We start from the raw sequence: 240,000 nt of genomic DNA on the forward strand, positions 1-240,000 counted from the left end.
TATATATATATATATATATATATATATATATATTATCCCAGTAAACCACCATAACTCGGAAAATTTCGGTAACAAATTTCGGTCATACAAAATTCTGAAACGGAAAACGAAATATATATATATATATATATATATATATATATATATATATATATATATATATATATATATATATATATATATATATATATTACTAGCATATGTATAGTGTAGCAAATTTAGGGCCAATCATGAAGAAAGATTGATTCGTCTAAGGGGCGTAACTCTACTTTTACTAAGAGATTAATTTGGTTTGTATGCGTGTGCTTGCATGTACAAAAATGTCTAACATAATTGCTTAATAGCCGGAAAGTTACTTGTTTGCGGCAAATTTAAATGCGATATATTCGTTTTCAGCATACCCAAAAACCTCGTCATTTGTGATTAAGCTGGAAAGTAAGTAAAAATTTACCAAATGTTTTTTCATTCAACTATTTAATATAATATAACAATTTTTTTAAAAGTAAATAAAAATAGATTTATTAAAATGCGATTATTTATTTTGAAAGTGTTAAACTTCGTGATTGCCTGTACCGTAATTTTTCTCAAAGAAAATATTCTAGTAATTGTAAGAAAAAATATATTTAAAAAAAACAAAAACAATAGTAACAATGAAATTATCTTTTTATATTTACTTAAATAAATTTTTACATTAAATAAAGTAGTTGAAAAAATATTTGGTTAAACTTGCGTAGAATGCGGTGTTTTACGGTTGTTGAAAAAATGGAACGGAAATTTAAATTTCGTTCCGTTTAAATCTTTTTAATTACAATTGAGCATACAGCCTAAAAAAAATCGGGGTTTGTATTACTGTACACATAGATTCGAAAAAGTTGTCAAAAAACAAATATATAATAAATAAATGTTATCAAAGGCAAGATAAGTTACTTTTCTACCAAACTGGATATATTTTTCGTGTTTTTATTCAATGTAACATGTTTATTCAGCTCGAAAAACATACGGTGTTTACCGATGTATTGGAAAATTCAAGATGGCGTCTGATTCTCTCTTTAACACGGTAAGTTTGGGAAAAGGTGTTATGAGAGCGCGTTGAGGGCGGCCATCTTGGATTTAAAAAAATTGTTTGAATTTTATAAGTGCCAAGGGGAGATAACTCAATTTAAAGCGCCAAACTCCCTCCCATCTTTAATACTAGCTTTTCTTCCTAAAAATCGAACCTTTTGCTCGGTATCATAAAAAATTGTTCTGTTTTTTTTTTCGGAGAACTTCGTTCTATAACGGATACATACAATATAACCTTTTTTCGAAATTTTAATTTTTTTAATGTCTTGATTAAACTGTACAAGTACCCCCCAAAAATAACTTTTATCGTAAAAAATTGATACATTATTACATTACGTCCAACTCACCGCTTACATTCGACATGCTAACTTTTATAGGTTTTCGGTTATGCTGATAAGGGTGTCTATTCCGAAAGCTGTTCTTAACATGGGGAGGTTAGAGGGTGTTCATTCGTTTATTTGCAATGTGAAAGAACAGTTAATTAGATTTGTCAAAAATAAAGAATACCAAAAAGGTATACCAAATTAACTTTTTTTTCGTTTTAATTAAATTTAATTATTTCGTTTTTTGTTAATCAAATTTTCAGTACTTGTACAGTTTAGTCAAGACATTAAAAAATGAAAATATCGAAAAAAGTTTAAATTGTTTGTATCCGTTATGGAACGAAGTTCTCCGAAAAAAAAAATTCACTTAATTTCATCAAATAGTTTTTTTTTTTTTTTGTTTTTTTTACAGTGTAAAAACAATTTATGATACCGAGCAAAGTGTTCGATTTTTAGGAAAAGCTAGTATTAAAGATGGGAAGGGGTGTCAGCGCTTTAATTGGAGTTATCTCCCTTTGGCATTTCTAAAATTCAAACAAAATCTTTTTTTAAATCCAAGATGGCCGCCTTCAATGCGCTCTCATAAAAACGTGTTTTTCCAAGTAGTTTTCCAAATATTAAGCCATGTTGTCATGGCTGGCCATTTTTGTATGCGCATGCGTGCGATGGTACTAACCCTTGAACTCTGGGACTATTTTCGATTTCACAGCCTAGCCTTTGTTTACGCTATGCGCGAGCATAAACGAAGGCTTGCGCGTACAAAATGGCCACCCGTGATAACATAGAATTACATGGTTTAATATTTGGAAAACTACTTGTTTTTCGTCTAATTTAAAATTTTTGCCAATACTACACTGTGACAAGGCAGTTTGGTATGCGAGTGCATATTTACCAGTTTTTTTGTTTTTTTTTTGCACAAAACAGTATTCATCAATTTAAACCCTCAATTTCAACTCTTCACTATGGATTGGTTGGTTCTTTTTGTTTTACGGCATATCAACCCTTTTCAGGTTATTTAATGCCGAATCCAGTTATTTTGAAGAAACCTTTTTTAATAGAATATTTGTTTTTTTCAAGTCGGTTTCTATTTAACCCATAGTTGGGATCCTAACAGGTACTACCACTCTGGGTCTGAGTGGACCTGAGAGCAATGACAATTAAAGGGTGGCTCCACACTCCCCAAAGCCCGCAAACTGGGGCCTCACCATCAGATATAGTTTAAGGTCATATCCAGGACCCTTCACTATGGAAGATGTCCACTGTGGTTCTGATCTACAAACGCAAAGTTGACAAACCAAAGTTATCTAGTTTTAATCCAATTTCTGTGACCTCTTGTCTTGACAAGGTCATAGATCACATTGTGAACAACTGCTTTACTTCATATCTCATAGAAAATAAGCTCATACATCCGTCTCAGTTTGGTTTTCTAAAATCACACTCTGCCACGGAACAAGATGCCTGTTTTAATCAACACTTTGGTCTCAGAATGTGAGGCTAAGAAGTGCACAATACTGGCATTTTTAGATCTTACCAATGCGTTTGGAACCATTCCTCATTTGGCGTCCAAGGCAAGCTCTTCTCTTGGGTCTGCAACTATCTGTGTGATCGGCTGCAGGCTACTTTGGTCAATGGCTGTTTGTTGGATGAGCTTCCTGTCTCAACTGAAGCGCAGCAGTACAGTATTATTGCACCAATGTTTCTTTTGCTCTTCCTCAACAACTTGATGGCATTAATGGACAGTGCAACATCTCATTTAAACTGAAAAGAGTACGGAGCCAAATAATATTCTCAATGTTCCGTCCTGTATGGTGTGCCCACTCATTACTGAAGCTTCTGGCTCATGTTTAATCTGTTGCTTGTATCTGGTTGCATTCCTCTTATATGGAAAACCTCCACTGTGGTTCTAGTCTACAAGAGGTGATGGATCAAAGTTATCTAGCTAATGTTCAATTTCTGTGACCTTTTGTCTTGACAAGGTCATGGACTACATTGTGAACGACTGCCTTACTTCACATCTCATAGAAAATAAGCATTTTTGAATCTCACTGCATTTGGAACTGTTCCTCACTCAGCCCTGCAGCAGAAACTATCCTCACTTGGTGTCTGAGCAGGCTCTTTTCTTGAATCTGCAACTATCTGTCTGACCGACTGCAGGGAACTTTGGTTGCTGGCTGTTTACTGGTTGAGCTTCCCGTCTCAGCCGAGATACTGCAGTACAGTTTTATTGTGTCAATGTTATTTTTGCTCTTCATCAATAACCTGCTGACATTAATGGACAGTGCAACATCTCATTTGTGGGGAATTTCCACAAAAAAGTATTTTAACAAAAGTTTGCAACAATGGTTGTTGCGACCTATAGCATCGGAAAAAAATGAACACCTCATCAGTCGGGCAAAGTTAATAAGGACACAAGTCTTCCTGTGCTACAATGCTGGACTGATCCAAAATCCATTCAGCACGATCAGGTGACTTTTTTTAATAAGCTTGGCCAATCAAACAAAGCGAACATAACAACTATCAACATAAGAGTCTGCACTCTCACAAATATTTCTTCTTTGCTACCACTCTTCCAGAGGGTGCCAGTAAGTGACGCCTACCAATTCTTTTGTGTAGAGCAATATTTTTTCCCAATACATTTTAACTGCGACGACTTGACTGTGTTCCCAAGCTCTTATACTGATGACAGACAAATTTCTGTGCCGCACCTAGACCCTTACAGAGCATCGGTATATTTGTAATTGTTGCTTGTTTTTGTATCTAGGTGGGCAAAGGACTGTAGTATGCTGTTCAACCCAGCAAAAACAGTTGCACTATTGTCCTCTAGATGCCTCTCTCCTGTCCCTATCCGTGGGATTTGGTTTCAAGACATATTTATGCCAGTCTCGAAATGTCATAACTATCTGGGAGTAATAATATCTAGCACTCTCAGGTTTGACAATTAGAATCGCCATGGTTTGACAGCTTATCAAAACATGTCAAACTCTATGACCAGTCAGTTTGCACCAGAAGATCTGAACGGAAACTGGAAGTGACGTGTCAGATGTCATGTGTTCTAGTTTGCACAAGCATTGTTAAGTTGGATTGGAAACGCTGAATGAACAATATGAGGTCTCAGATTGGAGACATAGAGAACCTACAAGCTAAGATTCACTTCAGTTCTGCCATGAAGAAATGCCTGGAAGTGAATAAAATATTAAAAAAAAACACACATCTGTCTTGGGTCCCTGTCTCGGAGCGTTTCCTTTAAACAGGTTCTAGCTCCCCTCAAAGACGGTTGGCGAATCCCCCAGAAGTGAGCAGTAGAAAGACGTATGTCGTCATGTAAGGGGTATTCTGACATGCACTCACCTATCTATCTGTCTATAGAATAATCTATTTAGCAATGAGTGGTCGATAGAGATTTGAATGGTGACATGTTTTGACATGTATCAAACTTTATGACCAATCATTTGCATCGGAAGTATCCAAATGGGGATCAGACGTGACGTATCTGGTGTTTCGGTTTGAATAAGGTGAGTAAAGTTTAGTGAGTTGGTGTTGAGGCGCAGAAAAAGACAGATGGGCTAAAATGGTCTCGGAATGGAGACATAGAAGAACCCCCCCCCCCAGTCAGAGATCATCGGTAACTCCATTTCTGCTGACGGGATGCCTCGGAGTGAATAAACCATATAATAAAACCACGCATTTATCTTCAGTCCCTGTTTAAATGTATGTATGTATGTATGTATGTATGTATGTATGTTTGTATGCCTGCCTAAAACTTTTGACAGGTGACGGATTTTCACAAGATCTGTATCGTTTTGGAGCTCGACCCTTCGGATGACAAATAGCGAAAAATTGGCTAAAAACATTAATTCCTTCACCCTCAACTGGACACTTTTCTACAAGGAGGGGGTCGCTTTTTTTCACCGATATTTTCTTTTTGATTGACTAGCCTTAATTTAAACCTTCACCACTTCTGGTTTGGCGATGGGCGCAACAGCAAAGACATACTTTTTTGGGTTTTTTTTCACTGCTGTGACGAAATGCCTAGGAGCGAATAATAAAAATATATATAAAAATAATTAGTCATTTTGGGTTCGTCTTGAAGCGTCTTTGTTACAACAGGTTCCAGCTCCGGCAAAGATGATTAACGAATACATAGAGGTAGCCAACAGCAAAAACAGGTATGTCGTCAATGTATATGTTATGTTAGATGCTCTGACATGTACGCACCAACACCTAAACGAGTCATGGGCCATAAAATAGACATTAAGGATATGTGAACAACAGTCTGTTACATAACATACAGTTAAATACATATGGTCCGTTTATGATAAAAATACAAAAGACATTTAGTAGTAACACGTATGCATCAAATACGCCACGATTCAACTATATATACATGTACGTTGATTTATATACACCGTCATATATAAACACTCCCCCACACACAACGTAACATACATCAAATCCGTTGCCAAGGCTGCTCGAAAAATAGTAGGATCCTTCTACCGCTCCAGTAGATATCTCACTCCTGATGCAATTCTTTACCTATATAAAAGTCAAGTACAGCCAACGATAGAGTACTGTTGCCACATCTGGGCTGAAGCTGCTCGAAGCAGCTTATCCTGCCTTAACAGAGTTCAAAATAGACTTCGTAGCTTCGTGGGGAATGCCCTTTTCTTTTCCCTGCAACTTCTTTCCCACAGAAGAGACGTTGCGAGCCGACTCTGCTTTATCGTTATGCCAAGTGTTCAGCTGAGCTTGAATCTATGGTTCCCCCCCTCATCAAACTTTCACAAAAAACACTCGTCTAGCCAAAACCACTATCAATAATTTCCCACACTCTTTATTTGTGCCTAAACCTAAACGTAGATTCCATGAACAAAGCTTCTTTCTTAGAACTGCACGCCCGTGGAACTCTCTTCTGTTTGTCTGCTTTCCAGCTGACTACAATTTGATTGTCTTCAAGTCCAACATAAACAAGTTCTTGATGGACCGTCCCTCTAAGTAATCCAATTTACAAAATCTCCAATACTTATGATTACTACACTATAATCCCACAGCCAATGCATACCCATTAACCCTTATCCTCGAGTACCCTCTGGGCCTTGATAAGTGGTAACTCCTTTGTAAAAAAAAAAAAAAAAAAGCTTAAATTTAACTTGAAAATACTATTTTAAAAAATAGCACAGTAACTTTTTTGCATAAGCATCTGATTTTCTTAGTTAAATAAACTATTTGATCAATTTACGTGATCTTTGGGATATAAAATTCAGTAATTGTTTTCTTTTTCTGCTTTCCTTTTCAGGAACCCGGGTTCCATTTTGTATGGTGTCTTCAACTCGCTACCAGATTTTACTGAGCCAATATATGCAGCCATGAGGGTTGATCTATGTAATTGCAAAAAACTCCATTTTTTTTTTTTTTTACTTTCTCTCTCATCAACATTCACAATTATATTGACGGGTATACTGGAAACGAATATCACATTTAAATTTGGGGCATATAAGCAGTTTTCTAGATATTCAGATTTTTACTGGTGGCCATGTTTTTGTGTTTTTTTTTTCAAATTGAAAAGTACTAATGCGCATATGTGTTACAAAATACACCCTCCTTCCCATGTTAAGAATGGTGAACGCGATTGACATTTACTAAGTAATACACTGGAAAAAATTTTTTAATATTAAGAAAACTACTTGTCTGCACAAAATTTAAATGTGATATTCGTTTTCAACATACTTGAAAACTTGTTTTAGCCATCATTTTTAAAGTGAGTATTGAAGTGGGACGAAAGTAAAAATTTACCAAAACTCTTGAAATTCCTGGAACCATTGAAGATTCCTATGTTACCCCCCTCCAGCACACACCTGTTTGTATTTTGCGGCATTTTACAGTATAGACAAAAGGTAAAAAGTTTGGTAAAAAAAAAATCTAACAAATAGATGTATCCAAAGGCAAGAGAAATTATTTTACCTAGCTAGATAACTTTACAATATCAAAATAATTTATCTTGCCTTTGGTAATATTTATTTTTTTTATCACTTTATCGTTTTGTTGTAAATACTGCCAAAATGGCCACATTTTTATGCTATTTTAGATTAAATAAACAATGTTTCTTTATTTTGCAGCCTGGAGCAAAGTGTAGTATTTTTTTCTGAAACTACAGTTCATCTTTATGTCCTTAAAATATGAAAAATATAAGGTGTTATAGGCGATCCTAGATCCGTCGACCCTAGAATCAGTGTCAGGTGATAACCTCGAGTTAAAGAAATAATGGTTCGGATACAAATTCGCCATGATTGGATAGAAGTCCTAAGTACATTTGTGAATTACTTAGGACCTCTATCCATCATGGCTGACGGAACAAGAGTACGCTAACACCATGAAGTAAATAAAGGGTTCCGTTCGAAATTCCATCCAAATTCACAAGTTCGACAGAAACATTCCAGAGTTCGACAAGATACACCTGAAGAAGGTCTGAGGTTATATCGACCGAAAATTGTGAAAATCACACTCAAGATGAGAACAGTAGTCCGATGAATAATAATACAGAGACGATCTGTTTGCGAATTTTAGATATTACGATCGGGGAAGTATGCAAAAACTTCTTACAGAATTTAACCAATATGCGAACCCTCACCCAAAAATCCTTTCATGGACATACACAAAGGCTCACATCCATTTTGCCCTTTATATGATATACTAGCCTGGGTGCCAGGCTTTTTGGAGTTGTGTGTTGAGCAAAAAAAAAAAAATGTTGTGGCAGGCAGGCAGGCTCCAACCCGTACCGCAAAGGAGTAAAAGGGCGTGAAAAAAAAACAAAAAAAACATGACGTCTTTGCTGCTGCAGCCATCACCAAACCGGGAGTGACGTAGGTTTAAATTAAGGCTAGTCAATCGAAAAGAGGGGATGACTTTCAAAAATATCTGCAAAAAAAGCAACCCTTCCCTGTAGAAAAGTGCCAGTTGAGGGTGAAGGAATTAATGTTTTTAGCCAATTTTTCGATATTTGTCGTCTGAAGGGTCAAGCTTCAAAATGATACCAATCTTGTGAAAATCAGATGCATCTGTCAAAAGTTTTAGGCAGACATACAAACATACATACATACAAACATACATTTAAACATACAGGTGATATTTATATTATAGATTATATTGGACCCAATATATAGTAACAATTTAAAAAATGTTTAAAAAATGACTCGTTCATCACCACGGAGAATTGAAACCAAAGTGTTTAGCTTACAATTTACTTTTTCCTTTGATGTTAATGACTGACTTATGAAGACATGTTTGCTGCCAGAGATTGGGTCATAAAGTATGGATAACTACCGTAATTTTATTTGGAAAAAACGTGCCTTTGTTATAACAACGAACGGGACCACATTAATAGGCTCGCAGAACACAACTTCTTATACATAATGCTTTAAGTAAACTACATCTTTCTCATACCTAGTCTGAGCCAGAATTGAAATCTTTAGGTATATCTCAGAAATTTGCATGAAATCTAGAAAGGTACTCTTCATTTAATCCACAGAAGTAGCATGCTCTCGTTCTGTCAGCCCTGACTGGGTAGAAGTCGTTAGTAATTCCATGAAGACGGAAATAATACAAATTATCAATCCTCATCTCAAAAAATTCAGAAACAAAAATGATTTGTTGAAACAAAAATTAAAAATTTTATTTATTTATTTATTTATTTTGTGTGTGTGTGTGCGATAATGGTGGTGTGGATCCATTGCCATCCGGACTTGGGGTTAGTGGAAGGTTTAAAGAATAGACACCCGAATGTAGATGAGAATAGTATGATTATATAAAATTTACCTTTCATTTCTATGCCTTGCTACTAAAAGTGTGGAGAGAAAGGTGGGAGGGACCTTTAATGCTTGCAAATCGCGACCCTGAGAATTGTAATGACCTTTGACTGCGCTGTCAGTTTATAACTCATCTGTCAAACAATATTCAACAAACAATTCCAAAGGTTAGCAGATTTCTATCATTCATCATCTTTTTTTATTCTTAACTTTTGACGACATTTTTTTTTCCTATTTGTTTTTAAACAGAAGGATGTTTTTAATCTATGCATAAATAAAAAAAAAATTTTTTTTTTTTATTTTGTTCTAGCTGGGGACAGAGAATCCAACCGGATACCAGCCATTCACCTGCTACTTCATACATTCCAACCGAGAGATCTTTTTAAGATCATAACTGCTCCACTAAGTGCAATTGTTTGTATCTCTCATACACTTGGTTCACCGGGTATATTCACTAGGAAGTTTTGAAAATTCTTTTTCATGAGTCCAGTTGCTGACCAACTTGCAACATTAGCCCTAAGCAGGTTGATCCAGCTTTCCCCGAAGAAGGAATGTCTAGGGAGCGTTCCCCAGTCACATGTCTATCCTGATTAGGTGAAATGACAATGTTATGCTTTTGCAGTTCTTGCAGGGAGATGTCAACGTCTTCCTGCATACAGCACCTGGTATTTTCCAAATGGTCACCCATCTGGTACTGACCAGGCTCAACGTTGCTTAACTTCAGTAATCTAATGAGAACTGGTGTGTCAATGTGATTATGTTGTATATGAGTTTGATTGCTTCTATAATTATCGAAATTATGAAGATCTTCCTAAGATTCCAATTTCTTTTCATATTGTACATAAGGCCTTCGTATTTTATCTTTTCCTTCTTAGTTCTATTTAACTCAGCATCGTTGGTGACACTATCTCATGCATTCTAACCGAGAGATCTTTTTAAGATTCTAATTGTCCTTTTAAGTGCAATTGTTTGTATCTCTCTTGCACTTGGTTCACCAGGTATATTTACTAGGTAGTTTTGGAAATTCTTTTTCATTTTTTTTTTTTTTTTAATTTTCTTCCCTTGAAGATTATAATGCTGGGTATGGGGCAGCCAAACCAGCGGCCAACATTGCCCTACTTTTTATTGAAATCAGCCGAGAGCTCTTTTTAGTATCCTTGTTGTTCCCTTAAGTACAATTGTTTGGATCTCTTTTGCACTTGGTTCACCAGGAATATTAGTTAGGTAGGACTTCAGGTTCTTCTTCATAAGCCCTGTGGCACCTATAATAACTGGTGGTTCCAGTTTCTTTTCATATCATACATGATACCTTGGTATTTGGTCTGTTTCTCGCTTTCAGCTCTGTTCAGACCTCCATCATTAGGAACACTCACTTCAACCAAGGTTGCAAATCTCTCTGACTTATTCCATATAACTATGTCAGAATTCAGCATTTTCAAGGTAGGTGGCTGTAGGGATTACATGGTCGTAATGTATGGTATATAAGTCATTTCCAACTGTTCTTTCAGGTTGATGTTCTCAGGACTTGCTGCTACACTGGATGTTTAATTTTTTACAGATGGTCCAGTGCAGGTACTTACATACTCCATCATGTCTCGTTGTGTATGACCATTCCCCAAAAGAACCTCGCAACTTGATATCAAATGACTCAAACTTTCCAATTCCGTGTGGCAGAATCTGCATTTGTTGTTATTAATGAGACCTGCCATCTTCTTGAATGCATTGACCTTGATTGACCTTGAGCAGCCATTATAACCCTTTCCTGATCGTGGTGGAGGGCTCCCCTCTTGAGCCAGTCCAAGGAACCTTCTTTGTCTATGTATTTCTGGGAGAATTTCCCCAGAAAATACTTTGCACGCTGATGTTGGTCCCACTCTTCAATGTTCCACCTTTGGAAGGTCTCAGTATATTTCTGCCGGCTCTTTCTTGCTATTTCTGTGGCAGGCTTGTTTGGTGTTTCAGCCTCATCTGTGAGACAGCTCTGACCAAAATGTTTGGCCAGCTGGGTGACTGATGTTGTCTGGTCATGACTATAATTAGTGAAATGATGGAGAGCTTCCTAAGATTCCAATTTCTTTTCATGCTGTACATAAGACCTTGGTATTTCATATTTTCCCTCTCAGCTCTCTTTAACGTAGCATCATAGGTTGCTTCTTCCTCCTTCTTGTACCACATCACCATGTCATGTTTAATAGCTCTGTTTTCTAGGTACATAGCTAAAGGAATCGCAGAGTCATAGTGGATTGTGTATGACTCATGAAAAAAATCCTAAACAGTTGTGAATATGATATTCTAGTTCTTGCCCAGAATTCTCCAGATATCTATACTCCTATAAATTTGGGATATACGGCACACAGATTTTCAACAGATCACCAGTTAAACAATGTTGAGCTTGGCCAGTACCAGATTAGTGGTTGATGGGCAGAAATCAGAGGCCCACAGTATTAATGCTGGAGTCCCCCAGGGGTCCATCCTGGGCCCAACTCTCTTCCTGATCTACATCAATGATCTCCCAAAATACATAATTAAATCATTTGTTGACATCTATGCTGATGACACGACCATCTATGGCAACAAATCAAAGGCCGTAAATGATAAAGTTCTCTCTAATTCTCTCTCCTCTGATCTTGAGCGCGTGGTGCAATGGGGGAAGAGGTGGCTGGTCACTTTTAATGCATCCAAAACCAAGCTTCTATCTTTACATCATCAACGCTCTGATCCCCATCTGGCATCAATTGAAATGGATGGCTCTCGTCTTGGAGAGGCTCCATGTTTTGACAAGCTTCTGGGTTTGGACTTTACTCCTGATCTGAAATGGAACACATACATCAAATCTGTTGCCAGAGACGCTGGGAAAATGGTGGGATCCTTCTACCGCTCCAGAAGATATCTCATTACTGATGCAATTCTCTATCTGTATAAAAGCCAAGTACATCCAAGGATGGAGTACTGCTGCCACATCTGGGCAGGAGCTGCTAAAAACAGCCTATCCTACCTTGACAGAGTACAAAATAGACTTTGTGATTTAGTGGGGGATGTCCTTTTCTCTTCCCTGCAACCTCTCTCCCACAGAAGACACGTTGTTTTATCTTTGTTTTATCGTTAATTCCATGACAGGTGCTCGTCTGACCTCCAATCTCTCGTCCCTCCTCGCCAATCTTTCACGAGAAACATTCGTCTAGCTGAAACTACTGTCAATAATTTTCCCCACTCTTTATCTGTGCCTAAATCCAAACGTAGATTCCATGAGCAAAGCTTCTTTTTTAGAACTGCACGCCAGTGGAACTCTCTGCTGCTTGCCTGTTTCCCACCTGACTACAACTTGGACGTCTTCAAGTCCAACATAAACAAACTTCTGACAAACCGCCCCCTTAAGTAAGACACTCTATCAAAACCCCCAATACTAATGATTACTACAATACTATCTCATTGATTACTGTACACGCAATAACCCTTATCCCTGAGTGGCCTTCAGGCCTTGATAAGTGGTGACCCCCATGTAAAAAAAAAAAAAAAAAAAGATGGGTGACCATTTGGGAAGGCTAGGCATTCTATGTACCGCGCAGAGTTGTACAAATTTCCAGGTTAGTATCTGGGGTCGCATTTATTCACTGGGAGAGATTCACCTCCAGTCTTCATTAAAACATGCATCTAGGTTGATTTTGTTTTACGTCATATCAACCCTTTTCAATTTACTTAATGCCAAATCCAAAGATTTTGAAGAAAAAAATTTTTTCATAGAATATATTTGTTGTTTTCAAGTCGGTTTCTATTCGACCCATAGTTGGGACCCCAACAGGTACTACTACTCCGGGTCAGAGTGGACCTGAGAGCAATGGCAATTAGAGGGTGGCTCCACACTCCCCAAAGTCCGCAAGCTGGAGCCTCACCACTGGATATAGTTTAAGGTCATATCCAGGACCACATGCATCGAGAAGGAAACTCTGATGTAAAAACCCGCGGTCTACTGAATACAGTGGCAGTAATCTGCACTGACAAAGGTTAGCAGTCATACCAAAAAGTGTTGTTGGTTCTACACAAAGCCTTCACCACTATAAACAAATTATCTGTTTAGATTTCCGAACAACTTAGTTTTTGTAGAAGCTCATATGTCAAAATCAATGGGAGAGTCCATCAGAATTTTTTTTTTTTTTTGTGTATTGATATTCATATTAAAACCCCTTTTTTCTATTTATTTAAAAAGAAAATACAACTTTGTTATATATGGGTCGTGGAATTGCATTCATCTGCAGAAGACCTAGCTAATTTGCATATCTTTTTAGACATTCATTTTAATTACTTCCCTATTAGGTTTTTTTTTTTTCATTTTTCTTATGGAATGATTATCTTTAGTTAACTATTACATGCAATTATATTCATGCAGATATTCTACATGATTTATACATGCGTAATATTTGCGTAAAAAGTTTATAGTAAACACAAACCTCTTTCTATATATATTTATGTATGCGATTATATATTTGTTTAAAAAATTTTGCCTGCCAAACTCCTCTACCAGTTTTTAGTTTAGAGACATGAAACTTAATATATAGGGTATTCGAACCCATGCAAAACTTTATGTTTGGGTTTTAGCTGGGGAAAATCGGTGCAAAAGTGTGGAAATTAAAAAAATGGAATTTGCCAGGTGAAGATCAAATGACAGCATTACAAATATGTATGCGTAACGTAATAGCTATTGGTTAATGTTTTAATTTTTAGCCTTGCAGCAAAAATGTCTTCATAGGTCAGGCAGTAACGTCAAAGGAAAAAGTAAATCATAAACTAAACGTTTTGGTTTCGATTCTTGGTGGTGGCACACAAGTCATTTTTTTTTTTTTTTTTAAACTTTTAAAATCATTACTATATATTACGTCCAATATAATAATAAATACGAAGTCTACATTAATCAAAATATCATATTTAAGTGTATTTTATGACCGGGCAATGCCGGGTGGCTTACTGATTAAAAATAAACTAAGATGAATGTACAAAATGTATTACGATCTTTTCAATTTTTACCCCTTTTTGACCACTTAAAAATTATTTTAACCGGCTACAGACCCATAAAAGAACGGTCCATAAAAAATCCAATCATTTTAGACCCCCTAGCACCGCTCTGCGACTTTCAGCTTCAGAAGAGATAGAGTTTGAAAATACGGAAACAGACAGACAGACAGACATATAGCCGTTTATATTTAAATTTTTGACCATTTTTGTGCCTCTCTGGATTGTAAAACAAACCCAATACATAATTAATCCAAAAATTGTCTGTAGGCGATAAAAATGGGTTAGGGTTAGCGATAAAAATGGGTTTATGTTTTTTTGTTTGTTTGCTATATTTTACTAAATAGGGAACAATTGAAGTTAAAATCTCAGGATGGAAAAAAAGTATTAAAATGAGTTTTCTGGTGAAAGGACTGACCCTCTCAATTATCGGCCTTTCAGTTTCCTCCCCCTCTTCGCTAAAATCTTTGAGACCTTAGTTAATCAAGCACTAGTCGACCACCTCACAAAGGCAAATTTTCTCTTTGACAAACAGTATGGATTTAGACAATGTTGTTCTACTGCAGATATTTTAACAGTCACTGGGACATATGGCCGAGTGGTCCTAGACGTTGTATCAAAGTTTACAGTTACCCAAAGGTGCTGAGTTCAATCCTGAACGAAGGCAGTGAAAAAGTAACATTCAAAACAGAGAATCAGCAACTATGTCCCAGAGCCTAGCTGGAGTCCGAACACGGTACCCCCGTAATAATAATAAAGGGTTGGGTTCGAGACTCCTAACAAACGATTCCCCAGTTCGATACAAAACACCTGATGAAGACCGGAGGGCAAAACGGCTGAAACGTTGTAACTACAACAACCAAGATGAGGAAGTCAGTCCGACAATCTCTTAGACAATGTTGTTCTACTGCAGATATTTTAACAGTCATCTCTAGACACATGTACCACGCATTGGATAAGACCAGCAAAGCCAGGGCTGTAGTCGTCTATATATCTAGGGCCTTTGACAAAGTCTGGCACAAGGGGCTGCTAATGGAAATTAAATCCTACGGTATAACTGGACGTATATTAAATATAATTAGATCCTTATTAGACAACAGGACCATCCAGGTTGTCATTGATAGATGTACATCCAAGCAGCATAACATTAAGACGGAAGTGCTTCAGGGATCAATCCTTGGATCACTATTATTCCTGATATTCATAAATGACCTCCCTGATACATAGTGGAATGGGACCGCAAATGGATGGTAACATTTAATGCTAGTAAGATTAAACTGCTCTCCTTTATTACAAGATGTCTCTCCAACCACCGATATCCAAGACAAATAACACCCTACCTGAGAATTCTTCCTTCAAACTCCTTGGCCTAACATTCACAGGCAATATGAACGGGAGAAAATACATTAAGAACATTGCAAAGGCTGCTGCAAAGTAGGTGGGTTCCCTCTATCGAGCTAGAAGACTACTCACACTTGAGAGTATCCTGTACCTCTACAAAGCCACAATTCGCCCATGCATGGAGTATTGTTGCCACATCTGGGCTGGTGCATCTACTACTAGCCTCTCCCTTTGGAATTCCCTTCCTGCTACCTGCTTCCCTGACTGTACTAATATGCAGAAGTTTAAATATAACGTAAACCAACATCTTATTAATCTTTCCTAGACATGGTCCCAAATAGTAGCCTCTTACCTCCAAGTGGCGATATGCTTAGTTAAGGGTGAACGTGAGAGTAAAAAAAAAAAAAAGTATTAAACGTCTTGTTTCCTTACGTAATAAAACATTTATTTTTTAACTCCAACATTATATATATATATATATATATATATATATATATATATATATATATAAAATGCTTACAGCGTTTCGCCGAACGTTTCGGTTTTTACATAAACACGGGTCACGTGACCCTCTGACATTGTCAATTTAACCACGGCCACCGGCGGTGGTGATTTAACCCAGGTTACGAACATATCACGTGACCTAAATTTTCCGAGGTCAGAAATTCGGTACCCATCTGGTACACTAGTACTTCGAATTTTATCGGTAGGAAGCTAGGCAGTCGGCCGACAATTTCAGCATTTAGGTCAAAAGTTTTGAGTTATGTCCCTTAACATGAAATTTAAAAAAACTAAGAACACCCGAAAACAATATTAATAAAGAAAGCAATAAATACAAAGTAATTATTAAAATAAATAAATAAAACACTATGCAACAATGTAAATATATTCAAAAAAAGAAAAAAAAAAAAATTCGTTTCATGTTTCAAGGATTCGGGTTTCATTTTGTGTACATGCATGCCAGCAGTTGTAATTTCTTTACAAGATTTTACCGGCAGGGGGGCTGATCTATATAAGCACGAAAAGAACATTTTTAAAATGAACGCCATCAAGTGAGGGCATTTCTGGGGGTTTTTTTTTTCCAGCATTCAATCTAATTAAAAACCAAAAATATAGAACAGTCTTTACCAGTGACTAAACGAGAATATCATATTCTAAAAATTTCGTAAATTGATAAAATATTTTTTATTTTCTATTTTTTATATAGAAAATAATTTTTAAACGATTTTATGCGATTAATATGAAATGGTTAGTATTACAAAGCTGATCTTGCAAGTCTGGGTCATTGTGGAGTTATCTGCCCTTTTTTTTCTTTTCAAGATGGCGACGTTGAAATAAAATTGGATTTTCTTAGTTTTTTTTTTTTTTTTTTTTTTTTTTTTAACTATTTGATCAATTTACGTGATATTTCGGTGTATATCTTTGTTCCGTGACGGTTCCATACATTTACAGATTAAAAAAAATATTTTTTTTTAATTTTTGCTTTTTAATTAGGTTGAATTATGGACTTTCACCCGCTTCTGCTGTTTAACATTTCCAACAAATTTAGAAAGCCATTCTTAACATGGGGAGAAGAATGTCGTAAAGTAAATTTATTTTACGACAACCACCACGGTATAGTGCTGTTCAGTCTAATGACACTATCCTCCATGGCATTATCTCTTCCTTCGGGAAAGCGGACAGGTTTATCGGTAAATATTTTAGTGGGGTGGCAAGAAGGGTGTCCTGAATTTACCCCCCCCCCCAAAAAAAAAAAAAAATAAACACCTATTAAACTGACCTGGGATCACATCCATACCCAGTGAAAATAATGGTAATAAAATAAAATGGGTACTTGTACAGTTTAGTCAAGAAATTAAAAAATGAAAATATCGAAAAAAGTTTAAATTGTATGTATCCGTTATGGAACGAAGGTCTCCGAAAAAAAAATTTCACTTAATTTCATAAAGTTTTTTTTTTTTTTTTTTTTTACATCGAAAAAACAATTTCTTATGATACCAAGCAAAATGTTCGATTTTTAGGAAGAAAAGCTAGTATTAAAGATGGGGAGGGAGTGTCAGCGCTTTAACTGGAGTTATCTCCCCTTTGGCATTTCTAAAATTCAAACAATTTTTTTTTAATCCAAGATGGCCGCCTTCAACGCGCTCTCATAAAAACGTGTTTTTCCGCTGTAAAAAGAAAACAAAAAAACTACTTGATGAAATTAAGTGAATTTTTTTTTTTTCGGAGAACTTCGTTCTATAACGGATACATAGAATTTAAATTTTTTTCGGTATTTTCATTTTTTTAATGTCTTGACTAAACTGTACAAGTACCATATAAAATGTATAAATAGACAAGTTTGTGTGTATATTTTAAAACTGGTAAACATTAATCAGATGTGACTTTTCCAGGGCATTCATCAGATCAGATATCATCAGCTGACGAACAATGTCAACAAAGAAGTACAAAACTTGGATTTTTAAACTATGCTATTAATTACTAAAAATCACAAAAAAAAAAGTTATTTTCGGTATTTATGCACTTTTGTTACCGTGCAGAAATAATGTTTTGGGGAGGGGGGGAAGCGTTTTGTTCTCTACTCTACTCTACTATCACGTAACAATTTAATATGATATCGTAAAAGTTGCATTTAACTTGCAAATACTATTTTTTAAAAAAGCGCGGTAACAAAAGTGCATAAGCATCTTATTTTCTATGCAAAAAAAATACTTGATCAATTTATGTGATTTTTGGAATATGACATTATCGTTCCGTGAATTTTCTGTATTTTTTAAATCTATTTTGTGTGTGTGTGTGTGTGTGTGTGTGTGTGTTTATGCACTTATGTAACCGTACTATTTTTCTTTTTTACATAGTATTTTCAAGTTAAATTTAAGTTTTATTGTATCGTATTTTTTTTTTACTATAAAATCGTTAGGTCAAACTACAGAATTAGTTTCGAAACAACCTTCTCATGTTAAGAATGGCTTTCTAAATAATAACGGTAACATAAGTGCATAAGTACCCCGTTTTTAGATTGAATTCTTGATTACAAAAAAAAATATGAGATTGTACTTTTTTAGGCGATTACATTTTTAGAAGGTAGGGAAGTAAAGTGAGAGTAATTTTTTTGGTAAATTTTTATTTACTTTCCACCTTAACAATCACCTTTAGAATGACGACTTTTGTAGGTTTTCGGGTATGCTGAAAACGAATATCGCAGTTAAATTTGCCGCAAACAAGCAGTTTTCCGGATATTAAGCAGTGTAAGTCCTTATGTTATAAGTAGTGGCCATTTTTTGTACGCGCAAGCGCGCATATAATTTTAAAAAATGATTATCACAAAAACTAAATATTAATAAATTTAAATTAAAAAAATGTACTACTTACATCAGATAAGACATCGTCATCATGGTGTATTATATCCGTGGTTAAAGATATCGAAGGTTGCCCACAAATCTGTGTTGGATTGTAGGGGGCAAGACGAAGATCAGTTGTTAAGCATGAATCATTACTAATACTACTATTACTATTACTACTACTACTGGGTTTCTTATAAATACTATTTTCGTTAGTATTATTATTATTACTATCGTTGTTATTACTATTATTATTAATATTATTGTTATTATTATTTCGAACAACGGGATCTTCCCTTAAAAAGGGGATTGCTGAGTTGGTTGAATATCTACTCATATGTACAGGTGTAATTTCTTGTTTGAAGGCATTCAAAGAAATGCCGTCTGTACTAAAGACAGTAATAGCAGTAGGTATAGCAGTAAAAACGTAGAGAATGTAGTAGTAGTTTGAGTAGGGCTCAGGTACTTTTAAGTTATAGTAGTTATAGTAGTTTATAAGTGATAATAGTAGTAGTTGAAGTGTAGTAGCGATAATAGTACTGATAAGAGTAGTAGTTATAGTAGTATTAGTAATACTAGTACTGATAACAGTAGTAGTTTTAGTGTAGTAGCGATAATAGTATTAACAAGAGTAGTAGTTATAGTAGTATCATAGTTATAATAGTATTGATAATAGTTGTAGTGTAGTAGTGAAAATAGCAGTGGCTATGATAGTAGTAGTTGTAATAACAATGTTACGGGACCTGTGGAAATTCCACAGCGGCATCTTTCATATTTAATATATTGCTGCTGGCTGGGCATTCTGCCTGACGTTCAGCCTGTATGGGGACCCCGCAATATTATTGTACCTATTTACAATGCCTCCCCACGGGACAGAGTTAGACACCAGGGTCGTTTTTTAACGTGGAGAAAAGGTACAAAAAATAAAAATTTTCTCAGTCGTGAAGGATTTCTCCTCCACTGAAAGAGAACGAGAAATGGAAGTGTCGCATCTGAAGAACAGATATTACACTTTGAGATATTAAATCTTTTATTCATGTTAAAAAATACAGTCAAAATCAACGATGAACAAAAAACTTAGGCACATGGCCAACTCAAAAGGGGGGATTTTGGGGGTCGTTGGTCATCCTTGTCACTCCAGAACTAAACAAAGTCAAAAGTTTCTCCCAGCTAGTATCTTCTTTCACCATAATACCGCATTCACCCTTTCATATTGGGGGACATCCTATAACTCCCAATTTTTAAAACATTTTTTATTGACGTGTAAAAACAAAAAAGATAACAATAAAATGGTACAATAATTCATTTTTGTCGAGGCGGGGGAAGAAAAAACAAAAGGTGATTAGTAGGACCCTCCCAACCCCGTCTAGTTGATAGACTGCCCGTTCCACTAGGTTTGTAAAAGGAACCTCGCTTCTGCGGGTCAGTCTCTAGGTGGGGATGCCCTCTAGATGGGGGTGAATCGAGAAAAGAAAATTTTTGTGGGTAAATATTTTAGTGGGGTTAGTTTGTATTTCTTTTTCTCCAAGATGGGTAAAATTTAGAGGAAGGGGTGAAAACAAAAATTGCAGGTAAGCGGGGATGGGGATCTTGGAGGCTTCCTAATCGGGGAGGGATGGAACACACACTCAGCTAGCTGAGAGACTACTTGTTTAATTTTACTTTACAGAACTGCGCGTTCCACACCTAGGCAGGGAACACGTATTCAAATTTGGCTCCTCTTCGTACACACAGACTTGCCACATGTATCCATCTTCTGTCAAATGCCGTGCAATGCAGCCTTCTTCTATCACATCTGATCTTCACCCGTAGTTGGTGTTTAAAGAACGCGATCAGATCTTGATCAGAAAAAGACAACACCCCCCCGGCAACCTTGCAGACGCGACGTCCAAATCACCATTCTCGCCACGGCCAGGATCGTAACGTAGACCATTTGTCTTTCCCGGTCCCACGGCGGCCTCACGTTGTCCACAACATTGGATACAGTAATTGGGTGAGGATGCTCAGGATCGATGCAAGCCGTCACTCCGCTGACATACGACCAGTACTGGCGGAGTTCGCGGCAATCGAAGAAAGCATGATCCGTAGTTTCTACGGCCGTTGTCCCACAACGGGGACAATCAGGCGACTCCAAAAACTCGGAACTGCATTGTATGTTGTTTAGTGGAAGTGCATTTCGGGCCAATCGCCAGGTCAGAGAGAACTCCGAATTGTTCAGATGACTCGAACCTGGCGCCCAGCTCCACGCGGAGCGGATCTCACTCTGCTGCCACCCCAAACGCGCGCATAGCGGGTCGTCAGCGGCCCCCTTCACTAGATCCCTGTGGAGTTCCCTACGGGTAGCAGTCACAAGGTCACTGGACCTTGGTAGTCGTTTTAGTGCGGCTCGGCACTCTTTTATGTAGGCAGATTCTCCCCGCAGCCTGCGACGGCTCTCGATGGAAGGGTCGAGAACGAGGTCGGCGAAGGCGGCAGTAACCACGGGGTGCCACGATTGGTCATCCTGCATATAGTGGCTCAGGAAGGCCAGCCTCTCAGCATCTCGATGACACTTCAAGTCCGGCATTCCCAAGCCTCCCTCACACGGACGTTGAATACAGACCTGTCTGCTCACCCAGTGTCTTCCTCTGTCCCAAAGGAGCGAGGACAAGAGTTCAACAAGAGCTTTTAGGTGTTGTGCAGGCAGGGGAAGTACGGCCAGTCGGTAAAGGATGAGAGGAAAGACGTAAGTGGCGCACGCCTCAGCTCTACCTTTTAAGGAAAGTTTCCTAGGAAGTCACGAATTGACTGCAGCCTCCACCTTTGACCATACCTCAAACCAATTCTTGTCAAGCTGGAGACCCGGTCCGAACCACACGCCGAGGATCCGGACCGGGCCATCTGTCCAGCTGAAGGGCGCAGGGAGGTTTGCGTTGCCACTCCATGCGCCCAACCGCAGTCCTACCGACTTGTTGCGGTTTATCTTGGCCCCCGTGATTCTTTCGTACTGTATGAGTGCCTCCGACACGACCTCAATGTCTCTGAAGCCCGACACGAAGACCGTGACATCATCGGCGAACGCGGATACCTTGGCAGCTGAGCCGCCAGGCAGAGCCATTCCGCGCAGGGCCGAATTTACCTCCCCATGTCTCAGCTTGCGGAGAAGAGGCTCCAAAGCCAGGACATAAAGCAGGGGCGACAGCGGACAACCCTGACGAACCGACCGAGAGATAACAAAGGGTTTCGAGCGCTTTCCGTTCACTTGCATGACAGCCATGGGCTGTCGATACATTATAGAGATCCACTTGCAAAAGTCCGGTTTAAAACCGGCGGCCTCTAAGACAGATGCCAGGAAATGATGGTCGACCCTATCGAAAGCTTTGGACTGATCTAAGGTGATCAGCGCGGCTTCCGTGTCGTCATCTATTCCCCCCTCTAGGATCGTGCGGATCAGGTGCAAGTTGTTCTGAATCGATCTCCCCTTCACAGCATAGTTCTGTTCTGGTTCAACCAACTCGTCGATAACAACCTGCAGCCGATTCGACAGGACCTTGGCCAAAATCTTCAACTCTGTGTTTAGCAGAGTTATGGGCCTGTAGTCGTTTAACTCTTCCCCTCCATGCCCGTCACCTTTCTTCAGCAATGTGATCACTCCCTTGGTCACCTGCCCTGGGATGGATCCCTGAGCAAACCAATGGTTGAACATATCCGTCAGAAGAGGCAGAAACATGGGCGACAGCCTCAAGTACAGTTCGTATGGCAGACCATCAAGTCCTGGCGATCTGTCACAGCTGACCTGCTTCAGCGCAGTAAAGACCTCCCGCTCCGTCACCCGGCCCTCGCAACCAGCCGCTCTAGCCGCCTCGAGGCGGGGAGAGTCAGCCAAATAGTCGCTAAACTCAAGGACCGGAAGATCGGGCTGCTGCGTAAAACGCTTCTCGAAATATTCTCGAAACCCCTCGCAGATCTCCCGAGTCGATTCCAGGGTGCGTCCATCCGGATGTTTAACTTTCGCAATGTATTTGTCCGAGCCACGCCTAGAAACCTCACGGCGCACGTCTACATCAGAATTGACTGCTTCGTTGCCTATCTTTCTAAGCCTAGCTCTAACTACTTGGCCTTCGTAACGCTCGCTAGTCTCGCGTAGAAGGTCCTGCTTAGCTAGTTCCTGACTAACCCTATCACCCTCCCCCGTAGCCTGGGCTAGTTTCTGCTATAGCTGCTTTTTCGTCTTGGCCTTATCTAGTGCGAGGTGCTGGGCATACTTGACGGAGAAGCTTCTGATCTTGGCTTTGAGACCTAACCACCACTTACTCCCGGTAACCGCCCCCACTAGTGCCTTTTTAATCAATTCTCTTAACTGATCTTGGAAGTCTTCTATCTCCAGAAGGGAGGTGTTTAACTTCCAGTACCCCGCTAACTTAGGCCTATTTCCTAGCTTCAGCCGGGCCATAATTAATTTATGGTCCGTCTGGCCTAGCCAAATGAACGTGGGACAAGATAAGAAGTCTACTTCGCCTCTCCTAACTAACATCCTGTCCAAATAGGTATTTGGATAGGAGGAAATGCTATTGGTCCACGTCCACATCTCCCGCCCCGGATGCTCGAACCGAAACCTGTCGACCAGACCGCATCTAGCCATCAGATCAGCCAGGCTGGACTCGCACCTCTCCGATCCTCTAGCTCCGCCTCCTACCTTATCTATGTCGGGGTCTAAGATGGCATTCCAATCCCCCATTAGCACTACCCACTTCCGACAATCTACAAACGCATCAAGCTGACTGAAGAATGAGACCCTCTCACGTGCGGTGCTGGGCGCATGAACCGCGATCACCCGAAACACAGAATCTTTTACGGCAACATCGGCCACAACCAGCCTGCCCACCGCATCTCTTATGGACAACGTCGACCATCGCCGACAGGGTACGTTTAACCAGCACGGAAACTCCCTTTCCCCGCGGGCTGCCATATGCTGAGAAAACCTCAAAATCTCTGGCCAGCACCTGACAGTCCACAGAGGAAACGAAATGCGTCTCCTGAATCGCAGCCACATCCACTCCCAGGGACAAGAGGTCGTGCCGGAGGCGAGCCGCCCGGCCTGGTGATCTCAAGCCCCTCGCATTCAAACTAGCCAAATTCAAAGCCATGGTACCTACCTTAGGGTGTGTCACACTCAGCTCCGAAGTCAGCTGGGGAGAGGATGCCGACGTTATGTGCCATGCTCAAGGTGGTCAGGTTTTTCATATCCTGACCTTCTCTCGCAATGCCGACGTCCAAAGGATAAATTAATTTTATGGCCCTGTAGAGTGACGGATGGACCAACACTGGGACCCTTCCCTTGCATTGTTTTGACAGTTCATCAAGAGAAGGGTCATTTTTTTTCACCAGTTCAATTCCTGGAAACGCCCCTTCAGCGGCGTGCAGCCTTGTCCACAAGTTGGTCTTGCAGGCCTCTGGAGTTCTGACAAAAGTTATTAGGAGTGGGGCGTCCGGGAAATTTGAGGGGATATTTACATCTTTCCCCTCTATCTGTTTGTAATCGAGCAGAGGTTTTAAGTTTTTCCTCTGCCGATGGGAAATGTCTGTGGCCACAGATAGAGGGTCTACATTACATAGTTCCTCAGGACATTACATAGTTCCTCAGGGGCAAGGACCTTTAGTCTGGTTGGTCTGCAGGAGGCAGAGGAGTCTCTCCCCTCCCTCGATTCATTCTTTTCCTTTTCTTTTTGGGGTAGTGGCTCAGTTTGCCTTGGTGTGGGGACGGGTGTTTGTGTGGTGCCTGGTGTTGGTGTTGGTGTTGGTGTGGTGTCTGGTGTTGGTGCGGTGTCTGGTGTTGGTGCGCTGTCTGGTGTTGGTGCGGTGTCTTGTGTTGGTGCAGTGTGTGATTTGGGGGTGGAAGTGGATTTTGTTGTTAGGGGTGGTGTATGTTCACAGGGAGTGGGGGCCACCTTTTCTTCCTCTTTTCTTCTTTTGTTTTTCTTTTTCATTCTTTCGAATGAACCGGGGAGAGGTGAGTTTGAGTTCCTCTCCCTCTCACTTGCGGATTCATCCTCAGAGGAGCAGTCTTTTCTCCGCTTGATCCCCGTCTCGATTGGTGTGGGGACCGTTGGTTGTGTCTGCTCCTCTATTTGCTGCTGCAGCTGTTTTTGTTGTTGCTGCTCTCGCTGGTGTCGTTGGTGCTGCTGCTTCTGCTGCACTTGCTGATTTTGCTGCTGCAGTAGTTGTTGCTGCAGTTGTTTCTGCGGCATTGGCTGTGGTGGCTGTTGTTGTTGCTGCATTTGCAGAGGCTGCTGCCTCGATTTTTGGGCTGGTGGTGGGACGGTGGCAGAAGGGATTATGTGTTTCCGCTTTTGTCTCACTACCGTGCTCCATTCTTCCCCCTTGGCCTCCTGGGTAGTTTGGGTTTTCCTTGGAGCTGGGGTTGGTGCTGCAGTTGCAGGGGTTGTTGCCGCCTGTTCTTGGCCATTGTGGCCCTTTTGTTAAAACTGTAAAAGTATTTATCCAAGTAATCTGGTTAATATAGTGTCAGAATAGATTTGGTTATTACTATTTATGTCTAATATCCTGATAGACGTCAGTGACATATTTATTTTCTATGGACGCCCGGCGCGAACAGAACCCTAACAATATCATTATACCACCTTTAGACAGAACAGATCTCCATGACCCTTCACTGCTAATGTCCCTAAATGCCAGAAAACTTTCTATTCTAATAGTTTCTTCCCTCAAACAGCTAGACTTTGGAATTCCTTCCTGCTGCCTACTTCCCCGGCTGTACTGATATGCAGAAGTTTAAATGTAACATAAACCAACATCTTGTTAATCTTTCCTAGATAAGGCCACAAATAGTAGCTCCTTACGTCCAAGTGGCGATATGCTTGTAAGGGGTGAACATGAGTAAAAAAAAAAAAAAAAAAAAAAAAACAGATACTACCTATGGATCCTAGCCAGAAGATCAAGAAGGTATGGTTAAGTTTCACGTACAGCTCAAAAGTAACACGATATTTTATTTATTTATTTTTATATTGCGTTTTCGGTGATCGGGAGATCCTATTTATTAAAAGGTAGAATGGAAGGTGATAAACGTACCACGAACATTACATTATATAGATACTAATAGTTTAATGTTCGTCCTACTATCTTCCTTTTTAATAAATAGAATCTCCCAGTTGAATAATTTATAATCTGAAAACGTGACGCAGGTACTAATCGTATTAATATTAGGTTGGTGCAAAAATAATGTCTTTTTTTTGCTGTTGAACTATATAAAAAATTTATTTTAAAAAAAACGACATTATTTTTAGTAGTAGTTGTAGGAGTATAGAAGCTTTTCCAATTTTGATCCGGGCGGGGGGGGGGGGGCGCCATAGAGTTAGTATGGATGCCCAGAAGTGTTATAAAGTCCTGGTTGGATGTAGAGTGTTATTTGAGGTTTTACAAACATTGTAACATTGGATATATTTTTTTCATTTTTAAATAATTTATTTTATCAACATTTATTTTTATTTATTTTTTTACTACTAATAAAAAAAATAAAACAATTTATTTAAAAAAAAAATACAAAATTAATCTCGTATTATTAATCAACGCATGTTCCGACATTTTAAAATACAACCGCTGAGAGACAATGTGCTGATCTTAATCAACTGACTTTTCTTTCTCCAAGTTTACATGGCCAGAAAAAAGAAGAAAAGAAAAAAGGACAACATACTGAGGATGAAGTTGTAGCGGTTAACGAACTATTTTATATATACGGATCAATACCCTTTGCCAGCGTGATTCGTCAAGACCGACCAATCCATTGGCAGAGCTCATTGATTTTAGTTGTCCCCTAAAGGACTATTTTTAGCCCTTTGGAAACTCAGCTGATTTGGGCAGAAAGAGACACCAGCCAGCGACCAGAACAGATCTCTCTCACAGCACTCCTAACACCACTTACTCACTGACTTCCGCCATCCGTCGCTCACCTACCCGACCATTAGCAGACGACACTCAACCAGGCAGATTGCTTTGCCCTTTCTTTCTCTTCAGTTCGAGAAAGAATCTCGTCCTTCTCCTGCAATAAACCCCTTTTGTTGTTATTTGTTTCAAGGAGGTGTTTTGTTGTTTTTGTGGTTTTTAATTAAATAATTATTACGAAGAGTAAATGCGCCTACATTTCTTTTCTTAAAGAGAGAAATATACTTAAATTATAAGTTCATGCAAGTAAAATATTTATTTATTTATTTTTATTTATTTATTTTTTTTGCACAGGCACCACCACATTATCATGGCCAAGATGCCACTCAAGGATAAGGGTTAAAGAGTGTACAGTAGAAATTGGACAATATAGTAATCAGTTCGGTAAATTTGTTAACTTATATGGAACGGCTCATCAAGAACTTGTTTACGTTAGACTTGAAGACAACCATATTGTATTTTCGTAATATTGCGTTGTGATTTGGCTTTCAAGCTCACCTCGTGCGTATTCTACTTTTGGACAAAATTTATTTATTTTTAAACGAAATTAAAAAAGAATAAAACATTTTTAACAAGATTTTCTTTTAAATGTGAGTTCCTTTTCTAATAAGAAATGAAAAGAAACTGGAATCTTTTTTTTTTTTTTTTTTACATAGGCGTCACCACTTATCAAGGTCGATAGGCCACTCAAGGATAAGGGTTAAAGAGTGTAGAGTAGTCAAAAGGACAATCTTAAACATCTTAAGAAAGTATACATCATACCAGTCATTATAGGAGCAACCGGGCCAATGAAAAAGAATTTCAAAAACTATCTGGCGAATATACCCGGTGAACCAAGTGCAAGAGAAATGCAAACAATAGCACTTAAAGGGACGGTTAGAATCTTAAAAAGATCTCTCGGTTGGAGTAACTACACACATGGGAGAACGTTTGGCATCCGGTAGAATGTCCCATCCCCAGCAAAATCAAAGTGATACGAAAATTAAAACAAAAAAATAACTTTTTTTTCGACTTCAACAAGTAAAGCAAATTTTAGTGGTTATCTGCAACAATTCCTCTGGCGGCAGTGAATGAAATAAATTTAGAAATATTACGGGGGGGGGGATAAGTGTGTGTGTGTGTGTGTGTGTGTGTGTGTGTGTGTGATTTAAAAAAATTAACATCATTAAAATCTCCATTTACGGTATAGCTGGAAATGTCTTTTGAATTATCAAATCATTTCTCTCTGATATGTTCATAAGAGTAGTGATTGATGGGCAGAAATCAGAATCTCACAGTATTAATTCTGGAGTCCCTCACTCTGAGCCCAACTGTCTTCCTGATCTACATTAATGATCTCCCAAATCACATCCTTACACCATTCGTAGACATTTATGCTGACGACACTACCATCTATGTCAACACTTCAAAGGCCGTAAATAACCAAGTTCTCTCTGATTCTCTCTCCTCTGATCCTGATCACATGATGCAATGGGGAAAGAGTTGGCTGGTTAATTTTAATGCATCTAAAACAAAGCTTCTATCTTTACATCATCAACGCTCTGATCCCCGTCTGGCATCAATTGAAATGAATTACTCTCATCTTGGAGAGGCTCCATGTTTTGACAAGCTTCTGGGCCTAACCTTTACTCCTGATCTGAAATAGAACACGTATGTCAAATCCGTTGCCAAGGCTGCTGGAAAAATGATGGGATCAGTCTTCCGATTCAATAGATATCTCACTGCTGATGCAATTCTCTGCCTGTATAAGAGCCAAGTACGTCCAAGGATGGAGTACTGTTGCCACATCTGAGCAGGAACTGCTAGAAGCAGCTTATCCTGCCTTGACAGAGTTCAAAATAGACTTCATAGCCTAGTGGGTGATGCCCTTTTCTCTTCCCTGCAACCTCTTTCTCACAGAAGAGACGTTGCAAGCCTTTCTCTATTTTATCATTATTTTCATGGCAAGTTCTCATCTGAACTCCAATCTATGGTCTCCCTGGCCTTATTTTCATGAAACTCATCTAACTGAAACCACTATCAATAATTTCCCCCACTCTTTATCTGTGCCTAAACCTAAACGTAAATTCCATGAACAAAACTTCTTTCTTAGAACTGCACGCTTGTGGAATTCTGTTCCGTTTTCCTATTTTCCAACTGACTATAATATGGTCGTCTTCAAGTCCAATGTGAACAAGTTCTTGATGAGCCATCCCCATAAGTAATCCAATTTACCAAATTTCCACTACTAACAATTACTACATTTTCCTATTGACTACTGTACACTCATTAACCCTTATCCTCGAGTGGCCTTCTGCTCTTGATGACTCCTTTGTAAAAAAAAATAGAAAAATAAAAAGCATTTCAAATTGAGAAATTGAATAAAAAAATGAACACTCTACATTTAACAAGAATTTTATAACACTTCTGGCCATCCATACTGACCCGAGAGGACCTAGTTAAACTGTAGTGATAATAGTGATAAATATAGTAGTAGTTATAGTATTGTTTGATGATAGTAGTAGTTATAATAGTTCTAACGGTGGTCCAAGGGCAGAAGCAGTAGTAGTAATAGTACCAGTAGTAGTAGTAGTAGTAGTAAAAATAATAACCCTCTCTCAAAAAAATTTGGCGACCAATTATCGTCTATTTTAAATAAAGCAGTTTCTTTGCTAAAAAACGACCCTGGTGTCTAACTCTTTCCCGTGGGGAGGTGTAGTAAATAGGTACTTTCTATTTCCGCTGGCGGACCTGTACGAAAGTTCCCACCCCCCTAAAAATGTGTATTTTTCACCTTTTTTTTTTATTATCATTTTTTCCAACGATTATCATAGATTATCATATTAGCAGAAAAATTTTGAAAAAAAAAAAAAAAAAATTAATGACTTTTAAGAATCACCTGACACGTCGGTAAAGAAATCTACAGGAAATCAGGTGGCAATGCGTGAACCCCTTTCTTAAGTCATTAAATTTTTTTTTTTTTTTTTGGCTTTTTTTTTTTTTGGCATTTTTTTTTTTTTTTTTTTTTGCTAATATGATATTTAAGTCTGTAATCTATAATAATCGTCGGAAAAAGTTATAAAAAAAAAAAAAAAGGTGATAAATACGCATTCTTATGGGGGTGGGTGGGCACTCTCCTACAGGTTAGGTCTCCCCTTCCGCTTTCTGATTTAGCGGAAGTTTTGCCGGTGTATAACGAGGAATGGTCCGTTCTGATTAATAATTACTCAATTTTAAGTTTAAATAATTTTAAAATCTTAACTTGAACAAACAAAACAAAACTTTGAAATTAATCTTCTTTTCTTTTTTTTGTTTTTTTTTCGAAATAGATTTATTGGTGCTTCTGCATTTACCGACCCGCAATTTCCACGAAGTTGGCTCGGGTTCGCTCGGCAGTTAACGGAAAAGGTCGATCGAGCTTACCTCAACTTTTAACGAAAGCGCTGTCCTGTCTGTTTTTACCTTTTAGCTAATACGAATCTATGAGGGCTACTTTTTTATAAATTGGAAGAAATAAAAAATAATAATTTTGTAAGATACATGTTTGCATTTTTGTGTTTTCCCTTTTCATCATGATAATTTCCTTGTAGAAATGTAACATTTTGCGATCGGCGGCCGAGCATACCCGAGAAACTTCGTGGAAACCGCGGGTCGGTAAATGATTTATTTTTAATAAAATCTGGCAATCTTGACTAAAGTCGTGCGCAAGATGGTTGTCGCGAACGGATGTAAAAAATGGAACGGAACACAAATTTTAACGAAACGAAATTAGCGAGTCCAATGTACAGCCTAGCCTCGCCAAAAAAAAAAAAAAAAAAAAAAAAAATCGACTGCTGATAACAACTAATAATAATAAGCGTGTTTTAATTTTTAACTACTCTGGACTTGCAGCTCTGACTTTTTGAGATGAGGTATGAATGTTTGTAATGTCTTGTTTTGATTTTTTTCAACGACCGAAGAAACGATGAGAATAATTGTCCGAACGATCAAAACAATATCAGAGTATATATTATATACTCTGATATGTATAACGCCAAGTTAGCGTTCAACAACCAGCCTGCTCTAGTTGGTGTCAGTTTATAAATATGAGCTATCTGCTCCTGTGTAAATTATACTTAATTTGCATATCACTACATCTCCCTATAACGGAGGGGCTCTATTCCGCGAGTACTTCTTTACTTCTTCTCGTACCCTCCTGAACATCTTCCTTGGATCTATCACGTTATTCCCTATAATCGCAGTGTTCCTCCTGCATATTCTGATCTTCCTCTTCTGCCTTGTCCCATTCTACTTCTTCCTCTTCTAACTCGTCTCCAAGTCTCATTCTGCATTAACTCTTCTGTTACGTCAATAATGAGCAGCTCTGAAGGCATTTCCTCATCCGATTGTTCTCCTTGGGATCTTATTTGGTCAACATGAGCTAGAACACTGTTCCTATTTTCTTTATTTAATATTGCAGTATTATGTCTTTTCTGCATAATAAATTCTCTGTATGTCCTTCTTTACCGTCTGGACCATTCTTTCCGCTATCCCATTACTTTGAGGGTGGTAGGGAGAGGTCTTGTAAGGTCTGCATCCTATTTTTCTTAGTCATCCATGCAAATCAGCATCTGCAAATTCTGGCGCGTTATCCGTCACCAATGTTCTTGGTATATCATTTCTCTAAAATATGACTTCATATTTGTTTTACGGTGGTACTTTTTTTTATCAGGCACTCTCACCACTTCATGCCAACCTGGATATGTGTCTACTAATATTAATAATAGTCCTATCCCATTGACATAAGCATGATACATGTGCAATTTGCTCCATGGTTCTACTTCTCGGGGCCACACATGTATTTTCTTTTGCTTGAAATTCCTGAGTTCTGTGCATTTTTTTGCATCTTTTTATGTAATCTTCTACATCTCTTGAGTACCCCGGCCACCATGCTTCCAAGTTTAATCTTCTTTGTGTAGCTGTCACTCCACAATGTACGTCATCGTGTACACATTTAATAACCTGTCTCCTCTGTGTTTCTGGGGTAACTATCAAGTCTCCATTACATATTACCCTGTTTTCTATAGTCAGTTTATGTTTTATTTCTTTGAATGGTCTTTCAGCCATTGAACAATTTCCCCAGCGATTCTCTTTTATCCTCAATACTATTCTGTTTAACACTGGGTCATTTGTAGTTTCAGTAGCCATTTTATCTACAGATATTACATCGGTTTCTACAAGGTGCAGGAATGTGTCTTCAAATTCCTCATCATTTTTGTCCTTATCCTCTTTATAAAACCTCAATCTAGATAAGGTATCAACGTGCGGTATCGTATTCCCTTTAACATACTGAATGTCAAAGTCAAGCGCCATCAGTCTGATCGCCCAACGTAATATTCTGGACGTTGTAACTTTTGGTAGTTCTTTTTTTGGGATTGAAAATAAATTCCAATGGTCTGTGATCACTTTTCAACAAAAATTTTTTCCCATCAAGAACTGTCTTGCTCTATCCGTCGTCCACACTATGGTTAGTGCCTCCCTTTCTATATTTGTATAATTGTGTTCAGTCGTTGTTAATCTCCTCGGTAAGTACATTACGGGATGACCATCTTGTGACAAAATGACTGATATGGAATGCTCATTAGCATCAGTAGTTAGAATTATGTCCTTCTTAAGGTAAAAAATTTGTACTATTGGCTTTTTCACCAGAATCTGTTTTAAGTTTTCAAAGGCTTTCTGTTGATGTTCTAACCAAATGAATTCTGTATTTTCCCCCTTTAACTTCACAAATGGTTCTGTCAACTCATTATATTTTGGTACATATTTTCTATAAAAATTTACCAAACCCAAGAAAGACTCCAACTCTTTATTTTTTGGTGTAGCCACTTTTAGAATTTTCTCTATTAGCGCTTCATCTGGAGAGATCCTTTCTTTTGATATTGAGTAACCCAAAAACGATATTTCATTATTGTTGGTTATACTTTTTTGTATTTACTGTCATGCCAGCGTCTCTTAGCCGATTCAGTATATTTTCAGTTTTTTTCTTTAAATCATCTTCATTTAAATCTCCAACAAATATATCGTCTTGATAACAGATGGTATTTTCAACATTTCCTATTACTTTTTCAATAGCTTTTTGAAAAATTGCATATGCCGTTTTTATGACATACGGCATCCTTTTACACCTTTAACACACCTTAACAGGTGTGTTTATGGTCATCACTTCTTTAAAATTTTCATCTATGGGAATTTGGTGGTAAGCTAATTTTAGGTCTATCTTCGAAAATACTTTAATTCACGCCAGTTTATGTAAAGCTACTTCCACGTTTGGAATAGGGTACGAGTCAATGCAAACTTTATGGTTCACCCCTATTTTATAATCTCTACAAATTCTGAAGTCACCGTCTTTTCTTTTTTTTTAATACCACAATGGGTGATGCCCATTTACTTCCGTCTGAAGGGGCAGTTTCTAATAAGTCTTCCTTTATTAACTCTCACAACTTAGTTACTACTAACGGTAATAAATGCACTGATAATTTCCTTGCTTCGTAGTAGGAGGGGGGAACATTTTCTTTTAATTTTAGGCTAGCTTCATAATTTTTTAATTTTCCTATTTTTTCCATTTCTATCTCATTAATCAGATTCGCTCATGGAATGTGAGGACTAAAGGACAAAATAAGGGAAGTGAGAGTTTAGAGGCTACGGAAAGTAAACCCAAAATCCACTTGCTACTGTCCTTATGTTTTGTAAAGATTAATGTGCCCATATTAATCTTTTTGCTTTTCTTTTTTTCTTTTTGCTCTTTTTTTTTTCTTTTTTTTCTTTTTCTTTTTCTCCTTTTTCTTTTTCATTTTTTTCCCTTTTCTTTTTCCTTTTCTTTTTTCTTTTCTTTTTGCTTTTCTTTTTTCTTTTTGCTTTTCTTTTTTTCTTTTTTCATTTCTTTTTTCTTTTTTCATCATGAAAATAAAATTTCTGCTTTTCTTTTTTTTTCCTTTTTTCTTTTTTCATTTCTTTTTTCTTTTTCTTTTTTCATCATTACGAAGCTGCCAAAAGTGAACCCAAGATCGGCTTTCTACTCTTCTACTGTGGGGTCTAGTTAGTAAGAGCGCCCGTGTTATAAACTTAATGCAATTAATGGAAAAATGGTCGGATCCTTCTATCGATCCAGTAGATATCTCACTGCTGATGCAATTCTCTATCTATATAAGAGCCAGGTACGTCCAAGGATGGAGTACTGTTGCCACATCTGTGCAGGAGCTGCTAGAAAGGACCTTTCCTGCCTTGATAGAGTTCAAAATAGACTTCATGGCCTCGTGGGAGATGTCCTTTTCTCTTCGCTGCAACCTCTATCTCACAGAAGAGATGTTGTGAGTTTGTCTCTGCTTTATCGTTATTTTCATGGAAGGTGTTCGACTGAGATTCAATCTATGGTCCCCCCTCGCCAAACTTTCACAAGAAACACTCGTCTAGCTGAAAACACTATCAATAATTCCCCCCACTCTTTATCTGTTCCTAAACCTAAACATAGATTCCATGAACAAAGCTTCTTTCTTAGAACTGCACGTCTGTGGAATTGTCTTCCGTTTTCCTGCTTTCCAGCTGTCTATAATATGGTTGTCTTCAAGTCTAACGTGAACAAGTTTCTGATAAGCCGTTCCACTTAAGTTAACAAATTTACTGAACTTCCATTACTATCGATTACTATATTGTCCTTTTGACTACTGTTCACTCTTTAACCCTTATCCTTGAGTGGCCTCTAAGCCTTGATAAGTGGTGACGCCTATGTAAAAAAAAAAAAAAAATCTTCCGCATCTTCTGTTCTTCGAATAATTGTGTACAGTTCCCACACTGACATCAAACTGCACACTTATTGTCTCTATAGACACACGACGGTTCTTATCCATGAAATTCTTTATTTGGCTAATTTTCTCTCTTGTTCTGAGTTCCTTATTTCTCCCACACCTCTCATAATTCCTCACAAATAAAAACACCAGACAAAATACTGTTAGAAACTCGCTCAATATGTTACCGTGACATGGGTTGACATATATTCGGTGGGGTTTTAACAGTATTTTGTATATTTTGTCTATTTTTTTATTTTTAACTCCTTTTTCCAAACTTAACGTGTCAAAGAGAGAGTCGGGCGCCATTTTTTCATTTTCCAATACATAGTTAAACACGGTATGTTTTTCAAGCTGAATAAACATTTTACATCAAATAAAAACACTGAAACCATATCCACTTGGGTAGAAAAGTAACTTATCTTGCCTCTGATAACATATATTTGTTATATATGTGTTTCTTGACAACTTTTTCGAATCTATGTGTAGAGTAATACAAACCCACCAATTTAACTACATATTAGTGCGTTTCTGAGCATTTTTCACAAAATTTTACTACCGCCAAAATATGCTACCTGGAGCAATAGACTTGAACCAATCGGCACTGAGCTTAGAAAGTAAGCATAGATTTAAAATCGTAAACTGTGAGCTGTCACTATTGGCACCGCAATACTATTTGGAAAATTTATTTTCCTAACAATTTAGCAGTGTTGGGGTGGAGGAGGAAGTTAATCTGCTGCCATGATGTATCAGTCTTGGCCCTTATTTTTTTATTTATTTTTTTATTTTTTTAAATTTTTTTTTTTTTTTTTTAAATTTTTTTTTTTATTTATTTATTTTTTATTGTTTTTATTACATTTTCATCCCAAACAAGCCACATTGCCACTTTGATGTAGGGGGCTACTATCAGGGACATGGGATACTATGTTGGGATGGGGGAGTTGGGCAGCAAGATGTCGGTTCACGTTACACTTGAACTTCTGCATGTCAGTACAGTTGGGGAAGCAAGAACCTGGAAGGGAATTCCAAAGTCTAGCGGTTCTGGGGAAGAAACTACTGGAGTAGAAGGCTCTCTTACATCTAGGGATCTCTACTGTGAAGGGTTGGGATTTTGCTGCTTGTCGGGGGTATTTATGTCGAGGGGGTACAAGTACTTGCAGTTTGTCGGTGCATTCACCATTAAAGTACTTGTAGAGGTATGTTATATTTCATCGACGGGACAGAGGCTGAAGCTTAGATGAAAGTTCAGGATCTATCAGGTTGGCGACTCTCTTTTGAACCTTGTCTAGGAGTGAGAGCTATCATCATCATTGTCATCATATATATTTCCAAAAATTTTACTATCGCCAAAATATGCTACCTAGAGCAATAGACTTGAACCATTCAGCACTGAGCTTAGAAAGTAAGCATAGATTTAAAATCGTAAACTGTGAGCTGTCACTATTGGCACTGCATACCTCTGCCTGTTCTACAAGTAAGATGAGAGCCTTCTACTCCAGTAGTTTCTTCCCCAGAACCGCTAGACTTTGGAATATACATTGTGCCTGGCTCTCTTGGCATGGTGATGGGGAGGGAGGAGTAAGCAATTCTAAAAAAAGGAAAGAAGCTTAGCCATGATTGGTTGAATCAATTAGTGTTAGATATTGGTAGGCAAGCAACCCCAGGAAGAAAAAAAAAATATTCGATGCACATGCGCAATGTGAAGAATTCGGGACTTTCCAGCATTGTCTAACAGCGGAATGCATAATTTGACCCTTAAATATTGATGAAAAAGGTTGAAACAATAGAGAAAGGAAATATTAAACATTCCAATAAGAAAAGATTATTTGTATAAATAAAATCGTCAAAGAAAAATGGTAGTCAGTTGGTCAGAGGAAGCCAGGCTGCGTCACCATTTCTTCACCACCCCGACATTCAACAACCCCGCACTACATCAAAACACAGAATAATAATTTGTCACAGAAAGGCTGATTTGTCTGTGTAAGCAATATATTTTTTGTAGATCAACTGTGCTGTGAGTTTTACTTCGCTGTCAGTGTGTGTGTATACATTTTGCCAGTGGCAAAAGTAGATGTTAACATTATATAAACTGGACAAACACATTTTGAACAAAATGATATCGACATTAAAATTTCTTTTTAACTGAAAACAAGAAGGTTTTTTTTTATTAATAATTTATTTAGGGGGGTATTTTCTGGGAATGTGTTCATCAGTTCGATAAAAACGGCCAGACATCTCTGCTGAAATAGGAATTATTTTTGTAAGTGACAGCAAAGGAATATAATGAGAATTGTTTGCTGGTTCGGCGTTTGTTGATAAATAAATTCTGTATCTTGGAGTTTCATTTTGGTAGGTCACTTGTAATGGAGTCTAACGAAGGATATATATATATATATATATAGGCAGCAAGTCATTATTCATTGAACATGACAGAGTGTGTGTATACATTTTTCCAGTGACAAAAGTAGATGTTAACATTATATAAACTGGACAAACACATTTTGAACAACCAGCCACAGCAAACACGTAACAGTAGCTCCCAGCTTTACCATTTTTTTTAACCCTAAACCTAGCTCCCAGCTTTACCATATTCTTATTGCTTCTCTACAAAGATAGCTCCGAACATTTCAACTTTGAATGAAAACATGTTCTAAAGGCTGTTGATAAAAGATATTGACATTAAAATTTCTTTTTAAAAGAAAAGATTTTTAAGAATCCAGAGTTTTTTTTTTTAAATTAATACTTTAGTTTCTATATATATATTTTTGTTTTTGAGGGGAAGGTGCCTTCTTTAGGTATTTGTTCATCAGTTTTATGAAAATCAAAAGATCTCTGCTGAAATTGGAATCATCTTTTTAAGCGTGAACCAAGGAATATAACGAGAATTGTTTTCTAAGCTGGCTTCTGTCACTAAACAAATGCCACATCCTGGAGTTCCGTTCTAGCAGGTCACTCATTGCTAAACAACAAAATAAGGGCAATGCTCAAAGATAGTTCTGGTCATTTCAACTTTGAATGAAACTTGTTCAGTTGAAAAAATGATATCGACATTCAAATTTCTTTATAACTGAAAAAATGTTAAAAACAAGAAGGTTTTTTTATTAATAATTTATTTAGGGGGGTATTTTCTGGGAATTTGTTTATCAGTTCGATAAAAACGGCCAGAGATCTCTGCTGAAATAGGAATTATTTTTGCAAAGGAATATAATGAGAATTGTTTGCTGGTTTGGCGTTTGTTGATAAATGAATTCTGAATCCTGGAGTTTCATTTTGGTAGGTCACGTGTAAGTAAACGATTATAACAGAATAGAACATCTGTTATAATGGAAAGACTTAGCATCCTTCTAACACTAAAAATGGGCAGCCTAGTCCTGAGATGCAAAAACTGATAGAAAAAGAAGAGAGTTTGACACACTGACGGGAAGAATGAAAAAAGGACCTTCACACGCATTGTAGGCGGAAATCCCTTTCCATACTTACCTACAGATGTAGATGTATATAATAGTACAAACAAGAATGGAGTCTAACGAAGGATATATATATATATATATATATATATATATATATATATATATATATATATATATATATATATATATTGGCAGCAAATCATTATTCATTGAACATGACAAAGTTATTCTTATTTTTCTGGATATCTTTTCCATTCGCCGAGCATTTTTAATTTCAGCTGGCATATATATATATATATATATATATATATATATATATATATATATATACTTCGGAGTAGTTTTTATTTAACAATCAGTGGTTATGTAAATGTCAGATTGTAGGTTTACAAAATATTACTGGCAGTAATATTCTATAAGTTATCCCATCTAAACGAGAATTGCTCGATATTCAAGATAGAGCAAATAATAATTTGAAATTATTATCGGCTGGACCCAGGACAAATTTAAACAAGCACTTGCCCGATTCGGATATATACACAGCTATGCGGATTACCCAAGATATAACTTGGAAACTATTACCAAACGGATGTAAAGAACATATAATATGGATTTTACCAAACAAGTTGGATCAACAAAAACATTCATATCCTTTTTATACAAATACTCCTGCTACAGAACTTCTGATAAATATATTATTTTCACTTTGACTTTCCATGTCTCACTGACTTTAGCAAATAGGGTGCATACCTTTATAACTATTTGCTAATATTTTCACTCCTCTGATGAGATGGTAGACATCGAAACCCTATAGGTTAAGGAGATAAACTTTCTAAAACATTCTTTGTCTTGCTTAGAATAATAAAAATTCTTTGATATGAAACTCAACCACTTCATTTCATTTCAATGAGAGTTTTTTGAAATTCATTGAATTAGAATTTAATATATATATATACATATATATATATATATATATATATATATATATATATATATATATAACTTGCTGCCAAAATATATACATATATATGCCAGCTCAAATAAAAAACGCTTGGCGAATGGAAAAGATATCTAGAAAAATTGGAAAAAAGAATAACTGTCGTGTTCAATCAGATATGCTTGAATAATGACTTGCTGCCAATATATATATATATAAGTTTCGTGGTTAAATTTTAAATTCTGAAAAAACAACATATAGAGACATATATTCGATTTAAGAATTTATTGTTTGACAAAAGGAAATATATAGAAGAGGATATGTTAATGAAATGCTGTTAGCAAAATGTTCAGCTGCGAATGGACGCTAATTTTGCTTGCATGCTTGCACTTTATTATAGCGATGTCCGGCCGTACATATGGGCGCAGTTATATACTTGAGTATGCGTGCATGCATACTCGCCTGACTGTATAAGTAATCCCTTCTTTAATTTGCGTGTTTGCATTATGATATGTATATATGTAAATGAGTACACATGTGTATTAGTATAAGGATGCATGTGTATATAAGTCTGTATTTATGTATGCATGGTATGGATCAGTGTTTGTGCGTAAGTGTATACTATGTATATGCATATGTGTATGTCTATATATGTATATGTACGTATGTATGTGTGTATGTGGGTATATATGTGCTTATATCTGTACTTATGTTTAGGTTTGACAGATGGATATACAAGTAATCATTATGTAAATAGTTAAAATCAACCACGCTTGGGCGACCCCACACCCAGCCCCGCATTTAAATCAATTCTCCCCATTATAAAAATAGCTAATTAACCATAGTATATAAAGCACTCACTCAAACATCAATTCCAACCCAACGAACAACAAAACAAACTCATCCATAGAGCGCCTCCAAAGAGAAATATATGTATTTTAAATAAAATTTAAACAAACTTAATTAAACCAGATCACGTTAAGACGACAAGTGTAATGAACTGACTTATCTCAACTAATCAAGTCACCTTTAAATATACACTCAAAATTAAAAGAACCCAACCTTAAACTCACTCAAATAAGTAACCCTCCAAGCATTCCATATTTTCAGACCATGACTCGTCTCTATCTCCACCTCATCTGCTCACCCATCCGCACAGCAAAAACAGCACACCCACCCCTTATCACGTACACCCCCATTGAAAGTCATAAGAATATCCATTTCCCAGTTGAACTTAAAATCAAGAGGTCAACCCTTTTAAAGAATACTAAAATACAAGTCCCCCCCTGCCGAAAAAATTCCATTAAGAACCTGTATGCTCGCCCAGTTTTAACCCTCCCCCTCTCTCTTTACCCTCTCTACTTCACCCCACTCTCCTCTTTCCCTCATCTAAAAGGCTTCCTATATATATATATATATATATATATATATATATATATATATATATATATATATATATATCCTTCGTTGGACTCTATTTTTGTTTGTACTATTTGTACAATAAACCTTTTTGTGTTACTCCAATCGTTCTTCATATAATTATTCCACCTCGGATTATCATTTTGCTTATATCGAAATTCACAATATAACAGTGGCAATGAAAGGATTCGAGCAACCCACACGGATATAAGGTTGATGAAAAGAGAAACATTGCATGTAGAAAGTTGACAGGCGAACTAAAAAAAAATTCAACCTTTAAAGATTAATGGTAACTAAACAATATATAAGTTAGGTAAAAAAAAAAAGAAAAAGAGAAAAAAACGACAAATACATTTCTTTTTTTTTTTTGACCAAGTGATATGTCCTAAGGTGGCCTATTAATTCGGACAATCAAAGATAAAGTATTACATAGAGACAAATAAAGCGTGTTAATGTTCAGGGAGGAAGTCTCTGTCTGTTAACAGTCAAAACCGGTGACTCGGTTCCTTATGTAGAATGTTCCGGGTTGGTTACCTATCTCCACGTAACACCAAGTCATTGGATTGATCTAGCAGTTGTATATATATAGTCGAGACTTTCTCCTATTGTGTTGTATTTAAAAATTATTATGGTGTTAAAAATAGTGTTTGCGTTTGTGTATAATACACAAACGCAAACACTATTATTTAATCGTTTACTTTTACTTTGTTTTCTTTTTACTGTTTCTTTTACGTTTACTAAGAGTCTGTGTGCTTACACCGTTCTTACATATATGGGCGTGGATATGTATGCTCTTACGTATGTTACGTGCAGTTCACTATTATATGTGTGTGTGTGTGTGTGTGTGTGTTCTTATCCTTACACCGTTTCTTGCCTTGAAAGTCTTCGTGACGTGTACGTGCAAATGTATGATGCGTACATACCTGGTTGCTTTGGCCAGCGGATGATATCTCCTTGGACGCTGGTCTCCATCTCGTTGGGGAGTGGTCACTGCAGACAGATTCATTAATGACAACAAGATGGACTGAAGCTTCAATCTTTTATTTAAGGCAAGCCTATATCTCGGACCCTGGTTGTCGGAGACCCGAAATCTCCTGTCTGCATTCTCTGCTGCACAAAACCAATCTCAGCCCATGTGGTCGTCAACCAGAAGCCTACGACCATAATTCTCGTGTTACTCTTAATTTCTGGTGTGGGTCGTCAAAAGGTGACTTGATCTGACGCCTGTCAAACTCAACCTTTCTGACCCCGCTAAATCGCTGATGGGAAACAAAATATGCTTACATAACTTTCTATATCTAAAAACTAGTCTGTGAACATTTAAGAGTTTGATAAACATTTTACATGACAGTAACCACCAGGACGAATTTGCATACAATGACACAAAGTTATATTCCATATAATATTTATTCACATACTGTGTCAAAATTTTGATTACGTTTTGACTTCACCGGCTCCCACAGTGTCTTCTCCCCCGGCTTCTCGTCTGGCTTCCAACTCTTCTTGACTAATTGATCCGTGCATTTTCAAGCTCTCATCCTACGATCCACGTCATCTTAAGTGACCTCTGCATCAGACTACCTCAGACTCTAGAGGTCAGACCTATTTTTAACTTATTGTTTGTATTAGGTACGAAAACTAACATTCCTTTTTCTGAAAACATACAGGGTGTCCCAAAAAAGCTGATGGTAACTTTCTTAATTTTTTATATTTTTCTTTTATTGTTTCTGTAAAATGTTCTTGACTCCTGATGGGGGTATGAGACGAATGGATTCGCCAATCATTTTTATAACCAACGGCTGTGCTGAACAACCAATGAAAACGTTTAAAAATTATTATAAAAATTGTTGAATTTTGGATTCAATCAGTTTGCCGTTAACTACGCCACCGACCGCATTTGATTCTTGGCTACCATCTTGGTTACTGATCTGAACTACGCTGCCATCTTTATTCAACACAATGTCTCAAAACTTAACAGTTTCAGATCATCTAGAATAACGCTCCCAAAGTCATCATGAGTTGTTACACTACCGAGGAACGGATATTTATTGTCGAGTCATATTTTCGGTTGAACGAGTCAATATCAGAAACTCAAAGAGAATTTTGACAAAACTTCAACACAAGAAATTCCCCTACTCTCAATGCAATAAAAGCTGTGATGGCTTGATTTCATGAACAAGGGTTTGTATGTGACCTTCCTAAATCTGGTAGACCCTGTACGGCAAGAAGTGATGAGAATCCTCAGAGATTAGCAGAGAGTGTGGCTGAGGATCCATCCACATCAGTACGGAGACCAAGTCAAATTGGGGTCTCTTGATCATCTCTTCACAGAATGCTTCATGAAGAGGGCAAATTTCCATATAAAATTCAATTGGTGCAAGAGCTTCAGCCAATGACAATGGACAATGCCCTGCAGAGAGCACAAGAGTGTGAAAATTAAAATGGTGGACATTTGAGTAACATCATTTTTCATAATTAAAATTAGACCTTGTGAAAAGCATACCCTGGATTAAGTTGTGTAAATAATATTAGAATAAGTAGACTATGATATTTTACTATATCTCAAAAACATCACTCATCTACCTACATATGAAAATTGGTAAGCATAACTTAAATGAAGTTAATCAAATTTGAAATCCGTCAGCTTCTTTTGGGACACCCTGTATTTGATCTTGATTTCACTAGCTTCCACGATGTCTTCTTCTGGCGAAAGAATGAGGAAATAGGATTAATTAACTCTTTTTACGGTGCTTTATCGCCAGCAGTTCCACTGCTAGATCCAGACTAACAAGAATAAGGACATCATCAGGAGGATACCATTTTAGCCTGTTTCAGCACCTTATTCTTGACTGATTGCACTAGCATGGCGTCTCCTCTCGGACATGTCTCTCTTGGTTTGGTGCTGGCTTCTGCTCTCTGCAACAGATAACTACGAGTGTTGGAATGTTTTCATTGCTATGACGTCAGATTGCATTAACATTTAATTTGACCTCTGTCCAACTAAATCGAATCTTTCTCAGCAGTTTGGATTTCTGTTAACAGTTTGCTGGTTTCAGACTGCGTGGACCCAAAAGTTTTTTTTCTTAAATAGCAAGTTTAATTTGTTTCCTGTTTCTTGTATTTTTCTCCTTTGTGACGGAGTCTACAATGTGCTGGTTCTCTACATGTTGACATGTGTGTAACGTTACACATTGCTTTTGCTCGGCCTTGTAAGCAATGGATGATTTTTCTTTACCTTATTTGGATAGTGGGAGTTGAAGTTCAGATATCGTCCAATGAAAGTTGGCTTTTACTATATGAATGACATAAACTTCTGATCTGTTATTTGCAAATTCAACAAGATACACCTGAAGAAGGTTGATGGTTACATCGACTGAAATGTTGAGAAAATAAAACTCATGAGAACAGTATTAATCCAAATTATCAATCCCATCTAAAAAGTTCAGAAGCATTATCTTTATGAGAAAGAAAAACTACAGGAGTTATCGTGGATCTTGAGGTGTTTTTGTTTAAAAAGAAAAGGAATATGCTCTAAAAAGATTGATACGTGAAAAAGAGACTTGAAAGAATCAGTCTCAGAAACAATATAGTCTCCCACCTTCTTCAATTGTATCTTGTCAATGTCTGATGGGACAAGAACATGCTACCTCCATAGATTAACAATTCCAAGATGCCTCTCCAACACCCAATATCCATGACAAATAATACCCTACCTGAGAATTCTTCCTTCAAACTACACGGTCAAACATTTACAGGGAATATGAACTGGAACAAATACATTAAGGTCATTGTGAAGGCTGCTGCAAAGAAAGTGGGTTCCCTCTATCGAGCTAGAAGACTACTCACACCTGAGAGTATCCTGTACCTTTACAAGGCTATCATTCACCCATGCATGGAGTATTGTTGCCACATCTGTCCTGGTGCATCTACATCTAGCCTTTTGGATAGGGCCCAAAAAAGAGTTTTCAATCTATTAAGTCCCACTTATTCAACCAAGCTCCAACTCCTGTCCCATCGCTGCAGTGTTGCATTTCTAAGCCTGTTTTACAAATATTAGATCTTGTCATCTATATATATATATAGATATAAAAGGCAAAATGTGTGTGATCATTTTATGTATGTCTCGCAAAGGCTTTTTTCGCCAACGCTCCCCACTTAGAACTGTTTATATACCCCCTAGATAATAATATCTAGGATTTGGGAACACGGGTCGCCTCTAGATTTATTTACGTCAACTTTTATGAGATTTGCGCTATTTCACTGTCCCCTGTTTGTCCTGCTTTTTAGTATAAATACAGTGAAACTAAATTCAAATGGGTTGTGTTCTCGGTTTTTGTCGAAACGTCCAGAAAGCAATCAGCTTTGATCAATGTGGGGGCCAAACTCCTTATATCAGACAATTGCTATTCAATCTGGACAATGGGGAGCTGGTTTCCCCCTCCCCAACATCTTGGGAATGGGGAGCTGGTTTCTCCCTCCCCAACATCTTTGGGAAACAACCAGCCGAAGTTGGGTAAACAAACCCAAAAGCTGCCCTGCAGCAAAAGTTACGTCCGCTACTTCTATTTGACCTCATTAATGAGATCAAATAGAAGCAGCAGAGTTAACTTTTATTGCGGCCACGTGTCAATTGTTTTTAATACTTAAATAAATTCAAATGTTTTTCCCTTAGTATTTCGCGGTGGTCCAATGGTTAACGTCGCACGTTTTTTTTTTTCAAACTTTAATTTCCAACTTTGCCTCAAGGGTTCGGGTTCGATCCTCATACTTACCCTACAAAAACTTTATTTTATTTTAACCCCCCCCCTCCTCCAGTTTTGATTTACCCAAAACCACACACACCTCCAAACATCCGGGCAACGCCAGATACTCCCCGCTAGTTCAATATAAAAAATTCTTTTGGAGCGAAGCAAACTTTTTTTTTTTTAACGAACAATTATCTATATATTAATACGATAACCTATGTGTGATTTTGTGTCACTCAGCAGAAAAAAAGATGTAAGTGTGACTAGTTTAATTGTTATGACATTCTATTTCTTGTAATATATAATTTTACCAAGAATTCTTCCTAAGTTTCAGTTATAGCTGATGGCACTCAAGTCATCTATTTTTTTTTATTAATAATTTTACCAAGAATTCTTCCTAAGTTTTGGTTTCGATTCAAGCTGATGCACCCAAGTCATGAATATTTTTTATTTATTTTTTTTATTTTTGAAATCACAACTTTATAATATATAAGAATTGAAAGAAAATTGACTGTAATAGTGTTAAGTTTTGAGACATTGTGTTGAACAAAGATGGCGGCGTAGTTCAGATCAGTAACCAAGATGGCGGCCAAGAATCAAATGCGGTCCGTGGCGTAGTTAACGGCGAACTGATTGAATCCAAAATTCGACAATTTTTATAATAATTTTTAAATGTTTTGATTGGTTGTTTAGCACAGCTGTTGGTTATAAAAATGATTGGCGAATCCATTCGTCTCATACTCCCATCAGGAGTCAAAAACATTTTACACACCTCCTTTGATATAATTGAAAAATTCTTTCAGATTCACTTGAGAAAAGGAAATAAAAATAAATAAAAATAAATGAACAAAGAAAAATAAACCAATAAAATAATTGATTTTTTTTTCTTCTGGTTTTGGGGGAATTTGTCTTTATTCTCATTGGTCAAAAAGAATTAATATATTGGTATAATGTGTGCAAAAAGAAGCCATTTTTTTTTTTTTTTTTTTTGATACATAAAAACTTTTCAAATATCTATAAACATACAAATAGAATACTTTTCAAATACATATAAACATATGCACAAAAATTCAAAGATACATTTTTATTTTATCAAATGTTTGCAAAAAAAATATAAAAAAGAACTATTTGACAAATAGGAAGTTTACAAAAAGGTTTTAACAAGTGCTTTTTTTTTTTATTTATTTATTTGTAACAAAACAAAAAACTCACTTGTTAAAACCTTTTTGTAAACTTCCTATTTGTCAAATAGTTCTTTTTTTTGTATGACTGTACAAAATCTGCACAAATTAAAATATATTTAAGCATATTTTACGACCGGGCTATGCCGGGTGTACCTGCTAATCTTTATAATTTATATGTGGAGTAAGGATTTCTTTCAGTTTTTACATAAAACTTGAAATCAGCAGTCATTTTGTTTCTAGGCTGTTATGTCTACAGATTACAGCCACAACCAAATAAACTGTGAGGATATTCATAAACATATGTAGGTAGCTGTCAAGAAACTCTTGGTTAGTTCTGCATTCTTTTTTGTTGAATTGTTTTGCCTCCTTCCATATTCTTTATAGTAGTAGCCTTCGTCTTGGAATTTACAAAATGCAGGCTGTGGATCATCATTAACTGGTGAAACCCTTTCACTTTGTTGTACACTTTCCAACAGTCGAATATCACCATGGCTTCATATTATTTGGAGTAATCGGACTACTGTTCTCATCTTGTTTGATTTTCAGGTTTCGGTCGATATAAACTCAGACCTTCAGGTGTATCTTGTATGAATAACCAATCATCTGAAAAATTCAGAAACATCACGATGGCTTTTATTAAAGGGAGGAGGGTTTCAGCGTTATGATTTGATACAGTGACCAAGAAACCCTCCTTCTCAGCAGGGTGCAAGGAATCTTCAGATGTTAGGTTTCCCTCTCATATTACGAAGCAAACATATTCAAAATCTTAAGCCGTAAGTATATGCTGCTCCTGCTTCTACAAAAGCCTCCGACTGGTCCAGATTTCAAGATCAGGATTTTTGAACTGATGATGAAAACAGTTCTGTTCTGTAGAACAGATACATGGAAAACAATTGCCAAGAGGGTTTTGCCGTTATGATTTGGTACAGTGATCTGAAGATAGCAGTTTCAATCCTACTCAAAGCTTGCCAGAGGCTTACTTGGCCAAAACGTGGTGAGACGACAACTACGGATGTCAGTAATTGCTGAGAATGCAGTTAGGAGATTCGGAGTTCCTATCCGTCGCGGTTAACACCTGACGAAGGCCAGAGGAATAGTTGGCCGAAACGTGAAACAACAACCAAGATAAGGAGAATAGTCTGCAATAAATAAATTAAGCATTCTATGTGTTCCAATTTCTATTCTCTGCCAAAGACTAAACCTATTCTCCCTGCCATCTGACCTTCTGGTGGTTTAGACATGCATAGGAAGAGCTCATTCGCAAGGTCCTCTTTCCCCCGTTTGTCTGGCTGGCACAAATATGCCACTGAGAAGCTTAAGACCTCAGTGATAATAATTAAGGTAAAACTATTGGGCCCCACAAGTATTTGGTCTTCGGCAATGGAATCGCGATTTGTCAGTCATATTCTGCGACTTGGCCAAAAATAGACGAAACTGGACTATGACCGTTTGAGATGCAGTTTGCGTCCAGGAGGGAGCTGGCTCAATCTGATCAAGATGGTAGCTACTACAAGTACAATTAAATAAATAATTCTGATTAAAGTTTTTTGGCCAAGATAATAAAAAAAAAAAAAAAATTTTTTTTTTTTTACTACACACACAAACTAATTGTAAATATATTTTTTTGCAAAAACGCTGGGGGGTTTTCATTAGTTAATTTAGAGTCCAGAGTGAATGAGGTATTGTGGTAAATGTTGCCAGTCAAGAGTAAAGTCGCCAAAGATTCCATTTTCACTGTAGTAACAAAGACCCTGCAACACTCCCCCCACCCAGATCTTAAATGGCCTTGTGCCTAAATTTGTTTTGTAAATTTGAATTTTGCTTTTAATTTAAACATTGTAATTTTCACGAAATAAATTAAATATAAAGATCAAAGTGTAGTATCTGTTCTTCAGATGCTGCACTTCCATTTCTTGTTCTCTTTCAGTGGAGGAGTACTTCACGACTGAGACAATTTTATTTTTGTACCTTTTCTCCACGTTAAAACACGACCCTGGTGTCTAACTATCCCGTGGGGAGGCATTGTAAATAGGTACAGGTTCTCTAGCAGTTAAACCCACTTGTTTGTGCAAAATTTAAAAAAAAAAATCATCCAAAGAGTGGTTGAGAAAAGTGCGAATAAACAGGAGTAAATTACTAGGTCCAATCAGTCCTTTGTCCAGGGTGGGGTGGGACCAAAAACACTGTAAATATTTACCAGATATACTTTTGAACTACTGGTCACAGCACTACAATTAACAAGAAATTATACACCAAGGATGGTTTATAACGAGTAAAATTTTTGTTTGAGTTGATTAATAAAGCATACAGACATGTTGAAATGCCAAATTTAACTTTACTTGTTCTGCTTTCTGCTCATAACATAAAATTCAAAAGAGTTGATAGTTACACACTATTATCTGTCTCGATACCAAAATTGTATAGAACACAGCTGGGACATGAAACGTTTTGGTTACAATTCTAGCCAATGACATTAAGTCATTTAAGAAAAAAAAAAAGTCATAATAGTTTTGTATTAATAAATGCGAATATCTGCATCATTTTAAATATATTTAAACATTTTATGACAAGCAGAATCAGAAGCGCTACCGTATTAGTATATAGACTAGCGGGACCCATGGAAATGCCACAGTGGGACTCATTCATATGCAATATATTGATGTTGGCATTCTGTAGATATTCATCGTAAATGGAGATGCTCTGATATTATTTTAGCTTTTTTTGTTAAAACTGCAAAAGTATTTATCTAAACTAGCATAAATGCCTAGCAAAACCCGATCGTAAAATACGCTTAAATATATTTTAATTCTTGTAGATTTCGTATATATTATTACAGAGTTAATGTTCTATCGATTTTTATGTTATAAAGTTGCGACTTTTGAAATCGCAAAAATATATCCATATGACTTGGTGCATTAGCTTGAACTGAAACTGAAATAACAACTCTCATATATATATATATATATATATATATATATATATATATCTCATAACTGGAGTTCCTGCAGCCATAATTGAAACTGAAACTTGCATCTACTGCTTCTACCTCACGAAGAGATATGGGGAAAAAAAAAAAAAAAAAAAAAAAAAAAAAAAGCCATTATAAATTAATGTTTTGTTTAATCAATAAGAAAATTATGTACGAGAACGGAATATTCAAATATATCAAACACAACCTGGCAATGCTGGGTACTTCAGCTAGTTTATTAAAATTTTTTAAACTATATACAATCAAATTTACGTGATTTTTATTTTATAAGAATCTCATTTCATAATGGGCATGTATGGAATAGAGATTAAAAATTTTATTTTTATTTTTTAAGTTTGCTGCAATTGAAAAACGTGCCCCGTGTTGTTTCTCTTTCATTAACCTGGCAACACGAATCGTAAGGATCTGTCAGCACTCCATCTCTGGTTCACTTAGTACAAAGGAGGCAACACGTCTGACCAATCGTCAGGTCAAATAATATTCAGAGTTGTTGAGAGAGCTTAGGCCTGGCACCCAACTCTAAGAGGTGGGTCTCCTCTTCCCGCTGCTCCAAGCTGTACCATCCATTAGATCCGATACTGTCTTTTTTTAGGCTGCGTAAGATCAGCTCAACAGAAAAACAGTGACAATGTCACCGAATGCGGAAACTATAACATACCCTCCACGAGGTACAGTGATTCCGTGCAGGAAGCATCTCGATGCTCCATCGATTAATTTGCGAAGGAAGGGGTCCAACAGACAACCATGATGCATCAATGAAGAAACCAAACAATTCTGAAAGCTGCCATTGTGACTTGCATCGCTACAGGATAAAGATCTACTTGTGAAAGTCTGGATTAAAACTGGCAGTCTTTGAAACAGATCAGAGGACGCGATTGTCAACCCTATGGAAAGCCTTGGACTAATCTAAATTTATCGGTGCAGCTTCAGTGTTTTCCTTTACTCTCTTTATGATCGTGCGTATCATTTTTTGAATCGATTTCCCTTCACAACAAAGTGCTGATCAGATTCGATCAAGTTGCCAACAATGGTCTGCAAATTACGGTACTTCAATATGTTCTTACTTCGAAAGGATACATTATGAATTACCATAGCACATGTATATGGCGTGCATTCCTCAAAATCATTTAATTTGTATACAAACAAAGAAACTCAACTGGGTATCGCCATCCCTTTTTTTTCTCGTATTATTCAACAATTTAACCCTACGAGATATGCAAGCGTTTTTTGAGGCAAGTAAATTTTGTAGAAAAAAAATTATACTAAGCTAAAAAACAAAAACATGCAACAGGATCAAGGTGGGATCATGTGAACGATGTATTTTTTTTATGTACATTGTATTCGAAATAAATTCAAAGCACCCATTTTCACCTTAACTTCATGATGTTCCCTCAGCTTTAAATATGTCACGCCTCAAATGTAGCACATGTGCACAGCTTGCCTTCCTTAAAATAAACTATTAAGGCAACATTTCAACAGCTTTGTAAGTATGGGAGCTAATTCCGGTTGGAGCTTTTGGAGCACTATGATTGGAATACTGTCGGGGCCAGTTGCTTTACTGGAATCAAAGTCTTTGATAAGCTTGGCAACATCACGCACAGGTATTTGTACATCGCATAGCATGTTTCCAGTCACAGGAGGAAATACAGGGAGTAAGTGGCCATGGTCGAAAAGGGCGGAATTTGTTGCAAAGAGTTTATTGATGGTTGGGATAAAGGACATCTGTTCAGGACTGTTTGTTATTCGTCAAAACTGGTAAGAACCAAGCTGCTGCTTAGCTAATTTAAACTAATGTACTGAGCATACGAGTCTCTTGTATTCTTTATTAATCTTTTACAGTGGTTGCTGGCATCTATTTCGTTGAAAGCAATGGAAATTGTGGTTGGTGCACAGTGGTACATTCTGGAGTGAACCACGGCTATTAGGCTTTTGTTAGAATTTCTTGGAGGGTATGAAGCAGTTTATACTGATAATCAGTCAGGTCAGATACTGTGGAGGACACAGGAGTTTTAAACTTGGAACACAGGCGTATATCTGATGTTTGGAAGTTATCCCAATCAACCATTGATATGCAGTACGATGGAGAGGTACATCTGAGGATTTATCATTTTCTCATCTTAACTGAGACAACCGAGTGATCGGAAGATCCCAATGGAGACAGAATGGAGGATGAGCACAGTTCTGGGCAAGCTGTAATTGCCCTATATATCCTTCAGAGGAGCACTGGCTCACAGCATTGCATTCATATTTGCCTTGTATCGCTTCCATGATGGTGGAGTTACTATGATTGAGAGTATCTGAGAAGATATCTATCATGCTGCAAAAAAAAAAAAAAAAAAAAAAAAAAAAGGCAAGGAGACAGTACCTCCCTTCGTCATCTGTATCCGTCTTGTTTGAGTGGGGCAGCCATGCAACATTATGAATATTAAAGTCTCCACAGATGTGAATGTTAGTGAAGAGATGGGCAGACAGAACAAAGATAGTCTCAATCATAGTAACTGTTATGGGGGGCGATAGAAGGTAAATATGAACGCAGTGCTGCGAGTCAGTACTCCTCTGAAGCACTGAGGGCAATTAAGGATCTTCTCTGGAGATGTTCCTACTACATATTCTATGCACATAACGATTTTTGATATCAGGTTTGAGTATCCTTTAATCATTAACCCATCTCGGGGAAACAGTCGAACTGATGCCAATTTCGCACAGGACAGGTTTGGTTTCTTATGACATTTCAACATCTGGAAAGATGGAATACAGATCCTCATGTTGGAGAAGATCTGGTAGCGGAGGTCTATGTTGAGAGTTCTGGGTTTATTCTTGTATTGTTCCGCGAGATTTTAATTTTTTTTTTTTTCAGCATAGAGATATCCAGGTTTTTTACTTTCTGAATATAACTATTTGAACTACAGCGTAAAATGCCTTTGTGCTCAACATCGTCAACATTTACAGTTTATCTAATGCTTTTTTTTTTTTTTTTTTTTTTTTTACACGGTGGTCACCACTTATCAAGGCCCGGAAGCCACTCAGGGATAAGGGTTATTGCAAGTACAGTACGTTAGTGTGGAGATTTGATGAAGTGTTTACTTAAGGGGGCGGTTCATTAGGAATTTGTTAACGTTGGACTTGAAGACATCCAAGTTGTAGTCAGGTGGGAAGCAGGCAGACGGAACAGAGTTCCACAGGCGTGCAGTTCTAAGAAAGAAGCTTTGTTCATGGAATCCACGTTTTGATTTAGGCACAGATAAAGAGTGGGGGAAATTTTTCACAGTGAATTCAGCTAGACGGGTGTTTTTCGTGAAAGATTGGCGGGGGGGGGGGGGGGGACCAGAGATTGGAGTTCAGACAAGCACCTGCCATGGGAATAATGATAAAATAAGGATAGGCTCGCAACGTCTCTTCTGCGGGAGAGAGGTTGCAGGGTAGAGAAAAGAGCATCCCCCACTAAGCCACGAAGTCTATTTTGTACTCTGTCAAGGCAGGATAGGCTGTTCTTAGCAGCTCCTGCCCAGATATGGCAGCAGTATTCCATCCTTGGACGTACTTGGCTTTTATGTTAGATAGAGAATTGCATTAGTAGCGAGATATCTTCTGGAGCGGTAGAAGGATCCCACCATCTTTTCAGCAACCTTGGCAACAGACTTGATGTACGTGTTCCATTTCAGATCAGGAGTAAAGGACAAACCTAGAAGCTTGTTGGCTTGGTTTTGATCCTGAAGTACTGGTTTTTTTTTTGCACTTAATGTAAATGACTTCACGCCTTGTATGGAGCGATTTCCACAAGAAAGAAAAAAAGATTGTTATAGTTTCCAAAATTATCAATTGCATCATGCATTCTGGACAGTTCAGCAGCAGCTAACAACAATCATTGAAAAAAACGAAATGGAATAAAATATTTTAAAAAATTAAAAATAAAAAAATTTAAGAAAATTTAATTTCAAAATGGTTTGAATTTTCTGGCAGCTTTCATTAGAGCAATTTTCTGTTTATCTTCTTCAAATTTTTCTCGTAGAAGAACAATACCTACAAAGTGGAGAAAAAACAAAAATAAAAAACCAGGGAATTAAAAAGAGCAAATAAACTTACATAAGCATCAAAGACAACAAAATCAAATTGTATTATTTTCAAATTACTTCTACCCAGTTATGGCAGATGGAACAAGACTATGCTACCCCTATGGATTAAATAAAGCCTTTTGTTCAAAATTCCGTACAGATTCCAGAGTTCGACAAGACACACTTTAAGGCTAAAGGTTACATTGGCCGAAACACTCAAGATGAGAATAGTAGTCCGAATAATCCAAATTATCAATTTTCATCTGAAAAATTTCAAAACATTATACAATTTTGTTACTGGATATTTTCAGTTTAATCCCAGGTAAAAAGATAAAAGAATGTTATTATCAGGTTGAGTAGACTTTCCTAATTTTTACATAATCCACTTTTTAGAAGCACAAAAATTCAAAACGAAATTTGTTTATTTAAAAAAAAAATTACAAATCTGCACGTGGTCGTTCTTTCTAACCTCATATTTTGAATTTCATTTATGCTGTGCTTCCAAAAAGTGGATTCCTATTATATCTATGATATATATACCCCCTACCAATGTAATACACCCCTGCCTACAATATTTCCTGATGCGTCATTCATCTGAAATGAGTTTTGGATATCCTGACATAATAGAATAAGCTGTTTGTTCCGCAATTCATTTGATTTCCTTTTCGATGCAGCCTCGTGTGAGATCACAATAATTTACAGGATTATTTATTTTTATTATTTTTATGAGTCACCACATATTAAGGCCCGGAAGCCACTTAAGGATAAGGGTTAATGTGTGCATTGTAGTCATCGAGACAGTTGCATAATAGTCATCTGTAGAAGTAATTTGGTAGAATCAGATCATTTATGACAGCTGAACAAGAACTTGTTTACGTTGAACTTGAATGATATTGTAGTTAGCTGGAAAGTAGACCAGCAGAACAGAGTGCCAAAGGCGGGCAGTTTTAGGAAAGAAGCTTTGTTCATAGAATCCATGTTTAGGTAATGATAGAGATGAGAGGGAGGGAATTTGTTGCTAGTGATTTTGGCTAGACAAGTGTTTTTGTGAAGGGTTAGCGAAGGAAGGGCTATAGATTGGAGCTCAGTTGAACACTTGCCATGAAAATAGTGACAGTTGGGACAGGCTCGCAATGTCTCTTCTGTAAGAAAGAGGCTGCTGAGAAAAGAAAAAGGCATTGCCTACTAGATTACGAAGTCTGTTTTGAACTCTGCAAAGGCAGGATACGGTGCTTCAAGCAGCCCCTGCCCAGATGTGGCAACAGTATTCAATCCTAGGACTTGGCTCTTATACAAGTTAAAGACTTTTTTTTTTACCGTTTCAGAATTTTTCACATTGGACGCCCTCACCAAGTGTTAAGTGATTCGAAAAAAAAAAAAAAAAAAAAAAAAAAGAAGCAAAACCATAAAAGGAAATTGTTTTTTTTTTTTAGCAGAACAAATGTAAAGACGCTAAGCTTCCCGGGATCATTTGAACCAGAGATAGTAAGCTACCTCACGGTCAGTTTTCAAATAGTCATGAGAGCGACAGGAGAGTCATTTCTGCTCATCAGTCAGACTTTTAGGATTTTTGAGCCAGTGTCAATAAATTTGGAGTTAGTTTCAGATTATATAAAGCACAGTTGCCTGCATGTATGCGCGTATGGCCAGCTAAACATTTAAAACTACTAACCTAAGATCCATAAAGCTAATACATTTTCTTGAATGACATTGCCCTAGATGTATATCTAAAATTTAGAAAACAAGGCAAACATGCAAGGTGCCCCTCCAAGGAGGGCAAATTTACTTTCACCATGACTAATGTCTGCAAAATTAAAAAAACCAAAAAAAAAAAAAAAAAAAAAAAAAAAAAAACGGAGATGTGGTTATTGAGAAAAGTGCAAACAAACGGACCAACAATTTGGGGGCAATTTTACCCTCTATAAAGGCCTGCCCAGCTGCAGGAGGCATGATTGAAAGGGGGGGGGGGGGGAGCGGGGGAAGAGAGGGAGTGTTAAAGAGGCGACTCCCTAGAAACAACATGCTAGAAATGGAGGTGTCGAACAATATGACATGTGTTTGGGGGTGGTCTCTCCCCCTCAAGTGAACAAACTCTCGAAATAAAACCATGAAAACTCAGCGAGTATTGTGTTTTCACGCACGAATAGTTTTGTTCACCTAGCTAAACTGAGGAGGCCCAAAGTCAACAACCATGAGAAATTCACGGCTCACAATTGGAAAAGCGACAATCAAGACTATCAGCGGCACAAGCACGTTTAAAAACGTCATATCGTTTCCTTGATTGCTCACTGACGAGAAAAACATGCAATCATATGCTTTTGACAAAAGGACGAAATGCAAAGTTTTGTTTAAATGTTACAGAGAAAAAAAAAGACGAAAAAAAAAAAAAGGAAAAATACTTACGACTTTGCTGCGATTCCTTATGTTGGAAAGTATAAAAATCTAAAAGCTCCTATGAAAAAAAAAGAAAAATAAGCAGATATTATATCAACTTGCTACATTATTAAAAAAGCAACTCATTTATAGAAAATATAAAAAGTTACCTTGTGTGTGTACATGCGGAACAGTCACTACCAAACTGTCAACTTTTGGTCCACAGACTTGAAACTAGATATATAAAGGAATTGAGCCCTTGATTTAGTTTTTTGCCACTAAGGAGTCAAAATTGAAAAGCTAGAATTTGGTAGGTGTATACGTATATACGGCATAATCGCGTTGACACACCGGTTCTCGTCAGATCAAGTTAAGCAACAATGAGCCTGGTTAGTATATAACTTTCTGAGGATTTATTAGTACTTAATTTATCTCATTTGAATCGGCTCTAGATTTAAAACGCAATGGACACTATTTTCATAGAAATGTTAAACCCATATTTGCTGCATGTTATTTTTTTTCTGTCGAACGACTAATTTTTTGTGCTACCAAAAAATCAGCTTTATGAAAACACTAGCAGGCCACCCTGGATTGCCCGCTCATAAAATATGCTTAAATATGATATTTTAATTCACTCAGCTTTCATAAGCCGCCTGGTATTGCTCGATCGTAAAATATGCTTAAATATGATATTTTAATTCACTCAGCTTTCATAAGCCGCCTGGTATTGCTCGATCGTAAAATATGCTTAAATATGATATTTTAATTCACTCAGCTTTCATAAGCCGCCTGGTATTGCTCGATCGTAAAATATGCTTAAATATGATATTTTAATTCACTCAGCTTTCATAAGCCGCCTGGTATTGCTCGATCGTAAAATATGCTTAAATATGATATTTTAATTCACTCAGCTTTCATAAGCCGCCTGGTATTGCTCGATCGTAAAATATGCTTAAATATGATATTTTAATTCACTCAGCTTTCATAAGCCGCCTGGTATTGCTCGATCGTAAAATATGCTTAAATATGATATTTTAATTCACTCAGCTTTCATAAGCCGCCTGGTATTGCTCGATCGTAAAATATGCTTAAATATGATATTTTAATTCACTCAGCTTTCATAAGCCGCCTGGTATTGCTCGATCGTAAAATATGCTTAAATATGATATTTTAATTCACTCAGCTTTCATAAGCCGCCTGGTATTACTCGATCATAAAATATGCTTAAATATGATATTTTGATTAATGCAGATTTTGTATTTATATTATATTGGACCCAATATATAGTAATGATTTAAAAAAGTTAAAATGACTTGTGTATCAGCACTGAATAATCAAAATCAAAGCGTTTAGCTTAGGATTTACTTTTTCCTTTGACGTTATTGCCCGAACTATGAAGACGTGTTCGCTGCAAGGCTAAACTTTAAAACATGAACTAACAGCTATTCGAAAGAAACCGGAAAAAAGTACTGTCTGCCATGAGGTGCAAGACTTAAAGAGTGAATTAAAGATTTTCTCTTACAATGGGATTTTGTTATTTGTATTGAACTATGTAACAATATTACTTTCCGAGTATTTATTAATTTATCTTATTTGGGTCAGTTCTATATTTAAAATACAATGGACACTATTTTCGTAGAAACCTAAATAAACTCAAACTTTTCATTTTTGTTAGCTCCTTACATTAAGTAGCTTCATGCCTTGTCTGGAGTGATTTCCATTAAAAAAACAAAACAAATTATTTTTTTTGTGATTAGATGTTGATATGAAGTGCGGTTGAGGCATCGTTTTGGCCAAAACGGTTTAAATATATTTGCCATTCCGTGGAATTTCCACAGGTTAGATAAAGGTTAGAGTTCTAATAAAACCCGCAAGACTCACCTTAACTTCTTTTTTCTTTTTCTCTCGTCTCCGGAATCGTCTTTTGTTTTTGGAGCTTTTATTCGAGGAGGCTTTTATTTTTGAATGCCGATTAACCGTTGTCCAGCCTTCAGAGTCGGCCGTGTCTGCAGCTAATTTACTCTTCAGTTCCTCCTAAAAATAGTGAAAATGAAAGACCGACATATATATATATATATATATATATGTGTGTGTGTGGGGAAAAAAAAAAAAAAACTAAAAAGGGGGGGGGGCTAAAAGAGGCAAGAAAGAGTAAAGGGAAAAAAATTAAAAGATTTTCTTACTTCTTTTTTATTTTCATCATAGGTTTCAAAATATTTTTTCAACTTGGGTAAAAGTTTTTCCGGGTCCACAGCTGAGTCAATATATTCCTGACAATATTCTTTAAAAAAAAAAATAAATAAAATAAAATAAAAATAAAATAAAAAAATCATTATTTTAAAATTGTATGTGATTTCTACATTTTAATTGAAGTTCATAAATTTAAAAAAAAAAAAAAACTGGTTAAAAATTATCAAGTAACTAATTTTGGGGTGTTATTTAATTTTGTCGAGTGGAGCAATTTTTAGGGGTTATTTTTAGTTTTCTATTGACTTTGTATCAGTCAATTTTGCAGGAGACATTAAACACTTAATTTATTTGTAGAGATAACTTTTTTTGCTTTTCACTCTTTCCAATAATTATTCTTGTAAAACGTTCTAAAAATTTATTTTTTAGAAACATTCGGTATGATCTTCAAACCTAATTCTAAACTTAACTGGCAACTTAGACTTGGTAAAAATATGTTAACTGCTCTAAAACGCTAGAATAGCCTGGAAATGGATCATTTCATGTTAAATTTATGCATGAAAGCGATTCCTCATTCAAAATAAAATAGACCCATTGCCTGGAAAATGCAAGGGGGATAACAGACTCAATTCTTTTAGGAAAGGGAGATAAACAAGATCGGTGTTTCTCGTATTTTCTAGATGAAATATTGGTGCTAGATTGATCTTTTAAACCAACACATTTTAGGTGAAAACATTACATACTTATGTGTCATATTGAATTAGTATAAATTAATGAAGAATGATGCGCTAGATGTATTTTAAAAAGTTCATCCACAATTACATACTGTTAAAATGTTTTTGACTCCTAATGGGGGTATGACATGATTTTGACGATCATTTTTATAACTACAAGATGACCAACCAATAAGAAGCTCCCAAAGTTCCTATAAAAATAGTCAAATTTTGAATTTAATCAGTTTGCCGTCGTCTCAGTCACGAACCAGCATTTGATTCTTTGCCGCCATCTTTATTACTAGGAATTACTTAACACTCAGGATCGGAACTGCATTGATTCTTCATCGCCATCTTTGTTGAACATAATGTCTCAAAACTTAACACATACTGTAATTATGTGTTTAAAAATGGCATACCTTTAATTCAAGCCAATTTGAATCAAGGGAGATAAATCAGTTTGCCATACAGAATTGATTGCACTCTTCCATATTACAACTTAGGATAAAATTCGATATACTTTTTTAATTTTTTTTTTTTATTTGTAATAATTTTTGCTATTTGTAATTTATAATTTTAACATGACATATACATATGTAATGTTTTCACCTGAAATGTGTTTGTTTAAAAGATCACCAAGCTGCACAAGAACCAAAATCTTTCATGTTCAAATTTGATGGGTTGAGATACATATACGTATATATACATATATATATTTAGAGGTACAGAATTTATATATAGTTTTAAAAATAATAGGTGGAAGTTTCGAGAGCTCTTTCAGCTATCATCTCGTCAGGAGAAATTCGATAGCGAACAAAATATTGTGTTGAAAAATAAAGAGTTTTATTGGGGAACTTATTAAATGTGCCAAAAGTACAGGGACACTAAATTTATTAACGTTTAAAAACGATTAAAATATTGGCACAACGAGGGAGAAAAAAAAAAAAAAAAAAAAAAAATGCGGGAGAAAAGATTCAAAGTTCCCCAAAGAGAAACAATGCGTATGATGTTTCTTTTTGCCTAATCCTGTAGTTTTAATTTTTATGCTTAAAGGTTTTTTTTGTTTTTTTTTAAATATCACTATATTTATGGTGTTTTTGGTTTGGTTGTTTTGTAGAGGATAATTGTTGATTTTAGCTTTGCAGAACATGAGTTTTGCAAAGGGAAAGGAGAAAAATAACGTCAATGTTTGGTGCATTTAAGTCAGGAAACGAATATCTTTTGACAACCTGATAGCACTAGGGATCGAAATTTGGGATCGGTGGGGTGAGGGGGAAGGGGGTCCACAGATAGAACCAACACGGAAATATGGAGGTAGGGGTGTGTGCTGAAGAATTAAATAATTTTTCAACTTACTTTCTATTCCTGTCAATAGAGGATCTGACGTGTTTTTTGTTAAAACTCTGACTTTTTTGCTAGAAAAGTTTAAGGCGTTTTTTACGCTAGATTCGTGTCTGAATACGACATAAGCCAATTTGTAGCCCTGAAAGAAAATGAGAAAAAAATGTTTGAATCACTATGGAAGTTTTGGTACTTGTATAGTTTAGTCAAGGCATTAAAAAAATGAAAATATTGAAAGATCAATTGATCAAGCATTTTTTTTTTTTTTTTTACCCGAGAAAAATTTTTTTTTTTTAATGAGATCGATTGTATCACAGCCACCTATTTTTTCACTTAGGAGAAGGGAGCGCCAGGGGGAGATAACTAATACCCGCTTAAAGTTTGTCAAAATTTGACAAGATTTTGAAACAGGAGCAGAAAAAAATAAATATTTTTATTTTTTCCCCCATTTATTTTAAAGAGGTTCTGTGTCCTTTTTTCATTTTGTTAATCAATTTTTCGTTTAAAAGCCCCCCCCCTCGTCGTGTCCATAAACAGCAAAATGGCCAGGATACGATCGATCTCATTAAAATTTGATTTTCCTCTGTAAAAATCACAAAAAAAACTACTTGACCAAATTAAGTGAAAATTTTTTTTTTTTTGAGAAATCCATTCCATAACGGTTATGTACCCCCCCCCCCATATTTTCATTTTTTAATGTCTTGATTAAACTGTACAAGTACCAAAGTTTTGGCAAAGAAATTTTTGGTTCTTGTACAGAACCCCCCCCCTCCTTATTAAAAAGAAAACAATCTACATAAAGTACATACTCACGATGTAACTAAAATATATACCAAAAAATCATGTAATTTTGAGAGTAGGTTTGTTTTCATAAAGAAAAATTCATTTTTAAGAGATTAATAGGAATTCATAGGCATAGAAAGGACTCCTGCCTTGATAGAATTCAAAATAAACTTCGTAGCCTCATAGGAGATATCTTTCTTCCTTGCAACCTCTTTCTCACAGAAGAGATGTAGCGAGTTTGTTTTATTTTCATGGCAAGAGCTCGACTGAGCTTCAATCCTCGTCAAACTTTCACGAGAAACACTCGTCTAGCTGAAAACACCATCGATAACTCCCCCCCACTCTTTATCTGTGCCTAAACCTAAACGTAGATTCCATGAACAAAGCTTCTTTCTGAGAACTGCATGCCTGTGGATCTGTCTTCCGTTTTCCTGCTTTCCAGCTGACTACAATATGGTTGTCTTCAAGTCTAACGTAAACAAGTTCTTGATAAGCCGTTCCCCTTAAGTTAACAAATTTATTGAATTTCTATAACTGACAATTACTATATTGTCCAATTGACTACTGTACACATTTTAACCTTTATCCTCGAGTGTCCCTGGGCCTTGATAAGTAGTGATGCCTATGTATATAAAAACAAACAAAAAAGGCATTAAAACAAAAGTCCTGCAAGTTTTGTCGAGTCATCTCCCTTGGTTTGTTTTATTGGGCCTAGATTAACCATAAAATTTGGTTTTCTTATTTATAAATAGAATTACAGTGAAACCTGATAAGATTTCGTCTCTGGCCCTCTCTTAACACCGGATTCACTGTACTTGATCAATTTAAGTGATTTTTTAATATAGAAAAAATTGAATAAGCATTAAATTTTTTAAAATCTCCATTTTTGCTGGGAAAAATATTTTTAGAATAAATGGTTACAAAAAAAATTTCGATTTGTTTTATCAGAGGTTTAAATCACCCGAGGGTTAAATTTTTTATTTAAAAGACATAAATTTCAATCCAATAAAGATTCTTTAATTAAAAAAACAAAAAAAAAAAAACAAAAAAAAACTTGGATTTATAATTTTTAAGTTTTTTTTCTTTTGCATTTAAACAGGGTTAAAAGATCTTTAAACTTTTTAGTTGGGATTTAAAAAAAAATAAAAAATCGGCGGTGAATTAAAACAAAACATTCTTATTTCAATTTCTGTTGTCATAGCCCTATCATAACTAATCATTTCTATGACAAAAACATTTTAGTTAAAACAAATTCCACTTTGTTATCTTTAAAACTGTATTATTTTCAGCTTGTTTTCGTTGTAACAGACCGTAAACAGAAATCTTCCTAGACTGAGGCAGCATTAAAGAAATTTGCTTAAAACCAGTATATAGTCATCAAAAAGTGCTCAATATCTGGAGAATAACTTTTTATCTTTGATTCCTTTCTGCCAAAATATCTCGTGGGAAGGTTGTCACATACTTTTTTGGCCGATTACATTTGTGTAATTATCCGTTTTTAAGTAGGATTACCGTATTTTATTTTTGAAATTGTTGTGAGGGGTATCAACGTATGGAGTTGACATAATAATGAAGTACTCAATATCCTTATTATAGCAAGTCTGTCCCAAATGGAACTTCATGTGGACCCAGGCAATGCCGGTATCCATGCTAGATTGTTTTAAGTGAAAAAAAAAAAAAAAAAAAAAAAAAGAAAGGTGATATTGTACATATCCTTTTTGAACTGAAAATCTCAAACAAAAAAAAAAAAAAGAAAAAAATTCACTTAATTTGATTAAGTAGTTTATTTTTTTTACAGCGGAAAAACGTTTTTATGACAGCACGTTGAAGACAGACATCATCTTGGAATTTAAAATTTTTGTTTGGATGTTCGAAATGCCACAGGGAGATAACTCTGTTTAAAGCGCCGACACTCCCTCCCTATCTTTAATACTAGCTTTTCTTCCTAAAAATCGAACCTTTTGCTCGGCATCATAAATTGTTTTTTCGCTGTAAAACAAAAACTACTTGATGAAATGAAATTTTTTTTTTTTTGGAGAACTTCATTCCATAAAGGATACGTATAATTAAGACTTTTTTCCGATATTTTCATTTTTTTAATGTCTTGATTAAACTGTACAAGTACCAACAATAAAAGTTACTTTGCAACCTACCTACGTAATTCTTTGGAGTTTTTAAATATTTTCGCACGCTTTTTATTTCACCTCAGATATTAACTCTTTACAGTTTTTAAGTTTTAAGATGGATGCAGTCTTGTCGATTTTTTTTTGGCCTTGCCAGTCTCAATGGTTATAATTTTCTTTAGGTGGGATGGGGTGGGGGTGGGGCATTTTTGTTTATGGCAGTTGCCACTATCCTTCCCCTCTCATGCCCTTTCAATTAAATTATAAATAAAAGCAAAAAACAGAGGGAAATGGTGTCACCTGTCAATCCAACACCGCTTCTGCTAAGAGTGCAAGCCATTCGTGGTTCCAGCAATGGACCTCGTAAAGGTGAGAGTCCAGAATCAGTTCAGCACCATTTCATGTTTTACTCAGTATGGTAGTGGAGTTGGATCGAGGACTTCATGTTACTTGGGTGTCAACAAAGGGCATGGCCGAACGAACAAACGACATCTGGCAAGGGAGTGGATCTTGCAGAGAGCATGAACTGTACTGTTGGAGATAAACTGTTGCCAGAGCGCACAGGAAGTAATATAGATCGAATAACTAGTCTGGAGGTCACCTGCCCGCATAGGCAGACGTAATAATTTTTAACTTTAATAATAAATCCAATGGAGAATGATTAATTTTGCAGCAACAAATAAACTGCAAGTACCATATTAAATTTTATACCTGGATACCCTCATTGTAATAGCTGGTTTTATATTAGTAAATGATTTATTTCCTTGGAGTGATGTTAAAAAGCTATATTTTTGGTCATCCATAATTGTAAAAGATTTTCACGAATAAATCCTTTACAATCGACTTTAAAGTAAGTATGTTTATTTATCGTAGCTAGTCACTTTTTCAACTCTATACCCATGATGATATGCCAATATTTTGGTAATCAAAGAGAAAGGAATTTTACCTTTGGGTTTTCTGCTTTCGGAAAATATTGAGAATCTATTAAGATGGGAGGTTCTGATGTTGGTTTACTGTGGAGATAGACATTTTCGATGGCACCATGAATTAAAAAGAATTTTTCAATATGTTCCTGTTGAGAAAAAAAAAAAAATTAATAGGTTAAATTAGTTTGCTTGAAACATTGTTTAATGTGTATTTAAGAAATCAGAGTTCATAAAAAAGCAAAATAATGGAAAAATGTAATGAATAGACTCAAAATTGATTACTGTACACGCAATAACCCTTATCCCTGAGTGGCCTTTGGGCCTTGATAAGTGGTGACCCCCATGTAAAAAAAAAAAAAAAAAAAAAAAAAAAAAAAAGACGTCACTTAAGATATTATGATCGAAGGAGCTACGCAATATCAGTTTTATTGATCCAATTAAAGATGCATAAACATATATACATTTTTTTTAATACAATATTTATACTTGCGTCAGGTGGTGTGGTTTTGTGATGCTACATTTTGAGAGGTCTTCCCTACGTCAGGTGGTGAGATGATTAATCGAAATCAAAAATTAATGAAATAAAAAATTTTAAAACATCACAAGTTTTGGAGTATTGGAATCTAGAAATTTTTTTTTTTTAGACTATTTTCCAATGCCAAAAAAATTTTTGTTCAAAATTTAATTTTGAATTGCTTGTACTAATGATAAATTGACAAATATTTATTGATTTTAAACAGTAAAACTAAAATCCATAGAACCTCAAGCGTAGTTTTATGTTTGCAAAAATATAAAACAATATGGATTTTCACAGTAATCCGATCAAAAAAAAAGATTAAAAGAACCAGAATTGTAAATTTAGAACAGAACCAGTAATTGTTTCGAAAAAAAAAAAAAAAAAAAAAAAGTCTTATTATCAGAGGAAAAATAGCAGTATGATATCCATAAACACGCTATAAATTTTGCTGGTTAGCAAATAAATTGAAAAATACAGATTAAAGATATATTTGTATTCAAGTTGATAATGCAGAAATGTTTGGTTTAAAAGGATATTTCAAAATCAAGGCACAATGAAGTTTTTGATCCCCAACTAAAGGGGTGAACCTGTAAATTCACCCTCGTCAATAACTACCGGGGGGGGGGGGGGGGGGGCAGTTTTCCTGGAAAATCCATTTTTTTTTTTTTTTAAACTCGTATCATGTTTAATGTTTGTGCAAAATTTCAAATCATTCCAAGGCGTAGTTATTGAGAAAAGCGCAGACAGACAAGCAGATAATGGCGAATTTACAGGTCCACTCCTTTTGTTGGGGGGGGGGGGGGGGCCCAAAAAGAAAATGTCTCATAAGTCTAGTGTTTAACCATGGTCTTATAGCATTAAGTGAACCAGATTGCTTGAACCATCCCATTTATATACACTAGCAGAAAGTTTTGCTTATATCACCAGAGTCTATACAAATAGTGACACACCTAAGTATGATCAGGAATTCAAATGTAGCTTAACCCTGACGAGGTGACAGGGTCGTGTGTGTATAAGCTACTTTGTTTGTACAAACCTTTTGAATATAAGGCGGAATGTTTAGCACAAAAAGCGTCCTCTCTTTTGGTCGGTAGGCGTCAACTTCCTTTGAAGAATGAGCTTTTATAAATAAGTGACGTTCAACAGTGCTGCTTTCATCAATTTTTACACGAAGAACTGAAAAAAAATAAAAAATAAATATAATAAAAATATCAATTTTCTGGGAATGACAATGGAAGGGATCCAGAATGTCCAAGTACTCTCCTCACCTAAAAGGATCAAGGGGGGGAGCTGAACCTCATTTAAAACTTGAAACATATCCTACGTTGATAAAATTTATGCACATTAAAATTCTGAGGAAGACGATGGAAGTGGTTCCAAATTCTACATTACCCTCTATGTGCTAAATGTCTACGTGAACGCCACCCATACGTGATTCGTGGGGACAGAACTCCCGTTAACATTTCAAATACGTACGTCTAATTTCAATTAAATTATACTAATTCACTAGAATTTAACATTTCAGTTTCTTCTTCATGGAGACGTTTTAAAGTTTAGTTTGTTTTTCCAGATTTCCAACCCCCATATCTCTCTAAGAGTTTTAAGACTGAATACCTTTGCCACATCTAGAGAGATGTCACACAGAGCACTTTTTCCTGCTTTCATGGAATACAAAATAGACTTTAAAATCTAATGGAAAGCAATCACAGAAAAGATATTATTTCTATGTGTAATACTACACTGAGCACCAATCTTTAGTTTCTCCTTATAAGATATTCACAGCAAGAACTCTTGATTCTTCATGAGTGAAATTCGAAATATTGAGTTAAAAAAAAAAAAATAAATAAAAATAATTAAAAAAGAATTATTTTAATTCCCAAGTTTTTGTTGTACTTTTTAAAAACCACTGCCGTTGTCAAGCATGTTATTTTTCGGTACTTGCACAGTTTAATCAAGACAAAAAAAAAAAAAAATGAAGATATTGAAAAAGGTTATATTGTACGTATCCGTTTTGATCAAGTAGTTTTTTTACAGCATGTTGAAGATAGACATCTTTGAATTTTTAAAATTTGTTTGGATTTTTAGAACACGCTATGGGGACATAACTCAATTTAAAGTGCCGACACTCCCTCCCCGTCTTTAATACTAGCTTTTCTTCCTAAAAAGACCTTTTGCTTGGTATAACAAATGGTTTTGTTCGCTGTAAAAAACTACTTGATGAATTTTTTTTTTTTTTTTTTTTTTTTTCGGAGAACTTCATTCCATAACAGATACGTACAATATAACGTTTTTTTTTCGATCTTTTTTTTTTAATGTCTTGATTAAACTGTACAAGTACCTATTTTTCTTTTGTAGCAAAAACAATGAAAATTGGATTTGTGGAAGAAAAAAAAAAAAAAAAAAAAAAAAAACTGTCAAATTGTGATTTTTAAATATTTTATCTTCGTTATAAAACTGACATGTACACCATACAGACTTTTTTTTTTACCTTTATTTGCAGCCATAAATGCTAATTTGGACAAGCACCAAATATTCACACAAATGTACATATGTTACTTGTCATTTAATTAAATTACTTTATTTACAAAAAAATAAAACACTTTGGGTGCTTGTACAGTTTACCATAGACATTAAAAAAAACGAAGATATTGAAAAAGAACTATGTTGTACTTACCCATTATGAAATAAAGTTCTCAAACAATGCTTAGTTTTATCAGTTAGTTTTTAATGAGATTGTATTGCGGCCACCTTGACTATTTCTGCAGACGAGGAGAGCACCAGGGGAGATAACTTCATCTTAAAGTTAATAAAAATTTGATGAGATTTTGAGATGTGCAAAAAAATACCTAGATAAATATTTTAGAGTTTTTCAGATTTTACAGAGTTTGTTCTTTTTTAATCCCTTCGTTTAAAAAGACAGTCACCTCGTCTGCAGAAACAGCAAAGATGGCTGCAATACAATCAATCTCATTAAAATTTGAGATAATGTTTTGTGGCTAACCAATTAGAGTCTGGCACAGATTTAGTGTTTACAGGAGGAATTATGGGACTGGATCTCGTGCAAAATTTGCAGGGTCGTGCTTTCTGTCCCTGCTGGTCTCATTCCTTTTTCACAAGACCTCGCTTCTGTTCGAGGGGATTCTCCTTTGTTCAGTTCAGTAATAAAAAATACTCCCTAGGTGAAATAGCTCATATTTGCTTTGTTCTGGAAGCCAATTTTACTAATGTAGACTCCTCGTTGGAGGTCTTCCCCTTCAGTGTCAAGAGAGGATTAGAGAAAGTATGACCAGGATCAGATCCAGTGATTTCAGAAATCCATAACCTTCAAGGATGAGAAATATGTTCAGTTGCCCTGGCATGCAGATAAACTGGCTCAACTACCTTTAAATCATGCAAGTGCTTTGCACATTTTAAATCCTGTTGCCAGGACCCTAGAGAAAAAGGGTTTATATCAGAAGTATACGAAAGCGTTTCTTCAGTATAAGCAGGAGAGTATCTTTGAGGAATTACATGTTGCTCCTCAAAAGTTTGAGGATTATATCTGGATTCTACATTAGCCCATTTTTAAGGCAGATGTATGAACAAAGGAAAACAACGCCAATGTTCACATATAAATTGACTGTTGGACTTTGTGTGTGTGTGTGTGTGTGTGTGTGTGTGTCTTCCCCTGTTCTATCGATGTTTCAACTCCAAAATTGTCCACGTCTAGTTCAGTCAACTTTATAACTGTTCAACTATCACTGTTCAACTTCCAACCGCTGTCTAGCGAATCTAGATCTCAACTTTCACTGTCCAATTTCCATCCGCTGTGACGGGCATCTAACTGTCAACTGACAGTTCAACTTCCATCCGCTCTCAAGCGCATCTCGATCTCAACTGTGTCTCCTGTCTTGGTCTGTCAGGTTGTCCACCCCCACCCTGGCTACCGGAAGCTGCCCTTCCCGATTTTATCAGTAGGTTTCTATTGTTATGGTTGATTGTAGGATATTTCCTCTTTCTTTGTTTTTCTAAGTCATTTCCTATCCCTTTGTCTATTGTAGGATATTTCCGATTTCTTTGTCTACCCCCCCCTCTAAGCACTTAGTGGCTCAAATCCACCCCAGGGCCACTTTATAGTATCACACAGATCCAACAATAACTAAGATCGGACCCATATTTAACTAGCCTGAAGACCAGTGGCTTGGCTTCATTGAACGAGGCTGCTTACTCTCGTGTAAACACGAGGGGAGATATGAGATATGTTGGACTTGATGCCATTCATGTCAAATTTGTCTTGTTTGCAGATACCAGGAAAGCATTCTTAATGGTTTACTTTGCCCTGTAGGTTTTATTCTTTTGTTAAAGATGGTGGTCACCTTAGATGTTTTCACTATTAGACTGATTTTTGGGTTCACCTCGAGCCACTTTATATTGGGGAGCATCCTGAGGTTTCACGTAGCCCAGTACCCTTAGAGGAATCTCGAGCAGTGATAGAGAACAAATTTTATGTCGGCAACCTTGTGGTGACCAAGTCCAACCCAGTGAGGCTGGCTGGACTGTATTCTCAGATGACAACCTTAGGAGCAAGACGAGAAGGGATAGTTCATTGAGTACTCATGAAGGTGGATGGTGTTTAGGTACTGGTATGATCCCCAGCTAAATGTGATGCAAATGCATCGACCAAGAGGTGAATTCATTCAGAATCAGCTACAATATTTGATCCTTTGTCTTTATGCTTGCTGGTGACTATAAGAAGCAGGGTTTTGGTGGGAGAATTGTGGAAGCTGAGCTTTAATCGGAATGAGGAAGTTCTTTCAGAGTTCCAGTCATCTTGGAAGAACCTTGGAGAGGAACTATCAAAATTAAGCTATATGCATTTTAGCAGAGACCTGTAATGGGAACCGATCTGAAGAATTGTATCGGTTTTGCAATGCATGTAAAGAAGCACAGTTTTGCTACCTACTATATTCAAAATAAAAAAAATCTGATTTTTTTTGTCAAGGCATTGGTTGCACCAGTAGAGGATAGGACATTACCAACTTAAAACTAATGGCTGCTTCTCTTGCCTACCTTATTAGATGGATGCAAGTATGATTATTTTAAGCTAGGCACCGTCAAAACTTGGGGGGGCAGGTAAGTACTTTTTGAGGGACCGTCTTTTTAAAAATCTACCAAAAATCAGGTAATTATCCAATCAATACAAAATTTTCAGCAATTATTAAAAGAATGAACTTTATAACAGTGCACTTATTTTTCATAAACAATATATTTTTTGCTTACAAAACCCCCCTTGTTTTGAGGAGGTTCCAAATATACTTAAATAATCATCTGAAATTGAAAAAAATGTTGTAAGGGACGGGATTATAGATAAAAACTTGTTTGCATACCTTATTTTGATGTCTGAATATCAAAACTTCGATTGTGTTTAATTATACTGCTTTTGAGTTTTGAAGTGTGAAATTCGGTGAATATGTTAAGTAAAATAATTAAAGTTAAGTAAAACAAAATTTTTAATATTTATACGAAAAAAGCCATTTTAAAATCTTTGATAAATTAATTTCTTTTTAGCGAGCCGAATAATGCATGACCATTATTAAACAGGGCATGCTTTGAAGAACTGATACAAAAAAAAAAAAAAAAAAAAAAAATCGATAAATATTGTGTCCTTTGTGTTAATCATTTTTTCGATCAAGTTTGGAAACGTTTGCCGCCTTTCAACTACGGTGAAATCTTTTTTATTCTGCTTTAAATTGCCCCCCCCCCCTCCCCATTTTGGAGAGCCTGGCTCCCACACACATTAAAAACCAAACTTATACAAATGGTCACCCATCTGGTACAGGCCAGCCTCAGCATTAATACATTGAAATTTTCGTCACTGAAAAATAAGTTTTTTTTTGGCTTTTGGTCCTCCGTAGTTTGCTTTTTATCAAGCACAAATGTAAACAGTAATCAAATCGAAGTAACTGGTTGCCTATATGAATAAGTGGAATTATTTGAAATCCAGGTACTTATATTTTTGCATATTCTCATAGAAAATCACCCTGACAAGAAATAAAAAATTTCTTCAAAAATTTTTTTTTTAAACTATTTATATACGTTTTTTGTGCAAAACATGCCAATTGTTAACTTTTGGGGAAAATTTAACATTTAAAATTTGATTAAAAATAGAAAAAGTTTTACATTCTGCTTTCTATGATAAAATTCAGGGTTTTATCTTTCTGGAAAAAAAGTTACTCAGAAATAATGGATTTTAAATGTAATTTCGTTTTAAAAAACTTGATTTTTCAGCCATTTTTGGCGGTGCCTATTTTAAGCATATTTGGAACCCCCTCAAAACAAGCGGGGGTTGTAAGCAAAAAAAATTATATATATAGATATATATATAAATATTGTTTATGAAAAATATAATACTGTTATAAAGTTCATTCTTCTCTTAATCGCTGAAAATTTCGTATTGATTGGATAATTACCTCATTTTTGGTAGATTTTTAAAAAGACGGTCCGTCAAAAAGTACTTACCTGCCCCCCCCCCCCTCCGTTTTGGCGGTGCCGGGGCCTAGTTTAATCTAATTAAAAAATGAAAAAATTATAAGAATGAATTTTCTGGTTTTATTTCAGCCTTTGGCTGAATGTTTAGGGGTTTGTTCTGTACACAGATTCGAAAAAGTTGTCAAAAAACAAATATATAACAAATAAATGTTATCAAAGTTACTTTTCTACCTAACTGGATACATTTTTCGTGTTTTTATTCAGCTCGAAAACCATACAGTGTTTACCGATGTATTGGAACATTCAAGATGGCGTCTGATTCTCTCTTTAACACGGTAAGTGTGGTAAAAGATGTTATAAATAAAAAACCGGATAAAATACTGTTAAAAACTCGCTCAATATATATTACCGTGACATAGGTTGACATATATTCGGCGGGTTTTTAATAGTATTTTGAATAGTTATTTTTTTTATTTATAACACCTTTTTTCCAAACTTACGGTGTTAAAGAGAGTGAGTGAGACGCCATCTTGAATTTTCGAATACATCGGTAAACACTGTTTTTCGAGCTGAATAAATATGTTACATTGAATAAAAACACAAAAAATATATCCAGTTTGGCAGAAAAGTAACTTAGCTTGCCTTTGATAACATTATATATTTGTTTTTTGACAACTTTTTCAAATCTATGTGTACAGTAATACAAACCCCACATTTACCCTCCCAACACGTGTTAATTACAAAAGTCTTGCAAAAGACTTAAAAATAAATAAAAAAAACGGTAAATTTATACAAATACCGTGACAGCGAATTAGAAAAAAATGTACCCTAACCCAGTTTTCAGATTCGTGTTCAGCACACCGAAACGTAACAGAATACTACGTAAAAGATTTTACTAATTCGCTGTCACGGTGTTTGTATAATAATACCCAAAAAACTGTTAGAAACACACCCAATATATGTTACTGCGACATATTGGGTGGGTTTCCAACGTTATTTTTAATTTTATCATCAAGTCAATTTTAAGATTTCAAACATTTAGGTTGAAATTCGCGGCTATTTTTCTTGTTCAGTTAACGCTCGACACTACATTATTCGAACCGAATGAACGGGTGATTAAAACAACTAAAAACTTTTCCAAATAGGTAGAAAGAGTATCTTTACTTCAACTTTTCTGTCCTCGGTCAGTGGATGCGAAATCCTTCATGACCGAAACAATTTTTATTCCTATCCAGAGTGCCCCTTTTTGGGAAGCTGGATTTTTCCCATTAAAACTGATCTTGTGTCTAACTCTGCTGTTGTGGATACAAGTAAATAGGAACATTTATTATGTATTAGAATTTTTTTTTCACCACTTATGTACCTCTTTGGATTATAAAATAAATTCGACTTTACTTTTATTTTTAAGTAAACGAACACCTTCAAATAAGTTACAAAACACTTATCCAGTTAGGTAGAAGAGTATCTTAGTTGGTCTTTTGTAACATTTGTTTGTTGTATATTCATTTTTATCGTCCCATTTGTGTTTTTGTTGCCTATTTTAATAAATGTGTGACCATGTAAAAATCGCACATGCGAGTTTGATTTTCGTGTATTAAAAGAAATTGAATTATACGAAACAACCAGAAAATGAATATATGAAGAACTAATCGTTTATCAAACATTAATTCTTGAAAGATTTTAGTAAATTTTTAAGTAATATTAAACACAATTTGTAATTTAACTTACCTTTAAAACCCTGCATGGTCTGTTTATTCGCCATGTTGAAAATTACAATCAAAACCGGAAGTGAGCAAATGGCCTCCTCTAAAGTCAACTTCCTGTCTGGCCTTGTAGCAACACTAGATTTTCTTTTTCTTTTACTTGTCCTTTTATACGCGAGATGTTTTTTTTTTTTTTGGTATGTGTAGGGGGGGGGGGGCGTGTGTCCTTCTAAACGCTAGATTTTTTTTTTTTTGGGGGGGGGAACCTGTCCTTTTAAACGCTAGCTATTTTGGCTGGTCTCTTTTTACACTATATATTTTTTTTGCTTTATTCCTTTTTTTGTTTACGCTAAATTACTTTTTGGCTTGTATTTTTATGCTAGCTTTTTTTTTGTTGTTTTGGTTCGTCCCTTTTTCTACGCTCGTCTTTTTTTCTACACTATATATTTTTTGGCTTACCCCTTTTCAGGCTAGATTATTTTTTGTCTTGTCCTTTTTTTTTCTCTATATTTTTATTTGCTTGTCTTTTATGCTATAATCTTCTATTACTTGTCCTTTTTACGCTATAATTTTGTTTTACTTGTCCTTTTTATGCTAGATTTTCTTGCTTGCCTTTTTACGCTAAACGTTTTGTTTTACTTGTTTTTTGGTACTTATTCAGATTGGCACTTATGGCGACATTAGTCATGGGACGAAGAAGAAAAATTCCCCAAATCACGTAATTTGATCAAGTAATTTTTTTTTTTTGATTTAAGACAAAGAAAATCCAATTTTGTGAGTGTCTGAGAAGTAAACTGTCTCACCTGCTATTACGGAAAAACAAAATATGTCAACCAAAGGAGATAACTCAACAATAATTCATAGTTACTAGATTTGTTATAATTCCAATGAATTTCCATTAATGACTTAAAATTGCCATTGCTCAAAGGCAGCATGCGTCCTGCAGATTCAACCGACATAAGTCCAGTTCAAACAGAAGTATATAGAAGCCAGAAATAATTGTAAGAGAGTAATAGTGACAGCTAAGACAGATTACACTGAAACCACCAGGAAACGCATTGAAGCACAGAAATTAGGAACCCTGAATTTTGGAAAATCTACAACAGTGTCGTAAATAATGGGCTGTCAACCATTTCCCCACTATCAATCAATCATGAGGTTGTTTGCACGGCAACCAAAAAGGCTAATCTGCTTGCCAGTCGGTTTGCCTCAAACTCCACACTGGACCCCACACACCACTCCCTCCTTGACTTTCCTTTGAGGACAGATGCCACACTAGACGATTTGAAAATCACCCCTTCTTAGGTGCATGGTATCATAAAAGACCTAGACACCTCAAAAGCATGTGGACCAGATCTCATCCCAGCTGTGCTAATAAAAAAATGCTCTGCTGAGGTTGCTCCAGTTCTCTCCAAACTTTACAATAAATACCTTAATGAATCTTGCTTTCCCGACTGATGGAAAGCCGCTTCTGTGGTACCAGTCTTCAAGAATTCTGGTGAAAGAACTGACCCAGTAAATTATTGCTCCATTAGCCTCCTCCCACTTTTTGCCAAAATAATTGAGTCCTTAGTTAATCAAGCCCTAGTACAACACCTAACAGCTGCTAAACTCCTGACCAGCAAACAATATGGATTCAAGCAAGCCCATTCAACAGCAGATATCTTAACTCTAGTCTCTGAATGTATATACCGTTCACTGGACAAAACAGGGGAGGGTAGAGCAGTAGCCCTTGATATATCTAAGGCTTTTGACAGGGTATGGCACGATGGTCTTCTAAGGAAAATTAGATCATATGGTATCACTGGAAGAATACATAATGTAATTAAATCGTTCTTAAGTAAGAGAAAAATCCAAGTTGTCCTCCACGGTCGTACATCCAAACAATATGATATAAATGGGGGAGTATCCCAGGGGTCTATCCTTGGACCTTTATTATTCCTGATATTTATAAATGACCTCCCTGATAAAATTGTTTTGGAGATGTGTATATTTGCCGATGACACTACCCTCTATAACAGGCATGAGGAGAAAAGAAATGAACACATATCTAAGAAAATGGCAGAAACACTAGAGGATGACTTCGAATCATGAAACACTAGAGGATGACTTCCAATCATGAAACACTAGAGGATGACCTCAAGTGGACGGGGACAAAAATGGATGGTCACATGCTGCTAAGACTAAGCTTGTTTCCTTCAATAACTACAACAAACCTTTTCTACCACCAACAGCAATGGCCAAGAACACACTGCTTGAAAATACTCCCTTTAAACTCCTCGACCTAACGTTTACAGGGAACATGAACTGGAATATATACATTGAGAGCATTGCCAAGGCTGTTGCAAAGAAGGTAGGCTCTCTCTACCGTGCTAGAAAATTACTTACGCCTGAAAGTATCCTGTACCTCTATAAGGCCACCATTCGCCCATGTATGGAGTACTCTTCTCGCATTTGGGCTGGTGCATCTGCTGCTTGTCTCTCACTCCTGGACAGGGTTCAAAGAGAGTCGCCAACCTGATAGGTCCTGAACTGTCATCTAGGCTTCAGCCTCTGTCTCATTGACGAAATGTTGCATCCCTGTGCCTGTTCTACAAATACTTTAATGGTGAATGCTCTGACGAGCTGCAAGCACTTGTACCTCCTCGATGTGACTACGCCCGACAAACCCGACAAGCAACTAAGTCACACCCCTTCACAGTAGAGATCCTTAGATGTAAGAAAGCCTTTTACTCCAATAGTTTCTTCCCCAGAACTGCAAGTCTTTGGAACTCCCTTCTGGGATACTCCTTTCCCAACTGTACTGATATGCAGAAGTTCAAGTGTAATGTGAACAAAGATCTTTCTACTCATCTCCCTTCATAATGCCCCCGCAAATTATGCCCCCGATAGTAGCCCCCTACTTCAAAGTGGCACTTGTTTGGGGTGAAAATTGAAAAAAAAAAAAATTATTTTCTTTGTTTGGAAGTGAAATGCTTGATCGGTTTGGGTGATTTTTGGAATGTGACATTTCCGTTGCAAGATGGATACATACATCATAAAGGTTTTTCTGTAGTTTTGTTTTAAGAACCACTAGAAAATTGTAGTTTATGGATTTTGCTTGCTTGTCACCATGCACACTTCATTTGAAGGATGAAGGATTTGAATAGACTTCGTGGCTTAGTAGGGAATGCCCTTTTTCTCTTCCCTGTAACCTCTCTCCCACAGAAGAGACGTTGCGAGCCTGTCTTTGTTTTATCGCTATTTCCATGGCAAGTGCTCATCTGAGCTCCAATCTCTGGTCCCCCCTTGCCAATCTTTCATGATAAACATCCGTCTAGCTGAAACCACTGTCAATAATTTTCCCCACTCTTTATCTTTGCCTAAATCAAAAGGTAGATTCCATGAACAAAGCTTCTTTATTAGAACTGCACGCCAGTGGAACTCTCTTCCGTTTGCCTGTTTCTCACCTGACTACAACTTGGATGTCTTCAAGTCCAACATAAATAAATTCCTAATGAGTCGCCCCCTTAAGTAAGACACTTTATCAAATCTCCAATACTAACGATTACTACGACACTATCCCATTGATTACTGTACACGCAATAACCCTTATCCCCAAGTGGCTTCTGGGCCTTGATAAGTGGTGACCTCCATGTGAAAAACAAAAACAAAAAGAAACAGATAAATTTAATTCTGTTTCGATGGAGAAAGCGGGGGTACTTGTACAGTTTAATTAAGACATTAAAAAATGAAAATATCGGAAAAAGTTTATATTGTACGTATCTGTTATGGAATGAAGTTCTCGAAAAAAAAATTCACTTAATTTCATCAAGTAGTTTTTTTTTTTTTTTTTTTTTTTTACAGCGAAAAACCAATTTGTGATGATATCGAGCGAAAGGTTCGATTTTTAGGAAGAAAAGCTAGTATTAAAGATAGGGAGGGAGTGTCGGCGCTTTAAATTGAGCTATTTCCCCCGTGACGTGTTCTAAAAATTCAAACAAAAATTCAAAGATGTCTCCCTTCAACGTGCTGTCATAAAAACGTGTTTTTCCGCTGTAAAATAAATAAATAAATAAATAAATAAAAATAAAATAAAACTACTCGATCAAATTAAATGATTTTTTTTGGAGATCTTCAGTTCAAATCGGATACGTACAATATTACCTTTTTTTTTTTTTTTCGATATTTTCATTTTTTAAATGTCTTGATTAAACTGTACAAGTACCAAAGTGAGCAACGAATAGGTGGACAAGAACAGACAACTCTAATGCATGTCGAAACTGCAAAACAATCACTGATTACCTCCCCTTATTATATCTAGTCCTCTAGTAAAACGTAGCCTTGTCCGTGAGTTTGTCACTTATCGGTAAAAAAAACGGTAAATTTGTTTTTCGTAAATTAATAAAAAAAAACTACTTGATCAATTTTTGTAATTTTGGGAATATAAAAACTTTATTCCGTTATAACAAAATGAAAGTTTTTGTTCATTTTTGTTTATCGCTGTGAGTGCCAATCTGTATAAGCAGCTGTCCTTTTCTTTTTTTTTTTTTCAATCTATTATTTGATATATTAAAATTTAAAAACAAAACCGGAAGTGAGCAGATCGCCCCTCTAAAAAGCAACTTCCTGTCTGTCCCTACAGTAACGCTAGTTTTTTTTTTTTTTAAGGGTTCCTTGTCATTTTTACGCTAGATTTTTTTTTCCACTTCAAAAACACCAGCAGCAGCATTAAACATAAGATGGCTGATCACGGACGTACGAAGGAATGGTGTGTTTGTTTTTCTGTCAATTTAACCCCCAGGTAAGCTCAACAGTTTATTTTTCTTTCTTTATTTGATTCAGATTAAAATCCATGTTGAATCCTGGAACCCACTGCAACATCTGGGGAAAACAGTGTGGACATCCCGTGGTTTTATTTATTTATTATTTCATATTTTAAAATCTCCAACTGTCTGTCTCTCGACTAAAAATATGAGCAGGTACTCGTGCAGTTTACCGACCGTGCTATATATATATATATATATATATATATATATATATATATATATATATATTTAGATAGAATCTTCAAGTTCAATTTTATTTTTACGGTGTATTTTGTTTATTAAATTGTTAATTGAAAGTATTGAATGATTGCAAAACACTCTCCCCTCCGCGTGTTTAGAATGGACTCTAAATAATATTAACATTTCAGCACGGCCCGTATTCTGCTTGTAGGTACCCATGATAATAATAAAACATAGCACTACAAAAAAATAAAAATTAAAACAATATGCTATATTGAAGATTTCAGCTTCAACATGACTCCTTAATTTCTAATTGAAACAACAGTGCCTTAATTCTTCTAGTTTTATAAAGAGTTGATTCAATTAAAAAAAAAAAAAAAAAAAAAAAAAAAAGCACGGTCTGCAACCTGGACGAATACCTTATAATTTAATGACCAAACAACACCATAATAATATAACCAAATAATTATTGCCTTGTTTGTTGTTATTTATTATTAACTGAATCAAATTAATATAAAATTGTTACGTGCTTGCACGATTACGGAATCTTTTGTTTATTAAAATGTTAGGTGAAAGTACAGATTAGTTTTTGAAAAAATGCTCATCATATCAAGAATAGATTAAAAAAAAAAAATAATATCGTTATTTCAGCACGATCCGTATTCTACATAACTACCAATTAGGAAGTATTATAAAACCAAGCATTTTAGTTGAGATAAAAACAGTTTCAGTGGCGATCATGTAAAAGCTGAAAAGTTCAATATAACCATATTTTAACCCGAACTAAAATTTTTGAATCTAGGACTCCACTCCCACTACGTTCTACTAAGAAAAACAGAGTCGATGTTGAATTTATAATATTAGTTATTTAATTAAAAAAAGTATTTTTTAACTGTTTTTCTCTATTAAAATAACCAATAGTTAATAAAATAATAGTAATAAATTTTAATTTATAAAATAAGGTAAAATGAAAGAAAGTATTAAAATAAATAATAAAACGTGGAACAGCACAGCACCAGCACCACTAATTGACTATTTTAATTGCCAAAATGCTAGTGACACTAATTTTTAACTGCCAAAATGCTAGTGACATTAATTTTTAACTGTCAAAATGCTAGTGACATTAATTTTTAACTGTCAAAATGCTAGTGACATTAATTTTTAACTGTCAAAATGCTAGTGACATTAATTTTTAACTGTCAAAATGCTAGTGACATTAATTTTTAACTGCCAAAATGCTAGTGACATTAATTTTTGATTGCCAAAATGCTAGTGACATTAATTTTTAACTGCCAAAATGCTAGTGACATTAATTTTTAACTGCCAAAATGCTAGTGACATTAATTTTTAACTGCCAAAATGCTAGTGACATTAATTTTTAACTGCCAAAATGCTAGTGACATTAATTTTTAACTGCCAAAATGCTAGTGACATTAATTTTTAACTGCCAAAATGCTAGTGACATTAATTTTTAACTGCCAAAATGCTAGTGACATTAATTTTTAACTGCCAAAATGCTAGTGACATTAATTTTTAACTGCCAAAATGCTAGTGACATTAATTTTTAACTGCCAAAATGCTAGTGACATTAATTTTTAACTGCCAAAATGCTAGTGACATTAATTTTTAACTGCCAAAATGCTAGTGACATTAATTTTTAACTGCCAAAATGCTAGTGACAAATGTTAATAAAACTAAAATAACTATTCGAACAAAATGGTGCCGGGAAAACTCGTCCCGGGAAAACTCGTCTCGGGAAAACTCGTCTCGGGAAAACTCGTCTCGGGAAAACTCGTCTCGGGAAAACTCGTCTCCGGAAAACTCGTCTCGGGAAAACTCGTCCCCTTTCGCTAGGTAGGAAAACTGGTCCCGTATTGAATAAATATCGATTGAAAACACATTTTATGATCGTTCTTGAAGCAGATATTGTTTTTTAAAATAAACTATACCCCCCCATAATATTTTTAAAAAAATATTTTTACTTGTTTAATGTTTTTTTTTTTTGTGTTTTTAATAAAAGCGTTTATTATGTTCATAAACGAGACCGCATATTTTTTTATATTAATATAAAAAGAATTTACTTATATACTGTTGTTTATAAAAGGGTAAAATCGATTTTTCTACCTCGCCGACTATGTTGTTTATTTAATTTGTTTGGAATCGTTTATTTGGTAAAGAAAAAAAAAACAGAAAACAAACAAAAAACATGTCGAGTGTTACGGGAGAACGAAAAATAATGCCCGGTATATCACATCTTAGGGGGTCTTGATAATCGCTAAAAAATAGAAAATTAAAGAAATTACTGAGGGAGATTTGGTTTTAAAAAGAACATAACAAATTTTAATATTTTTTAAAATATAATTTAGAGAGAGGGGGGGGATAAAACCTATATCTCCCTTCGAAAAGCAACCAACAAAAAATGAAATTAAAAAGATTCTTGATAAACGATAGCGGAGTTTTCAATAAAATTGATTAATAAATTTATTTAGTGATTACTTTCTCTCTTAATGATTGATTTTAGAATTTTGAAGTAAAAATTAAAAAAATTAAAAATGAGTTAACGAGAGATTGTTAGCACATGGCATCTCTCGCGCCAAAAAATATTTCGCTTTTAATTTATTAGTTAATTTTTGCAAAATTTGACAGGATAAATGTTGATAATTGATAAAATCATAATTTTAAATAACGCATGAGTGCATTTGGTATGAGAGAAAACAAAAACATAACAACAAAAAAACTATCATAACAAAACCAAAAGCGTAACGAAGAATCGAATCGCTCTTTTTAATTTTTGGGTTTTGTTTTTTATTATTGTTTTTATGACTCCAAAAAACATCGTTAAAATAAGAACAAAAAAAAACTTGTAATAAACTTTGTATGAACGCTTTAAAATAAGTTAAACCACTAAGAACTTAGAAAACGGACACTTAGAAAATCGATTTTATATAAAAAAAAAAAAAAAAACATTAAACAAGTAAAAATATTTTTAAAAAAAACATTGGGGGGGGGGGCTATAGTTTATTTTAAAAAACAATATCTCCTTCAAGAACGATCATAAAATGTGTTTTCAATCGATATTTATTCAATACGGGACCAGTTTTCCTACTTAGCGAAAGGGGACGAGTTTTCCCGAGACGAGTTTTCCCGAGACGAGTTTTCCCGAGACGAGTTTTCCCGAGACGAGTTTTCCCGAGACGAGTTTTCCCGGGACGAGTTTTCCTAAATTCGAACAAAATTAATAGATTTTTGTGTCCAAAATTTTCTATCCCAAACATTTTTTTTTCTCTTAAAAAAAAAATTAAAAAAAAAAACGAGAAGAAAAAAAAAAATGGAAATTAAATGAAATATTTTTTATTACAACTTAAATAGATAATGTAATTGAAAAGCTGGGCTAGTGCATCTAACCACTAGCCTCTCCCTCTTGAATAGGGTCCAAAACAGAGTTTTCAGTCTAATAGATCCCACTTGGTCAACTAATCTCCAACCACTGTCCCATCACCGCAATCAATGTTGCATCTCTGTTCCTGTTTTACAAATATTTTAATGGAATGTGCCTCTTCAACATACATATCCCCGACAAACCCACTTAGCAACAAAATTTCACCCATCATCCAGTACTGTTGAGATCCCCAAATGCCAGAAAGCGTTCTACTCTGACAGTTTCGGGACAAGATCAAAGTGTAGTATCTGTTCTTCAGATGCTGCACTTCTATTTCTTGTTCTCTTTCGGTGGAGGAGAAATCCTTCACGACTGAGACAATTTTAATTTTTGTACCTTTTCTCCACGTTAAAAAACGACCCTGGTGTCTAACTCTGTCCCGTGGGGAGGCATAGTAAATAGGTACTCTGACAGTTTCTTTCCTCAAAGAGTTAGACTTTGGAATTCCTTTCCTGCTGCTTGCTTCCCTAGATGCAGAAGTTTAAATGTAATATAAACCAACATCTGGTTAATCTTTCCTAGGCATGGTCTCAAATAATAGTCCTTTACGTCCAAGTGGTTATATGCCTTGAGTGAAAAAAAAAAAAAAAAACAACAGTAAATAACTGTCATACAGAGTTATCTCCCTTGACCGATAAGTGTCTTAATTAGAAAAACAAGGGTGGACTGGGTACTTGTGCAGTTTACCGACCGTGCTGAAATAGTAACGTTATTAATTCAAAAAGCCATTCTTAATACGGGAAGGGGGATTTATTTTTAAACGCACTTATTTGGAATTAAACCTATTAAAAATAAACTAAATTTCACAAAAATTTGTGTACGTACTTTTCACGGAACGACCATGTCCTATTCCAAAAAGCCACGTAAATTGATAAAGTATTTTTTTTTATTTATAGAAAATGATTAAAGGCTGATTTTAAAGTCTCGGTAGTTCGAATTAAGTTGTCTTCCTTTATTAATATGATGGATCAAGACATCATTTTCCCTTTCTCATTAAAAAAAAAACTACCCTTGTAAATGTCGAGTGATGAAACTTTAAGATAACGATAAATATGTATATAAAACAATCGGAAAAGGGGGAGAGGGAGCAAATTTCAAGTGAAATTTAAAAAAAAGCCAAACTGTTTTAAAAAGGGCTAAATTCGCGAAATTTGGCCTAAAAACATGGAGTGGTTCTAAAATGGGTGATCGATTTATTAGAACGTTACATTAGAAGCTGACCAGGAGTCACCACACCCTTACAAATATGTAAAAATTGACTTTTTCATTTTTATTTATTTATTGATAATCTAGTAGATTAGTGTCCATTCGATAATCCGCTGAAAAAATAGAAAAAATAAAAAATTTAAAAACTAAAAAAATATGGTGGGGAGTACGGCTCGTTTACGTGAACCGAACCGAACCACTGTCCCCTATCCACTATTTGCACCAAATAAATTAAAGGTATATTTTTACGACCTGCTCCAGCGTAGTATAAACACCCCCAACCAACAACCTCATGTAAAGAACGGCTTTCGGAATACCCCCCCCCCACCTCCCCATGTTAAAATAGGCTTTTGGAGTTGGGAATGTTTATTCTGAAAGCCGTTCTTAACATGGGGAGGTTAGGGTGTTTATAATACGCTGGGGAACTTCGTAAAAATTTACCAAATTATTTATATAAATCGAAAAATCGTATAAAATAATCGGTGCTTAAGATAGCCGATTTTTTAAACATGTGGTTTAAAGCCAAAACAACGGTACATGTCGAAAATAATAATATATCCAAAAATTACGAAAATTCATGGACTAGAACAACTGCTATTGTGTTTTAGTAAAAACAAGTATCGCTATATCGGCCAAAACAGAACGACAGCCATTTAAATGACGAAAAAAAAAAAAAGATAAGTATGTCCTGTATTCGCAATCTTCAAGGTGTTCGCATCTAGAGGAAATGCCATTAAATTTTTTTTTTTACATAGGACTCACCTTATCAAGACCCAGAGTCCACTCGAGAATAAGGACTAATGAGTGTACAGTAGTCAATGGGACAATATCATAGGAATCGTTAGTAGTGAAAATTTGGTAAATTGGATTACTTAAGGGAACGGCTCATCAAGAATTTGTTTACGTTGGACTTGGAGACAACCAAATTGTAGTTAGCTGGAACGCAAGCAAACAGAAGAGTTCCACAGGTGCAGTTGCAGTTCTAAGAAAGAAGCTTTGTTCATGGAATCTACGTTTAGGTTTAGACACAGATAAAGAGTTGGTGAAATTATTGATAGTGGTTTCAGCTAGACGAGACGGGTGTTTTTCGTGAAAGTTTTGCGAGTGAGGACCATAGATTTCCCCCAATTTTCCGTAACTGTAAATAATTTTCTACTTTATGGATTTTCGTATTTTCGACATGACAATTAAGGGAGCACTGCTGTTTTTGCTTAAAACACTATATTAAAGAAAGAAATCGGTCTGTCGACCTTATCTTAACATATTTGGACGAGAATTTTGGACGCTGAAAACATTACCCTTTGAATTATCTTCTTTTATTGTATTTTATATGAGGGAGTCACCACTTATCAAGGCCCGAATGCCACTCGAGGTTAAGGTTTTATTTATTTTTAGTATACAATAAATGTATTAAAATCAAGGAGGGACTGGATACTTGTGCAGTTTACGAACCGTGCCGAAATAATAACACTGAGAAAGCTATTCTTAATATGGGGAAGGGGGTCTCTGTTAATTATTCTGTACTTTCACTTAACAATTTAATAAACAAGATACCGTACAAATTGAATTAAACTGCGAAATTCCTGTGTATGTGTATTTGTTTTACAATCCGCAAAGGTTCGAAAAAAGTGATAAAAAACAGATATATAACAAATAAATGTTTCCAAAGGCAAGATAAATTAATTTTCTATCTAGCTTGAAAAATATTTAGTGTTTTTACTTATTTTAAAGGGTTTATTCCGTTCAAAAAACAAGAACAGGAAAAATGATCATGATGTCTCTTTACATCTTTGAAGTTTTGACAATGACTTGAAAATAAGAAATAAAACAATGTCATGATAACATTTATTGGGTGGGTTTCTACCACCATTTTGTTTTATTTCGTATTTTTAAGTCATTGTCGAGACTTCAAGGATATAAAGAAACATCGCAGTCAATTTTTCTTCTCGCGTAGCACTCAACAGTACTTGTTTTTCGAACTGAATAAACATTTTACATTTAAATAAAAACACTAAAAACTTATCTAGTCAGGTAGAAAAGTTAGGAGCAAGGTGTAGTATCTATTCTGTTACTACACCTCACCTTTTCTGTCTTCAGTCAGTGGAGGAGAAATCTCTCATGACTGAGGCAATTTTAATTTTTGTTCCTATCCAGTGTGCCCCTTTTGGGGAAGCTGGATTTTCCCTACATTAAAAACCGACCTTGTGTCTAACTTGCCCTCGTGGGGAGGTAAGTAAATAGGAACATTTATTTGTTATATACAAGGTATTCCAAAAGTCTTGGGTTCCCATAAAAAAAAAAAAAAAAATCGCAGGGTGTGAGATACTGACTTTTGTGAAATGTATGTTGAACAAGTGTCCATGATTCAGTATTTTTTTTTTTTTTTTTTTTTTTTTTTTTTTTGCAAATTCAAGCACACAAAACGCCTTTTCTGGTTGAGTGAACGCCATTACTAGAAATGAATAAAAATCAATAGCTTTACAAAAAACTTAATGCATTTAATTTTAAAATGGCACAACTTTCATCTTACTACCATTCATAGTTAAACAGATATGAGGACTTGAAATGTGCCAGAGACTTTCTGTATTTTTTTTCTTTTCATTTTTTTACCACTTTTTCGTACCTCTGGGGAATGTAAATATATAGCACGGCCCATAAATTACACCAATACTGAATAGCTAGCCCTCCCTTCTCCTTTCTTCATGTAAGAATAGCTTTCTAAATAATGTTATTTCAGCACGATCTATAAACTGCACACGTACCCAAATATTTGTACAGATTTAATTAGATACCATTTTTGTTTTCTTCAATCTATCTGTCTGTAGTTCAGCCCAGCTTTGATCAGACCCTATGTACTGTTCATAACTTTGTGTGTGTATATGTGTATGTGTGTGTATATATATATATATATATATATATATATATATATAAGAAGGTTGACTCTTCTCAAGGTAGCCTACATCTAAAATTTCAAATGTTTTGACCAAAAATTGGCTGAGTAATTTGGTAGACCGCAGAGGTCCAATTTTTTTTTTTTTTTTTTTTTTTTTTTTTTTAAACTTTGACCCCAATTTTGATCCATTAACATTTATTGTTTTGGGTTCAAATAAATTAAAATGTTTGATCCATGTCCAAGTAACCTACATTTCAAGTGTTTAGACCCAAAATTGGCGGAGGAGTTTGGTAGAGTTTTCAAAGGTCAAATTGTTGAACTTTAACACCTTGATGGCCAAATTTCTGGCCGCAAACCTATTAAGTATTTTCCCAAATCTCAATACTCCTTATGTCAAATCTCGAGTTTGTAGACCGAAAATTGACAGCTAGGGGAATGTACACACAGACATTTCCACTTTTATAGATATATAGATATATACAATAGCGTGTGTTATTGTGTGTCACGATTACACCTTTTTTTTTCCCGTGTGACTGTCGTTTGTTATGACCTATTTCTTATAATAAATAATTTTACCAAGAATTCTTCATAAGTTTCAATTTCGATTATAGCTAAAGGAACTCAAGTTATATATACTAGCAGTTCCGCCCGGCTTTGCTCGGGCCCTATGTACTGTTCATAACTTTATGTGCATATGTATATATTAAAAAGTGTGAATATGTATATATTAAAAAGTGTGAATATGTACGGTAATGCCTTTCTATATAATAGGCTTCATTAACAACCATTGAGAAAAGTTGGTAGAGACCGCAGACGTCAATTTTTTTTTTTTTTTTTTTTTTTTTTTTTAACTTTGACCCCAATTATGACTCCTTAACATTTATTGTGTTGGGCTCAAATCAAATTATAAAGTTAGATCTATGTCCAAGTAGCTTATATCTAAAATTTCGAGTGTTTATACCCAAAATTGGCGGAGGAGTTTGGTAGCGTTCTCAAAGGTCAAATCGTTGTACTTTGACCCCTTAATGGCCAAATTTCTGTCTGAAAACCGATTACAAAAATTTTCGCAAATCTCAATACCCCTTATGTCAAATTTCGAGTCTGTAGACCAAAAATTGACAGAATTATTTGGTAGGGAAATGTATACACACACACACACACACACACACACACACACACACATTTTCACTTTTATATATATGCTAACAATTACGCCCGGCATTGCCCGGGTGTTTGGAGGTGTATGTTGAGCAAAAAAAAAAAAAAAAAGAAAAAAAGCGGTCAATTTTCTTTTTTACTTTGACCCCTATTATGACTCCCTTCCCATTTATTGTTTGGGGCTCAAATCAAGTTATTAAGTTAGATCCCTGTCCAAGGAACCTATATCTAAAATTTTAAGTGTTTAGACCCAAAATTGTCGGAAGAGTTTGGTAGAGTTCTCAAAGGTAAAATCGTTGAACTTTGACCCCTTAACAGCCAAATTTCTGGCCGAAAACCGATCACAAAGATTTTCCCAAATCTCACTACCCTGTATATCAAATTTTGAGTCCGTAGACTTTAAATTGACAGTTATTGCGTAGGCAAATGTACACACACACACACACACACATATATATTCATACGTCTTGGATTTGGTTTAAGCTGATGCACCCAAGTCCTATGGATATTTTTTTTTTTTTTTAAATCACAACTTTATAATATATAAAACGGATAGAAAATTTACTCTATAATAATATATATGAAATCTGCATTAATTAAAATATATTTAAGCGTATTTTATGACCGGGCAATGCCGGGCGTCCCTGCTAGTTTGGATAATACTTTTGCAGTTTTAACAAAAGAGCTACAGGGTGTCTCGATTTACGCTGAACATCCACAGAATGCCAACATCAATATAGTACATATGGAAGAGTCCGCTGTGGAATTTCCACAGGTACTAATTAACAGGTAATTAAATCGCCCACTCTAAATACTAAAATATTTTTTCTTTTATACATAATCACCTAAAAAAAAAAAATCTAGAATCTTATTGGTGTGTGTGTGTGGGATTTACAATAATAATTTCAACTTTTAAGTAATGGATACAGGAAAAGACAAGATTTAAAATATAAACACACACAGAAGACTTTCACAAAAAACACTCAACTAGTTACAACCACTATAAGCGATTTCCCTTACTCTCTATCTGTACCTAAATCTAAAAGCAGATTCCACCTATGGAATGCTGTTTCACTAGCTTGCTTCTCTGCCGATTACAGTATAGTAGTGTTCAAGTCCAATGTAAACAAATTCTGGTTGAGCCGTCACCTTAAATAATCCAAATTCTACTCAATTTACACCATTTAATGATTACCACACTACAACCTTAGATTCATTAAACCTTATCCTCGAGTGGCCTTTGGGCCTTGACAAGTGGTGACTCAAGTAAACAAAAAAAACGCATAGGCAAAAATGAGACGCGTTCTTAAAAAAAGATAATTCATATTAAATTTAGGTGATTTTCCAGATTAGCAAGCAAAACAAAGTTGAAAATAAATTCTCGATAACTGCTCAAAAATCGAAAATTAAACTTCTGTGTCACCAATCATGCACAAAGGTAGTGTTTTACCATTATTTTGTTTAATTTTTGATTTTTGGGCGATTATCGAGACTCGACCATGGCTCGACTGAGACCAGCATTTTGCTTTATGTTTCAACCGGACAGGCTTAACGTTACCTTCATTTTTAAGTAACAAAAAACAACAAAAAAACATGCACACTTTAAAATAAGTTAAACAAAAACTTGGCCAGGTAGGTAGAAAAGTGACTTAGTTTGCCTTTAGTAACATTTATTTGTTGTGTGTGTGTTTTTTTTTTTTTCACAACATGTTTTGTTAGCTATTCTGGAAAATTGCCCAAATATAATCTTCATAATCCATATCAAATTTAATCCATGAAGATAATCCACATTAAATGTAATCTCAGTATACATATGTTAAACTGCGTTGTAATCGTATTTTGAAAAAGAATTTAAAACGTCGAAAACGTACACAACGTTTTTTTTTTTTCTTTCGAATTAACATTTCTCACATTTTTTTACTATACTTACAAATTTTTTTTATTTATAATAAAACTAAATGAAGCTTCCATGAGCAAAGTTTCTTTCCTAGAAATTAATCATCCGTGGAACACTGTACCACGGGACTGCTTCCCAACTGACTATAGCATGATCATTTTAAAGTCTAATGTAAACAAATTCTTGTCGAGCTGTCCTCTTAAATAATTAAATCCAGCCCAGTTTCAACCATCGTTACCAAGCATCACTGTGTTGTCTTGACAAACTCCTGAACATTTATGCTTGAGTGGCTTTAGGGCCTTGATAAGCAGTGACTCGTTAGTGCATACAAAAAAGTAAAACACTTTTATTTGTAGACTCCCTCAAGTTAAGCTCCTTTAAGAGTATTTCAACCAGCATTTATGCAACGTTAACGACTTCCGCCCGTTTAAACCCTCTAGACTGTTTACTGTCTGCACCAAAATTTGGCAATTTATAAGTTTTTAAATTCCCTTAAATCTCTTGGTAATTGTTTGGTGGCCTGGAGGTAATGGCTTAGCAAATGCCGTCAATGATGGCTTCGTGACTGGGTTCAAATCTCCCGACCGGTAGGAATTGTCACCTCCTATACTGATGATTGCAAAAGCATGAAACATTAGTGTTTGTAGGTATAGCAGGGAGACCTGACGTTGCCTGGGATTGAATGATGATCAGTGAACACTTCACACTTCCATATTTTTATTCTCATCGAAATCGTTGAAATCGACCATTTTTCAATCAAACTGATCAATTGCCTGCTCTAGTTGGGAACTCATCGCAATACACGAGGAGGAAGCTTTACATGTCCTGACATTTTGAATTGCGTTGCGTCACGTGGCGTAAGCAACAGAACTTAATTATATCCCCTATCAACTGGTCTCTTTTTTTTTTTTTTTTTTTTTATAGTAAGTGTAATATAGCTATTTCTCTCCATTTCATGGATTTCTTTTTTGCATTAATAATTATATTTCTACCTTATTGTTTTTTGTAATTTTTGTACATGGTACCTATGTAGTTATCATGTCGATAATAGTAACATATCCAAAAATTAGGAAAAAGGATAAGGTAGAGAAATGCAACATAATTGAAAATGTCTGACAAATTTTATTCACCATACTATTTATTTTTCTACTTTGTTTTTCGTAATTTACCATTTGTTTTACTTGAAATTAAATATTTCGATTCATTTGTCCAATATAGAAGCACCGTTTTTTTTGTTTTTTTTTTCTAATATGTTGTGTAGTCGAGTTGGGGGTGCATATCGGGGACACATAATGCAGAAGAAGGGTGTTACACAAGGTTCATTTAAGAGATGATAGACAAAACACATTTACCTTTCAGTTGTAATGACGACACGAAGACAAACAGTTACAAAATATAGATGGTGATTCTTTATTCATCAGCCGGCTTATTGATGACTCAGGAATTAAAGCTTATATGGCTACATGGTCTACTCTTTCCCACCTCCGTCTCTAAGGCCATCAGCTCCACTAAGTCACTGTGATGGTGATTGTTGTGAGATTTCTCTCACAAGGTTTTTTGCGCATGGCAGAATGGAAGAAAACCAAACAGAAATTACAACAAGCTCACCTTGAAACTTCAATGTAAATTTTATTAAAGTAAAAAAGGTCCATGTTTGCAAAAGATGCATCATCTTCAGCTATTTGCCATTATTGGGCTGGTAACATTCCTGAAGGGAATAATAGTTCGTCTTCGATAAAGGCTGGGTAGGATTCCTGCTAACAAAGTAGTGTGCAGGTTGGATTTGTACTGTTGACCTGTTGAAGTTCGGCTGCTAGCAGGGCGTACACAAGGAGTCCATGTAGAAAACTGTCCAATTGCAGACAATGGCGGGTCAAACAGGAGACCCTAAATTTTGTCTTGACAGACATTAAAATGAAGCACAAACGTGCAAATAAAATTCACCCTACTTAAGCGCATTGGTAATTGCAATAATAAAGTTCCGCTCCACATTTGGGCATTTAAAACGTCTCAAAACAAGTAATTTTGTTGCTTTGAGTCGAGTGAGAAATCCAGTCTGTTCCGCCCTGCATCTTCTAGGATTTGAATCAGAAATCCGCCTGTCTCCAACTCTACGTCTTCCTGGAATCTAATCTGAAAAGGAATATTGGCACCAAAGAACATTCTCGGCAGCCAGTTATAACCTGCAATCTGATTGGTTAAAACAGATCCGTGGACGGAGAAACCGTCCAATAAAAGGCTTGCTTATTTTTGCAGAATTTCTTACATTGTCTCTAACTCAAACCCCATCTCAATATATTTAGAATCTCCTTTATGATGTCGGAGGTGTGGTCAACGAACGTGACTTTATCACGTTTCAATTTACCCGTGCCTTATACACATGTATCTAACACCTCTGATAAACAAAATAAAACAGTAAATTAAATTTTATCATTCAACATATTTGTTGCATAACATTTTCAACTTCGTTATTATCCATTCTTTTAACTGACATTTTTAATATCCAGTTATTTCTAAAAGAATGGACAATCGCTCTATCTCTGACATAAATAATATTTAGTTATTTGCGAGAACAATACCAATCGTTCTGCATTCCTAGGATTTCAATATCTATTATCTTTTAACTCTTGACTACTGGGTTCGATTCTAGCCTTTTCCTAATATCATTTTCAAACTTATCTAATTTTGCTTTCTTACTTACTGGGGTCTGTCCCTTTTCATAACAAATATAGAGGGGGGGGAGAGGGGTTCTTGTCAAGTACCATAAGTCGTTCTGCAATAAGTGGCGAGCGCATTGTTTTTGGATTCTCCTGATGTTTGCCTTTGTATTGAAACATGTTGCAGTGCTTCACAAATCTGTCAAAATTTAGAGATTGATATGAAAATGAAAAGACTTGGACAACCATGAATACGCAATGTTATAAGAATCGATTATTTCACCAGCTGCTACGAAAGATTGTCAATCAAACACAATGTACTTTTGATTTTTATCGTTTATAAGATAAAAGAGGAAGATATACAAGTCTGATGCCATCTGTTTATTGGTGATTCACGAATTGAATATACTAGCAGGCCGCCCAGCGTTGCCCGGTCGTAAAATACAGTTAAGTATGAGTTTCATATTTATTAAGTACAGGCAAAAATGGTGGAAAAAAATAGGAGGACATAGTTTTGAAAGCCAGATTATCATGTTTTTGTATATTTCTAGCTACTTTTTGCCTGTATTTAAAAGATGAAAGCCTAAAAGTTAATTTCCATAAGGAAAAAAATTATTTGTACACCTGAGGGGGGGGGGGTATTACACGGCAACATTCAGAAGCTGACAAATTCAGCTAAATTTTGAAGTTGAATAAATTCATTGTAAAAATCCTTTGAAAGATAAATACTAGTTTTTTAGGTTTATTTCAAAGATAATTAGTAAAATCCTAAGATATTGAACCAAAAACAAACAAACAAACAAGAAAATACCTTCCTTGTACAAAAAAAATAGCTTAATTAGCCCCCAAAAGCAAGAGATTCAGGCTTTGCAGAATCACAACAAACGAAAAATCATCCCAGTGTCAATTCTACGGAAGCTCAAAGTGTTAGAAAGTCAAAAGGTTGTCTGAAAATTACATCAGATAGTTAAAGGGAGGTAGGGAGTGCTGGTCTTTTTTTTTATCAACTGTACATCTGTACGTTTGTATAATTTTTACTAATTTAATTATTTTACCACATTCCTGCTTTTTTTAAATTTATTTTTCAAGATTATATAAAAATTGATACACCGAAAGTTTCACAATTCATTCAAGCAAGGAAAATATTAGAATCTTAAATGTAAAAATTATGCGAAACATGTAATTAAAAAAAAAAAAAAAAAAAATATATTTTTTGCAATTATAATTTTTTTTGTGTAAAAATATTAAAAAAACAAAACAACGCTTAATTCAATGATAATACTGGTAGTTCGAGAAAGTAATTTTTCTTTGAGTTATATCGAATTCATTAATATGTTCCTGTAAAAAATTTTTTTTTTATTGTTACATTTTATGATTTATTTTGATAAAAACAAAGCAAAAATAAATTCATTCATTTTTTTTTTTACTATTGAAAACCATAACTTTAGTAATGGTATTTTTGTTTAAACAAAATGATACATTTCCGCTAAGATTCGAATAAAAATAATGGGTTCATTATGTTCCGTGATCATTATTTGATAAATATTGAAGGTGTCATTAAAATTGGTTAATTTCCTGATTTTCTTTCTTTCTTTTAATTTTCTTTTTTTTTTTTTTTGTGAATCCAGGCGTAAAGGGAGGAGTGAAAATGTTTGTACATGTTGAGCATCGGCTATTCATTTGCACATACCTAATTATTAGTTCTCTATCGATTATTATATAGTAATGGTTTCAAAAGTTTGTTTACAATGACAATTTTAATTTAATTTAAAAAAAATGTTTCAGGAAAAAAAAAAAAAAATCCACTGTTGCTTTAATTCAAAAAATATTTTATTAAAATTTATATTTTCTTAAGCAGACTTTTCAATAAATGTTTTTACATTTATAGTTAGACTTTTATACAATAAATGTTTTGGTTTTCAAATATTTTTTGTTTGGGAAGGTGGGGGGGGGGAAATCTTGTTATTTATTTACCATGTTATTTGACCAACCTCTATCTCACAGAAGAGATGTTGCGAGTTTGTCTCTGCTTTATCGTTATTTTCATGGAAAGTGTTCAACTGAGCTTCAATCTATGGTCCCCCCTCGCCAAACTTTCACAAGAAACACTAGACTAGCTGAAAACATTATCAATAATTTTCCCCACTCTTTATCTGTACCTAAACCTAAACATAGATTCCATGATCAAAGCTTCTTTCTTAGAACTGCACGCCTGTGGAATTGTCTTCCGTTTTCCTGCTTTCCAGCTTTCTATAATATGGTTGTCTTCAAGTCCAACGTGAACAAGTTTCTGATGAGCCGTTCCACTTAAGTTAACAAATTTACCGAACTTCGATTACTATCGATTACTATATTGTCCTTTTGACTACTCTACACTCTTTAACCCTTATCCTTGAGTCGCCTATCAGCCTTGATAAGTGGTGACGTCTATGTAAAAAAAAAAAAAAAAAAAAAAAAAAAAAATTGGAGTTATCGCTCCCTAACAATGATGCCGTCCGTGTAATGCAGAAGTACCAAAAAAAAACAAAAAAAAACAAAAACGTTTGGATGCTATTAGCTAGAATCGAAACCAAAACATACAGCTGTCCAGTCTTATTTATTAGCATCTGTACTGTCCTTCCGTATATACAAACTTAAAAAAAAAATAATGCAAAACTTATAAATGTATATTTGTACATGCGTAGAAGAGGACTTTAAGTTTACTTACGCCTGCCAAGTTCCATTTGTTTTTAACTTTTGACCCCTTAGCAGCTATTTTTATCAGCTAAAGATCAAATAAAATCAAATTTGTTCCATAGATCCAAATCCCCTGTGTATCGAGTTTCAAGTCTGTAGACCAAAAATTAAGAGGAGTTTGATAGGCTGTTCTTTTTATATATGTATATATCTTTATTAGAATTGCAAAATTTAAAATGGTGAAAAGCAAATGAACCATATTCGGATGTTATAAAATAAATAAGTCGATTAAAAAGTCGATTTTAAAAAACATCACAGATTGTAATGAACCCGAAGCGCTTTTCATCAGACAAACTTTTCAAGGATATATGTCTGATTTTCTTTTCTTGTAGAAATATTTATATGAGAGGGATAACAAAATATATATATATATATATACACCTACAAAGTTTTTTTTTCTCTCTCTCTGTCTGTCTGTCTGTCTCTCTGTCTGTCTCTCTGTCTCTGTCTGTCTCTCTCTCTCTCTCTGTCTGTCTCTCTCTCTCTGTCTGTCTCTCTCTCTCTCTCTCTGTCTCTCTCTCTCTCTCTGTCTCTCTCTCTCTCTCTGTCTCTCTCTCTCTGTCTCTCTCTCTCTCTCTCTCTCTCTCTGTCATTGATATTAAAATCTTACTTTTTCTATTTATATGCGGCATAATCATGTTGACACACCGGTTTCCATTAGATCACCGAAGTTAAGCAACATTGAACCTGATCAGTACTAAAATGGGTGACCATTTAGGAATTCCAGGCGCTGTATGTGCTCCCCACTTATCTATGCATTGTTTCAAGTTATCCTGGACTTCTCCTTGCTATTGGATTCAAGCAGTGCAGATTCAGGAGAGGTGTGGTTGGGGGTTGTGCAGCTACCCTTAGGGGTGTCCATTGTCTTTCGAAACTGAATGGGGGCTTCCACTTTCACTTTTTCTATTCAAAAATATATTCAGTCATGGATATGTAAGTGATTGCATGAAGGTTAACTAATTTGCATATTCCTTTTGAAAAACGAACGTTAATCACTTTTTTTTTTTTTATTAGATGATTGGTTTCATTTTACTATTGTGCCAAATTCTTTTATGCATAGTTTCTACATTATGCATAATTTAAGATTAAAACATTCTAGCACACGGATATATATATATATATATATATATATATATATATATATATATATATATATATATATATATATATATATTACAGTTAAGTTTATCAAAACGATCCAAGTTGGTAAAACTAAAGTAAATTATAAATATTAAAGAATTAAAATTTATAAAGTAATCTTGACCAGATGTAAAAGCTCGATAAAACCAAATAGGAGATAGAGCTTATAATAATAACAAGTAGTTAATAAAACCTGTTAAAAAACACTTTTTGTTGTCAAGTAAGATCTATGACTTACTTGTAGTTTCATTTAATACTTTTGCAAGCAAAATCCGATCCCACATTTTGCTAAATCCTACCCTCTGATGAGAAGGAAAGTATTGCTTCGAAACTCCGTGGATTAAGGACTATCCATTTATTTAGTGCTTCCTTTTTAAAATTAAATATGTTTTTAACTCTTTTTTTCCAAGTGTTTAACATGTTTTATTAACTACTTGTTCTTATATATATATATATATATATATATATATATATATATATATATATAAAGAACAAGTAGTTAATAAAACATGTTAAAAAACACATATATGTGTGTGTTATCTTGTGTATGTCTGAAAATTCTATCAAACTTCTTTCTGAATATTTGGTCTATAAAGTTGAAATTTGATATATGGGGGATTTAAGCCTGTAATGCACATTCGATTTGGTTTTTAGCCAACAAAAATTGCTGCAAATGGGTAAAAATCGAAAAACAGAAGAGTTGACCTGTGCAGGGTAAATCGAATAAAACATTACTCCTGCTGTTAATTTTGTGCATGCGCAAAATTAAACATTCGTAGTTCAAAGTTGTTTGATTTTTAACCTTTCTATGGATACCTCGGACGTTAACGACACTAGAGAGATAAATAATGATTAAGGCGTTATGTTTTTGATTCTCGCGGATGGTACCTAAAATAATTTTTTATTTAAAAAAATTTTTTTTTATAAATTTTGAAATCATTACTGTATATTGGATATGATTTTTTTTGGTTAGGAGCAAAGTGTAGTATCTGTTCTGATACTTCACCTTTTCTGACCTGACCAGTGGAGGGGGAAAAAAACCTAGATTGAAGCGATTTTTATTTTTTTTACTATCCAGAGTGCCCTTTTTTTGGGAGCTGGATTTTCCCCACATTAAAAACCGACCTTGCATCTAACTCTGCCCTCGTGGGAAGACAAGTAAATAGGAATAATTAATAGAGAATTGGCCCTATAATAATAAATACGAAATCTGCATGAATTGAAATATATTTATGCGTATTGTGTGCTTTTTGTGGGTGAAGAACCCCAGTATTTGAAAAACATGCTGACAAGGGTCCAATATTTCTCGGCTATAACTGATCACCCTGTATTGGATTTGAAACCGGCGGTATTAATGTTTCTCTGATGTTCCTTATAATTTTTTAAATAAATAAAAATCATATATATTCCACTCCCAAACAAAGCATTTTTGCCATTGAGATGTGAGAGAAGGAGCTACTGTAAATTTAAGTGCCCGATTTATAGTGGGTATCCTAAGTGGGGAGTTGTACAGTTAGATGTGTGTTCACATTACATTTAAATTTCTGCATGTTGGTATAGTCATGGGAAGTGTGAAGGAAATTCTAGAAGGCAAGTGGTCTGAGGAAAGCAACTATTAGAGTAAAATATTTTCCGGCTTCTGAGGACTTGTTCAGTGAAAGGGTGGGATCTTGTTGCTTGTTCAGTTGTGTAAAAACTTCTATTTCTGATATTTTTTTTAACAAACTATTCCAGAGATCTATACTTGGTGAGGAAGATCAGTAAAAAGAAAGAAAAAAAGATGCCCGATCTCTCTGTCTCTACCTCTCTCTCTGTCTCTACCTATCTCTCTGTCTCTGCCTACCTCTACCTATATTCACAACTGGCATCTAAATAGAAAATGTTAAAGTGTTAAATTTCTTACCTCGACCAGAAGAGAAATTTCTTTAATATGTGAAAAATAAAATAAGTGATCCCGCCAGAGTATTACTAAGTCCCCCTCATCCCTACTCCACAATTTTTTTTGTAGAGAACTGACGATAGTTAAGAAATGATAAACTAAATCCATAATTTGCAAAAAAAAAAAAAAATGACTAATTTCATGGGCTGCAATATGTAAAATTCTTGTTTAATTCTTGATACAATATCTCCATTCAGTCTCAAGAAATGGACACCCCTGTAAGGTTAGCTGGGCATGTAATTGTGAGTCCAGGGTTGCTCAATCGCCAACCACACCTCTCCTGAATCAGCACTGCTTGGGTCTAAGGAAAGGATCAAGACTGACTGGAAAAAATGCAGAGAGCACATGCAACACCTGAAATTCCCAAATGGTCACCCATTTTAGTACAGACTAGGCTCAACGCTGCTTAACTTTAGTGATTTGATGGGAACTTGTGTGTCAATTCTTGATAAGATTCAATAATATAGACAGATATTTTACATGTCTTTTTTTATATTTTTATATTTTAGATATTGTTTTTCCAGGGTTATACTAATTAAAAAAAAAATCAAACTTTGTGGGGATTTGTTGTGTATTTTTAAAGTTTTAGTTGGAAATACAAATATCCTTTATATAATATATTACTGGTACATCCTTCTAAACATTACATTATAATTATACATTATATATACATTTATATAATATATTACTGGCCATCCTTCTAAACATTACTCCCTCCTCTCAGGAGACCTGTGATGAAATGCTGACAAGACTATAGTTTTGTTCCAGCTCTAGGGTTTCCCCCTTTTGGGGAGTTGTATAAAAATATGGTACCGACTTTCTGACTTAAAAGGCACTGAACATTGATATTGTTTTTCTTTCATGTTGCAAAATTCTATCATGTTCTGCAAAAAAAAATTCCTCTTGCCCTTTTTTCTTCTTTTGTTCCCTTTTTTTGTCTCTCCTAACGAGGCTAACAGTTGTTGACATCCCATGACGTAAGAATAAGATACTGGTGGCTGAGCAGTTCGTGACCTGGAGAAATGGATATGCGTACTGCAACACTCTTTGGCCAATACATGGGCAATCGGAGAGGCTTGCTCTGATCAATTGTCTGATCGCATGAAGCCCCACCATATAAAACCCATACCAACCTATTCGTACTAATATTCCTATTACAATACCGACTAATAATTTTACCCCAAATTATTGTGGAAACCAAACCAAATCAACCTACTCAGAACAATTAATATTTCTTTCCAATCTCCACTAATAATTTCACCTTAAAATATGGTGGAGAGCAGTTGGTCATCTATAATATGGAGACCATTTGTTTGTGTGTATGTTTGTATGTCCGACTAAAAAAAAAAAGGTTAAACAAATTCCAACTTTGTTGGAATTATTTGATCGGTGTTGCATGAATAATACAGAAAATTTAGAAAAAATTTATTTTTTTTACATGGATGTCACCACTTATCAAGGCTCGGGGGCCACTTGAGGATACCTTATCGAAGGCCTTTGATATGTCAAGAGCAATTGCCCTAGAAAGGAAGCCTTTGTTGAGAGATTCACTAATCCTATGAGATATAACCGCTAGCACATCTGCTGTAGATCTAGCAGAAAGGAAACCATATTGCATGTCACTAAGGTTATTTCTGCTGAGGTGGTTGACTACTTCTTTATTTAATATGGATTCCAGCAACTTACTCATGACACACAGGAGACTTATTGGTCTGTACTGAGAGGGAGATGATCTGTCACCTGAATTCTTAAATACAGGGTATACTGATGAGGTTTTCCAGGGTGTTAAGAAGCAATTCTCCTTAATACAATGCTTAAACAGTTTTGTAAGTATGGGGGCAAGTTCTGGTTGAAGCCTTTTCAACACTATAATTGGAATGCCGTCAGGGCCAGTTGCTTTACTGGAATCAAGGTTCTTGATTAGCTTGGCGACATCATGCACAGATGTTTATATGTTACATAGCGTGTTGTCTGTTATAGGAGGAAATACGGGGAGTTGATGGCCTTCGTCACATAAGGTAGAATTATATTAAGTTCTTGGCAAATAGTTTGGCTTTATCTGATGTTGACGAGATGACCTCAGGTTCATTGATGATGGTTGGGATAGAACGCACACTTCTGTTCAGGATCCTGTTTGCTATTTGCCAAAACTGGGAACCTAGCTTCTGCTCAGCTACTTTGGATTTAACGTACTGAGCATATAGCTCTCTTACATTTTTTTTATTACTCTTTTACAGTGGTTGCTAGCAGTCCTGAAAGCAACTTTAATCTCTGTACATCTATTACATATAAGCACCTATATTTGTGTAGCCAGTACACCTGTGGAACTCTCTCCCTTTTGCCTGCTTTCCAGCTGACTATAATATGGTTGTTTTCAAGTCCAATGTAAACAAGTTCTTGATGCGCTGTTCCCCTTAAGTTATCCAATTTACCAAATTTCGACTACTAACAATTATTACGACATTGTCCCATTGACCACTGTACGCTTATTGACCCTTATCCTCGAGTGGCCTCCCGGCCTTGATAAGTGGTGACTCCTTTGTAAAAAAAAACAAAACTGTCAATCTGTACAAGCATCTATATTTGTGTAGCACAATTTTTAACACATTTTGTAGGATTAATTTGAAAATTCGTATTACTTGAATTCATCGAACTATTGTTCTCATCTTAAGTGTTATTTTCACAACATTTCTATCGATATAAACTCCGACCTTCTTCAGGTGTATCTTTTCGAACTCAAGAATACTTCTATTGGGAACTTGGGAATTTGGACAAAATTTTGAACAGAACCCTTTCTTTCTTTTTTTAATTTTTTTTTTACTTCATGGGGTAGGATGCTCTCATTCTGTCAGATTACAGAGTTCGACAAGATACATCTGAAGAAGGTTGGAAGGTTACATCGACCGAAACGTTGTGAAAATAACACTCAAGATGAGAACGGTAGCCTGAAGACTTCAAATAATATGAATAAGAAGGTTGTTTTTCTTTTTTCACTTTGCAGAAAATGAGTTTCACAATGGGGAAAAAGAAAAAAACTCATTAATGTTTAATGCATTTTAGGTCAGAAAGGCAGTATCTTCAGACAGTCTGATCTGATAACACAATGTTGTTGACCAAGTCTATCAGGCATGTGTATGCAGTGTGACCCATAGAAGTGCAACATGGCCACAGTGAGGGTTGAGGATATGCATTGCATGGAGAGAAATGAAATGAGAATTGATGTGCAATTGTGAGTCCTAAAGATATATCTAATATATAAATTCATCTTGTCAGATTTTTGATGTCAGAGCCACACATTAATTTACGGATATTTGATCATGACTGGCCAATTTGTCTTCATATTCCTTCTACCATGTTCTTTGTTGATTTATTAAATTTTGAATTTTGCATTTCATATCGACAGTGCTTTGTATACTGGTAGATTTTCTATCACTTAACAATACACACTAGACCAGCGTTTTCTACTATATCGGACATTTAAACATTACTTACTTAAGCCTTGAGCCCCTGGTGGGGCATAGGCCATCCACAACTGCCCGCCAACATCCACGGTCCCGGGCGATTTTGCTCCAACTCCTTCCAGGAGTCGGCCCTGTCGGTGGGGCATTAGAATACGCCGACTGCCCCCCCCCCTGCAGAGGGTAAAAGTCCCTCAATGGGGGTCCTGGATATGACTTTAAACTATATCCAGTGGTGAGGCCCCAACTTACGGGCTTTGGGGAGTGTGGAGCCACCCTTTAATTACCATTGCTCCCAGGTCCACTCTGACCCGGAGTGGTAGTACCTGTTAGGGTTCCAACTATGGGTTAAATAGAAACCAACTTGAAAACAATAAAAATATTCTATTAAAAAAAATTTTCTTTAAAATCACTGGATTCGGCATTAAATAACCCGAAAAGGGTTGATATGCTGTAAAACAAAAACAACCAACCAACCAACCAACCAACCCTCCAAGAGTAGACGGTCAGCTTAGAGTCTGCCTCCAGGTTTCTTCTCCAGGTGTTTTTTGGCCGGCCACTTTTCCTCTTTCCCTGAGGGTTCCAGGTCAGGCGCTGGCGTGTGATATTTGTTTGTTGTTTCCTCAGGGTGTGTCTGATTCATCGCCATCTCCTTCTTCTGATCTCTTCTTTTGCTGCTACTTGGTTAGTTCTCTCCCAGAGATCTGCATTACTGATGGTAGTTGGCCAGTGGATCCTTAGCATTCTTCGAAGGCATGAGTTTATGAAAGCCTGCACTCTTCCGATGCTGGTCCTTGTTGTTCTCCACGTTTCTGCTCCATACAGTAGTACTAATTTGATGTTGGAATTGAACAGTCGGATTTTTGTGCGAGAAGTGATGAGGTTGGATCGCCAGATGTTCTTGCTTTTCCGATTTGGGTCTTAACATCTGTATCTGTTCTTCTCTGCTGGTTTATCACACTCACAAGGTATGTGAAGGTCTCAACCTCTTCCAAGTTTGTGTTGTCCAACTCCTCTGCCTTTTTGCTGAATGCGTTGGTTTTCAGGATCTTGGTTTTGTTCGGGTGTATGTGGAAGACAACTACTCTTCACCAACATATGAAGGAAAACGTGCCAAGCATTACCTCCACCACCATAATCTATAATATGAATCTCAACTGTTTGTTTAAATGCATGCATGTATGTATCTATGTTGTATGTCTGCCCGAAACTTTCAACAGAGGCAACAGATTTTAACGAGATTGGTATTGTTTTGAAACTCGATCCTTCGGATGACAAATATCAAAAAATTGGCTAAAAACGTTAATTCCTTCATCCTCAAGTGGGCACTTTTCTACAAGAGGGGTCGCTTTTTTTCACCAATATTTTCGAAAGTCGTCCCCTCTTTTCGATTGACTAACCTTAATTTAAACCTTCGCCACTTCCGGTTTAGTGATGAAGGCAAAGACATAACGTTTTTTTTTTTTTTTTTTTTTTTCCCCCTCCTTCGCGGTATGGGTTCAAGCCTGCCTACTACCGTTTTTTTTTTCTCAACACACACCTCCAAACACCCAGACAACGCCAGGCACCCAGGCTAGTAGTACATAAAAAGAAAAGAACCCCCCCCCCCCCAAAACTGAAGATTCTATTATGAATCGAAATATCAAATTTAATTTTAATAAATAAATGTTTGATTATTTAAACAAAAAAAAAAAAAAATTCTGCACGTCAAACAGTTAAATTTTGCATATATGTATTATTCATGACTGAAATTTAAATGTATCAACTTGTTGATGGATATGCAATTTGCATATGCTTTATGACAAGACACAGAATGAAGATGTCTTATTCCAAAAATCACAAAATTAGTCAAGTAATTTTTTTTACTATGAAAATCAAATTTTATGACGAGCGAGACAGAAAATGCTATGTTTTAGGTGTTAAAATTCAAGGATGACAACTCAATTCGACTGTCAAGATTTTTGTATGTATTCAAAATAATTAATCACCAAAACTCGTAAATTTTGGCTATCTTAGTTAAAAGAAAAAACTACTTTATCAATTTACGTCATTTTTGGAATATGACATCTTTGTTTCATGATGGATACATGCATCATAAAGACTTTATTTTTGTATTTTAGTTTTTTTTTAAAAAAAAAATTTTTTTTTTTTTTTAATCAAATTCTAAATAAGAACCAAATTGGCTAGGCAGAATCAAATATAGATAAAAGATTAGCATGTCCAATCGTCAGAATATCCCTCCTGGATTGACTAATCATAGGAATTCCGTACGAATAATGATAACAAGTAATGGCCGATCAGTGATATCATCCAATCAGTTTAGAGGAGTTCCAATTATCTATTTAAAGACTAATTAGCACCTAACGATTCAATGGCTTAATCCAATACTGTAATGCGACCATTTTATTTCGTTGCTTTTTCACAAGGGCAAATTAGATACAAAGTCCGTTTTTAAATGGTTTGGTTTGGTTGTTTTGTTTTATGGCATATCAACCTTTTCAGATTATTTAATTCTAAATCCAGTCCTTAAGTTCTTTATATCTTTGAAATAAAAAGCTGAGCTATCAGATGTTGCCCCAGAAAAAAAAAAACTTCAATTTCCCTATCTACTTTTCCTCTTTCCCCTTGTTCCCCCCCCATCTGCTCCACCCAGCCCATTCCTCTCTATCTGGACATACATGTGGACAACTCTCCTTTATATAACAGATTCGTCTATGAATGAATCAACATTTTCTTTCCAAATTAGTAAAAAAAACAAAACAAAAAAAAAACGACACTCCCAAAGAAAGTAGACCTAGTTGACCCCTTACAGAATGACGAGTACAAAATAGACTTCATTGCGCAGTGGGGGATGCCCTTTTCTCTTCCCTGCAACCTCTCTCCCACAGAAAGGACGTTGCGAGCCTGTCATTTTATCGTTATTTCCATGGGAAGTGCTCGTCTGAGCTTCAATCTCTGCCCCCCCTTGCCAATCTTTCACGAAAAACAGCCGTCTAGCTGAAACCACGGTCAGTAATTTTCCCCACTCTTTATCTGTGCCTAAATCAAAACGTAGATTCCATAAACAAAGCTTCTTTCTTAAAAGTGCACGCCTGTGGAACTCTGACTACAACTACAACTTGGATGTCTTCAAGTCCAACATAAACAAATTCCTGATATTCTACTCCCTTAAGTAAAACACATTATTAGATCTTCATTACTAATGATTACTACGATATTGTCCCATTGATTATTGTACACGCAATGACCCTTATCCCAGAGTGGCCTCCGGGCCTTGATAAGTGGTGACTTCAATGTAAAAAAAAAAAAAAAAAAATTCTAAGAAAGAAACTTGGGCAGTCCATTATCGGAAGGAGTATAATGTCCTCTGGTGTTTTATTTCCAAGTGGGCAGAATATTGGTCCATGGAAATAAAACATAGGAGGACATTATACTCCTTCCGATAATGGACTGCCCAGGTTGTATGAAATTCCCTCTTCCAATAATTATGTTCATATAATTATCATTCACAACCCAAAAACAAATTTTCAATATTTGTGCTGAAAAGCGAAATACGTGCCTTTTCACAGCTGAACATTTTGTTAACCGCATTTCATTTCCTCTGATGATATGAGCCATTATTGAAAATCTATGGAGTAAGGAAATTAATATAACTCCTTCTATATATTCCTTTTGTCAAACAATAAATTCTTAACTCGAATATATGTGTCTATATTTTGATTTTCAGAATTTAATTTTAACAACTAAATTTATATATTGCTCTATTCTTAAATATTGAGCTTTTCCTTTTTGGCTAGGATCACCCTGAAAGTATTGCCTCTAGTAATATCTATCAGGATTTTTCATCGGATTTTAATCTGTGTCTTATCTCACTTATATATATCTATAATATAAAGCTGAATATCTGTGTGTGTCTAGTCACGAATAGGCTCCTATATGGTTGACTATTATAGAAAATTGATCACATATATTGATAGATGCATTGAGACACAGGAATGGGTATGTTTGATCTGGCGGAACAGTGGTTCATTAAAATTGTGGGGTCTGCGTTCGAGCCTGGTCCACAAAGTATGGAAATAAAAAAAATTTAAAAATGAAAAAAAAAAAAAAAAACGTTTACAAGTGTTTTTGATATAGATATACATAATACTTTGATAAGTATGTTTTAACTTAAATAGGGATGGTATAATAAAATTGTGGGGTCTGCGTTCGTGCCTGGCCTCCATAGAATGGAAATAAGCACAAACTTTAATAAAGACTTATCTGCGTAAGTATACTTTGATAATGTTTCAGTTTGAAGAAATATGGTATAATAAAATTATGGGGTGTTCGTTCGCACCTGACCTCCATAGAATGGAAATATGTCACAAAGTTTAACAAGGTTTTTTTATATAGATCCATAGAATATTGTGATAAGTGTTTCAGTGTGAACAAGTATGGTATGATAAATTATGAGGTTTATCTATTTTATTTTTACTTTCATCATATTTTGCTTTGGTTTTGATACCCCCAAATTCGAAGCTATCTCTTTACAACCCTTCCTTAACCTATCATACTTTCATAAATCAGAGTCCATTTTCTGTAGGCTGTTTTTGAACCCAGTCAACGACGGGTACTTTTGCTAGTATATATATAAATTAATTGAATAATAGATAAAACTGATTGTGAACGTTTTTCAATGAAACTAATTATATTTTAGCCATGATTGAAGGGGTTAAAATCTTCCAATATTCAATCATCATAATTACCAGTAAAATATACAGACTGAGGTAGAAAGCACTACGGAATTTCCACACTAGGTTTTGCTAGTCTCCATATAATTAAGACAAGTGTATACACTTATTTCCCCATCCGAGCAAGAATCTCTCACTCTCTCTCTCTTTATCTTTTACCCTTCCCCCTATCTGTCTTTCTGTAACATCACTTTTTCCTTGTCTTGGAGTCAAACGGCTTTTAATATTTCACGAGCTTATTCTTCAGTCCTCGCAGAAGGTCATGAACATTACTTTGCGAAATGGCAAGATGTTTGTTATCCCATTCGTGTCCAGTTTTTCACTTAATTTATTATGAAGAATCTTGTGCAAATACGATAATATATTTGAGCAAAATGATTGTAACAGACGAATTTGCAACAAACATAAGCAGAAGTGAATTCTCGTGGCTGAAGAGTTTGAAATACACTTCCTTCCTGGCATGTCCAATCAGAAGCCAGCTCTCCGTCACATGACCAAGTTTATAAATCGTTAAACCAGCAACACTCTTTCTTCCCAGATCGTGAACAGACAACGTTAACTCCATGTGGAAAGGACCTGCCACCTCCAACAACTTGAGACCCAGACAAGCTCATAGGCTCGGGTTTCGACTATAATAGAATACAGCATAGCTATTTACACATGCGGCACACACACACACACACACAAACTTTTTCATGGTACAGGACTGCCCCTCTCCATGACTAACTACAAGGAGACAACTAGTCCATTATGGCGATGAACCATAATTTCAAACACATTCATGAACTCTTCTCTCTTTCAACAGGCCTCCACTGTGACTTCCTCGGTCTCCCCGTCCGCCACTGCGACTCCCTCCGCCCCCCCCTCTCATTTCGACTATGACAAACTTCAACTCTGATCCTCATCCTCATTCCAAATCCTTCCAAAACCCTCCAGATGTAATATGAGTTAAAAAAAACAAAAAACAATACAAAGCTAAAAACATTTTCTATTGTTTTCTATTTAAGTGTTTGTTGCCTATAATTGTTAGTAGGGTTGTTTCCTAACGATTCCTGTAATTATTCGGCTACAAATGTAATTGTTAGAATCCAAACTCTGTTGTCTTGACAAGTGCTTTAGTTCCCCTAAAGAAATACTCTTGCCGAGTCATTTCCAACGACACTTGCTGTGTCATTGCATATTAGACATTTTGTTACTCTACTTGTGATGACTGGCATTTTGTTGGAATTTGAAATGATTTGAAAAATCTCTGCTCATTAAATTACTAATGATTAAGAACCGGCGAGATGATAAATAAAACGTACATTATTGGCATTCCCAAGAAATTTGAATCCAAAAATACAAATAACCTCGACCATTTTGTTTTTCTTTTTTAGTTTTCTAATTTTTTTAATTGCTTTTTCTTTTTATTCCTTTTCTTTTTTATTTTATTTCTTTTTTTTCTTCTTTTACTTTTTTCTCCTTTGTTCTCCTTTTTTCTTTTTTGTCCTTTTTGTCTTTTTGTTTCCTTTTTGTCTTTTTGTTTCCTTTTTGTCTTTTTTGTTTCCTTTTTGTCTTTTTTGTTTCCTTTTTGTCTTTTTTGTTTCCTTTTTGTTTTCTTTTTGTCTCTTTTTGTTTTCTTTTTGTTTTCTTTTTGTCTTGTCTTTTTTCTTTTTCTCTTATCTTCTACTCCTTTTCCTTTTTTCCATTTCTTCAGGAGTTAAGGGGTCCAAATTGACGCATAGGTCGATTTTAAACTGCTCTTGTGCACATGCACAAATATACATTCATGCATTAAATTCACATTTTAGTGTTAATTTAATATTTTGTCATCTGATGATGGGTAAAACGCTAACGAATAAGGCTAAATGTTTTGTTTTCAAATCTAGCTGACAGCACTCGAGCCATTTTTATTTTTTACAATACAGTAATTGACGGTGAATTGGCTCTATAATAATAAAATATGAAATCTGCATAAATTAAAATATATTTAAGTGTCTTTTACGACCGAGCAACACTGGCCAGCCTGCTAGTGTTTGTTATATATATATATATATATATATATATATATATATATATATATATGAGCAAACAGTTAATGAAATATGTTAAAAAACACTTTGAAATGAGTTAAAAACATATTTAATCTGAAAAGGAAACTCTAGATAAATGGATAGTCCTTAATCCGCAGAGTTTTGAAGAAATACTCTCCTTCTCATCAGAGGGTAGGAAATAGCAAAATGCAGGATCGGATTTTGCATGCAGAAGTATTTGATGAAACAACAAATAAGTCAAAGATCTTACTTGAAAACAAAATAAGTTAAGCAGAGGGAATATGGTAAAGAAAAAGGTGATTACACATTAATGGATAGTCTGGTGGAAGATAAAAAATCCAGTGACGGTAAAATCCAAATGTAAAACTTCAAGAAAGTTAAAAGAATTTCCATTTGTACAAGTAAAGAAGATGGTCCATAATAATCCAAACGCAGAAATCCATGGAATAATTCACAAAAAAGTGTGTACAAGGAAAAAATAATATTAATAAAAGAAAAATAAGATGTGCTTTTCACTCTACTTCCGAGACATAACTATATAATTTACTTTAATTTTACCATCTTGGATCATTTTGGTAAATTCAATTGTAATTTTCATTTTATATATATATATATATGGCACAATCCTGTTGATCCACCGGTTCTCACCAGATCACCAAAGTTAAGCCTGACCAGTACCAGATGGGTAACCATTTGGGAAGGCTAGATGCTGTATGTACCACGCCGAGTCATAGAAATGTTCAGGTTGATGTCTGGGGGCGCATTAATTGACTGTGAGAGATGCACCCCCAGTCTTCATTAAGACCTGCATTTAGGAGAAGGCAACTCTGATGTAAAAACAACCTGCGGTCTACTGTACACTCTGTCCTGTGACAAAGATTAACAGTAACACCAAAAAGTGGTTGGTTCTACACAAAGCCTTCAGCACTATAAACATCTGTGTGGATTTCTGAGTAATTTAGTTGTGGCAGAAGCTCATGTCAAAATCAACAGGAGAGTCCATCATATATATATATATATATATGTGTGTGTGCTCTTTGTGTAAACAAATCGAGCTTAGACATTTGGAAAATGTCAAAACATTGTTAATTCACTACCTTTACAGCAGCAGCTGAATAGCGTAATGGTTAAGAAGCCTTGACTGTCGTTTGGGCAGTCGGGTTTCGATCCTGGCTTGAGGTAGTTGCCTGTCTAGCCAAACTGATGAGCTGTGATACAGCGAAACAATACTGTATGTGGATAACTTATATATATATGAGAGAGAGAAAGCAGATTTTTTTTTTTTGTTGTTTTTTTTTTGTTTTATAGAAATCGCCCCAGGCAAGGCATAAAGCCATTTAATGTATGAAGCAAAAAAAAAAAAAAAAATACTATTTCAAGATTAAAATGGTAAATGTAAGATGGGTAGATTCTGACCCACAAAACAGCAATTCTTCCCTCTTTGTCAGAAACATCGCTCATGGAATGTGAGAACTAAAGGACAAAATAAGGGAAGTGAGAGTTATGAGGCTGTTGAAAGTTAACCCAAGATCCATTTTTTTATTCTCCTTTAATCGACATTGGCTTTATCTTCTTTGGGAAGGGGTTACTTGGACAAAAATAAAAATAAAAATAAATCTATTTTATAAAGGGCAAAGGTCTGCTTGTATGTCCGATACAAACTTGTAAAAATACATAACGAATATCCACAAAGTTAGTATTCAATCGACATAATTCCGGATGTATACTATCTAATATAAAAAATAAAAAGGTTTGTTTGGGGGTTAGATAGGCATCTATATCAGTTAATATTATCAAAACATATATGCATCTTTTAATTTTTATCATATAAAGGGAAGTGACTCTGACTTTTTTTTTCAGAGTTATTTCCCTTACACCCACTTAAGTTTTTTTTATCTTCTCGGTAAGGGTCGTGTTTCAAGTTTTGCTCCACTTCTCAAACTTTGAATAGTGTTAGCAAAACAGTAAGGCCTTCTTTTCCGCAACTGATCATGGTTGGGCTTTTAACCCTCTAAGATTCTGTTTTTTTGCTAGAGTTGGTGGTGATAGGGGACCAGGACCTTTTTTTATCAAGGCCTGATGGCTGACTTTGGTTAACCTCTATCATGACTATCATGTCACCTCCAGAGGAGAGAAGGGTTTAACCATTACTTACCTCCTCCTGCCTGGTGTTTCAATGGATTGAGGGGGCCCTTTTTATCCTGCATGCTGGCCTGCTTGTATGTAAGCTTATTTTTACTTATTTTTTGTTAGTTCCTCATTGTGCACAGCTTTTAATTTGGTATTAGAAGTTGCTCTCTATAGAGGGATGCCCCTGTTTGCAACTTGAAGAACATGCTGGATGACTTGAGGAGTCAGCACACTATCTTCTTGAATATTTGGTCCGAATTTACTTCGGATAAGTAACCTCATGTCAGAACCTCTGACAAACCCCTGTACAGAGACTTTAAACACCTGAGGATAATATCTGGTAGTAATTCAAGTTATGTGTGTGTAAAGAAAGAGGAATAGGCTGAGCAAAGAAAATAGGAGGGCAGTGAGAGAGAGAAAATGGGGAAGGAAGAAAGAGAAGGATAGAAGTTATGTTACACTTTTGGCCCTGGCAATGCCGGGTAGCTCTGCCAATTATGACCTAAAAATAATCCTGAGCCAAAGCCTTAGCTATAACAAGCCGAGAAATCGAACATTACTGGAGGCAACATTTCCCGTCAGTCAGCCAGCAGCAGCTATCTTTTTAGCTCGGATAAAATTGCATTATGAAAGGAAATTCTAATTCATCAAATTTATTTTGAGTAGTTCGTTTTATTTGCTAAGTAGCTTAAATTAAAAAAAATGTCCTTTTGCTTTCTGCTTTTGGTTTATAGCAGAAGTCATGCTAGTGTATATCAAGAAAAAAGTAACTTCTGATTAAATTTTATGTGAAGAAGGTCGGAGGTTACATCAATCGAAACATTGTGAAAATATATATATATTTTTCCCCCCCCCTTTCTTTTTGCAAAACTCTGTCATGTTCTGCAAAGTGTAATGTTGTGACCCTTTGGCTGTGATGATAGCATAGTATCTGTCAACTATGACAGACAGGGCCAAAGGTCAAAACATTACTGATTGATTTGAGCGACGGCGGGTCGCTGGATCGATTATTATGATTACAAAAATAAACAATTAGATTCGGAAAAAATGATTGACAACTAATCATTAAAAAAAAGAATGTGATTTTAAAAAAATACAGAAAAACATTTTTGATTTGGATAAACAAATAATCAGATTTGTTAGTCAGCGGTTGGGGTCTAAGACACGTGATGAGATGTAGATTTGGGGAGATTCTAACCAGTCATTAGCTGAACATCAGAGAGAACGGATGACTCGAGGGAAGTTGGTCTCTCCATGATGCAGGGAGCGGTGTTTTCTCAGGCAACCAAGATGTGAAGACGTAATCTCTGAAGATGCCGGCTGGAATCCTGAAAACAAATGTTCGTATATAATCTAGGTATGTGTTACGTTTATTTACATCTGTTAAAAAGAACTGTTCGTCTACAACTGTTTTGATACGTCCACGTCAATTGTTATCTGTTAGAACTGTTGCATAAATATTAAAATATACACACTAGATTCGCATTTACACCTACATGAATCTATATAATTATAAAACTCAAATGACCTTGTAACGGGTGTTGTAACCCAACATCTGGTTTACTACTTCCGGTTGTGCATGCGTACATAAACATAAACTCATAACAGCGTAAACAAACAAACAGAAATCGCTGGACCGGTTTAGTTCGAACAGACGGACGTCCTTTGAAAAGCGATATTTTTAATTTATTGAATAAAAAACTTCAAGATATGGGAAGCAAATGTGATTACAAATGATATGTATAATCATCGACCTGTTCCAGATATATGATATATATTATACTAAATAATCAACGCGACAATAAAACGTATTGTTTTACTGTGTATGTTTTCAGCGTCCCAATTTTTTTTGTGTTTAAATTATTCAAATAAACAATTGTTAATACTTTCTGCTTTTTTTTTTTTTTTTTTTTTACATCGTTCATTTCCGTATTACGTTTAAGTTATTTTAACACAATTTTCTTACAATTAAATTTACTTTAACCTGTTGGCAACCATAAGACCATTTTACAACGGCGATTTACCTACCGCCTTCCTTTTTTTTTTTTTTTTTTTTTAATACACCTTTCTTAAAAACATTCATACATTTTCTTTTACGCTACGAACATAAATAACCCCGAAAATGTTTTTTTTAAATTGCGTTTCAAATAAATAATCAACGTGACAATAAAACATTGTTTTACTGTGTACGTTTTCAGCGTCCCAATTTTTTTTTTCCTGCATGTAAATTAAGATATATCAAATTTTGAATTTAAATTTAAGTATCATGGTATCTGTTCAGTGCACATTTACCTATCAGTATGCCACTTATAATTCAGTGGCTGTAAGTTTGTTTATTTTTGGAAAAAAAAAAAAAAAAAAAAAAATTATAAACAGAACGACTCATGGAAATCTATCTCCTATTCTTTTTTCATTTTAATATACTTTCATAGAAATGTTTCTGTTATGTCACCAAAAACTATTTTCTTTACGCCACAAGTGTCACGCTCATACATTAATTCCATAGCTAATATAACATACTGACCCAACAGGCCCTGTCGGTGGGGCATTAGAATACACCGACTACCCCCTGCAGAGGGTAAAAGTCCCTCAATGGGGGTCCTGGATATGACAAACTATATCCAGTGGTGAGGCCCCAGCTTGCGGGCTTTGGGGAGTGTAGAGCCACCCTTTAATTACCATTGCTCCCAGGTCCACTCTGACCCAGAGTGGTAGTACCTGTTAGGGTTCCAACTATGGGTTAAAAAGAAACCGACTTGAAAACAACAAATATATTCTATTAAAAATGTTTTCTTCAAAAATCTTTGGATTCGGCATTAAATAACCCGAAAAGGGTTGATATGCCGTAAAACAAAAACAACCAACCAACCAACCAACCAACCAACTGACCCAACGGGTCACAGGTAGTCTAGTATACGGATAAAATATAAACCCCACTATTCAACATGTACGTTGTTATGGACATATTCATATACACACACACAACGTAACATTAGCTTCATGTTACTATTTAACTCTTACTTTTAGTTTAGTTTTATGATTATGGGATTATTGAAATGTTTTATGGGAATTTATATCATAAAATCATATTTTTCCAGACAAGATGACGTAGATATTTCAATGTTTATTTTTTATACCTTCAACAGATGGCTTATATAATTTAGTATCGACTATTTCCATAATAGGTGGTGTAGTAAGGAACCCCAAGGGGAATTTAAAAACTAGCGGGGGGGGGGGATCAAGTGGGATTCCCTTTCCCCGGAGTATTGCTGCAGTCTAATTCAAGGAATTCCAAAATGATTGCAGGCTGTCAAATTGCAGAAGACCTATGCTACTAAATATTAACTAGTTCATTGTGTTCCTGTTGTATTTGTGTTGCATTAATGTCTTAAAGTTACATTTAAATAACAATTCTCTATTGTGCGGACTTTCTTTTTGTCTCCTCAGTTTGAAGTTATTTTTTTAAATTGACGTGAACACTAAAATATTTCAATTAAAAGTCAAATATGAACAGGTAAAATTATAGAAGAATAAAAGGCCAATAAAATGAGGTATAGGTTGTTTAAACAGTTACATAAAAATTTTGCTTAAATTTGCAGTTTTTGAAAAAATTACAAGTGCGGACTTTCTTTTTGCCGCCTGTGTATGAAAAGTAATATGGTTAAGATTTAAAGACTAGCTGGGATGCCCGGCGTTACCCGGGTGTTTATGTGGTGTAGTAAGGAACCTGGAGGGAAAAGGTAAACAACAGTAGCAACGGGTACCCGGGTGTGTGTAGGTGGTGCAGTAAGGAACCCCACTATTCAACATGTATGTCATTTTGAAACATATTCATATACACACACAATGTAACATAATGTCAAAAAAGACAAAAAAAAACAAACAATTTTCTGCTATAAAACAACCAAACCAAACACCATGAATAAATATTTAAAGGTATAAAGAACTTAAAATTTTCTTTTTCAAAAGAACTGCATGTCTACAAATGTTTCGATACGGTCACGTCAATCGTTTCCTGTTAGAACTGCTGCATAAATGTTAAAATATACACACTAGACAATCAACTAAATGATACGACGTATATACATACACGCATTTACACATACACGAATATACAGATTAAATATAAACCTCACTATTCAACATGTACGTTGTTATGGAACATATTCCTGTACACACTCACAACGAAACAGTCAAAAAAGACAAAAAAAACAAAAACATTTTCTTCTACAAAACAACCAAACGAAACGCCATGAATAACTTGAAGAATAAAATTGTTATTCAAAATTACTGGATTCAGCATCCAATAACCCGAGAGGTTATTGAATGTATATTCAATAATATGAAGTGATATGCCATAAAACAAAACGGCCATAAACTAAATTTCCCCCACTCTATATCTGTGCCTAAATCAAAACGCGGATTCCATGAACAAAGCTTCTTTCTTAGAACTGCACGCCTGTGGAACTCTGTTCCGTCTGCCTGCTTCCCACCGGACTACAACTTGGATGTCTTCAAGTCCAATGTTAACAAATTCCTAATGAACCGCCCCCCCCTAATTAAGCACTTCATCAAATCTCCACACTAACGTAATGTACTTGCAATAACCCTTATCCCTGAGTGGCTTCCGGGCCTTGATAAATGGTGATCACTGTGTAAAAAAAAAAAAAAAAAAAAAAAAAAAAAAAATTTTAAAGATTGAAGCATAAAAAGCCTTTTCGAAAATGACTCGATTCGGCATTAAATGACCTGGAAAGGGTTGATATGCTGTAAAACAAAACAACCAAATTACTGGTAGGTTGAGAAAGGATAACCAGTCTCTAGGCCTGTTAAAGGTATGGCCTTTTGTGAGCGACTAAAACGCAGTAATCTATATATTAATAACGATAGCGTGCTATTCTGTGCGTCACACATCTTTTTTCTTTTGAGCGACTGTCGTTTAATTGTTATGACCTTCCATGTCTTGTAATAAATAATTTTACCAAGAATTCTTCAAAAGTTTTGGTTTCAGTTTCGATTATAACTGATCACACTCAAGTCATCTATTTCTTTTGATTGCTCGCTAGGTTAGCTTATCATCGTCCTTACAAGTATAAAATTCCTACTGGTTAGATGTCCGCTTGGGTTAAAGCTGATTTGATACCTCATCCCTTGTTCTTGTTCGATATGAGGTAGGTTCATTCGACTGCCGGATCTTTGCCGCGTGTTGCTTGATCTGTGTAAGTTAATAGACATTCTTTTGTGTGATGTGTTTGCTCAGTTGGTAGAGTGCTTGCCTAGCATGCAAGAGGCTTGGGTTTCAAATCCTGAGTCTGGATATGTCTAACTGATGAGCCCAAATGTGGGTGAAACTCGAGTCTTGGTCTTCTGGCTTGTTGGTTGTCTTGGCTCTTGTGAGCTGCGACGTTGTCTGGCTGTGGAAATAATTATATATAAATATAATTATTTCCATTTTTTTTGAAATTTTTATTTTGGAAATAATTATATATAAATATAATTATTTCCACAGCCAGACAATATTTTTATTTGAAAAAAAATTTTTTTTTTTCCTCCATGAGTTTTAATTTTGGTTTCGATTCAAGCTAATGCAACCAAATTATATGGATTTTTTAATTTATTTTTGAAATCACAACTTTATAATATATAAAAATCGACTCTGTAATAATATATACGAAATCCGCATAAATTAAAATATCATATTTAAGCGTATTTTATAATTGACATACACTGGGTCCCTGTTAGCTTGGATAAATGCTTTTGCAGTTTTAACAAAAGAGCTACAATAATATTAGGGCGTCTCCATTTATGCTGAACATCCACAGAATGCCAACATCAATATATTACATATGAATGAACCCCCACTGTGGAATTTCCACAGGTCTCGTTAGTTTTCATTTTTTTTTTTTTTTTTTTTTTTTTTTTTTTTTTTTTTTTTTCACCTGTTTTCACTAGTCCGCTATGGAATTTCCACAGGTTCCGCTAGTACATAAATGAATACTGTAAATGAAAAGGCATAAAATGAGCTATGAATAGATAATGTAGATCTCCGTGAATAAGACACCTACACGTAGACAATAAACAAAGGCATGGATCGATTTGTAGGTGCATAGCCCCGACCAGTCAGGTAGGCAATCGGTGATGACTTACTAAATACCTCTCGACGTAAAAGCAATCACATTATAAACCACTGAGTAATCATCATCTATGAGGCTTTTTTCATTTGATCTGTTTTCTAACAGGTTATATATATATATATATCTATATATATATATATATATATATATGTATAGAGAGAGAGAGAGGTGGAATTGTGGCGGCTAGCGACTAAAATGTTCTCCTCTTGTTGTATGTAGGTTTGGGTGTTTCACATATAACAAGTGAGTCCACAGTGAACTAAGTTTAGCATTTACTCCCTCCCCTCCTCCCCATTTAGCTCCAAAAGTCCCCAGGGGATGTCAGATCCTTGTGAAGATGAACAAACGGTTCAGTTTTAGGTTTTAACATATGTAAATTTGAGCCAAGTACGTCCAAGGATGGAGTACTGCTGCCACATCTGGGCAGGAGCTGCTAAAAATAGCCTATCCTGCCTTGACAGAGTACAATATAGGCTTCGTGGCTTAGTGGGGGATGCCCTTTTCTCTTCCCTGCAACCGCTCTCCCACAGGAGAGACGTTGCGAGCCTGTCTTTGTTTTATCGTTACTTCCATGGCAAGTGCTCATCTGAGCTCCAATCTCTGGTCCCCTCTCACCAATCTTTCACGATCAACACTCGTCTAGCTTCGGGACAAGATCAAAGTGTAGTATCTGTTCTTCAGATGCTGCACTTCAATTTCTTGTTCTGTCAGTGGAGGAGAAATCCTTCACGACTGGGACAATTTTTATTTTTGTTCCTTTTCTCCAAGTTAAAAAAACGACCCTGGTGTCTAACTCTGTCCCGTGGGGAGGCATTGTAAATAAAAACACCTGTCTAGCTGAAACCACTGTCAAAAATTTTCCCCACTCTTTATCTGTGCCAAAACCAAAACGTAGATTCCATGAACAAAGCTCCTTTCTTAGAACTGCACGTCTGTGGAATTCTCTTCTGTTTGCCTGCTTTCCAGCTGACTACAATCTGATTGTCTTCAAGTCCAACGTAAACAAAGTCCTGATGAACCGCCCCCTTAAGTAAGACACTTTATCAAATCTCCAATACTAACGTACTGTACACGCAATAATCCTTATCCCCGAGTGGCTTCCGGGCCTTGATAAGTGATGACTACCTTGTAAAAAAAAAAAAAATGACTAAGTCCAGTTTTACTCTATAAACCAACCAAACCACATGAATAAATTATTTTGGGAACCTATTCATGTAGTTTTGAATTCTGCTGCATTGGCTCTGTCATGAAAAAAATAAAATAACAAATAAAATGAGAGTAGTTGTCCAAATAATCTCCATCTTGAGGTCCGACATAACTAAGCTCCAATCCCTGTCACATCACTGAAATGCCAAGCCATTCACCCTGGGTTGAATCAGTTTCCCCCATAGGAGAAAGTTCCATTGAATATCAAGTCCACAAGCAGTTCCCAGCGGTTGAAATGTTGCATCCCTGTGCCTGTAAGGTGCTCTGATGAACTTGTGGTATTTGTACCGCCTTGACTACACCTCCCCCCCCAACAAACCAGTTTAGCAACAAAATCCCATCCCTTTATTGTAGAGGTCTCTAGATGCCAAAAGGCCTTCTGCTCTAATAGCTTCTAACCTTTATTTGCTCTACTTTGGAATTCCCTCCCTGCTTCCCTGACTGTACTGACATGTAGAAGTTTAAATGTAATGTAAACAAGCATCTCGCTTATCTCCTTACATAGTCCCAAATAGAAACCCCCTCATGCCCAAATGGCATTATACCTTGTTTAGGTTAAACAAGAATAGAAAAGAACAAGTGAAGCATGCATGGTCCCCTGTGAATGCACAGTGAACGAGGCATAAAAAAAAATGACTAAGTTCAGCATTTATCCCCCTCCCCTCCTACCCCTCCCATTTAGCTCCAAAAGTCCCCAGGGGACATCAAATCCTCGTGAAAATGAACAAACTGTGCAGTTTTAGGCATTAACATATGTAAATTTGAGTTCTGTATCATGCAATAAAAGAAATGACTAAGTCCATTATTTGCCCCCCCCCTTACTATTTAGCCCCAGAAGTCTGCAAGGTCTTAACATATTTAAGTTTGAGTTCAGCACCATGCAAAACTGCTAAATAGACATACACAGAAAATTTTGGACAAATATGGTAAAATAGTCCCAAAAATGAAGTGTTTTATTAGCCCTAAAAGAGCCCCTGGGGCACACCCAAGAGTTATCGCCAAGTATAGACAAACAAAATTATATAGAAATCAGTTAGTTACAACTTTTCAGAAAGTTTTATAAAAAATCCAAGGCATCAATTTTTTTTAATATGCACAAAAGTGTCAATTTTAGCCATTTTAAACCGAAAGGTGCCTCTAGGGAGGGGGCAACCATTTTCCCAGAAAATCTGTTCTGTTACTTTTTTTATTCATATTATGTTTAATGTTTGTGCAAAATTTAAAAAAAATTCCAAGGTAGTTATTAAGAAAAGTGCGGACAAATGAACGAACGAACAGACAAGGGCGAATTTACAGGTCCACCCTTTTGTTGGGGAACCAAAAATAATACTTGGAAATTTAAAATGAATACCCCTGTAAGTGTAGCTGCGTGTGTAATTGTGAGACAAGGGTTGAGCGATCGCCACCATACCTTTTTTGAATCGGCATTGCTTGAGTCCAGTGGCAAGAAGTTCAGGATAACTTGAAACAATGCTGAGATAAGCAGAGAGCACATACATCACCTGGAATTCCTGAATGGTCACCCATTTTAGTACTGACCAGGTTCAATGTTGCTTAACTTCGGTGATCTAACGGAAGTCAGTGTGTCAACGTGATTATGCTGTTTATAAACTGATGGGTGGGGTGGTATATAGTTCTCTCCCACTTCAAGGGTCCTGGATATGACCTTAAACTATATCCAATGGTGAGGCCCCAGCTTGCAGGGTTTGGGGAGTGTGGAACCACCCTTTAATTGCCACTGCTCCCAGGTCCACTCTGACCCGGAGTGGTAGTACCTGTTAGGGTCCCAACTATGGGTCAAATAGAAACTGACTTGAAAAAAAAATATATTCTATTAAAAATGTTTTCTTCAAAATCACCAGATTTGGCATTAAATAACCTGAAAAGGGTTGATATGCCATAAAACAAAAACAACCAACTCCCTTCAAGAAATGCGATTTTAGTGGGATTGAAAAAGTTGGTACTCAAGAGGAGGAGCCCTCTGATTCTGCAAAAGATGCCTGTGCAGAGCCCCCTGGCATTCCCGGCAGGGCACCTCAGGCGATTAGCAATAAGGTAACGCCTTCCCAAAGAGAGAAGACAGTCTGGGAGGGTAGACCTCCTAGAACTGCACAGAACCAGCCTTATACCACAATTGACAGGGATCAGATCATTACAGGAATGTGGTATGTGAAGTTGACAGAAGGTTAAATTGTATCTAGGTTTTTGATGTCGTCTTATTTTTATTTTGGGGGTGGGGTAGAGGAAATGGCTCCCTTCAACGTATCAGAAGTACGTGGATTTTTTTTTGTGGTGGGGATAATCTATATTTAAAGGGTTCATATTCTTGGAATTCTAAAAATAATCAAGCTAGGAGGTAGCTTAGCAGGTAGGCCATTGGGAGCTGAAATGTTTGTTTTCTTGTTACGCTTGTTGAACTTCAAATGTCAAGTTTGGTGATCGACTTTCAAAGTAAGTTGACTCATTTCTCAATGGGTTTATTAATGGATTACACATCTGGGCCAGGGTTTCCCAACAGGGTCCGTACTACCCACCAGAAGTGGGTGATATGAGATTTCAGGTGGGCGGTGGTCAAATTTATCACATAGGGGTCCCTAAGATCCTAGGGAGCAGTGAAAGACTAAGAACTTCTAGTAACATTACTCAGCCCATTTGCTTTTCACTTTTAAATGAGGCAACACCATATTGATCAGAGGTGGAAATTTGGTCAAATTTGATTATTTAAGAGAATGGCTTAACAAGAACTTGTTTATATTAGACTTGAAAACGACTGTTGCATTTATTTATTTATGTTTATTTTTTTAAAATCCTTTGAGATAAAATTTCATAATTTATGCATTCATGCTTTTTTGTGGACTGTTATCCTCATCTTCAGTTATTTCACCACATTTCGGCCTATTCATCCTCTGGCCTTCTATGGAAGGCAGCAATTACTGAGGATAAGTTACAAGACTTGCCTTTTATTTATATATATATATATATATATATATATATATTATGGCATGCAAGACATGGCAAGTGGTAGTGTTTTTCTTTTTTAAACAAGGGAATCATAACCTATCAAGGCTCAAAGACCACTCAAGGATAAGGTTTAATGAGTTTCAGGTGATCCATGAGACAACACCATAATGATCAAAGGTGAATTGGGTCGAATTTGATTATTTTAGAGAATGGCTTAACAAGAACTTGTTTACATTGGACTTGAAAACGACTGCTGTATTATTTTTTTATTTATTTTTTTTATTTTTGAAATCCGTTTCATAATTTATGCATTCATTCTTTTTTGCGGACAGTTATCCTCGTATTCATAGTTGTTGTTTCACCACGTTTCGACCAACTCATCCTCTGGCCTTCTTCTATGGAAGGCAGTAATTACTGGGTATAAGTTACAAGAGTCAGCATTCCTATCCCGTAGTGGTTAATCACTTGAAGAAGGCAAAAGGATGAGTCGACCGAAACCGGGTGAAACAACAACAGTTATGAAGATGAGGATAGCAGTCCACAAAAAGAATGAATGCACAGACTGTTGTAGTCAGCTAGAAAGCAGCCCCACGGTATAGTTCCACAGGTGGCTAGTTCTAGGAAAGAAACATTCATGGAATTTGTTTAGTTTTAGGCTAAGGTAGAGAGTAGGGGAAATTGTTGACAGTGGTTGTAGCCAGACGAGTGTTTGCCGTGAATGTTTTGCAAAAGGGGTACCATAGATTGAAGTTCAGTTGAGCACTTGCCATGAAAGTAGATAGATAGAGCAGAGACGGACTTGCGATGTTTCTTCTGTGAGAGAAGAGATTTGGTAGAAGTTGGAAGTTTGTGACAATGACTACCTTTTGCTTGAAAAGCAGGTGGAAAAGAAAAACGTCAAATAAAACAATTATATATCCTTCAGTAATTTGAAATGGTTGCTTTGTGTTATTCACCTATATTAAGGCCCCACCCTTTCTTTTCTGCAACCTCTCACAGACGTGATGTTGATAGTTGCCTGGATGTTTGGCGGGGTGTGTTGATCAAAAAAAAAAAGTGGTAGTAGGCAGGCGGGCAGACTCTAAGCCGTACTGCAGAGGAAAAAAATGTGAAAAAAAAAAAAAAAAAAACGTGATGTCTTTGCTATTGCGTCCATCGCCAAATCGGAAATGCAAAGGTTTAAAGGCTAATCATTTGAAAAGGAGATGACTTTCGAAAATATCGTCAAAAAAAGTGACCCCTTCCTGTAGAAAAGTTCCCAGTTGAGGGTGAAGGAATTAATGTTTTTAGCCAATTTTGTCATCCGAAGGGTCGAGCTTCAAAACTATACTGATCTCGTGAAAATCCGTCGCCTCTGTCAAAATTTTTAAGCAGATATACAAACATACATACATACATTTAAACCGACAGGTGAGATTTATATAATAGATTACATATGTTCAAAATTATCTGATCTATTCCCTGCCGTGGCTCCTTCGCATGGCTTATACCGAAAAAAAACAAAACAAAAAAAAACTGACCTGAAAACCTTAGTTTTCTCTTGCTCCAAAAACGTGATGTCATTCATCATTTGTCATTGTTTGACTTCTATTTTATCTACGTTGGTTGACCTCTGCCCATCTTCCTCAAATTTACTTCGCCCGTCTCTGGAAACGATTCTGTTCGCAGAGTAAGGTCATCCTGACATGCAGTAAATGTGGCCCTTGTCAAAAATTCACACTAGCTAACTTAATCGTTACTTACTGATTTATAACCCTTATAAATCGTTGAACACGTATTTTAAACATAAAAAAGAAAAATTTGCGGCATTGTGTGACAAAATGAGAATACTTTTTATAAAAACAAAAAACAGTCGTACGCCCCCACCCTCTCCACCCCCTTGCTTATTTGGTAATGACGTTGACTCGAGGGTGGTGATGGGGGATGAAGGGGTTGAAGAAATGACAATAAACATACAAGGACAACAACAACACGTTTCTTTATTTTCATAGTATACTGCAGTTCACATCTTGTAACATTAATTTCGAGCCAAACAATCCGAGGGAGAGGGGAAGGTTGCTGTCATTACTTTCGTTCACTTGTTGTCACTTAAGAAGAAGAAGAAACGAAATGTGTTTTCGTTGCTGCTGAAAAACGGAGGTGCAGCGGGGGAGGGGAAGGGGTAATGGAGTCGATTATGCAACCAAATGCCAACCCGTGAGGCAAGAAGATGATAATGGATTTCTGCTTTACTTTTTGATGTGGGAATTTTATAAAACAATGAAGATGGAGACTGGTATCTTTCTGCTGAATTACTGCCGACTTTGCGACTTTTGGTGACTGGTGACACCGCCAATGAAAGGAATAATCAAATTTTAAGATAAACCTAATGACATGCAACCTAACTCATAAAAAAAATGCAGTAAAGTTATCCTCATCTTCATTTGCATCACCAACATCATCTTCATTTGTATCATCATTTACACCTTCATCACTTTCATCATAATCTGCATCAACATAATCATATGCATTATCAAGCTACCTTAATGTCTATTCTTTTATAAAAAAAAACAAACTATGCATTTGAATCTAAACTAATTCTCTTCCTTACCAGAAGGCCCTGTCAGTGGGGCATTAGAATACGCGGACTGCCCCCCTGCAGAGGGTAAAAGTCCCTCAATGGGGGTCCTGGATATGACCTTAAACTATATCCAGTGGTGAGGGCCCCAGCTTGTGGGCTTTGGGGAGTGTGGAGCCACCCTTTAATTACTATTGCTCCCAGGTCCACTCTGACCCGGAGTGGTAGTACCTGTTAGGGTCCCAACTATGGGTTAAATAGAAACCGACGTGAAAACAAATATATTCTATTAAAAAAAAATTTTCTTCAAAATCTTTGGATTCAGCATTAAATAACCTGAAAAGGGTTGATATGACGTAAAACAAAAACAACCAACCAATCCTTACCAGAAAGCTTAACACACGAGTGAGGAGCAAATTTATACACAAAAGTTCGTTAAAAATTAAAGCCTCCTATTATTTTCTTTTTAACTCAAAAAGTTGAAGAACTACGAAGGTGAGAGTGATACCATTAAAGCAAGTGACCTTTTGTGCTCCAGAATTTATTTTTCTACATAGTCACCACCATTCTCAATGCACTTTCACCAGGAATCCAATGAGGCATCTCTGCTTCTGATGCACGTCCACGACAGGGGGTGTTTTCTTAAAATCTCATACCCCCAATATCTGCAACGGAGAAATGAAAGTTTCAAGTCATGAATGCACTAGTTCAATCATCATAACAATACAATTTGCATATCCCTCTGATCCATTCGGGTGGAATAAAAAAGATAGGAGGCATTACTTGTTGAGGGGGGGGCAAAATAGCAATTGTCTGATATGATGGTTTTCACCGACATTGATCAAAGCATGAGTGCCGCCAAAGTGTTTTTTTTTTTTTTTTTTTTTTTTTCCAGTTTCGCTTTTTTATACCGAAAAGCCAATGACACATGCGTGGGCCAATAAATATGATGAAAATTGCCCAAATTAAAGGTACACGTCAAGTCGTTTCTTAAACCTTAGATATTACCATCTCGGTAGCATGTAAGTTATAAGAATAAGCGAGCAAGCTGAGAACCACCCCTCCAAAAGCCTTTGCCGGACATACAGAAAAAATGCACACACACACACATTTTCACTTTAGATATGTGTTTATTGGTCAGTTTGGTTTTCTTATCCATGAAATTCTTTATTTGGCCAATCAACTCTTGTGTTGACTTCCTTACTCCTTCCACTCCTCATCTCTCAGACTCCCTGTTTTCCTTGAATCTCTTAAGCCACTCAAAATCTGATGCTTGATTCATGCAAGATGGTCCAAAAGCAGTCTGAAGCATTCCACACATTTGTTAAATTTTTTTCCAAGTTTAAAACAGAATTTTATTGCTTATCGTTCTTCTAAAGTGTCCTCACGTCCAGATTGCATTTTTAAAATTCACCAGCTCTGTTAATCAGGCTTTAGTAGAGTGTATTCCAATTCCTGTTTTAGCTGTTCATTTGAACCTGAAATCATAAAAATTGGTCAGTCATCTCATGTATAGCAATAACATACTGTATTTTTTTAAGATGCTACGACAATTGTAAATGCCTGTACAAAAAAGTCTGGAAACTTATTGAAAGCATCTTGTAATATATATATATATATATATAATGAAATAAGAATTTTTGGAAGGATTTTTATTAAAAACGGTCGGGTTTAAATTTTCTTCCAATTTTTTTTCGCACATCTTATCTTATCTTTTAATAATATTATTGGAATTCTTTTGCTTTTTCTTGTACCTATTTGTGAATTATTCCAGTTTTCTGCCTTTTGGATTACTTTGGACCATCTTCCAATTACGCGATTCCCTTGGAGTTTACTTGTGTGAATGGAAATTTAACCAATTGTCTTGGATTCTGCATTTTTGGATCTTACCGTCATTGGATACTTTACCCTTCACCAGACTATCCATTCACGTGAAATCACTCTTTTCTTCACCCTATTCCCTCTGCTTCACTTTTTGTTATCAAGTAAGATCTTTGACTTACTTGTAGTTTCATTAAATACTTTTGCAAGCAAAATCTGATCCCGCATTTTGCTAAATCCTACCCTCTGATGAGAAGAAAAGTATTTTTTCGAAACTCCGCAGATTAAGGACTATCTACTTATTTAGTATCCTTTCCAAAATTAAATATTTTTAACTCTTTTTCCAAGTGTTTTGCAACATGTTTTAAGTATTTGTTCTTTAAATATATATATACTAGCAAAAGTACCCGTCGTTGACTGGGTTCAAAAACAGCCTACAGAAAATGGACTCTGATTTATGAAAGTATGATAGGTTATGAAAAGGAAGGGTTGTAAAAAGATAACTTCGAATTTGGGGGTATCAAAACCAAAGCAAAATATGATGAAAGCAAAAATAAAATAGAAAAACCCCATAATTTATTATACCATACCTGTTCACACTGAAACACTTATCACAATATTCTGTGGATCTATATTAAAAAACCTTGTTAAACGTTGTGACATATTTCCATTCTATGGAGGTTAGGCGCGAACGAACACCCCATAATTTTATTATACCATATTTCTTCAAACTGAAACATAATTATCAAAGTATACTTACGCAGATAGATATGAAAAGTCTTTATTAAAATTTGTGCCTATTTCCATTCTATGGAGGCCAGGCGCGAACGCAGACCCCACAAATTTATTATACCATCCCTATTTAAGTTAAAACATACTTATCAAAGTATTATGTACATCTATATCAAAAACACTTGTAAACGTTTTTTTTTTTATTTTTATATTTTTTTATTTCCATACTTTGTGGAGCAGGCGCATACACAGACCCCACAATTTTAATGAATCCTCATTATTCCAGATGAAACATACCCATTCTTGTGTCTCGATACATCTATCATTATATGTGATCAGTTTTCTATAATAGTCAACCATATAGGAGCCTATTCGTGACCAGACACACACACAAACGTTCAGCTTTATATATATATATATATATATATATATATATATATATATATAAACTACTTCATTTACTCGCATAAAATTAATATACGAAAGTATAGATTTATGCGTAAACTTGAAGTATTTACTTCAAAAGTGCTCAATACGTAGGTAGAGCTAGTTAGTAATTTATAAAATATTTATGGCGATTAAGCTACACTGATCACACATATATGTATGTATATATATGTGCATATATGTATGTACATATATATATTTATATATAAGCTAACAATAAAAAAAACAAAAACAAACACTAACCTAGTTTTAAAACAGCTGATAGGAAGGGGCGCGGTGGATATTAGAAAGTTGATTGGCTAACTAAATCCTCAATAGAAGAGGACCATATAAAAACGATAAACAACCACAGAATTCGCGCATAAGCCTGAGGAATCCTAGAGTGGATGAAACGCCGAATATTCAGTATAGCTTAATTGGCATATATATTTTATAAATTACTATATATATATATATATATATATATATACTTCGGAATAGTTTTTATTTAACAATCAGTGGTTATGTAAACATGAGATTGTAGGTTTAAAAATATTCTGACTTTAGCAAATAGGGTGCATACCTTTTTAACTATTTGCTAATATTTTCTCTCCTCTGATGAGATGGTAGACATCGAAACCCTATAGGTTAAGGAGATTAATTTTCTAAAACATTCTTTGTCTTGCTTAGAATAATAAAAATTCTTTGATATGAAACTCAACCACTTCATTTCATTTCAATGAGAGTTTTTTGAAATTCATTGAATTACAATTTAATATATATATATATATATATATATATATATATATATATATAAACGAGATGCTTTCAATAAATTTCCAGACTTTTTTGTATGTATGTATGTGTGCTTAACGGTCCATTTGGTTTTATATACAGCTGAACAACAAATTTGCTGCGACTATGAAATATTTAACCAATAAAAGAAATCACACAATATTGGAAAATATCTCTTATTTTGTGTTTGATATATATTTTAAAACAAGCCAAACCAGGATACTTTTTTTGGGGGGGGGGCAATATTGATTTTAATGTTCAGCACTATAGCTTTCTTTATTCGTTTTCATCTCTTTGTCAGCCTTACCCTTCTCGTCCGAATCATACGCTCAGCAGTCCTAATGATATCAATTGAAAGAAATTAAATACCATGTCGAAAGTCAATATTTATTGATTACTCTATCTGGCATCAAAATAAAGTAAAAAATCCCACTGCTGAATTTCTTTGTGGTGGAGAAAGAAAACTGGTTTGCATTATTTGTTATTTTTGAGATGAGGATTGATAATCCATATTATTTGGATGTTCGGACTACTGTTCTCATCGTGAGTGTTATTTGCACAACATTTCGTGGATTCTCAGGAACTGCAAAGAAGACTTCTTAATTGTTCAAAAACTCTTAGTTTCAATGTTTCAATGTAGGAGAGATTAGGGCTCTGGTTGGAACACTGAAAGAAGTTACAGAGTTTATGTATCTGGATAGTAAAATAGTTTCCACGGAGAGATATAGCGAAATTCGCATCTCAAAAGCATGGGTTGCATTGGATGAACTGCGTTCAGTATGGACTTCAAGGCTAACTGACACTGAAAAGACAGTTCTTCAGGGCAGTGGTAATCAGTCATTTCACCAAAAGATTGGAAAGAAAACTAGACGACACATACATATGCTATGAACAGTATTAAATATATCTTGGCAAAATCATTCTATGAAGCAGCAACTTTATGGCAACCTACCTGCCATATCTAATACCATTAGGGAGAGACGCCTACGATTTGCCGGTCACTGTCTGAGGAGCAAGCATGAATTGGTGAGTGATGTATTGCTATGAGCTCCACGACATGGACGCGCAACAAAGGACGACCTAGATCCACGTACATCCAGCAAATAGCACATGATGGCGACTGTGAACCTGCAGATCTGAGAGAGCTGATAGAAGACAGGAAACTCTGGAGAGGAAGAGTCACGTTGGTCCGAGCAAGGAGCCCGTCCTGATGATGATGACCTGTTCCCTACTCTCTCTCTCTCTCTCTCTGCAATTACCATATCTACCTTGATGACGTCTCTGTTATTTCCCTTTTTCCTTCTTGTAATAATACTCTGCAACACTCAAAAAAAAAAAAAAAAAAAAGTACAGGACATCTGTGGCCATTTTTAAATGCACAATGGCATTAAAAATCCATTTGTGGCCTTTTTGTGAATTAGATCCGTTTTTTTTTTTTTTTTTTTTGCAAAAAATGTCATTTTCCAGAATTTTGTGGAGAATCTTAGTGATTTGAATGATAAATATAACGAGTGATTCCATCAGGATATTTCAGTGGAGAAACGTTTTTTTTTTTTTTTTTTTTTTTTCCTTAATGGAACCTTGGCATGTTGGCAGACTATTGCTGGAATATAAAAAGGGAGGATAACGCTCAACAAAAGAGGGTTAAGAGGACAATTGTTGCTTGAACTGACAATTCTGTGTTTTTAATTTATAACTAATAGTATAATAAAGGGACCTGTGGAAATTCCACAGGGGACCCATTCCTATGTAATATATTGATGTTAGCATTCTGTAGTTGTTCAGCGTGAATGGAGATCCTCTGATTTTTATTGTAGTTTTTTTTTGTTAAAAATGCAAAAGTATTTATCTAAGCTAGCAGGGACGCCCAGTGCAGCCTGGTCGTAAAGCATGCTTAAATATATTTTAACTCTTGCAGATTTGGTATACATCATTATAAATTTTTTTTTTTTTTTTTTTTTTTTTATGTATATTATAAAGTTGCGATTTAAAAAAAAAAAAAAAAAAAAAAAAAAAATATATATATATATATATATATATATAATACATCCATATAACTTGAGTTCTTTCAGCTATAATCGAAACTGAAACCAAAACTTACGAAGAATTTGTGGTAAAATTATTTATTACAAGAAATAGGTCATAAGAAACGAGTCACCCAGATGTAAGTGTGACACGCAAAATAAATAACACGCTATCCTATTAATATATAGATTATTCAATAACACATGAAAACGGTGCCTAATCTATAGAAATAAAGGTCAGATTTTCTTAATCGTCCGAAAAATTCTGACTTTTATTGACACATCACTTAACCCCTCTCTTTCTGTGATTACCATATCTACCCCAATAACTTTTTTCTTTACTTGGGAGGGAGGGGGGGAGGTCACCACTTATCAAGGCCTGAATGCCACTCGAGGATAAGGGTTAATGAATGTAAGGTGGTAGTGAAGTAATCGTTAATGATGTAAATTGGGTGGAATTTGATAATGAGGACGACTTAACAGGAACTTGATTAGATTTGAAAGCTACCATGTCGTATTTAGTCAGGAGGCATGCCAGCGGAACAGTGTTCCAAAGGCGGGCAGTTCTGGGAAAGAAGCTTTGTTTATGAAATCTGCGTTTACATTTAGGCACAGGTAGTGGGGAAAGTCATAGATTGGAGTTGAGATGAGCATTTACCATGAAAATAGCGATAGAGCAAACTTGCAACGTTTCTTCTGTGGGGAAAGAGGTTGCAGGGGGAAAAAAGGGGGCATCACCTACTAGATTTCGATGCAGATTTTGAATTGTCAAGGCTGCCGAACAGCTCCTGCCCGGATGTGGCAACAGTACTCCATTGTAGGGTGCACCTGGCTCTTATACAGATAGAGGATTGCATCGGCAGTGAGATACTTACTGGAGTGGTAGTGATCCAACCATCTCCCCAGCGACCTTGGCAACAGATTTGATGTATGTGTTCCATTTCAGATCAGGAGTGAAGCTTGTCAAGACATGGAGCTTCCCCAAGAGTAGTCCTTATGTCCTTGTTTTCTTTCTGATAATCATTTTGTATTCCTCTTTCAAGGGAGTGTTGGTCTCGTCTCTAGCATATAGAAATGGTAATTTAATAACTTGCCTTCCTTTCTCTTTTCTAAAAGGGAAAGAATTGTAAATTAATATTCTTTTATTTTTCCTTTTTCTTCACTTTTTTTTACTCTATTTTTCTTCTTTATATTTTTTTTCTTTACTCTATTTTTTCTTTCTTTTCTTTACTCTGTTTTTTCTTTTTCTTTATTTTTCTTTTTCTTTATTTTTTTCTTTTTCTTTATTTTTTTCTTTTCTTTATTTTTTTCTTTTCTTTATTTTTTCTTTTATTTTTTTTCTTTATTTTTTCTTTTCTTTATTTTTTCTTTTCTTTATTTTTTCTTTTCTTTATTTTTTCTTTTCTTTTTTTCTTCTTTTTTTCTTTTCTTTTTTTCTTTTCTTTTTTCTTTTCTTTTTTTCTTTTCTTTTTTCTTTTCTTTTATTTTTTTATTTTTTTTCTTTTTTCTTTTATTTTTTCTTTTATTTTTTTTATTTTTTCTTTTATTTTTTCTTTTATTTTTTCTTTTATTTTTTCTTTTATTTTTTCTTTTATTTTTTCTTTTATTTTTTCTTTTATTTTTCTTTTATTTTTTCTTTTATTTTTTTATTTTTTCTTTTATTTTTCTTTTATTTTTCTTTTATTTTTCTTTTATTTTTCTTTTATTTTTCTTTTATTTTTCTTTTATTTTTTCTTTTATTTTTCTTTTATTTTTTTCTTTTCTTTTCTTTTCTTTTCTTTTCTTTTCTTTTCTTTTTTTCTTTTCTTTTTTTCTTTTCTTTTCTTTTTTTCTTTTCTTTTTTTCTTTTCTTTTTTTCTTTTCTTTTTTTCTTTTCTTTTTTTCTTTTCTTTTTTTCTTTTCTTTTTTTCTTTTCTTTTTTTCTTTTTTTTTCTTTTTTTTTCTTTTTTTTTTTCTTTTTTCTTTTTTTTTTCTTTTCTTTTATTTACTCTATTTTTTTATTTTATTCTTTTCTTTACTCTCTAAACTTTCCCATTTATTATAGAACAAGTCTAGGTGCCCGACTTTGCCCGGGTGTTTGTAAATGTGTGTTTAAAAAAAGAAAAAAACGTGAAGGCGGAAAAGAAAGTGGTGTAAGGGTGTTGGTTGAGGGGGGGGGTAAGAAAAGGAAAATTGCGAGTGCAAAAGAAAAAAGTTGTAGTAGGCAGGCAGGCTAGAACCCGTACCGCAAAGGAGGAAAAGAACGTGAAAAAAGACAAAAAAAAAAACAGGACGTCTTTGCTGTTGTGCCCATTGCAAAACCGGAAGTGAGGTAGGTTTAAATTAAGGCTAGACAATCTAACAGACAGGTGAGATTTATATTATAGACTAGCGGGGGGGGGGGTAACTGGCGTGGCCCAGGTGTTTGTAGGTGTGTGTGTTGGGAGGGGGGGGTGATCAAAACAACCCTGTTTTTAAAAAAAAAAAAAAACGTTGCCCGGGTGTTTGGAGGTGTAAAAGAAAAAAAAAAAAATTTTAGTAGGAAAGTAGGCTTGAACCCCGACCCTTTGACATGGAGGTGGAAACGAAATGGAAAAAAACCCTGGGACCTAATCATTTTGGCCACGACAGAAGAGGAATGAAAAGCATCTTAATTTAAGGTTTATAAAATGAAATTAACAGGTGCAAGAAGCTTAAGTGGTCACGTGATGTTTGACTTTGAAACATGACGTGACTGCAAGCCAGTTTTCGCTTGTTTTATATTGAAAAGAGAAAGATACACGGGACGCTCTAAAAATTTGGAAAAAAACAGCGCGTGAAAGTCGGGCAAATTAAATAGACAGGCGACCCCCCCCCCGTTTGTAACTCATAGCTATTATCATTTAGATGTGATATAAAAAGTTTTAAGAAGGAATGAGCCGACCGAGAAGTCCAGCGAAAAAAGCCTTTTACAGACATACACAAAAAGTGAACATACATACATACATACATTTTCACTTTTATATTTATAGATAGAAGATAGATAGAAGATAGATGTGAGTTTCTCTGCGAAAATTTATCTTTCAGTAATTCATTAAAAAAACACGCCAGTTAACCTGGATGACCCTTTTTGTTTTTTACCAACTTACTGTGTAATATTCCAATATGTATATATTTTGCAAACTTTGCTTTCATATAAGCTTTATTGACTGAAAAGGTCTCTAGTAACTAGCTGACCAAAACATGCTCATGACTGTGTAGTAACATATTACTGATTATGTAAAAACAAATAAAGTGTAAAATATATATATATATATATATATATATCATCATCGGCGGTCACTCGTGTCCGAGTAAGACTGTCCTCCGTTGTGGCTTCTGTGGGTCCTCCGGTGAGCATAGAGCCCAATCCTAGACCCAATTTTTCTTGTGCAATTTGGGCAGATAAAGGTAGTGGTGGTGGGGTGGGGTTGGGTGTGTCTGGTTGATAATCTGTCCTTTCTGTGCTTGCGTTTATCCTCAACAGCTTGATTTAGGTCACTACTATAAAGCGCAGCACCTTCGTGGACAGCGCTCCTCCATGCCAACCTGCTCCCAGCCACGTCCTCCCATGTCTCAAGGTCCATGTGAAACCGCTTTAGACTTACTTTGATGTTGTCCTTATACCTCATCTTTTGGCCACCCTGGGCACGCTTTCCCTCAACAAGCTGAGAGTAGAAAATCTGTTTTGGGAGGCGGAGATCCGTGTAATATATATATATATATATATATATATAAACAAAAAACACAATTTAAAATTGTAAATTATACCCTTTTTTTTTTTAAATTTATTTTTTTAGTTGATTGGGATTACTATATTTATATTCACTTAATCTTTGTTATCCGTCAAAAAACAAAAACATCCCAGTTAACCTTGATGACCCCCTTTTTTTTTTTTTTTTTTCTTTTTTTTTTTCTTTTTTTTTCTTTTTTTTTTCTTTTTTTTTCTTTTTTTTTTCTTTTTTCTTTTTTTCTTTTTTTTTTCTTTTTTTTTCTTTTTCTTTTTTTTTTCTTTTTTTTCTTTTTTTTTCTTTCTTTTTCTTTTTTCAGAAGCTGGATTTTTCCTACTTACTATCTGATAAAAATAAATATATCTATAATATAAAACTGAACGTCTGTGTGTGTGTGTGTGTGTGTGTCTGGTCACGAATAGGCTCCTATATGGTTGACTATTATAGAAAACTGATCACATATAATGATAGATGTATCGAGACACAAGAATGGGTATGTTTCATCTGGAATAATGAGAATTCATTAAAATTGTGGGGTCTGCGTATGCGCCTGGTCCACAAAGTATGGAAATAAAAAAAAAAACGTTTACAAGTGTTTTTGATATAGATGTACATAATACTTTGATAAGTATGTTTTAACTTAAATAGGGATGGTATAATAAAATTGTGGGGTCTGCATTCGCGCCTGGCCTCCATAGAATGGAAATAGGCACAAACTTTAATAAAGACTTTTCATATCTATCTGCGTAAGTATACTTTGATAATTATGTTTCAGTTTGAAGAAATATGGTATAATAAAATTATGGGGTGTTCGTTCGCGCCTGACCTCCGTAGAATGGAAATATCTCACAAAGTTTAACAAGGTTTTTTTTTTATATAGATCAACAGAATATTGTGACAAGTGTTTCAGTGTGAACAGGTATGGTATAATAAATTATGGGGTTTATCTATTTTATTTTTACTTTCATATTTTGCTTTGGTTTTGATACCCCCAAATTCGAAGCTATCTTTTTACAACCCTTCCTTTTCATAACCTATCATACTTTTATAAGTCAAAGTCCATTTTCTGTAGGCTATTTTTGAACCCAGTCAACGACGGGTACTAGTGTGTGTGTGTGTGTGTGTGTATAATATATATATATATATATATATATATATATATATATACACACACACACGGATAGTTACACTTTTTTCCCTAATTTATGAAACTTGTTCTGGATCGACTAAAGATTTGTTTTCAATTTAACGTTTCTACTAAGTTCCTTGAATTGTAGTTTGGTTATTGATTCGATCTCGGGCCCCGGCAAATTCCTCGGGAATTGTAAAAGAGTGTAAAATAATTATGTTATCAAAGAGTAAATCTTTAACAAAGCAAAACTTATCGAGATAATAAAAACTCAACATTATTAAGACAGCAAAAAGCAGCTTCGAAATGCCGTGGCCTAAAGAGGTGTTTTTTCTTAAATTTTCCCTGAACTTTTCCTTATCGTCCTGATATAATAAAGTTATGTATAACTTTATTCCTAATTTTTTTATTTTAATTATATATACTAGCAGTTCTGCCCGGCTTTGCTTGGGCCCTATGTACTGTTAATAATAACTTTATGTGCATATGTATATATTAAAGTGTGAATAAATATATATATATATATATATATATATATATATATATATATAATAGGCCTCCTTAACTACCACAGAGAAAAGTTGGTAGCGACTGCAGACGTCAAATTTTTTTTAACTTTGACCCCAATTTTGACCCCTTAGCATTTATTGTTTTGGGCTCAAATTACAATGTTTGACCCTCCCCCCTGTCCAAGTAACCTACATCTAAAATTTCAAGTGTTTAGACCAAAAATTGGCAGAGTTCTTTAAAGGTCAACTCTGTAAACTTTGACCTCTTGCCAGCAAATTTTTGCCCAAAAACTGATTAAAAAAGCTTGCTGCATGTCTGAAAACCCTTTATGTAAAATTTCAAATGTTTAGACCCAAAATTGTCTGAATAGTTTACTAGAGACTGCAAAGGTAAAATCTCAATACCCTTTATGTCAAATCTGGTGTCTGTAGACCGAAAATGGACAGTTATTTGGTAGGGAAGTGTACACACACACGCACACACACACACGTACATACATTTTCACTCTTCTAGATATATAGATTACAGTTGCAAGTAATGCCTGTAATCAACTGTAGGTTCTTTGATATGACAGTGCATGTCCGAAATGAATAAAACGCAATTGAAGCATGATACTTGACTTTTGCATTTTAAACTTTAATTCAAATCATTATATATAATTGATTTTATAAAATCAATAGATTCTTTACAGTACAATGTAGACTACAATATATTGTGAACTATCTTCCAGGTGTACCGTGATGAGTCCCCCAACTAGAGCAGGCAGTCAATTTATTTGATTGAAAAATGATCGATTTCACAGATTTCATACCGTTGCTTTTTTTTTTTTTTTTTTTCTTTTACTTTAGTCAAATTTCTCAGAAATCAAGGGACCCATTTCTGGGACTAACACTTGATCTCTATATTAGATGCCGAGATATTGAAATAGTGTTGAGGTTGTGTATGTGCGTTATCAGAAGTCCATGTGTGTGCGGCTATAGTAGCCACGGTACTTCTTAAACCTCAGGGTCAGATGGCGCTGGAGTTTTTAGCACACCAAGAGAAAAGTGTCATGAAAGGGATCAAAATGGGAGGCGTGAATTATTCGACCCCCTGTCTTTCCAAGCTTATAACTCCTCGAAAAATGTAATTCAAGCCCTAATTTTTTTTTTCAATTAAAGGAGCAAGAACCAAGGTTTCATTAAAAAAAACAAAACAAAAACGTTTTTTTTTTTTTTTTTTTTTTTTAAAAAGGTTTTAAACTTCGGACTTTACAGGTAAATTTCTAAAAAAAAAAACACTCCTTTTTTTTGTTTTAAATTTGAATATATTATTTATTGATCTTTTATCTTCAATTTGTGATATATAACACTTTGGTGAGTAAATTAATTATTTACTTTTTAATTGACATTTCAAAATGGAAGGCGTGAATTATTCGACCCCCTGTCTTTCCAAGCTTATAACTACTCGAAAAATGTAATTCAAGCCCTCTTTTTTTTTTTTTTTTTTTTTTTTTTTTTTTTCAATTAAAGGAGCAAGGACCAAGGTTTCATTAAAAAAAAAACAAAAGAAAAAACAAACAACGTGGTTTTAAAAAAAATGTTTTAAACTTCGAACTTTACAGGTAAATTTCTAAAAAAACACTACTTTTTTTTGTTTTAAATTTGAATATATTATTTATTGACCTTTTCTCTTCAATTTGTGATATATAAAACTTTGTGTAAATTATTTACTTTTTAATAGACACTTACAAATGGGTGGGGGGGGGGGCGTGAATTAAAAAAAAAAACGTTTGTCTAAAATATTATATTCGGTTTATTGGAAAGAGCATAAAATTTAACATTGACCCTGAAAATATCGTAAAAATAGAATCAATAGAAAAATTTTGATAGATTTTTAAAGTTTAAAAATTGAAAAATATTGAGGTCTGAAAATTCATTACTGTTTTTTAAAAAATAAAAAAAATATATCTATTACTTTTAAAGCAACTTTAATAGTTTATTTTGGAAGTATAATCCATAAAGAAAATAAACCACCCACTTTTAAAAGAGAAATTACGAGTTTTTTTATATTTTATTCGCAGTTTCGTGTTAGGGGTGTCAAAAATTCCTACAAAAATTCTGATACACCTAGTCCTGTTTTTATTCAGCATTTTTTGTTATTAAATGAGTATTTGTAGTCATCATATCCGGTTTTAAAATCTAGGGGATCATATTATTATTATTTTTTTTTGTAAGAATACAACCATTTTGAATTCGTTTTATCAATTTATTTGTTGGCAAAGTAACAGGTGCTGATTTTTATTTCTTTTATGACCATCGATTTAAAAAAAATTCCCCCCCCCCCCAATATTTCTGATCACTTAAACAAAGATCACATAACCTATTCAGCTGTTAAATTTTGAAAAGAATAACCAAACAAATATTTATCTACATCTTTAAACAAAGAAAATTCTATTTTCTGACAAAAGGAGGGTGGACCTGTAAATTCACTCTTGTCCGTTCGTCGGTCTGCACTTTTCTTAATAACTACACCTTTGAATTTTTTGAAATTTTGCACAAACATTAAACATGATATGAGTAAAAAAACAAAGTAACAGAACAGATTTTTTGGGAAAACTCCGCCCCCCCCCTCTTAGGAGTGCCTTTCGGGTTAAAATGGCTAAAATTGACACTTTTGTGCTTATCAAAAAGAAAATTGATGCCTTGGATTTTTAGAAAACTTTCTGAAAAGTTGTAACTAACTGATTTCTATATAATTTTGTTTGCCTATACTTTGCAATAACTCTAGGGTGTGCTCCAGGGGCTCTTTTAGGGCTAATAAAAACACTCCATTTTTGGGACTATTTTACCATATTTGTCCAAAATTTTCTGTGTATGTCTATTTAGCAGTTTTGCATGGTGCTGAACTCAAACTTAAATATGTTAAGATCTTAGGGATTTTGGGAGCTAAATGGTTGGGGGGGGGGGCTACATGATGTTTTTAGTCTGTCTTTTTTTTATAAATACTATTATGGCATATGTTTTTCAGAATGGTCTGATCTATTCACTGCTTCCTTTGTTCCAGCTCGTTTGACTCCTTGGTCTATTGGTCTCCATCAATTGTTTTGTATGCCTCATTATAATGTAGCTTCTTTCCAAGAACTGCAGTCTTGTGGAATCCTCTTCCTGCTGATTGCTTTCCTCCTACCTAGACTAAGGTCACTAGGCATCTCCAAACATCTTTTGTTCTTGTTAGCCCCTTACATCAAGTGGCTTTACACCTTGTCTCGAGCGATTTTCATTAAAAAAAAAGGTCTGTTTTTGATTTTTCTTCAAAACAATCGTATCCCCCAAACAATAATAAACAGCGATACCTATTTATTTGTTCAGTACTAAATGGGTGATCATTTGGGATTTCCAGGTGCTGTATGTGTTCTCCGCTTATCTCGGCATTGTTTCCAGTCATCCTGGACTTCTTGCCGCCGGATTCGAACAGTGCCAATTCAGGAGAGGTGTGGCCTATTTCCTCTTTTCCAGCCAGGAGATGAAAGTGAACTGATCCTTTTCATGACACTTCTTCCAACCCCAATCTTCTCTCTTGGTGTGCAACCAAAACCTTCAGGTCCATCTGACCCTGAGGTTCAACAAGAGAAAATTATTCCCAACTCGTATTTTTTTTTTTTTTTTTTTTTTTTATACAAGGTGGTCACCACTTATCAAGGCCCGAAAGCCACTTGGGGATAAGGGTCGTTGTAGGTACAGTACGTTAGTGTGGAGATTTAATAAAGTGTCTACTTAAGGAGGTGGTTAATCAGGAATTTGTTTACGTTGGACTTGAAGACTTGTACTCCCTCGACGTGAACGTCCCCGACAAACCTGACAAGCGGCTAAATCCCACCCTTTAACAGTAGAGATCCCTAGGTGTAAGAAAGCCTTTTATTCCAACAGTTTCTTCCCCAGAACTGCTAGACTTTGGAACTCCCTTCCAGGATTCTGCTTTCCCAACTGTACTGACATGCAGAAGTTCAAGTGTAATGTGAACAGACATCTTGCCACTAATCTCCCTTCATAATGCCCCTGCAATTTATGTCCCGGATAGTAGCTCCCTACTTTAACCCTAACCCTACTTTAAAGTGGCACTGTGCCTTGTTTGGGGTGAAAATTGAATAATAAAAAAAAAAAAAAAGTAGTAGCCACTTGGCGTGGCCTGGTCGTAAAATAAGCTTAAATATTATATTTTAATTTATGCAAATTTCATATTCATTATTATTATTGAATCAAATCTCTATTGATTACTTTATTGTACACAATACATAGTATTATTTCTAAAGTAAAGAAAAAAAATACTCATGTACCACCAGCTAGAATCGAAACTAAAACATATAGCTTTCCAACCTGATCTGTTAGCATATGGCCTAAAGCCGTACATATAAAAAGGTTTAAAAAAAATAAAGTTGACCTATAACTGTCTCTAACTGGAAGCTGACCTGAACTGTCATTAACTCCAAAGTGTCTTATTTCAGCGACCTTTTTGAAAGTCTTGTTGAAGGAACTGATTTTCCTTGTCACCACTTCCGGTAGCGCTACACCGGAAGTTTGGAAATACGTTAGCTGACTATAATCTGTGGGAATTGAAACCCCCAGGCTAACTCGATTGTTGCCCTTTGACTCAACATCATGAAATTTGGAATATAAACTTTTGTAATTCATTCATTATATGCTCTGTAATTACATTGAGCTTTTTAAATAAGGATTGGTATGTATAAAAAGGAAATATAAGTGGATAAAGAATATTTCTGCAGAAATATGAGATACCTATCATATATATACACACACATTTTATAAGAAGTGAAGACCAAAATAAGACTCACTTTTTCGATTGTAAAACAGACACAGCGCTAGGATGATTGGCACAATAGACCAGATAAAGTTCCTTCATTGTAGGTGCATGTTCAATGAACACACCACCCATCTTTCGTTGGTGGGGAGGATTCCTACAATAGAAAAACAAGAGATGATAAGGTTAGATGAGAAAAAGAATTTTCAATGACATTTTAATAATCAGCTCATATTCTCCAACTGAAAAACACAGACAATAAAACATTAATAACAAACATTCATTAGACATTGACTGGATTAGTTTAGCTTTTACATCATATGAACATTTTAGCGTTATTTAATGCTATAAGCAATCCATTTGGGAAAAGTTGTTATACACATAGACACAAAACAGTACTCCTCGGCTAACTTGATTGTCACCCTTTAACTCTGATAACCCGAGAGCAACACAGCCAAGTGACTTCCTGTTTCTCATATTTCTCCTTCTTTCGCGATGGACCCTCAAGCAGTCAAGATGTAACAGAGACAGCTCCGGTGGCATCGGCCACCAACCAGCTTCCCTGACGAACCCATCAGCCTCTCACTCATCAATTGCAAGTAAGGTTACTCATTTGTCAACAAATTCTTCTTTCTTTTATCTATATCTTTAATATTTTTGCTTTTTTTCTGTTCTTGGCCTTTTGGGTCAAGATCAAAGTGTAGTATCTATTCCTGCAGATACTGCAAGCAAAGACCTTATGTGGGGGCAACCCCACATATAAGACTATGATCAATGTAGGGGCAACCCTTCATACCAATTGTCACTATCCAGCTCTCCTACTCCCTGGAGAGTTGATCCCCATTTCCTGTTCACTCCTCACTTTAAAAATCGGCCTTGTGCCTGATTTGCTCGGTGGGGGAGCAAATAAATACCAACCCCACATATAAGACCTTGGTCAATGTAGTGGCAACCCTTCATACCAATTGTCACTATTCAGCTCCCGTACTCCCCAGAGAGTTGGTCCCCATTTCCCCTTCACTCCTTACTTTAAAAATCGGCCTTGTGCCTAATTTGCTCGGTGGGGGAGCAAATAAATACTCTTTAATATTTCTCTTGTAAATAATTATGTAAATAAATCTGCATTCTTTCACTAATATATATATCAGTATGTTTTCATTATTATTATGTGACCTTTTGCTTTTCTCAATCCTTCAATCCATTCAAAACAATTCATTATACATGGGGATGGAATCGTCTGTAACGCAAGCAGACCATCCTATCCCCTCTACAAATCGCAATGTCATTTTTTTTTTGTGAGAGGATCGCTGTAGAAAAGAGAGGCATAAAAAAAAGTTTCCATGAAATCAACACAACATGATCATTTTTTCATGTTTGCATCTGTCTAAAGTTTTTTTGCAAACTAACCTATCTCTGGCCAGGTCTTTATTTGTCCCTCTTTCTCTCAGATCTCTCCTTAGCACTTTCTTCCATGTTTTCTTTGGTCTTCTCCTGCCAACTAACCCTGCTACCTTAACTCTAACACTCTCATACATTCTTTCAATGCGACCAAACCAAGTAAGTCTTCTGTTTCGCAAACATCTCCTTATACTCTCCAGATTTGTTACATCATTATGATCACCATAATAATAATAATAATCATCATCACGATAATAATAATCATCACAATCACAGTAATAATAATATTAGCAATAATAATAATAATCACTAGGGCTGTGACAAGACAATATTCTTTTCATTGTTTTGACTCTCTAGTATATATCCAACAGAGTTAATCAATCGATAACCACATCACTATCTAAAAACATAAATATTAACTGAAAGTCAAAATAATGAAAAGAATTTCTCTTGTCATAGCCCTAATAATCACTATCACAATCATCATCACCATTATAATAATCCTCGTCAGTCATCATCATCACTATTATAATAATCAGCGCTATAATAATAATCACTATAATAATCATCATCACTATAATAATCATCATCACTATAATAATCCTCATCACTATAATAATCCTCATCACTATAATAATCCTCATCGCTATAATAATCCTCATCGCTATAATAATCATCATTGCTATAATAATAATCATCGCTATAATGATAATCACCATAATCATCACGACCATGATAATAATAATCACCAATATAAGCATTACCATCATCATCACGGTAATAATAATAACTAGTGGAAATATGTAATATATTGATGTTGGCATTCTGTAGATGTTCAGTGTAAATGGAGACGCTCTGATATTATTGTAGCTCTTTTGCTAAAACTGCAAAAGTATTTATCTAAGCTAGCACGAACGCCCGGTAAAGCCCGGTCGTAAAGTACACTTAAATGTATTTTAATTCTTGCAGATTTCTTATATATTATTATAGAGTTAATGTTCTATCGAATTTTATATTATAAAGTTGCAATTTCAAAAATAAAAAATTCCATCCATATGACTTGGGTGCATTAGCTTGAACCGAAATAAAAACTTATGTAAAAAGTGTGTGTGTGTGTGTGTATATATATATATATATATATATATATATATATATATATATAATATATGTGTGTGTGTGTGTGTGTAAACTCTAATTCCTTCAGCCATAATCGAAACCGAAACCAAAACTTATGAAAAATTCTTGATAAAATTATTTATAAAAAAATAGAGGATTTAAGTGCCATCAGCTATAGTCGAAACCAAAACTTATGAAAAATTCTTGATAAAATTATTTATGACAAGAAATAGAAGAACATAACAATTAAACGACCCGGATGTAAGCGTGACGCGCAAAAGAACACACACGCTATTGTATTAATATAATAATGTATTAATAATAATAATAATATTTGATTTAACATCTGTTTTTCATGCTGGCATAGACAGCTCCTCGCTACAATATTTTATGATTTTTTTTTTTCCGACAAATTGTGGGTATCGTGTTCATTTCAATCTAAATAGAATTTGATTTAAATGATTTGTAATGTGAATTTGAACATCGTGTGACAGGTGGCACAAGTTTTTGTTAAAAACATTTCATGATGACAACCGGTTGATGGGCTGTGTTGACAAAGGTGAAGTGAACACGACCCAATAACATATGTACCACGTGTTGTTGTCTGTGATGTGTATAAGACCATTATACATCTGTTGTCGTCATTGGGTAACCACGTTCTTGGGTGTATTTAGTTTTCCTCTTTTCTTTTTTCCTCTTTTCTTTTTTCCTCTCTTCTTTTTTCCCTCTTTTCTTTTTCCCTCTTTTCTTTTTTCCTCTTTTTTTTCCCTCTTTTTTTCCTCTTTTCTTTTTTTCCTCTTTTTTTCCTCTTTTTTTCCTCTTTTTTTCCTCTTTCCTTTTTTCCTCTTTTCTTTTTTTACATTTTCTTTTTTTACATTTTCTTTTTTTTACATTTTCTTTTTTTTACATTTTCTTTTTTTTACGTTTTCTTTTTTTTACGTTTTCTTTTTTTTACGTTTTCTTTTTTTTACGTTTTCTTTTTTTTACGTTTTCTTTTTTTTACGTTTTCTTTTTTTTACGTTTTCTTTTTTTTACGTTTTCTTTTTTTTACGTTTTCTTTTTTTTACGTTTTCTTTTTTTTACGTTTTCTTTTTTTTACGTTTTCTTTTTTTTACGTTTTCTTTTTTTTACGTTTTCTTTTTTTTACGTTTTCTTTTTTTTACGTTTTCTTTTTTTTACGTTTTCTTTTTTTTACGTTTTCTTTTTTTTACGTTTTCTTTTTTTTACGTTTTCTTTTTTTTACGTTTTCTTTTTTTTACGTTTTCTTTTTTTTACGTTTTCTTTTTTTTACGTTTTCTTTTTTTTACGTTTTCTTTTTTTTACGTTTTCTTTTTTTTACGTTTTCTTTTTTTTACGTTTTCTTTTTTTTACGTTTTCTTTTTTTTACGTTTTCTTTTTTTTACGTTTTCTTTTTTTTACGTTTTCTTTTTTTTACGTTTTCTTTTTTTTACGTTTTCTTTTTTTTACGTTTTCTTTTTTTTACGTTTTCTTTTTTTTACGTTTTCTTTTTTTTACGTTTTCTTTTTTTTACGTTTTCTTTTTTTTACGTTTTCTTTTTTTTACGTTTTCTTTTTTTTACGTTTTCTTTTTTTTACGTTTTCTTTTTTTTACGTTTTCTTTTTTTTACGTTTTCTTTTTTTTACGTTTTCTTTTTTTTACGTTTTCTTTTTTTTACGTTTTCTTTTTTTTACGTTTTCTTTTTTTTACGTTTTCTTTTTTTTACGTTTTCTTTTTTTTACGTTTTCTTTTTTTTACGTTTTCTTTTTTTTACGTTTTCTTTTTTTTACGTTTTCTTTTCTTTTTCCATATGATTCTGTGGCATTTTTTCTAAGTTTAAAACAGAATTTTATTGCATATTGTTCGTCTAAAGTGTCCTTGCGTCCAGATTGCGTTTTTGAAATTTACCAGCTGTAACAATCAGACTTTAGTAGGGTGTATTCCAATTCCTGCTGCAGCTATTCATTTGAACCTGAAATCATAAAAATTAATTAGTCATCTCATAGTATGTATAGCAATAACATACTGAATTTTCAAGAGTCTACAACAATTTTAAATGCCTGTACAAAAAGTCTGGAAACTTATTGAAGGCATCTCGTATCATTCATTATTCTAGCTAACTTAATTTCTTTTGAGGTAAGGTCTTCAGTATGTAACATACATAAAAATGACCTTCACGCCTGACCTGAAACGAAACACATACATCAAATCTGTTGCCAAGAATGCTGGAAAAATTGTTGAATTATTCTACCGCTCCATTTTTGAGTCTATGACAATTATAAATGCTTGTAGTCTGTAAACTTACATATACACACGAGGTGCCTTCAGTATGTATGTATGTATGTATGTATGTATGTATGCATATATATATATATATATTGTTTTTAAAATATAATTATCCACTGACACATGTTTCGTTGTCTACACTTCATCAGAGTGGTTGAATCTAGCGAGATTCGAAATCAGGACCTTATGGAAAGAAGCATAAACTTCTACCACTGGACTATCTTGGGTGACTGCTTAATATATCGTGATTTACATGTTATTCCTTCATTTTTGTTTTGTGATGCTTTTTGAATGAATTCAGTTATTTATACGAGAGTGCATTTTTACCTAAATGCAAGTTAGGAATAATTTTTCCTTTTTACCAATTTGGTACCCCCAAATGGGGAGCGGCATATATGTTATTTTTAAAATATAATTATCCACTGACACATGTTTCATCATCTACAGCTCATCAGAGTGGCTGAATCTAGCGAGATTGGCGGGTACCAAATTGGTAAAAGGGAAAATTATTCCCAACTCGCATTTAGGTAAAAATGCACTTTCGTATAAATAATTGAATTCATTGAAAAAGTACCGCAAAACACACACACACACACACACGCACACATATAATTGGAATGCTTACATACCACCCACTGGATCTGTATTTTTCTTTTTATATCCAAAAACAGTCTAAAAAGCTTCCTCTTGACGAGTTGACAATCTCCCGATCGACAAAGAATCTTTTTTTTTATGCTAGCTTAAACAAAACCAAAAAGAATAATGGCGGCAGTTCAAATTATCTTGCATATCGACCTAAAAAAAATCTTCAGCAGTTGATGCCTTTAACAAGCCTCTTTGTTCTGCTTGTCTACTTTCCGGCACTTAAAACCATATAAGAACAATTATGTTACTCGGGTTATTAAGTAATCCCACTTTATTTTGTGATGTTGTACGGGAATCGACACGTGGGGCAATGGTTAGAGTGCATGAAAAAATCAATTGTAAAAAGTGATCTTCTCCCGAAGGTTAACAATTCAATCCTCAGTGTGGCGACCGAAAAATACAATTGCGAATTACTTGGGACCTCTATCCAGTCATGACTGCTACCGTAAAGTAAATAAAGGGTTCTGCTTGAAATTCCCTCCAAATCCCTGAGTTTGACAGAAACATTTCTGAGTTCGACAAGATACATCTGAAAAGGTCTGAGGTTATATCGTACAAAACTTTGTGAAAATGACACTCAAGATGAGAACAGTAGTCCGATGAATCCAAATAATACGAATAACCAATCCTCATCTCAAAAATTCAGGAGCTGTTTATTTCCTCATTGTTACGAGTGATGTAACCCACATGATTGTCTTTTCGAGCGCCATCCACATCTCTAACATTATCATGAACATGCTTCACATCTCTAATGTTTGCTTATTTTACAAAACCTTTGCATCGTGATTTGGCTACAAACGCATTATAGTATTTCATTTTAATATTTAAAACAACCATAACTATTATATATATATATATATATATATATATATATATATCTATATATATATATATAAAAGGCAAAATGTGTGTGACCATTTCGTGTATGTCTTCAAAAGGCTTTTCTCGCACATGCTCCCGGGTTCGTTACTATTGCTTAAAACTGTGTATATAGGTCCTATATAATAATATCTAGGAATTAGGAAACCGCGTAGCGTATAGATTTATTTACGTCGATTTTTACAAAATTATTGCTATTTTGGCTTCTCGCGTGTTGATTGGGCTTTTTAGTATAAATAAAGTGAAACTAAACTCAAACGACGTCTTCTCGGCATTGCGCTGGGAAAAACATCCAGAAGCAATCAGCTTTGATCAGACAGTTCTGGACAATTGGGAGCTGCTTCCCCCCTCCCCAACATCTGTTGGGGGAAGAAACAGTTAAATTTGGGTAAACAAACCCAAACGCTGCGTGACTTCTATTTGACCTTCTTAATTAGGTCAAATGGAAGCAGCAGAGTTAACTTTTATTGCGCACGCCTGTTTTTATAGTTAAATAACCTGCTAAATGTTGTCTGTCGCCGTGGCTCAATGGGTAACGTAGTACGTTTTTTTTTCACACATTAATTTCCAACTCAAGGGTACGGGTTCGATTCTCATACTTACCTACCAAAACAAAATTCTTGCTATTTTAGCTGGCCTCTCGTGTGTGTGTGTTGGGCATTTTTCGTATAAAACGAATCGAAAGCGAAAGCAGTCCCGACGATCGCTTTTGATCAATGCAGGGGTGGGGGTGGAGCCTCCTTATATCAGACAATTGCTATTCAATTCGACACTCACCTTTTTATCAGGAGCTGTCGCCCCCCCCCCCCCCCAACATCCGGGGGAAACAAACAACCAAAGTTGGGGAATGAAAACCAAGAACACTTGGTTAACTGCGGGATTTCTATTTGACCTTATTAAATTCGCGCACCTGTCAATTCAACCCCCAAAAAACTGCCTCGCAGTAAAAAGTTAACTGCGCGATTTCGATGGCGTGATATTTGACCTCATTTTTTAATCATTAGATAAATTCAAACGTTTTTCTGTTACTCTCCCTTGCTGACCGAGCGGGTAAACATGTCAGCTTCTTTTCCACCTTCGCCTCAAGACTCCTTGTTCTATCTACCTACCAAACTTTTTTGTTACCCCCCCCCCTCCCAACACACACACCTACAAACACCCGGGCAACACCTGGGTACCTCTGCTAGTCTATAATATAAAAGCGAAAATGTGTGTGTGTGTACATTTTTTTGTGTATGTCTGGCAAAGGCTTTTTTTGGGGGGCACGCTCAATAGGGTCACTCATTCTTAAAACTTTTTACATACTGTCTAGATTATAATATCTACGATTTGGGAATGCGGGTCGCCTCTACATTTATTTATGTCGACTTCTATGAGATTCGCACTATTTCGCTCTGTCGACTGTTTGTGCTGCTTTTTAGTATAAATAAAGTGAAACTAAAAATTCAAACCGTGCTGTTCTCAGCATCGCGCCGGGAAACGTCCAGAAGCAATCAATAATTAGGTCAAATAGAAGCAGCAGATTTAACTTTTATTGCTACCACCTGTTAAATAAATAAATTCATATGTGTTTCCTTTGTATGTCTCCGTGGCCCAGTGGTTAACGCCGTACGTCTTTTTTTCACACTAATTTCCAACTTTGCCTCAAGGTTCCAGGTTCGATCCTCATACTCACCTACCAAAACTTTTTTTTATTATTTTAACCCCCCCCCCTCCCCGGAGTTTGGATTTACTCAAAACACCCGGGCATCGTCGGGTACCCCCTTCCCGCTAGTATACATATATATATATATATATAAAGGCAAAACGGCCATGCATGTTTTTGTATGTCAAAGAAAGCTTTTTTTCAGAGGGGGGGGGGGTTCTCGACGACGTTACATTTATTTAGAACTTTTTACATACTTCCTAGATTATAATATCTACGATTTCCGAATGTCTTTTCATTTATTTTGATCGACTTCTAAAAAATTCATTCTTTTCCATCCTTTTGCGTGTTTGTCTTTTATGTACGAATAAAGCAAAACTAATCAAAGCAAAGTCAGTCACCTGGCTTTCCTGCTAGGGGCGTCTGGAAAGCAATTAGCTTTGATCAATATGGGGAAAACCCTTCATATCAGACAATTGTTTTTAATTGTAGAGTTCTGTTTTTTTCGGGGGAGCTTGGTTTCTCCAACATTGTGGGGAAACAAATAAAATGAAATGGCGGAAAGCTAAACTAGCCTTCAACTAACATTCATTTCTGTGCCTGCGTGAACTCCTTCACTTAGCAAATCAACTTTTTGATTAACATCAACAAGTTTGAACGCTTTTCACTTCCTATCGTGTCTTCGCGTAGCGGTAAAATCTCAGCTTTTCTTTCGCTTTCTTTTCCGCTTCGCTTCACAGGTTCGAACTTGCCTGCCTATTAATACTTTTTTTTTTCTTTTTCAAACACCTGGGCAATGCCGGCCATCCCCGCTAGTCTATAATATAAATCTCACCTGTCTGTTTAAACGTATGTATGTATGTATGTATGTATGTATGTCTGCTTAAAACTTTTGACAGAAGCGATGGATTTTCACGAGATGGGTATCGTTTTGAAGCTCGACCCTTCGGACGACAAATATTGAAAAATTGGCTAAAAACATTTTCTTCATCCTCAACTGGGCAGTTTTCTACAGGCAGGTATCGTTTCTTTCCCCAATATTTTAGAAAGTCATCCCCTCTTTTTCTATTGACTAGCCTTAATTTAAACCTTCGGCACTTCCAGTTTGGTGACAAACACAATGGCAAAGACATCACTTTTTTTTTTTTATTTCCACGTTCTTTTCCTCCTTCAGGTTCAAGCTTACCTGTCTACTACCACTTTTTTTTTTTTTTCCATATACACCTCCAAACACTCGGACAATGCCGGACACTTAGGCTAGTCTCTTAAATAAATCTCAAACGTTTGTGTGTGCGTTTGTATGTTTGCTAAAAACTTGTCATTCGCATGATACAGGAGCCAAATGCGCCATCGTTAGAGTGATCTCTGTTACAAAAAATATTGCAAAATTAGAAAGTCATTGATCATGTAGAAATGTCCTTTTCTCTGAAAGGGGAGGGGGTCAGATAAAAATCTTGCAAACCGAGCATGCACTAACTGTTATGTTCTTCTATTTTAAATAGCCAAATTTGCGACATAACATCTATGTCCTCATGGGCCCATTGATAAGACGTTCACTTACTAACTTGAGTTATGCAAGTTTGCGCCTGGCATGAGTCAATTTTTATTTTTAAGATTTTTTTTGCTTACAAAATTTTCTGGCCAATGCCACCCAAACCGGGCAATGCTGGGTGCTACCTTATTTAAATTTTTTTATAAAGTTCAAAATACAGAGACATACAGCTACACTTTGAGATTTTATGTAAGTTCCCTAATTTTTTTCTTTTCTATGGACAACGCACAAACATTACACACTAGAAAATTACTGAAGACTGGCGATGCATGTTTTTTTTTTCCCTCCTTCATCATTTTTAGCAGAGGATATTCACTAATTAAATAAAATAAAAATAGAAACAAACTTCATCCAGTTGGATTTCATAATGGCTGCTTGTTATCTAATTTAAAATTCGAGCAGACATTTTTAATTTAAGTTTGGAAGAGAAAGGTCAAGTGTGAATAAACTTTTTTTTTTTTTTTTTTTTTTTACATAGGCATCACCACTTACCAAGGCCAAGAGGCGACTCAAGGATAAGGGTTAAAGATTGTACAGTAGAAATTGGACAACATAGTAATCATTAGTAATGAAAATTTGATAACTTATATAGAACGGCTCATCAAGAACCTATTCACGTTAGACTTGAACACAACCATATTGTAGTCAGCCAGAAAGCAGGAAAACGGAAGACAATTCCACAGGCGTGCAGTTCTAAGAGGGTTAGGGTTTAGGGTTAGGCACAGATAAAGAGTGGGGGTAATTATTGATAGTGTTTTCAGCTAGACGAGTGTTTCTTGTGAAAGTTTGGCGAAGGGGGACCATAGATTGAAGCTCAGTCGAACACTTTCCATGAAAATAACGATACATCAGAGACAAACTCGCAACATCTCTTCTGTGAGAAAGAGGTTGCAAGGAAGAGAAAAGGACATCTCCTACGAGGCTACTTTTGAACTCTATCAAGGCAGGACAATCCTTTCTAGCAGCTCCTGCCCAGATGTGGCAACAGTATTCCATCCTTGGACGTACCTGGCTCTTATATAGATAGAGAATAGCATCAGCAGTGAGATATTTACCGGATCGATAGAAGGATCCCACCATTTTTCCAGCGGCCTTGGCAACAGATTTGATGTACGTGTTCCATTTAAGATCAGGAGTAATGGTCAAGCCCAGAAGCTTGTCAAAACTTGAGGCCTCCTGAAGACGAGAGCCATTCATTTCAATTGATGCCAGATGTGGATCAGAATGTTGATGTAAAGAGAGAAGCTTGGTTTTAGATGCATTAAAAGTAACCAGCCACTCCTTTCCCCATTGTACTACGTGCTCAAGATCAGAGGAGAGAGAATTGGAGAGAACTTGGTCGTTTACTGTCTTAGATGTGCTACCATAAATGGTAGTGTCGTCAGCATAAATGTCTACAAATGATGTAAGGATGTGATTTGGAAGATCATTAATGTAGATCAGGAAAAGAGTTGGGCCCAGGCTGGACCCCTGAGGGACACCGGCATTAATACTGTGAGTTTCTGATTTTTGCCCCTCAACTACTACTCTTATGAACCTATCAGAAAGAAATGATTTAATAATTGAGAAGACATTTCCAGCTATACCATAGCTGGAGATCTTGTGAAGTAAACCTTTATGCCATACCCTATCAAAGGCCTTAGATATGTTAAGAGCAATTGCCCTAGAAAAGTTGCCTCTGTCGAGAGATTTGCTAATCCTATGAGATATAACTGTAAGCACATCTGCTGTAGATCTAGCAGAACGGAAACCATATTGAGTGTCACTAAGAAGGTTATTTTTGTTGAGATGGTTGATTACTTCTGTATTTAACACAGGTTCCAGCAACTTACTCATGATGCACAGGAGACTTATTGGCCTGTACTGAGAGGGGGATGAGCGATCACCTGAATTCTTAAATACAGGGCATACTGATGAAATTTTCCAGGGAGATGGGAAACTATTCTCCTTAAGACAACGTTTAAACAGTTTTACTATAACTTCATTTTAATCGCAGCTGAAAAAAATAATGAGCATTTTCAAATGAAGGGATGATGAACTCCTGGCACTTGTGCCCCCCCCCTTCAATGTACATACTCTCAACTAACCGGACAAGCAGCAAAATCCTACCCCTTCACTCTTGAGGTTCCTAGATGCTGGAAAGCCTTCTCGGGTTTGTTTTACAATCCAGAGATTTGAAAATGTAGTCAAAAAATCAAATATATAAGAAATCAAATATATAAGAAATGTTACCAAAGGCAAGATAACTGACTTCTGGCCATTCTTTCTTGTGGTCGTGTAATAGTTGACATTGCTTGTTTTTCAAGCCAAATAAGCATTTTACATTAACACTAAAAACCTACCCTGTTAGGTAGAAGAGTAGCTTTTGGTAACATTTGTTTTATTTATATATATATATATATATATATATATATGACGCTCGTTCTTTGTTTATAAACAACGGTTAAAGCACTGTGAAAGTGGTGGACAAATGCTTGTTTAAATAGACATTTGGCGAGATAATTTATGGTGGGTTGATCGGTAGAACTGCTGACTGTCAACACAATGGTTCTAGGTTCAATCCTTGGCTTGGGAGAGGTGCTAGTTTAGCGGCACCGATGAGTTGTGATACAACTAAATAAGACTGTATGTTGATGATTACAAATATATATATATAAATTTTTTTTTTAACCATTTTTTCCAAATATCTGTATTGTAAAACAAACCTGCTTTTTCTAATAGTGTCTTGGACTCGCAGGTATAGGGATGCAACATTAGTGATGTGACAGACGTTGGAGCTTGGCCAATAGTGTGAGACCCATTAGATTTATCACTCTTTTTGGATGCTGTCTAAGAGTGAGAGACTAGTGGTGAATGCACCAGCTCAGATATGTCAATACTTCATGCATCAGCGAATGGTGACCTTGTAAAGATATAGGATACTCTTTGGTGTGAGCCATTTTCTAGCACGGTAGAGAGAGCCCACCTTCTTTGCAACAGCCTTGGCAACATCTTCAATATATTTGTTCCAATTTATGTAGCCTGTGAATGTTAAGCCAAGGAGTTTGAAGGATGAACTCTGATACTGTCATGGAAATTGATCATGTAGAAGACATTTTGACGTTAAGTTAGAAAGAAGCCGCCTTCAGGACTACCAGTAACCACTGTAAAAGAGTAATAAAGAGTTGTATACTCAGTCGGTCATGTTCAAAGTAACTGAGCGATGACTTGATTCCCTCCAGTTTTGGCAAATGAACATAAGCGCGTGCTCTATCCCAATCATCCTCAATGGACCTGAAGTAATCTTGTCAGCATTGGACAAAGCCAAACTCAAGAGCAATTGCCCTAAAATTTGCCAAGAACTTTGCAGCTAATTCTATCCTACGCGATTAGCGCCACCAAACCCCTAGGATTTCTTCCTGCATCTGAAAACATGCTATGCGACATACAAATATCTGTGTGTGATGTTGCCAACCTAATCAAAAACCTCGATTCTAGTAAAGCAACTGACCCTCACAGCATTCCAATTATAGTGCTAAAAAAGCTTCAACCAGAATTAGCTCCCATGTTTACAAAACTGTTTACGTGTTGTCTTAAGGAGGATTGCTTCTCAACACCCTGGAAAACCTCATCAGTATGCCCCGTATTTAAAAATTCAGATGATCGGTCATCTCCGTCTCGGTACAGAGCAATAAATCTCCTGTGTGTCATGAGCAAGTTACTGGAATCTGTTAAATAGAAACATAGTCAACCACCTCAGTAAAAAATAACCTCAGTGACATGCAATATGGTTTCTGTTCTGCTAGATCTACAGTAGATGTGCTAATGATTATATCTCAGAATTAGTGAATCGCTCGACAGTGGCTTCCTTTCTAGGGCAATTGCTCTTGACATATCAAAGGCCTTTGATAGAGTATGGCATAAAGGTCTACTCCACAACATCTCCAGCTATACCATAGCTGGAAATGTCTTCTCAATTATCAACTCCTTTCTCTCTGATAGGTTCATAAGAGTAGTGATTGATAGGCAGAAATCGGAAGCTCACAGTATTAATACTGGAGTTCTTCAAGGGTCAATCCTGGACCCAACTCTCTTCCTGATCTTCATCAATGATCTCCCAAATCACATCCTTACATCATTTATAGACATTTATGCTGACGACACTACCATCTATGGCAACACTTCAAAGGCTGTAAACGACCAAGTTTTGTCTGATTTTCTCTCTTTTGATCTTGATCACATGATGCAGTGGGGAAAGAGGTGGTTGGTTAATTTTAATGCATCTAAAACAAAGCTTCTATCTTTACATCATCAATGCTCTGATCCCCGTCTGGCATCAATTGAAATGAATGGCTCTCATCTTGGCGAGGCTTCAAGCTTTGACAAGCTTCTGGATTTGACCTTTACTCCTTATCTGAAATGGAACATGTATATCAAATTCATTGACAAGATCGCTGGAAAAATGGGATCCTTCTACCGCTCTAGTAGATATATCGCTATTGATGCAACTCTCTATCCATATAAGAGCCAAGCACATCCAGGATGGAGTACTGTTGCCACATATGGACTGCTAGAAGCAGCTTATCCTGCCTTGACAATTTAAAATAGACTTTGTAGCCTAGTAGGGGATGTCCTTTACTCTTCTCTGCAACCTCTTTCTCACAGAAGAGACGTTCTGAACCTGTCTCTGCTTTATAATTATTTTTATGGCACGTGCTCGTCTAAGAAATCACACAAAGACAGGAACAACAATCTTATGACGAGTCTTTTACAGCAACGCTAAGTTGTCATATTTGTAGTGTAATCTGGCCTGATACGACATTCGAAGACTCACAATATTATCATGCGATCACCTTTATGAGAAGGAAAGTTTTTATGTCCCGTGTACTTTCATGTAGGACTAAAGCTAGATGAAAAGTCATCTACGTGGACACAGACGCACAGTACTTAACTGAAGAGATGGTAAACTTCTGTCAAACAGTAGCAATCATTATGTGTGTGTGTATATATATATATATATGCATAATGTGGTCAAGGTCTGGTGTGGATGTTTGTTAAAAGCACACAGATGTCTTAGTGTCATACTGTGCACGTCGGGACAACTGCCACGCAGACGGGGCTCTGATGAACGGTGAGTGTCCTGCGCCGTATAACTGAACCTCCACTGCCTTGTGGGCCAAGGTTCTTTTAACCATAGGCTAACGGTAAGGTAACCCTGACAGAAACTCCAGAGGAACATAGGCCCTGTAAGCTGCGGCATACATGACCCATCAGCGTATGGAATATGCTCTGGTGCCCAGCAGCCTAAGTCCCAGTCATGGATCAAATGGCATGATGGGTGGAGAGGGATCCATAAGCCGTAGTGAAGGCAACCTCTCAAGGAGAAGGAAAACCCTGATATAAAAGCTGCGGTGACTGATGCGTCCAATAATGTTGACTTACTCTTCTTTTTGGTTCAATGTGGCAGTTGTTCAGAGTGGGATTATTTCGGTGGAAAGTTTTTTCTCACTATAAAAAGCTTCAAGCACAGGCATTACTTGATATGTAATGGAAGACACATTTTACCATCAGTGTGTATCTCGATAATAAAAAGGCTGGCTGTAGCTTAAAACAGCAAATGGACACTCAGTGAGGACTGATGCGGATATGGGCGTCAATGGAAATAAAGGCTCTGGAACATCCAAGGTCTGGTTCGGCAGGTATTCAGGGCACCACAGCCTAGACCCGGTCATCAGCAGATGTGCAGGACTATAGAAGGTTCCTAGAAGTGACTATCTGGCACGTACTGCTAGTGGAGCTCATGTCTGCATCATTTGAGTCAGAGATATATTAAGTAATGGCAATACTCGAGAACGAGTTTGCTGCCATCGTGTGTGTGTGTGTGTGTGTGCTTAGACAAGCATATTTCATTAAATAAAATAGACTTTTTTTTCTCTATATCGATTCTATTTTCGATCCTTTCCAACTTCTGAATAAATCTTCACTTCTGGCAAGAACTGGCTGATGTAATCACCATATTTATCATAAGTCCAAGTACTTTGCAATCCTTCAGGATTCATCATCAGAGATAAATTAATCTAACTGATATATATATATATATATATACATATATATATATATGTATGTATGTCAGGCGGCAAGGAAAAATTTCAATAAAGTGCTCAATCGTGGATGTGAGAGCTGAAGATACAATATTTATTATGACACTATATATACATATTTCAAGGTCGTACCAGTGGTCTCATTGTGCTGAATCAACCATAAGAGGTTGGAAAGAGTCTGAGCAAATTCATCAGCGACATTGAAAAAAAAAAACTTTTTTCAATGTCGCTGATGAATTTGCGCTGACTCTTTCCAACCTCTTATGGTTGATTCAGCGCAATGAAACCACTGGTACGACCTTGAAATATGTATATATAGTGTCGTAATAAATATTGTGTATGTATATATGTATATATATTAATGAATTTTCATGTGGTAAGTCGGCTTATACTAATGCTAAGTCTGTAATATATAGATTCCGGAGTTTAAACTGCATTTTTTTGTTTTTTTTTGCTTTTAAATGACTAAAAGCTTATTTAAACTATATATATATATATATATATATATATATATATATATATAATCTGAAACAATTAGCAATTTTCAAATGTCAACAGTAGCCATTCACACTTGTCACCTTGTACTTTAATGCATCATTTTTGCAGCCACATCCTCATCATCATCATTTGTATATTTCTTTGCATCTCTTTCATTTTTTTTCATTTTACTTCAATAAGTAATGAAGGGGCACTTAATTTACTAGATACCTGTATTTTATTCTACAAAACAACCAAACCAAACACATGAATAAATATTTGAAGATATAAAGAACTTGAAGCATAAAATTTTTTTCACAAAATTACCAGATTCAGCATTAAATAACTTGAAAAGGGTTGATATGCCATAAAAAAAAGCAAAACAACCAACTAAATACCATGAAGATATAAACAACTTCAAGCAGAAAAAAGTTTTGGGTTCATTTTACAATCGACAGAAGTACAAAAAAGTGGTAATCCTGCAGTATTTTACCCACCGATTTCACGATCTTAGCCGAGCGTTGATCGACATCCGTCGGAAAACGCCGGAACATGGCGAGCGGTACGATACTCTATCAGCCAATCAGGGCGCTTCAAACGAACGCGCAGCAGACGAATAATTTTCATTGAAATTACACACATAGCGTTTCATTTCAGTTATTTTATTGTTCAAAGTAAAAATACACAGCCTTTCATTTCAGCTATTTAATTTAGCGATATCAAATCGCGGAAGGCTACCCGGTTGGGAAGGAGCTTCTTTCCACATCCTCTGAAAACCCTTTGCTCCCTACTTTGCCTCTACAGTCAGTAGAAAATCTTCCAGTCGGAACTAAAGATAAACAGTAATTGTTGTCCCCCCCCTACAAACATTACTGAAAAAACAAAAAAAAAATCATTGTTGTTACTGTTTAATAACGTTTTGTTAAAAACAAACAAAAAAAAAACATTGAAGTGTTTATTACTGTTGCTTACCCCCCCCCCCCAAAAAAAAGCTATCGGAAAACAAAATGAACCAAAAAAAAAAAAATATTCAACAAAATAAATTTATTTTACTTTAAAAAAACTTACGGTAAGTGTTTGTGATTTATTTTATCCAAATTTTTGTATTAATTTTATCCATTTTGTTGTGTGTGTGTAATATCTTTTCCTTGTAATGTTGTTGCTATTCACATACTTTTAGCGTTCTTGCACCGTAGCTCCGAATTCTCGGCTTTCGTCGGCGTTAACGCCGAAAGCGTTCGTCAACGCTCGGCTAAGATCGTGAAATCGGTGGGTAAAATACTGCAGGAGTACCAAAAAAGTTATTAAAAACAAAACAAATACATAACAAATAAATGTTACCAAAGGCAAGATAGCTTACTTTTATATCTAACTGGATAAGTTTTTAGTGTTTTTATTAAAAAAAAATCTTTTTACTCGAACTCCTCCCTAACAAAGCATATCATCACTCGGACGTAAGGGAATACTATTTGTAACCATGCCTAGGAAAGATTTACAAGATATTGCTTTGTTACATTTAAACCTGCAAGAGAGAACTTGAATACCTACTAGACATTATCCTCGAGGGTCCAAGGTCTCTCTGTACAGAGGTTTGCCAGAACAACCTGGCATGAAGATATTTTTTCCTGAGAAGTAAACCCTGACCAAATATTCAGAATCACATAGTATTCATTGCCCAAATAAGATCTACTGTTTATGGCTAACCCTAGCATTAGCTTTTAAGAGGAATGGTGCACTTACTCCAAGTGATATTATCTCAAGTAACAGCATGAAGCTGGATACTCCACCAGACTAGATAAATTCTTGTCCTGGAATCCAGTAAGACCAAGATACCAGAACAAAAGATATACTGCAACATATGAAAATGGTTAATTGGGGAGATGAAAATTATGTTCTCAATTTCTTTACTAACTCAGTGTTTGAGAGAGAAAGAACTTTAATGGAATATTTGAATATCTATGTATCTCGTATAGAGTTCAAGTGTTAGTCCCAGGTAGGGGGGGGGGCTTGATTTTTGAGAACTTCGACTGAAGTAAAATAAAGCCAGGGAAACAGTTAGCAGGAAGACAATTCCAAAGTCTAGCTGCTCGAGGGAAGAAACTTTCTGGCATTTAGGGACTTAAACAGTAAAGGGTGAGATTTTGTTGTTAAATGGGTTTTTTTGGGGATATGTATGTTGAGGTTACACAAGTGCAACGAGTTCAGCCGAACACATTCCATTAAAATATTTGTAAAACAGGCACAGAGATGCAACATTGCGGCAATGGGACAGGGGTTGGAGCTTAGTTGACAAAGTGGGATATATTAGATTGAAAACTCTTTTTTGGACCCTATCCAAGTGGGAGAGGCCAGTGGTAGATGCACCAGCCCAGATGTGGCAACAATACTCCATGCATGGGCGAATGGTAGTCTTGTAGAGGTACAGGATACTCTTTGGTGCGAGTAGTTTTCTAGCTTGATAGAGGGAACCCACTTTCTTTGCAGCACGATCTCTCCAGTGTATTTGTTTCAATTCATATTTCCTGCAAATGTTAGGTTGAGGAGTTTGAAGGGAAAATTCTCAGGTAAGCTATTATTTGTCATGGATATAGGTGATTGGATAGGCGTCTTGTAATTGTTAAATCGAGCCAAATGACAAACAGGACATAAAGCTGGAGTGAATAGGCAGAAATAAGTTGTTCCATCAGTCAGAAGTTCTATCTAGTTATAAGTAATTCGCAATTGTATTTTTGCGTGTTGCCCTACACTGAGGATTGAACCTTCAACCTCTAGAAGAGTGTAACTTACAACTGAATTTTACCAAATACTTTATAGAGTCTGAAGTATCCAATTCAGTGCAGCATATTTTTGATTTTTGAAAGCAAAATGCATTGTCATCTTCATCTAGGAAGTTAAAACAGGGAAACAAAATCTCCTAGCTTAAAGGGAAATAACTCGTAGGTTAAATGAAAACTTCTTTTAAACGCGGCTAATGTTTGTGATCATAATAATTAAAAATAAATTAAATCAACTTTGTATAATATTTCTAACAAGAATATTTAACGTTTTTGAATTTTTGAGATGAGGATTGGTTATTCGTATTATTTGACTTTTTCCACTAAAATCTGAAAATCACTCAAGATGAGAACAGTAGTCCGATGAATCCAAATAATAGAATACTTATAACAATTATAGGTTCTATTTCACTTATGTTACCGTGCTTTTTTTTTTTTAAAGTAGTATTTTCAAGTTAAATTCAAGTTTTATATCTTTCTTTATATTTTTTTATATCTTTATATTTTTTTATATCTTTGTATTTTTTATGTTTATATCTTTGTATTTTTTATGTTTATATCTATTTTTTATGTTTATATCTATTTTTTATGTTTATATCTATTTTTTATATTTATATCTATTTTTTATATTTATATCTATTTTTTATATTTGTATCTATTTTTTATATCTTTATCTCTTTATATCTTTATCTCTTTTCTTTTTTTTTTCTTGTATGAACTCGGATGTGGCTGTGCCAGGGTGGGATTGTGGGGGGATCTTGTTTAGTTAAACAGAAATATGATGACGGATTATTATAAGAAATTTCCTTTGCAAAAAATAACTTCTTGTCCATCATGCTCAGATATGAAGATATTTATCCAAACTTAAAAGATTGCTGGCTGTTGCAATCAATTAATTTTTGGCTGGTTTCTGATTAACGAAAGAACTTCTTATTTGGCTGAAGTGGAAGACGATTGAGATTATGTTGGACATTTGCCAAATCAAAACTGAAAGTCAAATTGATTCTATTTAGGGGATTTGTGTAGGACCTTCCATTTAAAAAAAAAAAAAGCATCGTTCTATTTAAACATTTAAGGGTATCAATATTAAATAGACTTACTAGATTAATGTGCATACTCTTGAGAACTTCGCCACAGGCTTGAGAACAAAATTCTGCCACCGATCAAGATGATGGGACTGGTCTTTCAGCTATTAAGAATGGCATGCCAGTCTCAACTCTTATCTGGTCGGTTCATCTCTTTGGTGACTGTTCTCTTTGCTTTTCTTGATATAAAATTGACAACTCATATCTTATGTTCATCCAACCCTTTTTTAGTTCACACCGAGTTTCACCAATATATCTCTGTCCCTTTTATATATAAGTAGAGACAATGTGTGTGTGTGTGTGAGAGAGAGAGAGAGAGAGTTTAGTATAGACTCTAAAACGGCTGGGCTGATTTTTTAAAATTCAAAAAAAAATTTTTTTTTTATTTCACACAAGTGTACTTATGTCTGGGAACTTTCATAGATAGGTTTTGTATTGGAATACCTCTGATAAATATTGAAAACCGATAATCCCCCCCCCAAAAAAAATCTAATTAAAGGAAATCTTTTTGACTAAAGTTAACTTTTATACAGCTTAACATCATAATTGCATTCAAGTTTTATCACTCACAAGTAGAAAGGCCCAGCATGTTAAATCAACAGTAGGTTCTTTGACAGACGTGTTTGAAATGTTTATGTTGGAGCACAATTGAACCATGATACTTGATTTTTGCATTTTAAATTTTAACTCTAGCCATTATATAAATAATATACAGTAAGTTCGCTATGGTGCAATGTAGACTACAATGTATTACTAATTCAGTGTAAGGAAGCATGTGAAGCTCGTTTCCGGTACGCTGTGATGGGTCCCCAACTAGAGCAGGCAATCAATCGATTTGGACAATTTCTCTGATTTCAATGACAAAAGTATGGGAGGGCAGAATATTTGTTGATTCTTATACAATTCTGGGCGACGTCAGGTCTCCCTGCTAGTATTTTATATTATTTAAGTTATTAAGATTCCTGTTCTTTGCTTGGATGGAGTACTGTAGCCACATGTGGACAGGAGCTGCCATAAGCAGCTTATCCTGCCTTGACAGAGTTCAAAATAGACTTCGTAGCTTAGTGGGGAATACCCTTTCCTCTTCCCTGCAAACTCTTTCCCACATAAGAGACGGTGTGAGCCTGTCTCTGCTTTATCGTTATTTCTCGTTAGATGCTCGTCTAAGATTCAATCTGCCCCCCCCCCCACCAAGCTTTCACGAAAAACACTCATCTAGCCAAAACCACTATCAATAATTTCCCACACTCTTTATCTGTACCTAAACCTAAATGCAGATTCCATGAACAAAGCTTCTTCCTTAGAACTGCACGCCCGTGGAACTCTCTTCCGTTGGACTCCTTTCCAGCTGACTACAATCTGGTTGTCTTCAAGTCCAATGTAAACAAGTTCTTGATGAACCCTCCCCCTAAGTAATCCAACTTACAAAAATTCCACTACTTATGTTTACTACGCTATAATCACATTGACTAATGTATACCCATTAACCCTTATCCTTGAGTGGCCCCCGGGCCTTGATAAGTGGTAATTACTGTGTAAAAAAAAAAAAAAATACAAAAGAAAAAGTATAACTTGGAAACCTTTACAAAATTTCGAACTGAACATTTTATTTGATTGGATCAAGCAGATTTTCTCGTCCTGTCAGCCCTAAAAATTATTAATTATATTCGTAGTGTCAGCTGTGCAGAGGAATGAACGTTTAACCCCAAAATGACTGATTATAACTCGGCACTTTATCCGTTATCTCACTGGTCCATGTGGACCAATTTTATTTTGAATTTGAGATGACCCGAAGAAGGTCGCAGGTTGCAGCGACCGAAACGTTGTGCTAATAACACCCAAGACGAGAATAATAGTCCGATTAATCAACATAACACAAGCATTCACACCTCATCTCAAAAATTCAGAATTGCATTAAACCTTTACTTGTTTCAGATTGCCTCAGATTTAGCATAATAATACATTAAAACATTCTTGAAAGAAATCGACAACTCGTATCGATTGCTGTTTTGTATCCATTTTTTCTCCATTTTTCTCATTTAAGCTTCACAATTCTGTTGATATGTACTTAAGTCTGAGCTTTCGACTTTCTAAAGTTATTAGGATATACATGATATCTTGTGTTTAAAATGATAATTGGAATTACCTCCCTGTTTCCCTGACTGTACCAGAAATTTAAATGTCATGTGAACAAACATCTCGCTGCACTACTATTCTAGGTATTTTTAGTTTTATTTTATTTATTTATTTTTTTATTAAAGTCGTCATGCTTCAATACTGTGCATACGCATACTTCTGACTCCGAAAATCATGCTCCTCTAAAGACAGGCTTTTTATCCATCTTACTAGCTCTGTTGCCAAGTGAAAAACATTGCTGGGCGGAGGGTTTAGCTACATACTATTTAAGATGCACCAGTTATCCTAAGTTGTTATGATTTTCCTGAAAGTTGAACATATTTTGGATTTTTGAAAGCATAAAACAGTCATCTTCATCTATGAAATTCAAACGGGGAAAGAAAATCTCAAACCTTAAAGGGAAATAACTCATAGGTTAAATGAAAACTTACTTCCGTTTTTAAACGCGGCTAATGTTGATTATAATAATTAAAAAAAAATAAATTAAATTAAAAATAAATTAAATAAATCAAATTTATATAATATTTCTAACAAGAATACTTAACGTTTCTGAATTTTTGAGATGAGGATCGGTTATTCGTATTTGGATTCATCGGATTACTGTTCTCATCTTAGGTGTGATTTTTTTTTTTTTTTTTTTTACTAAAATCTGAAAAATCACGCTGAAGATGAGAACAGTAGTCCGATGAATCCTAATAATAGGATACTTAAAGCAATTCTAAGTGCTGCACTTATGTTACCGTGCTACTATTTAAAAAAAAAAAAAGAAGTATTTTCAAGTTTTATATCTTTTTAATTTAAAAAAAAAAAAGAGTTAGGTGAGAGTACAGAATTACAAAACACCCACCTTCCCATGTTAAGAATGGCTTTCTAAATAACCTTATTTCAGCACGGTAACATAAATGCATAAGTCCCCAATTTTATTACTAATTTCCATTAATACAAAAACATTTTGAGTTATTAAAACAGATTTTCTTTAATGTAATATGCAAATGCGATAACCTCTTGAATGGTTATTCCTTTTGAATAGATAGTGTATATATATATATATATATTTATCATGCAAGAATAATAAAAGTATATATAAAAAGTATATTAGTCTGTTTTCAGTATTAAAATCTATTTGTGAAACAGTGAAATGAAAACTTCCGTTTTTAAACATAGCTGATGTTGGTTATAATAATAATTAAAAATAAATTAAATATAAAGTAAATAAACCAACTTCATATAATATTTCCAAACAGAATACTTAACACAATTCTATTACTAATTTCCATAAATAATTTAGAGCTAATTATTAAAGTAGATTTTCTTTAATATAATATGCAAATGAGATAAGCTCTTGAATGGTGATTACTTGTGAATAAATAGTGTGTGTGTGTATATATATATAATCTCATGCAGGAATAATAAAAGTACATATAAAAAGTGTGTAAGAGACCGTTTTCAGTATTAAAATCTATTTTTTAAACAGTCTACTCTATGTATACATTAATCAAAGTGTGAACAAACTTTATTATAATTGATTGCATGTTATTTTATGAGACCCATCAGCATATAATCAGGCTGGTGCTATCAGATCAGGCTGTCTGAAGATATTGACTTCCTGAAACGAAATGCACCTAACATTGATATTTTTTTTTTATTTCCTTTGGCCAAACTTAATCATGTTCTACAAAAACAACAACCCACCTTTTCCCGCCCTTTTTCTTTCTTCCTATTTCTTTTTCTATCACCCCCCACATCTTGACTGATTTCCTAACTTAAAATGTACCAAACATTAATACTGTAACCCTTTTTCTCTCTCTCCCGTTGCAAAACTCATTCATGTTCTGCAAGGGAAGAAAAAGAAAAACAAAACAAAAAAAAAACTTCTACAAAATAACTGGATGCAACATGAGTAATATTTCCAAAATAACTGGATTCGGCATTAAATAACCCGAAAGGGTTGATATGCTGTAAAACAACCAAACCAAACCAAACACTACAAACTAGCGATTAAAGATACAAAAAGTTTGAAGAATAAAAACTTTCTACAAAATAACTGGATGCGACATGAATACTATTTTCAAAATAACTGAATTCGGCATTAAATAACACGAAAAGAGTTGATATGCTGTAAAGCAAAACAACTAAACCAAACCAAACCATATAATCAGGTGCAGCCACTATTTTGATTTTCTTATGACTTGCAATGGAACCTTACATGCTACACAAACTCCTCAACAAATTTGCAGTAAGTCCCCCTTTGCACTCTTTATTTCTTGCTACGAATCGTCACAAGACATTTTATTGCAGCCCCACTTGCAATACTCCCATAAATCTGGCCCCTAATTCTTGATCTTGGGTTTGATCTTAAGACATCACACTGGTGAAGCCTTGTTTGGAGGCTGTGATGAATGTGGAGCTGCTTCTAAGCTGCCATTGCTCCCACATCCACTTTGACTCAGAGTGGTAATATCTGTTAGGGCATCTGGTGCTACCAGATTAGGCTTTCTGAGGATATTGGCTTCAACAAAAATGCACCAAACATTGATGTTATTGTTTCTTTCCATTCCCTTTGCAATGTAACGGAGCTGCTGATGCGGGGAGCAGCAGCAGCTGCAAAATATATATGCAAATGACCAAGCTGGCTGTGCGATGTGACGTCACAGCAGACATAAAACTGACACACATGTTCGGAGAAGGGGTGTTTGAGGCATGACAAGAGAAGCATGTGTTCGAGACGCGTGGATGGCATCAGAGCAGGAACGAAAGGTCACGTGTTTGGAGAAGGAGAAATGAACTGTTTAAATATTTAAAAAAAAATGTGTTATTGGAAATAAGATATAAAGGCTTTTGCTAAAAGAAAAAGAAAGTGGGTCGAGTTTTGTCCTTTCCTGTTTTTTTGATATAATGATTAGATTACAGCAAAACTCAATCATGTTCTGCAAAGTAAAAAATAAAAGTTTTTTTTGTTCTATAAAACAATCAAACCAAACACTTAAATTAAATATGTTAATAACTACAAGAAACCTTCTCTACCATTAATAGCAATGGCCAAGAACACATTACCTGAAAGTACTTCTTTTAAACTCCTCGGCCTAACGTTTACAGGGAATATGAACTGGAATAGATACATTGAGAGCATTGCCAAGGCTGCTGCAAGGAAGTTTGGTTCCCTCTACCGTGCTAGAAAACTGCTTACGCCTGACAGTATCCTATACCTCTATAAGGCAACCATTCGCCCATGTATGGAGTACTGTTGTCACATCTGGGCTGGTGCATCTGCTTCTTGTCTCTCGCTCCTGGACAGGGTTCAAAAGAGAGTCGCCAACTTGATAGGTCCTGAACTGTCATCTAGGCTTCAGCCTCTGTCCCATCGACGAGATGTTGCATCCCTCTGCCTGTTCTACAAATACTTCAATGGTGAATGCTCTGACGAACTGCAAACACTTGTACCTCCCCGACGTAACTACCCCCGAGAAACCCGACAAGCTACTAAGTCGCATCCCTTTACAGTAGAGATCCCTAGGTGCAAGAAAGCCTTTTACTCCAATACTTTCTTCCCCAGAACTGCGGGTCTTTGGAACTCCCTTCCGGGATTCTGCTTTCCCAACTGCAATGATATGCAGAAGTTCAAGTGTAATGTTAACAAACATCTTTCTACTCATCTCCCTTCATAATGACCCCGCTAATTAAGTCCCTGATAGTAGCCCCCTGCTTCAAAGTGGCACTGTGCCTTGTTTGGGGTGAAAATTGAATAAAAAAAAAAAAATAAAATAAAATAAAAAATGTTAAGATGTAGAAAAAAAACTTGACGCATATAAGTTTTTACTAAAATTACTGTATTGGGCTTTAAATGACCTCAAAAGGGTTGATATGCTACAAAACAATCAAACCAAACACCATGAATAAATATTTGAAAATACAAAAAAAAAAAACTTGAAGCATAAAAACTTTTTCCAAAATTGCTGGATTTGGCCTTGAGTAACCCGAAAAAGGTTGGTATATCGTAAAACAAAACGGGTAAACCAAAAGTGCATTCCCTGTCAAGAGGGAATGTCGTTTGTGCTAAAAGCTGGAGATTTGTCACTGTAAAAAAATTAGTAGCAACATGTGTTTAAAATGAACTGGTAATGCAGTCAGGCATAGACTTGATGGTACACATCTCCCCCTGCACCCCTCTGTACTGTCGAGTGTTGAAACTGATATTTATCTTAACACCAGATCTTCTATTGACAGGAATAGCCGCTTCACGAAAGGTGCATCATACTCAGACAGCCATTTAGTAAGTATAGGGTAGTATTAGAACCTAAAAGTACTTCAAAGCAACCGAAACCAATCTGCTGTGGTGAAACTGCATAAAATTACAACTTTTATAACCGAAGTTATGGTTTTAGAAAAATGTTTACATTTTGAGGAGCAATATATCCCTGTAGGAATATATGTATACTAGCAGTTCAGCCCTGCTTTGCTCAGGCCCTATGTACTGTTCATAACTGTATGTGCATATTAGTGATGGGACGATTCCAATATTTTTCTCGATTTCGATACAATTACCGATTCTGTACTAAATTCCTGATTCCGATACAATTACCGATTAATAAATCTCTAAATATTTAACTATAGAGTTGTATTTTTTTTTTTCTCTGATTACCGTAAAGACACACATATGAAATGTGCAAATATTTTCCGAAATGTAGAAATACACTTGTGGGGGACGTATTATTGATTTTAACTTCACTGGTGGTTTAAAATCAATAGATATTATTTTATTATTACCAGCAATAGAAGATTTAGCTTTAAATAAAATCAAATAAAAAAAGACGATTAAAATAATCGCTTTGGCATCGAAAAATCTGTACAAACTTTTCCGATTCTGATACCCTCAAATATTCCAATTTTGTTCAAATTCCGATTCTGATGAATCGTCCCAACACTAGTGCATATATATATATATATATATATATATAAATAATTAAAAAGTTTGACTCGTGTCCAGGTAACTTACATCTAAAATTTCAAGTATTTATTCTCAAAATTGACGGAGGAGTTTGGTAAAGTCTGCAAAGGCCAACTCTTTTAACTTTGACCTCTTGCCATCCAAATTTTCACCCGAAAACTGATTAAAAAAGCTTGCTGCATGTCTGAATACCCTTTATGTAAAATTTCAAATTCAAAATTTGCTGACTAGTTTTCTAGAGACCGCAATGGTTACATCTTTTGAACTTTGACCCCTTGGTGGCCAAATTTTCGGCCAAAAACTGATTAAAAAGCTTGCCCTGTGTCTGAATACACTTTATGTAAAATTTCAAATGTTTAGACGAAAAAATCGCTGAGAGGTCAAATTTTTTAACTTTGACCCCAATTTTGTACCCCTTAACATTTATTGTTTTGGTCTCAAATCAAGTTTGAAGTTTGATCCATGTCCGAGTAACCTACATCTAAAATTTCAAATGTTTAGACCCAAAATTGGCGGAGGAGTTTGGTAGAGTTTTCAAAAGTCAAATCTTTGAACTTTGACCCCTTAATAGCCAAATTTCTGGCCAAAAACCGATTAAAAAGACTTTTCCAAATCTCAATACCCCTTATGTCAAATCTCGAGTCTGTAGACTGAAAATTGACTGAGTAGTTTGGTAGGGAAATGTACATACAGAAAATTTCACTTTTATAGGTATATAGATAAATTAATTTAGATTAAATGGTTAACATACGGTAAGTATCACAGGTTTATTGGTACCCTCCGATAAAGGAGAGATTGGACCGAGTAATTCACCCCCATTCATCCGTTTGTTTGTTCACACTTTTCTCAGGAACCACGCTTTGGATTATTTTAAAATATTGCACAAACATTAGTCATGATGAAAGTAACCTCGCATACTTGGCTTGTTGTACAAAAAAGTATGATGTAACAAATCAGATATGTACACTCGAATGATATCTTGAATGCCATAATATCATTTACTCCCTCCTGATTACCAGTTTGTTAGTGTCTTTTATAGACTGATTACTCCATTCTCAGCGAGTGTCAAAATCTTCCGCTATATGAAGGAGCTAAAATCCTCATTAATCATACAATTTTAGAAATTTTTTTTACATTTTGAAGTGTTAAGACTCGTGTTGGGACGCTTAATTGGAATCGGAAAAATCGTAAATTTTAGGAGTTATCCAGAATTGGAAAAAACGTGCCCATTTTTCGATGCCTTAAACATAAAATTAAACATTAAAAATAAAATCCAGACATAACGACTGTATTTTTGCATTTGTGAAAATATATGCACATATTACATGGCGTTGTAAGGTAATCTAAAAATAAAAAAAAAACAAAAACTCAACAACTTTTAAATATTTAGATATTTAAAAAGAATTGAGAATTTAGAACGGAATCGGTAATTTTATCAGAATCAATACATACATTGGAATCATTCCATCACTATTTAAGACCCCATTGGAAGTTTTTACTATTTTAGAAAATTGCTTAGACCTAAAGAACTAAGACCTCTGGTCTTGATGAGACGATTCACTCTGGGTTGGTTGCATCAATTTCTTCCAAAGAAGTAAGTTTTTAGAGAACGTTGAATTCATAAGCGGTTCAAAGCGGTGCATGTATATCCCGGTTAGGGGGAGATGATTTTGATGACCCTAGTTTTTGCAGGAAAATCTTGCCATCCCCCCACATGCATACTGGTATTCTCAAATGGTCACCCATCTAATAATGGCCAGGATTAACGTTGCTTAACTTTGTTTATCTATTGAGAACTACTGTTGCTAGCTATCAGTTTGATGGTAATCTCTGTGTGTTAGTCTAGCTGTATTGAAGATCTATGATACAGCGAAACACTCAAAAATAATTTTTTATTTTTTTTTGTGTATTCATATTGATATCAAAAACCCTCTTTTCTATTTATTTAAAAAGAAAATACAACTTTGTTATATATGGGTTATGGAATTGCATTCATCTGCAAAAGATCTAGCTAATTTGCATATTCTTTTAAACATTCATTTTAATTAATTCCCTATTAGTTTTTTTTTTTCGGTTTTCTCATGGGATGATCATCTTTAGTTAACTATTACGTGTAATTATATTCATGCAGATATTCTACATGATTTATACTTGCATAATATTTGCGTAAAAGGTTATAGTAAACACAAACGTCTTTATATATTTTTATCTATGCGTATATATATTTGTTTAAAAAATTTTGCCTACCAAACTCCTGTCAGTTTTTAGTCTACAAGCATGAAACTTAATATGCGAAACTTTATATTTGTGAAAATCGGCGCAAAAGTGTGAAAATGTAAAAAAAAAAAAAAAAAAAAAAATGGAGTTTGCCAGGTGGAGGTCGAATGACGGTATTACGAATATGCATCTGTAACGTAACATGCCTTGCAACAAACATGTCTTCATAGCTCAGGCATTAATGTCAAAGGAAAAAGTAAACCATAAGCTAAATGTTTTTGTTTCGATTCTCGGTGGTGACGCACGAGTCATTTTTTTTTTTTTTTTTTTCATCTTTTTAAATCATTACTCTATATTGGGTCCAATAGATTATAATAATAAATACGAAATCTGCATTAATCAAAATATCATATTTAAGTGTATTTTACAGCCGGGCAATGCCAGGAGGCCTATTAGTGTGTGTGTGTGTATATATATATATATATATATATATATATATCTTTTAAAAAAAAATACTTTACAAGGATGCGATATAGGTAAAATACTTTCGCTTGTTTTCTTTTCCTTATAAGGGAAATGATTTCCATAATGTTTTATTGTTAAAGTGTTTTTATTCAATAAGTCTGAAGAAAGGCTGTTCTTGTGAAAATTTTCAAACGACATAATGTTTGGATTTGTCCGAATAGTCTTGAAACAATTGTAACTAACGATGAAATACACTATTTGTTGCTATCAACCCATTCTTTGATGTTTTGGTTTTTGTTAAAACAGTATATGAATGCTCAATTATGAAATATGATAATTTTGTAGCTTACAGTTTAAGTCATCTCTTTTTGGCTTAAATCTTATTGGTATATGAACGATTACTGAATTATATAAACCCATTAAAATTCGGAATACTACAAATAAGATATATATATATATATACACACACACACACGCGAGGATCGTTCTAAAAAGTAAGGTTTCCTACTTTTTAACCCTCCAAACATTGAAGAACTACGAATACGAGAGAGGTATAATTCAAACGAGCAACTTTTTTATTTTTCTACATAGTCACCATCATTCTCAATGCAGTTTCGCCAGCCTCTGTCGTAAAAGTCCGGAATGCACTCACATATGTTGTCACGCTGAAATCGATGAACCCATCTCCTAACTGCAGGCACTAACTGCATTGGCTTCGTAAACGTTCAACAGGCGCCGGTGAATGTTTATCTGTTACATTTTTTTCTGTATGGAAGAATTGAAGGATGCATCTTTTTTTCTGACGCATGTCAAGGGAGTTGTTTTCTTAGTTTCATATTGCCAACAAACGGATGAAACTTTCAGGTCATCATAACAATGTAATTTGAAATCCTGTTTGGATCCATTAGGGCGGAATAAAAAGAATAGCAAGCATTACTTTTGGAAAGTAAAGTCAGAATCTATTCCATCTAACCCTTACCATTGGCAAGTTTTTGACCTTGAAGTAGTATTTAAAAAAAAAAAAAAAAAAAAAAATTAGCTACTTTTTAAAAAAAAAACCCTCCCCCCACCGTCTCTCCAAAGTATAGGTCTCCGGAATCTTTTGTTTAAAAGAATTACAGAAATAGGAGTCTTCATCAAACTTGGCAGGCAGCAAAATCCTGTAAAGATACTCAAATCCTGTAAAGATACTCAGTAAAGATACAGCAAATCCTGTAAAGATACTCAGATGCCGTAAAGATACTCAAATCCTGTAAAGATACTCAGTAAAGATACAGCAAATCCTGTAAAGATACTCAGATGCCGTAAAGATACTCAAATCCTGTAAAGATACTCAGTAAAGATACAGCAAATCCTGTAAAGATACTCAGATGCTGTAAAGATACAGCAAATCCTGTAAAGATACTCAGATGCCGGAAAACTTTTTTTTTTTTTTTTTTTTTTTTTAAAACTCTAATTAGCTGCTGATGTCTGCCCACTGCTACGAATTCGGAATGCAAATAGTAGTTCTCGTGTGTATGTAACTTTGATAATTAATAAAGAATAAATAATAAAAAAGACGGTATATTAGTCCCGTATTAACAGACGTTTAAAACATATTTCGAAAACAGTTGGGGATATTTATTTATTTTATTTTATTTATTTATTTTTTTTTTAACGTTTTATGTAAGGGAATTTAAGGCAATCTCACCGTGACTAATCACGTGACACGTCGGTAAAGAGATGTACAGTAAGTCAGATAGTAAGTAGAACGTTATAACAAGAAAGTAAATCCCCTTAAAAATCATTAAATTTATTTTTTATCAAAATTTTTGTACTCCTTGGGCGTTGAGTTCCATAACGACCAGCAGAATTATTTAATGGTCGCTCCCTTAGACCCCACCCCCTTAGTCAAGGCTAACGCATGCACACGTAACATTTTTTATTTACTGACGTTGGCTTAGTAACTAAACGATTTATTGATAATTTCGTAACCCTTAAACGCATGCCGGAAGATTTAAATGAGTTCATTATTGTTGTAATGGAAAAAAAAAAAAAAAAAGTTTCATTCAACACACAAAACAAAAACACATACTAATGATAAATGATTTATTATTCAATGAAATTTACTAATTTTTAAATTAAAAAAGTTATTATAAAAAAATAGTTTTTGTGCGCATGCAAAAATGTTTCTAAAAGTGAGAAATTATTTTAATATTCATTCTAAAAATTTTTTTTTTTTTTTTTTATATAGATTAGGTCCACCTTATAAACACCCCCATCTCCCATGTTAAGAACAGCTTTCGGAATAAACACAATTTTTTTTTTTGGGGGGGGATGAAAATTATTTGCAAAATTTAACTGATATTTGTTGTCAGCATACCCACCCGCAAATACTATTTAAAAAAAAAAGGGAGGGGGGTCAGTGTCCGTTGCAGAGAAGTAGATTTATTTATCAATAAAGTCGTCATTTAAAAAGAACATTGTGGAGGTGGACCTAAATGTAAATATTTACCAAAAAGTTATCCGCTCATGTAAATTAAAAATGTTTGTAAAAGTGAAAAATTATTAATAAATGTTTAGTAACTTTTTTCTTTTAATATTCATAAAGAGTAAAACATTTTTTTTTTTTTTTATTCATGAAGAGTTAAACCAACGTAAATAATGTTTGTAAAAGTGCGAAAGGCAACGTAAGTAAATAAATAAAAAATGTTACGTGTGCATAAGGTGGGGTGGGGGACTAAGGACTAAGGGAGCGACTATTAAATAATTCTGCAGGTCGCCATGGAACTCAACGCCCAAGGAGTACCTAATTTTTTTCTGCTGATATAATAGTAAAGTCCGTAATCTATGATAATCGTCTGAAAAAAAAAAAATCAGGTCTCCCGAAAATTTTTTTTTTTTTTTTTTTTTTTTTTAATTAGGCTCGAATTTCAAACCCCGTTGTGCTATTTGCACCCAACTTCGAGAGGAACTATTTCTGTTCGCAGTGATTTCAGGCCGATGCAGGCCGAATCATAATGAAAATAAAACTATTTGTCACTTCAGCCTCCCCGGCTACAAAAAAACTTTGCAAGTTGAAACCCTTTATTAAAAGGGCTTACCCAACTCAAACAAATAGGCTATTTTTAAAACCCAGTGAGTAAGATAATACAACGAAGAAATTGTTGTCGGAAGAAAATTACAGGAGTCGCCTTGAAGTTGGGAAAGTAAACGTTGTGTCTATCCTGCGGCAGGGCGGGTGGGGGTATACCTGCTCAAACTTGCCCAATAATGATAGAGAAATCCGACGACAACAAACGATCAAATCAATCGCAGTTAAGTGCTCAGGCAGCTCGGTACAGAGACGTGTACAGCACCTCAGTGAGAGAGATCGGGGGTTTGTACGTGGTGTGCAAAGGTACATATTACAGGCTGCTTGTCTGGCGAGGTTGAAACTTATTGATCAATGATCCGATCATGACAACAGGAAGAGCACTTTTCTATCATTTGTCACTGATCTAAGGGGAATAACTTCCATTGTACTAAAAGGTTCGGTGCTTATTCATATTGGCACTTACGGCGGAATTTAAAATTAAAGAAAATACGGAAATGTCTGTATGATCTATGTGCAAGTCACAGGATGAAGATGAAAAATTCCAAATATCACATAATTTGATCAAGAAAATCAAATTGGTTCTTCCTTATTGACGGGTTTGCGAAATTCGAAAGAGTTGTCAAAAACCAAATATATAACAAATAAATGTTATCAAAGGCAAGATAAGTTACCCTTCTCCTTATCTGGAAAAGTTTTTAGTGGGTTTACTTGCTTTAAAACGTTTAATTGGCTCGAATATCATACAGTGTTTATCGATATATTTGAAAAAGACAAATGGCGGCGAGCTCTTAGTTGAATACGTTTAGTTTGGGAAAATGAGCTCAAACTAAAAAATTATACAAAATGCTGTTAGAAACTCACTCAGTATATGTTATTGTGAAACTGGCTGATATATATTCGGCGTGTTTCTAATAGTATTTTATACGTCAAATATCCGCGTGCTTGCACGTACAAAAATGGCCACCACTGATAACATATAGAATTACATGGCTTAATATTTGGAAAACTACTTGTTTTTCATCTAATTTTGAATTTTCGCCAATACTACAGTGACAAGGCAGTTTGGGACGCGAGTGCACATTTTACAGCCTTCGATTATGTTCATGCGTAGCGTAAATGAAGGCTAGGCTGTGAAACGGAAAATAGTCCCAGAGTTCAAGGGTTAATACCATGCAAAAGAAATCAAACAAAAAAACTTTTTAGCTAATAAGCACACAAAAAAATGCCCCTTCTCTTAGGTGGCCAGAAAGTGGGTGCTCATGTTAAGTTAAATTTACATGGAAAAGTGATCACTTCATATCATGAAATCTATTATCTTGCGGTCCTGGATATGACCTTAAACTATCACCAATGGTGAGGCCCTAGCTTGCGGGCTTTGGGGAGTGTAGAGCCACCCTCTAATTGCCATTGCTCCCAGGTCCGATGTGAAAGCAACAAATATATTCTATTAAAAAATTTTTCTTCAAAATCTTTGGATTCGGCATTATAACCCGAAAGGGGTTGATATGCCGTAAAACAAAAACAACCGACAACCTATTTTTTTTTTTTTTTTGCAATGGAAACGGTTTGCAGATTCGTTTTTAGCACACCGAAATCTACAGAAGAAATATTTTGTTCTATGCAAACGTGAGACGGGCCTTAATGTAAAATAATATTCCAAGATGTGATCCTCTCATGTTGGACTTTTTGTTTTTGTTCTCTTGTAACACTCGACACTACTTGTTTTTTTTTTTTTTAATGTATGAACTCTCTAAAATAAAACACAAATAACTTATCCAGCTAGGTAGAAAACGAATATAGAAAGATCGATTATATCTGTTTTAAAACAAGAAATAAGTAAATATATATATTTAATATTATGTGAGGTTGGGGCATAGTCTGTTTCAAAATGATATCTCCAAGAACGATCATAAAATGTTTTCAATCAATGTTTATTCAATAATGGCCCAATTTTTCTACCTAGCAAAATGGAAGAATCTTCCAGGCACCGCTTAAGCTTAACCTATTTTTTGCGAAAATAAGAATCCATTGTATCATGGCTGCCATGTTTGAAGTCGGAAATTGCGAATCGATATTAATTAAAAAAAAAATTCCCGATTATATTTTCAGCCAGATTTAAAAAAAAAATTTTTTTTTTTGTAAAACAAATAATTTATTTCAACAATTTGTTCAATTATCAATAAACTAGCAGGCCGCCCGGCATTGCCCGGTCGTAAACTATGCATAAATATATTTTAATTAACACAGAAACTGAGGCATGTGCATGCGAGTATTGCGTTTTGTTTTCTAAACAGTTCCAAAAAGAAAAAAAAATACTCGAGCTGAGATTGAAACCAAAACCTAAAGACTGTAAGTCAAGTATGATAACCATTAGACCAGCATGACACAATCTTTTAGATGTGTTTTCAAACTACTAATTCTTAACATAAGTAATGTGAACTATTCACGCGTGTACATTTCGTGAAACTGTAAACGGATAAAAATCCGATGCCTCCGACATACAAATTTTTCAATTTTTACTCCTTAGCAACTCCTTTTTCTGGATGAAAACGGATTAAAGTTTTCCTCATGTCTGAGTATTTTATATACACAATTTCAAGTCTATAGATCAAAAATTCATTGAGTATATAGGTTGAGAAGTGTCCTCACATACACACATTCTCACTTTTATAGATATATCTATCTATCTATATATATATAAAGTGACAATGTCTGTGTGTGTGTGTGTGTCTGTGTACATTTCCCTACCAAATAACTCTGTCAATTTTCAGTCTACAGACTCAAGATTTGTCATAAGGGATATTGAGATTTGGGAAAATCTTCTTAATCTGTTTTCGGCCACAAAAATGGCTGTCAAGGGGTCAAAGTTTAACGATTTGACCTTTGAAAACTCTACCAAACTCCTCCGCCAATTTTGGATCTAAACACTTGAAATTTTAGATGTGGGCAACTTGGACATGGGTAAAACTTTTTATTTTGATTTGAGACCAAAATAATAAATGGTAAGGGATTAAAATTGGGGTTAAAGTTATAAAAATATTCATTTCTGTCTGCGGTCTCTATGAAATTTTGGTCTAAACATTTGAAATCTTACATAAAGTGTATTCACATGTAGGCCAAGTTATGAACAGTACATAGGGCCCGAACAAAGCTGGGTTGAACTGATAGTATATCTAAACAAGTGAAATTGTCTGTCTGTGTGTGTACATTTCCCTACCAAACTACTCTGTCAATTTTCAGTCTACAGACTCTAGATTTGACATAAGGGGTGTTGAGATTTGTGAAAATCTTTTTAATCAGTTTTCGGCCATAAATTTGGCTGTCAAGGAGTCAAAGTTCAACGATTTGACCTTAGAAAACTCAACCAAACTCCTCCACCAATTTTGGGTCTAAACACTTGAAATTTTAGATGTAGGTTACTTGGACATGAATCAAACTTTTTAATTTGATTTGAGCCCAAAACAAATGTTAAGGAGTCAAAATTCAAGTCAAAGTTTAAAAAATTTGACCTCTGCAGTCTCCACTAAATTACTCAGCCAATTTCTGGTCTAACATTTGAAATTTTACATAAAGTGTATTCAAACATAAGGCAAGCTTTCTAATTGGTTTTTGGCAGAAAATTTGGCTGCCAAGGGGTCAAAGTTTAAAACATTTGACCTTTGCGGTCTCTATCAAACTATTCAGCCAATTTTGGGTCTAAACATTTGAAATTGTACATAAAGGGTATTCAGACACATAAATGGAACACCTACATTAAATCCATTGTGAAGGCCGCTGGAAAAATGGTGGGATCCTTCTATCGATCCAGTAGATATCTCACTGCTGATGCAATTCTCTATCTATATAAGAGCCAGGTACGTCCAAGGATGGAGTACTGTTGCCACATCTGGGCAGGAGCTGCTAGAAAAGACTTATCCTACCTTGATAGAGTTCAAAATAGACTTCGTAGCCTTGTGGGGGATTTCCTTTTCTCTTCCCTGCAACCTCTTTCTCACAGAAGAGATGTTGCAAGTTTGTCTCTACTTTATCGTTATTTTCATAGCAGGTACTCGGCTGAGCTCCATTCTATGGTCCCCCCTCACCAAACTTTCACAAGAAACACCCGTCTAGCAGAAAACACTATCACTAATTTCCCCCAGTCTTTATCTGTGCCTAAACGTAGATTCCATGAACAAAGCTTTTTTCTTAGAACTGCACGCCTATGGAATTGTCATCCATTTTTCTGCTTTCCAGCTGACTACAATATGGTTATCTTCAAGTCTAACTTAAACAAGTTTTTGATGAGCCGTTCCATATAAGTTAACAAATTTACTGAATCTCCATTACTAACGATTACTATATTGTCCAATTTCTACTGTACACTCTTTAACCCTTATGCTCGAGTGGCCTCTTGGCCTTGATAAGTGGTGATGTGTCTCTCTCTCTCTCTCTCTCTCTCTCTCTCTCTCTCTATATATATATATATATATATATATATATATATATAAAAAAGACATGAATCAAGCTTTTTAATCAGTTTTTGGGTGAAAATTTGGCTGCCAAGAGGTCAAAGTTGAAAGAGTTGACCTTTTCAGAGTCTACCAAACCCCTCCATCAATGTTGTGGTCTAAACACTTGAAATTTTAGATGTAGGTTACCTGGACATGAGTCAAACTTTTTAATATATATATATATATATATTGGTGTTGGATAGATGAATCGGAATAAAAAAAATCGGAACTTTTTGGGCTATCGGAATCGGAAAAATTTGTGCCTATTTTCCGATGCCAACAATGATTCTTTTAATTGGCTTTTTTTATTTGATTTTCTTTAAAGAAAAATATTCTTCCGCTGATGGTAATACTAAAATAGTTAAAATCTGTTAATTATAACCTATTAGTAAAACTAAAATCGATAGATCCCTCACTAGTATACCCTTACGCTTAAGAAAATATCTGCACATTTAACATGTGTTTTTACGGCAATCGTGAAAAATAACAACTTCATGGTTAAATAGTTAGAAAGAATCAGAATCTGTAATTGCATCGGAATCGATGAAAATACTGGAATCGTCCCATCCTTATATATGAACTGTACATAGGGTCCAAGCAAAGCCGCGCTGAACTGTTAGTAGATAATAAAAGGAAGTTTAAAAGAAAAAATTAAGATATATATAACTGTGGAATAAAGTCAATCTCTAACAATTGCGCTCCCAAAACAAAGATGGCGGAAATAGATACAGTCGATGTAAATACAGAAGTCACCAAGCATGAAACGAAATGCGAAACTATAGAGAAACACCTCCTTTCCAAATCTTTCCCATTTTCAACACTTCTTGTGTTAATATAGTTATATATTTCTTCAGATATGCAATAAAAGTATATAATAAAGAAAATACATATGTATATTCTATATAAATAAAATAATAGATGTATGTATGTGTGTCTGACTGTGTGTAAATATTTAACTGCTAAACTACTGGTCACATAACACTGAAATTAACAGGAAATAGTAATCATACACCAAGGATGGTTTATAATGAGTAAAATCTTTGTTTGGATGGATGAATAACGGGTACAGAAGTTGGCAAGTTGAAATGCAAAATGTTAACTTCAACTTGCCAATATTTGTATTAGTTTGCACATGCGTGAAACTGATCATAGTTAAAAATGGTTTAATTGTAAATCTTTCTTATCTATCTGCCGAGTTAGCTCAAATCATCTTGAACACGGTTGGAGTGATAAACATTTTGGTTTCAATTCTAGCTGATGGCACTCGAGTTTAAAATTTTTTTTTTTTTTTTTTCTTTTGTCTGCTTTTCTTTGCGGATTTAAAAAATGGGTGCTTATTTATAAAGAGATACATGCAACATATGGTTGTTCCAAAAAAAAAAAAAAAAATAACTAGAAAACTTATTACTACTACCGGGACATTTTTTAATTTTTTTTTTTTTTTTAATTTTAAATTGCATTTTCACCCCAGACAAGGCACAGTGGCACTTTGATGTAGGGGGCTACTATTTGGGACATAAATTGCATGGATACTATGTAGGGAGTTGAGCAGCAAGATGTCTATTTACATTACAATTGAACTTCTGCATGTCATTACAGACAGGGAAGCAGGAACCTGGAAGGGAATTCCAAAGTCTAGCAGTTCTAGGGAAGAAACTATTAGAATAGAAATCTTTCTGGTATCTGGGGATCTCTACTGTATGAGGTGGGATTTTGCTGCTTGTCAGGGGAGGGTATTTACATCGAGGAGATACAAAGGCTTGAAGTTCGTCCGAGCATCTACCAGGGATGAAACATTCGTCGATGGGAGAGAGGCTGAAGCCTGTGGAAATTCCACGGCGGTATCTTTCATGTTTTATAGCTGTGGGGCATTCTGTGTATGTCCAGCGTGAATGGAGACCCCGCAATATTATTGTAGCCCTTTTGTTAAAACTGTAAAAGTATTTATCTAAGTAATCTGGTTAATGTAGTGTCAGAATAAATCTGGTTATTACGGTTTGTCTCCATTATTCTTATAGAAGTCTGTGACATGTTTCCTTTGTATGGACACACGGTGTGAAAGGAAACCCCACGGTATTATTATACCATCTCTAAACGGAACAGATACTATTCTTGGATCTTAGCCAGAAGACCAAGAAAGTATATTTTAGTTTCACGTATGACATTTTTTATAATTTTTTTTTTTTTTTTTTTTTTTTTTTTACGTTGCATTTTTGGTGATCAGGAGATCCTATTTATTAAAAAGGAGAATAAAAAGAGATAACATGCTACGAACATTAAATTAGCGTATCGTTATACTAATAATTCAATGTATCTTATCATCTTCTATCCTCCTTTTTAATAGGATTTCTCAATCGAATAATTTATAATCTGGAAAGCGTGACACACATAAGTACATTAAAGGTACTACCATATTAATATATATAGACTAGTGGGATCTGTGGAAATTCCACAGGGGACTAATTCATCTCTATATAAATAAAATGAACTCATTTTTTCCCGTCGGATTTTGACCTTAATAGGATTAAAAATCAAGATATTTCATGCAAATATAATATGCACAAACGGCAGAACAATATCTGAGGTGTGTTATAGGCTTATTATTTCTCAAATTCCTCGATAATCTTAAATTTCTATACTTTTTCTGCTGAGAAGTCACGGCCAAAATCGGTTAAGATCAATGGAAGTGGTAAAATATTTTCTCTCTAATAAATTCCTCCTCCCCCTGCCACCACTTAACACCGTTTGGGGATCGTTCACAAGGAACAGTTGAGAAGAGAACACCGGTTTGGCTTCGTAGTTCTTTCATGTGAAGTTATTTAAAATCACTAAACTAAGCTGCAGTGCTCTGTGGCGTAGTGGTTAGCGTGCTGGACAATTCACATTATATTTTCACGTTTGCGCCGACCTACCGTAGTCGTTTTTTTTTTTTTTTTTTTTTTTTTTTCCTAAACAACTGGAATGGACTTTTCTTGGTGGCCGAACTGTTAATGTTGCAGATGTTTTTTTTTTTTTTTTTTTTTTTTTTCCACACTTTATTTTCCTACTTTTACTCATGACTCCGGGTTTGATCCTTCCTACTTACCTACCATAACATTTTTTAAAACTCCCCCCCCCCGTCCCGGAAACAAACATTCGGGCAACACCGGGTACCCCCGCTAGTATTTAATATATTGATGTTGGCATTCTGTAGATGTTCAGTGTAAATGGAGACTCTCTGATATTATTGTAGCTTTTTTGTTGAAACTGCAAAAGTATTTATCTAAGCTAGCAGGGACACTCGGTAAAGCCCGGTTTTAAAGTATGCTTAAATATATTTTAATTCTTGCAGATTTTGTATATATTATTATAGAGTTAATGTTCTATCGATTTTTAAATATTATAAAGTTGCGATTTCAAAAAAAAAAAAAAAAAAAAAGTATCCATATGACTTAGGGGCATTGGCTTTAATCGAAACTGAAATAAAAACTTACGAATATATATATATATATATATATATAAGTTCCTTCAGCCATCACCAAAACTTATGAGGAATTCCTGATAAAATTATTTATAAAAAGAATAGATTATGGAGTGACATCAGCTATAATCGAAACCAAAACTTATGAAGAATTCTTGGTAAAATTATTTATGACAAGAAATGGAAGTACATAACAATTAAACTACCCGGATGTAGGCGTGACACAGAAAATAACGCGCTATCGTATTAATATATAGATACTTGCTTATTAGTGATTATTATTGCAGTAACACATTTTCTTAAGAATTGTCTGATCTATTCCCTGCTTCTGTTGTTCCAGCTCGTTTGAGTCTGGTCTAGTGGTCTTCACCAATTCATTGTTTTCATACCATGCTGCAGTATGGTTTCTTATTCCAGCAGCTTCTTTCCAAGAATTGCAGGTTTATGGAAATCTCTTTCTGTTAACCGTTTCCCATCTACCTATAGCATCGATCTTTTCAAGTGCGATTTTTATGCACATGTGCGTATGCATATTTCTTTGTAAGATCTAACATCAGTTTTCAATTCTCGATTTCAGACAAGGTTGCCAAATTATATTTTATTTTATTTATTTTTTTTTTTTGTGTATTTCCAGCCTCCTATGCTAGAAGAAAGCCTACGGATTTCCAACCAGGCTCCCTGGGCAAAGAATGGTATTTCCAGTCCCATTCCAGGGAGAGAACCGGGATTTTATTGACGACTGACAAACCTAATTCTTACTGTTGGCCTTGAACTCTCTCTCTCCCAAACGGGTATGACGCTGCTCTGATGACCAGGATGCTGCTCATGTAATCGCTTCATGAACCAGGCAGTGTCTTTTGGAGTCCAGCGGGATGTACAGTTGAGATTCCTGTGCCCAGAGGATATTGGGGAAGTCAAGCGCCTGTGTGCAGAATGGTTCCCCATTGAGTAAGTCACAGACTTTTCTTTTTTTTTTCTTTTTATTTTGTTCATTTTCTATTTCATTGTATGTTTTAAACGATTCTAGTCTATATCATACTGGCGAGGTGCATCCAGTGTTAAATCTTTCACGATAAACACTCGTCTAGCTGAAACCACTGTCAAAAATTTTCCCCACTCTTTATCTATGCCAAAACCAAAACGTAGATTCCATGAACAAAGCTTCTTTCTTAGAAGTGCACGACTGTGGAACTCTCTTTCGTTTGCCTGTTTCCCACCTGACTACAACCTGGATGTCTTCAAGTCCAGCATAAACAAATTCCTGATGAACCGCCCCCCCCCCCCCAAGAAACTTTATCAAATCTCCAATACTAACGATTAATACGATACTATCCCATTGATTACTGTACACACAATAACCCTTATCCCTGAGTGGCTTCTGGGCCTTGATAAATGGTGACTACCATGTAAAGAAAAAAAAAATGATATTTTAATTTTTCCAGATTTTGTATATATGATTACAGAAGCAATTATCTTTCCGCTATTTTGTATGATCTTTTATTCAACATATAATCGTGATTTCAAAATTAAAAAAGAAAGAAAATTATGACTTGGTGCCATTAGCTAGAATTGAAACCAAAACTATAGCAGTGAAGCCTGTGACCTTACCACTGGGCCATCGTCAATCGGCTATGAAGTAGGGCTCTATGGACAAATTTATCTTTAGTTGACCTTTGACAACTAAATATTTTCGTTTACTAGCCAAATAGAAAAGTTATTAGCCAAACCCACATGATTTTTAGAATATGACGTCTTTGTTCTGTGAGGAGTATGTACATCATAAAGATTTTTCCGTATATTTTTAATTAAGTGTAATTTTAAATATATAACAAATTTTATGTTGATACTTGAAGGTATATACATTCTAATTTCTTCAGAAGTTTTTCCTAAAAAAAAATATATATATATTGTTCCATTAAACTTTTATTGTTTAAATAATTTAACTTTGTTCATTTTATAAAAAAAAGAGTTGAAAAGATATTTTTCACTCAGTAGTAAGCTTTGGAAGATAGTCAGTGAAAGAAATGCAAAAGATAAGCATTTCATTATTTCTAGTCGCCATTTTGAAAAATCACTCGCAAATGCGACTGTTTCACTCGCAATGTAAAGCCCTGTGAAGTAATTAAAAATAAACTAAGATGAACGTACAGAATGTATAACAATTTGCGTATGCATATAAGAGCAGTTTTAATCAACTCATGCTTGACAAGTTCTGTTTCTTTCAATTTTCACCCCTTTTTGACCCCTTTAACATCTGTTTTAACTGGCTAAAAACCCATTAAAAAACGGCCCACAAAAAATCCAATCATTTGAGAAACCTAGTGTCGGTTTGCAAGCTTACATCTCTATAGAGTTGAATGTAATAATCAAAGAAGAAAGCCTGCGTGTGTGTGTGTGTATTATGCGGCTATACAACTTACCTTCGGATGGGATCTGAAAGAAAGAGAAATTAACAGCCATGGATTTATAAGGTGTAGTTTCCTGGAATCTCACGAGATCTCATCTTCCACTGCACACGTATGCAAATGAAATGGGGTCAGTTTTCTAGTAAAATGCCTGTTGGCAGAGGCAGTGGGGAGAACACCTGCTGGAAGTTGAGAAAGTTGACAGTGATGAATTCTAGCTGAACTTTTGCTTATTGTATTTATTTTATTTTGTTTTGCTGTTTACCAGCCAATTTAACTGCAATCTCTAAGAAGATACAGTTTGAAAAAATAGACACAGACATAGTGAGTTTTATAAATGAGATTTCTGTTTGTTTGTCTGCTCTGATTTTTCTTAGAAACTACTTGGACGATCTGGCTGAAATTTTGCATGGATCTTTGTTATAATAAAGTGCAGTGAACTAAAGCTTATGGTATCCATTCGATTAATAGGGATTAGTATTTAATGCAAAAATGAGCAAAACGTTTAACCATGTCTGACCAGATTAATTTTGTCTTCGATTGTTTTTGTTCCTTTGTTATTCCAATTTTCTGCATTGTTATCTACCTTCGCCATACATATGAATGCTTGTGTACATATGAATGTTTGTGTACATATGAATGTTTGTGTATATATGAATGTTTGTGTACATATGAATGTTTGTGTATATATGAATGTTTGTGTACATATGAATGTTTGTGTACATATGAATGTTTGTGTACATATGAATGTTTGTGTACATATGAATGTTTGTATACATATGAATGTTTGTATACATATGAATGTTTGTATACATCTGAATGTTTGTATACATCTGAATGTTTGTGTATATATGAATGTTTGTGTATATATGAATGTTTGTGTGTATATGAATGTTTGTGTGTATATGAATGTTTGTGTATATATGAATGTTTGTGTATATATGAATGTTTGTGTATATATGAATGTTTGTGTGTATATGAATGTTTGTGTGTATATGAATGTTTGTGTGTATATGAATGTTTGTGTGTATATGAATGTTTGTGTGTATATGAATGTTTGTGTGTATATGAATGTTTGTGTGTATATGAATGTTTGTGTATATATGAATGTTTGTGTGTATATGAATGTTTGTGTGTATATGAATGTTTGTGTGTATATGAATGCTTGTGTATATGAATGCTTGTGTGTATATATATGAATGCTTGTGTACATATACACAGGCGGCAAAAAGAAAGTCCGCACGCGTAATTTTTTCAAAAACTGCAAATTTAAGCCAAATTTAATGTAACTGTTTAAACTAAAAAAAAATTATAGAAAAATAAAAAGCCAATCAAATGAGGTATAGTTTATACCTCATTTGATTGGCTTTTTATTTTTCTATAATTTTACCTGTTCATATTTGATTTTTAATTGTCAGTTCAAAAAAATAACTTCAAATTGAGGAGGCAAAAAGAAAGTCCGCAAAATGGAAACTTGTTATTTTCATGTAACTTTAGGACATTAATGCAGCACAAATACAACAGGAACACAATGAACTAGTTAATATTTAGTAGCATAGCCCTTCTGCAATTTGACAGCTTGCAATCTTTTTGGAATTCCTTGAATTAGACTGCAGCCATACTCCGGGGAAAGTTCATCCCACTTTTCTTTAATTTTTGTCCAAAGTTCTTCCAAATTTGAAATTTTATCATAGTGTAGCTGTTGATTGATGTAATGCCATACATTTTTGATAGGATTGAGGTCTAGGGATTGTGCAAGCCAATCCAAACACAGAATATTTTGCTCTTCCAGGAACCTCTTGACATTGCCAGCTGTGTGAATGGGAGCATCATCCTGCATGAAGATGGGATTATCATCCAAATTCCGACCAAAGTAGGGTAGAAAATGCTCAGTCAACATATTAATGTACCTGGTCGAATTAATTCGACCTGCAAGGGAACTATGAGCCCTGGACCATTGGTACTTATAATGCCCCACACCAAAACTGAACCTCCACCACCTTGCAGCGTCGAAACTGAGCACCTAGGATTAAATTCTTCTTCTTTCCTCCAACGGACGTACTGCCTACCATCACTGCCTAGCCTATTGAACTTGCTTTCATCCCTAAAAAGCACTTTTGACCAATATGAAGAGTCATGATCTTCATTGCATCTGACAAAGTCCAGACGCCACTTTCTGTTCTTTACAGAAATCATTGGCTTGCGTCTTGCAACATATCCTCACAAATTAAATTCTTTTAATCTGTTCTTGACAGTAGAAAGAGAGCATTCTTTAACAAGATTGCACTGTTGTTGGATTTGGGAAGCCGTTTCAAATCTGTTTCTTAGGCTGCAAATCTTGATAGCATTGTCTTCCCTGTTAGAAGTAACTCTAGTACGACCAGATTTAGAGGCATCACGAACACTGCCAGTGTTTTTGGTACTTTTGTACCGTTTTTTCATCACATTTCAATCTGCAGCCAATTTTTCGATTGGATAAACCAAAACGGTGGAGTTAATGAGCTCCTGAGGATCACTAAGAGAAAGTCGTGGCATATGGACTAAATATTACATTGTATAACCTGGAACAACAACAATTACGATGAGATGCTATGTTGCCTATTCCTGGATATTTTAAACTGATTTAGGGGGCGATAATTTAAGCTGGTTTTAAGCAAATTTATGCTGCGGACTTTCTTTTTGCCTCCTCGATTTGAAGTTATTTTTTTAAATTGACGTGAACACTAGAATATTTCAATTAAGTCAAATATAAACAGGTAAAATTATAGAAAAATAAAAGGTAGTTGCCTGTCTAGCTGCACTGATGAGCTGTGATACAGCGAAACAGTACTGTATGTGAATGACTATATATAAACTTTATACATGTATTTTTTTTCTCTAGTGTCTTTCCCCCTTCTCCCCTTTCTTTTCCTTACTTCCATTCTCCTGGCTTTCAATACTCATATGTAAAACAATATATTTTCTTTTTATTTTTATTTTAACTTAAATCATCTGACATGGACGGATAATCTTTATCCCGTCTATTGAAACAACTTGTAATGAATTAAGTTAATACACTTGAGGTTGAAATAATAAAAAAAACATATTTGGCTCTACTAAAGTATTGCGCACTCTTTATCTTTTTTTATTTTATTTTTTTTTTTTTTACCAAATATACACCTCTCAAATAATATAAAATTTAATTTGTGTCTCCTTTTTGGAAATAAAATACTTCTTAGTGTTTTAACATATTTTATTCTTTGTTCTTATATATATATATATGCACATATACGTGTCTGTTATTTGTTTTTGTTTTTGCGATATGTCTTTAATGAATTCAATTATTTACGAAAGTGCATTTTTACCTAAATGCGAGTTGGGAATAATTTTTCCTTTTAACGAGGTGGACGAGAGGTAAGGGTTTAGGCTTCTTACCATGGGGTCCCGATTTTGAATCTCGCTAGATTCAGCCACTCTGAGTCGTAGATAACAAAACACATGTCAGTGGATAATTATATTTTAAAAATAAAATATATATATATATATATATATATACACACACAAACATTTGTACACAAATTTGAGTAATTGTGTGTATGTTAATATGTACATGGACACATCTGTATAATGTTTGTATGTATTGGCTGTGAGTTAATGGATAAAAAGATGAAAGATTAAACCAACAAAAGACCTGTTGTCTCCACCCACCCACCCTCTGCTTTTCTAGCTATGTACGGTAGCTATTGGTTTTAAGCTCTTCATTTTCTGAAGAAATGTGGTGGCCTGTTGCCAACAGTCTGGTTGGTCCAGGTTAAATGTGAAAGGGAATAACCTCAATAGTAGACTGTGCACAGCTATAAGCAACAATACACACCATTAACAATTTTGAATGGTCATAACTCGTTGGCTAATTCGCCTATGAAAATGAATTTAGTATCACTGTGTGTGTTTTGCAAATATGTGTCCGTATTAAAAGCCGTTTTAATTAAAAAAAAATTTGTTTTAGATATGATGAAAATAAAATTTTTGTTTGGATAATATGCAAGAGTCCTAATTTTTTTTGTTTGCTTTATCAGGGTTCGTACAGACTTGAAAAGTTATTGAATTTTGCTGTGAAAATATGGAGAATGTCTTGAAAATGTTTAGAAAAGGACTTAAAATTTGTGTCGAAATATTAAAAATAAAGTCAAAATAAATACGATTAAATTATTTTTTAAGTATTTAAAAAAAAATACCATTTAAAATATTTTTAAATATTGAAAATAAAATCGAAAGACAGTGTTCTTAAATTGTATAGTAGTATTGTGATTAAGGGACATAATTCCATTTTTATTCAGCCTGACCGGCCTAGTTTTCAATGTATCACAAATTTGTTTTTTTCTCACGCGCGTGCGTGCGTGCGTGTGTGTGTGGGGGGGGGGAGTCAAATCTCCCTCTATTTTTGCTTTTGCTTGATATAATGCCATATGTTTTCGATGGGACTGAGATCTGGAGATTGTGCAGGCAAATCCAAACACGGGATATCACTCTCTTCAAGGAACCTCTTGACATTGCCAGTTGTGTGAATGGGAGCATTGTCTTGCATGCAGATGAGATTATTCTGGCCAAAGTAGTGTAGAAAGTGCTCAGTTAACATATTGTACTTGGTGGAATTAATTCGACCTTGCAAGTGAACTGTAGGCCCTGGCCCATTGGTACTAATAATGCCCCACACCAAAAATGAACCTCCATCTTGCAGCGTTGAAACTGTGCACCTAGGAATAAATTCTTTGTCCTTCCTTCGATGAACCCGACTGCCTACCATCATTGCCATCACTTTCGACCAATATGACCAGTCATGATCTTCATTGCATATGACAAAATTCAGACAGTGCTTTCTGTTCTTTACAGAAATCATTGGCATCTTGGAACACAACCTAGCAAATTAAATTCCTTCAATCTGTTCTCAACTGTAGAAAGAAAAAACTTTTTAACAAGATTGCACTGTTGTTAGATTTGGGGAGCCGTTTCAAATGTGTTTCTGAGGTTGTGGATCTTGATAGCATTGTCTTCCCTGTAAGAAGTAACTCTGGGACGACCAGATTTAGAGGCATCACGAACATTGCTGGTGTTTTAGTGCTTTTGCACTGTCATTCGTACCGTTTTCTCATCACATTTCAATCTGCGGCTGATTTCTTGATTGGATAAACCAGAAAGGTGGAGATTAATGAACTCCTGACGATCACTAAGAAAGACTCGAGGTACACAGACTAAATGTTATGTTGTATGACCTAGGAAGAAAAACAATTACGATTAGAGATGCTAAAAGGTGGATATTTTAAGCCGTTTTTAAGCTCATTTTTTGCTGCGGAGATTTTTTTTTTTGTCTTGATTTGAAGTTAATTTTTTAAATTGACGTGAACACTAGGATACTTCAAGTAAATGTAAAATATGAACAGGTAAAATTATAGAGGAATAAAAGGCAAATCAAATGAGGTATAGCTTGTTTAAACTGTTACATTAGATTTAGCTTAAATTTGCAGTTCTTGAAAAAATTACAAGTGCAGACTTTCTTTTTTGCCTCTGTGTGTGTGTATATATATATATATATATATATACAGGGTGACCCCCCCCAAAAAACAAGATATTAAATTGTTTTTATGATCATTTTATAGTCAAGAGAAAAAAAGCCAAAGACCCTAGTGTTTTGATGTGATGTTTTGAATATAATAAACTAGTTATGACCAAAGTTTCATTTCATTTGGACAAAACACTAAAAAACGGTTCCTAATTAGAGTTGGGGTCCGTTTTTTTGGGTCACCTTATATATATATATGTATGTGTGTGTGCGCCTGCTTGAATCTTATCTTTATAAAAGGGATGACTGGTTTAATCTGTTTATATGCTTATGGGCGTGGTCCACAAGTTACGGAATGAGGGTGGAAAATTGTATGTTTTGGTTTTGATTCTAGCTGATGGCACCAAGTCATATCAATATATATATATATATTAGTTTTGATCTGACTACTATGTATTAGGTTCAATATAATAATCGATAGAATTGTCTCTATAACCATAAATATGTAATCTGCATTAATTAAAATAGTATATTTTAAAGTGTCTTACGACTGGGCAATGGTAAGTGGCCTGCTTGTGTGTGTGTATGTATGTATATATACATATATATATATATATATATATATATATATATTTATTTATTGATAGAGAGAGATTAGATTACGAGCCTGAAGGGGGATAAAAAAAACCTCTCTCAAAAATTCAATGTTTTATACAAGAAAAAAAAATTAATAAAAATGTTAATCAGTTTTTCCAAATGATTTTATATATGATTTTATATATATAAACAAAAACAAAAACAAAAAACAGCAGATAATTTCTATTTATTGAGCTTTTTGTTTGATTTTAATTTTGGCAACCTGATTTTACTGGCCCAGGGCCAGCTGGAAACAAAGCTTGTAATTAACTCTTGCAGAAAATAACTTCAAGTTGAAGATGAAAATGCCAAAAGTAATGTAACGTAATTGTGAGATATAAGCATGAGAAAATATTGAAAAGTCTTGTATGATCAGCAATCTATAGTTTCGGTGGCATTTATTTTTTTTCTTTCTTGGAGGATGCCATCCATTCCCATATTCCATCCTGGTGTTTTGTTTTCATGCCCTCACTTAGTTCTTATCTCATTTGGCGACTGACCTGCTTGTTTTTAGTTAACCAGGAAAACAGTGAACGGTCTTAGCAAAGGGTTGGGAGGACCTTAATTTTAATGAAATCTGTGACACTCTGGAACAGATATGTTGACAAAATTTTTGTATTTTGCTGCATTCATTTCCCCTTCTGTGATTTCCATTCCTCTAACTCCATTTACAGAAAAGCAAATCATCACTTTCACCTCCAAATTTTACAGTTGGAATGTTTTTAGATGGTTTAAATTCTGTGCCCTTTTTCCTCCATACGCTTCTTTCGACAAATTTAAACATTATTTAAAAACATTCCAAAAATAACTACTCTTCAGACACCAAAATACGTTTGTCATATGAATATATTTGTAATCCCTATTTTCAGGGAACAAGCTGTTTGGACTAACCTCGTTCATTCTCATTTTATTTAAAATAGGGATTATATATATATATATATACACACAAATATATTTTGGTGTCTGAAGAGTAGCTATTTTTGGAATATTTTTAAATGCTTAAATTTGTCCAAGAAACAATTGCAGCGCATAAAGAAATACACCATATGATGTTCTTATTTTATATTTTTGTTGTCTTGATTTTTGCAAAAATATATGCATGCTCAATTACGAACACTGATAATCATCAAGCTTAATTGATTGATTTTATTCTTATTTGAACATTACTGAATTTTGATCTATAAAAATTTTTGGTAAAAAAAAAAAAAAAATATTGCTATAATATATATATATATATATATATATATATATAATAAGAAATGAATATACTTCTACCGCTCCAGAAGATATCTCACTACTGATGCAATTCTCTATCTATATAAAAGCCAAGTACGTCCAAGGATGGAATACTGTTGCCATATCTGGGCAGGAGCTGCTAAAAACAGCTTATCCTGCCTTGACAGAGTACAAAATAGACTTCGTGGCTTAGTGGGGGATGCCCTTTTCTCTACCCTGCAACCTCTCTCCCACAGAAGAGACGTTGCGAGCCTGTCCTTGTTTTATCGTTATTTCCATGGCAGATGCTCGTATGAACTCCAATCTCTGGTCCCCCCTCGCCAATCTTTCACGAAAAACACCCGTCTAGCTGAATCCACTGTGAAAAATTTCCCCCACTCTATATCTGTGCCTAAATCAAAACGTGGATTCCATGAACAAAGCTTCTTTCTTAGAACTGCACGCCTGTGGAACTCTGTTCCGTCTGCCTGCTTCCCTCCGGACTATAACTATGATGTCTTCAAGTCCAATGTTAACAAATTCCTAATGAACCGCCCCCTTAAGTAAACACTTCAGCATATCTCCTCACTAACTTAATGTACTTGCAATAACCCTTATCCCTGAGTGGCTTCCGGGCCTTGATAAGTGGTGATCACTGTAAAAAAAAAAAAAAAAAAAAAAAAAGAATGAACATGTATTATTTTTTATTGTTTCATGATAGCAAAAGAAAGTTTAAAAATAAAATAATTTTTAAAATATGATTTTGTATTTCGTTTCAAGTTCAATGACTTCCGTTCCATATTTACAAGCACGTAACATATGTACACATTTAATAGATACGTTATGCACAGATCACGTTAAAGACAAGCGTAAAAGTATGAACAAATAAAATATACGCGTATATGTATTAATGATATATATATATATATATATATATATACACACACAGGGAAGTTAAAAATATAAGATCTTTAACAGGAACTTATCGGAATAATGCAAAGCTCAACAAATTGATTTGGAACTCTTATAAAAGATGAAGAATGAAAGTATAACAATATAAAAATATATACTATTTAAATTTTTTTTTTTTTTTACATGGTAGTCACCACTTATCAAGGCCCGGAAGCCGCTCGGGGATAAGAGTTATTGCGTGTACAGTAATCAATGGAATAGTATCCGTAGTAATCGTTAGTATTGGGGATTTGATAAAGTCTTATTTAAGGGGGCAGTTCATCAGGAATTTGTTTATGTTAGACTTGAAGACATCCAAGTTGTAGTCAGGTGGGAAACAGGCAAACGGAAGAGAGTTTCACAGTCGTGCAGTTCTAAGAAAGAAGCTTTGTTCATGGAATCTATTTTGATTTAGGCACAGATAAAGAGTGGGGAAAATTACTGACAGTGGTTTCAGCTAGACAGCTGTTTTTTCATGAAAGATTGGCGAGGAGGGACCAGAGATTGGAGCTCAGACCAGCACTTGCCAGGGAAGTAACGATAAAACAAAGACAGGCTCGCAACGTCTCTTCTGTAAGAGAGAGGTTGCAGGGAAGAGAAAAGGGCATCCCCCACTAAGCCACGAAGTCTATTTTGTATTCTGTCAAGGCAGGATAGGCTTTTTTAGCAGCTCCAGCCTAGATGTGGCAGCAGTACTCCATCCTTGGATGTATTTGGCTTTTATATAGATAGAGAATTGCATCAGCAGTGAGATATCTACTGGAATGGTAAAAGGATCCTACCGTTTTTTTCCAGCAACCTTGGCAACTGACTTGATGTACGTGTTCCATTTCAGGTCAGGAGCTTATCAAAACATGGAGCCTCCCCTTTTAATTGATGCCAGATGGGGATCAGAGCGTTGATGATGTAAAGATAGGAGTTTGGTTTTAGATGCATTAAAAGTAACCAGCCACCTCTTCCCCCACTGTACCATGCACTCAAGATCAGAGGAGAGAGAATATGAATGTTACATCAACTAGAGGTGTAGAATAAATGAACTCTTTATACCTAGGTATTTCAAAGTATAATGCTTCTCATCAGAAGAGGAGAGAAGATACTGGGTAACATACTAGAGATGATAGGTCTAGTGATAACTACATTAGGGGTGAAATGATGGGTTATGAAAGGAAGAGGGAGATATGAGAACTACAGTAATTAATGCGATGGAGAAAAAATATTGCTAATATTACAAAGTGGAGATAGGTGGTATGTAAGGTGGTTACTGGGTTTGCCATGGTAGGGTATGGTGTATGTGTTCAATATCTGTGTAGTTATGTGTGGAGATGCATCTATACTATAGAGAAGAATATAGATTGAAGGTATTTGGTCATATGGAGTTAGGAAGTTTTTTTTTTTTTTAAATAAGGAACTGATGATAGGTCCACATACCAATCACCAACATCTGTTTCTGTATTTGGTGCCAATCTGGGACTCCTCTTTTAGGCAAGCTGTATTTTGCCCACATTAAAAAACGATTTTGTGTTTCTATCCTTATGGCGAAAAGGAAACTGACCATCTATATATATATATAAAAGTGAAAAATGTTGGTTCATTATCTTTTTTTTTTTTACATTTTCACCCCAAACAAGGCAAATTGCCACTTTGGTGTAGGGGGCTACTATCAGGGGCAACAACTACTGGGGTACTATGTAGGGATTTGGGCAGCAAGATGTCGGTTCATGTTACACTTGAACTTCTGCACGTCAGTACTGTTGGGGAAGCAGGGACCTGGAATGGAATTCCAGAGTCTAGCGGTTCTGGGGAAGAAACTATTGGAGTAAAAAGATCTTTTTACATCTAGGGATCTCTACAGTGTGGGGGTGGGATTTAGCAGCCTGTCGGGTTTGTCGAGGGTGCTCACGTCGTGGGGGCACAAGTGATTGCAGTTCGTCAGAGCATTCACCACTAAAATACTTGTAGAAAAGGCAGAGGGATGCAACATTTCGTCGATGGGACAGAGGCTGAAGCTTAGATGCCAGTTCAGGGCCTATCAGGTTTGCGACTCTCTTTTGAACCTTGTCAAGGAGCGAGAGACTAGTAGCAGATGCTAAACGTTTTGGGTTCGAATCGTGGTGTGAGATGTCTTTTTTTCTTTTTTTTTTTCGCTTTTTTAAATTTAAATATTGAACCAGTGTTATTTAAGCCATTTTTCACGTAATGTTCGTTTTTTCTGTTTTTTTTTTTTTTTTTTTTTTTTTTTTTACTGCGCTTATCCACCCCCGACCACACACCCAAAAATACCCGGGTACCCACTGATTTTTTAAATTTTAATATCGAAACAGGCTTATTTAAGCCATTTTTCATGTGTTCGTTTTTCTGTTTTCATTGTTCGTTTGCCTTACGTTAGTTTTTTTTCCCGCTTAAGTTTTAACGTTTTTTTTTTTTACTTCGCTTATAACAAACAAACCTGGTCATTGACGTCGTCATCGTCGTAACGTTTGACGACTTCCGGGTGCGAACCTGTCAATTTGGTTCTTACTTAAATAAATTCAAACATCTTTCACTAACTCATTCTGGCTGGCCGATTTTATTTTCAAACTTCGCCTCAGGGCTTCGGGTTCGACCCCCCTCCCCCGGTTTCTTTTTTATTAACACCACACACACCTACAAACACCCGGCCAACGCCGAGTAAGCCCGCTAGTCTTTAGAATAAACAACAAAAAAAATGAAAGTTATCAAATCTTATTCCGGGATATGGAGCCATGATAGTTATAAGTGAAATATATTTAATATCATGAATATTTGAGCATCAGGGAAAAACATTGACCAACTCCCCACTTCCACAAGTTCTAACTTTCCTTACCATGGTTATATGTGGAAATGTGATAGTTTCAGAGCTATGCTGTCTGGAAGTCTGGTTCCTTGTGGAGTCATCCATGATGGACAAGTTTGGCACCAAGCGTTATATCTTTGGAAGTGTTACTCAGGACACTTTAACGTCTTGTGTGATGATATGGACCGTCCCCCTCTCCCCACTCAAGGCCACAGGAAGCGTTTGGAAGCAATTTATCAGGAAGACGCACAAAATTGATCAGAAATAGGATGGCTAAAACTGTGCAACAAATTCCATGCTTAAAAAAAAATTGTATCCTGAATTCCATTTGAATCTCCTGGCTGAAAATTCTAGCCGTATTTATAAGCTTTTTCAGTTTTTTTAATTTTTTTTTTTTTTAATAAAAATAATGGCCAGGGTATACATGGAAACTATTTGCACATAGATAACTATTTTTCTGGTTAACTTTTTTTTATCCTAATCGATTTAAAAAAAATTTTTTTTTTACGCCTGAGAACATCTAAGCAAATTCTAGATCAAGAAGTTATTTATCAACAATAATCCAGAGTTAACTCCCCTGGCTTTTCTTGAAAAAAAAAAAAAAAAATAGAAATGACTAATAACACTGTGCAAAAAATTTCAGGTAAAAAACGTACATGCCACATAAGACCTGTTTCGATGTAAGAAAAATAGCCTGATGCTAAATATGACCGTTATTTCTCTAGATTAGACATAGTTTTTATGTACTATAAATTATATTTTATAATTATTTATGAATGAAAAACACAGAATTAGTTGAAACATTTCTCCTCTTAGACAGTTTCTAGGGAATATCAAATTTACAAGCAGTCCCCAGTCACATGTATATTTCGGTCAGGGAAGATGATGTTAAGTTTTTGAGATTCTTGCTGGGAAGTGTCGATGTCGATACAGCACATGGTATTCCAAAATTGTCACCCATCTGGTACTGAGCAAGCTGAACATTGCTTAACTTTGGTGATCTAACTTGATTAGAGAGTGATCAGATGCAAGCAACACACATGCATAGCAGTATATAAATTTATACATCATCGGCAATCACTCGTGACGAGTATGATTGTTCTCCCGTTGGTGAGATTGGGTCATTTGTGGGTCCTAGGATGGCTGTGGAGGCCAATTCTTGACCTATAGACTTTATTGCAGTGGGGGCATGTGTGGGTGGTCGACTGGGTAGTGGAAGAGGCGGGAGGAGCTGTGTTGATAGTAGATCTCTCCTTTCTCTGCTTCCTCCTGTTTCTGCAGCTCTATACATACAAACCATGACACACAGAAGTCACTATCTCATAAACACATGCAATTTACAGCCATACATATATACACTTTTAACAAATAAAAACACATACATCAACAGTATGTAACAAATTACTATAAATCATATTTGATTATTATTGGATATGAATGAAAAACACAGAATTGTCAGTTTAAACAACATTTTTGTGTTGAGTGTAATGCTTCATTTTTATATTCCAACAGTACTCTGCCAACATCGCAGGGTTCCATTTTCCTTTAAAAAGTTTCTCCATCACAATGTTCATCACTTACATCACTAATTTTCTCTGCAAAAATTCTTGAAAATGACAATTTAGGAAAAAAAAAAAAAAAAACGACAAAAAACCCAAAAAAACTGTACCTAATTCAACAATAAAGATGGTCAGAAATGGATTTTCCATGCTATTGTGCATATAAAAATGGCCACAAATATCTTATACTTTTTTCAGTGTTATTTAAGAACATGTTTATACCCTAAATACATGCAGTTTAGTTTATTATCTCAGTACATTGTTCGAGCAGAGATAGTAATATATATATATGTATTAAATCCCCGAAACAGTGTTTCATGGTAAACAACTAATCATCCCTTGAAAAATAAATTATTAGTAATATAGTAAATTCGAGAGCGATTTGATGCAGTGATTGCAGGTGATTAAATGACTTACTGACTAGATGGTTTTCTAACGAATGATAAAAAATATTTTTTTGTATAGTTTTAAAGGTTAAAAACTTCAAAGACTATATATATATATATATATACACACACACAAGGTGTCCTATAAGAAGTTGATGGTTAAAAATAAAAACAAAAAAAAAATTCATAACTTAACTTTTTATATTTTTATTTTATTTTTTCAAATCATCTAGAGTAACCCTTCCAAGGTCACCATGAGTCATCACACTACCGAGGAGCGGATATTTATCGTAGAGTAGTATTTTCGGCTGAATGAGTCAATATCAGAAACTCAAAGAGAATTTTGACGAAAATTCAACGCAAGAAATCTCCCTACTCTCAATGCAATAAAAGCTATGGTGGCTCGATTTCATGAGCAAGGGTCTGTATGTGACCTCCCTAAATCTGGTAGACCTCGTACGGCAAGAAGTGATGAGAATCCTCAGAGATTAGAAGAGTGTGGCCGAGGATCCATCTACATCAGTAAGAAGGAGATCAAGTCGAATTGGGATCTCTCAATTATCTCTTCACAGAATGCTTCGTGAAGAGAGCACATTTCTATATAAAATTCAATTGGGGCAAGAGCTTCAGCCAAATGATCCGAAAAAAAAAGGCTGGAATACGCCATGCAATTCCAAGATTTGGCCAATGGGGATCCAAACTTTTTCAAAAACCTCTTTATGTCTGATGAGACTCATTTTCATCTGAATGGATTCTTAAATAAGCAAAATTGCAGGATTTGGGGATCAGAAAATCCCCACGCAACAGCACAATGGCAATTACACCCTCAAAAATGTACAGTTTGGTGTGGAGTAACAGCGGATGAAGTAATTGGAATTGATGGACATTTGAATAACATCATTTTTCATAACTAAAATTAGACCTTGTGAAAAACATACCCTAGATTAAGTTGTGTAAATAAAATTAGAATAAGTAGATTATGATATCTTACTATATCTTAAAAATCACGGAGAGGCTCATCTATCTACATATGAAAATTGTTAAGCATAACTTAAATATTGAGGAAGTTAATCAAATTTAAAATCCGTCAGCTTCTTTTGGGACACCCTATATATAAAGAGAGCAAGATGTTGTGTGTCTTACTGGCATTGCGTTATAGCCCGTTCTAGACTTGTTCCAAAATGCAAACAATACTGTTATCAGCTGGAAATGGTCGAGAGGCCGAGTCATTTTTTCCACTTAAACAAAGACGAGACATTTAGGATTTCTGGCCCAGAGTCCATATATTTAAGAGTTAAAATTAGTTTGTGGAAGTCGACGAGTTTGTGACAGTTCGCGACTCTGAGCAGATCAAACAAAACTTTAGAAAATAAGATGAACTGGTCAATTGACCAAAAAAAGATGCGGGTTGAACCGGTTTCCTCCAAAAGAGGAAATGTATAGGAAATATTCAATTCACAGGTGGCCATCAGTCGTCTGTAATATCTGGTACATTTTTGGTCAGGAAACCAATATCTTCAGACAGCCTGATCTGGTAACACCAGATGCCCTAACATGTATTACCACTCTGGGCCAAAGTGGACTGAAAGCAATCTCTACATTCCTCACAGCCCTCAAATTGAGCCCGACAATTGGATGCCATTTAAGGTCCTAACAGACAACGTTTGAGGCTTCTTTATCACACCCATTCAAATCACAATTATGTGTGGGGGGACGATTAATCAGAATCGAGAATAAAATTATCGGAATGTTTTGGGATATCAGAATCAGAAAAATTTGTGCCTATTTTCCAATGCCCAAAACGATTCTTTTTTTTATAGTTTTTATTTCTTTGCTTTTGTTTAAAACTTAATGCTCCATGGCTTGTATTAACAATTAAATATTGAATATTTGAATTATTTGGATTCTTCGGTCTACAATTCCTATTTTGAGTGTCATTTTCATAATATCTCAGTCTACATAACCTCCGACTGTCTTGATGAATTCGGGAATGTTTCTGTTGAACTTTGGAATCTGGACAGAATTTTGAACGGACTCCTTTATTTACTTGATGGAGGTAGCATGCTCTTGTTCTATCAGCCATGACTGAATAGAGGTCCTAAATAATTTGCAATTTTATTTTTCAGTCGCCCACACTAAGAATTGAACCTTCAACCTTCAGGAGAATATCACTTTCACAATTATTTTTCCCAAATACCCTAATCACTGCACAATGGGTCCTTGTAAGTGGATGATGGAACCAGAGCATTCTACCCTCATGTAATATGTAAAGGGTTTCTGTTCGGAATTCCACCCAGATTCCATAGTTCAACAAACATTACCGAGTTTGACAAGATAAACCTGAAGGTCAGAGGTTAAACTCAAGATGAGAACAGTAGTTCAAAGAATCCAAATAATTCAAATAACTAATCCTCATCTCAAAAATTCATGAATGTGATAAATATTTATTACTTTTGAATTACCAGGGAAACTAAAACTTATAGGTCATCCCCATGTGTATTTTTACATTTGTGAACAAGTTTGTTTTGGTAATCTGCCCCCCCCCCAAAAAAAAAAACACCCTATATTTTAAGATTTATAAAGAATCAGAATTGGAAATTTAGAACATCTGTAATTGTAATCGGGGGGGGGGGATATTGAAATCATCCCATCACTGATTTATACACAATGTATCATAGTTTGTACACTTGTAAACCAGTGTTCGCACCCTTGGCAATCGTAAAGAATGAAAACAAAAAGATGAAGAAAACCATAGCATACAAGCATTGGGGGCAAGGAGCAGAAAATCGGACAAAATTAAAAAAAAAAAAAAAAAAAAAAAATGGCACCGAATGTAACTGATTTGTCTTCAATTTTTTCTTTTGTAGATATCCAGACTCGTGGTACCAGGACATCACATCCAACTCAAAGTTCTATTCATTAGCTGCTACTTATTATTCACGGATCATCGGACTTATTGTGGCAGAAGTTAAATCCAAGACCAAACTTAATCGGGAGGTAATTATGGGCATAACCTGGGCCAAAAGTGTAAAATAACTTCCATCCCTCTTGCTTTCTCCCTTCCCCGTTTCCTTCCCTCCTCTTCTTCATCCAGTTCTTTTCTTCTTTCTGGACATACACACACAAACAAATTGGCTTAAGGGGGGGGGATTGCAGTGAAAAAAAAAGAAAAGCAAAGAAAATGAGTTACTTCCCTTTACTGCCTCTATTTTACCCTAATCCCCTGTACTGAAACGTTTGTGTTTCTCTCCCAGGAGATCATTGTTTGCTTATAAAAGATATTATAGAATATAAATAATTGTAGTTAGCTTGATGAACTCTTTCTAGGAATGAAACACATGTTGCTGTGTAACCTGATTGACATTAGATATATATATATATATATATATATATATATATATATATATCATATGAATTTTCTTTTTTCTGGCAGTATATTGTCATGCATTTTTTCTTTCTGAGCAAAGAATTTCTATTTTTTTCTGAGGAGTATATGCAGAAGAGTCAGTATTGACATAATAATAATAATAACCGATTATTTCTGCATAATGAGACTGATCTGTAAAAGATGTACCAAAATGTTAACATGCTGAAGGAGCTGTTTTGCATGTAAAATATCCCTGTCATACTAGAACGGAATGACTTTGCCTGTGATTGGTCTCTGATTGATTCAGCAATCAATGCGCTGCCTTGGAATATGTTTTACAAAAATGATAATCCTGTTGTAAGCAAGTAATCATGTTAATTATGGAATTTTGAACAAAACTTTTTATTTAATTTACGGGGATAGCATGTTCTCGATCCGTCAGCCATGACTGGGTAGTAGTAATTTGCGATTGTATTTTGAGTGTTGCCCACACTAAGGATTGAACCACCAACCTTTAGAATTTACAACTAAATTTACTGCTTATTTAGAATTACACTTGATTAAAAAAACGAAAATACGCAAAAATTTATGATATACATACTCGTCACAGAACAAAGATTTCATATTCCGAAAATTATGATTTTTTTTTTTTTTTTTTTTAAAAAGAAAATCAAATTTTACGATTTTTAATGATTAAAAAGTTTTATTTTGAATACAAACAGAATCTCTGTAGTCTAATTTATTTGTCGCCCTTGAATTTTGGCAACATTTAAATCCTTGCTTCCTCCATAAAATTTGATTTTTCTTAATTAAAAAAAAAAAAAAAAAAACTTGATCAATTTATGTGATTTTTGGAATATGACGTCCTTATTCCATCTGTACATCATAAAGATTTTTCAGTATTTTAATTTTTTAACTAAGTGTAATTGTAAACAAGCACCCTAAATTTTATCAAGTACTTTATCCACTACACCATGGATTCTTATGCCAGGACTTCTACCTGGTTATGGCTGCCAGAACAAGAGCATACTACCCCAGTAGATTAAAAAATGTGTTTGATTCGAAATTAAAAGCAGATTCCCGAGTTTGGCAAAAAGATTTTTGAGTAGGTCGTAGGTTACATCGATAAAAACATTATGCAAATAACATTCAAAATCAAAGCAGTAGTTTGTGTAATCAAATAATATGAATTATCAATTAGTGTTGGGACGATTAATCAGAATCGGGAATTTGAGAAATCGGAACTTTTTGGGGTATCAGAATCTGTATCTGAATCAAAAAAAAATGTGTGCCTATTTTCTGATGCCAAAAACGATTCCTTTTATTATCTTTTTTTATTTTTTTTAATTTGATTTTGATTAAAACAAAATTCTTCCACTGTTGGTAGTCATAAAATAATAAATATTTATTAATTTAAACTTCCAGTAAAACAAATCTATAAATCATCCCCCTCACAAGTGTTTTTACGTTTGAGAAAATATATGCACATTTAACATGTGTTTTCGCGGTAATTGAGACAAAATAACCGTTTTATGGTTAAACAGGGAGACCTGACATTGCCCGGGATTGAATGATGATCCACGAATATTTCACATTCCTATATTTTTATTGTCATTGAAATTTGTGAAATTGCCCGAGAGGAAGCTTCACATGCCTCCATGCAGTAACTTAGTCCAAGATTGCACTTCAGAGAAATTAGTTTCTTTTATAAAATTATTTTATATCAACTTCTTTCCAGTTAAAAAAAAAGCATTAAGAAATTTACGTGTGGTGTTTGAACCTACAGACCACGTCATGCAAAAAAAAAAAAAAAAAAAAAGTGCTATCAACTTACCCACAGTAGAATTTTCATGGCTCATTGTTCGGTCATTGTTGCTAAGTGACGACATGGAAAAAATGGTTTTACCGATGATAAATTAAGATAACGGTTTCGATAATTGGTAATTATTGGGGGTATTCTAGGACAAAACTTTACTAAGATAAATCCCAGACTTATACACTAAAGTTCTGTAAATTTTAAAGGAAATTTGTTCAGCCGTTTTAGAGTCTATAAGGAACAAACTCACACACATAGAGTTGCTTTTATATAATTGTAGAGATAGAGATTTATAAATAATCAGAATCGGGAATTGTATTAATTTTTAATTGCATTGGAATCATCCCATCACTAATATCAATCCTCATCTTTAAAAAACCTATAAGGTAGAAAAAAAATTATTAAACATTTTTTGACAAAAATAAGCGAAAATAAAATGTTTGCAAAAAAAAAAGCACCAAAGAGTTCCAAAGGGAGGTAAATAGTGTGTAAATTGCCAAATTTTAAAATAAATTGTGGGGTTTACTTTGTTTATAGCATTATTGAGTTACTCCCCTTGTGCTACGTCTTCCCAAAGAAATATGAAGGTCAGAGATTACATCGATAGAGGCATTATGCAAATAACATTCACAATGAGAACAATAGTTTGAAGAATCCAAATAATATGAATTATCAATCCTCATCTCAAAAGTACAGAAACCAAAAATGCTTTAGAAATAAACAATAATTCATAGAAGAGAAATTTATTTTATAGTTTCTATTGAAAGATGGATATTTTGAAAAAATAAATTTCTTATCAGATGATAAACATCTTATGAGTAGGGCTATGACAACAGCATATTCTTTTCATTGTTTCAACTCTAGAGTATATATCCGACACAGTTAATCAACCGAGAACCCTATCACCCTATATAAAAGCATATAAGATATCAACGGATACACACTCGAGAGTCAAAACAATGAAAAGAATATGCTGTTGTCCTAACCCTACTTATGAGTTACTAAAGGCTCCATGATAAAAAAGAGTTTCAAAATATTTGAAAAATTAGACACCAGCATTTTCACTGATTTTTTTTTTATATAAAAATTTTAGCTGGTTGTGCAATATGATTATATCTATCAAAAAATGCAGTTTAAATAAAAATACTATGACTTAATAAAGTGTTGTCGAAATTAGTAAAAATTCCAAATCTAATGAAGAATGAGTAGTTAGAAGCTCTGCTAGAACTATATTTTACAAAAAAAAAAAAAAAAAAAAAAACGCTATTATATTATCGATCCTCCATTTTCTGATGTGAAAGTTAAGTGAAAAATATTTTTTTCAAATTTAGTATTTATAAAATAAATATTTTGCAGTTTTATTTTTCAAACTAATCAAAAAGTATGCGTGAACAAATAAAGAAAAATGTTAAAAATAAAAAAATTCCAAACATAAAAAAAAAAATGATCAAAGATCTGCTAGAACTATTTATATATATATATATATATATATATATATATATATATATATATATATACCCCCCTCCCAAGAAACCTCGCTACTGTTGTATACTAGCAGGAAGACCTGATGTTGCCCCAGGTTGAATGAGGATCAACGAATGTTTCACACTCCCATATTTTATTGTTCTCAAAATCGGTTAAATCATCAATTTTCAATCAAATCGATTAATTGCCAATATCCAACTATAATGCACAAATACCAAAGTTTTATAATGCAGTTATACAAAAATATCAAACTCTTATAATGCAGTTATTAAAAAAATATCAAACTCTTATAATGCAGTTATAAAAAAATACCAAAGTCTTATAATGCAGTTATAAAAAAATACCAAAGTCTTATAATGCAGTTATAAAAAAATACCAAAGTCTTATGATGCAGTTATAAAAAAATACCAAAGTCTTATAATGCAGTTATAAAAAAAATACCAAAGTCTTATAATGCAGTTATAAAAAAATACCAAAGTTTTATAATGCAGTTATAAAAAAATACCAAAGTCTTATAATGCAGTTATAAAAAAATACCAAAGTCTTATAATGCAGTTATAAAAAAATACCAAAGTCTTATAATGCAGTTATAAAAAAATACCAAAGTCTTATAATGCAGTTATAAAAAAATACCAAAGTCTTATGATGCAGTTATAAAAAAATACCAAAGTCTTATGATGCAGTTATAAAAAAATACCAAAGTCTTATAATGCAGTTATAAAAAAATACCAAAGTCTTATAATGCAGTTATAAAAAAAATACCAAAGTCTTATAATGCAGTTATAAAAAAAATACCAAAGTCTTATAATGCAGTTATAAAAAAATACCAAAGTCTTATAATGCAGTTATAAAAAAAATACCAAAGTCTTATAATGCAGTTATAAAAAAATACCAAAGTCTTATATTGCAGTTATAAAAAAATACCAAAGTTTTATAATGCAGTTATAAAAAAATACCAAAGTTTTATAATGCAGTTATAAAAAAATACCAAAGTTTTATAATGCAGTTATAAAAAAATACCAAAGTTTTATAATGCAGTTATAAAAAAATACCAAAGTTTTATAATGCAGTTATAAAAAAATACCAAAGTTTTATAATGCAGTTATAAAAAAATACCAAAGTTTTATAATGCAGTTATAAAAAAATACCAAAGTTTTATAATGCAGTTATAAAAAAATACCAAAGTTTTATAATGCAGTTATAAAAAAATACCAAAGTTTTATAATGCAGTTATAAAAAAATACCAAAGTTTTATAATGCAGTTATAAAAAAATACCAAAGTTTTATAATGCAATTATAAAAAAATAATCATTTCGGTATCTTCACCATGAGAGAAAAAAAAAATAATCAAGGTATTTATGCAGAATGCATACTGTGCTATTTTTCAAATAGAATTTTCAAGTTAAATTCAATTAAAATCAATGAGGAGTGAGTTTCTATTAAATAATTTATTGTTTTAAAGAAAAAAAGAAAAGAAAATACTATCCTTTTTGAATTTCTTAAATTTCGCATAACATCTCAAATTTCAGACATTATTACAAAAGTGCCAATAATTTTTTATTGTACATATCATGTACACCATGTGTTGCATAGGAACACAGTCAGACCATTATACATTCCATGATCAACACCTGGACGGGCTTTCATCCATGAGAAATCTTTATATCTCCAATAGAAAATGATTAACAAAAAAAAAAAACATTTGAGAATGGCTTTATATCATTGAACGCTTGTGCATTAGCTTCTTTAAGGTAAATGAGTAATTTGTTTAAAAAAAAAAGAAAATGTTTTTGGGTTTTCTTAAATTTCTAATAATATTTAAAATGCTTGGAGACAGTAGTGCATTGGGAATGATGGTTTATCATAAAATAACTCTACATGGAATTCCTGTCCTGCTACCTGCTTCCCTGACTGTAGTGATATGGAGAAGTTTAAATGTAACGTAAACCAACATCTTGTTAATCTTTCCTAAGCGTGGTCCCAAATAGTAGCTCCTTACATTCAAATGGCGATATACCTTGTTAGGGGTGAACGTAAGAGAGAGAGAAAAAAATGTGAACATATGGTTTTCATGTTTTGGAAGAGTTAGCAGCCACATTTTTAAAAAACATTGTTTTGTATACGAATGATATTAACAAATTGTTTATTATTTTGTCAGGATGCGGATATTCTTGCGACTCATTACCCTACCAGCTGTCAAGTGGCCTATATCCTCAGTCTGGGGGTCGTAGATGAATTTCGACGACATGGAATCGGTAAGAAACATGTCTGCACACCTCATTTTTCAATATTACTCAAACTTTTTGGATTATCTTATCTTGAGTGTTATTCTCATAACTCTAACCTTCTTCAGATGTATCTTGTTGAACTTGGGAACCTTTCTGTCGAGCTCTGGGAACCTTTCTGCCAAACTCTGGGAATCCGCATGGGATTTTGAATGCAACCCTTTACTTAATCGGCAGAGATCGTTCTGTCAGCCATGACTGGGTAGCTTTCCGGCTGACTACAATATGGTTGTCTTTAAGTCTAACGTAAATAAGTTCTTGATGAGCCGTTCCATATAAGTTATCAAATTTACCAAATTTTCATTACTAATGATTACTATATTGTCCAATTTCTACTGTACACTCTTTAACCCTTATCCTTGAGTGGCCTCTTGGCCTTGATAATGTGGTGATGCCTATGTAAAAAAAAAAAAAGTCCTAAATAGTTAAGAACAAGAGCATGCTACTTAAATAAAGGGTTCCATTCGAAATTCTGTGCAGATTCCAGAGTTCAACATAAAGACTCCTGAGTTCGACAATACACGCCTGAAGAAGGCCAGAGGTTACATCCACCGAAACGTTTAGATGAGAACAGTAGTCCAAATAATCCGAATTATCAATCCTCACCTCAAAAATTCATAAACATATCATTCTTCATTTGATATTTCTTCTTTCATAATTTTCAGTTGTGACTGGCACTGACCGATCAGGTTGTCTGAAGACATCGGTTTTTTCACATAAAATGCATCAAACATTGATTTTTTTTTTTCTCTCTCTTTGCAAAACTTAATCTGCTGAAACAAAAACGATAATTTTCCTCGACAAAACCAAACACCATGAATTAATATTTGAATATATAAAAAAACTTAAGCATTAAAACTTTTTTCCAAAATTACTGCATTCAGCATTAAATAACTTGAAAAGGGTTGATATAATATCAAACAGAAAACAAAACAACCAAACCAAACATCATGAATAAATATTTGAAGATATAAAGAACCTGAAGCATAAAATCTTTTGTCCAAACTTACTGAACTCTGCATGAAATAATCCAAAAATTGTTTATATGCTGTAAAACACAACTAAAAACTTTTTTCTTTTAACAAGGGAATCACCACTTATCAAGGCCCAGAAGCCACTCCAGGATAAGGGTTAAAGATTTTACAGTGGTCAAAAGGACAATATAGTAATTGTTAGAAGTGTAAATTTGGTAAATTGGATTACTTAAGGGGAACGTCACATTAAGAACTTGTTTATATTGGACGAAGGCGTTCATATTGTAGTCAGCTGGAAAGCAGGTAAACGGAAGAGTTCCACAAGAGTGCAGTTCTAAGAAAGAAGCTTTGTTCATGAAATCTACGATTAGGTTTAGGCACAGATAAAGAGTGGGGAAAATTATTGACAGTGTTTTCAGCCAGACGAGTGTTTCTCGTGAAAGTTTGGTGAGGGGGGGGGGACCATAGATTGGCGCTCAGACGAGCATTTGCCATGAAAATAACGATAAAACAAAGACAGGCTCGCAACGTGTCTTCTGTGAGAAAGAGGATGCAGGGAAGAGAAAAGGGCATCTTCCAGGAGGCTACAAAGTCTATTCTGAACTCTGTCAAGGCAGGATAAGATCTTTCTAGCAGCTCCTGCCCAGATGTGACAGCAATACTCCATCTCTGGATATACCTGGCTCTTATATAGTGAAGAGCATCAGCAGGTAGATATCTACTGGATTGATAGAAGGATCCCACCATTTTTCCAGCAACCTTGGCAATGGATTTGATGTACATATTCCATTTTAGATCAGGAGTAAAGGTCAAGCCCAGAAGCTTGTCAAAACATGGAGCCTCCCCAAGACAAGAGCCATTCATTTCAGTTGACAGTTGTGACAATATTATGTATTGAATTTCAGGGAACATCATGTTGGTGTTTTCATTATTGTTTTAACATCTGTTTTACATGTCTGAACAGGAGACTTTGTTGGTATGGTCACATGAAAATAGCAGATGAAAATTCTTGGATTAATAAATTGAATTTTTTACATTTCTTTTAACGGCTTTTACATTAATGACGATTCTGATTAGGAGCCAGATTTAAAGGGAGTATCCTAAGTTGAAACTATGCAGCAAAATTTCTGCATGTTAGTACAGTCAGGGGAGCAGGAAGGGAATTCCAAAGACATGCTGTCTGATGAAGGACCCTATCAGAATAGAAAATCTTTCTGGTGTCGAGGGACCTATACAGGGAAGGGGTAAGATTTTGCTTCTAGTCAGATTTGTTAAGAGCTATTTACGTTGAGCAAGCGCGACTGCAGTAAGTTTGTTGAAGCACATCATGTGTAAATACTTGTAAAACAAGCACATTGTGGTGATGGGATAGGGGCTGGAAGGTGGTAGATAGTGTGGGACCTATTAGGTTAGACTCCATTTTTTTTTTTTTTTTTTTTTTTTTTTTTTTTTTTTTTTTTTTGTACCTTGTCCACATGGGAAAAACTAGATGTGGCGACAATGCTCCATCTAAGAATGCACAGTGAATGGTGGCTTTATTGATATATAGAATATTGGCAGGTGTTAGGAGTTTACTGACCTGGTAAAGGGAGCCAACTTTATTTCATTTTTTAAAATTTTAACACAGTCACCACTTATCAAGGCCCAAAGGCCGCTCGAGGATAATGGTTACTGAGTATATGGATGTCACCGGGACAACAATGTGGTAATCGCTAGTGGCGGAAATTGGGTAAAATTTGATTATTTAAAGGGACATATCGCCGAAATTTAGTTGATTTTTAACAAATAATGTTTGTTTGTTTTTAAAAATAAATTCTGTTCTGTATTGGATTTCTAAATCTATGAATTTCAATTTAATTTTATGCGATGCTTATATCGAGGAAAAAAAAAACAAACTTTACTAATTAATTTTTATTTGATTAATTGTAATTTCTTTGAGATGAGTAATTTGTATTATTTATCCATTTATTTATTGCGGATTATTATCCTCACCTTTATAGTTGTTCTTTCACGACGTTTCGGCCAACTATTCCTCTGGTGGTTAACAATGACGGGATAGGAACGCTGAATCTCCTAACTGCATCCTCAGCAATTACTGCCTTCCATAGTTGTCGTCTCACCATGTTTTGACTAACCAAGCATCTGACCGCCTTTGGGTAGGATTGAAACCGCTATCTTTAGACAATGCTCACCTCAAACCATAGAGATTCAACGTCTCTATCGACTGCACCATGGGCTTCGAAGGGCGATCAAGATAAGGTTTTTTTGGTCTTATAAATCCATGTTTATTTGTTATCTGATCTTCCCTTTTTTTTTTTTTTTTTTTTTTTTTTTAAAGATGGTAGTCAATAGGGGATAAGGGTATTGCGTGTACAGTAATCAATGAGATAGTATCGTAGTAGTCGTTAGTATTGGAGATTTGATAAAGTGTCTTACTTAAGGGGGTGGTTCATCAGGAATTTGTTTATGTTGGACTTGAAGACATTCAAGTTGTCAGGTGAGAAACAGGCAAACGGAAGAGCATTCCACAGGCATACACTTCTAAGACAGAAGCTTTGTTCATGGAATCTACGTTTTGACTTTGGCACAGATAAAAAGTGGGGAAAATTATTGACAGTGGTTTCAGCTAGACGGGTGTTTATCGTTAAAGATTGGCAAGGGAGACCAGAGATTGGAGCTCAGACGAGCACTTGCCATGGAAATAATGATAAAACAAAGACGGGCTCTATTAACGTCTCTATCCACTGCACGACGGGCCCTGAAGAGCGATCAAAGTTGGATTTTTTTGGTCTTATAAATCCATGTTTGTTTGTTATCTGATCTTCCATTGTCTGGTCGGAACCAAATGGTGTTTTATTTAATTAATTGGAATGTTTATTGAGATGAGTATTTATTAATTTATCTATTGTGGACTGTTATCCTCATCTTCATAGTTGTTGTTGTTGTTTCACAACGTTTCGGCCAAGTCATCCTCTGGCCTTCGTCAGGTGGTTAACTGTGACTGGATAGGAATGCAGGATCTCTTAACTGCATCCGCAACAATTACTACTTTCCATAGTTGTTGTTGTCTCACAACGTCATGAAAGAACACCTAAAAATGATGAGGATAATCGTCTGCAATAAATAAATTAATAAATAATACTCCTCTCAATAATGAATTCCAATTAAATAATATATATACCATGTGGTATGAAGCCGACCATGGAAGATCAGATGATAAATAAACATGGATTTATAAGACTAAAAAAATCCAACCTTGATCGCCCTTTGGGGCCCGTGGCGCAGTTGAGAGATGTTGAATTTCTATGATTCCAGGTGTGCATTGTCTGAAGCAGTTTCAGTCCTACTCAAAGCCAGCCAGATGCTTAGTTGGTCAAAACATGGTGAGACGACAACTATGGAAGGCAGTAATTGCTGAGAATGCAGCTTATCCTTGAGTGGCCTCTGGGCCTTGATAATGTGGTGATGCCTATGTAAAAAAAAAAAAAAAAAAAAAAAAAAAGAGATTCAGCGTTCCTATCCTGTCGCGGTTAACCACCTGGCGACGACCAGAGGAATAGTTGGTCGAATCGTCGTGAAAGAACAACTAAGAAAGATGAGGATAATAGTCCGCAATAATTCATTTTTGTTCTATTTTTTTAATCTAACATGTGCGATCAACTGTTTTCATTTTTAATTTGTGGTTTTATTTATTTCTTTATTTTTGTATTTTCCAGCTTCTCTCTTGTTAGACAGCCTGTTATCCTACTTAACCTCTCGAGACCGCTACAACTGCAAGGCAATCTATCTGCACGTTCTGACCACCAACAATGCGGCAATTTGCTTCTACGAGCGGAGGAACTTCCAGCCTCATAGCTACCTGCCATATTACTATTCCATAAACAGCAAGCCGCGAGATGGTTATTCATATGTACTCTACATCAACGGGGGACGACCTCCCTGGTCGATATAGTATCCTTTTTGTATTTATCTTAGATTCTCAAAGAAGGAAAGACGTAACCCAACCAATGGTGTAGCGAAGGGTGGGGTCGGTGGTGTGGTCCGCATCAGGTGACATTTTGTGGGGGATAAAAATAGAAAAAATTGAAATAATAAAAACTTTAAAAAATCTGAAATTTTATACCAAAATGAGTTTTTAAGGTGGCAATGTTTTTGTGTTTTATTTGTGTTTTTAAACGGATTTTTCAATTGTAGCATAAATTTAAGTTGAATACTTTACTGATATGCAGAAGTTTAAATGTAATGTAAACCAACATCTTGTTAATCTTTCTTAGGCATGGTCCCAAATAGTAGCCCCTCACGTTCAAGTGTCAATATGCCTTGTTAGGGGTGAATGTGAATGAAAAAAAAAAAAAAAAGACCCCAGAAAATATGCAGATTGAAAGCAATGATTTTAGGTCAGCCCAAGTTGACTTTAGACACATACGGTACATGTAAGCAAGCAGATAATTAACCAAAGTTATTTGTCTTTTTGTCAAAGTCGATTTTTGATCTAGAGGATGCCAGAGTATGAATGTCATTCACATATCACAGCGGCATTGTTGGTTTTAGTGGTGTTGATCTTAATACCATTCCCTCAAAGCATAGGTTCTAAATAGGGGCGAAATTCATCAGGGGGTGAATTTTCAACCTATTTATAGCTTTAACTTTTTCTTTTTATTTCCAGAATTAATGAGTATCAGATTTATTTCCAGAATTAATTAGTAATACACATGGACGAAAAAAACGCTTTGGATAATCACAGATTTCAAGGTAGTTCTACTAAAATAGCCATATTTTTTAAACCAAAGCACTTCAAGTCTTCAAATTACTACTGTTTTGTTCGAAAATGAATATACTTTCAAATGAATTAATAAATATGAATGTACATTATATATTTTAAGAGTTTTAAGCAAATAAAGTGATAAAAATTTGAACGTCATAAAATGGCGTTTTCGGTAAGGTTTTATAATGACCCTCCCTGTTTTCTAAAGGCCCGTACCATGATTGTATGAAGAATTTCGTTATGAAATTTGGAAACCAATCAGTAGAGGTGTTAATCTTAATACTGTCAAGTGTCCGAAATATTTTTGACCATTTCTTTTTTTGTTGTGTTAAAAATAAGACTTTAATATGACGAGTATTGAACATTTTGAAAAAAAATTTAATTGGACACCTACTAGTAAATAAATCATTCTTTTTACTATCTTTATCAATTAGAAGTATTATTTTATGTTGAGTAGGACTGCGGTAATTGATAATAATTTAAAAGGACCTACCTGAAAAAAATGTTTATTTTTCGAGTTTGGTCAAATTAAGTTAGTATTAGTAGCAGCAGCAGCACTGCAGCAGTTGTAGTATTAGTCATAGCACAGTATAAACAACGCGTTCTTTAATTTTTATTCACGAACGAATTAAGAAAAGCATGAAAATATGAATATAAATGGTCTGATGTTTAATTAGAGAATGTTATCAGAATAACATTAGTTTAGAATTATTCGGTTTTCAGAATGTATAATAACAATCCCAACCAATTCGGCATTATGAATCCATTATAATTTCTCACATTTCTGGTCAAATTTAAAAACATGGTTAAAAAAAACAAAGTAAACTTTTGTAGATATATAGCTTGCATGCACTTTTATTCATTGCATTAGTTTTGAACAGCGAATTAAAACAATGTTTTACTGCGAACAGCCACAAATGTTTTTATCAAAATCAAAAGATGTATGAAAATCTCGTTTGTACTACTATACACATAGATTTGAAAAAGTTGTCAAAAAACAAATATATAACAAATAAATGTTATCAAAGGCAAGATAAGTTACTTTTCTACCTAATTGGATATGTTTTTAGTGTTTATATTTAATGTAACATGTTTATTCAGCTCGAAAAACATAGTTTACCGATGTATTTGAAAATTTAAAATGGCGGCCGACTCTCTCTTTGAGGCGGTAAGTTTGGGAAAATGGGTTATAAATAAAAAAAATAAAATAGACAAAATACTGTTAGAAACTATTTGGCTGGTTTTTAACAGTATTTTATCTAGTTTTTTATTTTTAACTCATTTTCCCAAACTTACTGTGTGAAAGAGATAGTCGGTCGCCATTTTTAACTTTCCAATACATCGGTAAGCACTGTATGGTTTTCGAGCTGAATAAACATGTTACATTAAATAAAAACATGCTTTGCATAACATTTATTTGTTATAATTTTATTTTTTTATTTTTTATGTTTTTGGACAACGTTTTCGACCTCTGTGGCAAGTAATACAAACGCACAAATAGTGTTGACTGTTGAGCATTTCCAGAGAACAAGACAAATGTCAGTTGACACTTAAATATTTGAAGTCTTGCTAATGACTTAAAAATAAATAGTAAAACAAAATACTGTTAGCAACCCACCTTCTAAAGTTATGTGTGGCAAGTCTTCTCCTAAAACACTCTTTAACCCTAACAATAACACTAAGTTCGAGTGGCAACTCCCCCCAACAAAATACCTCTGTAAGCCACATACAAGCGTCTAAAACAAACAAACAAACAAAAAATAGATCCTTCCTTAAAGAAAAATGCACATAAAAAATAAATTGGTTAACTGCCCTAAAATGCTGGAAATGGTGAATTATTTTACATTACATTTTTGTGAAACTAATCGCCCCCCCCTCTAATATTGTTTTTGCTTCTGTCAAGTCTTCAGTATGTTCCCACATAATTTTCCTTAGCCCTACAATTAATTCAAGGTCCGAATGGCAACCCTCCCCATATTCTCATTACATAGAAACCCTCTTAAAACCACACATAATTGTCTTAAAAAAAATAAAACAAAAAGCATACAGGATTTATCTCCCATAAAAAAAACAGTTAACTGCCCTAAAACGCTAGAATGACCTGTAATGGGGAATTATTTTACATTAAATTCTAAAATAATTAGTTTATCTTTCATTAAAGTTTTTCATGGCATTTCATACATAATTGCCTAAAAAGGTAGAATCACATTTTGGAGGGGTGTTCAGAAGGGGTTGGGTGGGGGTTAAACAAAAGGTGTTAATCTACAATAATACCAAAGAAATATTGCAATATATTCATTTTTAAATGGTCCTATGTTTAGATTTAAGTTTTTTGTACGTAATGCACATTACAATTCAACTTAGCGTTCTCCAACTTCTTTTCTATTTATGGATACATGGCATTTTTAAGGAATTGCAGCATATTTATGCACATTTACTGCAGATTATTTGGAAACTATGGACTTTTGGATATTTTCAGTTGCATATTCTGATTCCTTGTACAAAAATACCCTTTACGGTAAATTTCATTGCTTAGTCTTGTGTTTTAACAAAGATATGACATTTTTACTGAAAAAGTAGTGTAAAAAATGTGACAAAACGCATATGGTCTTAAAGAGGGGAAAATATCCAAACGTGTGAGGCACAAAAATAGTCATAACTTCCTTAATTTTAATCAGATTTTAAAAATTTAAAAAGATTCTTTCTTAGCTCATCAGGCTCTTTCTATGTATACCAATATTGAAATACTTTAAGCTATTTCAATTTTTTCATGTGTATTGCTAAATTAATGAGTATCAGATTTATTTCCAGAATTAATGAGTATCAGATTTATTTCCAGAATTAATGAGTATCAGATTTATTTCCAGAATTAATGAGTATCAGATTTATTTCCAGAATTAATGAGTATCAGATTTATTTCCAGAATTAATGAGTATCAGATTTATTTCCAGAATTAATGAGTATCAGATTTATTTCCAGAATTAATGAGTATCAGATTTATTTCCAGAATTAATGAGTATCAGATTTATTTCCAGAATTAATGAGTATCAGATTTATTTCCAGAATTAATGAGTATCAGATTTATTTCCAGAATTAATGAGTATCAGATTTATTTCCAGAATTAATGAGTATCAGATTTATTTCCAGAATTAATGAGTATCAGATTTATTTCCAGAATTAATGAGTATCAGATTTATTTCCAGAATTAATGAGTATCAGATTTATTTCCAGAATTAATGAGTATCAGATTTATTTCCAGAATTAATGAGTATCAGATTTATTTCCAGAATTAATGAGTATCAGATTTATTTCCAGAATTAATGAGTATCAGATTTATTTCCAGAATTAATGAGTATCAGATTTATTTCCAGAATTAATGAGTATCAGATTTATTTCCAGAATTAATGAGTATCAGATTTATTTCCAGAATTAATGAGTATCAGATTTATTTCCAGAATTAATGAGTATCAGATTTATTTCCAGAATTAATGAGTATCAGATTTATTTCCAGAATTAATGAGTATCAGATTTATTTCCAGAATTAATGAGTATCAGATTTATTTCCAGAATTAATGAATATCAGATTTATTTCCAGAATTAATGAATATAAGATTTATTTCCAGAATTAATGAATATAAGATTTATTTCCAGAATTAATGAATATAAGATTTATTTCCAGAATTAATGAATATAAGATTTATTTCCAGAATTAATGAATATAAGATTTATTTCCAGAATTAATGAATATAAGATTTATTTCCAGAATTAATGAATATAAGATTTATTTCCAGAATTAATGAATATAAGATTTATTTCCAGAATTAATGAATATAAGATTTATTTCCAGAATTAATGAATATAAGATTTATTTCCAGAATTAATGAATATAAGATTTATTTCCAGAATTAATGAATATAAGATTTATTTCCAGAATTAATGAATATCAGATTTATTTCCAGAATTAATGAATATCAGATTTATTTCCAGAATTAATGAATATCAGATTTATTTCCAGAATTAATGAATATCAGATTTATTTCCAGAATTAATGAATATCAGATTTATTTCCAGAATTAATGAATATCAGATTTATTTCCAGAATTAATGAATATCAGATTTATTTCCAGAATTAATGAATATCAGATTTATTTCCAGAATTAATGAATATCAGATTTATTTCCAGAATTAATGAATATCAGATTTATTTCCAGAATTAATGAGTATAAAAAAAAATTAGGCTCCTTCATATATTTAATATGGATTCACATCCATCATCATAAATGGGGAAGAAAAACCCCCAATGTGTTTGTTTTTTTTGTAATAAAGTTTTAACAGATGATTATTTGAAACCAGCAAAGATGAAGCAACATTTGCAAAATGTTCATCCTCATCACAAAGACAAGAACAACAATTGTTTTTAAACACCATGGAAATGCTCTCAAAAACATGAAGTTTTCAACAGAAGATTTTAAAGAAGAAAACCAAAAAGTTACTGAAGCTTTGTATATCGTAGCAATTGAAATAACAAAGCAGTGCGCTATTTGAGACGGGCAGTTTTGGGAAGGACAGGAAATGAAGATGTGGGGTTGGGGGGGGGGTTATGACCTTCTTACAAATGATGGAAGATGTATGGGCCAAGCAAGATTGAGAACCCCTGCCTTAAAGTATTCCATGTATGCATTGGCCGGTACTGGAGACAACGGTGATCCTATCACTAGACTTTCTTCTTGCTGTTGTATATCAGATCCCATCACAAAGTATGTAGTTTTTACACAGGAGGTCAGCATCTCCACGATGTTGTCAATTGGGATGCAAGTGTATTTCTTTAGTGAAGCATCTGAAGTCAACTTCTCTCGTGTGCTACAGGCACATCAGCTCCAAAACATCTGGACCAGATCGAAAAGGACACCAATTGGAAACTTAGCACAGTTTGTATATATTACATGATGGGCTTGTCAGAAAACTTTCTTTTTTTTTTTTTTTTTTTTTTTTTTAAATATGTAATGCATATTGCATCAGGACAATATTCAGGAGCGACTCAACACACAGTAAGCAACTTGTGCGAGTCAAATCCACTACAAAAAAAAAAAATCTTGACTTTAAAAGTGTGTGTATGAGATTTAACGTAAATGGAAAACTATACCAAGGCGAGACATGTCATCCATTAAAAGTAAGTTTAGAAGAACATGAAAAAGCCCTGATATGTAAAGATCCATGGCTGACCAAATATGAAGGGCAAAGGGAAATCCTCCATCTTTATGGGATGAAGTAAAAATTATAGACAGAAGAACGGTGGGGAGTAAGACAACTCAAAGAAACGGCACATATTTTGCGTCACGATCACCTAAGCAGACCTACTGGTGCTACCAGATCAGGTTGTCTGAAGATATTGGCTGCCTGAGACGAAATGCGCCTAACATTTATGCTTTTTGTATTTCTACTTCTTTTTGCAAATCTTAATTACGTTCTGCAAAACCAAAAACAAAAACAACAACCCACCTTTTCCTCTTTCTCTTTCTATCTTCCCCACTTCTTGACTGGTTTCCTAACTTAAAATATACCAAACGTCAATAATGTAACCCCTTTTCCTTCTCCCATTGCAAAACTCATTCATGTTCTGCAAGGCAGGGAACAAAAACGATAAAATCCACTATAAAACAACCAAACCAAACGCTCAAACTAGCGATTGAAAATACACAGAGCTTGAAGAATAAAAACCTTCTACAAAATAACTGTATGCAACATGAATACTATTTCCAAAATAACTCTATTCAGCATTAAATAATCTGAAAAGTGTTGATATGCCACAAAACAACCAAACCAAACTCTACAAATAAATATTTTAAGATATAAAGAACTTGAAGCATAAAAACTGTTTCCAAAATAACTTGATTCGGCATTAAATAACCCAAAAAGGGTTGATATGCTGTAAAACAAAACAACCAAACCTAAGCAGATCTATTATAGAATTTAATACACTGAGATATGTCGCTCACTAAAAGTAAAGTTAGAAGAACATCAAAAAGTCTGAATCAATTAGGTTTCAAAGACCCCAGAAAATATGCAAAATGTAAACGACAACTTCAGATCTGCACCGGTTGACTTTAGGTGCACTGACATATGTAAACAAATCTTATATTTTATAAAAGTGAGAATGTGTGTGTGTGTGAGGACACTTCTCAACCTATATACTCAACAAATTTTTAATCTACAGACTTGAAATTTGGTTATAAGTTATTCAGACATGTAGAAAACTTCAATAGGTTTTCATCCAGAAAAATGCGCTTGTAAAGGGTTGAAATTGAAAAATTGGTACATAGAAGTTGTTGGATTTTTCTGTTTGCTAACTGTTTCATGATTGCGCATGCATGAATGGGTCACATTACAGATTCCTTACGTTAAATATAAGTTGGTTTGAAAACTCCTTTTTAGAGAGCGTGTCACGCTGGCTGGATGATAATCGTACTTAACTCACTGTCTTTAGGTTTTGGTTTTAATCTCCGCTGGAGTATTCGGTTTTACTTACAAGAAGTGAATGGCTTAGAAAAAAACATAATACTCGCATGCACGTCTGTTTCTTTCCATTTTTTTTTTTTTTTTACTTAAAGAATTTAACGTTTAATATCTACAGTATTTCTGTTTATAATAAATGAGAATTCTACATGAATTAAAATATAATATTTATGCATATTTTATGACCGGGCAACTGCAGGCGGCCTGCTAGTAGATGACAAAACAGTTGTTTGGTTATTTGTCACAAGGTCAATTTTTAATATGGAGAAAGATTTTTTTTTTTTTCTGAAGTGAAACCTAATTGATCCAGGTATTACAAACCAGCCTAGTTTAGTATACGAAATTGTTGGAGAGATCCCTGCACAAGTGGCCAAAAATGATGTCAGTTGAATAGAAAGTAGGAATTTCTAACCACAAAGATTTCCCCCTATAATTGGTGAAGAGTGTAGGGGGAAGGAAATTCAGAAAGGGTGATTTTTAATAGTGGGTAGGGTTGTTAGAAAATGTACCGGGACCATCTGTTATACTTGCTGTTGTCTCGGAAGAAAATATGGCACAAAATGTGGACAATAATTTCAAGGAACAAGTTTGCCCAGCTGGGCAAACGTGAGTCCTTGTACTGGAAAAACATCCAGTAAATAAAACGTTTAGTAAATCGTTACTTTTTTTTCATTTCCATACACTAAACATGGATATAAATATTACTAAAACATCTGCTGCGTCATAAGCTTCATTTCGGTACCTTACTTGCCTGGGTGGATTGCCTGTAGGCTGAGATAAACTGCATCACACACACACGGAAAATTTATAATCAGATACAAGACCCCGCCCCAACCACTCTCACAATCCGCCCTTCCCTAATTATTTCATCAATATATGGGGTGTCTGGAAAAAAAAAAAAAAAATGAACTGCAATGACCTTTTTTGTGATGTTTGCAAGTTCCAGCGGGACAATAATGGTCATCAATTTGAACACTTGTGAACATGATTCTTCAATTATATTTGTCTTTTGTATTCAAAGCTAATCCATTTCATCTATTTCTATAAATAAAGGTTTTAACATTCGAGGTGTTCTATGTTTACGACGGGAGAAAAATGAATGAAAGAGAGGGAAGAACCCAAACGTAAATGAGTCATTGCAAATTGAAGGGGAATTTTACCCATTTTCACACACGAAACTCTCTGCTGGTTTGTGATAACTAACACCTGTTATTTCCCAGAGATACCTTGTTTTCCTTAACTTCTTTCTCTTCAGTGACTACCTGAGCCAATGTGGTGCGCTTCTCGCAAAGATCCACCCTTGCGTCCTGTCACAGCAAATTCTCCAAACCGTTCAAAAATGGATCCGACGACTTTTAAGCACTTCCACGTATGACACTCAGGAAAACCATGCAAGTTAACTATCAACCAGTATTTCCAAATCTTTATTGTTTTTTTGATTTAATTTTTGGTGCAAGGCCATAATTCAACCTAATAATAATAAAAAAAAACATAAAAAAAATTTTTTATGCATGTACCTGTCACAGAATGAAAATGTCATATTCCAAAAATCATGTAAATTGATCAAGTATTTTTTATTTTTTTTTATTTTTATTTTTTTAACTAAGAAAAATTAAATTTTGAGGAAATAGGAATGATGTTTTGGTTTGCCTTATTAAATAAGGAAAGACAACTCTATTCAGACTACTGAGATGTTAAAATCAGTCTCGTAATAGTTACAATATACTAGTAATCACTAAAAATTGTTAAAAGAATGGGGTGAATCTAAAAGTTTAGTACATAAAGTTAAAATGCCGGAAGTGAACTCGGTTTAGCTAAATATGGAATAGAAGTCACTAAGCATGAAACGAAATACAAAACCAAAATGGAAACACTCCTTGTTTCATATATACATATTATTCCTTAATTGGAATTTTTTATTTTGAGATGAGCATTTTATGTTAATTTTATTTTTATTTCGGACTATTAGTCTCATCTTTATTAGTTGTTGTTTTTTTTAATCTTTTTATTGGTTCACAACGTTTCGGCCAACTTCCTCTGGCCTTCGTCAGGTGGTAACCGCGACGGATAGGAACTTCGAATCTCCTAACTGCATTCTCAGCCATCACTGCCATCCGTAGTTGTTGTCGTCTCACCACATTTTTGACCAATTACCTCTGGCACGCTTTGGGTGGGATTGAAACCGCTATCTTCAGACAATGTTCATCTGGAACCGTAGAGATTCAACGTCTCTATCAACTGCGCCACGGGCCCCGAAGGGCGATCAAGGTTGGATTCTTTGATCTTATAAATCCACATTTATTTATTATCTGATCTTCCATAGTCGGGTCCGTACCGATTGGTATATATACATATTATTCCTTAATTGGAATTTTTTATTTTGACATGAGCATTTTATGTTAATTTTATTTTTATTTCGGACTATTAGTCTCATCTATAATAAAAAATTCGGACTATTAGTCTCATCTATTATATTATAAGATCAAAGAATCCAACCTTGATCGCCCTTCGGGGCCCGTGGCGCAGTTGATAGAGACGTTGAATCTCTACGGTTCCAGATGAACATTGTCTGAAGATAGCGGTTTCATGTGATGGCAGTGATGGCTGAGAATGCAGTTAGGAGATTCGAAGTTCCTATCCGTCGCGGTTACCACCTGACGAAGGCCAGAGGAAGTTGGCCGAAACGTTGTGAACCAATAAAAAGATTTTAAAAAAAAAACAACAACTAATAAAGATGAGACTAATAGTCCGAAATAAAAATAAAATTAACTCCTAGTTTCATCATGGAATAATAAAAAATAATAAACTCTTTTTACATTTTTATAAAAAATTTTTTTAATATTTAGAATATATTCATATGGAAATATTTTATTTCAAAAAAGTAATTTAAACTTTCATAGTTTATATTTCTATAAATAATTTAATAATTGTAATCTGTGAATGCATATAGCAGGAGAGGCTAGGGAAGTAGTTGTAGATATATCTAAAGCCTTTGATAGAGTATAGCACAATGGTCTTCTCATGAAAATCAAATCCTATGATATTACTGGACGAATACTTAACATAACTAAATCCTTAAATAAGAGAAGCCAGGTTGTCCTCTATGGTCATATGTCTAAAGAATTTGATTTAAATATGGATGTACCTCGGGGAGCGATCTTTGAACCTTTATTATTCTGATATTAATAAATGACCTCTCTGATATAATTGTCTCCAATATGGTAATATTTGCTGAGGACACCATGCTTTATAACAGATATGAGGGGAAAACGAATGAACATGTATCCAAAGCAATGGCAGAAACACTAGAAGAAGACCTCCAGTCTGGAATGGAATGGGGACAAAAAATGGCTGATAAAAATGGCTGACAGTGCTGCTAAGACTAAGCTTCTTTTCTTTAATAACTACAAGAAACCTACTTAACCACTAATAGCCATGGCTAATGATACATTACCTAAAAGTAGCTCGTTCAAACTCTTTGGCTTAACATGCATGGAAAACATGAGTTAGAACAGATACATTGAAGGCATTGCTAAGGTTGCTGCAAAGAAGGTGGGCTCTCTCTACCATGCTAGAAAGTTACTTACACCTGAAAGTACCCTACATCTTTACAAGGTCACCATTCGCCCATGTATGGAGTATTGTTGCTACATTTGGGCTGGTGCATCTAATACTCGTCTCTCCCTCTTAAACAGGGTTCAAAAGAGTCACCAACCTAATAGGTCCCAAACTATCAGCTCGGCTTCTGCTACTGTTTCATCGACAAAATGTTGCATTTCTCTACCTGTTTTATAAATATTTTAATGGTAGATGCTCCAACTACAAGCCCTTGTACCCCCTCAACGTAAATACCCCCGACAAGCAGCAAAATCCCATCTCTACACAGACATCCCTAGATGCTTCAAAGCCTGCTACTCAAATAGTTTCTTCTCTATAACTGCTAGACTTTGAAATTCCCTTCCGGGTTCCTGCTTCCCTGACTGTACTGACATGCAGAAGTTCAAGTGTAATGTAAACAGACATCTTGCTGCTCAACTCCCTACATAGTATCCCTACAAATTATGTCCCAGATAGTAGCCCTCCTACTTTAAAGTGGCACTGTACCTTGTTTGGGGTGAAAATGCAATAAAGAAACTTCTAAATATTTAAAATATATACACAAGTGTTAAAGGTAAAATAATTTCTTGAAATAAATTATTTTGATACGGTTTTGTATTTCATGTTTAGTGACTTCCATTCCATATTTTAGCTAAAACAAGTACACTTCTGGCATTTTAACTTCATGTACTGAATTGCTGAATTTAACCAAAGAATGATTTTTTATATATATATAATAAAAAAAAAATAAATAACACGGAAAATGACTTGATCAATCTATGTGACTTTTTTTTTTTTTTTTAATGACATTTTTATTCTGTGACGAGTACGTACATTATAAAGACTCTTTCGTAGTTTTCTTTTTTTTTCTTTTAATTAGGTTGAATTCTGGAGGAGAACCTAATTTTTTTTTTATATGCTTTCAAAATAAAAATTGCATGTTTTACTTAAATAATAAACAATAATTTTTGGTAGAAGGGGAGGCAACTGCATAAACTCAGGGGAGGTAACTGCATAAAGTCAGCGAAGGTAACTGCCGTAATGACAGATCATGAAACAAGAGGTTTTATGTAATGTTGTTATGGTTAGTCAACATACTAATTTTCTGCAGACAGCTACCGGAAGGCAAATAAGTCCCTTCACTTTTATTATTTATTGGATATGTCATTTTTTTTTTTTTTTTTTTTATATAACTAAATGATTTTGATTTCAATAATTTAAATTATTTATTTGTAAATACAGAGTGTCCCAAAAGGAGCTGATGGATTTGAAATTTGAATTCGACCAAAAGTACCACTCTATGATAAATATCCGCTCCTCGGTGGTGTAACTACCTCTGATTCTAGATGCTCTAAAATCTTTTTTGCACTGATTTGTTGCTTCTGTTGTTCCATCTTATATTTGATCGATTCAGCTTCTTTTGGGACACCCTGAATTTGTTTCATTTCTATTTTTATCATCCCCACTTTTTTAATATGTCATTTTTATCCAAATCTGTTATGACATAAATTTTAGTTGAACTGGTTGTTTAGAATTAATAAATATTTAAGAGGTTAACTTATTTTGCTTGAAGCATTTTCTAGTGTGTATATAGATGGTAATTTATAGAGGGAATCGTATAATTGTCTTGTACCCTGTTCTGGATGATGATAAATTGGAATTTCAGAAACGTATGTACACAATTTTTCGCTGCATAATCATGAATGTTATAAAGTTGCATTCTACTTAGTTATAATATATTAGCTCTGTTTGACTTTAAGGAGTAACCATGGAGCTTAACTTTATCTTCAATATTTATTTTATCCTAGAAGTCTGTATTATTCAATTTATTTTCATAATAAAATCGGTGTTTTTATATATATATATATATATACACACAAGTTGATGGTAAATAATGTTAGGCTCTCATCAGCCATTTTTTTTTCTATTTTCTCAGAAAAAATAGCTGAGGAGAGTGAGAGCCTAACATTATTTACCATCAATTGCCCCCCCCCCTTCCCCAATGTTAAGCTTGAAACCAACGGTACCAATGTTTTTCTGACCTTCTGTACGATTTTTAAATAAATAAATAAATATTAAGCTCTTATATTGAACATTTTCTCTTTATAATTGATCACTTTGTTGGAATTCGTCCCCCAAAACAGTGAACAAATGATATATATATATATATATATATTATTATCCTAAACCTAACATTAATCTTTCTGCCAAACCTTAACTCCAACCCTAACCTTCCTGCCTAATTTTTCTTAATCTTTTTTTTCTTTTTAGGAATGAGCCTGATTAATTGTAACTAATGAAAAAGTAAATGCTTCCTTAAGTAAGTACAGACAGAATTTGTTTGGGATAAAAACAAAAATCGAAAAATGTAAAAATTGAATTTCAACTAAAAGCAATGTTATCTACGTAATGGTCATGTTGAAATTAGTGACATAATACATAAAACACTCACTTTCTTGATCAAGTGGATTGCCACTATGTCAGTTACCTCTCCTGATATTATGCAGTTACCTCCCCTGCTATCGTAAAAACTATTTTGTTTATTAAAATAAAATATGCATCAAGTCTGCTTGAAAGCCAAATCACACCGTAATATTAGGAAAATAAACAAATATTTTACTTGTTTGAAATTAATCACAAATATATTTCAGAGGTATACTCCATCTTCAGTATGTTGTTTTGTTTCTTTTTTTTTCTTTTCTTCTTCCTTGCCATGTTGTAAAGTTGGAGAAAGAAGCGCGTTGTATCTAAGCGGTTGTATTTTGAAACGTTTGAACTGTGCGTAGGCAACACGAGAATAACGTCAAGGATGAGAGTTCATTTAGAAACGTTTTTTTTAATTTGAATAAAATATGCATCAAGTGCGTTTGAAAGCCAAATCACAATGTAATATTAGGAAAACAAATATTTTATTTGTTTGAAATTTAACACAAATATGAACTCTCATTTTTGACGTTATCCTCGCGTTGCCTACGCACAGTTAAAATATTTCAAAATAAAACCGCTAGATACAATGCGCATCTCTTTAATCCTTCTTCCAAATTTACAATATAGCAAGGAAGAAGAAAAAAAAAAGAAACAAAATAATACACTGAAGATGGAGTATACCTCTGAAATATATTTGTGATAAATTTCAAACAATTAAAATATTTGTTTATTTTCCTAATATTACGTTGTGATTTGCTTTCAAGCGCACTTGATGCATATTTTATTTTATTCAAATTAAAACGTTTCCATATGAACTCTCATCCTTGAAATATCTTGTTTGAAATTTATAAAATATATAAATTTCGGAGCTATACTCTGTCTTCAGTGTGTTGTTTTGTTTATTTTTTTTTCTTTTCTTCTTCCCTGCCATGTTGTACAGTTGGAGAAAGAAAAGTCTGTAAAGAGATGCGTGTTGTATCTCAGCGGTTGTATTTTGAAATGTTGGAACTGTGCGTAGTCAACACGAGAATAACGTCAAGCGTGTGAGTTCCATATAGAAACGTTGTTTTAATTTGAATAAAATATGCATAAAGTGCGTTTGAAAGCCAAATCACAGCGTAATATTTATTCACATATAACTTTGTCATTCATTAAATGTTAAGTTATTGATAAATAACCGTTGTTTTTTAAGACCTTATCTACTAAGTGAATATATATACATATAATATTTTTTCTCCTATATTTTGTTTGTATGAGAAATTTTATTGTATGAGTGATTGTATTACATTAAAAATTTGCAAACGATTTTTGTATCAGATTAAGAGTTGACCATTTTATGACTTTAAAAATTGTTGTACTATAATTGATAGGAAATTGATTGTGTGTTGAATTTTCATTGAAAAAAAAAAAATCTAAATTTTTTTAAATCGATTCTTTTTAACTTTAAAATGTTAAAAAAAGAATTTGCTAAAAAAAAAATGTTTTAAATTTGTTGTTGCTTGTTTTATTTTACATTTTATTAATCTTATTTATAATGTATTTAAAAAATTTTTTCAACTACTGTGGGATTTCTACTGGTTCTGCTAGTTTTATTTTAATTTTAATTTTTATTTAAATACGGAAATCATTTCAGACAAGGCATGAAGCCATTTGATATAAAGATCTATTAAAAATAATGAAATACTTCAAAACGTTGATTTAATTTGAATAAAATAAAATATGCATCTAATGCGCTTGAAAGCAAATCACAATGTAATATTAGGAAAATAAACAAACATTTTAGTTTCGGACCTATATTCCATCCACAGTGTGTTGTTTTCTTTCTTTTCTTTCTCCAACACACTGAGGAAGTGTATTTTATTTTATTTTCAAATTAAGTCAACGTTTCTATCTGGAATTCACACCCTTGACGATATTTAGTGTATTATTTAAGTGAAATTTGCATTTTTCTGTGAAAGCAATTTGGTTATAGGCAGCTAATGTACTTTCTAACTTCTGGCATTGCTGCTACCGGAAGTGGTAATAAGGCAAATCAGTTCCTTCGCTTTTATCATTCTTCAGTATTTCTATTGTGAAGCGATTTATTGAAATAAAATAGAAGAAAAGGACATTATTGAAAAATATGCAATAAAAATTAACGAAATTATACAGATAAAAATAACCCTCTTTTTTTTTGCACTTTTTTAATAAAAATCTGTTTGAAATTTTATAAGAAATATGTTTATGAAATTATATAAATAAAATTTTTAAACTAAGTTTTTTTTTTATTTGAATTTCTATAATATTTAAGAAAGAATAAAAATGTCTCTGTAAACGGAAAGAACTTACCCATAATTTGGAACACATAGGTGTTCGATGAAATGGTTTCCTTTTCTCCTTTCCCCGGTACAAATTTTTGTTTTCCTACTCTTTCTAGTAATTTATGGTCATTTGACCACGTTTTTAAATGATGTACCCCCCCCCAATCTGTTGCCGATATTCATTTTGAAAAGTATCGGCCCAAAAGACGTCTTGATAGTTTTGTTTTTTTTCTACACCACCCCTTATTTACCCACTTTTGTCTAATTTATGTTTTTTAAACTTTGAAGTAGAGCTAAGGAGAAAAAAGGAAGAAAAGAAATAAAAATATTATAGAAGTCTATTTTGGTTTCATTTCATTGTCAAATTTTTATTCTTTAATATATGGTTAAACTATAAAAAAAAAGGACTTATTCTGTCTTGATAGAGTTCAAAATAGACTTCGTAGCCTTGTGGGGATGTTCTTTTCTCTTCTCTGCAACCTTTACCTCACAGAAGAGATGTTGCAAGTTTGTCTCTGTTTTCTCGTTATTTTCATGGCAGGTGCTCAACTGAGTTCCAGTCTATGGTCCCCAATCACAAAACTTTCACAAGAATCACCCATCTAGCAGAAAACCTTATCAATAATTCCCCCCACTCTTTATCTGTGCCTAAACCTAAATGTAGATTCCATGAACAAAGCTTCTTTCTTAGAACTTCACGCCTATGGAATTGTCTTCCATTTTCCAGCTGACTACAATGTTTGTCTTCAAGTCTAATGTAAACAAGTTTTTGATGAGCCGTTCCATATAAGTTTACAAATTTACCGAATTTCCATTATTAACGATTACATTGTCCAATTTCTACTGTACACTCTTTAACCCTTATCCTCGCGTGACCTCTTGGACTTGATAAGATGCCTATGTAAAACAAAAGAAAACAAAAAACAAAATCTCTCAACAATGATAATAATGGCACTGCGCTCAGTGTTATTCAAATGTTTTATAAAATTATGTACCCATAAAAATCTTCATATATACACACAAGCTCCTTCAGTCTTTGACAGACTATGGATATCCACGTAGGGGTGTTTGCACGTGAAATTTTTTTGGCAGGAGGTGCGCAATCTCCAACCATACCTCTCCTGAGTCGACATTGTTAAATACCAGTAGTAAGTGAATTGTATCTGCAAGACGACTGGAAATAAATGGCAAGATAAGCGGAGAGCACATACTTTGCCCAGAATTCCCCAATGGTCACCTATCTGATACTAACCAGGCTCAACGTTGCTTAACTTTGGTGATCTAACGAGAATTGGTATGTCAACACGATCATACCGGCATATATATAATATATATAGTTTTGATTTGAATTTAGATACCCAATAGATGGCCCAATGGTTAACGTCGCACGTTTTTTTTTTTTTTTTTTTTTTTCACACTTTAATTTCCAACTTTGCCTCAAAGGTTCGGGTTCGATCCTCATGCTCACCTACCAAAACTTTTTTTTATTATCATTTTATTAGAATTGGACACACATAACACATGCCTACATGCTCAAAGGAGAAACAGTGCCTTTGTGCACCTGCTGCGCAATCAACTAGTCTCAGTCAGTCGTATGTTTATGATTGATTGCAAAAAAATATAAAAACGTTCGCAGGAAAAGCTATCACGCAACAACTCTCACAGTTATTCAAAGAAGTACCTGCCCCTCAAATAAGAGTATTTAAAAAGAACAGAATATTTATAACTCATATAAAACAAATTAAGACAACAACAATGACATTAGGTAAACTATTACTGACCTAAATTTTATTTCAACGAACTAATCCCATTCAGATTGTAGAAACTATACATGCATATAAACCATATCTGGCATAAAATGACCTATTGCAGTTGATTTGCTGTAAAACTAAACTGTTCTTCCTCCAAGCCACCTGGAGGCATAGGTTACCTGATGAGATTAATACTTTGATCAAAACAGTAGTTCTACTGTTGTAACCAATGTAATTGCTTACCTAAAATTGAATAAAATAATATCCTAATCTTTTTAAATTCATTAGTTTTTAATTTTGGATACCTTTAACCTAGAAATATATATATATATATATATAGTCTTGGAAGTTTTTAACCTTTAAAACTATACAAAAAAATATTTTTTATCATTCGTTAGAAAACCATCTAGTCAGTAAGTCATTTAATCACCTGCAATCACTGCATCAACTCGCTCTCGAATTTACTATAATACCAATAATTTATTTTTCAAGGGATCATCAGTTGTTTACCATGAAACACTGTTTCGGGGATTTAAAAACAAAACAGTATATTACATCATGGCTCCCCAGCAGTGTTGATCAAACACCACCACCCTTAATCTTAGGAAGAAGACATGTTTCAAACATTTGATCCAGTTTTCTATTCTTAATTGCAATTACTAACCTTTTCATACTATAAAAATGAATTTCTTACCTGTGCGATTATATATATCTCATTATTTAAAGAAATCTTCAATACTTCATTAATCCTGTTCAAATTTATTTATTTATATATATATATATATATATATATATATATATATATATATATATATGGCTACCTAAATAAACGTGTTGTTGCTGAGTCTTCTATGTATTTTTCTTTCTGGTATTAGGCTTTTTTCTTTCTAAACAAAAATTTCTGTTTTCTGATGAGTATTCGCATGAAGATTCAATATTGATATAATAATAATTGATCGTTTCTGCATAACGAAACAGATCTGTAGAAAATGTACTAATTCTAGTTAATAATACTTGTATCGTATTTCCCCTCCTAATTTTTTTCTTTTTCTTTTCCAGGAATGAGCATGATCAACTGTACTTAATAAAACCTTCATCAAGATTCGAGTATCGTCACCTTCTTTTCCGTGGGCCGTACCCCTGTTCCACGAAATGCCACAATAACCCCTCCCCTTCATACCCACCACACATTCCTACAAAAAATGACCATTAATGTGAAGACCACCGAGATGAGGCTCTGCGCAAACTTCAGCCCTCGCCTTCAATCCTTGTGCAATCAGAGCTCCTTGCATTATTCTTGCGTATCGGCAGCTCTACTCTCACCATCTGAAATGTCATCAACAGGTATCGGATAGACCTGGTCGGACCAAACAGACTCCCCCTTTGTCGGGAGCCGGAATTTTTATTACTTTGCGTTTGCCAGATGGGGAAACCGTGAAGCAGTCTTATTTATTTCCTTGGATAGACATGAAAGAAACTGAAAGAGATAGTTGGAGACGTGTGCTCCATTTTATGAGGAGCCGAAATCGTCTCCCTTCTTTGCCCAATTGGACATGTGAGGAATAAAACAACCGTATTTTATTTATTGGATTTTCAATAGATTTATTTAATAAAAGAAGAAATAAAAAAAAAAAAAATAAAAAACGGGCAAATGTTAAACTGAAAAAAAAGAAAAAAGGACTTCAATATGGAGTATGCAAGAGTTGTCTCCCCTGTTTGCTAGATTGGATCAGTGACACAATCATATTTGAACTCATTGCTGTTGGCAGCATAAATTATTCTCAAGGAGATGCAGTTGGGAAATTAGTCAAAAACAATGTATTTTGTTTTTCCCATCCATTTGTAGTTGCGTTAAAATAAATTTAGGTCCTTCTATTAAATTTTTTTTAATGCAAATATGTCACAAATCAAGATGCATTGTTTCTGACCAATCTCCGAATTGTATTTCATTTAAAGTAAATTATGTTGTCGCTAATAACATTTTACCGGTGCTTCTTCATTATAGGACCAAAAATCGAAATATTGAATTTCAAGTAAAACCCATGGTATCTACTTAGTTGGCATGTCACAGTAATGAACATATCCAAAAATTATGAAAAACGATATGGTAGAAAATTAATTATTAATAAAAATAGTTTTCAAAGACAATTAGGGAAAATTGAGTTTCGCTAAATTGGCATAAGATTTCAGAAATTTATTACCTCCTTTGTTATGAGTCGAACTGTCCGGATTTTTTTTTTTTTGTTTTTTTTCTCCAATGTTATTTTCATTATTAATTAATTTCTATCTTATCGGTTTTCATAATTTCATTACTGTGACATGACAATTCTGTAGATGCCATTATCTTCACTTCAAGTTCAATATTTCAATTTTCGAATGTCATTAAAATAATGAAGAATCACCCCCTTACCAAATTAACTTATTAATATTCATTATGAAATTGATTGTTTTTATTTATTTATTTTTTAAAAATTGTTGGAGAAAGTGGGGGGGGGGGCATCTTTAGTCAGCCTGTTAAAACCTTTTGTGTTAAATGTTTTTAAGGTTGTTTCTATTTGTCAGTACTCTGACCATCTTCTGTTGTTATGAATCCGCAGATTTGACATAAAATTTCACAAAATTGAACATGCATTTTGGCTTTTATTTATTTATTTTTTAAAGTTTTCATAAACTTCACTATGGGTGACATAAATTATTTTGGCTCTTGTGTACTTGGACAAAGTGTGGAATAAGAAAAACATCTTAAAGGGCAAATGTCTCTGTGTTTGTGTTTCTGCCCAAACTTTTGTTATGCACATCAGACAGGCACAAATCTCTCGGACAAAAAAACATCGAAAAATTGGAAGAAATCATCCTTTATTTCATATAGAAATATCGTTTTGTTTGAAGGGGGAAGGTCAAATAAAAACCTGGCTTTCGACGTGATGCAAACTGCGCATGTGTGAATCGTCAATACCTTTTTTCATTTTAAATAGCCAAATTTGCGAACTCCTAGCATCTGTGTAATCGTGATCATATCAATTTATTAACTTCAGTTATGTGAGTTCACATCCAAGACGTGTCATTTACTTTTTATTTTTTTTAACGATTGGGCAACGATGGACGCCCTCCCCCCGCCCCCTATTAAATCTTGCTAAAAATATAGTTAATAACCATTTCAGTAAAAAAAAAAAAAAAAGTCCATTGATGGCAGCCTACTGCTATAACTTTGGAATAGAGGCATGTGAGAGAGAGAAAAAATGAGAGTAGAAACAGGGATAAAAAATGTACATGAGAACCAAGAAAAATAAAATAAAAGCGCACCCTACATTAAAAAATAAAATATTTAATGTTTTAGTGCCTCTATATTATAATAATGAAAAATATTGAATCTCAAGTAAAACAACTGGTACCTATATAATTGTTAGGTCTCAGATAGTAACATATCCCAAAATTATGGAAAATGATAAGGTAGGAAAATAATTATTAATGGAAAACAGTTTTCGATAAAATTTAGATGAAGGATAAAATTTTTCAGACATTTTGAATTATGTTGCATCACATGACGTAAGCAACAGAACTTAATTATCTCCCCTGTCAACTTATTTCGTTTTTTTTTTTAGTAAGCAAACATAGTGATTTAGCTTCATTTTACAAATTTCTTTTTTCATGAATTATTTTTCTACCTTATCGTTTTTCATAATTATTGGATATGTTACTATTTGAGACCTGATAGTTACGTTAGTACCATTTGTTTCACTTTTTGACGGTGAAACAATTATTGTAAATGTTGCACATGAATAAACTATATAAATAGGATTAGTAATTGTCTGTATTTTTGAGATGAGGTGTTTTCGTTTATTGAGATTGTCGGACTGACTTCCTCATCTTGGTTGTTATAGTCACAACGTTTCGGCCGTTTTGCCCTCCGGCCTTCATCAGGTGTTTTGTATCGAACTGGGGAACCGTATATAAATAGGATTAGCTTAGTCAACAAAGGTATAGTGACAAAGATGACCATAGATCCCCCCCCCCTCCTCCCCATTTTTTTTTGATTGGCGTTCTGCCTAATTTTGTTTTGTAAACGTTTTGTTCTCAGAATAAGATAAATAAGTCGAGTAGTCTGGGTGGCCAGTGTTGTCCGGATGTTTGGAGGTATGTGTTGAGCAAGAAAAAAAAAAAAAAATGTTGTAAGCAGGCAAGCTCGAACCCGTGACGCGAAGGCAGAAAAGAAAGTGGAGGTGCATGTAAGGGTGTTGGTTGAGGAAAAACAAAAGAAAAGAAAAATTGCAAGTGCAAAAAAAAAAAAAAAAAAAAAAAAAAAAGTAGTAATCAAGCTCAAACCCATATAACGCCAGAGGAAAAAAGAGGTGAAAACAAACTGTCTTACCAACGTGCCTACCATGGTTGTGATGTCACAGGGGGGTCGAAATAACGCCTTTTATGCGACGTCGTGGGTACGAGGATTGAACGACTTGTAAACATGTTTGCGAAAAAAGCAACCCCTCCCTGTAGAAAAGTGCCCACTTGAGGGTAAAGAAATTAATGTTTTGGGCCAATTTTTCGATATTTGTCGTCCGAAGGGTTGAGCTTCAAAATGATGCTGATCTCATGAAAATCCATCGCCTCTATCTGAAGTTTTTGCGAGACATACATTTATTCATACATACATTTAAACAGATGGGGGGTACCTGGGTGTTTGGAGGGGTGTGTGTGTGTGGGGGGGTAAAGACTAAGCGAAGTAATAACCCTGTTTAAACTTTAAAAAAAAATCGGAAAAAAACAAAACAAAAAACAGCGAATGGACGTAAAACTTATTTTAAAAAATCGGATAACCAAAAAATGAACGTGTTCAGAAAAACAAAAACAAAAAAAAAAAAACAGCGAAATATTAAAAGTTTAAAAATCGAAAAAAATATATATCTGATAACTGGGATTTAACCTGCAATCTTAAGATGACGATGCTGTCCGGAAAAAAACAAAACAAAAAAAAACAGCGAACGGATGTAAAACTTCTTTAAAAAAATCAAATAAACAAAAACCAAGAAAAAGGAAAAAAAAAAAAAATACAGTGAAAAGCGAAAATAAATAACCTTTTTCAATATTAAAAGTTTAAAAATAAAAAATATCTGATAACTCGGATTGAACCTGCGATCTTAAGATAACGACGTTGTCACTTAATCCATCGTGCTGTGGGCGAATGTAGGTCGTTTTTTTAATATTTAAATATTGACGCATGCGTAGAAGCCATCTTGTCAGGAAGATACGATTTTTTTTTCCACCCCTCCTGGTTGAGGGAGAAGGAATGAATGTTTTTGGCCAATTTTTTTATATTTGTCGGCCAATATTCAAGCTTGAAAATGATACCTATCTTGTGAAAATCCGTCGCTTCTGTCGAAAGTTTTGCAAGACATACAAACACACACACACACAAACACACATTTTTGCTTTTATATATATATATATATATACTAGTGAGGGGTACCCGGCATTCCCCGGGTGTTTGGAGGTGTGTGTGTGTGTGGAAACTCCGGGGGTGGGGGTTAAAAAAAAAAAGTAAGTATGAGGATCAAACCCGAACCCTTGAGGCAAAGTTGGAAATTAAAGTGTGAAAAAAAAAAAAAAAAAAAACGTGCGACGTTAACCACCTCTTCCTGCTCACTGTTTTTCTTCTATCTACAGCTTTGGTGTTTTAAAGAATAAAACCTCCCCCAACCTCCCCATGTTAAGAATGGCTTTCGGAATAAACACCCCAACCTCCCCATGTTAAGAACGGCTTTCAGAATAGACACCCCCCCAACCTTGTCAGGCATCTTTTGTTGTTATGCTAATTATCTTTCGTTCTTGTTAGTTTCCTACATCAAGTGGCTTCATGCCTTGTCTGGAGTCATTTCCATGAAAAAAAAAAAAAAAAAATTCTGAAAGTAAAAAAAAAAGTATTTAGGTGTCATCAGCTAGAATCAAAACCGAAAGCAAAACTGTAGCATTTAAAGCTGGTGACGTTACCACTGTACCAACGAGACATGCATATGAACTGATCAAAAATTAAAAATCAAACAATAAACTAAGATGAATGTACAAAATATATAACGATTTATTCAATTTTTATCCATTTTTTTTTACCCCTTAAAAACCAGTTTAATTGGCTAAAGACCCATAAAAGAACGGTCTGTAAAAAATCCAATCATTTGAAGCCTTTAGCGCCGCTCTGCGACTTTTATTTTCGGAAGAGAGAGTTTGAAAATATGGAGACAGACAGACAGACATATAACCTTTTATATATTAGGTTATCTTTTGTAACCTGGTTTGCAAATACTTGCTTTTGCAAGAAATTTTCCAAGGAGTGTCCAGGATTGACATGTCTGCTTTCATTAATCATTTCTAGTTCTTTGTTTGATAGAAACGATGAGTGTTCTTCAAACAACCCCCCCTCCTCTCTACCGACTGTTGCTGACACCCCTATTCCGAATTTGTGCTCGTATGACGTCATCGCTGAACCATTTCTCACTGATATAAATAAAAATAATTAAATTAAAAAACAAACAGGCTTTCTCTAAGCAAAGTCGCCCCCCCCCCAGTTGCTGTTGACTGTCAGACTAAGAAGCGATTTATTGAAATTAAAGAAAATAAAAATAAAAAAGGGATTCTTTATTCAAACTTTTGGTAAAACTTGCGGAGAACGCTATGTTTTACGGTTGTTTTAAAAATAGAACGGAAATTTAAATTTCGTTCCGTTTTAATAATTTATTTTACTTGCACACGCCCCCCCCCCCAAAAAAAAATCGAAAGAATAACGTTTCACAATCGTACATTTTATACATTAAAAAAAAAAAACGGAAGATTTTTTTTTTAAATAAAATTTTATTAACAAAAACGAAATAATTTAATTTTTAAACTAAAAAAAGTCAATTCGGTATACATTTTTGGTATTTTTTTAATTTTTTTTTTTTTTTTACATATGTCCAACTCAATATTGACATTAGAAATGTAGACTTTTATAGGTTTTCTGGTATGCTTACAACGAATAAACACCTCCAACCTCCCCATGTTAAGAATGGTTTTCGAAATAAACACCCCAACCTCCCCATGTTAAGAATGGTTTTCGAAATAAACACCGCAACCTCCCCATCTTAAGAATGGTTTTCGAAATAAACACCCCCAACCTCCCCATGTTAAGAATGGTTTTCGAAATAAACACCCCCAACCTCCCCATGTTAAGAATGGTTTTCGAAATAAACACCCCCAACCTCCCCATGTTAAGAATGGTTTTCGAAATAAACACCCCCAACCTCCCCATGTTAAGAACGGCTTTCGGATAGACACCCCCAACCTTGTCAGCATACATGAAACCTCCTACTTCAATCTTTTTGTTCCTAAAATTTTACTATTGCATGAAATTTCTTATATTTGCAACCTGTGCACATATCGATGGTCGTGCTATCCATTTTTTTTTTTAAACTCAATTTTTATTATTTTTTCAATTAATTTCTATTTTTTTTGGGGGGGGGGGCGTATGCGCAATTAAAAAAGAAAGTGTGAAGCAGAATGAAATTTAAATTTCTGTTCCATTTTTAAAACAACCATAAAACGTCGCGTTCTCTGCATTTTTTTCTTCTCAAACTTTTATAATAAAAATATGTTTAGGAAACTTGGTTTTTACCGTTTAGTCTGACAGGCCCGCAGCAACCCACGGATGACTTTACTTGAAGAAAGCCTGTTTTTTGTTTTTTTTGTTTTTTTAATTTAATTATTTTTAATGCGTTGTTTCCAGTTAGTTTGTGTTCTTCCTCTTCTTTGGTGATTCGATCTTTCCATTTTATCCTTAGAATCTTTCTTTGGAATCAAACGCGTCCAATTTCCTTTCTTGACTTGAAAAATTAGGGACATCAACATCTACCATCTTGTACAAAACATTATGTTGGCAAATAAATGTAATATAATTGAAAATTATTGAAAATTCCTTTTAATATTGTCATTATTCTTTTATATAGTAACTCGTGTCCACGGTGTTTCCTACGAAACCGCATTGATATAGCCTTGAAACACAACTCCTTTCATAAATATTTAGTATTGTTTTAATAATAAATGAACTAGCAGGACCTGTGGAAATTCCACAGCGAACTCTTTCATATGTAATATATTGATGTTGGCATTCTGTAGATGGTCAACGTAAATGGAGATGCTCTTATATTATTGTAGTTCTTTTGTTAAAACTGCAAAAGTATTTATCTAAGCTAGCACGGTTGTAAAATACGCTTAAATATATTTTAATTTAAGCAGATTTCCTATATTTTCCGTCGATTCTTATATATTATAAAGATGCGATTTAAAAAAAAAATAAAAAAAAAATATCCATATGACTTGGGTGCATCTTGAATCGAAACCGAAACTTGTGAAGAATTCTTGGTAAAATAATTTATATATAAAAAAAAAGATGACTTGAGTGCCATCAGCTATAATCGAAACCGAAACCAAAACTTATGAAGAATTCTTGGTGAAATTATATATGACTACCTAAAGTACCCGGCCAGGTTGTATTTGATATATTTGAATATTCCGTCTTCTATACATAATTATCTTATTGATTAAACGAAACATAAATTCATAATGGCTTCTTTTTTCTACGTCCACCATGAGGTAGGAGCTATAGGTGCATTTTATTTTATAGCAGTCTCGCTAGTCACCCCGATCCTTTTTTCTAGTTTTATCTTTTATCTTCTAGTCCTTTTGCTTTCAAAATATGATGTCAAATATTATGTTTCCAGATGTATATCCATGTGATATTGCTTTGGGGTAATTTTCAACAAAATCTAATTGTCGAAAAAGATTCTACGTCCTGAAAAATGCTATTTTTTTTTGTTCATTTTGACCCCTTTGGGGGCACAACCAGAATTTTTATAAAAAAAAAAAAAAAATCCGAGAACGTCACATTTTCTTCCTTTGGTAGTTGTAACTTCATGCAAAATGTCAGAAAAATGTAATAAGTAGTTATTGAGAATTTTGGGGACAAACGGATGAGAGTGAATTCTAAGGTCGAAATCCGACTAAGTCGATGTACCAATAACAAGTCGCGTATTTTATTTAATTAATTATTGAGATGAGTAAATTTGTATTATTTATTGCGGGCTATTATCCTCATCTATTCTTAGTTGTTGTTTCATGACGTTTCGGCCAACTATTCCTCTGGCCTTCATCAGGTGGTTAATCGCGACAGGATAGAAACGCCGAATCTCCTAACTGCATCCTCTGCCTTCCATATTTGTTGTTGTCTCACCACGTTTTGACCAACTAATCCTCTGACCGGCTTTGGGTAGGATTGAAACCGCTATCTTCAGACAATGCTCACCTGGAACCATAGAAATTCAACGTCTTTATCCACTGCGTCACGGTCCCTGTCTCAATGTATACTGGTTGTCCAACCTGCAAAGGATGTTTATTCCAGAAGTCGTTCTTAACATGGGGAGGATGAAAACAAGAAAATAATTTTCAAAATAAGCACCAAAATAAAAATAAAAAAAAAAAAAACAATAAAAAATTGTAAGATTAATTATTTATTCATTTTTTTTTTTTTATGGGCGATCAATGTCCACTGGTTGTCCAACCTGCTAAGCGTGTTTATTTTGAAAGCCGTTCTTAACATGGAGTGGAGAGGTTGAAAATAAGAAAACGCCTATATCATTTCATTAATTGTAATTCGTTTGAGATGAGTAATTTGTATTATTTATCCATTTATTTATTGCAGACTATTATCCTTCTCTTCTAGCTGTTGTTTCACGACGTTTCGGCCAACTATTCCTCTGGCCTTCGTCAGGTGGTTAACCGCGACGGGATAGGAACGCCGAATCTCCTAACTGCATCCTCAGCAATTACTGCCTAAACAGCCCAAAAACCCCCTCGGGGGTCCGGGCGACAAGATCAAAGTGTAGTATCTGTCCCGACAGATACTGCAAAGCTATGACTAGCAAAGACCAGCTATGACTAGCAAAGACCATATGTGGGGGTCACCCCACATATCTGAACTTGGTCACTGAGGGGGCAACCCTTCATACCAACAGTTTCTAATCCAGCTCCCATTTCCCACCTCTCAGGAGCTGGTACCCCCTTTCCCTCCCCCCTCCCTCCATCTCCACATTAAAAAACGGCCTTGTGCCTAATTTGCTCAGTGGGGAAGCAAATAAATATCTCAGCAATTACTGCCTAAACAGCCCGAAAGTCTTCCGGGGCCCGGGCGACAAGATCAAAGTGTAGTATCTGTTCCGACAGATGCTGCAAGCAAAGACCAGCAAAGACCATATGTGGGGGTAACCCCACATATCTGACCTTGGTCAATGTAGGGATCACCCTACAGACCAACAGTTACTATCCAGCTCCCATTTCCCACCTCTCGGGAGCTGGTCCCCCTTTCCCTCCCCCCTCCCTCTATCTCCACATTAAAAAAACGGCCTTGTGCCTAATTTACTCAGTGGGGAAGCAAATATATCCACTCAGCAATTACTGCCTTCCATAGTTTTTGTTGTCTCACCATATTTTGACCAACTAAGCCTGTAGCCAGCTTTGGGTAGGATTGAAACCGCTATCTTCAGACAATGCTCACCTGGAGCTATAGAAATTCAACGTCTCTATCCGCTGCGCCGCGGGTCCTGTCTTTATCCACCGCGTCTTTAATAATGAGGATAATAGTCCGCAATAAATAAATGGATAAATAATTTGCGTGTTATTTAGTCTAAAATGAAATCTTTTACTGTAAAATTTCAAAATCGTTGTGCAACTCCTATCAATTTATTTTCAACCTCAGTTATTCCAATTACGTCATATTTGCAGGGAATGGCAAGAACATATTGTTGCGAAAAACATGCGACAGATTTTGTATTTTTCTGGACTATACAATGTTGTCTCAGCTTTAGCAATAATAATATGTTTGTTATTTCAAATGAAAGCAGACCAGTAAAAATAAGTCAGTGCAAAAACATTAACAACATCCTTGACAGAATTTTTCCATTTGTATTTAATCGCGATCTGTTTCATGTTACAGGCACTCCTTTAAAAAACCTTGAATAATATTTTTGCAGTCCTTTCGTTTTTTTAAATATTATTATTATACCAATTATATTAACCCAGCATTATCTATCTATCTATCTATCTATCTATTTTTTTATTTTTATTTTACACACGGTGGTCACCACTTATCAAGGCCCGGAAGCCACTCAAGGATAAGGGTTATTGCAAGTACAGTACGTTAGTGTGGAGATTTAATGAAGTGTTCACTTAAGAGGGCGGTTCATCAGGAATTTGTTTACGTTGGACTTGAAGAAATCCAAGTTGTAGTCAGGTGGGAAACAGGCAGACGGAACAGAGTTCCACAGGCGTTCAGTTCTAAGAAAGAAGCTTTGTTCGTGGAATCCACGTTTTGATCTAGGCACAAATAAAGAGTGGGGAAAATTTTTCACAGTGGATTCAGCTAGACGGGTGTTTTTCGTGAAAGATTGGCGAGAGGGGACCAGAGATTGGAGTTCAGATGAGCACCTGCCATGGAAATAACGATAAAACAAGGATAGGCTCGCAACGTCTCTTCTGTGGGAGAGAGGTTGCAGGGTAGAGAAAAGGGCATCCCCCACTAAGCCATAAAGTCTATTTTGTACTCTGTCAAGGCAGGATAGGCTGTTTTTAGCAGCTCCTGCCCAGACATGGCAGCAGTATTCCATCCTTGGACGTACTTGGCTTTTATATAGATAGAGAATTGCATCAGTAGTGAGATATCTTCTGGAGCGGTAGAAGGATCCCACCATCTTTCCAGCGACCTTGGCAACAGACTTCATGTACGTGTTCCATTTCAGATCAGGAGTAAAGGTCAAACCCAGAAGCTTATCAAAACATGAGGCTTCTCCTAGACGAGAGCAATCCATTTCAATTGATGCCAGATGGGGATCAGAGCGTTATATATCTATAAAAGTGAACGTGTGTGTGTGTGTGTGTCTGTCTGTGTGTCTGTGTACAGTTCCCTATGCAATAACTCTGTCAATTTTTAGTCTATAGACTCGAAATTTGATATACAGGGTACTGAGATTTGGGAAAATCTATGTGATCAGTTTTCGGCCAAAAATTTCGCTGTTAAGGGTTCAAAGTTCAACGGCCTGCTAGTTGTTTATAAAAGTCTGGTAGCCACTCGAGGATAAGGATTAAAGGGATCGTTAATTGGACAATGAACAACATAATGAGATGATTGGAAACAACAGGTTAAACAGGCAGAAGAGTAATTTATTATCCAAGAGGATCGAGGAACAAGTATTTGTTTATATTAGACTTGAAGACGAAAGAAAATTTGTTTGTGGAAGTTCAGTTTGTCTTTTGGTAAAGAAAGAAGGGGGATTTTTTGCCGTGTTTGTAGCTAGGAGGGTATTAACTATGAATATTTTTTTTTTACAAGGAATGACCATTTATCAAGGCCCAGAGGCCACTCGAAGATAGGGGTTAAAGAGTGTACAGTGGTTAAAAGGACAATATCATAGTAATCGTTAGAATTGTAAATTTAGTAAATTGGATTGCTTAAGGGGAACGGCTCATCTAGAACTTGTTTATGTTGGACTTGAAGACGGCCATATTGTAGTCAGCTGGAAAGCAGGTAAACGGAAGAGAGTTCCGCAGGTGTGCAGTTCTGAGAAATAAGCTTTGTTTATGGAATCTACGTTTAGGTTTAGGCACAGATAAAGAATGCAGAAAATTATCGATAGTGGTTTCAGCCAAACGAGTTTTGAACTCTGTCAAGGCAGGATAAGCTCTTTCTAGCAGCTTCTGCCCAGATGTGACAGCAATACTCCATCCTTGGTCGTACCTGGCTCTTATATAGGTCTGCATCTACTGGACCAATAGAAGAATCCCATCATTTTTCCAGCGACCTTGGCAATGGATTTGATGTACATGTTCCATTTCATATCAGGAATAAAGGTCAAGCCCAGAAACTTGTCAAAACATGAAGCCTCCCCAAGACGAGAGCCATTCATTACAATTGATGCCAGATAGGGATCATAGTGTTGATGATGTAAAGATAAAAGCTTGGTTTTAGATGCATTAAAAGAACCAGCCATTTTTCCCCCATTGTATCACATGATCAAGATCAGAGGAGAGAGAATCAGAAAGAATTTGGTTGTTTACGGGCTTTGATGTGCTGCCATAGATGGTAGTGTCATCAGCATAAATGTCTACGAATGATGTAAGGATGTGATTTGGAAGATTATTAATGTAGATTAGGAAGATAGTTGGACCCAGGATGGACCCCTGAGGAACTCCAGCATTAATACTATGAGTTTCTGATTTCTTCCCATCAACCACTACTCTTGTGAGCCTATCAAAGAGAAATGACTTAATAATTGAAAAGAAATTTTCAGCTATGCCATAGCTGGAGATTTTATAAAGTAGACCTTTATGCCATACCCTATCAAAGGCCTTTGATATGTCAAGAGCAATTGCCCTAGAAAGGAAACCTCCGTTGAGAGTTTCACTAATTCTATGAGAAATAACCGTAAGCGCATCCGCTGTAGATCTAGCAGAACAGAAACCATGCTGCATGTCACTAAGAAGGTTATTTTTGCTGAGGGGATTGACGACTTCTCTATTTAACACAGATTCATGTAACTTACTCATGACGTGCATGAGACTTATTGGTCTGTTCTGAGAGGGAGATGAGTGATCACCTGAATTCTTAAATACAGGGTATACTGATGAGATTTTTCAGAGTGTTGGGAAGCAATTCTCCTTAATACAATGCTTAAACAGCTTTATAAGTATAGGAGCTAGTTCTGGTTGAAGCTTTTTCAGCACTATAATTGGAATGCCGTCAGGGCCAGTTGCTTTAGTGGAATCAAGGTTTTTGATTAGCTTGACAACATCACGCACAGATATTTGTATGTCGCATAGTGTGTTTTCTGATACAGGAGGAAATACGGAGGTTTGTGGCCTTGGTTGCATAGGGTAGAATTAGCTGCAAAGTTCTTGGCAAAGAGTTTGGCTTTGTCTGATGCTGACGAGATTACCTCAGGTCCATTGATGATAGTTGGGATAGAGCACGGGTTTCTGTTCAGGATTCTGTTTGCTATTTGCCAAAACTAGTGGAAAACCAAGCTGCTGCTCAGCCACTTTGGACTTGACAGACTGAGCATACAACTCTCTCGCATTCTTTTATTACTCTGGTTGCTGGCAGTCCTGAAAGTGGTTTTAGTCTCAGTACATCTGTTACATTGGAAGCAATGGAAAAAGTGATTTCTGTGTGTAATGGCAGCAGCACATTCCAGAGAGAACTACGGCTGGCTGTTAGGTTTTACTGGAATTTTTTCGAGGGTATGAAAATATCGGTGAAAATAAGCGACCCCTCCTTGTAGAAAAGTGCCCAGTTGAGGATGAAGGAATTAATGTTTTTAGTAAATTTTTCGATATTTATCGTCCAAAGGGTTGAGCTTCCAAACAATACCAATCTTGTGAAAATCCGTCGCCTCTGTCGAAAGTTTTAGGCAGACATACAAACAAACATACATACATACATACATACATTTAAATAGACAGGTGGAGTTTATATTATAGACTAGCCTGAGTGCCCGACGTTGCCCGAGTATTTGCCACATTTGGGCTGGTGCATCTACCACTAATATCTCTCTCTTGGATAGGGTCCAGAAAAAGAGTCTCCAATCTAATAGGTACCGCTTTGTCAACTAAACTTCAACCCCTGTCCCATCTCCGCAATGTTGCATCTCTGTGCCTATTTTACAAGTATTTTAATGGAATGTGCTCTGATGAACTCATTGTGCCCACTCGACAAACCCACTT

At 34.8% G+C, this 240,000-nt stretch overlaps 3 protein-coding genes, 1 long non-coding RNA gene and 1 pseudogene across 12 annotated transcripts in view; 3 read left to right on the forward strand and 2 right to left on the reverse strand.

Moving 5' to 3' along the window:
- The window catches only part of LOC145266346 (ankyrin repeat domain-containing protein 17-like), a 331,800-nt gene extending 312,474 nt beyond the window's left edge, over positions 1 to 19,326 (reverse strand). For all 5 annotated transcript variants that reach the window (XM_080121948.1, XM_080121947.1, XM_080121940.1 and 2 more), the window contains exon 1: positions 18,902 to 19,326. In XM_080121948.1, the coding sequence (XP_079978074.1) occupies positions 18,902 to 19,207 (306 nt within the window). In that variant the 5' untranslated portion in view covers positions 19,208 to 19,326. The remainder of the gene's footprint in view (positions 1 to 18,901) is intronic.
- On the forward strand, positions 265 to 6,803 carry LOC145266345 (uncharacterized). Its single transcript, XR_013864703.1, has 2 exons — positions 265 to 435; positions 6,679 to 6,803. It is a non-coding gene; the product is annotated as an uncharacterized LOC145266345 (long non-coding RNA).
- Positions 19,327 to 53,193: 33,867 nt separating the features above from the next.
- On the reverse strand, positions 53,194 to 72,659 carry LOC145266349 (ribosomal RNA-processing protein 7 homolog A-like). The gene is made up of 8 exons (XM_080121958.1): positions 72,503 to 72,659; positions 65,343 to 65,482; positions 63,810 to 63,935; positions 59,973 to 60,099; positions 57,900 to 57,997; positions 57,598 to 57,750; positions 55,747 to 55,795; positions 53,194 to 53,311 (listed from the first exon to the last, which is right to left on the reverse strand). Exons 1-8 carry the CDS (start codon positions 72,534 to 72,536, stop codon positions 53,226 to 53,228), a joined length of 813 nt encoding a protein of 270 aa, XP_079978084.1. The 5' UTR covers positions 72,537 to 72,659; the 3' UTR covers positions 53,194 to 53,225.
- A 3,965-nt stretch (positions 72,660 to 76,624) lies between these two features.
- On the forward strand, positions 76,625 to 227,832 carry LOC145266350 (N-alpha-acetyltransferase 60-like). Of its 5 annotated transcripts, XM_080121961.1 has the most exons (9): positions 77,118 to 77,260; positions 138,213 to 138,303; positions 179,062 to 179,375; positions 196,795 to 196,924; positions 202,754 to 202,850; positions 207,571 to 207,805; positions 216,388 to 216,527; positions 221,001 to 221,049; positions 226,267 to 227,832. In XM_080121961.1, the coding sequence occupies exons 3-8, from the start codon at positions 179,266 to 179,268 to the stop codon at positions 221,024 to 221,026; spliced, it is 738 nt and encodes a 245-aa protein (XP_079978087.1). In that variant the 5' UTR covers positions 77,118 to 77,260; positions 138,213 to 138,303; positions 179,062 to 179,265; the 3' UTR covers positions 221,027 to 221,049; positions 226,267 to 227,832. The 5 variants fall into 5 exon arrangements, with proteins under 5 accessions (XP_079978085.1, XP_079978088.1, XP_079978086.1 ...); XM_080121959.1 differs by lacking the exon at positions 138,213 to 138,303 and having other exon boundaries at positions 76,625 to 77,260; XM_080121962.1 differs by lacking the exon at positions 138,213 to 138,303 and having other exon boundaries at positions 77,103 to 77,260; positions 216,388 to 216,523.
- LOC145266723 (5S ribosomal RNA) lies at positions 94,073 to 94,190 on the forward strand (annotated as a pseudogene).
- Positions 227,833 to 240,000: the final 12,168 nt, after the last annotated feature.

This window comes from Euprymna scolopes, chromosome 41, assembly GCF_053919585.1.
Source record: "Euprymna scolopes isolate OS-2025 chromosome 41, ASM5391958v1, whole genome shotgun sequence".
Lineage (NCBI taxonomy): Eukaryota > Metazoa > Mollusca > Cephalopoda > Sepiida > Sepiolidae > Euprymna > Euprymna scolopes.

Coding starts and splice junctions, on each gene's coding strand:
- LOC145266349 (XM_080121958.1), bottom strand. CDS start 72,536: ATGGCGAATAAACAGACCATGCAGGGTTTTAAAG. Junction 65,483..72,502: donor GACCATGCAGGGTTTTAAAG/GTAAGTTAAATT, acceptor ATTTTTTTTCAG/TTCTTCGTGTAAAAATTGAT. Junction 55,796..57,597: donor AAAAGAAAAAAGAAGTTAAG/GTGAGTCTTGCG, acceptor TTTTTTTCATAG/GAGCTTTTAGATTTTTATAC.
- LOC145266350 (XM_080121959.1), top strand. CDS start 179,266: ATGAACCAGGCAGTGTCTTTTGGAGTCCAGCGGGATGTACAGTTGAGA. Junction 196,925..202,753: donor AGACCAAACTTAATCGGGAG/GTAATTATGGGC, acceptor TTATTTTGTCAG/GATGCGGATATTCTTGCGAC. Junction 202,851..207,570: donor ATTTCGACGACATGGAATCG/GTAAGAAACATG, acceptor TGTATTTTCCAG/CTTCTCTCTTGTTAGACAGC.